The 288358-nt window shown below is 36.5% G+C and overlaps 3 long non-coding RNA genes across 11 annotated transcripts; 2 read left to right on the top strand and 1 right to left on the bottom strand.

Moving 5' to 3' along the window:
* The first annotated feature begins 46939 nt into the window (after positions 1 to 46939).
* LOC140620226 (uncharacterized) lies at positions 46940 to 121050 on the top strand. Its single transcript, XR_012020005.1, has 5 exons — positions 46940 to 47107; positions 86842 to 87034; positions 97714 to 97873; positions 116881 to 116925; positions 120933 to 121050. It is a non-coding gene; the product is annotated as an uncharacterized lncRNA (long non-coding RNA).
* LOC140620224 (uncharacterized) lies at positions 107930 to 170456 on the bottom strand. 2 transcript variants are annotated; one of them, XR_012019995.1, is made up of 6 exons: positions 170075 to 170456; positions 162990 to 163117; positions 136895 to 136971; positions 117884 to 117977; positions 115225 to 115304; positions 107930 to 108140 (listed from the first exon to the last, which is right to left on the bottom strand). It is a non-coding gene; the product is annotated as an uncharacterized lncRNA (long non-coding RNA). The 2 variants fall into 2 exon arrangements; XR_012019996.1 differs by lacking the exon at positions 136895 to 136971.
* LOC140620225 (uncharacterized) lies at positions 170402 to 266495 on the top strand. Of its 8 annotated transcripts, none has more exons than XR_012019999.1 (7): positions 174208 to 174286; positions 206397 to 206532; positions 218820 to 218880; positions 230390 to 230514; positions 243784 to 243888; positions 244332 to 244450; positions 266298 to 266495. It is a non-coding gene; the product is annotated as an uncharacterized lncRNA (long non-coding RNA). The 8 variants fall into 8 exon arrangements; XR_012020001.1 differs by lacking the exon at positions 266298 to 266495 and adding an exon at positions 265199 to 266098; XR_012020003.1 differs by lacking the exons at positions 174208 to 174286; positions 244332 to 244450; positions 266298 to 266495 and adding exons at positions 170402 to 170882; positions 265199 to 266098.
* Positions 266496 to 288358: the final 21863 nt, after the last annotated feature.

The raw sequence follows: 288358 nt of genomic DNA, 5'->3' as shown, positions 1-288358 counted from the left end.
AGGCCTCCTGGGATGCTGGGTGGGGGAAGTCCCCACACCTCTCAGGGTCCTGCAGAAGCTTGGATCCATCTCTGTTACCAGTCCAGGCCGGGTCTCCAAGGAGACCTAGCAAAGCTGGGTCCAGGACAGGTCCAGGCGAAGCAGGGCTGTCAGCTTGGTGTTGGGAGGGGGCTGTTACCCTGGACACCTCCCCTCTAAGCTGTAAGTATATATCCAGCTCAAGAGCAGATGGTGATCACTTCACGACCACCTCCAGACACCAATAGCACACACTCGAGGCCCTCGGTCAGCACCTCCAGCAACTCCATGTAGTTCTCATCACCTTCGCTGTTCTTGGGGGGGCCAGGCATGTTCAGTAGAACCAGGCAGGCATCGTGGGAGCGTGTGACGATGACTTCATTGAGCTTTACAGCCATGTAAACATGACATTGGGCTGGTCCAGCTTAATATGCACCAGCTCCCGAAAATTGTCAGAGGCATGGCTGGGGTCCCAGGGCTCAGCCGCCGTGTACTTGTCCCGTGTCCACATCATCTGGATTTTGTCATACATATATATCTGTACATGCTGGCATTAGAAGTTACAGGTTGCTGCAGCTGAATTTAGCAGGAAGTAATCTATGTAGTCTGATGGCACACCTGAGAAGAACCTAAAGCAGGAATCTGGTGTTAGGTGGGGCCAGAGATTCCTCTCCTTGAGAAAGAGGCTTTCTTGACAATTTACTCTGAAGAGAAACTGTCACTTCACATGGGCAGCTTTTCATAGAGGACAAAGCTTTGCCAAGCAAACTCTACTAAGTACTCTCTACTCCTCAAGCACAACTGCAGGTCAACAGATAGAGAACACTCTCACAGACCTCGAGTATGAGAGATTTTGGGCATTCTGAGTGATGATAGAAAAAAACATCTACTGAATTTCTACTTCTTATTTCCCTTTATCCTTTGACTACATGGGCTAAGGGACGCATAGCCACGGTCTCTCTACAAACAGAAAACAGCTTTTTGCTACTGTCCTCATAGTATAAAATAACCAAATGCAGGTCATTTGAAATGCAGGTGAAAAGCGTGTCTGTGAGGGTCTTTGAGAGCACAGGCTTGGAGAATGTAGCATCGTAATACATTAAGGAAAACCACAATACATCAAGATGTACATAATATATCGAGTTACTGTAAAGTTTTTAGAGACCGACTCAACAGCAAAATTGAATTCCTTTTAAAAATTATGGAAATACAAATTATATACAGTGAAATGTAAAAATCTTAAGTTAAATGAATTTTCACATACATATATATTCGCATAAACACCACCCTGATCAAGATATAGAATGTTACTATATTTCATTTTATAAACAGAAAGTTTCCCTTTGTTCTTCAGTCTATGCCAATACCTCCATACAGGCAATTACTATTCTGATTTATATCATCATAAGTTAGTTCTGTGTATGCTTATTATTCATATACTTAGGATTATACAATATATAGTATTTTGTGTCTAGCGTGTTTTGGCTCAGCATTATATTTTTGACTTCCACTTCTGTTATTGCATATATCAGTAGCTAATTATTGTTAATACTATTTTGATCTGTATTATTCCTTTATATGAATATATCACAATTTTAAAAAATCTCTTCTCCAGTTTGTTTCCAGTTTAGAGTTTTATGAATAAAGCTACTATGAATATGAATACTATGAATACATAATGAGAATATGAACATGTAAGGAATACTATGAATATTTTTGTATTTTTCTTTTTATTGTCATGAGTATGACATATGAGTGGAAGTGAAGTGTTGGGGTACAGAATAGGTATATATATATATATATATATATATATAAATATAAATATTATTGGAAACTTTAAGTGAAAGAGTGACATAAGCTGATATCTTAAAATGGTTATTCTAGTTATTGAACTGAAAATAGAATATGAGTGTGACAGTGGAAATACAAGACTAATTAGGAGCTGACTGCAGGAATCCAGGAGACAATGATGGTAGTAGTAGTAGTAGTAGTGAGAAGTAATCAGATTCTGGACATATTTTGAAGGTAGATACAGTAGGACTTCCAAATTATTTGAATGTGGGCTACGAGAGAAAAGAGAACTTATGGATGAACCCAAGGATCTTGCCTAAACAATTAGAAGGATATAATTCTTATCAACTTAAATCAAAAGATGGTAGAAGGAGCTGAGCTTTTTTGCGGGGGAGGTTGGGAGATGGAGGGAAGGGATGGTGTAGGGATTTGGACAAGCTCAATTTTAGATGTGAACTAGACATCCCAGTGGTGCCATTGAGTAGGCAGTTGAGGATATAAATCTGAGTATCAGGAGAGAGGTCTTAGCAAGAAACATAAATTTGTAATTTGTTAGCAAAAAAAATGGTAAATAAAGTCAAAAGACTGAGATTTTCAAGGGAGTATATGTATAAAGGGGAGAGACTGTAACCAAGAACTGAACACTGGACACTCAAAATTAAGAGGTTGAACAGAGAAGTAAGCAGCATAAGAACCTGTGAAGGAGTGGACAGGAGGAAAACCAAGGAAAATGAAAGTATTTCAGGAAGAAGTGATGAGCTGTGTCAAGGGCTCCTGATATTGAAAATCAGGAGAGCTCTGGGGATTAATCCCTGGGTTGTCACACTGAAGAGTCATTTGTGATCTTCACTAAAACAGTAGGAATGTGGGAATCCTGACTCTCTTTAGGAAATGCTGCCACTATAGAGAAGTTTTACAAGTTTCATAATAGTTTGAACTTTGACATGTGATACACTTTTATATCAACTTTCAAGTTGCAAAAGGTGCTACACACCTTCCAGTGAAGTGCTGCCTGGCTATATCTGTTCACAAGTCTATGCAGACTATTAGGATAAATTCATCTGGCTGTGACTGAGACATCAAATAGGGGAAGAAGAGAATGATAAGTTTATGTTTATTTGTCCCTTATTTTCTAAGAAGAGGGGGAATTTAATTTCTAGATTCTAATTTCCTTCTGGGAACTTTCTTATGGGGAGGAAAATTTCAAGGAACATCAGTCAACTAGTAGGCATATTTTTAAAATCAAACTCTTAGGCAATTCACACTCAGTTGTGTCAGGTACTATGATATTATCTGTAGCTTACAAATAATAAAGCTGAGTCATAGATATGATAGGTTATTTGTCTCAATTTACACTGCTAGAGGTTGCAGCTAGCTGGCTCCAAGGTTCATGCTCTAAAGCGTGGTGCTCCAATTTAACACAGGTCAAATTTGAATATTTGACTGGACACCAAAATACAAAAGACAATGAAATTCCAAAATGAGATTCCTAGAAGACCAAGATGTAGATTTTCAAAGGGTATAACAGAGAAATGGTTTCACTATACTAAAATAACTTATCACAAGAATATAAAGGATCAAAAAAGCACTGGGTGTTATACTATATGTTGACAAATCGAACTCCAATAAAATATATATATATATAATATATATACTTATATATATATATTATATATATATTGTATATATGAATTACAGAAAAGAGAGAAGTTTTCTAGGGAAGATTTCTTTTTTTAAAAAGATTTTATTATTTATTTATTTATTTATTTATTTATTTATTTATTTATTTATTTAAAGTGTGAGGGGAATAGGGGCAAAGGGAGAGGGAGAAACAGACTCTCAAGCAGACTCCACATTGAGCATGGAGCCTGACAGGGGGCTTGGGATCTCACAACCCTAAGATCACTACCTGAGCCCAAATGAAGAGTCGGGTGCTTAACCAACTAAACCACCCAGGCACCCCAGATTTCTTTTTTTAATTTTAAATTCTCATTTAAAACTGTATAAAAATGGTATATATCTAAGATATACCAAACAATGATATGATATACAAAAACATGTAGAAATGATTACTACAGTCATTGCATTTAACATATCTCACATAGTTACCATTTTTTCTTTGTGTGAGAATACCTGAAATCTACTCTTCTATCATATTTCCAATATTCAATGCAGTATTATTAACTATAGTCATCCTGCTATACATTAGATCTCTAGACCTGTTCATCCTACATAGCTACAACTTTGTTCCCTATGATCTGCATCTCCCCTTTCCCCAACCTTGCCACCCCTAGTAACCACCATTCTACTCTCTTTTTCTATGTATTCAACTTTTTTTTAGATTACACATATAAGTGAAACATGCTGGTTTTTTTTTCTTTATGTCTTTCTTATTTCACTTAGCATAAATCCTTCCAGGTTTTTCCATGTTGCAAATGATAGGATCTTTTTAAAGGTTGTTTGATATTCCATTGTACGTACACACCACAATTTCTTTTTTTTTCTTTTTTTTTCACACCACAATTTCTTTACCCATTTATACATTGATGAATACTTAGGTTGTTTCTGTAGCTTATGTATTGTGAATAATGCCACAATGAATATGGAAGTGCAAATAATCTCTTGGAGGTACTGATTTCATTTTGTTTGGGTACATACTCAAGAGAGGGATTGCTGGGTCATATGGTAGTTCTATTTTAAATTTTTGGAGGCATCTTCATACTGTTTTTCCACAGTGGCTATACCAATTTATGTTCCTATCAACAGGGCACAAGCATTCCATTTTCTCTACATCCTCACCAACACTGGTTACCTTTCTGATAATAGCCATTGGACATTATACTTAAACTATTAAACTCCTAGAAAAAAATATAGGGGATTGGCCTTAGCCTTGGCAATGATTTTTTTTTATACTATGATACCAAAAGCTCAGGCAAGAAAAGTAAAAATAAACAAGTGAGACTACATCAAACTAAAAAGTTTCTGTACAGCAAAGGAAACAGTCAACATAATGAAAAGGGAATCTATGGATTGGGTGAAAATATTTGCAAAAAAATATATCTGATAAGGAGTTAATATCTGAAATATATTAAGAACTCCTACAACTCAACACCAAACATACAGATAAACAACTTGATATAAAAAATAGGCAAAGAAAAACAAAAGGGCAAAGGACCTGTATAAACATCAACCAAAAAAGACATACAAATGGCCAACAGGTACATGAAAATGTACTCAACTTCATTAATCATTAGGGAAATACATATCAAAACTACAATGAGATATCACCTCACACCTATTAAAGGTGAAGTTCTTTGGAGAAAATCTAATGTTTAATTCTTAACCCTAAATGTGTGGAGAGTAGTCCCCCTTAACGTCAAACCTAGTGAGTGAAGCTTGTGTTCCCTTTATATTCACAGAAACCAGTCCTTTATACACACAGAGAAAACAAAGCAAACTGTGGTGTCAAGATTGAGATTGCATCTTGGCAATGATCTCTCACATCCCACAGCCAGCCAATGGTGAGGAACCCCAGTGGGACTGATAGGTTCAGGGTGTTTCAAAACAAAGTGATACTTCCCAAGAGACTGCGAAATCAAAGCAAGAGGATGTCAAAATTTAGATGTTCTGGAGAATACTCTAGATGCAGAGCTAGAAAAGTGCTGAAGCTGCCCCCAGAGCTAGACAACACCACTCACAAGTGTGAATTAATGCCCCACATGAAAACTTTGCCCAACCGAAAACAGAAGTGAGGCAGGAACCAGCAAATAAATTCCTTTCCTTCTGCACGTAACTCACTTTTAAGAATTATCAGTGGTTCAAGGAAGTCTGTCAGGAAGGTGACCTGTGTGTAAAAATCAGGATTTCATGCAAAGCTTGGACCAGATTAGTAGTAATGCACCCACCACCTTCTACTTGCTTTCCTTCTTCTTCCCTCCCCCTCATCACTTCCTCTTTTCCCCTCACTCTTGCTGTCCTGGTATAGAATCTACCAGTAAAGACTGGGAAATGAACAAGGGGTAGTGGAAGGGGAAGCGGGCGAGGGGATGAGGTAACTGGGTGACGGGCACTGAGGAGGGCACTTGACAGGATGAGCACTGGATGTTACACTATATGTTGGCAAAATGAACTTCAATTAAAAAAAAATTGTATGTCAGCCTGTTTTCTATCAAAGGTAGGCCATCCCAGCATTGCTTTGTGCTTTTCCAAGTATGGCATTGGTTGAGACCGGAGGTGTACAATAGGCATGGACTCTTTAGAACTTCATTTGCCTACAGTTCTAAAGCTACAGCCTCAGGTTGCTTTAACATTAATAAAGATGAAATTTTTATCTTCCTTTGTCTATATTCTGTTTCTTACTCAACTGGTTCAAAATTAGTGGGAAAGGCATATTATTGATCTTTTCGAACCCCAATAACATAGGCTGTTTCTCTCCTTGTTCTTTTTTTTCTCCTTGTTCTTAACCTGTTTTTCCCTTTTAAATAATTTATTTTTAAAATTTTATTATTTTTTCATTTAAATTCAATTAACTAACATATCTTGTATTATTAGTTTCAGGGGTAGATAGAGTTCATCGATCTGTCAGTTGCATATCACACCCACTGTTCATTATATCATATGACCTCCTTAATCATCTCCTCCCTGCAGCACCCCTCAGTTTGTTTTCTATAGTTAAGGGTCTCTTATGGCTTGTCTCCCTCCCTGACTTCGTCTTATTTTATTTTTCTCTCCCTTTCCCTATGATCCTCTGTTTTGTTTCTTAAATTTCACATATACATGAAATCATATAATTGTCTTTCTCTGATTGACTTATTTCACTTAGCATAATACCCTCTAGTTCCATCCACATCACTGCAAATGGTAAGCTTTTTTTTTTTTTTTGGTGACCAAATAATATCCTATTGTGTGTGTGTGTGTGTGTATATGTATACACATGCATATATATGAATACACACACACACACCATCTTCTTTATCCATTCATCTATTGATAGACATCTGGGCCCTTTCCATAGCTTGGCTATTAAAGACGTTGCTGATATAAACATTGTAGACATTGGCCTCCAACTCATGGTTGTCCTGACCAGCACAAGGACAGCCTCCCTCCTGGAAGATTTCCATATGCATAATGATGACACTTAGCTTCCTTAACTCTATAAAACTTACCTTTTACTGTACATAATTTCCTGACTAGTAAAGTTATACCTAAACTTTAATATCATCCAAATATTTCTTCATGTGTGGAATTTAAAGTTCTTATACTCCACACACTGCTCTCAACTTCCTGTGCTTCTCAAACTCAGGGAGATTTTTCCAGTCTTAGTCCCCCTCCACCCCCCGCTGGCATATAATCTCCATTTTAAACTCTTGTAAACTCTTAGATAGGCATGGTCCAGCACTTAAATGTTTTATCCTGAACCTCAACACTTTGGTCCTTTCTTGCTCTGTAAAGCTTCTGAAATCTTTCATCCAACTACTAAATACAGTTTGAGAAGATTACAAAATCCTGTGAGTTTATGCCATTTCAGTCTGTGACTTCCCATTTAAGCTGGCCCTTCTCATTGGTTAATTCCTTTTCTTGTCCATGGTCAGCTCCTTTTCCCTTTGTTAATCTCTTTTTGCCGGTGACTTATTGCCTCCTTAAACACGCTCTCTCTCTCAATCTCTCTCTCTCTCCCTCTTTTTTTTTTTTTTTTTTTTCGTTTTTTACCATTGTTAACACTACATTTTCCCAGTGTTAATTCTACCTCCATGGTCACACTTACTCAATTCCTAGAGAAAATGAGTTTCTCAGGGTTCAGTCCTAGTGCTCTTTTTACCTAATTCTACAACCATCTTTCTTACCATCTTTCTGAATGATCTGTCACTATTATCCATATGCAGTAACTTTCAAATATATATTCTAATCTTGATTTCTCCCCAAATATTCTAGAACAAAATATAAAATTGCCAAGGGAGAATTTTACTGGGAAGTCTCCCAGTAAAATTCATACAAAACCAAAGTTAAACTCTTCCTTCCACATCTATTCTTCTTCCAGGTTTTTCCTTTCTTTTCTTTTTTTTTTTGTGTGTGTATATATATATATATATATTTTAAGATTTTATTTATTTATTCATGAGAGACACAGAGAGAGAGAGAGGCAGAGACACAGGCAGAGGGAGAAGCAGGCTCCATGCAGGGAGCCTGACGTGGGATTCGATCCCGGGTCTCCAGGATCACGCCCTGGGCTGAAGGCGGCGCTAAACTGCTGAGCCACTGGGGCTGCCCTGTATATATATATATTTTATTGGAGTTCAATTTGCCAACATTTTGCCTAACACCCAGTGCTCATCCTGTCAAGTGCCCCGCTCAGTGCCTGTCACCAGTCACTTTTCGGTTAGAGACACATGATCTGTGCTGTCACCTAAGCTAAAATCTAGAAATCATGTCTGATCCTTCTTTCTCCATTATCTCGCTCAGGTCTAAGTGCTTTTACCTTTTACACTTCTCTCTGATATGTCTTCTTATCCATAACTATTGCCTCTGCCCTAGCTCCTTAGTACCTCCTGCTTGGGTAGGAAAGAGCAGTGATTATGAACAAAGACCTTAGAGTTTAAAAGATCTGGGCTTTGAATCCTGGATCCATTAAATGTTCTTTGTGTGATTGTGACCAAGTTAGTAAGTCTTGATTTTATTTGTAAAGTAGTGATAATAATAATATCGATGGTGGTGATAATGATGCTATCTATTTCATAAGGTTACGTAAACCAAACTTAAGTCTGTCTGACACTAAATCTCTTCACATTTTGCTTTATCATCTGCTACCTGAGAGTTTTTGTTTTTGTTTTTTTTTCTAAAACAGTACTATCAACCCTAAACAGCCTGAATTTGGATGACGTGGTCTATATCTATCCTGTCTACTGCTAATCTCTAACTCCAACATCTTCCAGTTCATTCTGATTTCTGCAGAAAACAATGGACTCATAGGGTTGTATCTTAAAAAAAATATCAGAAGAAAAAATATTCTCTGAGAGTCTTGCTGATATTCTTGGTACAGGAAAACAAATTAAAAATACTTTGGTTGTAATGCAAAACATTTTTTGAATGCTCTCTATATATTTCCTATTGGGCACTTTAGACACCTAGTAGTGCAATTTCTGGGTTGCAGGGTAGCTCTCTTTTTAACTTTTTGAGGAACCTCTATACTGTTCTCCAGAGTGCCTTTACCAGCTTGCATTCCTACCAGCAGTGTAAGAAGGCTAGCCTTTCTCTACATCTTCACCAACATCTATGGTTTTCTGACTTGTTAATTTAGCCATTCTGACTGGTGTGAGGTGGTATCTCATTGTGGTGTTGATTTTTATTTCCCTGATGTGAGCGATGTTGAGTATTTTTTCAAGTGTCTGTTGGCCATTTGTATGTCTTTTTTGGATAAATGTCTGTTCATGTCTTCTGCCTATTTCTTGACTGCATTATTTAGAGTTTTTTTTTGGGGGGGGGTGTTGAGTTTGATAGGTTCTTTTTTTAAAGATTTTATTTATTTATTCATGAGAGAGAGAGAGAGAGAGGCAGAGACACAGGCAAAGGGAGAAGAAGGCTCCCAGCAAGGAGCCCCATGCAGGACTTGATCCCCGGTCCCAGGATCAAGCCCGGAGCCAAAGGCAGACGACGTTCAACCACTGAGCCACCCAAGCATCCCAGATAGGTTCTTTATAGATGTTCTTTATAGATTTGGGATACTAGTCCTTTATCTGATAAGACACTTGCAAATATTTTCTTCCATTCCATTGGTTGTCTTTGGTTTTGTTGACTGTTTTCTGTGTTGTGCAAAAGTATTGTATCTTCACGAAGTCCCAATAGTTCATTTTTGCTTTTGTTTCCCTTGCTTTTGGAGATGTGTCTAGCAAGAAGTTGCCGTGGCTGAGGTCGAAGAGGTTGCTGCCTGTGTTCTCCTCTAGGATTTTGATAGATTCCTGTCTCACATTTAGGTCTTTCAGCCATTTTGAATTTATTTTTAGACATATTGTAAAAAAGTGGTCCAGTTTCATTCTTTTGCATGTGGTGTCCAGTTTTCCCAACACCATTTGTTGAAGAAACTGTCTTTTTTCCATTGAATATTCTTTCCTGATTTGTCAAAGATTAGTTTACCATAGAGTTGAGGGTCCATATCAGGTTCTCTATTTTGTTGCAATGATCTATGTGTCTATTTTTGTGCCAGTACCATACTGTGTTAATGTTTACAGCTTTGTAATATAGCTTGAATTCCAGAATTGTGATGCCACCAGCTTTGGTTTTCTTTTTCAATATTCCTCTGGCTCTTCAGGGTCTTTTCTTGTTCCATACAAATTTTAGGATTATTTGTTCCAGCTATATGAAAAATCTTTGTGGTATTCTGATAGGGATTGCATTGAATGTCGAAGTAGCATAGACATTTTGACAATATTTGTTTTTCCAGTCGATGAGCATGGAATGTTTTTCCATTTTCTTTTGTGTCTTCCTCAATTTTTTTCCCGTGAGTGTTGTATAGTTTTTAGAGTACAGATCCTTTACATCTTTGGTTAGGTTTATTCCTGAGTATATTATGGTTTTTATTGCAATTGTACATGAGATCAATTCCTTAGTTTCTCTTTCTTCTGTCTCGTTGTTAGTGAATAGAAGTGCAACTGATTTCTGTGCAATGGTTTTATGGCCTGCCACTTTGCTAAATTCCTGTATCAGGTCTAGAATTTTTCAGTGTAGTATTTGGGTTTTCTACATAGAGTCTGCTAAGAGTGAAAGTTTAAATTCTTTTTTGCTGATTTGGATGACTTTTATTTCTTTTTGTTGTCTGATTGCTGAGGCTAGTACTTATAATATTATGTTGAGCAATAGTGGTAATAGTGAACATCTGTATCTTGTTCTTGACCTTTGGGGGAAAGCTCTGTTTTTTCCAAATGAGAATGATATTTGCTGTGGGCTTTTCATAGATGGTTTTTATGATATTGAGGCATATTTCTTCTATCCCTACACTGTGGAGCATTTTAATCAAGAAAAGATTCTGTATTTTATCAAATGTGTTTTCTGCATGTATTGAGAGTATCATATGGTTCCTGTACTTTCTTTCACTAATGTGGTATATCACACTGATTGATTTGTGGATGTTGAACCACCCTTGCAGCCAAGGAATAAATCCCACTTAGTTGTAGTGAATAATCCTTTTAATATACTGTTGGATCCTATTAGCCAGTATCTTCTTAATGAAAGGACTTTAATATTTCATACCCATTTAAGAAGACATGAAACAATGTAGATGAAAAGAATGATGAAAAAAATTAATAATAAACATCCTAAATTGGAAAGAAAGAAAGAAAGAAAGAAAGAAAGAAAAAAGAAAGAGAGAGAGAGAGAGAGAGAGAAAGAAAGAAAGAAAGAAAGAAAGAAAGAAAGAAAGAAAGAAAGAAAGAAAGAAAGAAAGAAAGAAAGAAGAAAATCTCTGAGCTGTAATCTTTAACTGGAAAATTGCAAGTAAATATTAGAAACTAAATTCTCTGAGTTGTGATGTTTAATTAAAAGGCAGAGCTTGTTAAAATAACTACAATTCAAAACACAGTTCCAGTCACTAAATTTTATATTTGCAGTTACTGTTGGTTTTCATCAGATTATAGAGGAAGGTGCAGATTTAGAGGGTATGGAAAGCCACAGAATTTACAACCTGTGGTCATGTAATTGTTCTTTGGCATTAGCTCTTCTTAGAAAAGGGAGTTTTGAGAAATACACTACATGCTATTAGAACAGAGTACAATTGTATAGGATGGATCAAAGTAAATACATCTTACATGATGTGTGTGTGTGTGTCTGAGTGTGTATGTGAGCACATATTTTGTGTTTGTGTCTTAAAGATGAAATGACATTCTTTCTGTTATTCCTCCTCTAGAGTGACTATAGATATCAGATAATGCAGCAGAGAAATAGAAAGTGTCAAAGTTAGGACAGGGTGATTTTATCATTAGGATTCAGTCTAGTAATTTACTTAATAATAGCTACCAACACAACAATAATAGCTACCATTTTTAGAGCCAAAACAATATTCTAGGCATTAGCCTGAGCATATGTGCATATACACATGCATCTACACACGCATACATACACATGCACACTCATGTAAACCTCCAAACAGGTATGTGAAGCAGGCACTATTGTTTTTTCCATCATATAGATTAGGTAACTAAGACACAAATGAGTTAAGAGGCTTGTCCAAGTTTACACAGCTGAGTGTTGTGAGAGCCAGGATTCCATCAGCTACCATAGCTGTAGTGTGTTTCCTATTCATCTTTTGTTTAGAATTGCTCTATAATAATTTTCTTTTATCCTTAGAAACATGCTTCAGTGAATATTTTCAAGAAAAAAGTGCTATTAGATTTGTCATTAAATATAAAGTAATTTAAACTTAGCGAATCTTGGAAACTTTGAGCCTTTTACATGGCAGGTTCAATTTCTATTGTTAAGTCGAGACCTCCTCCTACAATTACCAACACGTATATGCCATTTGACCCAGCAAACCTACTTGTAGGAATACATCCCAAGAAAAATACTTCCTATCTTTTTGTGATGCTATTCAAAACATTGTTTACAATAGCAAATAATTATAAAAATCCATATTTGCCTAGAGCAGTAAGAAGTTGGCTAATAGTTTCAGTTATAGTCCTGCCATAGAATATGAGGCAGCCATTACAAATACCTTGTATACTTAATGAAATGTGAAATTTTATACAATATATTGCAAGGTGAGAAAATTACAAAATAGCATTCTAGTACTTCACTCTTTTGTTGGATATGAAACTGTATTTATGTGTGTACATGTACAACAGACACAGAAAATCCTTAAATGCATGTATGCTAAAATGTTTTACATTGTTTATCTTTTGATGGACACATATGAGTCATTTAAATTTTCTTCTCAGAACCATTCAGTATTTCTTAAATTTTTAATAATGCATATGCATTATCTTTGAAATAAGAAAAACATGAATTAAAAGTAAAAAGAACAATTTATACTTATCTATATCTATAGATGTAAATATACATATGTAGTTTTGAATGAAATATTAAATTGCAACAGTTGGTATAAGCTAGTTTTTATGCCCTGACTATAATTTATCACAGTAAATGATTTTTAAAAATATCTAAAATCAGGAAACCTTTTAGTATTCCCTGCTTCACATTCAGTTCACATCTCCTCACTTAGCCATAATGGAGGGAATTCTTAAACATAGGTGACTCATATTCTTATTACATGAGTATCTCCCCTGTGGTACAGTAAGCTTTTATAATGCTCTCTAAGACAAACTACATTTGAAATGAATAGTCCAAAAGGTCAATGGAGGTCACTGTTATGTTGTTGCTGTAATATCTGTAGCAGTGAGTTGATTTAGTCATATTTCTCACCTGATAGTGAATCATCACCTGTTTTTAATTTTTTCCCAAATCCAACTATTGTTTCTCCTCTCTTCTATTAATCACCACTTTGAATGTTACATCTGTATCCCCAAATATGTGTTTACCTTTTTAAAATATGTGGTATATTTTGTGTGATTGTGTTTTTTAATTTATAGAAATGGTACATTGTAGATTTTGTTCTGTTTCATATGTGTTTTTTGTGAGCACCATATTTCTGAGACCTACTCATATTCTACAATTACTGCGTCATATCCCTTAATGCCTGACTCCACCACATTTTACTTCTTCATTTCCTTAGTGATGGACACCTAGATTGCCTTCCCTTCATTCCTCTCCTAAGAAACACCTGGATAAACAACTCTGTGTATGTTTACTGAGAGTCCTGAGCCAGACTTTCTCTGGCATGTTAACCTAAGAGTGCGGCTGCTGGGTCCTAGGTCAAACACAATTTTTTCAAAAACATTGGCCGATTTCCTTCCAGAATGACTCTGCCAGTTTATAATCTAAACAAAAAAGAGTTGCTAATTAAAAAAACAAACAATTTGCAACTGTTTTCTCACTCATGTGGGACCAAAGAATTCATTTTTCAGGAAGATTTTGTTTGAGAAAATATTTTAATGGGTCCTTTGGGCTTATTTAATGAGTACATAACTAGTCTAGAATGGACAGAGTCAAAGGAAAGCTAAATTGCTTTGCCTGCTAATAGAAAAGGCCTTCCATTTAGGCAAAGGAACTCTTTCTGCATGATTATGTTTTTAGAAAATGTATTTTTTCCCCAATATAGACAAAGACTATGGTATCTTAGAAAATCATTATTTGCTCTTGGAAGGGGTGTGTGTGTGTGTGTGTGTGTGTGTGTGTGTGTGTGTATAATTACGTACTCAAAAAGAAAGGAATAGAGACAAGAGGATTAGAGGAAGAATGAGGAAACTCATGTTTTTCTTCCATAAATGAGTCGTAAAACCCACTGGGCTTGAAATGCCAAGACCCACTAGAGAAATTCTGCTGAATCTGTAAGTCAATTACTTGAATCCTATACTGTCTATGGAAATGAGCCTCCATACTCTTATATTAACTATTTTGCCCAAGAATTGTCTTGTCGTGAGCAGAAGTAGATCCCAGAATAGAATAAATTTGTTACCTACGCTGCCCCTTCTTTGAAACAAGGTTATAAATAACAGAGACCTAACCCAAGTGGGATTAAGTAATAAGGTTTTATATAGATTAGTTCATACATTAGAAAAGTCAAGGAGCTGAATTCATAACTCAGCCAATGTTCCTATCTATATTTCAGCCCATCAGCAATATTGGGCTATGTGTGGTAGCAAATGTCAGTGGAGGCTTTAGTACTTATATTTGCCTGGATTTTATATCCACTAGAAAATAATGAGGTTCTATTTATGCAAAATTTTGGCAAAGTCTCATTTTATCTCTTTGGATCTAATTGGGCCACAGGCTCATTCTTGAATCAATTGTGTAACCAGGAGCTTGTGCCTCTCTTCCTTAGAAGACAATCAGAGCCTATGCCAGTCTCATAGGCAAAGAGTCAAATTCATCTGAAACATAGGTTGATAATGGGGGAGGAGTCCTTACCTGAAACTGAAATCAAATCCTGAGATTTTATGCACAACCACCAAGTAGCAAAAACAACAAAGTTCTTCCACAATATCATTCTTTTAGTAAAATCTTGCCAGTTCTCATTTCCTTCATCACATGTGAAGAAATAAAACAGATGCTCCGAGAATACTTTAAGGTACTTGAAGACATGGTACTTGAAGACATGCCAGAGAATGTTCATCCCTTAATATGCTGGTCTTTTTCTTCATCTCTGTCCTTATCTTAAGTTGGAAGATCCTCAATAAACAAAGATTGATTAAATGTGAATAACTAAATGAAACCACAATCCTATTTCACATGTTCTTCCAAGAAAGTACCTAATAATTTAAGAAAACAGATGAATATGAGGGAAAAAAGAGGTAAACCATAAAGTTGACTCTTAAGTATAGAGAACAAACTGAGGGTTGCTAGAGGGGAGGTGGGCAGGAGGATGGGTGAAATGGGTGATGGGGCTTAAGGAGTTTTGTTATGATGAGCGCTAGATGTTGTCTGTAAGTGATGAATCACTAAATTCTACGTGTGAGACGAATATTGCACTGTATGTTAGCTAGCTGGAATTTAAATAAAAACTTGGGAAAAAAAGAAGTACCTTATTGCCTATCTAGGTCATGAAAAAGATAATATACATGCTAATATTTCTATTTATATTAGGAATAACTGAAAGAAAAAAGTGCCATTCTTCACACAAATGTATAGCCGAGAGTCATAATTGATCACCAGAAATATTTTACATGTAAGTTAAAATTATACTTTCTGGTTAGAATAAAGGAAGGTTTTGCCTAAGGCAAAAGAGAAACACAGTCTCTTGTTTCTCCAAATAGTCCGCACATAAAAAATATATTGCTTATTTAGTACTTTTATAATCTGAACTGGGAAGGAAATCAAATGTGATATATATTTTATATCTTCTAAAGGATATGTATTATTATTATAAAGGAAGGATAGTTAGAAAAAGTAACCCAAAACATTAAAATTCAAGGCTCTGATTAGCAAGCAGTTGTTTGGTAATTATTTTTTTGAAGTTTTTCTTAGAGGATCATTGAATAGAATCAAAGTTTACATATGCTCTTTGAAAACTGTTGCGACTACAGAATAGTAGATAGCAAACTCTACACTATGTCTTCTTGAGGCCTGATGTAACTAATCACTATTCGTAAATGTCTGTATAACATGGCCCCTTATTATACAATATAGTTAGCATATCGGATCATTCTTAATGTTGAGTTTGTGAGCAAGTTTTTAAGAAAAGAATCAGTGATTGAATGTTTTTTAAGTGGCAGGTATGGTGGCAGGCACTTGGCATTTCCTGTCTCATCATAAACATAATTAATCCCTATTTGTAAGTGAGGAAACTGAAATTCAGACATAATATCAAAGCAGAGTTAAATGCTTATCATTGTGTATAAATTGATTAAATGTGTGAATTAATCAGTCAGTAGCACAAAGTGTCTAAATATGTAGTGGGTAATAGGGGAAAGAGGCAGAAAATTAAAATGTATTTCGTTCATAATGATGATATGTCAGACATTGTGCAAGATGATTTACAAATCAGACCTCTCTAAATATCAAACTGTGTGGCATATGTCAAATAAGGTAATGGAGGCAATAAATCAGGAAAACAACTGGCACATAATAAGCTTTCAATAAATTCAACGATTGTAGAATGTATATCCTTTTCAAGTGCAAGGGGAAATTCACCAAGACAGACTATATGTGAGGCCAATAAACAAGTACTTATTAAATTCAAAAGGATCAAAGTCATACAAAGCACATAATTTGACTACAATGGAATGAAATAGAAATCCATAACAATAAAATTATTTGGGAAAATCTAAATTATCTGGAAATTTTAAAACACATTTCTAAATAATGAATCAACGATCACATCATAGAGGAAATTTGAAAATATTTCAAGCTAAAGACATTAAAAATAATACATATCAGAAATCTGTTGGATAAGTTAAATCAGTGCTAACAAGGAAACATAGCTTTTTTTTTTTTTTTAATTCAATTTGCCAACATATAGTATAACACTCAGTGCATCTCATCATAAGTCCATCAGAGAAAGACAATTATATGGTTTCACTCATATGTGAAATATAAGAAATAGTGAAAGGGAAAGAAGGGAAGCTTTTTTTTTTAAAAGATTTATTTATTAAAAAGAGAGAGAGAGAAAGAGAGAGAGAGAGAGAGAGAGAGAGAGGAGACCATGAGTGGGAAGGGCAGAGGGAGAGGAAGAAAGAAAAACCTCAAGCTGAGATCTCAAGTTCCATACTGAGTAGGAGCCTGACACAGGGTTGGATTCCACAATCCATGAGATCATGATGTGAGCCAAAACCAAGAGTTGGATGCTTAACTGACCACCACCCAGGCACCCCTAGAAACATATAGCTTTTCAAGTGTTTATATTAGAAAAAAAAAGACCTAAAATCAACTAATGTTCACTCTTAAGATGTTAGAGAAAGAAGATCAATATAAAAAAAGTAAGTAGAAGAGTGAAAAAAATAAAGATAAGAACATAATAAATAAAATATAGAAAATAATAGATAATAGTAATAAAATATAGATAGATAAGAGATAAAATTAATAAAGCCAAAAGCTAGTTTTTCAATGGGTAAAATGGAAAAGAAGAGAAAACACAAGAAAAGGAGAGAAAGAACAAAAATCACCAATACCAGGAGTGAGAATGGTCTTATCATCAAAGATCTTAAAAATGTCAAAAGGATAAGAGAATACTAAGAACAATCTTATAATAAAAAAAAATCAGCAATTTGTATGAAATGGACAGATATCTCGACATGTCATGAAAGAAGAAATAGAAAATCTGAATACCACTGTCTATTAAAAACTTAAATTTATTATCTCAAACCTTCTAATATCATATATAATAGTGAAATGCTGCATTTTTTTTCCTCCTGAAATCATGAATAAATCAAGATGTCCAACTTCATCACTTCTATTCAACATTTGTAGTAGGGGAGTTTCAAGCCATTGCAATCATGCCAAAAAGAGAAATAAAAAGAAATATCAGATAAAGTAAAAATTTTCCTATTTACCAATGATATGATTGTATAGTTAGAATACCCATGAAATCTACAAAACTAATTAATTAGTTTAGCAAGGTTATAAGATACAATGGTTATATGAAAAATCAACTGGATCTTTCAACAATAAGAGCAAAAAATTGAAAACTGAAATTTCAAAATACCCATTTATCATAGCATCAAAATTTTAAAATAACTATGAACAAATGTAGCAAAAAAACATCCAAGACTTCTACTCTGAAATTACAAATATTGGTGATTGAGACTAAAGAAGATTCAAATAAATGAACAGAGATCCATGTTAATGGACTGGGAAACTCAGTATTATTAAGATTATAATTCTCTCCAAACTGACCTAACAGTTTAAATGCAATTCCATTTTTTGTAGCAATTTGACAAGCTCATTTTAAAATGCATATGGAAATGCAAACAAACTAGAATAACCGAAGCAATTAAAAGATAAGAACAAAGGACACCTGGGTGGCTCAGTGGTTGGGCGTCTGCCTTTGGCTCAGGGCTTGATCCCAGGGATCCGGGATTGAGTCCCACATCGGGCTCCCTGCAGGGAGCCTGCTTCTCCCTCTACCTGTGTCTCTGCCTGCCTCTCTCTCTGTGTCTCTCATGAATAAATAAATAAAATCTTTAAAAATATATATATATTTATATAAATAAATCTTTTAAAAAAAAGATAAGAACAAAATTGGATTTACAAGAAAGCTACAGTAATCAAGGGAGGTAGTAATGAAAAAACAGGTATATAATCAACAGAACAGGATACTCTAGAAATAGAGTCACACATTTATGTTTAATTGTTATTCCAACAAAGATGCTAAGATAATCCAATGGAAAAAAGAAAACGTTTTCAATATATGATGTTATATCAATAGCATTTCTGTATATGAAAAAAATGAACTTAAGTCTTTACCTTATATCATATACAAATATTAAGTCAAAGTGAATCATATATTTGAAAGTAAAATATAGACTTGTAAAGCTAGAGGAAAACAGAAGTAAATATTTGCAATTTGGGGATGGAAAATTTTTCTAGTTAGAAAATAAAAAAATACACATCATGAAAGAAAAGAAACTGAAGAATTGGTTTTCAGCAAATTAAAATACTTTTGCTCTAGGATAAACACCACAAACTGGAGAAAGTATCTGTAAAGCATATATCAGACAAAATACTTTATCCAGAAATGTAAAGAGCTCTTAAAACTCAAATAAAAAAAAAACAACACAATAAAAAAAGTGGAGAGATTTGAATAGACATTTTACAAAAGAATATATGTAAATGATTGCTGAGCATATGAAAAGATGCTCAACATAATGAGTCTTAAGAATATGCAAATTAAAACTACAATGAGATATGACTATGTAACTGTTAGAATTGTTCAAATAACAATAGAATCCAACAATACTGAGTTTAGCAAAGACGCAGGACAGTTGTTACTCTCACAGATGGAATGCAAAATGGGACAGTCACTCTGGATAACAGTTTAAAAGTTTTCTATAAAGTTAAACATACATTTACCATATGACTCTGTTATTCCACTCCTGGGTGTTTAGCTATGAGAAATGAAAGTATATGTATCAACAAAGACTATACGTAAATGTTCACAGTGACTTTATTTATAATAGCCAAAAACTAGAGTCAAACCAAGTGTCCATTAAGAGGAGAAACAAATTGTGGTATATTTATGAAATGGAACACTACTTAGCAAAAAAAAAGAAACAAGAAACTATTCAGTGTACAGAACAGTGTGGATAAATCATTTTATCAAAATCATTTTAATAAGTGAAAGAAGCCAGGCAAAAGGAATGCAAAATGTATAATGCCATTTATGTAAAAGAAAATTAATCCACAGTAACAGAAACCAGATTAGTGGTTGCCTAAGGATGGAGATGGAGAAAAGAATGGATTAAAAATGTACCCTAGGAAACTTTTGAAGGTGATAATGTTCATTTCTTGATTATGATGATAGTTTATACATATATAAAAACTTACCAAATTGTGCACTTCAATTCTTTAAAGATTTTATTTATTTATTTTATATATAGAGAGACAGAATAAGCCAGGGGAAGGACAGAGGGAAGCAGACTCCCCTCTGAGTAGGGAGCCTGATGCAGGTCTGATCCCAGGACCCTGGGATCATGATCTGAGCCCAACGCAGATGCTTAACCAATTGAGCCACCCAGGCACTCCACAAATTTTGCACTTTAAATATTGGTAGTATATTATACTTATATCTTAATAAAGTTACAAAAAGCAAATAAAGGGAGAAAGGAAAATTACTCCTTTCAGCATAAAATCGTCACACAAAAATATTTATTCCAATGCCTTCCAGAAATCTGCAAAATTCACCGTGACATAACACTTTGAAGCTCTGAACAATTGCAGCTGGTAGGAAGCATTTTCCTTTCTCATAAGCAATGATAGTCAAAAGAATATAAAACACTTCTGTGCCTCACTTTGCCTATGAGCACTCCATAAAATTCTACACCCAGGGATCCTTTATTTTCTTAGTTGAGATCTACAGACATGAACATGCTAAGACTTGCAAACATACTAGCCTCTAAAAATGAAAGCGACTATTGCTTACATGGCAATAACTTCAATCAAAATTATTTGGATCTGTGCTTTACAAATAACAATTTTTTATTACATATTCTATTCAAAATCACCAATATGTATCTTTTTTCTCTAATAGGTAAATGATTTAGTACTATTGTCCCTGTGTCAACAGATTTTCTTCAATTTACTTTTTCTACTTTTCTATAGGTCTTGTAGCATAGTGCTCCCGCTGTTTGTCTCCCTCCACTGAAGTTAGAATAATCTTGAAAACTTGGTGCTGAAAGCCAGTGATTATTATGTGAACTGAGTATCTGGTGTCAACTCAACTCCTTTGTTTTTGAATCTTCACTTAATTAGCACAGATTTACTATGATAGGAATGCTTATCTCGAAACACTATCAAAAACCATACAGAAACTGAATAGATCATTCGTCTATATGACTATCACTTTATAGGAGAAAAAGTTAGTTAATTAGTTAATTATTATGAGATTAAGTTAGTTAATTTGTTAATTGTTTGGTATGAAGGATAAAAGTCACTTCTGCTTTCATTGTATTTACTCTGGTAATAAACAGAAAGTTTCCGTAATTAATGTTTATTCACTCTCTGGCAGCTTTCCTAAGTACCAAAAAATAGTTGCATTTAAAGTGCCAAAGATTTCCTGGCAGTAGAAGTCAAATACTTCCAGTAAAGGTCTTATATAACTTGATTTTTAGGGTAATTACACATCACTGAAGACAGCTCATAATTTTAGAGCTGAAAGTGGCTCCAGAGATTACCTGATGCAGCTGCCTGGTTTCCCAGGTGAGTCAACTGCAGCCCAGGTGGCTAGCAACTTATTCATATTGACAAACTGAGTCATTTATTTTATTCTTTATGCAATTCTATAACTTCTTAGTGAGGCATATGATATAATAACTTATCAAATTCATACCACAGAGAAGTATGATGAATAACTTAATTCAAGAAATGATATTGGTACTTTGACCATCTCAGGGAAAAGAGATGTATATGTCACAGGCTGAAAAATAATCACACTCACCCCAGTCCATTCCCCAAATATACACAATCCACTGCTATAAAGAAATTAACATTTCCACTTTCTCTAATGTTACCAAAATAACTTCAGGATTTTAGTATCTTCATTCTTCTGAATAAATCAAAGTCAGTTTCCACATACATTACAGATTCCCCATTTCCTTGTTTAAGAATCCAATAAACACTAAGTACAATACAAGATCACTTCCTGTTTAAATGTGATAGAATCTTGGGTTTAAAAGCCTTGTAGTTGCTTCTTTGTAGAGGATAAATTGTAATTGTGGCAAGAGCCACATTTAGTGTGTGGTGAAGTAGTATTACTCGTAATAGCCCCAACCTGGAAACAACCCAAATGTCTACCAACTGATAAATAGATTAATAAATGTGTTATATCTATACAATGGAATATTATTGATCAATAAAAAGGAATGCATACTGGTACATCTTATAACATAGATGAACCTTGAAAACACCATGCTAAGAAGCCAATCACAAAAGACTGCATATTATATGATTCGATTCCATTTATATAAACTATCTAGAGTAGTCAGATTGATGGAAAGTAGATTAGTTGAGTGGGTGCCTAACTGGTGGGGGGCAGTGGGGAGTGGGCAAAGGAAAGGAGAGAGAGAGATGGAGAATAAAGAGTGATTGGGTATGAGATTTCTTTTGAAGGTCATAAAACTGTTCTAAAATTGATGGTGGTGATATTTTCACAACTCTGGAGAAATACTAAAAACTATTGAACTGTATACTTTAAAAGGGTGAATAATATGGTATGGATTATATCTTAATACATTGATTATATAAAAAAGGAAAAAAAACTTGCATAATTGCAGAGTGTTCAACTGTGCCGCATATTACTGAAAGTGATAAATTGGCCATTATTTTCAGCAAAAAGCTCAGTCATGAATTTGACAAAGTTGAGTATGAGAGCCTACTTAGATTGAAGAAAAATGTTGAGTAAGTGGAACCAGTGACCCTAGGCAACACTTTAGAGCATTTTACTATGACAAGGTTCAGAAAAATCAAGTTATAGCCGGAAGTGAGAATGTCATTGTTTTTTAAGATATGAGATATTAAATCATGTTTTTATGCACATATGCAGAAGTTAATAGAGGAAAAAAAACATTTAGAATTAAGGAGGGAGTAGTAATTGCAGGGATATCAGAGTGTCTAAAATGGCAATGAATATTGATTGCAATGAAAAAGGGAGGAGCTGGCCTTTAAGAGAAGCAAACATTTCTTCCACTTTAATAGGAGGAAAGACAAAAGTATGGATTCAGACTCAGATTTGCTGATAGATTTACTGCTAGAAAGGTGAGAAATTTTCTGACTGATACTATCTAATAATATTTAACCATACTATTTCTAATATAGTTCAATATTACGCTAAAGGATGAACTGAAAGGATGGAGGAGGGAAAGGGTTTCAGTGTAAGGAAGTTTAAGTCTTTGTTGTGGAGAATGAGAAAATTAAGTAAATGTGGTGTTCTTCATTGCATTTTGGGATCAGGAATTTAAACTGCAATTGTCAGCACAGATGTGAAAATTTCTTCAATAACATTTAATGTGCTATAGTTCAGTTAAGTAGTAAGTAAATAATGGGGTTTCAGCATAGTTTGGGTCTTTTCCCACATGCTTTCACAATGGAGGAAGCAAAAAGCAAGTAAACATATGAACATATGATATTTTGGACCATGGCAGGTAAGTAGGAAAAAGACATGAGATGCATTATAGTGAAAGAGTTATTATAGAGTTGACATCTCAATGAGAAAAAAAAAGAAGTTTTGATGTGGAAGTCTTTCCAAAAGTGAGGTGGAAGTACATTAGGTGGCATATTCAGAGAGTAGCATCAAAATAAAATATAATTTGAAGCATTAATGTTCTCTCCTTCTCCTCCTTCTCTTCTTCTTCTACCTCTGCCTCTTCTTTTGTCAGCCTAATAATTTCTAAGCAGTTTTCTAAGGAAAAATGCAGATACATTTTTTTATGTAAAATAATATCTCTGATATTTCTTTGGCACCTCTACAAAAATAATATTTCTAAGCTGAAGAAAATTATTACATAGAAGTGGGACGCCTGGGTGGCTCAGTGGTTGAGAGTCTGCCTTTGGTTCAGGGCATGATCCCAGGGGTCCTGGGATTGAGTCTTGCATTGGGCATACTGTGGGGAGCCTATTTCTCCCTCTGCCTATGTCTCTGCCTCTCTATATATATCTCTTATGAAGAAATAAATGAAATCTTTTTTTAAAATATTACATAGAAGTATTAAAGCTGTTTTATTAAGATTTTAAATTATTGATACATAGCAGTCTTCAATAGAAAATATATTCTGGTAAGATTTGTTTTACTGTTTCTTGATTGCTTGTAGTTATTCCTTTTTTAAAAAGATTCCAGTTAACATACAATGTTATATTAGTTTCAGGTAAACAATGTAGTGATTCAACACTTCCATACACAACCTTATGCGCATCACAAATGCCCATCCCCCCACACTGCTCCCCTCTGGTAACCATCAGTTTGTTCTCTATAGTTAAGATTGTTTCTTGGTTTGGGCTTATGGCTATCTCTAACTGGCTTGACTTGAAGAAATGTGGATAGTATGCAGAGAATAAGAGTGGGAGTTAAAAATTTTTGTTTGAGTTAAATACAATGTAAGTGATCTCTTTAGACTAATAACCTAAAACTGTTTAAGCATCAAGAGGCAGAAAACAAAAGATTTATAATGAAAATGTAGCTTTGAACCAAAGTAAGCATTTCTGATAGGCAACTAGAAAACTATGAGGAAGTCATTACCCACATTAAGTTATTTGATCCTAATTACAACATCCTCATGGGTTGGCAGCTGAATATTGACTTTCAAAAGAAAAAATACCAGGATTGATTTTTGAGGAAGGAAAACAAGAAAATTTTATAATACTACTCATCTGAAAGACAAATGAAAAGAATTAATCTCTTAATTAAAAGTATTTTTTTTAATTTCCAAATTGTTGAAGAGAGAATTTTTAAAAAGATTTTATTTATTCATGAGAGACAAAGAGAGACAGAGACATAGGCAGAGGGAGAAGCAGGCTCCCTGTGGGGAGCTCGATGAAGGATTTGATCCCAGGGCCCCGAGCCATGACTTGAGTCAAAAGCAGAGGCTCAACCACTGAGCCACCCAGGTGCCCCTGTTGAAGAGAAAATTATCCTCTTTTATGGCATAAGGAGATATTCTGCCCCTAATGCCAAAGAAGTTTAAATAAAACTATTTTTCTTTCCTTTTTTTTTATCTTATGAGTAATTATACCTGTTTGCTCTTGCCTATTCTATTTTACCTACTTTATGAGACTGAGTGTCTTATGATATGTTTACTATAGAAATTGTGATAGAATTATAAGGACATGAGGATTATAATGAATTTTATATTTCTCTTTTATTTTTCAAAATTGTCATTATAACTTTCCACTGTGGTAGATCTTAATAAATACTGTTGACTAGTAACACATTTTAAGTTTTATTAGTTATGAATCTTATCCAAGATCATTGTAATTAAATCAATTAAGTTCAATATATATTGATCACAATCTCCTCTATACCAGTGATCAATACATGAAATCCTGATATACATAAGGTGCTTACATTCTAGTTGGGAGAAAGATAACTAATATGTAAACAAACAAAAAATATAATTTCTGATTGTGATGTATATCAAGAAAGAAACAGAGTAATGAGAAAAATTGATGTAGATGACCAGATGGAAAAGTCAAGAAAAGCTCCTTGGAAGAAGTACTATCCAAGCAGCCATTTGAATGAAGTAGAATTAGACATAAAAATGTCTTGAAGAAGAGTGTTCTGGGTAAGAGAATAGCAAATGCTGAGTTCAGAGCCAGGAGTGAGCTTGGCATATTTGAGAAACAACAAGGTGACTAAATGCCAGACTGATTTGATCAAGAAATGTAATAGTAGAAAATGAGGTCAGGGAATTAGTTAAGGTTTTACTTTACATAAAGCCTTGGGGACAATATTAATGAATTTGAAGTTTGTTCAATTTTTGATATGAAACCATTGCTTATGTTTTGAGCAAGGGAATGGCATGATCTGGTTTCTATTTTAAATAGATCATTCATTCTGCATGGAAAATAGATTTCAGAAAAAAATGGAATCAAGGGGACCAACTGGTAATCTAATGCAGTATTCCAGGCAAGATTAGCTAGCTGGGATTAGCCTGGTAACTGGCACAAGGAATGAAGAGAAGCAGATTCAAGGTAAATATGTAGAAATTAGTGCTGATAGGGTTTTCTTATTTCCTAGAAATGGGATATGAGATAGAGTGAGGGGGCCATGTAATAACATCAGGTGTTTAGCCTGATAAAATAGATGTAAAGGAGATTTTTTTTTAATATTTTTTTTCAACTTTTATTTATTTATGATAGTCACAGAGAGAGAGAGAGAGAGAGAGGCAGAGACACAGGCAGAGGGAGAAGCAGGCTCCATGCACCGGGAGCCCGATGTGGGATTCGATCCAGGGTCCCCAGGATGGCGCCCTGGGCCAAAGGCAGGGGCCAAACCGCTGTGCCACCCAGGGATCCCGTAAAGGAGATTTTTATTAAAAAATAAGAAAACATTTATCTCAAAAGTAGGAATTTATCATTGAAAGAAATTTGGTCAATATCAGCTAGTAGCTGAATTGTTTGGGAAATATAATTTAGTCAGGACACATTTTCGAGCACCTAAAATGTCAGATCAAGTGCTATGTTAAGCACTGACATGACAGAGATATATGAGACACAGCTTACCTTAGGTACCACAGAATTTATAAAGTAGTCCTAGACTGTCATATTTTCTAGAAGATTGAGATCTTTGGCTCTGATTTACATAAAAGATAGAAATAAAATCAATGTTACTTCAATCTTCTAACATAACTTCCCTAAGTCTTAGCTTGCCCCTTATTTTTTGGATTTTGCTTCCAAGAGCAAAGACACAAAGAGTTGATTGACTTTGAATAGAAATCCACCACAAATACATTTATGAACTATTCTCTTTATAGTGTACTGATATGTATAAATTATTGGTTTGTAGACTCTAGTGTCCACCCTCCAATCTGGTAGGAAGGAATGGAAAATAATGAAAATATAGAGTTCTCTATATTTTGTTCCATCTCCCTCTATGACTGCTGTCCATTCAGCATTGGGCTGGAGAAAGTCATTGCATAGCCTGACTTTTAAGGTCAGAGCTGAGAAGCTGATAATATCTTACTTTGCTTTATCTCTTCATCAAAGCAAGAGCACTACTAAAAGGGAAAATTTTTGTCTTCAAAGATGGAAGGTAGTCATATGGAGAAAGGGATAGAAGAAATAGAGTACATAATACTCTGTACAGCATGGAGAAGCAGATAATACAGAACACAGAGAACAATGGTAATCTGGAACAACGTACGCTCAGTAGCAGAACAAAACTGTGTCACTGAAAAAAATCCAAAAAATAGGTTTCAATCTTGTTTTAATTTAAACAAAGGGGTCAAAATGTTAATTCAGACTTAAGGTTGTAAACTTGACACTTTTGGTTAAATCCGACCTAGAGGCATGTTCTGTTCTGCTCTAAGTGTTTTGTTTTGTTTTGTTTTTTTTAGACAATTTTTAATTGGTTGCCAACATTTAACAATCACAAGATTTTATATCTTTCTCTTTAAATTCAAAAAATCTGACAAGACTAGAGATAAGTTCTTTATTCCTGTAAGACAGCTGGCTGGAGCTGATTAAATGCCATGTCTTTAAATTTAGCAGTTTGCCGCATTCCCAGACACTCACTGTTGTTTCCCAATTATTTAGACCAAGTGTCAATTATAAGTTGTTCAAATTGGGGCAGATCCACTCATCTGCTTTTTTTGTTTTTGTTTTTTCTTGGCTGCCACTCTTCTCCCATAATCCATCCTCCACACATCAGCATGAATTTGAGTGATCTTTCAAAGTGGAAATCAGATTATATCTCTCCTCTATCTAAATGTCCCAAGTGAAGTCACATTGTACTTAGAATAAAATCCAAATTAACTTTAAAGCCAAGAATATTCTGTCAATAAATATAATTCATTTGAATGTAGTATTTATTTTTAGTAAATGGTACTTTGTGAACCTAACCAAGAATATTTCTATAATTTACTTCTAATATATAAAAAAATAGAGAATTTTGTACAATGGTTATATGATGTTACTTTTTGTTGGGCATACTTTTTTTGTATATATTTTTATTGGAGTTCGATTTGCCAACATATAGCATAACACTCAGTGCTCATCCCATCAAGTGTTGTTGGGCATATTTTAAATAAATTTGGCAATCTGCTTTAATTGGTACTGTAAGGGAGAATTTTTATTTTATTTTATGTTGTATAATATCAATAGGGTCATTGGAAAAATTTCTAAAGTTATCCAAGAAGATATTTATTTTTAATAGAAATCATATGGGAAATAGTGAATTCTTGAAATGGGAATTATCTAAATCCCAGAAGTAAATTATAATCCATAATTTGTTGTTATAGTTATTTTTAAAATAGTATCAAATTACAACATGATATATTAAGTATTGGCTGAAATTTAAACCATGTAACTTCCATTAAACGCAATTAACTGAATTGACATTTCTCAAAATAGTTCCTTGGAAATTGCCTAGCTTGACTTTTAAGGTCAGAGCTGAGAAGCTGCTAATATCTTACTTCGCTTTATTTCTTCATCAAAACAAGAGCACTACTAAAAGGGAAATTTTCTGTCTTCAAAGATGGAAGGTAATCATATGGAGAAAGGGATAGAAGAAATATAATTATAGCTTCATGATAGCCTTCCTGCTATCAATCTGCCTCTTTCATGTACTTATCCAAATCCAAATAAGCAAACTGCCCATAGGTAAAGTACATGAGAAGAAAGAGAGAAAAAACAAAAAAACAAAAAACAAAAAACAAAAAAAACAGGTTCTGAAGTGGTGGAGTCCTAAGCATTTAATATTTTTCAGTTACTGCCTTTTACATGTGAAAAAGATCTATACTTATGCTGTACATTTAGAGTTTATACATTTCTCTTCTCTTGACATTTTATGAGCCTCACCGTTTTAGCAATAGTCATTTTACCTTTTTGTAACATTCTCCTCATATGTAATCACTCAGTGATAACAACCTTTATACACTTTTAAAGTGGGAACAAATAACTATCACAAATAACTATCATGTAGGATTGTTGTGAGGGTCAAATGAAATGATGCAGATGATAAAGGCATTTTGTAAACTGCCTCGACTTAGGAAAATACTGTTACCCTATGTCATTACCAAATACCAATTGTTCAAAGATGCTTTGGAATAATAATCAAGCCAGTATAAACATTGCTTGTCTAATGATTATTTTACTAATTTGGATTATTTCACTTATTTTGATTATTTCCCCCAAAAGTCCAGTTGAATTATTCCTTAAAATGTGATTATCCAAAAAGCAAAAGAAAAATGTATTTTGACCACTACATTCCAAAGCAAGCACCTCTAATGATAGAGGTATGTAATAAATACTTTCATGATAATTGTCCTTGGCTGCTATGTATCTAGAATTGCTGTCAAGATGCCTGAAATTCTTCTCCACATAATACGTAGTTGATAGAAATATCTTTCTTTTACTTATTCTTCATTTTTATGCATTCCCATGAGAGCCAGTTTTGTAATTCTGCAATATCAAGCATGAAAATGTGAAGTAAAGTGTTAGACTCTTATGACTTTTCTTTGTAATTTGGGATGTGTGTGTTTGTGTGTAGATACACATGCGTATATAATTTTTAGGACATATACTTGAGATACGTTGTGGTAGTGTATATGTAGGCATATAATTTTTCTAGCTCTTTTTAGTATTTCTCTAAACTCTGTGGTATCATATGTACATATATATTTTATATATAATATAGAAATAATATATATAGATGTTATAAATATAAAATTATTTTGTGACTCCTGATAGATTTGGAGCAAAGCTGTAGAGAAATTATGCAAGTGGAGTGCATCTAAGACCAAGTCTTCAGTAGATAATATATTGAAATTGTACCAGTAATTCCAGTTTTACATCATTTTCCATCAAAACTCCCCAATACAAATAGAGCCCCATATGGTGGAAAAGCAAAAGGTGTGGTCATCAAAGGATTTAGAATCTTGTCATAGCTCCGCCGCTAACATGCTATGTGCCTGGGAGTAAATCACTTAAAAACTCTAGCCTTTTCTTGTATTGAGAATGAAAGGATTGGATATGAATATAATCTCTAAACTTTAACATTTGATAATCTCCGATTAGATCCAAATTGCTCTGTGGTTTTTAGTTGAGGTATTTGTAATCTACTTAAGGTCCAAGATATTCAGGAATAGTTTACTTGTCGTGCAATTTGGCTTCCAATTACTATGTAACTTTAAGACTTCCTGAAGCCCACAGACTTAGTCTGTAGTCCATGGGTGGGCTTTAAGGTCTATAAATTCCCTGAAACTGTATTTGAAATGTTTTACATATGTGCTTTCTTTTAGAGAGTATGCTTTAGAGATTTCATTAGGTTTTCATTGCTTTCTTTTAGAGAGTATGCTTTAGAGATTTCATTAGGTTTTCCTTGGTATGTGCAGGTAAAGAGGTTTAGATTTTAAGTATCTAAATAACCCAAACGTGGTAGTTTAATGCTGATGGTTGTGTCTATAAGATAGACATGCATAGGATATATATTTTTTTAATCAAGCATATTTGGCACTATTCTTGGTTCCAGATGACAAGATTGCTGATGTGAGGTCATATCACACTAGGCATGTTTTTGCAAAATTCTACACAATAATATTTATTGTTTCAACTGGTGGTTATTGGCTATTGTGTAGTTACTAAACATTCTTCTAGATTATGAGGAGTCGATTTGAGGAAGATAAATACCAGTAAGTTGGCTGACAAATAGTGAGTGAGGGCAAGACTGACAAATGATGAGATCAAAGTGAGGCAATTAATGGTCAAATTATGTAGGATAAGGTAAGCAACTTGGATTTTATTCCATTGGCAGTGAAAGCCACTAAAGGATTTTCAGAAGGGGGATTTTTAGATTTGACTAATATTTAAGACATAATTCTGCCTACTATGGATAATATATTTTATATGAACAAATGTCTGAACAAAAGAAATATTTAGGAAGCAAACATGATAGCTCAAGATATTGATGCTGTGGCTTGATCTAAGTGACTAGAAGAGTTGCTGAATGACATTATATGGATGTATCAGATCTATTTTTGAAGTAGAGTAAACAGAACTTACTGATTGCTTCAAGATTTGAGCTAAACTGGAATAATAGGGCATTAACAACATTTTTCTTTGCCTTATGTGAAATTCCATAATGATAACAGATTTTAGCTGAAACTAGAAAAGTCAACTTTTTCACCAACTTCTACACAAGGTAGCAAAAACTGAAATTAGATTTGCATTCTTCTAGCAATTATATGAAAGAGAACTTATTTTAATGATTTTATTAATCCCTGAGGGTCCTTGACATTTTTTCAAGGGAATATATAAAGAATAAATTATTTTCATTATAATGCTAAGATATTATTTGCTTTTTTTTAACTGTACTGACATTTGCATTGATGGTACAGAAGCAATGGTGGATAAAATTTCCATTGCCTTAGGTCAAATCAAGGTAGTGGCACCAAAGTGTATCAGTAGTTATTGTATTCTTCACCATAAATACAATAAAAAATGTGTGTTTTGCCTAATAATATCTTTGATGAAGCAGAAAATTAATAACTATATTAGACTTCTGCCTTAAGTGCATACCTTTCTTCGTAGTCTCTATGATAAAATGGGGAGTGTGCAAAAAATCACTTTTGCTGTATAATGAAGTTTGATGGTTGTCTAGATGAAAAGCATTTGTGTAGTTGTTTGAATTGCTAGCTAAACCAAATGCTTTTATCATAGAACACCACTTTTATTTTAAAGATGTGTAACAGACAAACCATGATTATACAGACTTAGGTATTTGGTGCAAAATGTGCCTTTTACTTCAAAGAAAACAACCAACAGTGTTTGTAGTTGGTGATAAAATTTAAGCTTGCCCCTGGAAAATTTCATCTACCACCATCAGTTTGATATCTTCCAAATGACTGAAGATTTTTGTTGAGATTGTTGGAGAAATTAACAAATGTGGTAGTTTTATATTGTATGATAAAATATACCAAAATCTGGAAGATCTTCCTTACTAAGTGGATGAAAGTTTTCAAAATTATTAATGCAAAATCATAGAAGGATAAAAGATCTTTTCAATATGTAATTTAGAACAGTAGTGTTTAATGTAACAGTACAAAATGTACTGATATGCAGTACATTTCAATAAACCATTAAGAAGCTAACACTTGCTGAGTTTTGATGTAGTATAAAACAAAAGTTACAGGTTTCTCAAAAGTCTATGAAAATATTTCTCCTTTTTCTAACTACGCATAATTGTGGAGCTTATATTCAAACAACATATCAAAACAGATTGAGTTCAGAAGCAGATGAAAAATAGCAAGATTATTATATCTATTTTATTTTTTTTAAATTATTTATTTATTTGAGAGAGAGAGTGAGAGACCTTGCAAGTAAGTGCATGCAAATGGGAGGAGAGACAGAGGACAGAGAAAATCTTAAGCAGACCCCATGCTGAGTGCAGAGCCGAACCCAGGGCTCAATTCCATGACCCCAAGGTCATGACTTGAGCCAAAACCGAGTCCCACTCTTAACTGACTTAGCCACCTAGATGCCCCTGTTATATCTATTTTATATCTGTTAAGTCATACATTACAGAGATTTACAAAACTGAAAACAATAACCCTTTTCTCATTAAGTTTTTTACTTTGGAAAATGTAGTTATTTTCATAATTGCAATTTATGGTGACATATAATGGGTCTATTATTAGTATTTTAAATTATTAATACACTTAAATTTTTTTCTCAGTTTTAGTTTCTAATACAGTGCATATTAGAGATGGTATACCTGTAGTTACAACCTACATAGCAAAAGCTCTTTGGATCATTCAGTAATTCCCAAGAAAGTAATAGAATACCAAGACCAAAAATTTTGATAATTGCTATATTGATTAGTACACGTTAAACACCTTAATTCATTGGGCTTCTTATAAGAGATATAAATATAAATATATTATGATATAGGACTCCAAAAAACCTTTAGTCAAGTAGGGTGGAGAGATATAACCACAGCAATTCAATGCAGTATGGCAAAAGATGCTTTGAAATCTGGTTGAATCATCCAACAAATAATTTATTGAACAACTGTCTATAAGATATCTTTAAATAAAATAAAATATTAATTTTAGTTATTGTTTTTCTTCCATTTTCAACAAGGATGCCTATATTTTTTATATTAATTATTACTTAAATGTTGTAAGTTTATTTGATTTACTTAGAATGAAAAGCATAATATCTATAATTGAAAATTTTAAAAGTGAAATAAATAAAAATAATTTGATTATGCAATAATTTTGTTTCAGATACATATTTACTCATCTTTACCCTATTGTTATGGTATTATTTCTTTTTTGTTTGTTATGATATGTTTCTTTTTTGTTGTTCTTTTGAGTTTCTATTTAAATTCCAGTTAGTTAACACATAGTTAATACTAGTTTCAGGAGTAGAATTTAGTGACTCATCACTTACATATAAGACCCAGTGCTCCTCACAATACCCATCACCCATTTAACCCATCTCCTTGTCCACCTCCCCTCTAGCAATCATCAGTTTGTTCTCTATAAATAGTCTTGTTTTCTGGTTTGCCTCTTTTTCCCCCCATATTCATCTGTTTCATTTATTAAATTACGTATATGAGTAAAATCATATTTTATTTGTCTTTAACTTATTTTGCTTAGCATAATATACACTAGCTCCATCCATATCATTGCAAAAGGCAAGATTTCATTCTTTTTGATCACTGAAAATATTCCACTGTCATATACCATCTCTTTATCCATTCTTCAGTTAACACACGTTTGTTGATAATGCTGCTATAAACATTGGGGTTAGTGTATCCTTCAAATCAGTATTTTTGTATCCTATGGGTAAATACCTAGTAGTACAATTGCTGGGTTGTAGGGTAGTTCTATTTTTAATTTTTTGAGGAAGTTCCATACTGTTTTCCACAGTTGGCTATACCAGTTTGCATTCCCACCAGGAGTGTAAGAGAGTTCCCCTTTCTTTGCATCTCTGTCAGCATATGTTGTTTCCTGTGTTGTTAATTTTAGCCATTCTGACAGGGTGTGAGGTGGTATCTCATTGTAGTTTTGATTTGTATTTCCCTGTTGATGAGTAATGTTGAACAACTTTTCATGTGTCCGTTAGCCATCCATATGTCTTCTTTGGAAAAATGTCTGTTTGTGTCCTCCCCATATTTTAACAGGATGATTTATTTTTTGAGTGTTGAGTTTTATAAGTTTTTTATATATTTTGGATACAAATATTTTATCAGATATGTCATTTGCAAATATATTCACCTATTCCATCAGTTGTCTCTTAGTTTTGTTGATTGTTTCCTTTGCTGTGCAGAAACTTTTTATCTTGATGAAGTCCTAATAGTTCATTTTTGCTTTTGTTTCCCTTGCCTCTGGAGACATATCTAGTAAGAGGTTGCTACAACTGATGTCAAAGAGGTTATTATGTTCTCCTCTAGGATTTTGATAGACTCTTGTCTCACATTTAAGTCATTCATCCATTTTGAATTTATTTTGGGGTATGTTGTAAGAAAGTGGTCCAGTTTCATTTTTCTGCATGTGGCTGTCCAGTTTTCCCACCACCATTTGTTGAAGAGACTTTCTCCATTCGATATTCTTTCCTACATTGTTGAAGATTAGTTGACCACATAGTTGTGGGTCCATTTCTGGATTTTCTGTTCTGTTCCATTGATCTATGTGTCTGGTTTTGTGCCAGTACCATTCTGTGTTGATGTTTACAGTTTTGTAATATAGCTTAAAGTCTGGTATTGTGATGCTTACACCTTTGCTTTTCTTTTTCAGGATTCTTTTGGTTCTTTGGGGACTTTTGTGGTTCCATACAAATTTTAAGATTGTTTGTCCTAACTCTGTGAAATATACTGGTGGTAATACAATAGGAATTGCATTAAATATGTAGATTGTTTTGGATAGTATAGATCTTTTAACAATGTTTATTCTTCTAGTTCCATGAGCATGGAATATTTTTCCATTTCTTTCTATCCTCTTCAGTTTCTTTCATAAGTGTCCTATAGTTTTCAGAATACAGACCTTTTACCTCTTTGGTTAGGTTTATTCCCATTTATTTTATGATTTATGGTCCAATTGTAAATGGAATTAATTCCTTGATTTATCTTTCTGCTGCTTCATTATTGGTGTATAAAAATGCAACAAACTTCTATACATTGATTTTATATCCTGCAACTACTAAATTCATGTATCAGTTCTAGTAATTTTTTGGTGGAGTCTTTTGGATTTTCTCCAAAGTATCATGTCATCTGTAAATAGTGAAAGTTTGACTTCTTTTTTTTTTACTGATTTGGATGCTTTTTACTTCTTTTTGTTGTCTGATTGCTGAGACTAGGTCTTCCAGTACTAAGTTAAATATCAACGATGAGAGTGAATATCCCTGTCTTATTCCTGACCATAGAGGAAAAGCTCTCAGTTCTTCCCCATTGCGAATGATATTAGCTGTGGGTCTTTTGTACATATCCTTTATGATATTGAGTTACGTTCCCTCTATCCCTACCTCGTCAAGAGTTTTTATTAAGAATGAATGCTATGCTTTGTCAAGTGCCTTTTCTGCATCGATTGAGAGCATCATGTTTCCTTTCCTTTCTTTTATAAATGTGGTGTATCATGTGATTGATTTGTGAATATTGAACCACCCTTGCAGCTCAGGAATAAATTCTACTTGATCATGTGAATTATTCTTTAAATGTACTGTTACATTATAAGTACATTAAACTTGCTGGCATTTTGTTGAAAATTTTTAGATCCATGTGCATCAGGGATACTGACTTATAATTCTCTTTTTTAGTGGGGTCTTTGTCTGCTTTTGGAATCAAGGTAATACTGGCCTCATAGAATAAGTTTGGAAGTTTTCCTTCCATTTTTATTTTTTGGAAGAGTTTGAGAAGAATAGATATCAAATCTTCTTTAAATGTTTAATAGAATTCCCCTGGGAAGCCATCTGGCCCTAGACTTTTGTTTGTTGGAAAATTTTTGATTACTGATTCAAGTTCTTTGATAGTTATCAGCCTGTTTAAATTTTCTATTTCTACTTGTTTCAGTTTAGGTAGTTTTTATGTTTCTAGGAATTTGTCCAGATTGCCCATTTTGTTAGCATATAATTGTTTTAATAGCATTCTGTTATAATTGTTTGTATTTCTGTGGTTTTGGTTGTGATTTCTCCTGTCTCATTTGTAATTTTATCTATTTGGGTCCTTTCTTTTTTCTTTTTGATAAGTCTGGCTAGGGGGTATCAATTATGTTACTTATCTCAAAGAACAATCTTCTGGCTTCATTGAACTTTAACTATTTGTTGTTTGTTTCTGTATAATTTATTTCTGCTCTAATCTTTATCATTTCCCTTCTGCTGACTTTTGCCTTCATTTGTTGTTCTTTTTCTGGCTCCGTTAGGTGTAAGGTTAGGTTGTATATTTGAAATTTTTCTTGCCTCTTAGGGTAGGCTTGTATTGCTATATACTTCCCTCCCATGACTACTTTTGCTGCCTCTCAAAAGTTTTGGACCATCACGTTTTCATTATTATTTGTTTACATGTATTGTTTTTTTCTTCAATTTCCTGGTTGACCCATTCATTCTTTAGTAGGATGTTCTTTAAGCTCCATGTAACTATGGTCTTTCCAATTCTTTTTCTTGTGGTTGATTTCAAGTGGCATAGCATTGTGATATAAAAATATGCACGGTATGATAGCAATCTCTTTGTATTTGTTGAGGCCTGATTTGTGACCTAGGAGGTGATCTATTCTGGAGAATGTTCCATGTGCACTTGAAAAGAATGTGTATTCTGCTGCTTTAGGATGAAATATTCGGGATATATCTTAAGTCCATCTGGGCCAGTGGGTCATTCAAAGCTGTTGTTTCCTTGTTGACTTCCTGCTTAGATTATCTGTCCATTGCTGTAAGTGGGATGTTCAAGTCCCTTCCTATTATTGTATTATTATCAATGAGTTCCTTTATGTTTGTTATTAATCGTTTCATATATTTGGGTTCTCCCAAGTGTTACAGTATTATTTTTAACATTTAAACATCTTCAGGAAAGTTTCATTCATATGAAAAGCAAAACTTTGAATAGGAATGAAGAAACTAATGACTTCTGTTCACTATTTTTAAGAAGGTAATATATTTCTGTGTTATTTTAACACTGTAATGTGAAATAGAAACCAGACATTTGTCTGACTATTTTTTGTTAATTTGGCATACTAAAAATTGTGAACTTTATTGGAACTTTCAACCTAAATAACTTCAGATGCAATTAGTTAGTGCTAGTCTGTTCAGGTATATAGTAAGTATATATACAGGGAGACTATTCATTTGTATTCTATAACGACTTTGGAGTCAGATAATATGGATCAAGTTTTTCTCATAGGCAAATTTCTCAACCTTTCAAAGCTTTAGTAATCCAATGTGTGAAGTGGTGGTTAATAACACATCACCCTAATAGAACTGGTAGGAAACTAATGTGAAATAATACTGCAATGCATTTATCACAATGTCTGGTACATAAAAAGCACTCCACATGTTAACAACTCTGTGTGTGTGTGTGTGTGTGTGTGTGTGTCTGTGTATCTGTATGTGTGGTGTATATATACATGTCCTAGTATATACATGCATATATGCAGTATATATATACTAGTATATATGCATTTACATATATGATCATACAACCATTTATAGAACTATATATATCCACATATGACCACATAACCACATAAATATATGTATATATAACAGTACATAACAATGATATATGCATCTGCAAAAATGAAATCTTAGTGACTAGAAATATTCACCTTTCCTCTAAATTCCAATTAATCCATTGGAGAAATTTTTTCCTTCTGATTCTTCACTTTTAGCAGAGTCACCTTTAATTTTATCCTTTTTCAAAAGATAGGAAAACAAGACAAACCCGTAATCTCTGCACTGGCAGAATTTACAATCTCATAGAGAAGCCTGAGCATTTTAATCACAGTAATGCAATGGCAGAAATGATAATATGGAACCAACTAGAATGCTCTGAGAGCGCATGGAGAGAGAGGAGCACCTAACGACAGGGGGAATAAGGGATAAAGAATAAATGCTTATTCCAGGGAATAGCATTTATTCTTACTCTCAAAAGATGAGGAGTTGTAATGTGAAGACAGAATGATTTAAGGAGTAGCATTCTAGGCTGAGAAAAGAAAAATGCCGTAACTCAGAAATGTGAATGAGCCAGGTGTGGGCGAGGACCTTGAGTCAGCACACTATAACTAGAACAATGGTTAAGAAACCAGTACCATGGGGATCCCTGGGTGGCGCAGCGGTTTAGCGCCTGCCTTTGGCCTGGGGCGCGATCCTGGAGACCAGGGATCGAATCCCACATCGGGCTCCCGGTGCATGGAGCCTGCTTCTCCCTCTGCCTGTGTCTCTGCCTCTCTCTCTCTCTCTCTCTCTCTCTCTCTCTGTGACTATCATAAATTAATTAATTAATTAATTAAAAAAAAGAAACCAGTACCATGAAATAGTGCAATTTTTAAGAAATTCTTGTACCTAAGCATAATCATATAGATTATGCTTCTGTGGAGAGCGCATGCACACACATATGTGTACATGTATGTATGTTTGTTTAAATTCCACAGTAAATATTGCTGCAGACTCTAGAGGAGGACTTAGTTGAGGGTAAATTTGGGGCAGCTGAGAGCTACAGAAAATGACAGATCACAGACTGTCGCCTCTGTCGTATAATGAATTAGAACTATATCCTGTAGCAGGGAGCCACTGAAAGCTTTTAAGGAGGATGATGGCATTGTCTGAATTTGATTTTAAACATATCACTGTGGTAGTAGAAAGGAAGATGAATTTGAATGAGCTAGACTACTGGCAGAGGGTCCAGTGAAGAGACTATTTCAGTGGACGGACTGGGAGAAAAAGATTAAGATTCACTCTAGAGCAGTGAGAGTGGGGACAGAGGGGAGGGAAAAGTAAAATTGTCAGGAATTGAAGATTGAGTAGATATTAAGTATTTAAAAGCAGAAGAAGTTTAAAAAAGAGCAGAAGTTGTAAGTTAATTCAGATATTCCATTTTTCTGGCAGTGAAATAATGATGCAGCTAACGGTGTTGGGTTCCTGTTTAAGAAGTGTCAAGTAATGAAGTTGGCAGTGTCTGAAACTGGCTTGCAAGAAATAATACATTTTATTTAATAAATTTCCTCTTGCTAACACACTATCAAAAGGGTGACATCTCTGAGGGGAGCTATTATAATGTGATCCAGATATCTCATTTTCTGAAGATCTAGTTTAGAAGGATGGATATATGATATATCCATTGGACTAAAAAAATTAATGTTTGCAGAGACACTTCAACAACTGCTTCATTGCAATCAACTCCTGGCTTGGAAAAGAGATAGTCTCATTTGTCAATTAAAGAAGGATTGATGTGTTTTGCAAGAACCAAAATTGGCCTTCTGTTGTATAAATTAAGGAGACTGACTTGTAAGGGCTACCTTACAAGTCCTCCTAATATAGAATGAAGAGGTGCTAGAAGTCAGGGCCAACTTTTTTTTCTGGAATTCTAAGATGCAGTTTTTACCTCTTTCTGTCTGGATGAATTTTGCTCATGTTTAAGACTGATGTCAGGTGCTATCTTTCTCAGGAAGCCTTACATAATCAGAGTTTGTAGCTTGGATTAAGCACTCCTGATTTGTGCTTCTATAGTACGGAGTGGATGTCACAGCAAATTACTGTGTTCTGTTTGCTTATATAACTGTTGAGGGTAAGGAGTGTCTTCACTAAATAAATATGAGACTTCATATTCCTGCACAAGTAAAATGGAATGGAAATTTTGACCTGAAATGTTTAATAAGGATGTCTGTGCTAAATTTTTAAAAAACCTACTAGAATAAATGTCCACTACAAAAGAAGAACATTTTAATAGATCTCTACTTAAATAAAAGCATCTACAAAAGGCTTTTCTTAAGTCACTAAATGGTAGGCTGTTTATTTGGTAGTGTTCGCCTAGATATTTCTATCACACTTCAGACTGACAACTATTTTACTTTAGAATTCTAGACCTCCTAACATATAATTTCCCATCTACAGCACCCTGATCTCCACTTTTTGAACTATTTCTTCTATTTTCATGAATATAGATCAATTTAAGTAGAAATATTTTGGCCACTTAAAAAAAAAAAACCCCACCTCGTCAATGACAGATAATAGATCCCTGAAATCAGATATTAGACTTTACTGACGCTGTGGACACTCCCTCTCTCACCTGTTCTCTCATCTGTAAATTTATAAAGGCTAATCTCTCTTTTCTAGACCAGCCCCTCTTCCTCACTCACTTTTGCAAGCTTTATTTCTCTGCAAATTTCATAAATATCAGTGTGCTTCAAATTTTATTCTAGTTCCTCTTCTTTCACTCTGAATGTTTTTACAGGGTAGTTTCAGCAATTTCCAAGACCTCACCTATTTCCTATGCTGATGATTCACAGATTTATGTCCATGGTTTATTCAGCTTCCAAGTTGTTCAGGTCTTCTTATATTAGACACAAGAACCACAAGCTTAAGATATCAAAAACTAAGTTTATCTTTACCTATTCTTTCTCATCTGTTCACTGTGTCAGTGAGTGGTATCAAACATCCATATACCTAAGACACATTTCATTACCTTTCTCATCCCCACGCTCAACCAATTGCTAAGGCTTATCAACTCCATCTCCTAAGTAAATAAGCATCCACTTGTTTACATCTCTCCATCCGCAGCATCTAGACACCATTAATCTCATCCTTAGATCATTGTTTATAATTGCCTCTTTCTTCCTATGATTACTCTTCTTTTCCTTCTCACATTTCTTCTTCTCACTAAAACCATGCTGATAATTCTAAAAGGTGAATCTAACAACCTGCTTTCAACCTCCAATTGTCTCCCCACTGCCTTACAATAAAGTCCAGACTCCTTAGGGATATTTAAAGATTCTTTCTAATATAATACCTGATTTCTTCCATTTCAAATTCTACAACTTCCTACTTAATCCTTCATAATCCAATCATACTGAAACTTTAAAGGCATCTGAAAGCATCATGTTTCATCTTCTTTCCAGACCTTTAAACCCATTGGTTAAATTGACATATCTCATCTGAGATGATAAGAAGACGTGTGCTTCTAGTGACATGTAGAAAACAATTTATTGGATTTCTAGTCCAGTCTATTTGAAAAGAAAATCTCAATATGAAATCAACACTTATTCTGTTTAAATAATTTACCTCTCATCTTGTCCCATGCAACTACTCATTCTTTATATCTCAAATTAGGTGTTACTTTATCCTATAATCTATTTGCAGCAAATGAGATATTTTCATGATAGACTCCTGTAGCACCTTTTAATTTATATTTTATTCTTATATTCTTTTAAAAATGCAGGTTCCCTGGACACCCTGAAATCTCAATAAAGAAACGAATGATAATGATCCTCTTTATTGTTGTATCCTCACTACTCATAGTGTCTGGCATGTGTAGAAGCTTAAGGCATTGTTGTTGTTGTTGTTGTTGTTGTTGTTGTTGTTGAAGGCTTGAGAGAGAAGTTAGAGGGAAAACTTTTTTCTATCTTCTTTGGGTTTCTGATGGTATGAATCAAAGTAGCCACTGGTAGCATATACTAAATCAACACACCAACTTTATATTATAATTAGGGAAATTCCTTCAAATCTGGCAATGGTGGTCTCAGAATTATTTTGGGTATTTTGTTTTACCTTTTTCTGTGATTCATGGATAGTTTTAAGGGAAGCTGGAAGAAGATATACCTCAGGGAGAGATTGCTAAGTGTTATTTTAGTCCAGAAGCCTTCAACCCATTGATGTGTGAGCTAGTATTTGGGCATAATTTATTCCTCTCATACTTTAAGTGGAAATGTATTGTCATGTTTGAGCTAACATATTGGAGCCCCTCTGGTTACTTGAAAAGTGCTGGAGAAGACTCCTGACAACTGCATAGAAAATTTACATGTTTGTCATTGTGGGAACAGGATTAGTATTCTTGAAATTCAGGGTCACAGGTTGGAAAAAAATCATAGCAAGAATTAGGGCGAGATAAAATGGAATGAATGAAGATTGTAGCTTGCAAATATTTGATGCCCTACAAGTTAATTGTATCACTAATCTTCTTTCAGTTGATAAAACTGTTTTGGGTAAGATTTTAAAAATACACAAGATTATCTATTTAATGTTCATTAAAAGAAAAGATGTATAGACAGATCATTTAACAAGACTTAATTTGGGGGAAGGGATCAGATATAGTCTCAGTGAGCCCAAGACATGTTAAAATCTAGGTCTTCTATAATTTTTTGTCATCATACAAAAAAAATCTTCTGATACCTTTAAGAATATAATGAAAAGAAAAAAAAAAGAATATAATGAAAAGCATTTCAGCTGGTTCTAGGACCTACGAATTTTTCTCATTGAAAACATAGAGATGTCAATGGTCAGATTTTGTAACTAGTCCCATGTTCTAAATAGTTCCAGATATATAAATCAAGTCTGGGTATCCTGAGGTTTTCATTTGGAAAGTAGACAAAAGAAAAGAAATGTTGTATATCTGTCTTAATCATTCTTTGAGCCAAATTTTTCTTATTTGTTTGTTTTTTAAATGATAAAATGATGATTTTGGAAAGATATAAAGAAGAGAAAAAAAGAACTTTGACCTTCTAATACGAGATGTACTGGAAGTAGGAAAAAGGCATTCTAAATAATGACACGAGAATCTTCTAATGTGCTTCTTTCTACCAAGCCCTCTAGAATACTTTATAATCATCTGATTATTTTTCTTTTTTTTTAAGATTTTATTTATTTATTAATGAAAGACAGAGAGAAAGAGAGAGAGAGAGACAGAGACAGAGACACAGGCAGAGGGAGAAGCAGGCTCCACTCAGGGAGCCTGACATGGGACTCGATCCCTGGTCTCCAGGATCATGCCCCTGGGCGGAAAGCCACCCGGACTGCCCTGATTATTTTTCAAATTAAAGAAATCACATTTATGGCAAACTGATATATAGGACAAGAGCTTTTTATTGAGTTTGAACCATGCACTATTCTGAGTCTTAGAAGTGCAGAAGTGAACTAAATAAGTATAGTCCATATTTTCATGGAGCTTATAGTATAGTAGACAAATAATTATACAAAAAGAAATATATAATTATTTAAATTGTGGTAACTTCTAGGAATTAAAATGCTGAACACTATGAATGTAGATAACTAGAGAATTATTTAATCTGCGAAGGTCCAGTTAGGATCTGAAGGATAACTAGGCATGACACAGTGGCATTCCAGAGGGGAAAGGCTTTGAATTTGTAGGGACCAACCATCATCCATTCAAGAAACTAAATGACAGCCATTGTGGCTGGGGTATAGAGAGAGATGGGAAGAAGGATATGAGACGAAGAGGCAAAGGTTGGCTGGAGCCAGATCATGCAGAGCTTTATGGCCATGTTATGAATTCAAGTCTTTATCCTATTAATAATTGGAAGCCTTGAAGTACTAAAGTAGCACAGCAAGTATACTATAGACACACAGGGTAGAGTGTGTAATATTATTTCCAAAAATATTAAGCAATAATTTTTTAAAAACCTCCATTCTTGAATTGTATTGTTTACTTCTCAAATATTTTAATCCAGGCTAACCCTAGAGAAACTACACAAACATGTGGGAAAAATCCTTCATGTAAACATTTATTGAACAAATATGTTAACAAATATAGATTTAGGACTTTCTAATGATTCCAGGTCCATAAAAAGCACAGGCACTTAGGATCAAAGGGTAAGCAAAACAGACAAAAGCTACTGCTTTCCTGGAGCTCACAGTCTAAAAGGAAAGAAGGGAAAAGTTTTCATGAACTCATGAACTCATAGTAGCAAATGTGTCTGACAAAGCTAACTGACAAGCTGGACAGTCCTATCTGGAGAGAATGGGTAACCTGGATATAGTATCTGTACTTACTTAATGGCACTTTTTTTTTTTTTTCAAAATGATTCAGTTTAACCACAGTGCCCTTTGATTCAGGCATTTGTCAACAATTTGTTGAGGGTTATCAATTTTTAGGCCATGTTGTCTTAGCATGTTGATCAGAAAAATATTGCAACACATCACCTTCATCTTAAAACTCAATGCCAGTATCCTCAGGTATTACTCCAACCTAAGCAGTTCTGTTGTACTTCAGTGCAGGTACTGGAGGTTAAAAAAGAAATATCACTTCATGCTTTTCCCCAACACAATCTGAATTTTGAGCCAATTTTATTTATGCTAAAGCCAAAAAGACAATCTTTGAGAGTATAATGCTTGCTTATGTTGAAACAGTGACAAAACTTTAAGGATATATATACATGAAAGATAATTTTTTAAAAAAAGGAAAAGATAAACATGGATACTCAAGCCTTCATGACTACCGTAGAGTAACTTTACATGTGGGAGTAAAAGGTGTTTTTATTTTGAACATTAATAATTTGGGAGATTCAATCTTATCACAATTGCATAATTGTATGCTTGTGGCTATAGATCACACTGGCTGACTGTTATATTTCATAATACTAGTAGTATTCTACTAATAGAAATAGCATTTATAGTTTATCAAGTGCTTGCTATAGAAACTTTGAATTTTGTTTTTAGTCCTTGTAACAACCTTTTTTTTTTTTAAAAAAGATATATTTGGGATCCCTGGGTGGCGCAGCGGTTTGGCGCCTGCCTTTGGCCCAGGGCGCGATCCTGGAGACCCGGGATCGAATCCCACATCGGGCTCCCGGTGCATGGAGCCTGCTTCTCCCTCTGCCTGTGTCTCTGCCTCATTCTCTCTCTCTCTCTGTGACTATCACAAATAAATAAAAATTTAAAAAAATAAATAAAAAAATAAAAAAGATATATTTATTTATTTATTCATGATAGACACACATAGAGAGAGAGAGAGAGAGAGAGAGAGAGAGAGGCAGAGGGAGGCGTAAGCCCCATGCCAAGAGCTCGATGCGGGACTCGATCCCAGGACTCCAGATCGCACCCTGGGCCAAAGGCAGGCGCCAAACCACTGAGCCACCCAGGGATCCGCTCCTTGTAACAACCTTAATGAGGTAGACATCACAATACCTTTATTTAGTTGAAGTAATCCCAGAAATACAAGAGATGGGGCTGGAATTCAATAATTTAAAACAATTGTGCTTTTTGTACTTTCAAAAAGAGACTAAGTGAATATGGTATCATTAAAATGGTAGCAGACATTTCTTGCAATGGTTTTCACTTTATGTAAGGCCATGTTCTACATGTGCTCTTTAGAATTCCCTGGTAGCCTGTCCGATAGGTTGCAAAACTGACCCAAATTCTTCATCTCCCCCTATATCTATATACCCTTTTCCATATTTTTTTGTCGTGCCCTATCACTATGGGCAATGTAATATATCTGCTCCTTGGCACCCAATCAAAAGTCTGACATAAGTTGAGACTTACATCAGGCTTGCTCTTTGGACTGCTTTCTCTTGTCCTATTCTCACCATGAGAACAGCTCCAGCCAGTCTGCTGGAGGATGAAAGACACCTGGAGCAGGCTGAGTCACCACAGTTGCTCCAGCTGAAAACTAGCCAACCCCCAGATATGTAAATGAATCCAGTCAGGATACAGCAAAGCTGCCTGGTTGACCACCAACAGACCAATGATATGTGAGCAATAAGTACAACGATGTGTGTCACTGAGGTTTTGGGGTCACTTTTAATGCAGCATTATTGTGGCAACCAATAGCTAAACATATGAAGTCATCATATATATATAATGAGGGTGATATCCTTAAAAATCAACATCATCATTTTTGGCTTCAGCCCTTCATGCACATGATGGCCTTAGAGAGGTGTCTCTCAGAATCATGGCTTATATCCCCTGCACAAAGTTCTCTGAAATGCAGACTTGGATATTGAGCTTCCAAAAGTCTGCATTTGGGTGTCTAAGTGGACAATTCTAACATATTTAAGTTAGAACACTTCCCTCCTTCTGCCCCTGGGTCCATGCAAAACCACTTTCCTCTGTTTTATACATTTCAGTAAGTGGCACTATCATTGATCTTTTTACTCAGGACAGTACTAGTCACTTTTGACTCAATCTGTATTCAAAAGATTAGTAAATTCTTTCAGATTATACACCAAATCAGCACTCCTCTATGCTATCTTCTATCACTTAAATGACTGCCATAGCATCTGAACTGCTATCCCAACCTCTACACTAGCCTTGATATAAATAAATAATCCTCACCACAAATCCGTTTTTTTAAACTATAAATTCTATCCCATTACTTTACTGCTCAAAGCCCTTCATACTCAAAATTTAATGTCCTTAGTGTGGGTTATGAGACATTGCATATTCTTTTCCCCCAACCTCCATCTGTTTTCTTATCCCTACTTCCACATCATTTAACTCCCCTGCTTGCTTATTAGGTGCTAGGATGCTGGCACTCTTGCTTTATGTCAAGGGTATACATATCAAGTTTATTCCCACTTAAGGGCATTTGCATTTGCAGTTTCCTCTTCTGAGAATGAACTTTGCTCAGATATTTGCCTGACTCATTCACCTACTTCGATCAAATCTCTGCTCTAAATGCCTCTACTACAGAGACGCATCCTCTGCTGACTTTAAATAACAACCCCAAACACATCACACATATATGTGTACATGTATATACATATATATGTTTTCTTTTTTAGTCTTCATACTCCATATCTCACTTGAATGTAAGCATAATGAAGTCAGCGATTTTGTATTGTTCATGACTGTAACTCCCAGCCCTAAAGTAGGGCACCTTTCAATACGGTTAATAAATAATAGCTGAATGAATGAATGAATGAATGAATGAATGTGTAAATATTATAGAAATAGCCCCAGTAGCTGCTACTCCCCTCTCCATAACAGATGCTAATATTCACAAAGGATCTGTGTTTTGGTTAATTGTAATGAGCTAGTCTAGCTCTTTTCTACCACAACAGCTAGAACCAATCCAAGGAACAAATCACAAATAAAAATAAGATAAACAATTAACTCTGGTGGCATCCAGGTTAACTGTATCTTCATGTTAGGCGCATTGAAGATTAGAGTATGCTGTTACAGGGCATGAACCCACATATAATAGGAGTTGCAGATTCAAAGCTGTGGTTCTGCGATGTTTGAGGTTTCCATGGGAACAATATGATTTCGTGTTCTGTTTAGAAGCTTAAAATATGTGGTGGCAAGAAAGCGCTTCTTAACATACCACGTGAGGGTGATTCAAAAGATGAAAGCCTATAAAAATTAATGGTCAGAGAAGAATGTGGACCAGTAAATCAACAACCACATTATTAAAAACAGAGGAAATATAATTGGCTGCATATGGTGACACTATAACAAGGCAAGAGTCATTGTACAGTTTAAGTCATTTAAATATTTATATAGAAACCTTGATGACTCAATGGAGGGAGCAACTGATATGTCAACAGCCTTAGAGAAATGAAATCTTTCCTTTATAATACTTTCCATGACATCCAATTAGCTATTAAGAAAATGGCTTAACAGTGAGAACAGGTAGCTAAAATAAAATCGTCCTAATGAATTAGCACCATCACATTTGCTTAAAAGTAGAGCAGGCTTTGGATATAATAGACTCTAGCCTAGAGAGATCTAGAGGCCAGGTAACAATTCAGATGCACATTTGAATTTCACTTAATTGCCTCATCTTCTCAGGATTTCAAAACAGAAAGAAAGCAAAGCTTAATATCTTTACAGGTCATTATGTAATATGAAGAAGAAAATGTTAATGTATACACCTACAAAAGATCTTTGTAGAAATTTTATGTTTTCTGTATACTACCACAATTTTGAAGATTTCTGGTAAGGCTCAGAAAAGATTCAGAGAACCATAAAAATGCTCTTATAATTCTGCTTGGTCAAATGTTTACTGGCCTACAAAAGTGTTATGACCTTTTCTGAAACTTACCAACATTTCAGAAACAAAATATCACTGATAGAAAAAGTTGAAAAGATCTTTCAAAAATGTTTCTTGATGTTTGACTTATTCAAAAGTAGATTTTTCTATTTTGGGGGATAAGTAGTGGTATATCTAGACAATGGAATATTATTCAGCACAAAAAGAGAAATGAGCTACCAGGGTGTTAGAAGACTTGGCATAACCTTAAACACATATTACTAAGTGAAAAAAAAAGCACCAATATGAAAAGTCTACATACTATAGGATTCCAACTCTATGACATCCTGGAAAAGGCATAACCATGGGCAGTAAAAAGAGCAGTGGTTGTCAGGAGCTTTGGGGAGGGATGAATAAATGGAGAACAGAGGACTTTTAGGACAATGAAAATACTCTGTGTGATACTTTAATGATGGATATATGCCATTATACATTTGTCCAAACACATAGAATATACAACACCAAGAGTGAACCCTAACGTAAACTGCAGACTTTGGGTGACAATGATGTGTTAATATAGGTTTATGAATTGTGACAAAAGTACCTCTCACAGGGGATGTTGATAATGGAGGAGGCTCTGCATTGGTGGGGACAGAGAGTATGTGTGAAATCTCTGTATATTTCCCTCTGTTTTGCTGTAAACCTAAAACTTCTCTTTAAAAAGTCTAAATTTAAAAAAGAAGAATATATGTATTCATCTTGTGCAGCACTATTTCCCCAGTGCCTAATGGAAGGCTTGACAAATTGTGTTTAATAAATTCCTATTAAATGAATTAATGATTAATTCATTAGGTGGACTTGGTTTTAAATCCAAACTCAACCACTTTCTTGATGGGTAAATATGAACAAATTATTCCTGTAAACCTCAAATTCCTCATTGAAAATCATGATGTAATAATATCTCATTCACTGAACTTTTGTGAAGAGCAAGTCATGTAGTATGTATGGATGTGCTTTGTTACCTATAAAGTGACTCAGAAATATCAAAAACCATAATTATCATGTGTGCTCTGAGGATCAAAGCATGTTAGATTTCCCCAACATCAAACCCAATTATGATATGTCTGCCCTCAACCATATAAACTCTCAAGACACTTTCAGCCTTCATCTCCCAACACAGCCAGACTGGCAGAGAAAGTTTATTCCCAACCAGCAAAACGTGTTCTGAAATCTAGAAAAGCTCAGCATAAACTGCAAGATGACAAACTAGTCTTTCTAAATGTGTGTGAACATACTAGAGAATAATAAGTGTGTGCATCCTATACTTGCACATTGTTCAGCCCATCATTAAATGAATGATACCATCCAACTTTGGGACCTTTCTCTAACTCTAGAGTTATCTTATATACTATAGCTCCCTAATTTATGCCTCAAGATCTGCCATACATTTCTCTTGTCTCCTCTGCTCTGCAAATATGGATGCCACACTCTATCCACAGGAAGTTCTAGCTGATACAGAAGAGTATATAGTATAGACCATTTTGGGTTCTTTGCTTTAAATCATATAAATATCTGGTACATTGGAAAAGCTATGGCCTTAAAAGTTAAACATGGGTGCCCACTTCCATATTTATGGTATTTAAAGCAGGTAAAGCAAGTTTCAAGTCAGTCTAGCTTTCAGCTAAACATTGTGCCTTGCTCAGATGCCCAGAATGAGACATATATTTGAGATGGGAGGAGACAGTGGGGGAGGTGATACCGGAGCTCCAAAAAAGAAATATGTTAAAGGTGGCACAGTATTGCATTTTGACTGCTCTGAAGGTATGATATCTATAAAACTATGAGGTACGTCCCTAGAGAGTCTGTGTAATAATACGTGAGTCCCATTTTAAAAGGTAGCATCAGACTTCCCTTCACCCAGCTTGCCTGTCCCCCACCCCTTTCCCTCTTGCATCCATCAGTTTGTTTGCTGTGTTTATAGTTCTGATTCTGCTTTTGTTTGTTTACTCATTTGCTTTCTTTTTTAAAAATTCTGCATATGAGTGAAGTCACATATGAGTGAAGTATTTGAGATAAGGCTTCCAGTTAGGAAAGACTAAGTCACGGTGATAAAAGCCATAGCATAGGGAATATAGGCCTTTATATTGTAATAGTGTTCTGTGGTGACAAATGGTAGCTACATTTGTGGTGAGCATCGCAAACATATAGAGATGTTGAATCATTATGTTGTATGCCTGAAACTAACATTAATGTTTTACATAACTATATTAAAATAAAAAAAATTAAATAAAAGATAGCATTAGAAACCAGCCTGAATGGTAATCCATAGGCCCAAATCATAACGATTGTATTAAAAAGTGATTGTAGTAGTTGAAAACTCTGTAAATTAATTTTTAAAGAACATGATTTTTAAATGATACAAAAAAAAGATCTTATAAACATATTTTAGCTTATGAAGTGACTGCTAAAACAACTTACTTTAAAAATTGATAGCCAAAGGGAAAAAGATAAGTTTTTACCTTCCATTCATGTAGAAATTCTGGGGTAACCTAATAGACCCACTTAACCAGAAAAATCTCATCTTTCTAAAAACAAAACAAAACAAAAAACAAACAAAAAAGGGAAAGAAAAAGAAAAAGCCAATCTAAAAACATAGAAGGAATGGTAGAGCTAAAAGACCATCATTCTGTAACCCCTAAAAAGATAGACATATGCAAGATTTATCAACTGGTCTAAAAAAAAATCAGAGATTGGATGAAGAATATCCAGAGATTTGTTCCACTATAGCTACCCCATGGATTACTGTCTAGATTCTAGACTTAAAGGGAAAACGATAACTGAAATGGAGAGATCAGATTGTTGTCATTGTCATCCTGAAGTCAATCTTATTATCACTAATGATGACAAATAAGAGTTAAAGTATCTCTGGATTAAACATAATACCCAAAATTGCAACATCCTTAGGATATATTCTGGCTGAGATTGTTGAGCTTGAATCCATCAAGATTTAGACCTAAATTTATATTTCCCAGTTCATAGGAAATGTAGGAGTAGAAGATTAAGCTAAAGATGAGCACAAGGAAGCAATTAAACTTGTGCTGTACAGTAGCCTCTAGCCACATATGGTGGCTATTTAAATTCTAATTTAAATTAAATTTTAAAAATAAATTACAAATTCAGTTGCTCAGTCACTCTAGCTATATTTCAAGCGTTCAAGAACCATAAGTGCTTTGTATACCTTATGGGTTAGCATAGATACGGAAAATTTCCATCATGACAAAATATTTTTGGACAGTTCTGAAAAAGATAATCAGAAGCTAATACTTTCCATGGCTGTATCTATTCAATAAATCAGTGTCATGAGAAAAAAAGAAACACTGTATGAGATTATAAAACCGTAGGGCCATATAATAAGCAGATTGCATCTGGTTTGAAAAGCTTAAAAAATTTTAGGGACATCCAGGGAAGTTTGAATATGGACTTAATATTATTAGATAGAGTGAAAATGTATTAATGTAATAGGGTAAATAAAGTGCAACCAGTGGTCAGCTCAGGTTGGTGGGAGTATAGTGCTTTATTTTCTCTCTCTATATATATAAATTTTATATATATATAAAATATATATTTTTTCTATATATATATATTTTATAAATGTATTTATATTTATATTAACATATATAATATAAAATATATGTATAGGACTTTTGAAATAATAAAAGAGCTATTTCAATGTTCTTAAAGGTGATGTTGCTAACATGCCAAGAAGAAATTTCAGCTGCTACTCTTGAACTTGGTTTATCTTTGCTTGCATCACTTACAGTAAAGGAGAAGAACCATCAGAGAAAGATCCAGGCAACCTGAAAAAAAGTCCAGGCCAAACAGGGATGCAAAAACCTTGGAACTTAGTTATATAAAGGAAAAGAGTTTAAAGTAAATATTGAAAGAGAATACCTTACAAACAGTAACAAAAACAAAGACTGAAAATAAATACAGGTGTACCCTGTATTTATTGCACTTCACAGATTTTGTGTTTTTTTGCAAATTGAAAGCTTGTGGTAACTCTAAGTTGAACAAGTCTATTGACACCATTTTCCCCCACAGCATTTGCTCACTTCATGTCTCTGTCTCACATTTTAGTAATTCTTGCAATATTTCAAAATTTTTCATTATTATTTGTTATGGTGATCTGAGATCAGTGATCTTTGATGTTACTATTGTAATTGTTCTGGGGTACCACAAGCCATACCTATATAAGATAACGAACTTAATTGATAAATGTGTGTGTTCTGACTGTTCCATTAATTGGACATTCCACTGTCTCTCCCTCTCCTTGGCCTCCTTATTTCCTGAGAAGCAACAATATTGAAATTAGGGGAATTAACATCCCTACAATAGCCTCTAAGTGTTAAGTGAAAGGAAGAATTGGATGTCTTTCATTTTAAATCAAAAGCTTGAAATGACTAATTCTAGTAAGGAAGGTACATCAAAAGCCAAGATAGGCTACAATTTAGGCCTTTTGTGCCAAACAGTTTGCCAATTTGTGAATGCAAGGGAAAGGTTACTTTTCCCTTAAAGGAAATTAAAAGTGTTACTCCAGTCAACACATGAATAATAAAAAGTGAAGCAGCCATATTGCTCATATGGGGATAGTTTGAGTGGTCTAGATAAAAGATTAAACCAGCTACAAAACTCCCCAAAGCTAAAGTCTAATCCAGAGCAAGGCTCCAACTCTTTTCAATTCTATGAAGTGTGAGAAAGGTGAGGAAGCTGCAGAAGAAAAGTTTGAAGCTAGCAGAGGCTGGTTCATGAGGTTTAAGGAAAGACATCATCTCTATGAACATCAAAGTGCAAGGTGAAGCATCAAGTGCTGATGTAGAAGCTACAGTGACAGAATATTTAGCTAAGATAATGAAAGTGGCTACATTACAGAACAGATTTTTCCATGGAGATGAAACAAACTTCTGTTAGAAGAAAATGCCATCCAGAATTCTCCTAGCTAGAAAGGAGGAGCCAATGCTTGGCTTCAAAGCTTCAAAGAACAGGCTGACTCTCTTGTTAGGGGCTAATGCAACTGATAACTTTAAGTCAAAGCCTCTGCTCATTTACTATTCTGAAAATCCTAAGACTCTTAAGAATTATGCTGAATCTACTCTACCTGTGCTTTATAAATGGAACAACAAAACCTGCATGACAGCATCTATATTTACTGAATATTTTAAGCCTACTGTTGAAACCTACTGCTCAGGAAAAATATTTTCAAAATATGACTGCTCATTGACAATATACCTGGTCACCCAAGAGCTCCGATGGAGATGTACAATAAGATTAATGTTGTTTTCATGCCTGCTAACACAATATCCATTCTGCGGTCCATGGATCAAGGAGTAATTCCAACTTTTTTAAAAAAGATTTTATTTATTTATTCATGAGAGACAGAGAGAGAGAGAGAGGCAGAGACATAGGCATAGGCTCCTTGCGAGGAGCTCAATGTGGAACTTGATCTATGGACCCCAGGATCACACCCTGAACTAAAGGCAGGCTCAACCACTGAGCCACCCAGGCATCCCAATTCCAACTTTCAAATCTTATTATTTAATAAATATATTTTGTAAGATATAGCTGCCATATATACTAATTCCTCTGATGGATCTAGGCAAAGAAAATTGAAATTTTTCTGGAAGAGATTCACCATTCTAGATAACATTATAGTGGTTCGTGGAAAGAGTCAATATATCAACATAAACAGGAGTGTGGAAGAAGCTGATTACAGCCCTCGTGGAAGACTTTGAGAGGTTCAAGACTCCAGTGGTGGAAGTCACTGCAGATGTGGTGGAAATAGCAAGAAAACTAGAATTAGAAGCAGAGTCTAAAGATGTGACTGAATTGCTGTGATCTCATGATGAAACTTGAACAGATGAGGAGTTTTTCTTAAGGATGAGCAAAGAAATTAGTTTCTTGAGATGGAAAGTACTTCTGGTGAAGATGCTATGAAGATTGTTGAAATCACAATAACAGATTTGGAATATTACATAAGTTTAACTGATAAAGCAGTGGCAGGCTTGAGGAGGATTGAATCCAACTTTCAAAGAAGTTCTACTGTGGTTAAAATGCTATCACACAGCATCACATGCTACAGAGAAATGGTTTGTGAAAGGAAGAGCCAATTGATGCGGCAAACTTCATTGTTGTCTTATTTTAAGAAATTGCCACAGACGCCTCGACCTTCAGTAACCCTGATTAGTCAGCAGCCATCAATATTAAAGTAAGACTTTTCATTAACAAAAAGATTATGATTCACTGAAAGCTTAGATGATGGTCATTTTTAGCAATGAAGTGTTGTATGTAATTAGGTATGTACATTGCTTTTGCAAACTTAATAGATTACAGTGTAATCTAAACATACATTCTATATGCACTAGAAAACAAAAAAATCATTTGACTTGCTTCATTGCAATACTTGCTCTATTGCAGTGGTCTGGAACTGAACCTGTAGTATCTCTGAGATGTGCCTACATAGCTTTCTAACGTCTTAGTTTAATATCTTTTGGCAGTTTGGAAAAACATATCAGACATTTTACCTTCAAATATTAATTCCTTGTGATTTTCTCTCTCCTCCTTTTGTACCTTCAAGTCTATCTATGTCAGATCTTTTTATGTATTCCACATGTCTCTTAAGCTCTTTTCTGTATCTCCCATCAGTTACTAATTCTCTTTATCTGTGTCTATCTCCCATTAAACTTACCCACTGATTGCTAATTTCAATTACTGGGTTTTCTTAATTCTAGAATTTCCACTTATTTTGTTTATAGAATCTAATTCTTTGCCAGAATTTTCCATCTTGTCATTAATTCTTCGAATGATAGCTTAGAAAAAACACAACTCTACATTAGAGTTTCTAATTCTACATTTCTACGTTAGAATACTTCATTCACCACACATCCTGTGAGTTGCTCTTACTATCTGTTTTGTACCTTATATTTTTGTCACGTTGAATCTTCTTTCTTGCTTATATCCTTTTCTAGGATTATAATGGATTATTATAATTGAAAACTGAACTTGGCTGAACTTACAGTCTTCACTATAGCAAAATTGTTGATGATTCATTATACATAAAGGACACTCTAACCAGAAGAGTCTAGAATTCACATGGCTTTAGAGAAGACCACATTATGTACTTAACAGACTTCATATCATCTCCCAGGATATACTTCTTTCCTGTTTCTTTGCTGAGGTTCTTTTGGGTATAGCCTTCCACCATTGTCTTTCAGCAAATTTCTTCAGCTTAAAACAGTCTCTCTTCTGTAAAGACTTCAAGAAAGTAGGCTATTATTTTGGCTAAGTGACTATTCATTCCAGCTTCTGCCAATAATAGCGTCTGATTTTCCTTTGGGTAACCATTTTCTGCATGTGGTTCTAGTGGACCCCAGTTTCTCCTTCTAGTGCCAGAAGTTGTCACAAGAACTGCATGTAGCCAATCAGAGTTCTTCTTATTCCCCCTCCCATGTTGACTGATAAGAGACTACAAGACTGGCATGCAACTCAAGGCAATCAATATAAAGGCTAGGACTTTTTCTGGAATTATGACCAGGAAATCTCCATCTCTGCTGGGCTTATAAAATAGGTAGGATATAAACCTAAAGCTATCTCTAGAAAGAGGAAGCTTAAATGAGGTTGAAGCTGGTATAGAGGAAAGAATAACCGAGAGTTGGAAGACTCCAACTGTGGATGACATCATTCAGAGTTCTTGGATTCAGTCTTGCCTGAAGTTGCATATATGAATTTTTCACTCCATCAATATTTAAGCCAATTTAATCTAAGTTTCTCAAATGCCACTTGACTTTGTATTCCCTCTCTCATGTTCCTATGGAACAACGTATTTAAATGACATACTCTATATCTCTTTCCCCAAATAGACTATGCATTCCTGTTAAGTAGATGTAGTATAATATTTATCTGTATTCCATAAGTGCTTAATAGTGTTTCTGTCTCATAAAACATGCTCAATAAGTGTGGGGAAAAAATCAATATAGAGGAATGAGATGAGGAAAGAGAGAATAGGATGGTCAGAGCCAAAATTTTAGAAGGGTAGTCATTTGTTCCCTTTCATTCTCTTTTCCTATCATAGAAAGAAAACAAGGAAATCAAGAATTTCCCTTTGAATTTTCCACAGTGCTCTCACACAAAGGCTGATAATATTCCATAAATTTTATTGACAGTGATGATATTATATGTTCCATCTTATTGTCAGAACATATGCTGGATGATGCATCCTCAATTTTTTTTTGATTCAAAAAATATGACCATTGTACTTACTCATAAGCAAGAGAATTATATTCACCAAGTAATAAATCTTGGCTGTCAGTAAAACCCACAAGCCAATGCATTTCAGGATGTGATGAAATCCCTCCTGTATTGACCCCAAAGTGCAGGATTCCTGTGAGCAGTGACAGGCGAGCTGAAATCACTTGAGCTTGTAGAATAGTCAGAAGGAATACTTAAAAGCTTGCTACCGAGGCTGAAATAAAATGTTGCTAATGGAGAAAAAAATGCTTGCTTTTTATACAGTTACTGAAGGAGGCTAAATTAAAGTGTCAGATGCAACAGCAGAAGTATCTTCTCTTTGGTTAAAAAATAATAATGCATAACCAGCATTCTAGTTATTAGCTCAGATACTCTCTTTTTTATCGATCTTTGTATTGATCTGCTAGAACAGACGATAAAGGCAGTCCAATCTTACTTTAAATGTATCTTCTGTTCTCCTCAAGACAGGAGTTTCTATGGAGAGCAATAGCTGTTCTTATATGATAAGCTTTATTATTGTGTTAGTATTTTCATTAATAAACAACAGCCACTAACATAGAGGTCATGGTGAATATTAAAGCTCATAATTGACAAAATATATAAACTTTACAGGTTAGAGAAGTTAAATTTGAGGAATCAGCTTATAGGTTTTTCATTTGCTTCCTGGTCAATCGCTAGTTAGAAATATAGAAAATAGAAATTGTAACATAGTTAGTGCTAAGATGATTGGACCCTAGAGCCAGACTGCCTATGTTTAAAACCCAGCTCTACTATTGTAGGACCCTGGGCATGTTATGATATTACTGTGAGTAGTCTCAATTTTCTTGGCTTTATGCTAAGAATGAAAATCATAGCACCTGATTAGTAGGGTGGTGGTAAAGATTAAATAAGTGGATGCTTGTAAAGGTCCTCATATTGCCTGATGCAGAACAAGTGCTAAATAGATACGAGTTGTTGTCCCATGGTCTCTGATATATTTATATATCTGAATATAAGTATACACATACCCACAAACATATGCATATTATATATACATAGTATATACATGCATATGTATATATACATAGTATACATATACATATGAAGCATATATATACATATACATCTCATATATCATATATATGATAACCTTTAGTATTTTGGAAAGATAACTTAGAAACCTCTTATGACTCCCCTCAGAGGAGCAAGACCCAGAGGCAGACTATAAAACTACCTGAAGGGAGGGCAAGTCTAACTTGTTCAGCCTAATGAAACATTTATTATTCAAGCCTCCCTAAAAAATTTGCCTGAAAGCACACGAATGTGATGATTTTCCTATGGTCTTCACTGGCAGGCACAAGTTGATTGTTGAACAGTGCAGTCTCTAGAACCAGTGTCTGGGTCCAGTATCAGGCTCCACAGCTTACAAAATGTACAGCCTGAATAATTTGCTTATCTGCCCGTGCTTCTGTTTTCTTATCAGTAAAATGAAGATAATTAAGAATTTCTACCTCGTGGGATTATTTCAAGAATTTTAATGAGTTAACTCAAAGAACCTAGATGAGTTGATGAATAATAATAATCAAATTAAGTCATTATTTTCTGTATTTGTTAACTTATTATGATATTCAGTTTTCTACTTGTCGCTAATTTGAACATTGGATAACTACTGATAATACCACCTATCTATAAATCTGTAATATTAACAAACCCTCATCATATTCAGCTTCTCATATCCTTAAAAATAGGGTGACGTTTAAGCAATTTCCAATTCTCAGTGCATGGTAAAAAAAAAAAAAATAGCAAGTGTCCAACCAGTCTAAGTGGCCCTTAATTCCATTTCACAGCAAATGGCTTTTAAATGAGCCATTAAATGCCATTTTCTGGTATTGTCCTCCATCAGCAGTGAAGCCATACCTGTGTGCTTCAATGACAAATTGAAATCCTCTTATCAAAATTGAACAATTTCCAGATAGCAGAGAGCTAAACAAGAACAGTTACCAATAGTTAAAATTAAATCTGTAATAAGAGTAATGGAGCCAAAAACCAGTTCTATACACTTCTTTTTTTTTTCCATCTCAGCCTGCTCCTCAGTATCCCAATGAGATGTTTTTCTTAGTCTAAGAACAGCACAAATGATTAACATTTTGCTACAGCTTCCGGTTGCCATGGATTTTTTTGCTTGATGATATAAAAAAAAAAGAAAGAAAGAAAGAAAGAAATGTATTGATTTGTCTCACTCACAGAAGAGAAAGGATTTTGCTGAAGCTGCAACCACATTCGCTTTATAAGGAAAAGAATTAGTCAGTTTTATGATTTAGGTCAGTAAAAAATAAACCATCAGCAGTAACGTAGGTGCTTAGGGTATGTTGGCTGCCTTGCATGTGCAATTGAAGAGCCATTAAAATTGAACTCAAGTATAACCTTAATTTTTTAGGCCATCTTTACTATTAGTTTATCTGTAAGTAGATTCTCTAGGATCAGGGAGATGTAGATGGTAGAAAATGAGAATGAAGCCAAATTGTTATTATGTTCATTACAAATTAGCAGGATACAATGAGAGAACTTTTCACATAAGCTTTTTATATATATTTGGAACACTGATAGAATGTTCTATTGTTAGACTGACAGAAAATCGTGTTCATTCCTACAAAGAAGTATCACTCCATGGTATTCAAGCACTCATGTGTTTTCAAATAACTGATTTTGCTAAGTAAAATGAGAAATTCTGTATTAAGTAGTAATTAACAGGGACAATGGAATATTTCCAATCAGCTTCTGGTTAATTTGTGCAGTTTTGCTTGTATTGCCCTACTCCCTGTCTTTATTGATACATTATGGTAAAACAGATGAGAGAGGTGAATCTGATGAAACTGAACATTTTATTTCTTTAATTTTGTAGGAGTATCTAGAATTTTTCCCCGAGAGAATATGCTTCTGGGATAAGCTACACTCAAATGACTGAGAATATACCTAAAGTAATTTTGTATACCAGTACCTTGCTGAAGCACATTTTGTTAAAACTCAAAAATTACTGCAAGCATGAAATATTTTAACTAGAACAGGAATTTGGGGGGGTGGGCAAATTAAATATAGCTTTCAGGGAAACCAGGGAACACTAGCCTTACTGGTCACAGTTTACTCCTCTGGTTCTCATTCCAGTTGGTTTAATCTGAGGAAGGGCATTTAGCTCAGATAGGGCCTAAGGGTATGGCAAGAGTACTCACTGAGAAATGTGATTGAGGAGAAACAATCATAGTGGGGAAGAAATCTAACCAAGAAACTTCTTGAACAGCCACGTTTTCAATAGGTTCTGTTGACTGAGAAGGGAAACAAAATTAAAACAAAAACATTTATTCTGGGTCTCAGAATTGCAATTCGGGGAGTGAAGATTTGAGTAGCAAACCGAACTATGTCCCCCTGAGAAACAAAAGTCAAGGGTTTTAAAAAAATAAGAGGGAATGTTTGTGTGTTGTTTAGAATGAATTTTAATTGGTGTTGGTGGCAGAAAACTAATCTTGGCGGACTAATTGGTTGCTAAGGCTATCACTGAGCAAAATCTCTTACAGTGCCCAGCTGCAGGTGTTTGGGCTGAGTCCTTGGAATATTTGTGGTTTGGCCCAGCTCAAAAGTTCATTATGCCACCAGTGAGGACATGCATAAGGCCCATCTCCTTAATGACCTTCTGGCTCCATTTAAAAAAAAAAAAACCTTGACCTAAGTGATCCCAGTCTGGTTCACCTTTCACAGTTTGAATCCAGAAATGGTGATCCCAGCCTGAATGTTGCTGTTTGGGGAAGGTCCTGTATTTCAGGGGCTATTGCTCAGTTGTCAGAAATTCCCTTCCTCAGAATCAAAAATACCAAAACTACCACTGGCTTTTCCATAGGAGAGGATTAGGAACCATGCAACTACCTCAGTGATAATCAGGAGTAATACTTTCATTTCTAAAAAGAGTCGCCTCCAATTCCTCTTTAGTCTTAGCATCCTTTAATGGCAGAAGAGAAAATGCTATACCGGTAATGAAAGTACTAGGCTTTAACATTCTGACGAAATACATCTATTCTCTTCTACATAGGAAACATAAGAATGGAGAAGAAAGCTTGCTACCCTTCAACCTCCCTCTCTGCAAACACACTTTTTATCTGTCTCTAACTGATGCCTTTTGTTACACTTGGGAGCAAATAGAACACCCCAGAATTTAGAAAACAGAAACAGGATGACTTGGGTTTGGCATCTTTCCCCACATCCACTGGTCACATCTATGCAACGATTCCTCTTCTTTGGAAGTTCCATTCTTCTCTGGAGGAGATTCCTTCCCTCACTGCTGCCAACTTATCCTCCACCAAACACTTAAAACTGTAAAAACATCTGTGATTTAATCTTGCCACTTTTCCATGAGATTATTCTTATTTTCTCTCATTCCTGCAATTTGATTTAGAACTCCACTTTGCCATTATTTTATTGTTTAAAGTATTTGGTATCTTGCTCCAAAAAGTTGTGTGTGCAGTCATGCCAAAGATTCAGATTAAGTAGACAAGGATAGCTACCAAATCCGCTCTACCACCTTCATTCATTTATTCAAAGCATATTTACCGAGCACCTCCCTTGAGATAGGCCCAAACCTTGACAGAGAGGAAGTTTCTTTCATACTAGTAACTTGGGTTTCATTTGGAAACTGTTTCACCTGATTTGGTCTCACTGTGGAATTAGTATTTCTGCCTTTATCGAATACCCTGGTGGCACCGGGAATAAAAGCAGATCACTGAAGATATGCCAGTAATTTACTTTGAATCTTAGTGCCCTTGGGACTATAATCTTCTCTTTCATTAGATTGAATATACACTTTTTGCCTTTCAGTTATCAAACAGTTTTAGATTCACCTTTAAACAATGAGGTACCATATGACACAACTTCAAGAAAAGCTAGCATATTATTGACAAACACCTTGTTCTCCTGTGCCCCGGGGGCCATCTCAGGCAATGTACTTTAAAAAAAGAGATTCATGATTCATGACGGTTTTCATTGTTTTATTACTTTTTTTTCTACATCTACCTTAAAGAACCTTATCTAAGAGAGGAAGGATAAGCTCTGCCAATGAAACAGCAGTATCAAAGAATTTAGTGAGTTCATAAATTGGGTGAAAAGACACACGCCGGAATCCTTTTTTATAAAAATAACTTCCTATAAATTTCGTTCTTCTCCAACTTCATTCTTCTAATAAAATTTCTTTCCTCTTAATCAACTTAAAACTCTCTTATTACTGACAATCCAGTTGATTTCAAATCCTAAAATTAACCAACTATTATCCATTGATTGTAGCCCCTTAGTGTTCAGGAGTTGTGGCAAGAATACAGCGATTTATCTAGCTCATGGAATCTTAGAAGATTTTTAATCTCATAATATCCAACAGGATCCAATGAGAATGGACAATATATGCCCTTCCACATCTGACTCAAAGACACATCTTCATGAAGATTTTTAGGCTCCATTTTACAATGTCCTCTCTAGTCTTCTTTCCGCTTCTCTATTCTTCAATTACCAAAACAACCTTATCCATATATACAACCGGAGGCTGTATTTAGTCTTTGCTTTCCATATTCATCAGTTTCCTCTGAGATCCAGATCCTATCTCACACAAAATCAAGGCATAGCTTCCAACCATACCAAACCTCTCAGGGGCTCAAATAACATGTTCTAGAGATTTCCAGTTATTTAATAACATTTGGTAAGAAACCTAGAATAATGTTTATTTATTTCTTCCTTGTCTTTATGTCAGGTTATCAAAAAACATAATTTTTAAGCCTTCAAAATATCTCACTTTTTCCATTTCCTCTCCATTCCCAACTGGACAACCTTTAGCACCAAAAGTCTATTACCCGAGGCTGTCAGGACTGTCCGGCATCCACTCCACCTATTTGTGCCTTAATGCCAGACCAATGCTTCTAGAGTATTCCAGTCAATATTTCACTTTTTATTAAAACAAAAAAATTACTTTATTCACCATTAATTTCAAATCCTTGTGCTTAGTTTAAAAGTGCACCATAATCTGTTCCTACCTTTGACACCTCACACACACCTTTTCCAGTATTCTACTGTTATATATCATATTTCATCCTATAGCTCTTCTTTACTTCAAACACACAGATTTATTTGTATCTCCATATCTTTTCTCATTTTGTTACCTCTATCCTCTTCTCTAAGCTTTCTGCTTGGCCATTCTTCTCACTCTTCTCTGTTAATATGCAGTTCCCCTGTGAAGTCTCTTCTAACTTTTCCAGTACACATCATTCTCTGTTCTGTGGCAGGTGTTATTCTGTTTCATGTGGATTAAATATGAGTTCCTTAGTTTGATTGGGAGACCCTAAATTCATCCATTTATTCATTCAACACTTGATGCCAAGCATTTTTCAAGCATTGTGCAGGGAATGGAGACAGTAGTCCCTAAAAGACAATAGCCAAGATTGCGCATACAAAGCATGCAACCTTCCACTGTTGGAAACGTAGTAGGCAATGCTAAACTATCTAGGCACCCTTTCTTACTGAGCTGGAATATGACTTCAGAATCTTCAAACCTATCATTACCAATCAATTGGAGTGAGGAATAAATTGAAATCTATTTGTTATGCCTTTTCTACAATCTAAATGAAAATGTGTGTTTATGTATAAAAATGAATCTTAATTCAGTTCTCTGAAGAGTTAAAAAAAATAGGCATATTTTTGAGTTGCATATTTAACATAATACCAGGAGAATTTTAATAGAGATGAGTTTATTAAAATGGAAAACAAATTTTATATTAATATTCAGGCCTCACAAACAATGTTGACTGCAAACAATGATTCACTCACATGGAGAATATAATAAGGACCAAGAATCTCACATTGATTTATTTCTTCAACCACACTCAGGGATACAGAGCAACATAATTAGCAGCAGTATCTTCAGACACAAAGAAAATCAATCCTTATGCATGCATTTGTGTCGATTAGGAATATTCTAGAATTTGTCACCATGTCTGATTCAGTAGACTACATCTACAATAGTGAAAACTAAGTGAACCCTTTCATAATACATCTTGGCAAATACAGCAAATGCTCTAGATCAAGAAGCAGGATGACAACAAACAGAAATTTCTATTACAGTACAATTGATTATTAGGAGAATTTGCAAGTCCAATTGCCAAACAGCAACCTTATGAAAGTGGTTTATGGATATGTGAATTTGTATCAGAGATGAAACTAAAAGAAAGCATGAAAGAGAAAAAGGAAACAGAGAGTACATAAACACTGGCTGTATATTAGGAAAAAAGAATAATGAATTGATGACAATATTTTGGAGGAATTCTAGTACACAACATCAAGAAGGTTAGAGTTGAGTATGGCTGTAACAATTAGCATGCATGCACTTGTGAGGAAACTAGAAACTAAAAGAGCGCTATGTAGATATGCCTTTCTCCATAAATGTCTTGACTGATTAAATGACAGAAGTTTCTTCTATAAAAAGGTTAATAAAGATGAAGCATATGCTTAGCCTGATTTAGTTCTACAAGCTGTTCTTTAGGCTTTGTAGGAAAACCAATTTCCATTACCCGCCAGACTTCTGATTGTTCTGAGCTTCTTCATCACCTTGGGGAGACTGAGATTCTCCACTTTTTTTTTTCTTTTTAGAGAGGAAGGGCAGGGGGCAGAGGGAAGGAGAAAGAGAATCCCAACTAGGCTCCAATGCCCAGCATGGAGCCTGATGTGGGGCTCAATCTCATGACTCTGAGATTATGGTATGAGTTGAAATCAAGAATCCAACACTCAACCTACTGAAGCACCCAGGTGCCCCTGAGATTCTACTAGTCTTATTTGAAGTACCATCAACTGACTAAAATAGATACTACAAATGCCAAAGTGAAATATTCAGCCTTCTTTATCTTTTATTTAAATTAAATAGGAATGTCTTTTGTCTTCCATATTTTTTGTATGATTCCCAATTTTTTTATGGTTTGCACAGGCCTAGATGCAGCTCTTCTTGGAATAAGAGCTCTTCTATTTTTATCTGGATATATGATTAACTCTAATGGACTGAGGGTCTTATCATAAATTTTAACTGTTACCTGCATGTCCCTACAGATCCAGGAAAGTGCTTATACCAGTAGGAATTTAATATAAATCTGTGGAAGAGGAAGGTAGATAGTCACTCACTTTTTATTGCCTTGTTTCAAAATTAAGACACGAAAATATAGCATCCACTTTATTTTTAAAATAAATAGTGCAATATTACTTATCCATAATAGTGTGGCCTCCTTCTAGAACTATACAGGTAGCAAATGGTTCTACTTTATAGTGCAAACTCCTTATCCATCAGAGTGCAAGATAAGTAAATTTAAAATTTTATCTGAATTTATTTTTCTCTCCATGTCAATATTTTAGTGCTGTAGAAGAGATTGGTTAAAAATGGGAAGATCCCTAAAAGTTTCAACCAGAAACAATTTTAATGCCTTATTTTTTTCCTCTTGGTGTAGTACAAACTGACCTATTTTGAAGTATTTGGAACATCAGAATGCTATTGCAATGTTCTAACCAAGAAGCTGTCCAAAACTAAGTGATTGAAGCACTTCATAATTGAAGGACTTCAAATGAATCTAGTGCTGTCCCAGTTTCAGCTCTTAGCCTCCCTGTCATTTTTTCTTTGAGTACCTTCTAGGTAAAGAGAATAAAGCTCTATAAGCAAAGGGAAGGAGAGAATTATAAACTGATGGAAAAGTGGAAGAAATTAATAGTATTGTTTTGGATCCTCCTGATATTTTGATATTTGGAAGCAAAAGAAGAAAATTGGAATTTCTATTTTCAATGAGAAAATGATATGCAACTTAGATTAAGATAGCAAGACTGATGGGACCTAACCTGACCTCGCCCATCACATCCCAGGTAATCAAAGCTTAGGAGATATGATGGTGTAACTCTGAATTCCATACATCCAAAATGAATTTGATTCAACAGAGGAAAGTGAATTTTTAAAAGATGTTTACCAATTAAAAAGCAGAAATACAATTTTGGAGGAAAATATTTTTAAAAGAAAATGTCCTTCGATTATCAGTTATTATTAGAGAAAAGTATAAAACTAAAATCTCTGGATTTCTATTCTGGTTTTGTCATTTGCTAGGTGTATAATCTTGGGAAAATCACCTCATTCTGAGACTATTTTCTTACCTTTAAATCAGAATGATCATACATTCGAAATTGACTTCATAGGACCAGGTAGGGATAGAATGATTAATGTGTATTAAAATACTTTGAAAATATGGAAAGCCATATTCAAGTATGAGGCTTGATGATGATGATTATTGTTAATTTAAAAAAAAATTTTTTTACAGAAACACATGGGAATTAGAGCAAAAAGAAACCTCCACTAGCTATACCTGGGAGACCTATAGGGAAGAAGCCTACATTCTTCCTTCACAACCAAGGCAAAACTTCTGGCATTGGCTCTTTTCTTGCCTTTTTTTTTTTTTAAAGGAAAAATATTATTTGATTAATTTAATTTTATTTTAATTCCAGTATAATTAACATACAGTGTTGTATTAGCCGATTGATATTCTTATATTGGCCATTACAAGCTTAACCAAGTGGCAAACATTTGACCATGACTTTAGCTACAATCTCATAATATGTCATTTTGACAATATTCTTAAACATAGGAACATGAAAGAAAAAGAAAGTGTGCTGATCTATCTACAACACTATCCAATCAGTACTATTTTGAGGCCAGCTTTTTGACATTTTCCAAAAGAGACCAATACTGATCTCACCATAATCTAAAGAGAGTAAATACAAGAATATCATGATTGAGATTTTTCTATTTGAAAAAGTAATTCAACATGATATATATCATAAGAGCTTTTATTTACAGGCAACATTACATTCTTGTGCAAATCATTTCTGCTCACAAACACCCCACTGGCTTGACTTAATACATGTTTCAAAACAGGGATGAATCAACCTAAGTCAAAAAATCATATCTGTATCAAATGCTGTGGTCCCAGCATATTAGCCTTCTCTGAGCACAAGGACAGGGAGAGAGATGGAAACAATGATTAGTGTGCAGAGATGGGAGAGCAGTGAATTTTTCTCAAACTGGGCTAACATCTGTCTGGTTGGCTGTACCAGTGGGAAACTTCTAAAAGACTGGAGAGTTCTACTTTTGTCCTCAGTTTTATTGCATCTTTGAGTTTGCTAAAAATTATTGGAAATCTTGCTAAACTGGAACCTGTAGATGCAAGCCAGGACTCAGATAAAATCATCAGTCCTTTGCTTCATAGCCTTTTGTACCTTTGTGTAATCCATCTCCCTCTTGTCCCCAGGAAGCCCACTATCCTCATGGCATTGCCAGTTCTTTCTAAAATCTAAAATTTCATATTAATATGGTAATGACTTCTGTTACACTTTAAAGGTCAATTTATATTTTTAAAATATAGCCTTAAAAGGGCAGTGAATAAGTCTTAGAATCTTCAGGTAATATGACTCCCAGATGAGGGTGTATATTTGTGTAGGGATTTTATTTTTCCAAACTATACAACCAACTAAATACAGATAAAAGTAATGTTCATGCAAGTAGATGATATAGTTGCTAAAATAGTGAAATTAGGGTTTAATGTTGTCCAGAGACTGTCAAATACTGCTGAAGTGACTCTTGATGCCAGGTATCTAAAAGTCTGTGATGAGTATTCAAATATAAAATATGGAGTCCTGGGGATGCCTGGGTGACTCAGTGGTTCAGCATCTGCCTTCGGCTCAGGGCGTGATCCTGGGGTCCAGGGATCCAGTCTTGCTTTGGGCTCCCTGTGAGGATCCTGATTCTCCTTCTGTCTCTGTCTCTGCCTCTCCCTCTGTGTCTCTCATAAATAAATAAATAAAATCTAAAAAAAATATGTATTTCAATGCACAATTCCAAAGATATCTGGAAATTAATCAATTCTTTGCAACAGATGTGCAAGATGGTCTAGAAACATTTCCAATATTGATGTATATTAGTCTTAAATCTATCTATATGTACATGACATTTATATGTATAACACATAACACAAAGGAGACCTGACGTTGATTCTTTACATTGGCAGTGATACTGGATATTAGAAATTTCAATTTGTGAGTAGTTCCATTTTGGGAAAAATATTCAATGCGAATTAAAGGTATTTTCCAAAAAAAAAGTCTTAACAATTTATATTTATTTAAATGAATTTTTAAATTGATATATATTATTATAAATTGTATTTTGCTTTTGTATAGAAAAGTTTAGGTATTTGTGAAGAAATTAACTTTTAAAATTACACGAATATCATTGTGTTCTTTACATTTACTTTAATTTACATTTCCCTCCCCTTTTTTTGAGGTATAGTTGAGACAATTACATTAGTTTCAGGTGTACAACACAGTGATTCCATTATACTTTATGCTCTGCTCACCATAGGTGGAGCTACCATTTGTTACCATATAACACTGTTACAATACCACTGACTATATGCCCTATGCTGTACTTTTCATCTCCATGACTTATTTATTCCATAGCTAGAACCCTGTGTCTCCCACTCCCCTTCATTCATTTGCTCATCTCCCGACTCCATTCCCCTCTGATAACCACCAGTTTGTTCTCTGTGTTCGTGGATCTGTTTCTGCTTATTCTGTTTGTTTGTTCATTTGTTTTGCTTTTTAGATTCCACAAATAGTAAAATCGTATGCTATTTGTCTTTGTTGGGCTTATTTCACTTAGCATAATACACTTTAGGTCCATCCGTGTTGTTTTAAATGGCAAGACCTCATTCTTCTTTATGGCTGAGTAGTAATTTAAAATTTTTATATGTTATATTCAAAGTTTATAGCCTTTAAAAAACTGCATCTTCTTTTTTTGATTTTTTACATCACTTCAAAAGAATGTAAGTATCTAAAAGGGTCCATTATAAAATCATGATCATGAGAGAAAAAAACAAACTATAAAATAAATACATACTAATTATAAATCACAGGTGCCTTTGTTTATTGTTCATTTAAACATTGTGGATCCATTAGCAGAATACCTAGATAGGTACAATAAAAATTAAATTCAATCAGAATTTATATCTTGTCCACTTTTCATTATATAAGACCATAGCTTTCCTTTTTTTCCTCTTCATTTTTTATTATGAAAGTATATCGTTTCATAAGCACAGAGAATGTATTTTATTTCACACTGTGTTGGTTTGATACACAACTCTGAAACATTTAAACATCTTATGTGTGGGCTTCCATTGTTACTCTGGCCTTGGGCTTCTCAAATACTAGAAACAGGCCTATAAAATAAATAGTAAAAGAATGTGAACAGATCCATTTTGCCAGATCCTGACCTTTAAAAATAGCCAGCAGAACTACACATGATTGATTTCCTGGCCTCTAAAGAACCACTGGCACTACAGGTAAATTTCCAGGACTTCCCTTGTCCTGTTTTTCTCCTGTTTCATTCAGATTTCACCTCTATATTCTGTTGTTGACTCTCAGTTCTCTGACCCCAACCTAATTCTCCACCTCTCCCTTGTAAACGAACTGTTTGTGTGTTCTCCATTGTGTTGGGTCTTTAGCTTTTGATCTCAGGCTTTTTGATTGATCTCTTTAGTTGCCAGCTTCTCTGATGGTTTGAGAAGTGAGGGTTAGTTCTGGCCACTTAGAAGGCTGTTCTTATCCTTGGAGACTCAGCTGGAACCTGGCAAAATAACTCAGACTTCTACTGTAGGTGGTGGGCCAGAAAGATTAACACCAATTCATTATTACTATGGAAACAAGATAAAGAAATAGCTTTATCATAAGAAGGAAGAAGCTTTTTCTTTGTATATAAAAAATGCACATATGTAAAATACTACCAAAAATTCTATATATGTCATCTACCCTTATAAACGTGTAAGCTTCCTTGTGGAATCTCATTTCTTTACTCAAAGAAGGTTTCTATCTCTGAAAAAGACATGATAAATATTATCTGTCACATATATTTCTGTACCCTGTCTTATTAAATTTTAATGTTTGATTGCTCAGTGAAATAACATTGAATAAATCAGTGCAAATAAGTATCAGCATCTAAAATTTCATGTCTTGCATATATTATCTGTCACCTCAGCGTTACTTTTCTGCTCTCTAAAGGACTAAGATAATTCAATTACCAAAATACACATGGGAAAAACAAGATAGCGACTAAATACCACATCTTTTGTGTGAATATTTGTCATTTTGGCTGTTAAAAATGTAATCCCTTCAGTATTAGTACACAAATTCCTTTTGTGTGCAGTTTTCATCAAAGTTAATGTTTTTCTGACACTACAGAATTCTTGTAGTGTTTCTGGTACTATAGTAATTCTGTAGTATTTCTTTTACTACAGAATTCTTGTGTTATTCATGCATACTAAGAATGGCCCAAGCTCACCTAATGAAATGGTATTAAATAGATCTTTGATTTTAGTTAGAGATGCAGACATGAGGGGGTAATTTGACGCAAGATCTGATATCCAGTAGGTGTGCAATGATATGGCCCTACTGGATTTTTAGACACCATCCTGATGGTTCGGTGTCTGTGTATACAAAGAGATTTGCATTTTAAAAATCATCCATCCCTGGTTAGAGATAATTCATTCCAGGAACAACAGTGCATGCTGCCAAACTACTCCAGGTATCTAGTATGTTTTTCCTGCCTCTTTGTGTTTATGAGTTCCCTTGGATCTGTCTATTCCATAAGCCTTGTCATATATATTTTATCATCCAGATTTTCACTTGTTTGGTGAGCACTCATTGCTATTTTGCCCGAGACAAGATTGGTTTCCTTTGCTTGCAACCAATGTACTACAATATGATGTTTCTGAGAAGTAATATTTTTAGAAAATGTTATGATAGATAATTTAAATTGATTCACTTTCAAGAAAAATCTAGAAAAATCAAAAATTTATGTAAAAGATTAATCCTAAGAAACAATCTTTAAAAATAATAATGGAATGCATTTCTTTGGAGCATTTCAGGGTGTTTTTTTTTTCATTTAATACCTTCTTTGATAATAGCAACAAACAAGTGAGACCAGAAAGAGAGAAAATGTTGGCCTGATTTTATACAAAGACACAATGAGATTGAAAACCCAAGAGTCTAAAAAGTGTGTTTTTCCAGACACAGTGAGGCATAGGCCTAGGCCTGGTTGAGAACTCTAGAGAAGGAAATGCAATAGGTTTAATTTTTAACATGTAGCCTATGAAGGTACAAGCAGCATCATTACCTACTACTTCAATTAGATGCAGAAGGAAGATAAGCAGGCTTCATATATACTGGAATCATTTTCTTTTAACATTTAATTTATTTATTCATGACAGACACACACACACACAGAGGAGACACAGGCAGAGGGAGAAGCAAGTTCCTTGCAGGGAGCCTGACATGGGACTCGATTCCGGGTCTCCAAGATCACACCATGGGCTGAAGGTGGCCCTAAACCGCTGGGCCACAGGGGCTGCCCTGGAATCATTTTCTAATTGCTTGGGCTTATATTCCTTTGGACTGACAAGCACTCTAGCCGCCACCTTGCAAAAATGTTCCCATTATCCAGTTAGATTTACTGGATCATTTGTCAGAGAATTTCAAAGTCAAGCATTTTATGACTTTATCTCTAAGACTGGAAACTTGTATTCAAGTGAAACTGCGGGCAGAAACTCAATATGTAAACAGAGAAAGCTGGTGCTCTAAGTGAAGCAAGATTTGTGAGAATAGAGACCTCTGATCCCCACATGTAAGGCCCCTCTGTAACTCAGGGCTCCTCGGAAAAGGGCCTTAACATTATCAAAGTAGCCCTGTCCCCTATTTTATAAGTGAAAATATCCAGGCACAGATAAATTATGTGATTTTTTTCAAGCCTGGTCCTATATAGGAATTTTATAGAAGACCTGGAGCCCTGACTCCCAGACAAGTTTTTTTTTTTTTTCAAGTTCAGGGGAACACCTGTATTTCCACCCTATTCTCCCAAACTTCACATCAAAGGAAGGGCCTGTTCAGCATCTTGTGAAGATGAGCATGAAGAGCCATGACAGCTATACTAAATTGCGCATTCCTCAAGTCACTTGTGTGCTTTTTGAGGGAGTTTCTATTTCCCATGGCTAAACAGGCAATATAACTTATCTTCCAAATGAGAATACTTCTGAAAGTGAAAGTCTTCCCCCTACAGCTCAAAAGGGACCACAGGGCCCTAAGAGGATCATTCTGTGATGTGCCGCTTGGGACCAAGGGATGAGGGCCCAGAAAAAAATTCCACCCACTAGAGAGGGTGGGGAGAACATCTGAAAGAGCTGGGGTGGGGAGGCGCATTGAATGCCCCTAGGACGAAGTTGTAGATGTGGGTATGGGCGGCTAAGAGAAGTTAGCCTGGGAGTACTAAAGGGAGGGGGCAGTGTCCCAGAAAGTCAACCTCTAGGGAGGGCCCCAGGATGCCTTCCAGGGCTGCACTCCAGGCTTGTTTCCAAACTTCAATTGGGAATAAAGCCCTCTCCACTCCATTCAGGCTCAAAGCAGCCACGGGGTCTTTCTGACATATAGCTGTGACCCCAAAAAGAAATAGTAATAGTAATAATAATAATAATAATAATAATATAACACATGGTATAATACAATATAATTACACCTGGAGAGCAGGCCAGGTAAAGTAGGATGTATGATCATCATATCCATGGTATCTGGTGATATGTTTTATATAATTGGAATTATTCTATAAAAAAGGCGTTTAGCAGTCTCCATCTTACCCTTAGTTATTCAGAATGTCAAAATATATTCTGCACCACATAGATATGTAAACAGTCCCACTTATGTGGCAACATATGTACCTCCTGTCTGGTCTACTTGGAAGGCACACACATGAAAAGAGACTAAAAAGTGAGTGAATGTCATTCTAAAATAAAAATAGAAAATTATATGAAACAAAATTAGTGAATAAAAAATGAAAGTAATATCTATTGAGTTCAGTTTTCTAAGAGAAATTTCAGTATTGAAATCCTGTTTACTCTCTCCCATAACAGCATTTCCACTCTGGCCTTACTCTCTTGTGGTGGCCAAAGGCCAATATTGGGCTCTTTCCCAGCCCTTGCAAATGCAATTTTTTTTAAATATTTTATTTTTATTTATTCATGACAGACACAGAGAGAGAGAGAGGCAGAGACACAGGCAGAGGGAGAAACAGGCTCTATTCAGGGAGCCTGATGTGGGACTTGATCCCTGGTCTCCAGGATCATACCCTGGGGGTTAAAGGCAGTGCCAAACTGCTGGGCCACCGGGGCTGCCTTGCAAGTGCAATTTTGTAGGTTCCTTTATAGGCTGTTATTGCCTTTTCAATTAGCTATGTGTTCTCCTTAGTTACGAAGCAAATGATCTGACGAGCTAACTCTAGTCCTTAGGTTTGAAATAATCACCTCTATAACCATTTTAGTGACTTGTGCATTTGACAATCACTCCAGCTCTGCTTAACACCAAAATCAATTTCCAATTCAGGAGAAAAAAAAATGATTGGTCACCTGGTCAGTGTGTGGTTTCTTGATTCCTGTGCTCCTTAAATTATAAATCTATTAATAATATTGCTGAGATAGGGGAGACCCTTATAGGAAACACAGCTAAATTTTCACTTCCTTCACTAATTCTTGGCAATATATATATAAAACTCATGATCGTAAAATGACCATTAGGGTCTGTATAAGAACACTTTATTTGAACACACAAATTTGTACAAATTTTGTACACTTTTGTGTTTATTTTATTTCACAATAAATAAAAATGAAAAGCTAAAATATGATAGAATTAATTTTTTATTAGAAAACATTTCCATGCATTTAGAATTCTTTATTTTCCCTTTTTATGCTTCTTACACATTCCTAACTAGAATCCAAATTATTACTGGGTCTCCAATCAATAGGTCATGCTAGTCATGGAGCCCATTCTACTGCCCTGTCCAGGCAAAGAAACAAATTGGTAGCCCTGCCCAGTTTCTGAGTGTAAAATCCAGTCCTATCTATCCAAAAAGCCTGGCAAGACAACCTAGTAACCATGGGACTCATCCTACACTCCTGCACAGGAAGCCAAGCCAACAGCTCTGCCCAATTGCTAAGCATAGCCTCTGGCCCCATGGAACCAGGAAGACCAACATTGTCTTCGGGCAGCCTCAGAACCCAGCCTACTGTGTCACCAAGTTGTGAAGCCCCACCTACAAGCCCACCTAGCAGAGGAACCTACCCTGTAGTCCTGCCCAGTTGTTGAAACACAGCCTGCAGCCCTGCCCAGGCAGGGACTCCAGCCACTGACCCCACCCAATTGCAGAGCACAGTCTCCAACCCCACCCAATTGTGGACTACAGCTGGAGGTCAATGGCATTTTTTTACCAAAATGGAAAAAAAAAAAAAAAAAAAAGCACTAAAATTCACATGGAACCATAAGACACCCTAAATAGCCAAAGCAATCCTGAGAAAGAACAAAGCTAGATGAATGACACATCTTGATTTCAAGCTATAGTATAAAGTTATAATAATCAAAATAGTATGGTACTAGCATTAAAAGAGACACATAGATCAATGAAAAGAATTGATAGCCTAGAAAAAAAAAAAACCTGTTTGTAATCAATTAGTATCTTACAATGGAGTCTGTGTCAGACTCAGATTATAAACTCCCTGAGGGCCCATATAGCTCTGTACGGTGCCCATGATGCCTAGGAAATAACTTTTACTAGTAGATACTTAAGAAATCTCTGGAAAACAGTGTGGAGATTCCTCAAAAAGTTAAAAATAGAACTACCCTATGATCCAGCAATTGCACTACTAGGTATTTATCCAAAGGATACAAAATACTGATTCGAAGAGACCAAGCACCCCGATGTTTATAGCAGCATTATCAACAATAACCAAATTATAGAAAAAGCTCAAATGTCCATCAACTGATGAATGGACAAAGACAATGTCATTGACATTTGACAGTTGACAATGTCAACTGATGAATGACAAAGACAATAATATTAATGGAATATTATTCAGCAATCAGAAAGAATGGAATCTTGCCATTTGAATTGACATGGATGGAGTTAGAGGATATTATGCTAAGTGAAATAAGTCCATCAGAGAAAGACAAATACCATGTGATTTTACTTATATGTGGAATTTAAGGAACAAAACAGATGAGCATAGGGGAAGGGGGAAAAAAGAAAGGGAAGCAAACCCTAAGAGACTCAACTAGAGAGAGCAAACTGAGGGTTTCTGGAGGGGAGGTGGGCAGGGAAGAGCTAAATGGGTGATGGGTATTAAAGAGGGTGCTTGTGATGAGCACTGGGTGTTGTATGAAATCATATTGAATTAAAGCCCATCCTAATAAGTGATCCCATTTTAACTGGATTACCTCTGTAAGGACCCAGTCTTCACATAAGGTCACATTCTGATGTACTGGGGGTAGGACTTTACCACATGGATTTTGAGGGGACACAATTCAACCCATAATAACCACTTACACTTCTACAATAGTATTTCCCTTATTGGTTATGATAATTTACTTGTCTTGATTCATGATTAAACTTGAGACAATCTGAACACATAGTAGTCACTCAGTAAACATTGAGGGTACGAGTGAAAGTATGCTCTGAAGAACAATTATTGATCCTAACACCCGCCTTCTGCCTTTCCCATAGGGCTTCTTCTTCTTTTCTCTTTTAAAGATTTTTATTTATTTATTTGAGAGAGAGAGAGAGAGAGAGAGAGCAAGCCTGAGCATGAGTGGGAGATTGGATCAGAGGGAGAAGGAGAAGCCGACTCTGTGCTGACAGGGAGCCAATGCAGGGCTCGATCCCAGGACCCTGGGATCATGACCTGAGCCAAAGGCAGAAGCCTAACTGCCTGATCAACAGAGGTACCCCCTCTGTAGGCTTCTGGGACGGCCACAGGGCTTCTTAAAATTGATCAGACAGCCTTCTGCTTCAAATATCCATCCAGGCCTCACCACCCTTTTCCCAGGCTTGCTTTTTCCTACATTGTACCATGTTGTAGTGAATCTGAGCACATCTGTGATGTCCATTAACACTACAGGGACAGGGCCTTGAATTAATATTCATCTTCATACCCCCATTATACAGTGCCATGCTTGGAGCATAGTGAATGTTCAATGTTTATTGAACTAACAGAAACCAGCAGAACTCTGACCCAGACAAAGAAGTAAGGACAAAAAAATCTTTCCACAAAGGTATCTTAGGAATGACTATAATCTCTGTGACTTCAGGGCACATGGATCTTTCACTGTTGTCCATTCATTGAAACAGGTCAGTGTAACCTTCAGATTGCAGCTGCCTCTTATCACTGTGTCCCCTGAGAAGTGGAAATCAAGTTACACGGAAAGCAAAGTGAAATTACTTTGCAGTCTTCTCCCTGCTGTTAGTTCCTAAGGAAGGAAACAGTGTCACGTTTCATTGTCTCTGTATCACAATGGCAATAATAATAATAATAATAATAATTAATAATTATTAATAATAAATTTCCTTGCTTTGGAACAGTGATGTTCAGATCCTTAGGCTGCAGCAGCATAGGATTTTTTAGGAAGACGCATTTTTAGGAGAATTTGGCAACACAAGGAAGTGCTGCAATCCAGTTGTTAACACCATTTTAGCATTGTCTTAATTCCCATTCCAGATGTTCCACTTGGTGGGGTGAGAGTGTGAGCATTTTTTTCCTTGGAAATTCAGCAAATACCATAGCAGTGTATAGTTTGTCCTCATCTCCAGAGAGAGATTCTGAGAGGAATGCTTCACTTGGCATGAATTCAAGGACACCCATTATAATAGGAGAAATCATACATTACAGTAAAAGGAAATGTTAAATTTCACTCATTATTGTCCAGTTGCCTTAAAATATATTTTCATTTGAGACTCCTTCTGTGGAGACTGCAGTGTTGTGAGAGCAAATGAACAAAGAAATGAGCATAGATATATACGAGGCAGTAAAATCTTATTTAAAATACTAGAAATAGGGGATCCCTGGGTGGCGCAGTGGTTTGGCGCCTGCCTTTGGCCCAGGGCGCGATCCTGGAGACCCGGGATCGAATCCCACGTCGGGCTCCCGGTGCAAGGAGTCTGCTTCTCTCTCTGCCTGTGTCTCTGCCTCTTTCTCTCTCTCTCTGTGACTATCATAAATAAATAAAAATTTTAAAAAAATAAAATAAAATACTAGAAATAGTACACTTTATAGAAATTAAAGTACCTTGGGCATTCCTGCCATATGTGGAGTGAATAAAAAGTGTGATGAATCCTGAGCAATCTTTCAATTTACTATTGAATGATTGAGTTTTGCTTTTCTTTTCAAGAAAATTTAACAATTTAACAACCTGGTATGACATTAAAATAGTCTCATCACAATTTCTATGGTTCCATTCTTGATTTTGTGCTGTAGGATCTCCTTATAGGTGAATCTATAAATTAAAAATAAAAATCTCCTTTCAATGTATTGATAACTAAGTCATGATGCAGACAGTTTTATCAAGTGTTGCCTGACTTTGAATTTGGCTCTCTAGGAGGTCCCAGGTGTATTTTGCTCCAAAACATTCTCTCCAGATGTGTCTCTGCCATTTAGAATTGAATTTATGCATGCTCATATTCATATTTGAGACGACCAATACCTCAGTAATGTTTTTATTGATCTTACTGCAAAAGGATGAGAGCTTAATTGGTAGGAAGAGATTGGTTCTGTCTGGGTTTATTTGATAAGGTGGACCCTTAGGGGAGATCATTAGGTCTCAATGAAAAAAGAATTGGTCTTATTGCTGTCCTTTCAAACTGTTTCTGCTTATCTTATCATGAGGATGGTGGTGGGGCTCTGTGTTTAGGCATAAAGCTGGGCTGGATTTCATGGAATCCCATGGGGGCTCAGTGACCAATGAGAGGCTGTTGCTAGGGAGAGATTGCAACCAACATATGCTAACTAAATCAGACTTGATGTAAGTTGAAAAAAAAAAAAACAACAACAACAAGAGGAGATAAAATTCTCTTTGTGCATTTCTCTCTCTCTCTCTCTCTCTCTCAGTATTAGGTACTCTATGTGTTTCTGATTATAGCACTATTATTCTTACCTCTTATTTACCCAGACCTATTGTTTTTTCTTTTTCTTTTTCTGTCTTGTATACTTCAGCCATGCTTTTCATCTTAGCTACTCTACTGCCCTCTCGCTCTACCTATAAAATCACCATCTCTCAATTTGTCATAGATAATTGCTAGTGACTCAGTTCATAGGAAATCTAAGAATAAAAAAAAGAAAAGCTCATTAAATATCAAGGGTTTGTGGTGATAGAAATATGGCGATCTATGTTGAGGCAGCAGCTCAGGGACAAAGTCTGGACAAGATCTCAGAAACTGAAACATTTGGTATTTAGCCTGCCCACAGGGTAACTCATTTGTGCTGGAGTCTGCTTACAGGGAATCAACAGAAACTCCTAAAATATGCCAAGTTATGCAACACCCTCAAAATAATACAGTGCTTATTGCTCAATAATAATGTGTTAACTATAAGTAAATAGGAAATCAGTCCTTTCTGTTCAGGGAAAGTAATATAGTATACACCTTTCATGAAATTCAAGAATGAGTAAGATGAATCATATATTTATGAAAGCTTCAATGATTAGAGAAAATATCCATTCATGTCCAACCACACCTCCCTCATAGACTTGCATACCCCAAATCACATTAAGAAAGTGTTTCCTATTTTTCTCCCCTATTCCTATAATGAATGATGTTGGATCTTTAATTAAGCTGAATATTAAATAATGAATTACTTATTAAATTTTGACATTGAAAATTCTTTCCATGATACAGAAAAAAAAAGTCTAGTTTCTTGTCAGTGCTTTGAGTAACATTTTAAATGTTTGCTTTGTATTTGTAGCAACAGATCAGGTAATACAAAATATATTAATTCTCAGCTTTATTATTATTTATTTTAGGTTAATTCAATTTTTAAGCCAAGAGACTGGAACAACACAAATAAAGCTTTTTATTGTGGATTATAAGGCCAAATGAGTTCTGTCTCCTATTCTATTGTGTCGATAGATACTGTTTTACTGAATCAGTGATTCTGATCCCTGAACACTGTTTGTAAGAGCTACTGATATGGCTCCCTTTCTTAAGCCAGAAGGGCTTGGGATGTGCTTCATCTCAATACCATTAAAAACATTTTCTCATTTATTGTATGTCCTCCTTACAAACCTAGCTCCTGGCTGCCTGTGGTGGAATAGATCAACTAGTGAGGTATATATATCTGACATCCTTTCGTTTCAGAGTGAGTATCCATAATGTGGGAACATCCAGTTTTGAGGGAAAAAAAAGCAGTTTTGTGCTCTCTGTCAGATGTTCTGAGAGGTGATCTCACATTTTATTTACCAGACTTTGGTTCCATATTTGGCTCAGAGCTGCCCTGGAAATGTGTGGGATGTTTGTGAAATGTCTGATATGTTTGTAATTTGCATTTGCCAACTCTATTTGGAAATCCGTACAAGAATAGAGAAAAAAGTAAAGGCAACTATTATGTTGCCAAATGTGTAATTACTCTTTTTCATAATCTATTTTTCCTTGGAAATGATTGTTTTGATATCAGGCAATGAATTGTATCTACAGAGAAAAAAGAACCATGTTTACTATGGCTTATTTCCTAAGTTATATGTAACCAATGAGTCCTATCATTGTTAATCCTGTGCGCTATTTGCTATTCTCAAAAAACTCAAGACCTGACACTTCATCTTATGAGGTGATACAGTATTTCTGGCTGTGCAAGAAATGTTGCTATCATTTCTTAAGGCTCTCCATGGATGGCTCCACATTATGATTCCAGGCCATTTCTTTCCCTTCTATTTATTCCCTGACTTATGTTATCCCTTGGCTGGTTTTCTATACATTCCATCAGTTGTTTTGAATTATGCCATTCTCAACCTGAAAAATCTTCTTTTAATTGCTTTCATCCAGATTCTTTCCATTCTTCAACACCCAGATCAGTTATTTTATTATTTTCCTTCTTTCTCTTTCTTTCTTTCTTTCTTTCTTTCTTTCTTTCTTTCTTTCTTTCTTTCTTTCTTTCTCTTTCTTTCTTTCTTTCTTTCTTTCTTCTTTCTTTTTCTTTCTTTCTTTCTTTCTTTCTCTTTCTTTCTTTCTTTCTTTCTTCTTTCTTTCTTTTTCTTTCTTTTCTTTCTTTCTTTCTTTCTCTGTCTCTCTCTTTTTTTCTTTTGCAATGGGGAGAGAAAGAGAAAGAGAGGTGGGGGAGGGGCAGAAGGAGAGGGAGAGAGAGAATCTTAAGAAAGCTCCACACCCAGTGTGAACCCAACATAGAGCCCAACATGAAATTCGGTCTCACCACCCTGAGATCATGACCTGAGCCAAAATCAAGAGTCAGATGGTTTGACTGAACCACCCAGGTGTCCCTAGATTAGTTATTTTCTATTCTTAGAAGCCTTACTTTCTGGCTGCACTACGCTTCTCTGGATTATGGTTTTTTGTCTCACCATCTAGATGGTAAGTTACTTGAGAATGATGGTCATCTCATACTTTTCTTGTATTCTCCATGATATCTTGCACAACACTGGGCACAATGCAGACATTCACACTTGTGTATTCACATATTGGTTTTAAGCCGTATATATATAGTATAAAAGCCCCCAACTTAATGCCCTCTACCTGATACTATAATGACATGAGAAATGAGCACCTTTTCCCTTCCTCTCTTAGGGACATTTATGCTCTAAGGTAATGAAAATAATAAAATAACTATTATCTTTGTCATTATTTATTCATTTATTTATTTTCTTGAGAGAGAGAAAGCAAGGGAGAGAGCTAATGCAAGCAAGGAGAGGGGCAAATGGAGAGGGAGACAAGCAGACTCCCTGCTAAGCAAGTAGCCCTACGTGGGGCTCAATCCCAGGAACCTGAGATCATGACCTGAGCTGAAATCAAGTTTTGGCAACTTAACCCACTCAGCCTCCCAGGCAGGCTGTCATTATTATGTTATATATTGCATGGCGACCACATGAACTAAGTTCTACATATGTCATTTAATTTGATCCTCAACAGTCTAGCAAGAGATGTATTGATATTGATATTTTAGAGGTGAAGCTATATTTTAGATGCTGAAGCTCAGAGAAATTAAATGAGTTTCCCAGGGTCACAGAGATAGTTAATGATAAAGCTGAACTAGAATCTAGGTCATCTTTTGTGGAGGCCAAGAAAAATTAAGGCCATCCCACCTAAAGTTTAGCATTAGCACAAGTACAGCCATCTTAGGTCCCTGTGAATAATAGCTGAACTTTAAGAGGAAAAACTGCAGAATGTCCTCAATGTCCTTGGCAGGTAATCCCATATCAGAAAGACAACAGAGCTCAGAATTGCCCTCGGCAGAGAATCCCATATCAGAAAGACAACAGAGCCCACGCCCGTGGTAGAAAGTCCCATCTTAGAATTCTTCCATCCCTTCTGGAAATCCCCTAGACCAGCCTATAAAAAAACCAGCTGTAACCCACTTCGGGTCCAAGTCCCTGCTCCGCTGTGTTATACTTGGACCCAAGCTTGAGCTTGCTAATAAACCCTCGTGCGCTTGCATCGGTGTCGGCTCCTTGGTGGTTTCTCGGATTCGCAATCTTGGGCACAACACTTTCTCTTAACAAAACAAAGCAATGTGTTCTTTTTCTTGTCTTCTTTTGCCATGTTTTGGGGATTGAGTGAAGAGTCTCACTCACCATTCATCACATGTTCCTTCCTTCTCTTGCCAGATACTGCCAGCCCTCAGGCCTATAACCTCAGGTTGCCCAGGGGCCTCCTCTGCAGGGCTTGCAAATGTCTTCCTGTCCTTAGGGAAAATTCTTGTACTCTTCTCCAACTCTTTCTTCTACTGCTCTTATGCCTTCCCAGGTGACAGGCAAGCTCATATCTGATAGATTGATCTTCATACTGTACTAATAGATCATTGTGACTCATTTTTTTCATCCTTATCAGAAAAAATTGTGTGCTGAAAGTGAGCCCTAAGGATCATAGTTTTTTTATTCTCAACTAATGAAGTTCTAATAATGAGAATTTTATCGTTAAAGAAAGTTTTAGAAGCCTGAGCCTTTCAATAGTGCCTCTCAAATCACATCATACACCAACTGCCTACACAACCTGAAAAACATTTAAGTCTAACTTTGATTTCTTTTCCCTCATCTTTTCCTTGGAGCAAAGTGAGTTTTCAAGAAGTATGGTAAACTCTGCCTCCCATGCTTACAGCCTCCTTTGTATTATTTTGCTCATTTTAGGAATTTAAAATTTAAGACATCTATTCCCAATGCCTTATATGGCAGATGAATGCACTTGATCTCAAGGATGTACCCCCATGAGAACAAGAACTTTGTCTCATGCTTACTGTTTGGGAACTTGGGAATCAAGGCTGAGCCTTGCCTGACAGGGTAAGCTATCAGGAAATACTGACCGAGTTAATTGATGAAATTAGCATGTATCAAATTAGTTATTTTGGATAACCATGAAAACTAATATTTATTAGACTAACTATATGCCAGATGTTTTCTTAAGCTTCATGTATTTATTTTTAGAGGATGAGAGAGAGTCCACTCATGTGAGTGGGGGGAGGGGCAGAGGAAGAGGAAGAGAGAGAATCTCCAGCAGACTCCCAGCTGACCACAGAGTCCAATGTGGGGCTTGATCGCATGACCTGAGCCAAAACCAAGTCAGGCACACAACCGACTGAGCCACCCAGGCACCCCTATGCCAGATATTTTTATAAGCACTTTGCACACATTAACTTAGTACTTAGGTCAACTTCCAATACCTGTTTTTTTATATTTATATATATAAAAATAACATAATATTTTGGTGCCTTCTGAAGATATCTAAGGCACCAAAATATTATGCAGTTTAACTAGTTTTGGGTCAGTTTCAGATCGGGTATATGAAACCAGGCAAACTCAGTTCAAAGAGTGACTAACTAAGAAAGTTGTTCAACTATTAAATCCTCCAGAAATATTGCCTCCACCATCCCTAAGACAGACTAGGTAAAGTGTTCCATTTTGGATCACGTTATAGCATATGATTTGTATATATCACATTGTATTATAATGACTTGTCTTTGTCGTTCTTAATTTAAATGACTGGGTTTAAACGGAAGGTTATGAAAAAAATTGAAGCAAAATATATAATTAAAGATCAATTTGGGATAAGGTTAGAATAACAAAGCATTCTCTATCTGGAAAATTATTTTGATTGTTATATAAAAGATATAGATTAGGATAACAAACAAAAATAAACACTACCAGACCCTAGAGCCCAATGATTCTCATTTTTTGTTAATTTCTATAATTAGAATTTGCTAAGCAAGAGCATCTGATTTTCTTTGTACTTTCAGTTTTATTTTATACAGTGTTATCTAGGTCCAAGTAAATATCATTTGCCACAGATAGAAGTTAATTAACTCTCTATTATGCTATCCTGTATTAGGTGTTCATTGCCCCTCATATTTATTTGATAAGTACTAACATCTTTGTCATTGGGAAATATGTTCTCTGAGTTAGCACTATGGAAATGCAGAGAGTGACCCTGCTGTGGTTTATTGGGTCAGGTCAGAGATTGAAAGGTCCCAGATGGCTGCAGGATCTTGCAGTATGTGGGTCTGTTGCTAGGAGACCATATTGATCTTTTCTAGCCTCTTAGCAGATGACCTCCTCTACTTGCCAGTGATTGATTGCCATCATTTACAGCATTAGGTAGAGTGTTTGCCTTGTCTTCAGTATTTAAAAAGTTTAAAAATCTAATCATTAATGCTTAAAATGCTTTAAGGTCTTTTTTTAATGCACCCATAGCAGCCTATCATTAGGAATGCCTGTTCATTTAACATGGCCAGTTTCAAATATGGTTCAATAGATATATATTTTCCTGCCTTAATATAAATAAAATGTGATTATCAAAACCAATTTGCTTATATTAAACAAAGTTAATTTGGTTTTTACTGGTCAAAACCAAACTGTGTTGTGTCTGCCTTGCCCAGCTCTTTGTCTTAGGCACAAGGCTCCAACTAGAATGCAGATAGGTTTCGTACATTAAAATGTTCCACTTGCAGAGAATAACAGAAGACTTAATTGCACCTCAGTGCTTTCATGTCTGGCCCCTAAAGGTCAAGTTGGACAGTGCAGTCAATAACTGGACAGCTAGTCCAATGAGAGCGCTTTTCACGCCAGTGGAGAAGGGCAGTACATTTGAATGCTGCTCCAGTCTCTCAAGAAGGAAGTTTATACACAAGTCAGGCTTCCTGGTTACAGCTCTCAATGATTAAATGCCTGATATAAATATAGTGCTGTCTAATATTTTAGGGTGGATTAAAAAAATCAGATGGAGACAGCCTTGAAGAGAACAGCTTTCTGTTAGACTTGTGAAAGATTCCATTTAAACAGATACTGCAGCAGTATTTTGCTCAGCCTGCCCTGTCTGAGAGAGGGTCTTGAAGACCCTAGTATCCTATAAATCTTGACTTTTCTAAAGTTTCTGGGAGAAATGGAGATGTGATGGGAGTTTTCATGAAAGTAATGGTGATAGATACTAGGTGCTTATTCTGTGTCAAACATTGATCTCAGCAATACATAGGTATGCACGTGTACACATGCACACACACAGATAGATAGCTATTATTTTTATTATCCATCATAACAATCCTATTAGGTAGGTATTATTATTTTAAATAAGATGAGTATATTGAAGCACAGATGTTGCAAATGATTTGCTAAGGTCTGTGCAGACAGGAAGTGGTGAATGGAACCAGGATCCATCCCATACAGTTCGAACGCAGAGCCAGGAGTCCTAACCACCATTATCACCCTCTGCCTTGCAAGAATGAGATCTGGATCTGATCCAAAGCTTCTCAGTAATTATCAGAGAACTCCAGCAATTCTCATCCCTCTATTCACCTCATCATTGGTCCCTTGATGCTTTGCTGACAGCAGTCTCCATCAAATATTTTGCTGACTTAAAACATGGGTCTGAGGAAGGAATTAGAGCAGCAGCACTTCCCATCAGGCCTCCCCAGGGAGAGGTGAGAACAGGTTTCCAAATCACTACTGTAGAGTAGTATTGTCATCCCCTTCCCTGTGTGAACAATGACTACACTGTCTTGCATTTCCACATTCCCAGAATTTATACATCTCAATTCAGTGATAGCCACCTCACCTTCCTAAGTGCCCCTTAATCTTCTCCCATGAAAAACAGAGAAGTGATTAATATCTGCAAAGCAGTAAGAGAGATACTGGACATGAGGTAGCATCCCATCTGTGGAGACTGGACTACAAGGAGCATATTCTTAAGGATTTTATTCACTTTTAAATCCTGGCAATGTAATTTTTACTCTACAAAACCTAATTCGTATGTGCTTGAAGCCAATAATCTTATTCTTATAAAAGCTTCTGAAACCATTGACTCATTGAAGCTCATGAAATATAAATAATTTGAAACATTTTAGGGTTCATTGTTTTCTTTGGATCTCCTATTACGCTGCAGGATGGTAGTGTCTTAGAGAATTTTCAGTTTGGTCAATAAATAAATAAAATTTCAGAAAATGTGTATGTGTAAAAGGGACAGTGTGGATATCTCAATGGATATATTCCTAAGTTATAGTAATAGTAGCTGACATGTGTAGAGGCTTATGTCCCTGGTACTGTTCTAAACATTGTACATGTATTCTCTCATTTAATATCCACAGCCATCCTGTGAGGCAGGTTCTAGTATTATCTTCTTTTAGCAAATGAGGAAACAGAGACACAGAGGATTTCACCAACTTGCCACAGAATACACAGAAATTATTTGCCAGAGATAGGATTTGATCCTAGGCAATTAGGCTGACTGGCCCATATTCTTAAGTAGAGTGTTTACATTCATTTTAATTATTGGAGAACTCTTTTTCATTAAGTTGATCATAGCAAAACTTTCATTACAATATGTTTCATTGCAATAATTTAATATAATGCCTTAACTGAAATTTTCTATTGGCTCAATTTTTGTTAAAAGTAGAATTTTCCTCATATTTAACCAAAGAGAATCTCCACTCTAAAGTTTGAGTTCAGTTTGCATAGGATCTATTGTGAGAAATTTTATCCTATCTCCATTACTCCAGGGTCACCACACTACAACCAGGTCTAAAACATGCTTGAGCAAAGCATATTTCTGCCTGTTTAGCACTGAAGTCCCAAATATATATAAAAAAAAAAAACATACCTACGGTTATAATCATAATTTTAGTTTTATGTATAGGCATTCATAATTTGTATAGAGTCTTATATGTGTATATACGTATGATTTGTGTGTAGAGATAGAGATAGATGATAGATAGATAGATAGATAGATAGATAGATGATAGATAATAGATAGACTGAGAGAGTGAGAGAGAGAAAGAGAGAGGAAGAGAACTATATGTAGGTGCCCATGTACCCCAGGCCCAGAAGCTAAATCCTAACTGGACTAAACAAACCATCGTAATTACATTCCCTTCACCAATAATTATAAATGGCATTTAGCACCATTATGGACCATTTAGCACAATTATGGCCCATGAGATATGTTGAGGAAGTCAGATGGTTGAACTTCTAGCAAAATTCTTCTTGTTGCACTGGATTAACCAACCTGAAACCATGAACTGTGCTACAGATTGTTATATGAGATAAGTTTTTCTGGTTGTTTTAAGCCTGTGTGGTCAGGTTTTCTATTACTTGTTGCTTTAAGTCCAAGAGAAGTTATATACATCAGGGGTGAACAAACATTTGCGAAAAGGGCCAGTAAGCATTTTCAGCTTTGCAGGTCATATAATTCTTGTCACAATTACTCAACTCTGCCCTCATACCATGGAGTGGCTTATAGGTAACACCATTCAAATGCGTGTGCCTGTGTTCTAATAAAACTTTATTTACAAAACAGTTTTCTAAATTAAATTTATTGAACAAATGCCACCTCAGTCATAAAATCAACAATTATAAAGCCATCCAGAGACCCCCAGATATTTCTTTGGGTCACAGTCATAATTTTGAACCTGAGAGACTATGGGAGAGAGTCATTGACGTGGGGTCCAGTTTCAGCCCTATGACTTCTCTGTATGACTTTAATTAAATAAGTTACCCAGCTTTGCTGAACCTTGGTTTCTTTATGGGCAGCATGGGGAGTATTAGTAACTCCCCATAGTGTTGTTAGATTGGAAGTGAAGTCTAAAGTTCTCTCAACAGAGTGTCTGGCTTCTGCTAAACGTCAGATCTTATTCTGTTTGTCTCCCGTGGTTTCTGCAGGGTCACTCCTCCTAACAGTCTGCTTTTTCTGCCTGTGGGAGTTCAGGTGCTTATTATTGTTGTTGTTTTTTAAATAACACAAAATCAAACGTATTTGCATGCACAACAAAGAGGATTAGGACTTTAGGCAAAACAGGAAAGCAGTTGTCTGTCAAATGGAGAGCAAGATTCTTAAGTAACTGACTATGGGACCTACAATGATGGGAAGACTTGCAGTGTTGCCTTCAGAAGTTATGTCTCTATACCTGATGCTTCAGCAGGCTTTCAAACATGCCTTAGTGCCAGGTTAGTTCTTCTAATTCCTTCTGACAATCAAGATGGTTTCAAAAGGATTTGCTTCACTGGCCACTGTTTGCCAATCTCTGATATAGATGATGTTCTCAAATATTTTGAATCAGAGTATGCTTAGGTGGATCAAAGTCTCTACACTATCTGCTTTATTATACAATAGAACCCTTCCAATTGCACACGAGAAAAAAAACAAACCCAAACTGAGTTCCTCAGTGAAGGAGACTTATTAATGCAAATAACTGAAAGGTCCAAGCACAAATTTAACATTAGTCTAGACTTGGTCCAGGAGTTCAGATAACATTATTAAGTTATCTCTTTCTCTCTATCTCTTGGTTTAGCCTTCTGCTGGCTGGATTTATCCTCAGCATACCTATAATGGTCCCTGACACTTCATGGCTCACTTCTTTCTGCCAGTAGTTCCAAGGGAAGAGGCATTCATGTAAATCCTGGGATTCATTGGAATCAAACCAGTTTGGGAGATTCGTGTGTTCCTGCACCAATCATTCTTGGACCAGCACAATTGGAATTATGGTAATGGGTCAATAATGTGCCAATAATAAAAGTAATCTTTCTGATACATCCCTAAAAAGTGGCACCATTGCTGAATCATACAGACTAAGGATGTGCAAATAATGGTCCCCAAGGGTAACATAAAATTCTGAGAAAGAGCTTACAGGTGGCAAATATCAACTGTGTTTGCATCTTGAATATTTGAATGCAATTTCCAAGAAAAGATGTAATTGTAGAATATGTATAATTATAGAATATGTAAGCAATGGCATCACCTTATCTACAAAACCAGCCCTGACCCTGAGAGGTAAATAACTGCCCCCTGCTCTATGCACCTACAGCTCCATCCCCATGCCCCATATCATATTATCATAGCCCATTAATGCCTCAAATCACTTGATAGCATATATTTCCCGACCTGTGACTACATTTTCCATAATAGTAAAGAAGTTATCACTTCATCGTGTGCCTCGATTGATTTCATAATGCCTAATGAATAGTAGAAACTATAACAAATGCTTATTTCTTCAATAAACTATCTCCAGAATTAATCATACAATAAGCAACAATATTAAAAGATATCAGATTACATTAAGTAGTCAACTCAGACCCCCAGTTAGTCTGATATTCTACAATTGATATTTATCTCCTCACCTCCCCTGCCAATACTCCAAAAAAGCCTTTTTTGTGTTTGTTTAAAATCATTTGCATATTGTAGAGACCTATTGACCCTGGGAGGAGAAATACATAGAAATAGAGTAGTACAAAGTTCAGGCTCTCACATCCAATTTGGGGCTTTGATGACACTGCTTAAAATTAAGATTGAAGAGTTTGTCAAAAACACAAGTTGCTAGACAGTCTTGAATTTACAGGATTTTATCAACTGGCCCAAGCAAATTTCTTAATTCTTTCAAGGGATTATATGTTTCTGAAGGACCTGGGAACCACCTCTTTGAAACATGGTCACTGAAGGAGAGAGCACCTTTATCCCCCAGTCCCTGTAGGAGGCCAACTGCCTAAATTCAAAAAAAAAAAAAAAGAAAGAAAAGAAAAGGAAAATTAGCAAACACAGATGGACTGGTCACACTGACCACCCTCTCTCCTAGTATCCTTCAGTACTTTTCCATTAGCTCACCCCCTGGTTTTAAATATGCCCTCCCACCTCACCTTTACTTTCAGCAAAGTTGAGTTCAATCATTCTACCTTACTGCAATAGTCTTTAATAATTTTTTTCCTACTTAGTTGGTCTGATGCAAACCAAGAGTGCCTAGAAAAGGTGGGAAAAAGTGTTTACAAAATTTTTTTGAAGACAACAGAAAGAAAGTTCACAGGACTTGAGGGACCATCACCCCTCGAGGAAACAGAAGCCAACTCTGGGGATTACTTTTGCCTGCAAACCATTTGTCTATAGTGGTGACTGGTTAAGAATATGAATAGAATCTTCAGAGGTTTCATCTGGTATAATTGTTCCAAATATTTCTTGCCCCTGCAATGCACACTTAAGGAACTTATCTCCCTTTGGTATCTGGGTTGTGTCTTGATTGTTTTGAACAGAGGTATGCAGAAGTGGTATCTGGAATGTTCAAGCTTAGGTATTAGGAACACCTCACTGTTTCAATTTCTTCTCTCTTGGGACACAAACACCACACTGTGAAAAAGCTCTAAATGCCACATATATGGAGGAGTGGTCACAGATGCATTATTCATTATAATTCACAGCATAAACATCCCAAATATTTATCGGCATCAAAATGGGTAAATACATTAAGATATGTTCATGCAGTAGATACTTAAGAAAATGAAAATATACTGCTATGTGCAACAATATGTATGAATCATACAAACATAATATTGAGTTAAAAATCACACAAACATAATATTGAGTTAAAAATAGGCAAATCTAACACATGGCCTGTTAAAAATCGGGAGATGTCCTTGAAGTGGAGTGGGAATGTTCTGGCCAGTGGGAGCCTGGAGAGAACCTCTCTAACGAGTCATGTCCAATTTCTTTACCTGGGTGGTATTTGTATGGACGTGTTCACCTTGTAACAATTCATTAGCTGTTCTAATTCAATTGATTTTTTTTTTAATAACTTCAGATTGAACCAAAACAGAAAACCTTTCCTTAGCCATAGCTAATAGATTTTACCAATATTTAGGGAGCAGGAAGAGAAACTAAGTCTATGAAAGAAATAAGCAGCTCTACCTATATGCTGTCATATCTATGCAATAGCAGTTGGATTTATTTTAAATATTCTATGTGTAATCTCACTTGTATTGGTGTCAAAAGTCTGTCCCCTTTCCTGGTTTTTTGATCATTTCTGTTAACCTTTTGGAGTCCATATTACCAGAAGACTTAGCTCTTTTTTTCTTTATGGGGAGCGTTCAGCTCCCTTTTCTTGTCACTCCCTGCTCTCATCCTATTTCAGTAAATAGATTGTCTTCTGGGCCAGAGAAGTTCACATGGAAATGCTCACTTGTCTTATCCTTCAGCATATTTGTTTTCTAATTTACATTTCTCCACCGAGTTTATGTCTTTAAATGTCACATGATGATGACTTTCAATCTGAGGAATAAAGCTTCTCAGTTTTCAGAGAGCAAACAACCTTGTCTGCTTATCAAACTGAAGTAGCAGAGAAAAATGTGACTGTGAAGCCATTTCCACTGGTTCAGGGAATTTGCTCTCACCTATTCACTTAGTGCCATTAAACCTGACAGCTTCCAGCCTTCAAATGATTCCTGTGGTGTTAAAAGTCTATGTGTATTTCATGTCATTCAGCTAGTTTATAATGCTAGCTTGGCTCTTTCCTCTCCACAGAGATCCTATGCAGCTCTTTCTCAATGATAATTGTACATTTTTTCCCACCTATTCTTTCACTGAGCTACTGGGCACATTTCTGTACCATTTGTTGCCATTTAGAGAAATTACAGTGATATTTAGCTTTTTGTTCTTGGGGTTTATAATATAGCATATTATTACCAGACTATGCTAAAGCATGAAGATACACAGCTGAAAATACATAACCACAGAACATCATTGATTTATAAGTGACTTTTGAGTGTGTGTTTGCTTTAGGAAGGGCTATGCAAAGCATTGTTATGATTCGGCAACAATGACACAGACACACAACCCCTTAGAGAGATAAGATAACAAATAAATTATATCTAGGAAGAACTACAGATTTTTTCAAACTAAACGACCTTAAAGATCCAATTCAAACCTTCATGTTTATATCTGAGTCAAGTGAAGTCTAGAAGGGTAAATGGATGCCTAATGCTTTCCAGCCAGTAAGAAAGGCAGACTGACATTGAAAACCAGGCGTGCTCTCTACCACGTAACATATATATGTATAAACAAGTGCTAAAATACAATAAAAATAGTTGTGAAGCTCAAATAATTCTTGTTATCTACTGCATATGACATCCATTGAATCGATTTTGCCATAGTTTAATTTTGCTTACTAATTAGGCAACCTCTATTTTCTTCAACAAGTGATAGTAACTATCCTGCCCTTACCTTAGAATGAAAAACCAAGGTGATCTTCTCAGTACTAGATCCCTGAAAGAAAGTGCCCTCTATAAATATCTACTGTCACAACTTATTTAAAGAGGTTTGGAAATAACAGAGGCCAAACTGTTCCAATGCAAATAAGCTGTGCAAATATGCCAAGATGGAAAAACCGTAATATGGCCAAAAAAGAAAGGGAAGGTAGAAAAGAAAGAGAAGGAGAAAAAGAAAAGAAAGAATGTCAAAGAGCAGTTGTAGGAGGAGAGAAAGGGGAAAAAATGTAATCCAAGTAGTCTCAATGTGAAGAGGTGAAGTCAAACTATTCTATGAAATAGAGGATCACACCACCAAGAATGACATAGCCGTTTTGCAGATATCTTTGGGGACCAACCCTGAAGCATATTTACAGAATGATATACAACCTACTGATATAAAATTTGATATCAAAGAGAATTACAAATAGATTTTACTACCACTGAAAATGAACATAGAACTTCTGTGATAAAATAGCCACCCCAAGGAAACTTTCCTTTTCATATGTAAGGAAAGCCTACACACATAAAATCTGGTTTTATTTCCAATGGTACTTTTGTTTGATATGTTGACAATGGGCTACTTTGTTGAAAAACATTTCGATGAAACTGTTCCTTTTGAATGTTGAAATAATACTGAATAATTTGGGAGAAAATAAAATGGACAAGTTCATAGATAATAAACACATCTATTATTAAGCCTGAAATGTTAGCAGTGAATCCCGGATGAACTGAGATGACCAGATGCAGGAATAATTATGAATACTTTCACATTTAGTAAACAATCCCAAAAAGATGTGTTAACATTAAAGGGACATTAAACAGCAGCATGAAGTTAAGTGGGAAAACAAAGGAGAATTGCTTTGTTTAAGAATGAGTTGAGGGATCAGGTTTTGTTTGTTTGTTTGTTTTGGATCAGGTTTTTAATCATAAATTACAGTATCAACTATGTTGCCTTGCAAAAAGCTACCATTTGAAAAATACATTTATTTGTTAAATTATTTGGGCACACATTATAAGCAACATTTTGGTTTTATTTTTAATTTAATGAATGAATTGAGCCTGTAAACCACTTATTTTGGCGTTATATAAACAAAGCCATTAATTCTTTCTTTTGCTTTTTTTTTTTCCTTTAGTAATCTAGGTGAACAAAAATGAGTTGATCATAACCTTTGGTTCACAGTGCACTTTCATCATTGTTTGAATGGCCAACTTTTATTTATCCATTTATTCATTTACATTTTAAAATTATTTATTTTAAAAACTGGTAAATATATAAAATTTACAACATCATTTTAACAGTCTTTTAATATATAGTTCACTGCCATTAAGTACATTGGCACTGTTGGGGAACCATCACCACAGCCTATTCATAGAAGGTTTTTCATCTTACAAAACTGAAATTCTGCACCACTTAAGAGCTCCTCCTCCCACCAGCCCTTAGTAGCCACCATTCTACTTTCTGTTTCTATGAATTGGACTAATCTAAGTACCTCATGTGAGTAGAATCATTCAGCATGTGTCTTTTTGTGATTAGCTTATATCACTTCGCATAATGCCCTCCAGTGTCATCCATGTTGTAGCATGTGTCAGAATTTCCTTCCTTTTAAGGTTGAATAATAGTCGTTGTATGTTTGTGCCACATTTTGTTTATTCATTTGTCCATCAGTGGACACTTGGATTACTTCCATCTTTTGACTATTATGATCAAGGCTGCTATGAACAGGGGTGTGCAAATATCCTTTCCTACCCCTGCTTTCAATTTTTTTGGATATGGACCCAGAAGTGAGATTTCTGGATCATAGGTAATCCTATTTTTAATTTTTTGAGGAATCTCCATACTGTTTTCCATAGCGGCTGCACCATTTTACATTCCCACCAGCAGTGCACAAGGATTCCATTTCCTCCTCATCCTCACAAACACCTAATTCTGCTTTTTTGATAGTGGTCGGGGTAAGTGGGGTGAAGTGGTATCTCATCACCACTTTTGTACCTACTTTTAATACTATAAGAAATATCCCCCAAATCTATCACCTAACCAGAACTAAAATATTATAGCTATGCACATGTTCCTCTCTCATTTCCTCCTCTGTCTCTCCCTAATGGTAATCTGATGTAATTGCTTGGCATTTCTCATTTTTTTTATAGAAATATGTATATAGTCTATGTCTAAATATCTCTACTTTTACTTGAACCGTGACTATCACTCCTGAAGAAAAAGAGAACTTAACAGACATATCTCTCCAAATAGGAACAAAGATAATCATGACCACAGCCACTAAGAAACCAGTTAAACCTATTCACTTCTTGTGGTTACAATAAGTTAATGAAAATTTTATGTTAATTAATTAATTGACTTCAAATAATTCTTTCTAATTAATAGTAGTTAACTGTACCAGGCATTGCAGAATGTCCAAAAATGAATATAAACAGTCCCTCCATCAATACTGAACTTGTTGTCCAGTCATTTTTTTGTTCGCTTCATGTGTTCAAAGCTATAGGATATACCAAGAAGTTTAATAGACGCTACTCTCTTCACAACCTTGCAAGATCATATGATCTGTATTCTTAGTCTGATTTCTTGTCATTAAACCTGTTTCCTTTTCTTTGGAGCACACACCTAGAATATATTTTCCAGATCCCTTTGTAATTATCCAAGGCCATGTGTATGGGTTCTGGTTAATGGATTCTGGGAGGAAATGATGTCCACCTCCAAGGGGGGAAACCTCACCCAAACTTCCCCTCACTCTTTACCCCTATCCGCTGGTCAAGGACACGGAAGGTCTAGGGAATGGTGGAAACACAAGTTAGAAGGAGCTTCCATCCCTGAATCACTTTATAGCTGTCTGCCTGCTGAACAGTCACCCAGAAGAGCTCTGAGCAATCACTTAAGCTTCCACAGTGTTAAAAGGACTTTATTTTCTAAAGTGGGAAGATAGGTAATAAACCAGTGAGCATTTAATATATAATATAGTGATGATAAGTGTTAGAAAGGTGCTTAGTGAGAAGCTAAATGATTTGGGGAGATATTTAGATAAAAATATGAAGTACTGGAAAAGAATGAATTAAAAATTTCAGAGAAATATTAAAAAGCTGAATATCATCAACATTAGAAAATGTATCTCAGTGATTTTAGCTAAATATGAATCTACTTAAAATGTATTACAAGTTATGAGCCTCTTTTTTGGTATAGATATAAAGAGAATAACAATATTTAACTTATAGTGGTAAAATTTTTGGAGAAGTGCATTTAATGAGATAAACAGTTGTCATTTGGTGGATATCAAAGCATGATAGCTGATTAATTAGTGAATTTTCTCAAGTGTGTTATTTATAAACCTTAAAGTGTCAGTACTAGGTAAGAAGAAAAAAATGTTGCAAGCCAGCAGGGGAATAATTCCTAAATGCTGATCCAGACAAAAGACGTATTACAATTTAGAGGAGGAAAGTAACAGCGGGGAAAAAAAAATAGCAATGGGCTTGGTTTTAAATGGTGAAAAAGATTTGGTTAGGAGGAGAGGAACAACCTACGTTAATGAAATGCTGTGAGGAGAAAACAGAGGTGTGAAGAGAGAGAGTGAGTAAACCAATTGGATGAAGTGAAAATGATAGTCAAGGAGCAATGAAAGCTCAGGTTTTATATATACACTTGATCCATAAAACAAAGAGCCTTGAATGCCAAAGTAAGGCATCTTGTAAACACAATTCAGCAGTAGAAAGATCACACCAAAACTGATGAATTGATTCTAGAAAACTTCTCTCAGCCATCTGACAGTTTATTTAGTGTAATGCCAGTCATTGTCATTCTCTCAGCCAGAGGTACAGTTTATAAAATTAAACAACACATGTTTCATTCATAGGGATCTTTAAAAATTGCCTGTCACAGTGCCCTGCCCACAGTCTATATATAAGGCATATTGTTCATTACAGATTTATCTAATTACCTCATATGCATGCTAGTTAACAGAAGATGAAATTACTTCTTTACAGATTTGTGTAGACTAATGCCTCTTCTATTATCCCCAAATGAGAAGATGTAAGAAATGGGAATTTCAGAATAATGAAGAAATTCATTTTGGTAAAGAAATATATTTAGATTGAGTTGCTTTACTTAAATTTATATCTTCACCTCTACTATAACTGAGTAGAAATTTAAAGAGTCTTTATTTTTCCATTAGCATTAAAAATGAAAACACTCTTAAGATAGAAAGGAAAAGGGATGCCTGGGTGGCTCAGCAGTTGGGCACATCTGCCTTCAGCTCAGGGCCTGATCCTGGAGTACCCAGGTTGAGTCCTGCATCGGGCTCCCTGCATGGAGCCTGCTTTTCCCTCTGCCTGTGTCTCTGCCTCTCTCTCTCTCTCTCTCTCTCTCTATGTGTGTGTGTGTGTCTCTCTCTCATGAATAAATAAAATCTTTTAAAAAATGGGAAAAAAACAAATGAATATACAAAAGATGTTCAGCATTTTTCACATCTTTAAACAAAATTATTTCTAATTTCAAAGCTTTTTTGTAGAATCCAGCTATGATGTACTCAATAATAAAATAAAATTCTTGTCCTTACAACAATATGAAGATGGGCTAGTAACTCTCTTTGTTTTATTCTACTATACAAGTGAGCCACCATAAAAAGATTTTGACCAAAGCTGACTCCTTTAAGGGACATTAGCTAGTTGTACTCCAACCAGGGTCCATTGAGATTATTGAAGACAGTCCCAAATGGGGCCAAAATGATGTATTCACGGTCATATCTGTAATTATGGGTTTCCTTTTCTTCCTATCCCTTCACTATAGAATATGATAAAAGACATTGGAAAAGGGGGGAAAAAAGGCCCTTAGGAGCTGCATGTTAGAGGATTCTGAGAAGATGGCACAGTAGGGAGCCCACCAACAATCCATCTCCCTACTCAACAATTACATGGGCAAAGTCTGTCCGGGTTAACTATTTTAGGATTCTCAAGTCCATTGAAGGTTTGCTACTTCCAGGGGAAGCCTTGGATAGTAAACAATTATTTTTGGTCAACTTTAGCTCTTTCCTGTCACTATAGCAACTATCTGTCTGCCACCTGCAGCCAAGTGAAAGGCAGCTGTGCATGAGTTCTGGGAGCAGCTTATGTACAGCTTGTAGGGGCCAGGGTGTCCTTTAAAGACTCTGTCCAAAAAACATTAGGGATCTGTCATCTGATCTCTGATGGCTGCTTCAGATCATAGAAAGGCAGACACAGAGATGATGGCCATTGTTGTTGTACCTCCCTCCATTGTTACAACCCCCTTCTCCTTTGGCTAAAGTGACTTCCAGAGGATTTAAAGGGACAAAACCTTTCGTCTTGCTTCAGTTTTCTCTTTTTGCACTGTGGGAGCCAAATATTCAAAAGCAACTTCTATTTATGTAGCAGAAATTAGAAAATCACTGTGCATGCCTAGGGAAAGGCACAGTCTTGGAAAGGTTTGAAAAGAAGTTTATACCTCTGACTGATCTTTAACACAGAGACATAGCAATCAAAACCAAAACAAACAGAAAAACAGAAAACTCTCGGGAAGGAGGGGCATCTGATTTTCAAAGTTACTACAGTAATTTCAAATTTCTGGTTTTCAACAAAAAAAATATCACAAGGCCTACAAAGAAATAGGAAACAAAACAAAACAAAACAAAACAAATGGTCCCCGGGAAAGACCCAATGGCAGATCTACTAGATAAAGAGTTTAAAACTTTGTTAAAGTTGCTCACAAAATTAAAAGAAAATATAGAGACAGTCAAGAAGAAAACCATGTATGAACAAAATGGAAGTATCAATAGAGATAGGAAACTTTAAAAAGAAATAGAAAAACCAAAAACAAATTCTGCAGCTTAAAAAGGATGTAAAAAGATATTCCATGTAAGTAGTAATCAAAAGAGAGATATATACAATGGAATATTTTTTAGCTTAAAAAGGAAGGTGATTATGAGGTATGCTACAATATGGATGAACCTTGAGGATACTATGCTAAGTGAAATAAGCCAATCACCAAAAGACAAACAGCATATGATTCCATTTATATGGGTACTTAGAGTAGTCAGAATCATAGCAACAGAAAATAGAATGTTGGTTGCCCAGAGCTGGCTGGAGGGGAGAAAAGGGAGTTACTGTTTAATGGATGTAGAATTTCAATGTTAAGAAATGGAAATAGTTGTGGAAATGGATGATGGTGATGATTAAATTGATATGAATACACTTAATGCCACTGAACTATACACTGAAATACAGTTAAAATGGTAAATCTTAGGTGTATTTTACCACAATAAAATAATTGAGAAAACAGCATACATGTTTTCAACATCTACTGTCTATGAGCACTCACACTTACTTGCATATTGATTCATTTCAAAAGGATAATGGAAACAAATATTGATTTCATTAGAAGATGCTTTTAGATTATCAAAATAATGTAACAATATGCCAGAATTAAAATATAACAGTAAGTTTGGCATAAGGAGAGGCGCCTGGGTGGCTCAGTTAGTTAAGTGTCTGCCTTCAGCTCAGGTCATGATCCCAGGGTCCTGGGATCAAGTCCTGCACTGGGTTCCCTGCTTGGCTGGGAGTATGCTTCTCCCTCTCCCTCTGCTCCTCCCCTATCCATGCTTTCTCTCTCTCTTAAACAAATAAATAAAATCTTAAAAAAAAAAAAGTTTGGCATACGGAGAAAAAACTAACCCCAAATTACGTAAGCCTAGAACTACTAGTGTTTGGATTATAGGTATGTATATACACATTATTTTTATAGTCCAAAAGCAATTTATTAAAATTTTTATAGTCTAAAATCAATTTTCTTATAAAGTGAATACTTAGCTTTTATTACCCTTTCAAAACAAATCTATCCATCTCTCTCTATATATAAATATGCATGTAGATAATCTGTATCTATAGTGTTATATTATGTAAGATATATATTATCACATCTAATGCAATTTTACACCTAATATTACAATATTAAATGATTAACAATATTTACTACATACAATATATTATTCAAGACTTTGAGGAAGAATAAAATTTATTTCTTTTTAATCTAAATGTCTAGAAATGGGCAGCCTAGGGCCAGCATGTAGCTCTTCTCCAAGAGATCCTGAGAGACCCTCTTCTCACTGCTCTCCTCTTCTCACTGCTCTACCATCTCTTGGCAGGTGTATGGAAAAGGGACAGAGAAGAAGTGGAGGAAAGGGCACTTAATCACCTGTTACTTATGAAAAGAAGATTGTTGGAAGCTGCTGCATGCTTCTTCCATCTCATTGGTTCATGGCCACACTTAACCAACTACAAGGTGCAGAAGCATTGAGAGAGTGGGTAGGCTAAATTTGAGAGTCTATTATCCAATGAATATTTCTTTCCTATTCTATGAAAGGAATAGAACATGAGTATTGGGATAAAACTAGCATATCTGCTACACTGGTACTAAAGTTTCTCTATATAGTACAGATCCACTGGGGTCTTAGTTAATCCTTACAATGACCCTGTTAAGTCTTACTTTTACTTGGAAAACAAAGAAATTAAAATGCATATACTAAATGCATATACTAAATTAGTCCAAGATCATTCAGCTAGAATGGGGGGGAGAAATCCACTATTTGTCAGGAGAAACTTGATCTGTGTTGTCTCTTAACAGCTATGTGATTTGGGCAAGTCATAACTTTTCTGATTATAGCTCACTTAACTGCAAAAGATAGTAAAAATTCCTACCTAGAAGTTATGTGCTGAACATTAGAAGAATGTCTTATGTCAAATAGTACTAAAAAATTGGAGGTGATAGCAGTCATGGTCATGGTCCTAAGGGTGGTAGTAGCAGCACAGAAATAAGGAACAATGCTAGATTCAGCCCTTGGTCTATTTTTTCCCTACATTATACTGCTTTTCAGAGCCCTTCATTGACCTTACCAGCAATTTGAAAAATTTCTTTTTTATATGATAGAGGCCAAGAAACGGGAGATTAAAAACACTGTTTCAATGATAGTGAAACAGCCTATTAATTCTATCAATAATCCACTCAATAGACATAATTGACTACTATTGAATAAACCACTCTTTAATAAAAAGTCAGTCAATTTTACATTAAGATCCCTGATCCACTGATCTAAATGAAATAACTTACTGCTTTACTGACTTCTCATTTCGTCCCATTGCAGCTTTTAGATACAGCTTTTGTCTTTCAACTACCGTAGTACAATAGTGAAGTTAAATAAAGACCTAAATAAATCTCTAGTCTTCTTGTTATCTTGGTTGCCCGTACATCCTATTGCTGAAATTCAGCTCAAGCTGATTGTTTGCTTTTAACCTGGATTGTTTTTGTTTTTGTTCTAAATGAAGATTTCTAGGCACCACTTAAGCCCCATTAAATTAGAATCTACCCTGATGGACCCCGACCATCCGCCTACTAATAATTTTCCCATGTTAATCTAATGCCCAAAGACATATATTTCATCTTCAGCCCTCCCTATCATTATGTCTCCTTTCCTAGTTACTCATGATAACCGTAGCAGGATTAGAACTATAATCAATAGTCTTCTTATCTGAAGAGCTTTGCAAAACTCTTTGCTTCAACTAAATTTTGAAAAATACCAAAACAAAGAAATCAAAGCCTGACAGAATTCTTTCCTAAGTCTCTCTCCGCTCACTGACAGACATAAGCCTGATCAGCACCAGTCTGTGTGAATCACCAGATCAGGCTAGAAAAAAAAACAGGAAATCTAGAGCCTCTAAAACAGCAAGAGGGCAATTTTAGACTTCGCCAGCATTCTACTCAAGCTATGAACAGTACTTACTGAGCAAAGCTCAGCATTCCCTTCCTGCTGAACAGAGAACTGACTTTCAAACACATTCTGCTGAGTCATTTCATAATAGCATACTTAGCTGAATGAAGTTGCCTGATTTAGTAGGTACCTTCACTTCTGAGTCAAGGCTGTGACTTCCAGTCAGCACAGCCCTGCTCTGATAGAATTGGCCTTGGTGGCCACCTTAAACCTTCACCAGTATCTTAAGTCTGGTCCATAAACTGTCCTAGCTGTTTACATGTCATATTAACTTGTTTAAGAGCTCTTTGAAGGTAGATAGGATCTATTTTTTTATTATTTATGTATTTATTTTTATTGTGGTAAAATATATATAAAAATGTACTATTTTAACCATTTTAAGTGTACAATCCTGTGGCATTAAATATAGTCAAATGTCCTACATACATCTATACCTATGTCTATGTCTGCATTTCTATCTTCATCTATCTATCTATCTATCTATCTACCTATCATCTGTTTATCTCTCCACAGAGAATGCTATATATAACTGCAGGAACAAAAAATAAAAATGTATCTTTCAGTTTCCTGAACAGACATTCTAAAATTTCTCTGCTTTTTGACCAACCAGTATATTTTTTCTTATAACTCATACATAATTGAAAACAGCTTACTTGTCATAAAGAACTTTTATGTGATAGTAAAAGATCCTCTTGCACATGTTAGTGTTAGTCATAAACAGCACACTGAAGTCTAAAGTAAATGGCATGAACAAGAAATTTCATTAGATTTTAAATTAGGACAAATAAAATTCTATCATGTTATGGCTGCTGCTTATAAAATTCTATTCAATTAAGCACATATTCATCACTTGCGTATTATGTGCCTGGCATTGTGCTAGGGAAAGGACACCAAGATAAGCAAAAATAGTCACAAACTCTGACATTCACAGTCTGGTAGAAGAGAACATGAATCCAATAATCACACTGTTGATTGTATAATTACATATTGAGATAAAAGATGTGAAGGGTACCAACATGGATCTATAAAAGCATATAATAAAAAAATTAAAAAATAAAAGCATGTGATAACAATAATTGACTTAGTCTGAGAAGTCAGAAATGACTGCCTGAAGAAGTGGCGCTTGAAGCTGGTAAGGAGAAGTTTACAAAGCAAATGGGGGCTGGGAAGTGAGCACTGTGTGTTTCACAAAATGAAGAAAATTCATTGTAGATGGAGAATTAAGGAAAGTCATGAAATATAAAGCTGTCAGCACTCTTCATCTTGCTTGATCTTTGTAAAATATTTCAAATTTTTGTATGATTTACTTTTCTCACTTGGAAAACATGGTACTTTTTAAAAATTATTATCTCAAAGATCCCTTCCATTCAAAAACTATAGAATTCTTAACATTCCACTGCATAATTTTTAAAGCCAAGTGTGCTGTCCATGGTGCTAAAAAAGTAGCTGTAAAAAGGGCGGTGTGATCTAAGCTGAAGTTTCCAAACTTGATCACATTTTGGAATCACCAAAAACACCACACTCAAAACATACTGAATTATGATCCTCAGGATTAGAGTCCTGGAGTTTGTATATTTGTAGATATCGGAATATGAGTTTCATGTCAGAATCCAATATAATATAACTTAATTATAAGTACTGAGCACTTGCGAAGAGTTAAATATTGCTGTATGTTGGTAATATAAAAGCCCCTAAGTAAGGACATTGTAAAAGTTAGATGTAGTAAGAGTAGTAGTAGTGGTACTGCTGGTGGTAGTAGTAGTAGTAGCAGTAATTTTAGTGAGTTTGAAAATTTTATAAAAAGAATCTGTGTCTCTTACTGGACTTTGAAAACAAAGATGTTAGATGGGCAGCTATTATTTATCCCTATGTTTTAAATAGGCAAATTAAGATTCATGATATGTATATGGAAATAATATTCTAGTTCCATGAAAAATTAAAACTAGGAATTTAAAATATATATTTAATGAAAGTAGCCCAAAATCCACAATAAAAGTCCAAGGCCCAGGAGGTGGAGTCAGGGAAATGTTGTAGCAGAAAACCTCAGCATTAGGGTAAAAATCATAAACAAAACAAAGATGGATGGATGCTAATCAAGTTCTCCAGACTCCTGCCTTCATTATACAGCAAACTGACCATTAGCCTCAGGCATGAGCAAGTCCAGTTCAAGGGAACATTGGGTCAGTGGGTTGCTACTCTACTGCCCTCAGCCATGGAATCTCATTTATCATCTTAGTTTTATCTACTAGTCCCTTAAGTACACTGGAACAAAAAGAGAGAAATCTGGGTATGTATTTTCCCTCAGAGCAAGGAGATATGTAAATGGCATGAATGCAAACTTCATGTTTTATTCATAATTGTTCAAATGATAAAATTTTAAAGGAAGTGTCAAGTAAGGCAGATCAATGATTCTAAAGGTCTTGGGTACTTCTTCTATTGGTATATCGCCAGATTTCCTGAGGAACAGCATTTAACCTCCAAGTTCCCCTCTTTTACAATGGAAAAGAAAGAAATAAAATTCCTTTTTTTCCTCACTAAGATGTATGAGAGAATAATAGAAATAATTAAAAAGGACTTTTCAAGAATGATTTGTTAATACATACTTTTGTCATCTATCCAACCAATGAATGAAGAGATTCAGACCTCAGAGGAACATGAAACCTAGAATTCTAGACAAAAGATGAGAAAGACCAAGGTCAGGAAGCAAACTAGATGACCAAGACATAAGAGGGCTACCTGTCCTCTGTGATTGTGGCCAACAAGACATCACATGCCCTGAATTAGATTAGAACATTTTTGTTGAACATGGAACCCTTCCCAGAAGTTACTCATTGTACTGCATGATTCTGAATCATTTTACAAATGAGGGGGAAAAGGTGTCTTTTTGCATATCATCTGGAAGCAGCAGGCCTTAAATATAGTAAATGGCAAATCTGCACAAATGCAGTTAAACACTTGAAATTATACCAAATTGAAGAGATGTTATAAAAACAACTGCAATAAGGAAAATGGTGTTATTAATGAAAATAGGAGAAAGGGAAGAATTTTCAGTATTCTGAAGGTGAGAGAAGGTTGACCATCAGATGCCATTTTTCCATTCTTAATTGACAATAAGGCATGCAATGAGAAGTGTGACTACCCAGACTATCCTAACATAAAGGTAATCCCTCTTAAGAACATCCCACCACTGGAGCACAGGCTGAGTCCAAGGGAACTAGATTCAGACCTTATTTCCCCCTGATTGTATCTCTTCTTTAGCCTGATTCTGGTGGTTCACTCTGCAGTCATATCTGAAATGATGTAATGAACACTGTGTGTTATATGCAACTGATGAATTACTAAATTCTACCTCTGAAACTAATAATATGCTGTACATTAACTAAATTGAACTTAAATAAAAACTGGAAAAAAAATCACCCTACAAGACTTCCCCTTTTCCCCAGCCAAATGTCTAGCATTCTGGGTGTTGTTTATACCACCTCTGTGATGCAAGGATGAATTAAGCTAACCTCAGAGTCCCCTGCTATGTGACTCATGATGAGTGTGATTGGCTTTCCAGGTTGGTCAGAGAGAGGCCGAAGATCTGAATTCCAGAGGCCAGAGCTTCTTTCTGCCCTTGTTATGACCTTCACTAACCTAGCACAAGTACATAACCTTTCGTTCTCCTCCCTCCATCATCATTATACTCTTCCTCTTTTTTTAGTTGAAGACTTAGGTCAGGCTTGCCAATTTTGTCTATTGAATGGCTAAATTATAAGAAAGGAAATTTAAGATTCTTTTTTCAATACTTTCACAGCTTCTAAGACTATTACCATCTTCCTGCAGATCAAATTTATGAATGTTAAACTCTGTCTTTCTTGTAGCATTCTTTCTGGATAATAAATATAATCTCTACTCTGAATCTGTAGACACACTTGGATAAGGGTCAAGTGCTCAGAAAGGTCAAAGGAATATGTACATTAAATTTTCAAAATATCCCTCATTGCATTTATAAAAATAATCCCTGGAATATGTCAAGTATTTAATAAGTAGCCCTATTGCTATTTTTAAATAATAGTCATCTGTATTTATAACATTTAATAATAATGCCAATCTGATACCCATCAATCTGTGACCATAAATATCTTGAAATTGTGATACATGTAGGTAAATTTTCTTGCAAATTAATAAATAAGCTATCTTTATTTAGTTAGTTCATTTTATTTAGATTGAGTCATTTAGAGCCTGTTCTGCCTCATATGTACTAACAAAATTAGTATTTGTGAACTCTGACATGAGGCAGAAAGTAGAGAACCACAGCAGCCCCTCAGGACCAGTGATGCTCCTAGGCATCACTCACTCTTAAGATAATTGGCCTAAGGACTAGTAAAGAGTTATCATCTTCCATGGTCTGATATGTCCTGCTGAAAGACAGACAAAGTATTGTAGGATATTCTGGAAGCCATAATGAATACAAAACTACCTTAGAAATAATTCCCCAAGTAACCAAAGGAGAATGTTGTAGAAAGACAATGATTTCTGGAAAAGTGGCTCATGTTCTTGAAATATTTATTCCAGGAGGCCTCCTGCTTTCAGAGAGCATATGTTTTTTGATCATTAATGAAAATAGAAGTCCTGTTAATGGAAAGAAAAGATCTCATGAGGACACTTTCCCTGTGCCAGTGTAAATCTGAGCTCTGAGTTCTAGATGACACTGCACTTCTGCGAAAGGTAGGCACCAGTGGGATAGCCAGTGGTGTTACAGTAAGGAGCTGTGCAGCAAATGCAGCTCCCCTGCCCCTCATGTGTCAGAATAGGTTAGTAGAACAAAAAGTGGTTTTCCTAGTAGCCTGGATCAGCATTCAAAACCCAGTTCTCCAGGATAAAAAAAAATGTGTCATTACAGTGAGCACTTCCCATGGCAATCTATTAGTCTCTAGATTAATTATGGTTGTAGGAAAGGCTTCACCCCACTAGTGATCTGTATCCAAAAAGCCCCATAAGGCAGTCTCCATTATTATTGCTTGTCCCATTTGTTCACTCACTCTTCAGCTTGATTTGAGACATATCCAATGGTGATTATGAAGCAAACGTTTCCAGAAAGCCCACCATAGATTTTGAAGTAACTAAATGAAACGCTCTGCTCAGAACAATCTCTAGAGACTATTCTGACACTTCTTTATGATTCTATCACTGTACTTTTCTTACTTCAGGTCATCTACCTAAGTGGAAATGAATTATCGATTGAAGAGTAGTCAGAGATGATGTGGAAATGCATTTTAAATCATTGTCTTTATGAAAACAACTGTAAATTATAGCAGCAGAGGGCAAAGAGAAAAGTGCCTGGCCTGCCCATACCACTTTCCCAAATTAATTTTTATCTTTCATTTAAAAAATAAATCCTATAGTAAAATAGAATTTAACTTGCCAATTAAATAAATTATCAAGAACAAGCAAGTCACATTTATAAGACAAACTTGAAAATCTCCCTTCAGCAGCAGTGTGAAGTGCTGAAGATGTGCCTTCACCAGTGAAAGTAAAGACCCTAGAGAGTGGCTGAGCTTTGTATTAAATGCTGTTTAGAAGGAAGTACTTTCAGATCCCAAGTATCTGTATTGGGTATCTTCTAAGCAGAGGTTTTCAAACATTAGCTTGCACTAAAATCTAGAAGGCTCTTCAAACTGCAGATTGCCGAACCCCACCTTCAGAGTTTCTGCTTTAGTAGATCTGAGGGGACCTATGAGTTGACCATTTTAATAACTGTTCAGGGCTGCTGTTGCTGCTCTGGGGACCACACTAGAGGAACTACAAAGCTAGAGGGCAATTCCTGACCCTGCTCATACCCTAACTCTTCCTCAAGAAAAGAGGACTAATTAATCTTTGGGGGGAAATTACAGAACAGGTTTAGCTCCACTGTTTCTTCTTTTTTTCTTCAAGCTTATCAGGGCAGGCTCTGCCCTTCAGAGAAAGGCTAAGGATGCCCAATACTGTAAACCATCAGTAAACTATCAAAGCATAATTTCTAAAGGTTAAAGATATGAGTCTATTACAAACACATAGTTAACATGTGTCAGAGATTTATTTAAGGCAATAATGAGGGAAATGGAGTATTGGTAAAGATGGTTCCAAAGTATATAGGAAAGATAGAAGTATTTATAGTTAGGGAAACACAGAACCCTGAAATAATATCATTGCAGTGTAAAATATAAAAGTAGTTAATGTCCTATGATGAAACAAAATTGTAACATTTGAGGTTATCTTCTCTACTGGTTAGAAAACTTTTACATCTCTTTTGAAAAAACATCGTTTACTATATGAATCCATAAATCAATAATTCACTTCAAGAATCTAGGCTGTTATCCAATAGTAAATCAAACAAAACTGCATTCTTCTAGAGTGGGGGTTAGCATACTACAGACAATAGGCTAAATCCAACCCATTGCCTATTTTTGTGAATAAAGTTTACTGTACACAACCACAGTCATCTATCTAAAAGGTTTGTGGCAGTTTGTCAACTACAAAAGTGAAAATTAAATAATCATGAAATAGTCTTATTATAATGTTTCAACATGACACTTAAAGGCCATGCAGTCATTCTTTTATTTCCCATTTTTGCATCAGGTTCATAATAGAACAAATAAGCACTAAATGAGGCATCAGAACAGTAGGAGTTCAGAAAAAAGAATTGCTAGATTTGCACAGTATCAACTTAGCCAAGCTAAAACTATATTTCCTAGTATTCCCTTCCTTGAGACCAAGATAGCTTTAATATTCCCCTCAGCTTTGCTAAACCATAAACAGGCATTTTCTTGACTCTAGGCTCCTGACCTCTCTGTTCTTAGAATATGTATTTTAGAAAACTTGTAATTGTAAATTCTTTCTCTGCCTTTTTGAGATGTAAGTCTTTTAAAAAGCCTCTTGCCAGTTTTGCAGCTGAAGATTTTCTCTGGACTAGGGAGCTAACCTTTAAAGGAGCAATCATCAGGAAAGATAGCATTCCTGCCTCCCAGAGTCTGTAGGAGAAGAGAAGCCTAACTTCAGTTGGCACTTTGCTCCAAGTTGTAAAATTATTTCCTGTCATGAAGAGAAAGTTTGATTTTCCTTTGGGTAAGGCCAATTAACAAACAAGGGGGTGCCTAAGATCTTCCCAATCCAGCTTTTAAAAATTCCTGCCATTTTCTTCAGTAGAGGTAAGCTCAGAGTTCTCATATGTTTCTCCTGTTTCAATAACCTTGAACAAAGTCTTCCTTGCCTGTTCAACATTGTCTGGTGCAGTTTTTGCTTTGACACCTGCATATTTTCTTATTAGCATGGATCATGAGGAACATTTTGCATGAAATTTGGAAGGCAAAAGTGAGGCAGAAGCCATATATTTTCTTTTTGCACTCAGGTCAGTGCAGGACAACAAATGCTGTTGTAGCTCACATAGATTGGTCCCTGATGTACTAGCTCATCCTATTGTGCAGCAGCAGTTAGTCCTGCAGCTGCTTTAGCTCTGTTGAATCTCCTTCAGTGTCAGTAAATCCATGGTTAGTGTTTATAGCAACTGGGACAGTAGCTGGAAAGCAACCCCTCAAACTCGTGCCAGATCTCCCTAAGCTCTCCAAATTCTGAGCACTAGCTTCTGTAGCTTGTTACTGGCATCATTGAAGTTGGAAACTTGGTTGGAGGTGGTAAGAGACAGATGTATGTTCCAGCCTATCCTTATGGGTTTGGATTTGTCCTAACCACCCCACTTTATGTCTTTAGCTTATTATTTTACTGCCTTTGCAGCTATCTTCAGGCTCAAAACAAGACACAGAAGTAAAAGCTATATACAAACTGTTTAACCAAGTCACACAATTGCACAGTTTAAAGGCAATTGAGTTAAAAGCAAGAGTCGAAATGGTCTAGTTGGCCAACTGACAAGGTGTCCCTAGAACTGAAATAGATGAGCAACATATAAAAGTCTTGCTTGGCTTGTATACACAAAAAAACTCTAGGTCTAGTGAACAGAAGCCTGACTACAATTGAAGTATCATGCCCTTCAACAAGTTCCCAGAGATGAACCAGTTCACAGACCTGGAACCCCTTAAATGAAAGGAAAGCCTGCTACCCTTAGGAAAAAAAACATTTTCCATGATGAAAGTATGTAATGTAAATCTTTTAGCCTTCCCTTAAAGAGTTGTGCAACCTTTTACTGGGGTGATTGTGCATTGCAGAAGAGAAAATAATTAGACTTTTGAGGGATTATTAGACATTGGCTCTAAACTTAAACCAATTCCTGGAGACCAAATATTTCACTGTGGCTCACCAATTGTAGTAGAGGTTAATGGAGGCCTAAAATAAATTGAGTTTTGACTTGGGTCTATCTCATAGTGAACCAAAGAGTCTCAAAACTCATCCTGTGGTTAATTTCCCAGATTCCAAAATGTGTGATTGCAATAGACATGCTCAGAAACTATAAGAATCCCCACTTTGGTTTCTTAACCTATGGAATGAAAACTATTATTTTAGGGAAAGCCAAGTGAAAATCACTAGAACTGCCTAGATAGTAAACTAAAAACAGCATTGCATTCCTAGAGGAACTTTAGACATTAGTACCACCACTAAAGACTTGAAAGATGCAAGATAGTGATTCTTGTCACATCCCATTTAATTGTCTCTTTGGCCTCTGTGGAAGACAGATGGATCTTGAAGAATGACAGTGAGTTTCCACAAACTTAACCAGATGGTGACTCCAATTGCAGTTGCTCCTTCAAATGTGGTTTTGTTAGTAGAACAGATCAACATATCCCCTGGCATATGGTACAAGGCTATTGATTTGGCAAATACTCTTTGCTTCATACCTGTTAGTAAAGACCAAGAGAAACGGTTTACTTTTGGCTGTTTGAGACAACAGTACATCACTACCATCTTACCTAAGGGTGATATCAATTCTCCAGCCTTATATCATGTCATAATCTAGTCTGCAGAGACCTTGATTACCTCTTCTTTCAGTGGTATTTCATGATGGTTTATTTTCTTTATAATATTTAGCTGTTTGGGAAGGATGTGAAAATAGTAGCAACTATCTACGCATTATTTAGAAACATCTGTGCCCATGGATAGGAAACAAACTCCACAAAAATTCAGAGCCTGTCTGCCTAGTGAAATTTCTATGGATCCAGTCAATGGCCCATGACATGAAAAGTATCCTTTCCAAAATGAAGAAAATTGCTTCATCTGACCCCTCTTACCAGTAAAGAAAAAGCATTATTTGTATCTCTTTGATATTGATTGCAAAATATACCTCATTTGGATATGCTATTCTGACCCATTTGCCTAGTAACTCCAAAAGTTTTAGTTTTGATGGAGGTCCAGAACATGAGAAGAAGACTCTGCAACATATACAAGGTGCCAAGCAGCCAAGCAAGATGTCCTATCATTTGGGCTATGTGATCTATAAGATACAACAGTGCTTGAAGTATCTTTGTCAAGACAGGAAAGCTGAATGGAACTTTTGGCAGTCCTTATAAGTGATTCAAGAAGCAGATATTTAGAATATTGAAGCAAACTACACCTTCTGTTACACATAATTATTCTCCTTTTGTAAAATATCTCTGGCTTGCTACAGAGCTTTAGTAAAAAACCAACACCTAACCACGGACCATCAAATTACTATATGGCCTACACTGCCCATCAGAGTGTTGTCTGATTCTTTGATTCATACCCTTGAGAGAGACAGTAGCATCCCCATCATCGAACAGAAATGGTAGATATGATATTGAGTTCAATCAGTTTCTTAAGACACAGTGAGTTGCACAAGCAAATGGCCCAAATGCCCATGGCCCATTTTCCTATTATATTACTTCCCCTTAACCTACACCTAAAACCTCATGGAGAGTTGCTTAAGGAAGAAAAAAATTGGTCCTGAATTACAAATGATTATGCACTACTTGAAGGTATATGGCTACAACACTACAGTCCCTCTCAGTGGTAAAGCAAAGTCTACCCAGTGGTCAGAACTTCAAGAAATGTGGGGCACCAGGTAGCCCAGGTGGCTCAGTGGTTTAGCACCACCTTCGGCCCAGGGCATGATACTGGAGACCCCGGATCGAGTCCCACGTCGGGCTCCCTGCATGGAGCCTGCTTCTCCCTCTGCCTGTGTCTCTGCCTCTCTCTCTCTCTCTCTGTGTCTCTCATGAATAAATAAATAAAATCTTGAAAAAGAAAAAAAAGAAATGTGTGGCACCTGAATAGCATAGTTGGTCAAGCATCTGACTCTTGGTTTCAGTTTAGGTGGTGGTCTTAGGGTCCTGGGATCAAGCCCCATATTGGGCTCCATGCTTTGAGTGGAGTTTGCTTGGGATTCTCTCTCACCTTTCCCTCTGCCCCTCCTCCTTCCTGCTCTCTCTTTCAAATAAATAAATAAACCTTAAAAAAATAACTTCAAAAAATGTACCTACTTTGCCTAAAGGAAAGATGACCAGGAGTTGGATCTTCACTAATTCAAAGGCAATAGTTAATGATTTGGCTGGATAATCAAGGACTGAAAGTAATGCAATTGGTGAAAAGGATGTCAGGGGAAGAAATATGAGATGGATCTCTCTTAATAACACACAGAGTGAAGATATTCTCAGAAGATCAATACTGGCACTAGTCTCTGTTACCACTCATGCTCATTGTCACTGATCTGGCTCATCATGTTGATGAAGGGTAGCAGCCAGGTTCATAGTTTTTCTAGCTCTCACTGAATCTCTTTTCGCTTCTCTAAATCCTGGCCAGGTGCATTTTTAGCTCTATGATGAAGAGGACCATCTTTTCTTCAGGTCACCTCATCATCCAAATTAGAAGCTTGGTGATGGTAAGAGATCTATGTGGGTTCAGCTAGCCCTTGTGAATTCTATTGTCCTTGCTTCTCCTACTCCATGTCTATTTTTCCTTCTTCACTATCTACTCTATTGATTTTATTCTCAGGACCAGATGTAGAACTAACAGCTATTTGTAAAGTATTTAACTAGCTCCATAATAGTGTAAGAACAATAATGAATAATGAATCCCATATTCTGTATCATTCCCAGGGCCTTGGTTTATTTTTAATAAAAAAAAAATTGAACACAAAATCAATAAAGATGAACTAGAAATGTTGATGAAAACCTAATATAGGAGGCAAATTTTATGTCAAAATTTGAAAGAAATAATTGTAAAAGGCAAAAGGGAAGATCCCTAGATGAAAGAAAAAATACTACGTTTATTTTAGGATAAAAAGCTATGAGTTTTGTCCCTTGGGGGGAAAAGGAATATGTCATAAAGAGAAAAAAATGTTTTGAGGTAGATGAGGATATCAGAATACAGAAATCTATGAAATTCAGGCTGAGAAATTTTGCCTCTTCTGGTGGACATCAATAACATGAGCTAATGGCATAGCATTTTTATCATGAGGGCTGAAGTGGCCCAGAACTGAGAAGCCCACTCCAGGAATCCTATTAGAAAGCTCAAGATAGAGAGAGGTAGGAATCTCTTAGGAGCAAAGCCAGGGATGATGTGCTAAGACATAACATGCAGAAATATGAATCCAGATAAAGGATACTAAATCTCTATGATTTGAACCATTTTTAATAACCACCATTTACTTAGCCAGATATAGTGCCAAGCACTTTATATACATTTTCTCATGAAACTTTATACAGTGGGTGTTATTTTTTCTTGTGCAGATAAAGAAACTGACACCTACAGGTTAAATAATTTACCCAAGTTTGCATACTTAGAATTAAAACATCTTGCATTTAAACACCATTCTCCATGACTTCAACTGTTTTGCTAAGAACAAGTATGGATAGAGCCAGGAGGCACTTGAATCAATCCTAGGAAGTAAGCTACAAGCTGAGGATCACTACATTTCCTGTACCTAAAGCTTGACTTTGTTCTGATGTGTATGAAGTTATAGGTGGAAATTTAAATGGACAAGCTGAAAAAATAAAAAGATAGGTAAGTGGTAGCCACGTAGGAATAAAAAACTGCAAATTCTGAATATAGACAAGAGTCCTGTGTGCAAACATATACATACAACTTGACCAAAGTCTGTCAAAAGCCAAGTAAAACCTACTCTCTTATTTATGTAAGTTATATTCCAAATGGCATGAATTTCAATTTTCCATCTTTAATGAAATGGAGTTGAGAATTCTTCTTTATATACATAAAAACAAAAAGGAAGAGAAGAGAAGTATGTGTTTTGAATGTCAAGCAACCGCAAAAGGTGACCTGGAACTCCCAGGACCCTTAGGAAGCAGCATAGGGTGATGCTTGGAAGGATAGACCCTGGAGCTGGTTTGCAGGTGTTTGAGTCCTAGCTCTGCCACACTCTAGCTACAGCCAAGTACTCAGTCTCTCTGCAAATCCTTGTTCTCATATGGAAAATGGGACTAGTAATTGTTATGAGGATTATTTATACTTTTTATAAATTATAAAATTTATAATTTTTATTATTTTATTTGCAAAATGCTTAAAAGAATACTTAGCACATGGTAAAGCACTTAGTAAAATGTTTTATAGTTAAGTACTTGACACTTTTGAAAATTTACTATAGGCATGGATCAAGTCAAAGGTCATCTCCTGGGCCACCCAGGTGGTTCAGCAGTTTAATGCCCCTTCAGCCCAGGGCATTATTCTGGAGACCCGGAATCGAGTCCCATGTCAGGCTCCCTGCATGGAGCCTGCTTCTCCCTCTGCCTGTGTCTCTGCCTTTCTCTCTCTCTCTCTCTATCTCTCTCTCTCTCTCTACTCTCTGTGTCTCTCATGAATAAATAAATAAAATCTTTTTTAAAAAAAAAAAAAGGTCTTCTCCTTTATGAGACTGTTTTCAATAATTCATGTATTCTTTTGTGAGACTGCTTTCAGTGATTCAATTAATAAGCATTGTTTTTTGAATGCCTGATAGATTCAAAGTAGTGCCCTCAGTCTAAGATTAAGATGGTGAACAGAACTGACATTAAACATAACCTCATGGACATTTATTGTTCTAATCCTCTAACACCTTACATGCTATTCTAATCTATTAGAGGATTCTCCATGTTTTGAAAACATTTGTTAAATGTTATTTACATAATAATTTTCCTTACTTGTCTATAAATTCTTCGAGAGTCTGAAATGTATACTTCTTTGCATTTAAGTTTAAATAAAGAATAGATACTCAAGAATGCAGTTAAATTAGGGAGAAAGAGAGAGAGAGAGGAAAGGAGGGAGAGAGGAGCCAGCAAAGTAGGATGGGCAGCAGCACTAATCCTGTATTCCAACTATTTGAGCCCAAACCTGGGCTACTACCTAGTAGCTATATGACATTAGGTAGGATACTTAACTTCCCCCTTGCCACTGCCATCAGCTATTAATGAGGATGATAATAATAGTACTGGCTTTGATGAGATTTTCTATGAAACTGAAAGAACTAATGATTTGAAAGCATCTAGCATAACATATGGCATATAATAATCACAACATTTAATATATTATATTATAAACTAATGAGCAAAATGAACTTTAGAGAAAACATTCTGTAAAGATGCTGCTATGATTCAACATGTGTAGAAAGTGTCAAACTTCCTTGATGTATGTGTGTGTGTGTGTGTGCATGTATGCATATACACAGTTGGTATTTGTAAGATTTCAAAGTCTTATAATTTTTATATGAGCAAATAAAAATGATTCCAAAAGACTCAGTCTAACTTACTACATACCATTTTAATGCCATGAACAAAAGGATTGCAATGCTGGATCTCTGCCATACTGTTATACAGACCAATTGCAGCAAAGTCAATGAATCAAATGCAATTTAGTCTGGCTCAACCAGATCCAGCTGGAGGCTGTTTCTGCACATGAAGCAGAAAAAAACATTATAGACTGTAATTTCTGCTCAGATCAGTCAGTCTCAGTCATTCTAGTTGGCAGGCAATTGGTCTGACTTAAATGATTCTGCGTGAATGATTCTGTAATGGTGGAAAAAGCACAACCTTTAACCTGTAATAAAGTAGACTGGGTACATTCTTCTTAACTCAAAAGAGGGTGATCACTAGGCATTTCGGCTGTAGTATCACCTTCTGTATATCTACCTAAGAAACTTTATTTGGATATGTAGAAAATTACAAGATCATATTATTGACTTTTGAATGTAGTGCCTTAATTGGATAAGTCTTTTAAGTGTCCTAGATGAGTATATTTTGCAAATGGGGATAATGTTAACATTTAGTGTGTGACCAGAGGACTGGCTATGGAAGAATGTAAAATAAATAAATTTTGGCCTTACATCTACATTCTTGCAATATGACATTGCAAGTTCTACCATTAGAAGATAGGGAGTGTGTAATCCACATCTTGAATCTGAGCTGGCTGTGTGGCTCACTGCATTGGATTATGATGCAAGAAGAGCCTTTAAAATTTTTTGTGCATTGAATCTTGCTCTTTTGCTGTATCTGGAACTCCACGATCACCACAGAAGCTAGCCTGCTTGGTGAGTGAAAGGAAGAGAATTTAGGTATCCATTCAATGGTAAGCCAGCCTGCAGCCATGGAACAGTCAATTGCCAGACTGATAGTAAATAAGGCCAACGCTGTCAACTAAATGTAGGTACATGACTGAAGCCAGATGAGACCAGCAGATTACCATTCAGTTAATCCAAGCCCAGTTGTTAATCTACAGAATTATAAATTAATAAATAGCTGTGACAAGCCACTAAGGTTAGGGATGACTTATTATATACCAACTGGTACAATGAAGAAGGGAGACATAGTGCCAGGGCCTATTCTTGGATCCCACTTGTTTTTATGGACAAGCTGACTCAATTCTAAGCCCGTGTATGTGGCAGACCTAGAGTTTTTCATCCATATATTCTTTACTTCACAAATGAGTATAACAAGAGCAGGCTGGAGGTTACTCAACACTCCGATCTGAGAAACTTAGGAAGGCCAAAGCAAAGAATAAAGTTGGTGAATAACACTTATGAAATTTAAAGAAGCCTAGTTCATCACAGTAAATGAGAGAATCAGATCAGGGAAGACTTAACTTGACATTTAAATGTTCAGTTTACCTAGAAATTAGTGAGTTAGAAGACAGCGTGTGGCTTGAGCACTTTTCTAAAATTAAGGATGGTGTTAATATTTTAAATGGAGCTTAGGTAATAAAGCGCTTCTGTTGAGATTTCTCGACAGTGGCAGTGGACAATGACTTTGAACTGAGATCCAGATAAAATATAGTAAGAGGGTCTATTTCTGGGTTATTTGATGGGACAGCTTGGTGTTCCTGTTGCTCTCTTCTCAGTACTCACTTTCTTACATCTGCATCACTGCCCTTGTCTGGTTAAACCATTTCTTGATAGTTTCTGCTGACTAGACCCCAGGCCCAGAGTTTATGCAAGACTCTGGGCTCACCATGGCCTACTGAGCAATCAGATGGGCACCTTCATATCCATTATGTCTGTTTCCCACAGTAAGAGAAGAGATGTTAATTAATTTTGTGGCTTTTAAAGTCTGTATTATTTTGGACTATTATGTGGCAGCATCTAGTAGAAAGCAGGTGGACCCTAGAGCCAAGGTTCACATCTGGGTCCACACTCAATACGTGACCAGCCTTGAGAAACTCACCAAAACATTGTGATTTTCTTTCTTCTTTTGTAAATAGTTATAACACTTGTTTTAACAAGTTAGTGGAACTGTTGTAAGAACAAAATAGTATCCATACAAAACACACACACACATATGCATAATGTTATTTTAGGATTTCAATAAATATTAATTATGATTATTACTGTCCTTTGATAGTCCTAAAACTCCAGAAGTCTGAGCTAAGATGGTAGGACAAATTTTATTTAATACTCTATGTCTTTAGCTATGTATTTGAGTCCTCGAATTCAGGATGAAATAGATCTGTGTGAAGAAAGTGAAGAGAGTCTGAATGAGTATTTACCTTGTTATTGGCTGATGCAGAGAGATTTTCACATATAGATAGAAAGTCAGGAGTGGGGGATGGGTGGTGAAGATTTTACTCTGAAATAGAGAACAAATTCTGTTTCTTTCAAATTGCTTGCCATTTCTATTTAGGTGATTCATTGTATAAACAACCCAAGTCCCTGACTATCCTATAAAGGAAAGATTGTCTGTAGGTGTTTCCAACAATGGAATTACAATGCAGCTACGTTACCCAACTGGTAATAACAAGTATCTACAAAGCCAAACCAGTGCGTTGTCTTTCTAGCTACCAATTGATGCCAATGAAGACAACATCTCTGAGAGAAAGAAATAATATTTTGTAAGAACAAATAATTATTTTACTTTTTTTTTCTCTTTGAAAATGCCAACGTTCTATTCCTTCAAGGACCTCTTCCTCTTCTGTGTAAATGCATTTTGGTGGGTGATTTTGACTTTGAATATATTTCAAAACATATTTCATCATTTTCATGCCTCTGATATCACATTTTATGCAATGTCTAGAAGAACACCTGTTGTATTAATTTACTTCATAGATAGGTGTTGGCTGGGTGATGTGTAACAACTATGGGGCCATAGACCAGCGATGTGGAGCAAAGTGAATGGTATAGTCCCTGACCTTGTAGGATCTATGCTTTCATTGCTATTTAGGCTTGGCCTGTGCCACTCTCACTCGCCCCCTTCCCAGGGATTTCTCTTTTCCCTGTAGCATTTCACATGGGAAAACCAGCTCAATTCTCCAGTACCTATAGGTACCTCTAAGTACTTTCCATAAATTATTTTATTTAATCTTCTTTGCAACTTCATAAGGTTCATTCTATAATGATCCCAATTTACAGATAAAAATACTGAACTGTATGTGGTAGAAGCAACATTAAAACCCAGGTTTATTTGACTCCAGTGTCTGTAATATACATTACTTGGTATTACCTTTAGTCTGTACTATAAATAAGCTACCTTCTAAAAGTAGATTTTAAGGTCGCTGAAAGCAAGCAATGTAATTTTCATCTATATTAATTGATCTGCTTTATGTACATTATATCGATTAATTCTATTTATGAAGCAGACATTTTAACTCCACCATAGAAATGAGGAAACTAAGGATCAGCTTGATTAAGAAACATGTCCAAGTTCACTCAGCTAATTAATGGTAAAATTAGCATTCAAATCAATGTCTCAAGTCTAAAATCCATGTTTCTAAGCTGCTTCTTTAAGATTTGAGGAATTTATTACAAATTTTAAAGACAGATTATGGAGATAAACACAATTCTTCAACAGCAAGAATTTCAGAACAAGGATGACATTAAGGTCATATGAATAGACAGGGAAGAAATACAAGGAATTCTGATCCTCCTGCTAGTATCTCATTATAGTAACGTTTATTAGTGAATGCTCATAATTAACTTTCCCTTCTTCTGCTTAAAAATGAGGATAGAAATTTAGAAAGACAGGAAAGTAAGGCATATTTTTATGTAATCAGAATGAAAACTATTGGATTGTAGCGTAGAGAATATGAATTTAGGTTTTTCTCACACATTAAGCATGATAATAATTCCAGATAAACCATAGAGTAAAATGTAACTTTTTTAAAAAATGCCTTACAATATTGAGGTTTTTTGGTTCTGTTTCTCTAAAGGAAGCTGTGGTCTGATGGACAGGGTCCTGGCCTTGAACTCAGAAGGTAAGAGTCAGTGCCCTAGGTTTAGCACATTTTACTTCTGCAAAATTTGGTAAGTTGCTTAAAGTCTTGAAGTTGCTGTCATATTAGTCAGATTAGAATAATATCAGGGTGTCTAAAAAATGCAATATTAAAAACTGTGAACATGTACTCATGAGCATACACACACACACAAATACACACATGACTCAGAGTCACTGCCAGTTTCTATAGTACCTTTGGAGTCCCTGACTTTATGTTTGGAGGATAAGCTTCTCAGATAATAATTTGTAACTGTCTAAGACTGTCTACATGAAACCAAAACAACTTACTGTATCAGTCAAGGTAATTAACTATCAATTAACGTGCAAATCAGTTAAATAAATTGCTCAGTATCAGGTAGTACAAACAACTTTAGTTGATTGACTGAATTACCAGCTTATTATATTATCTAGCAGAGTAATATATGTAGACCCCCTCCTAAGTGTATGGCCAACTCTGAGACTCTCAATAAAGCAAGATTTTAATGGTATTGATAATGATTCTACTGATTTCTCTATATTTTATAATCCCTCCAACTTAAAAATTATTCTCATATGTGTGACCTAATTTAACAGCTCAAAATATCCTACTATATATAAGTTATTTGCCTTTCTCTTGACACACATACACACATCCAATCTTTATTGAACAATGAAGACTAAAATTCACTCATAAGCTCTCAATTATTTAATCATATAACTTTATGATCTGATTAATCAGTTAAAGATCATGTAAATTAAGTGGTTTTTATTTATACTTAAATAGTTGTTTAATTAAAGGAACATTTACCTTGGGATACTTTTAAATAGTGAGTACATCCTAACAAAGTATGTTTCCATTTAATAAAGTTAAAATTTATACATAGATTTTGTACAACAAGACATGCCTGTTTTAGTCACTAGCTATAGCAAAAAAGTCCTGAACAAAATCTATTTCTCACATGCACAAGTCTGATATCAGTCAACTGTCTTTCCAGAGTAGTCACTCTGCGTATTTGTTGAGTTCTGCCATTTCAATAAACTGCTTCCATGTCCCTGTCAGAGAGGAATAGAGATTATGGAAGTGACTTACTTGTTCTAAAAAGCTTCAACTGGAAATAAAATGCATGGATTTCACTTGCATCTCACTGGCTAGAACTAGTCATATGACCCTGCCTAACTGCAAGGAGGTCTGGAAGGAGAGAATAATCAGATATGAAAAATACTAGTAAATTTTATCACAGTTTCTTTGCAAACATTGAGATAATATTTCCTTTTTTAATATCATTTTTTCTACTGACTTCTCTGCCTACAATAATTCAACATTGAAGTGAGGAATTTTCTTACTTTTTGCAATATGAAATAAAAGAATATTTGACAAGCTTCATGCTTTTACTTTTATCTACAAATTATACGTTTTAAACATAATGACAACACTTTAAAACACAGTTTGGTACACGTCGGTAATAGCTTTTAATGACTCAGAAAGAATATAATAATCTGCCATGATCAAAACTAATCTGCCATAAAGAGTACAGAAATATCAAACAGCTTATTCTGTGGAAACAAATCCAAATTAATTGCCTCATTTGTTACATCATATATAATATACACTTTAACAGTGCCATGATATCTAGCTTCTCAGAGAAATTTAGAAAAACATTATCAAATAAGATTTCGTTGGAAAGAAGTAACATGTGTAACGATGCAACTCCTAATTTTCTGTGGGTTTTATTCTGGTGATGCAACAATTATTTATTGAATTATGGCACTCTAAGTATAACAAAAAGTGAAATAAAATAAAGCTTTCCATTACACTCCATTTCTTTGGGGAACCAGTGTGTGCATTCCCACATAGGCACACATTCTCTTTTTGTACAATATTTTTTAAAAGTCCATGTACTGTAGTTATCCTACATAAAATGATGAATGGAATAGCTCCTCATCAAAAGACAGCACAAACTGTCCATCTTTCCAGAATTTGTGGAAATTTAATCTACTTTGTCTAGTTTTTTTTTTCTTTTTTCTTCTCTCTCTCTTTCCCTCTCTTAAGTATATCCTTTGTCTCTGTATGCTTGTAGCATTTATATTCTTGGGCTAGGTTTGGCTCCAGACTGTGGGTTAGGTTAGGTCTTCTGCACCTATGCACCTACGTTCTTACTCTGGAGCATTTCTGTGGCGATGCCCTTCCCCTGGCAGACTACAGGAGCACAAGAGCACAGCCAGTATAAAATGGAGCAAAACACTGGAATTGGGTTGTTCCCAAGATAAAGTACAAAACAGACATTACATTACCTGGTGTGTTTGATTTGTAGATTGTGGGTAAAATAGGAATGCATAAGCAAGCTAAAGAAGAAGGAGAGGAGGAAGTAGAGAAGCATATAAAAAAGAAAGAAAAAGAAGAGGAAGAAGGAGGAAAAGGAGAAGAAATAGAAATTATTAACTACAGATAATAAGAAAGGAATTTATATAGTTATATATATATGCATACACATACAGACAGACATATATAAAACTGTATCTGAAAAATGATGAGGGTGGAGGAGAAAACTTTTGAAGAGACTATATGAAAACTAACTCCTTGCCTTTCATGATAGAAAGCTAATCTCTATTTAAAATAGAATGCCTTCAGACAGAACATGGAAGACTCCTAACTCTGGGAAACGAACTAGGGGTGGTGGAAGGGGAGGAGGGTGGGGAGTGGGGGTGACTGGGTGGCGGGCACTGAGGTGGGCACTTGATGGGATGAGCACTGGGTGTTATTCTGTATGTTGGCAAATTGAATACCAATAAAAAATAAATTTATTATTTAAAAAAATATAAAAAATAAAATAAATAAAATAAATAAAATAGAATACCTTCAAAAGTTTGGAGTGTTCCCAGAAACAAGTCAAAATTGAAGTCAAATGTAAAGGACTGAAATGAGAATGACATTAGAACTCTTAAAAGTAACAACAAGGCTGAAAGATAATTTATATGATTTTAAACACCAGCATATTAATAGATATACTATTTATAAATATGGAGTCAAACACCAAAAGAAACAGTTAAATGATTTGAAAATGAATTTTGGGGAGAAGCAATATTCAGAAATGGGGAGGACTGAGGGAAGAAAATGCATGCTGTTTGGAGTTACATGCCTTGCAGTAGTACATACTATATTCATGCAGTAGTTCCTGAAATTTAATTAAGTAATATAGATAAAGTATTTTGATAAATTTAATTTAATTACCCTTTACAATTTGCACTCAGACCAGTGGATATTTGGTTCAATAATATTATTCAAGGCAGAATACATGAAGTACCATAAGATTTTTACAGATTAATATTCAATTGTTTGATAACTTGGGCCTAAATATGGATCCAAGACTGGATATCTAAAATATCTTGTTCCCATGTCTCATTCTCTCTTTCTCTGTTACTGTATTATAATCATAATGGAAAAAAAATGTGTTCATTTCATACCACCTACGAATAAGTAGACATCATAGAAAATATCTAAAAAGTGTTATGTTAGTTGTTACCCCTCAATTATTACTTCCCCTGTATTGGATTTGCTGGCCAATTATGAGGAATTTTACTAGAATCGAACTTAAAATGCATCTGCTTCATAGTATTTATACTTCACAAAGCAATGACTGGCTTCCTGTTTGTCTCTTAAGAGTTGGCCACAAGTTAATTATCTGGGCAAGTTTTTAAAAGATGGAGAACAGTTGGTGGGCTTTGCTTTCAAATGCCATTCTTTTAAGTATTACAGAAATATTTTCTCTAGAAAATTAACTACAAAACACCCAACCAAGAGATCTATTACAAATTAGTTTTCTCTCTAATATCTTTGCAAGTCTAAGATGGAAAGAACACTAAACTTGGAGTCTGAAGACCCAACATCGTCCCTAACAACTGTCAATTTAGCCAAGAACTTAATCTCCAATTGGCTTTGTTTTCTCATGTAGACGATGAACATTATGTCATCTACTCAATAAATACATATTGTATGTTTACTGTTTTCAGGTGCTCTGTATGCACGGAGGACCCAAGATTGAAGAGAACAGTAATGGTCTGTGCTATGAGACAAAAATAATATTAACTAACAGCATTACTGTGAGAATAAAAACAAGATCATGAATGCAAGCATTTTTAAGAGTGTAATGCCTTACAGAAAATGAGTTTTATTACTTTTATTTAATATGACACAATGAGGATTCGTAAAATGTCAAAAGGCAATAAGGATTTACTCAATAGTATAAATACATCCTCTCAAATTGATCTTACTTCCAGCTTTTAAACATGCACAAGTCTCTTCCATCCATATAGTTCAAATGTTCCTTTGGACAGAGCTTTTTCTCTACCTTCTTTTTCAAAACAAAATTCTAAAAGACTGGTCTGTTTCTCCAGTGAACACTTCCTCACCGTCAGCTTTATTGTTAACTTTTTCTGATCTGGCTCCAATTCTTATAGCAACAAACTAAGGTCACAAGTGATCTCCCGATTGGTACATCTAATGGATATTTTCAGTGTTCTTTTTTATAGTCTCAGTAGCTATTAACAGTATAGACACACTCTGCACAAGACTTTGCCCTGTGGCCCCTTGCTCCTTTTACTCTCCCAGATTGCTCAAGTCTCCTCTGTTGATTCCTCATTCTCTACCCAAACACTAAATTTGGTAGGTCACCAGTCAGGCCTGGACTTTCTTCTCTTCTCACTCTATAATTTTCCCCTGGGTGATCTAATGTGTTCCATCCACCACTGTATGGCAGTAACTCACAAAGTTATATCTCTAGTCCAGAACTATCCTCTGAGTCCCAAGTCTTTTTATCCAATCACCTATCTGGCATTTCGTGTCAGATGTCCTCTTGTTTTTTGTTTATATATCTCAAGTTTTTATTTAAATTCTAGTTAGTTAACATACAGTGTAATATTAGTTTCAGGTGTAGAATTTTTGGTGATTTGTCACTTTTGTATAATACCCAGTGCTCATCACAAGCATCCTCCTTTTAATATCCATCACCCATTTGACCTATATTCCCCATCAGCTCACCTCCAGCAACACTCAGTTTGTTCTCTATAGTTCAGAATATGTATTATGGCTTGCCTCTCTCTCTTTTTATTTTCCCTTGTATTAGTCTGTTTCATTTCTTAAATTCCATATATGATTAAAATCATATGGTATTTGTCTTTCTCTGACTGACTTATTTTGCTTAGCATAATACACTGTAGCTGCAAATGGCAAGATTCCATCCTTTTGTATGGCTGAGCAATATTCCATATATAGAGTATATGAGATACTGATTCAATTTCTTTACTGGATTATTTGGTTTTGAAGTTTGAGTTTGATAAGCTCTTTACAGATTTTGGATACTAGAACTTTATATGTCATTTGCAAATATCTTCCCCCTTTCTGAAGGTTACCTTTTAGGTTTGTTGACTGTTTCCTTTGCTGTGCAGAAGCTTTTTATCTTTATGTAGTCTCAATAGCTCATTTTTGCTTTTGTTCTTCTTGCCTCTGGAGATGTATCTAGTAAGAAGTTGCTACAACTGATGTCAAAAAGGTTACTGCCTGTGTTCTTCTCTAGGATTTTGATGTATTCTTGTGTCATATTTAGGTCTTCAATCCATTTTGAATTTATTTTTAGGCATGTTGTAAGAAAGTGGTCCATTTTCATTTTTTTGCATGTGGCCGTCCAGTTTTCTTAGCACCATTTGTTGAAGACACTGTCTTTTTTCCTATGGATATTCCTTCCTGCTTTGTTGAAGATTAACCACTTAGTTAACCACTTAAGCTGACAACCACTTAAGTTGACCACTTAGTTGTGGGTCCATTTCTGGGTTTTCCATTCTATTCCATTGATCTCTGTGTCTGTTTTTTTGCTGGTACCATACTGTCTTGATGACTACAGTTTTGTAGTATAACTTGAAGTCCTGAATTGTGATGCCTTCAGCTTTGCTTTTCTTTTTCAAGATTGCTTTAGCTATTTGGGGTCTTTTGCATGTGGTTCCATGCAAATTTTAGAATTTTTTGTTCTAGCTCTGTGAAAAATGCTGCTGGTACTTTGCTAGGCTTTGCATTAAATGTGTAGATTGCTTTGAGTAGCATAGACATTTTCACAATATTTATTCTTCTAGTCCATGAGTATGGGATGTTTCCATTTCTTTGTGTCATCTTCAATTTCTTCCATAAGTGTTTTATGGTTTTCAGAGTATAGATCTCTTACCTCTTTGGTTAGGTTTATTCCTAAATATCTTAAGGTTTTTTGTACAATCGTAAATGAGATTTATTTCTTGATTTCTCTTTCTACTGCTTCATTATTGGTGTACAGAAATACAACAGATATGTGTACATTGATTTTGTATCTTGTGGCTATTCAATTCATGTATCAGTTCCGGTAATTTTTTGGTGGAGTCTTTTAAGTTTTCTGTATAGACTATCGTATCATCTGCAAATAGTGCAAGTTTAATCTCTTCCTTGGTGATTTGGACGCCTTTTATTTCTTTTTTGCTGTCTTACTGCTAAGTCTAGGACTTCCAGTACTAAGTTGTATAAAAATGGTGACAATGGCCATCACTGTCTTGATCCTGACCATAGAGGAAAAGCTCTCAGTTTTTCCCCATTGAGGATGATATTAATTGTGGGTCTTTTGTACATGGCCTTTATGATGTTGAGGTATGTTCCCTCTATCCTTACTTTGTTGAGGATTTTTATCAAGAATGGATGCTGTACTTTGTCAAATGCTTTTTTCTTCATCTATTGAGGACATCATATGGTTCTTACCATTTCTTTTATTAATGTGGTATATCATGTTGATTGATTTGTGAATATTGAACCACCCTTGCAGCCCAGGAATAAATACCACCTAATTGTGGTGAATAATTCTTTTTAATGTACTGTTGGATTCAATTTGCTAGTATTTTATTGAAAAATTTGTACCCATTTATAAGAGATATTGGCCTATAATTCTCCTTTTTAGTGAGGTCTTTGTCTAATTTTGAGATCGAGGTATTGCTGGCTTCACAGAATAAGTTTGGACATTTTCCTTCCATTTCTATTTTTCTGGAACAGTTTGAGAAGTGTAGGTATTAATTCTTCTCTAAATGTTTGGGAATTCTACCAACGAGAAACCATCTGGCCCTGTAGTTTTGTTTGTTGGAAGATTTTTGACTACTGATTTAGTTTCTTTGGTTATCAGTCTGTTCAAGTTTTCTATTTCTTCCTGTTTAGGTTTTGGTAGTTTATATGTTTCTAGGAATTTGCCCATTTCTACCAGATTGCCCAATTTGTTGACATATAATTTCTTTCATAATATTCTTTTATAATTGTTTGTATTTTTGTGGTGTTTGTTGTGATTTCTTCTCTTTAATTCATGATTTTATTTGTGTCTTTTCTCTTTTCAATTGATGAGTCTGGGTAGGGAGTTATTAATTTTATTAATTATCTCAAAGAACAAACTCCTGGTTTCATTGATCTTTTGCTGTTGTTTGTTTGTTTCTGTATCATTTATTTCTGCTCTAATCTTTCTTATTTCTCTTCTGCTGACTTTGGCTTCATTTGTTGTTCTTTTTCTAGCTCCTTTAGGTGTAAGGTTAGGTTGTGTATTTGAAATTTTTCTTCTTTTTCTTATAGCCTGTTGTGCTATATACTTCCCTCTCGTGACCACTTTTGCTGCATCCTAAAGGTTTGGGACCATCATGTTTTCATTATCACTTGCTTCCATTTATTGTTTTTTTTTCTTTAATTTCCTGGTTGACCCATTCATTCTTTAGTAGGATTTTCTTTAAACTCCATGTATTTGTGATCTTTCCAAAATTTTTTTATGGCTAACTTTAAGTTTCAGAGTATTGTGGTATGAAAATATGTATGGTATGATCTCAACCTTTTTGTCTTTGTTGAGGCCTAATTTGTGGCCCAGTATGTGACCTCTTCTGGAGAATATTCCATGGGCACTCAAAAAAAATTTATATTCCGCTGCTTTAGGATGAAATATTCTGAATGTATCTGTTAAGTCTATCCAGTCCAGTGTGTCACTCAAAGCCATTGTTTCCTTGTTGATTTCCTGATTAAATGATCTGTCCATTGCCATAAATGGGGTGTTAAAGTCCCCTAATATTATTGTATTATCAATGAGTTCCTTTATGTTTGCTATTAATCATTTTATGTTTTGGGTGCTTCCAAGTCGGGGGCATAAATATTTACAATTGCTTTATCTTCTTGTTGGATAGACTCTTTTATTATAATATAGTACCACCCTTCTTCATCTCTTGTTACAATCTTTGGTTTAAAATATGGTTTGTCTGATATATAAGTATGGCTACTCCAGATTTTTTGGATGTTTATTAGCATGATAAATGGTTCTCCATCCCCTCACTTTCAATCTGCAGGTATCTTTAGGTCTACAATGAGTCTCTTGTAACCGGCATATGGATGGGTCTTTTTTTTTTATCCATTCTGACATCCTATGTATTTTGATTGGAGCATTTAGTCCATTTACATTCAGAGTGATGATTAATAGATATGAATTTAGTTATACTGTTAAGTAGTCATTTATGGAGATTTTCTCTGTTCCTTTCTAGTCTTTGTCACTTTTACTCTTTCTCACTCAAAGGGCTTCCTTTAATGTTTCCTACAGGGCTGATTTAGTAGTCACAAACTCCTTTAGTTTTGTTTTTCTGGGAAACTCTTTATCTCTACCTCTATCCTGAATTACAGCATTGCTGGATAGTGTATTCTTGGCTGCATATTTTTCCCATTCATCACATTGAATATATCATGCCATTTTTTTCTGGCCTGCCAAGTTTCTATGGAGAAATCTGCTACTAACCTTGTTTGTCTTCCCTTGTGTGTTAGGGATTTCTTTTCTCTTGCTGCTTTTAGAATGTTTCCCTTATCTCTATATTTTGCAAATTTTACTATCCTGTGTGTTGGTGTCAGCCTGCTTTTGTTGATTTTGATGGAAGTTCTCTGGGCCTCCTGGATTTAGATGTCTGTTTCCTTCCATAGATTAAGGAAATTTTCAGCTGTAATTTCTTCAAATAAATCTTCTGCCCCTTTTGTCCCCACTTCTTCAGGACTCCTATGATATGAATATTATTACACTTTATGGAGTCGCTGAGTTCCCAAAGTCTACATTTGTGATCCAATATTTTTCTTTACCTCTTCTTTCAGCTCCATTATTTTCCATAATTTTATCTTCTCTTTTTTTTTTCTTTAGAGAGAGAGAGTGCATGTGAGCAGGGCGGGAGGGGCAGAAGGAGAGGGGGAGAGAATCTTAAGCAGACTTCATGCTTAGTGTGGAGCCTAACACAGGGCTTGATCTCACAACCCTGACATCATGACATGAAAGAAAATCAAGAATCAGACACTTAATGAGCTGAGCTACCCAAGCAACCCTCCATAATTTTATCTCCTATATCACTTATTTGTTCTTCTATTTCTTCCAGGCTTGTGGTCATTATATCTACTTGGTTTCACATCTAAGTGATAGCATTTTTTATTTCTTCCTAATTTTTATGTCTTTTATCTCTGTAATAAGGGACTCCCTGGTGTCTTCTATGCTTTTCTCAAGCCCAGCTAGTATCTTTATGATGGTTATTTTAAATTCTGAATCAGGCATATTACTTATATCTATTTCATTTAGATCCCTGGATATGGCTTTTTCTTGTCTTTTTCTTTTGGGATAAATTCCTCCATCTTGGCATTTTGTCTAGGTGTCTGTCTTCTTCTGTGTGTTAGGAAAGCTTGTTATGTTTCTTGATCCTGAGAGTATTGCTTTATTAAGAAGGGGTCATATACTGTTCATGCCTTGGTACTTCAGGAAGTGTTTCTAGTGTATGCTGTATACATTTTGCTGCTGTGTTTTGACTGCTCTTTCTCTCAGGTCAGTTCTCTGCAGTTTCCTCTTGCCTGTATTGGGAACTGTTCAGGCCTGACCAGAGTGTGACGAGTTTTAACTAGGTGTATTCTGGTCCGCTTGTTAAAAGAGACCTGATGCTACTTCCACTACAGCTGAAGCTTTACAACACTGTTCAGTAGACTTCATGCATGTGGTGGGTCTGTAACTTGTCTTCTGGGGGAGTGGCTGGCTGCTCTGGTTCTCAGGCTCACTGACCATAGTAAAGAAGCACCTACAGAGTGCAGGGGAGTGGAGATTGGTATAAGCAGTTTAGGCCACCACTATTGGTATTGTGCTGCTTACTGAAGTCAGTTTATGCTGAGGGGTGAGGGAAGAAAATTGAACCAGCCCTTTCCCTCATCCCTGAGAGGGGAGTTCACACTAGCTGCTGTCCAGGAAGCCCTCCCTGCAGAAAAACAATCTCTCTTTGTGTGTCCCCAGTATTCCTCAGTTCCCTGCCTTCACCCTGTCTGTGTCTGAGCTGTCTGCTCCTCTGGCAACACAGGCACCTGTGCTTTATCCCAGGCAGGCAGGCAGGCCGAGTTCTAAAATTCCAAACTTTAGGGACATGGCATGGTGTGGACCTGCACTGGTCCTCTGTGCGAGGGTCTTGACAAGGTGGGGCTGGTGCAGGTTTGTTCCAGAAGGGCAGTTGTACCAACATGCAGCAGCTTGGAATTTGGAATAAAGCACAGCAAAAAGCTGCTGTCTAGGTTAGCTGCCCTCAGCAGGTGTCTCTGCCCCTATGCTAAGGGTCATAGGAACATAATGGCACCTGCCCACTCTTTTGTCCCCAGAGAGGCAATGCCACCTCTCCCAGAAGCACTTCAAGAAGGGGGAACAGTCCCTCCCAGTGTGTCCTAGATGATCCTCAGATTACACTGTCAGCTCCCGGGCTTCTACTTCTCCACAGGAGTACTGCAGTGCCCACTGGGCTTGACTCCAGCCAGGGCACAGACTTCTAAACTTCCAATCTTTGAGTTCCACTGTTTGTAAAAACTCACAATAATCAGTCCCTCTGGTTTTCCCAGTCAATAGCTTTGAGGAAGTGTTTTCCTTATGCAATCCTCTGTTTCTATCTATCTATCTATCTATCTATCTATCTATCTATCTATCTATTTATCTATCTCTTTTTTCCATGATCAGGGCTCCCTCCTCTCCACAGGACCCACTATCCTTACTTCCCCCAAATCATGTCTCCACACCTCCTATCTTCCACAATGTGGCCTCTTCTGTCCCTCTAGTTGTTCAGTTTGTTCTGTCGGTCCTCAGATTGATTTTATGGGTATTCAGAATGATTTTATATTTATTTAGCAGTGTTCAAAGGACAAGACAAGCCTAGGGTCCTCTACTACTCTGCCTATCCTAGCTCCACCCTTTTGTCCTATGTCTCCAAAGCACCTCAAACTAATAAGACACCATTGAAAATCTGACCTTCTCCTTGAAACCAGGTCCCCTTCTGTGGTTCTTATTGCTGCAAAGGACATCATTATATAGTCAGATATGCAAGATGAAGACCTACGAACCACCCTGATCCTTTCTCATCATCTGTTAGTTTTCTTTTCTAAACAGCTTTTTTTAAATCTTCTACTTAATTGTCACTTTATTTATTTTTTATTTCAAGTTTTAATTTAAATTCTAGTTAGTTAACATATAGTATAGTATTGGTTTCAGGAGTAGAATTTAGTGATTCATCATTCACATATTCTAAGTAGCTTTTAAATTCATTCACTTCTTTCCATGCCAATTTCCACTGTCTCATTCAGCTTACTGTTATCTCTTACCTGGTATAAAACAATAGCCCAAACACTGATCTATCTGATTCCATCTATGGCCCATACTCACCTGCAGCCAGAATGACTTTTAAATACATATCTTTTTTGTTATTATTGTTTTGTTTTATAATGGAGAAAATTAACAAGACGGGAAAAAATAAATGTTGGAGAGGATGTGGAGAAAGGGGAACCCTCTTGCACTGTTGGTGGGAATGTGAACTGGTACAGCCACTCTGGAAAACCGTGTGGAGGTTCCTCAAAGAGGTAAAAATAGATCTGCCTTACGACCCAGCAATTGCACTGCTGGGGATTTACCCCAAAGATACAGATGCAGTGAAACGCCGGGACACCTGCACCCCGATGTTTCTAGCAGCGATGTCCACAATAGCCAAACTATGGAAGGAGCCTCGGTGTCCATCAAAAGATGAATGGATAAAGAAGATGTGGTGTATGTATACAATGGAATATTCCTCAGCCATTAAATACTTATCTTAAGCCCATATATTATGCTAAAGATAAAATCCAAGTTCTTAACCTGCCTGTAAGGTCATGCATAACCTGGCCCTGTCTATTCTTCCAGCCTCAATTTACTCCACTCTTCCCTTGCTGAATGCTTTCCAGCCTTACTGGCCTACTTAATTCACTGAGGGACCCATGGACCTATTTTCCAAAGGACCTTGCACATCCTGTTCTCTGCTAAGCATGTTCTTCCCCCAGTCTCCTGAAAGAATTTGCTTCTGCATAACCTTTAGACTCTCTCTCCAGAGAATCCTTCCCTGGATTCCTGATTTAGTCAAATCTTCTGATTATTTCCACATAAGCCCTAGTACCTACCATTCCTTCATAATACTTGCAGTCATTTTAATTTTCATTTATCTTGCAATTATTTTTGTTTGTTTGTTTTCTATTTCCCACACTAGAGTATCAACTCTATGAATTCAGGAAATATAACTATGTGTTCACTCTATATATCAGATACCTAGCATAGCCACATATGGGGCTCTCAATACATATTTGAAATGAAAAAATGAATAAGCAAGTTTTATACATTTCAAATATGTATTGAAAAATATGAATAAGCAAGTTTTATAAAGATATACAACTCTAAAACCCTGAAAACTGGATGCTAAAAAAAATCATAACCAATTGCAGTCATAACAAAATTGTGATTTTCAAGAACAATACTCTGAAACATTTTAATCTCACAATTAAATTTAATCTCAAAATTACTTGAATAAAAGAACAATAAATATCAACATTGTCTTTAGTTTTCTGCATAATAAAAGTACACTCCACGAAAATACGTTGGCCTCAATACCAACAAATTGGTATGAATCAATTCTAACCCAGGAGGATAATACGGCATTTTCCAGGTTATCTCACTACATGCTCAACATTCATTGTGCTTATATAAGGAAAAGGAATAAATAAAATTGCCTGCTATGGTGAGAAGAACTCTGATCTGTTAGCCAATTTCAGTTCTACCTACTTAGTTTCAGTTCTACCTCTAGTTAATATTTTGACACTGAAAAAGTTTCTTCAGGTTTCTTTTCTTGTTTTTTATTTTTTTAAGATTTTATGTATATATTCCTGAGAGACAGAGAGAGGGAGGGAGAGAGGAAGAGGCAGAGACACGGGCAGAGGGAGAAGCAGGCTCCATGCAGGGAGCCCGATGTGGGACTCGATCTCGGGTCTCCAGGATCACACCCTGAACAGAAGACAGGTGCTAAACTGCTGAGCCACCCAAGATCCCCTCTTCAGGTTTCTTATAATCATTTTATAAGATAAAAAAATTCATGATTCCTATTTCTATCACCTACAACAGTGTATGAATAAATGATTATTCTCTTTTCCGGGATACCTGCACCCCGATGTTTCTAGCAGCAATGTCCACAATAGCCAAACTGTGGAAGGAGCCTTGGTGTCCATCGAAAGATGAATGGATAAAGAAGATGTGTTTGATGTATACAATGGAATATTACTCAGCCATTAGAAATGACAAAAACCAACCATTTGCTTCAATGTGGATGGAGCTGGAGGGTATTATGCTGAGTGAAGTAAGTCAATCGGAGAAGGACAGTGTATGTTCTCATTCATTTGGGGAATATAAATAATAGTGAAAGGGAATAGAAGGGAAGGGAGAAGAAATGTGTGGGAAATATCAGAAAGGGAGACAGAACATAAAGACTCCTAACTCTGGGAAACGAACTAGGGGTGGTGGAAGGGGAGGAGGGCGGGGGGTGGGGGTGAGTGGGTGACGGGCACTGAGGGGGGCACTTGACGGGATGAGCACTGGGTGTTATTCTGTATGTTGGCAAATTGAACACCAATAAAAAATAAATTTATTATAAAAAAAATAAAATAAATGATGATTCTCCTGATGGTGCCAGGAGCTCCTTCAAGGGGCATGACCCTATGGAATTCTAGGAGAACAACTGCTTAGAAATTACCTAATCATACAAATGGCCTCTGTTACATTATTGCCAGTGACAGAACATTTCAGAGCATGCTGTTTTGTTTTGTTTTGTTTTTATTTCAGTTCAATCGTAGGATATAACTTCAGGGGGAATGGTCCCACTGCCCAAAATAATACTTTCTATTTCTCCTGGCTTGGAGTCTGGAAAGATCATTGAGAAATTTATTTTGGGATTTCCAACGAAGTTACCATTGTTGAGGTCATGTTCTGATGCTCCCTCCATTCCAGCAATGATAGATAAAATATGAAAGGAGAAACATTAAAAAAATAGTTATGCTAAAACATGAGATAAACATGTCTGTTGGCCAGAAACAAATTGAAGTGGGGGCAAAAGTCATAAGCTTGTTGGATTCCAGATCTGGAAACATGCGGAAGCAAACTGGTTATTATGCAGGAAAATGGCAAAAGTCAGGAGCCAGAGTTGCTTAATGGAACTGAACACTAGATATAGTTTTGGAAGGTTACATAATGAAAGAGGTAGGAGATAGGATCTCAGATCAGAACATGGGCCAGGATATCCTATAACTCAGTGATTATAGCTGCATTATATCTCATATCATCTTACTTAAAGAACCTAAGCTTCCAGTTTAAGACTAGGCCATTTTCTCAGAGCCCTGGGCAACTGAAAACACTCTAAAAATATGAGGAACAAAATTAAAATTCAGGTGTCCTGCTGTTTCACTGCATCTGTATTTTTGGGGTAAATCTCCAGCAGTGCAATTGCTGGGTTGCAGGGCAGTTCTATTTTTAACTCTTTGAGGAACCTCCCCACAGTTTTCCAGAGTGGCTGCACCAGTTCACATTCCCACCAACAGTGTAAGAGGGTTCCTCTTTCTCCGCATCCTCTCCAACATTGGTTGTTTCCTGTCTTGTTAATTTTCACCATTCTCACTTGAGGTGGTATCTCATCGTGGTTTTGATTTGTATTTTCCTGATGGCAAGAGATGCGGAGCATTTTCTCATGTGCTTGTTGGCCATGTGTATGTCTTCTTTGGTGAAATTTCTGTTCATGTCTTTTGCCCATTTCATGATTGGATTGTTTATAGCAGCAATGTTCACAATAGCCCAACTGTGGAAGGAGCCTCGGTGTCCACCGAAAGATGAACGCATAAAGAAGATGTGGTCTATGTATACAATGGAATATTCCTCAGCCTTTAGAAACAACGAATACCCACCATTTGCTTCAATGTGGATGGAACTGGAGGGTATTATGCTGATGGAAGTAAGTCAATTGGAGAAGGACAATCAATTTATGGTTTCATTCATTTGGGGAATATGAAAAATAGTGAAAGGGAATAGAGAGGAAAGGAGAGAAAATGAGTGGGAAAAATCAGAGAGGAAGACAGAACATAAAGACTCCTAACTCTGGGAAACGAACTAGGGGTAGTGGAAGGGGAGGTGGGCGGGGGATGGGGGTGACTGGGTGACAGGCACTGAGGGGGGCACTTGATGGGATGAGCACTGGGTATTATGCTATATGTTGGCAAATCGAACTCCAATAAAAATATATTTAAAAAATTAAAATTCAGGAGAAACACTGATAGCAAATGAAATTTGGAAATGACTTTAAATATGTATATAATCTTCAAAGAGATAAATCAAGGAATAGCATCCATGAATATGAAATTAAAAGGACCATAAGTGACAGAATAAAAATATATACTAGGAATTCTAAGAATATATTTAATTGAGAAAACTTAAATTGTTGTGAAAGCTGAATAGAGAATTAATAAATAAATCTACATTTTTGGACATGGTTTGAATGGTTGAAAACATAGTAATATCACCCCTACTTTTGATGTTTACTGTTTTATACCAGAAACTTTCCATTAATTCATACTACAAATATTCCTTGAACACATTTTTTTTTTGCCCTCAAAATGAACTTTTCCAAACAGCTTCTTTTTACCTTATGTGTTACCAAAAGCTGAAAGATGGAGACATGACTTCCTTCATTAAGTAACCACATTAAAATACAGGTGTCTGAAATATTTTTTACTGTTCTATTTTACCAAGTTTATCTTACAACTCCAAAATATATAGTATTGATCTTCTTGTGTTGAGAGAGGTTTTCATATTTTGATGCAGATGTTGTCTGTATTTTAGGAAACATTGAATTGGTTACTCCTAAATGAACCCATTTATTTTCCAAAGATTTTACTTTTCAACTTTTCCAGAGCCTGGAAAACTATATGCTTCCACCAAAATGTAAGTGCCTCAAGAACGAAGATTTTTGTCTTTTTTTTTTTTGTTCAAGTACCTAGAATAGTACTTGGGTCATAGTAAACTCAATGGATATTTGTTGAAAAATCAGCTGCTTCTTAAAAAACACTTTTATTTTGAAATATAGCAGGAATTGAAGTGACTGATGTTTTTTATAACAGATCTCATTAAATTGGTTTAAATGCCATAAAAAGTTTCTTACATGTTTCTCTTTCTTAAGAATTTAATTCATATATAATAATTTGGATTATTTGGCAGAAGAAACTGTCTCAAGCTGACTTGAAAGAAGAATTTATTGTTAGGAGAACAGAGGTGTGCAATCCAGTTACGGAGAGGCAAGAGCACAATGAGATGTTCAGTCACCTCTGTGTCTGTTCCACTATAACATCTGGTTTTTTCTTCCTCGCTGCACTCCACTTTTCTCAACTTTTCAGATGCCATGGTGGAAAATGAGCCTTCACAATCTGTGACATTACATTCAAAGTTCTAGCCATTAAAGCCGGAAGAACATGGGAAAATCTCCAAATTTCTGTAGACAGGCTCATTGTCCCAACGTGAGTAGATATTCACCCTTAAACCAATCAGGGGTGGCCAAACTGACCAGGAATAAGATACTTCATTATCATTAGAGTTTATGGGTATTTGATCAAGTGTCTTAGTCACAAGAGCTTCTGAGGAAAATTAGGGGGTTTTAGTAAAGCCAAATGAAGCTGAAAGACCTTCTAGATACAAGGTCAAAGTTTTTCCAATAAAGACAGATGACCTAATAATAACACTGTTACTGTTCAGCTCTGTGCAGTGGGAACCTGTGTATCTGGCCAACAAGATCTAGGAAAGTGCATCTCTCATGGAAGGCAGGTGACTGGGCATCTCTCAGTGTTAATATTATTTTTTCCCTTTTGTTTATTTTTTTTAAGATTTTATTTATTTATTTATTTATTTATTTATTTATTTATTTATTTATTCCTGAGAGACACAGAGAGAAGCAGAGACATAGGCGGAGGGAGAAGCATGCTCCTTGCAAGGAGCCCGATGTGGGACTCGATCCCTGAACTCCAGGATCATGCCCTGAGCCAAAGGCAGACCCTCAACCACTGAGCCACCCAGGCACCCCTCAGCATTAATATTGTGTGGTTATTACTGTCAACAGCTGTCTCTCTCTCTCTGTCTTTGTATGTGTGTCTGTGTGTGCATGTGTGTATATATATATGTACCTGTGTGTGTACATACATAAATATACGCATGTGCATATATAAATGTACGCCTACATACACATATACACAAATGTGGAATAACAGGTATATAAATACATAGATCCATAACAATAGAGAAATGACTCTAAAACAATGAGGTCATCTAATCTATATATTTTAAACATTAAGAATAATTAAATGTTAGGGTCATCTGGGTGGCTTAGTGGTTAAGTGTCTATTTTCTGCTCAGGTCATGATCCCAGGGTCCTGGGATTGAGTCCCACATGAGGCTTTCTTCCTCTTCTACCTCTGCCTCTTTAGTAGCTTAATAATTAATTTCTAAGCAGTTTTCTAAGGAAAAATGCAGTTACATTTTTTTATTTAAAATAATATATCTGATCATATTTCTTTGGCAGTTCTACAAAAATCATATTTCTAAGCTGGAGAAAAATCTTACATAGAAGTGGGACGCCTGGGTGGCTCAGTGGTTGAGAGTCTGCCTTCGGCTCAGGGCGTGATCCCAGGGTCCTGGGATTGAGTCCTGCATCAAGTCCCATATCAGGCCCCCTGTGGGAAGTCTGCTGTTCCCTCTGCCTATGTCTCTGCCCCTCTCTCTGTCTCTCATGAATAAATAAAATCTTTTAAAAAAATAGTTAAATTTTTGTTAAATTTAACAAAAACATTACCAGTCTTCTTAGTAATTAATATATTTCATTACAAAATATATGTGACTCTACAATATCTCTCTAAGTTTCAGAACAAAAATACTATCTAAAGTACTGATATTAGATCAACTATGGCATTCAAAAAATACTTTTCCAGTTCAGACATCTTTGATTGTCTTCCTTGATGAGAGAGGAACTGCTTAGCATCATTACATTTCAACCCTCACCTCCTGCTTACATTTCCATCTGTGATACTTGTATTATCTTTGCTTTGGATAAATGAATGGCATTCACATTCTGATCTGCTATAATTTTTCATTAGTTAATGTTGTTTTCATATTTTAGTGGATTAACTACCTCCCAAAAGAATTTAAATATTTAAAGTCATTTTACCATATTGCTACATGTTAAATTCTGTCTTTTAATATTAGTTCATATTTGGCTGGATTTCAAGATTGGTTTGTTTGTCTTTTTCTCCAGAGGGACTTATGGGTGCCATATGATTTTCTTCTTTGAGAAAGCCTCTCTCTGGCGTGTATTTATTTTTTTAAGATTTTATTTATTTATTCATGAGAGACACAGAGAGAAAGGCAGAGATACAGGCAGAGGAAGAGACAGGCTCCCTGCAGGAAGGCCGATGAGGGACTGGATCCCAAGACCTCGAGATCACCACCTGAGCCAAAGGCAGACACTCAGCCACCAAGCCATCCAGGTGCCCTTGTGGCATTTATTCTTGAAAAATGACTGGGATGGGTGCCTGAGTGGTTCAGTTGGTTGAGCGTCTGTCTTTGGCTCAGGTCATGATCTTGGGGTCCTGGGATAGAGCCCCAAGTTGGGCTTCCCTGCTCAGAAGGGAGTCTGCCTCTCTCTCTCCCTCTGCTGCTTCCCCTTCCCCCGCTCATCCTTTCTCTCTCTCTCTCTCTCTAATGAACACATTAAAAATATTAAAAAAAAAAAAAGAAAAAGAAAAATGACTGGAGTGAATACAATAAACTTTTTATCCCTCAGTACTTTGTAGACACTGCTGTATTGAAGGTTGCTATGGGAAAGAAATGAAGTCACCTAGATATTCTCCCATAATGGGTGGTATTTACTTTTTGACCAGGTGAATGAAGAATCTTTTCTTTATTCTTTGAATTCAATAACTTATCTAGAATATGTCTTAGTTTCTATAATTCTGAATTAATTTGTCTTTGTATATCGAGTCTTTTCATTGATCGATCTAGTCTTATCAGACAAATTTTAATCAAATGACTCTGAAAACCCTTTCCTTATTTAATTTGTTGAGTTCTCTACATCATGAACTTGCATTATCTCTGTGCTGTATTGTCCTTTTCTCAAATGTTAAAATGTTATATATTATAGCAGTTCATTTCATCTCTTTAGCTTTTTTCTATACTCTGTATGACTGGTGTGTGTACTTTAAACCTTGATAGATATTACTAGATCATACACCAGAGCAATTTATACCACTGGTTCCCAAATTGGATTTGTAATACCATTGATTGAATGGTAGAGTGTCAGGCCTCCTCTCATCTTCCCAAAATTATTTGGAGAAGGGAAACCTATATTTAATTAAATAAAAGCAAAAACAAAGAAATGAAAATTTCACAGGTACTTGGATTCTATGTCAGACTATAAATCACTGGCCTTTACCACTCTCTTTCTTATTCCCTCAAAGCCAGGGAACTTTTCTATGCCTCTCTTTGAATTAGCTGCCTATCTATATGTCAGCATCTGCCAAGATATACACTCACCATACAGTCAAGTTAGCTGAATAATATCTAATGGAATCAAGCAGTATCACAGCCAGAGTGCTCTCCTCCATGAATATCTGAGAGGAACAATAAGGAATACTCTTAACATATGGAAAGAATCAGATAGCTGAAGATACCAGGAAAAACATCATCCTCTTCATAATTTTGCCTGGGCCATATTTTCTGATTATCATAGTTATCTACTATTACTGAAGAGATATCACAGTCATTATCTTTTATTAGATATTTATCTATGCTTTATTAGAATATTTATCTAAAATTCCAAATAAAGTGAAAGGCTAAGGTAACAAACCATTCCAGTTTTGATTCAAAAGTTAACAGCATTGCAAAGATAACTTTTTTCAATTCTTTGAATTATTATATTTTAATCTCATCCAGAAGAGGCAAGAGGTCAAACCAGGAAAACATGATGTACTTCTTGGCCAGGATTCCATATTGCTTGAACTGATTGGGTCTTGGGGTCGTGTCATTCCATGTTTGCATGTGACCTTTCAGGACATTTGATTTATTGGATATGCTTAGCTGTATTATTCATGTGATAACATTGAGGCTGTAAACACAAGCTGTTCATATCATTTCCCAACATGTCATCAATCAAAGTTCCAGAGACACCCCTGTCCTGGAAAATGCACAATAGTCCTCTGCCTCAACCCTGGTAAGAAGGTTTAGAAGATGACCAGTGCCCAGATTCCCTCACTGAGTCAATATGCTTTCAATTTTCTGAAGTTTAATTTCTCCTCAAGAGAAAGTTTCCACATGTTATATCTAAAGTCAACATTGCCCTAGAAATAGGATAATAGAAAAAGAGATGAAATCAGAATCGCAGAAAGCCTAAAGCCAAGTTTTCCTTATTCAACTGTCTGATGGCTTGCATCATTTTTCAAATTTTATTTTTACTCAGAATCTTGACCCTTACCATTTTAGTATCCCTGGAGCAAGTATACATACTAAGCACTACACTAGTTGCCATAGGAGACGTGCAGGTGGTGTTGAGCTGAAACATACGGACCTGAATTCAAATCATAGTTCTGCCACTTGCTATATCTGTAAAATGTTGTGCAAGTCATTTAACTGCCCTGATACCAGTTTTCTTAAATGTGAAAAGGGGATAACTGAAAAATAATAAAGATGAAGATGATAAAGACAATGATAAAGATTCCCGTTACCACTTCAAATCCTGACAGTTATTTGTGCTTATTAGAAAGCAGCCCTTCTTCATCCCTTCACTCTGTATTAATCTAAGAAATGTGTAATATTTTGATTTTGTTAAAATAAGCCATTGTATAGTCATCTGATGGCAAATTGACATAAATGTGGTGTGATATCTATGATAAAAATAATGCCTTTTGGTAGGGTGCCCTCATAGAGTGGATGACTTGCACAACGAAATTCAACAACCCTGAAGAATGTGTGACATAATGTGTCTAAAGTGCCCAGTATGAAATATATATTGAGCATTCAAAAAATGTTGCCCATTACAATCAAAGTACTTGTAATTTGTTTTCCTGTACCAAGAATATCAATGAGATTCTCAGAGAATATTTTTTCTTCTAATATTTTTTAAGATATGACCCTATGAGTCCATTGCTTTCTGTAGAAATCAGAATGAACTGGAAGATGTTGGAGTTAGAGATTAGCAGTTAGACAGAGATTAGCAGTAGACACGATAGGAATAGATCATGTCATCCAAATTCAGGCTGTTTGGGGTTGATAGTACTATATTTTAGAAAAAACTCCCTAGTAGCAGATGGTAAAGCAGAGTGTGAAGAGATTTAGTGTCAGACAGACCTAAGTTTGGATTACGTAACCTTATGAAATAGCACCATTATCATCACCTCTACCAATATTATTATTATCACTACTTTACAAATAAAAACAAGACTTACTAACTTGGTCACAATCACACAAAGAAAATTTAATGGATCCAGGATTCAAAGCCCAGATCTTTTAAACTCTAAGGTCTTTGTTCATAATCACTGCTCTTTCCTACCCGAGCAGGAGATGCTAAGGAGCTAGGGCAGAGGCAATAGTTATGGATAAGAAGACATATCAGAGAGAAGTGTAAAAGGTAAAAACACTTAGACCTGAGCGAGATAATGGAGAAAGAAGGATCAGACATGATTTCTAGATTTTAGCTTAGGTGACAGCACAGATCATGTGTCTCTAACTGAAAAGAAAAACCTGAAAGAATAGATGTGGAAGGAAGAGTTTAACTTTGATTTTGTATGAATTTTAGGTACCTGGGAAACTTCCCAGTAGAATTGTCCCTTGGCAATTTTATATTTTGTTCTAGAATATTTGGGGAGAAATCAAGATTAGAATATATATTTGGAAGTCACTGCATATGGATGATAGTGACTAAGACCATTTAGAAAGATGTTGTAGAATTAAATAAGAAGTGCACTGGGACTGCCCCTGAAGGACTCGTTTTCCCTGGGAATTGAGTAAGTATGACCGTGGAGGTAGAATTAACACCGGGAAATTGTAGTGTTAACAATGGTAAAATAAATAAATAAATAAATAAATAAATAAATAAATAAATAAATAAATAAAAATAAAAATAAAGAGAGAGAGAGTTTAAGGAGGCAATAAGTCACTGGCAAAAAGAGATTAACAAGGGGAAAAGGAGCTGACCACGGACAAGAAAAGGAATTAACCAATGAGAAGGGCCAGCTTAAATGAGAAGTCACAGTGTTGAGGTTCAGGGTAAGACATTTAAGTGCTGGCTGGACCATGCCTATCTAAGAGTTTAAAGAGTTTAAAATGGAGATTATATGCCAGTGGGGGAGGGGGGGACATTAAGACTGGAAAATTCTCCATGAGTTTGGGAAGCACAGGAAGTTGAGAGCAGTGTGTGTGGAGCATAAGAACTTTAAATTCCACACATGAAGAAATATTTGGATGACATTAAAGTTCAGGTATAACTTTACTGGTCAGGGAATTATGTATAGTAAAAGTTAAGTTTTAAAGAGTTAAGGAAGCTAAGTATTGTCATTATGCATATGGAAATCTTCCAGGAGGGAGGCTGTCCTTGTGCTGGTCAGGACAACCATGAGTTGAAGGCCAATGTCTACAGATGGATGACACCAAACCTGGAAGAAATGAGCATCATAGCAGGAAGGTGTTCTGTAAGATGTCATGGGAATAAGAGTTTGAGGCAGCAATGGATCTTGAAAAATGTACACACCAATTGTGGCCTTACCTAAATATAGGAGATTAAACCTGTTGTTTAGGAAAATAAATATGTTTTGCTTTGGCTGAGAGGGGAGGAAAGATACTAGAAGAGGTGAGGAATTTAGGGGAGTTCATTAAAGACAAAACATAATATTCAGAGGAGGGGGAGATACCAACACAGGGATAGGCTGGAAGGAAAGGTAGGGGAGTAGAGGGGTGGAAGGGGGAGGGACACAGGGCCAGGGTAGCCTGTCTCTCAGGCACTAACTGAGAAACATGAAAGTGAGAAGCCTGGAGAATTTTTCTGGTCTCAAATTTCCCAACTGTGGTAAAAGTTGTTTGGGGGCTCAAAAACAACTTTTGGTAGAGAGAGCACCAGGTGATGTACATCGTAGGTTTCTCCTTGATGCCTGTTGAGACACTATGTGTGGATTCCCGGGAAGGTGGAATGGGACAAGATACTTGAAATCAGAACATAGGTTCAAGTGTTCCTAGCCATACTATAGCATGCCTAGTTGCTTCTGTTTGATATTGTGGGAAGAGCTTAAAATTGGAGTCAGATAAACCTGGATATAAATACAAACTCCACAAATTTTGGAGCAATGTTCAGTGGTTTGCTAAACTTCATAAACTTCCTTTTTATCACTCACAGGGTTGCTATGATGAGCAAATAAGATAACATCCAAGAAAAGCTGGTCAGTCTATCAAAATTGAGGTCAGCTTTTGAAACTCAATTAATGCCTCTCCTAAGTATCAGATAAGAGGGACAAATGGCTAGGCTTGCCGTTTTCATGGTATTTCATGGAAGACTATTTGGCCTTAGACAAAAACAACACAATGTTTTTTAATTAGCTCTACTGCTAGAAAGCTTTGTTCTCAGAAAGCTGGCAACAGATGCTTGTTAAATGGCCCCACAGATTGCTCCAGATCATCCTTTATCCTCCACTCTCTGCACACACGTGGGGCCTGTCTTTGCTGTTGGGTGCCTTTCAAGGGATCAGAAGCCGCCACTACTAGCACCACCACCACCTCCACCTCCACCACTCTCACTGCGGGCAGCAGTTTTGTTGTTTGAGCCTCGTTCAGAAAAAAAGTAGTTCGGTGCTCAGAGAAACCAATGAGAGTGAGAGAAAGCTGACTGTATTTGGGAAACACTGTGAACGTACCCAGTTCTCTGTTTCAGGGGCTACTGTAGCGTTTCCCCCTGGTTGTAGACTGACAGCACAGCCACCATGTGTTCACTTTTGTGAACAAATTCCCCATGCCCTAACCTCTGCACAGAGGCCCAAAGGCAATTTTTTGTACCACACAAGGGAAATCAAAATTTATTTATATTAAGAAACTCCCTGTTATGGATTGAATTGTATCTCCCCCCATACCCCCCTGCAAATGTATATGTTGAAATCTTAACTCCCAACTTGAATATCAATGTATTTGGAAATATCATCTTTGCAGATATAAAGACAGATCCTTAATCCACTATTGTGAGTGGTCCTTGTAAAGGGGGGAGTTTGAATACAGACACACACATGAGGAGATGATGCCATGTTAAGGTGAAGGCAGCGACTGGGTGATGCTTCCACATGCCCAGGAACACCGAAGAGTGCTAGAAAATCACCAGAAACTAGCATAGAGAGACATGGAACAGATTCTCCACCACAGCCCTCAGAAGGAATCAACTTTTCTGAGACCTTGATCTTAGATTTCTGGCCTCCAGAGCTGTGAGATGATAAATCTCTGCGGTTTAAGCTATCCAGTATATAGTACTTTTATTTTTTTGGTGGTACTTTTTTATGGCAGCCCTAGCAAATGAATACACTCCTCACACCACCCCCATCCCCACCTGCACATTGAAATCACTGATAGTAAAATGGGATAATATCAAGCCAGGAAGCTCCATGACATGTTGTGATTGTTTGCCACTATGCCCCTTAGCACCTAGAACCATGCATAGTACAGAAGAGGTAGTCAACAACTGCTTTTTCAGTGACCTGTTAAATTTATTCAACCTACATGCCAGTTAACTCACACATGATTTTTAACAGTTTTTTCAACAGTTGTGTAAGTCAGGCACTGTTAACCTCACTTTTATAACTATAGAAAATATGATTTAGGGGGAAATAATATATAAGACAGAATAAGCATAGACCATAGAGTAGAAAACACATTCGAGATCTGGCTCCATCAGTCCTGGTATGATTATTAGCTATTGGTTTAACCTGTGTGAGCTCATTTCCTTCATATGTAAAATGGGGAAGATAATAAAATATGCCTCAAAGGATGCTCATGAGAATGAAATAAGATACCCTATGAGAAGCCACATGGAATAGACAATACATAAAATTTAGTCTTTTTAAAAATTTTATGTGAGACAAACCCTTAACATAAGACCTGCCTTTGGAGAAATGTCTTTTCATGTCTTCTGCCCATTTCTTGACTGGATTGTTGGTTTTTTGGGTGTTGAGTTTGATAAGTTCTTTATAGATCTTGGATACTAGCCCTTTATCTGATATGCCATTTGCAAATATCTTCCCCCATTCCGTAGGTTGTCTTTTAGTTTTGTTGACTGTTTCCCTTCTGTGCAGAAGCTTTTTATCTTGATGAAGTCCCAATAGTTCATTTTTGCTTTTGTTTCCCTTGCCTCTGGAGATGTGTCTAGCAAGAAGTTGCTACAGCTGAGGTCATAGAAGTTGCTGCCTGTGTTCTCTAGGATTTTGATGGTTTCCTATCGCACTTTTAGGTCTTTTATCCATTTTGAATTTATTTTTAGGCATGTTGTAAGAAAGTGGCCCATTTTCATTCTTTTGCATGTGCCTGTCCAGTTTTCTCAGCACCATTTGTTGAAGAGACTGTCATTTTCCAATGAATATTCTTTTCTGCTTTGTCGAAGATTCATTGACCACATAGTTGTGGGTCCATTTCTGGGTTTTCTATTATATTCCATTGATCTCTGTGTCTGTTTTTGTGATAATACCATATTGTCTTGATGACTACAGCTTTGTAATATAACTTGAAGTCCTGAATTGTGATGCTTTTGGCTTTGATTTTCTTTCTCAAGATTGCTTTGGCTATTCAGGGTCTTTTAGGTTCCATGCAAATTTTAGAATTTTTTGTTCTATCTCTGTGAGAAATGCTGGTGGTATTTTGATAAGGTTTGCATTAAATGTGTAGACTGCTCTGGGTAGCATAGAAATTTTCACAATACTTATTCTTCCATTCCATGGTATGGAATATTTTTCCATTTCTTTGTGTCTTCCTTAATTTCTTTCATAAGTTATCTGTAGTTTTTAGAGTACAGACCTTTTATCTCTTTGATTAGGTTTATTCCTAGGTATCTTAATAGTTTTTGGTGCAATTTTAAATGGGATTGATATTTTCTCTTTCTTCTGTCTCTTGTTAGTGTATAGAAATGCAACTGATTTTTGTGCATTTATATCCGGCCACTTTACTGAATTCATGTATCAATTCTAGAATTTTTGGGTGGAGTCTTTTGGGTTTTCCACATAGAGTATCATGTCATCTGTTAAGAGTGAGAGTTTGACTTCTTTTTTGCCTTTTATTTCTTTTTGTTGTCTGATTACTAAGGCTAGGACTTCTGGTACGATGTTGAACAATTGAGGTGAGAGTAGACAATCTTGTCACGTTCCTGACCTTAGAGGAAAAGTTCTCAGTTTTTACTGAAGGAGAATATTTTCTCTGGGCCTTTCATAGATCGCTTTTATGATATTGAAGTATGGTCCCTCTATCCCCACACTGTGGAAAGTTTTAATCAAGAAAGGATGCTGTATATTGTCAAATGCTTTTTCTGCATCAATTGAAAAGATCATATGGTTCTTGTCCTTCCTTTTATTTAACGCTGTGTATCACACTGAGTGATTTGTAGATGTTGAACTGCCCTTGCAGTCCAGGAATAAATCCCACTTGGTTGTGGTGAATAATCCTTTTAATGTACTGTTGGATCCTATTGGCTAGTATCTTGGTCATAATTTTTACATTCATGTTCATCGGGAATATTAGTCTGTAATTCTTTTTGGTAAGGTCTTTGGCTTATGGGTCAAGGTAATGTGGGCCTCATAGAATGAGTTTGGAAGTTTTCTTTCCATTTTTATTCTTTGAAACAGTTCCAGAAGAATAGGTATTAGTTCTTCTTTAAATGTTTGATAGAATTCCCCTGAGAAGCCATTTGGCTCTGGACTCTTATTTGTTGGAACATTTTTGATTACTGCTTCAATTTCCTTGTGGGTTATGGGTCTGTTCGGGTTTTCTGTTTCTTCCTGTTCCAATCTTGGTAGTTTATAAGTTTCTAGGAATGCATCCGTTTCTTCCAGATTGCCCAATCTGTGGTGTATTCTTACTCATAATATGTTCTTAAAATTGTTTGTATTTCCTTGGTGTTGGTCATGATCTTTACCCCTTCAGGCATACAGATGGCCAACAGACACAATATGATTAACTATAGGCATAATGTTGTACAGCAGATCTCTAGAATTTATTCATCTTGAGTGCCTAAAATGTATACACACTGAATAATAATTTACCCATTTCTCCTGCCACACCCTCTCTCCAGCAATGACTATTCTACGTTCTGCTTATGAGCCTGACTATTTTAGATTTTTCATGTAAGTGAAATTTGCTACAGACAAATCTGTAGCATTTTTCCCTCCATGAAACTGGTCTATTTCACTTAGACTAATGTCCTCCAGGTCCATCCATGTTGCAAATGTCAGGATTTCCTTCTTTTTTAAGATTGTGTGTATATACCACATTTTCTTTTATCATCAAAATCACACAGGTTACTAAACAGCTGAGCCAAAAATGAAACTCTGATTCATTGCCTCCAAGCCTGGATTACTCCCTTTAGAGCAAGCCATAAGATGGCATACTAGTCTATTCTTTTATCAAATGATTGACCTCTAGGATTTAAAGCCCCATTTATAGTGATATGGACTTAAACTTTCCACCTTTCTTCTGGAAAGATTTCACATGATTGAAAAAGCTTTGTCTTCTGGAGCAAGGAGCCTCAGCATGAGAGAAATATAAAATGGAAGACGAAGTAAAAATGAACTTTGGTGGAGGATGACTGGATCTCAGAGTTGTTAGTTTGAGCCCCATGTTGGGTGTAGAGATTACTTAAAATTAAAAAATCTAAAAATAGTGAGCAGCTGAATCAGGACCCATTGACTAATAACACATGCTTTGCAAAGTTTGATGAATTGGTCCCCAAAGTCCACAGTGGCCCACCTCTTTGAAGAGGCAGCTCAGCCAAAGGCAGAGAAGCTTCAACCTTCTCCTAAAGTTTTGTTCCAGATCTTACTAAAATGAAAGGATAAAGTTTCTTGGGATCTGGGTACATTCCCACCATAAAATAAGTAAAACCTTTCAACTTCGCTTATTTTCATGCCAAAAAGCAACCTGTTTAAATACATCAGTGACCTTTCATTACCCAGGATCCTTCTTTTTGCCAGGAATTCTCTTGTAAAAGATGACTAAGACCAAAATTCCAGCTCTTGGATGCAAACGGGTACAGACTGATATAGTTATGAGTCACAGACAAGCTCAGCCAGAAAGAGAATACAGCCTGCTTTATTGTTTAAGTCAAGCATGACATTTGAAATCCAAAACATATATTGAATGATTTTATCTTAAAAATTTGAGCTAATGCACATTTAAGGAAGGCTCACTGAACAGATGAAGTATTTGATCATGGCTTTTCATTTCTCTCTAACATATGTTTATGCCCAAGAAGTTTCTATCAACTCAGTACTTGCAACAACCCTGCCAAAATTAAAAGAAAAGAAGATCATCCCATACTTATAAGATGCTTTTTTCTTTGCATATCAATAAGTCCTCTTTCAAGTTGCTATGTTTCACTTGGTGCCCAAAATAGAGCTCCCCAAAACACTTTAGAAAATGAGCTCTCTTAGAGAGTTGAGAACCTACTGTTAATCATTGCTTTCTCCCTGAATGTGCAAAACATGCACATCATTCTCTTTTTCTTCCTACCCATTGGCCTCCTCCCTCTTGCATTTTGATTTGGCCCATTGTTACAACTTCCATCATCCTGATTTTAAGATTTCACAGGTGGAAGATGTATGGCTGTGGAATACTGGTACTCCTTGTTTCATGATAGATAATGGGTTTTCATAAATTCCATAAGGAAAATGCTCATTGAATTTTAAAAAAATATTTTGTCCAAAAATTACTATTGCCTTGCTGATGCTGAGAAGAAATGTGGGCATTAAGGAGGGCATGTGATGTAGTGAGCACTGAGTATTATATGCAATTGATGAATAACTGAACTCTCTACATCTGAAACTAATGATACACTATGTTAATTAATTGAATCTAAATAAGATAAGGTTGTTTGTTTGTTTGTTTGTTTGTTTGTTTTTTTAAAGGAAATTCTATGACAGCACTGGAATTAATGCTCCTCCTGGGTCTAGCCTCCTAAAATGAAGACTTAAATAATTGATAACGGGTTTGGGTGTAGGAAAAAATTCAGCAGTAAAAGAACATCTGCAGAGTGTTATATGTTAAGGGATGCTATTGATAGACTATTCCAGGCTCCTGCCTGGTGAATGAGCAAGGGAGTTAAATCTTGTATATCTATAGAGGTTTAATTTTAAAAATGATTTTCTCTATCCCTCTGTGTATATGTATATTTGTGTCACTCCAGTATTTATTCTTGTAAATAGCAAGTTAGGCTTCTGAGTGTAGTACAAAAAAAGCAGTGACAGTGAGAAACAATATATGTATTCATTCAACTCTAACTGGTATATCCCAACTTTCGCCAGCTTTTAAGAAAAAATTAGTTCATATTTAATCTCCCCAACTTTTTTGTTTCTGGCTCTCCAAATGTTCATACAAGAAAGTGCAATTTTCCCCCTCAGATTCTTTTCAAATAGCTCCCAGTTAAAGTGCTCACAAATGCCTGAGAATCAGTTCTGGTCACCCTCTCAGGTCCCCAGGGACATATGAGCTCCCCTTCACATTTGCCTTGATGCCAGTGTTAACAACCACGGACCACCATGTTAGCCATACAGAAAATTTGCTACTGCTATGATCAATGGAAAGAGTAGAGCTTAGCACCCCCAAAATTCAGGCAAGGGAGGAAGGTGGAGTGGAACAACAGGAGGAAAGGAATCTAAGAGAACATTTCTTCATTTCTAACAGGTTTGTGGTAGGCAGAAGAATTTCCCCAAATGCCTAAATCCTAATCCCTGGAACCCATAAGTAGATTTCCTTACAAGGAAAAAGGGGCCCTGCAAATGTAATTAAGGTTAAAGATCTTGAGATGGAAAAATTATCCTGAACCCAACCTAATCATATGAGTGCTTCAAAGCAGAGAACCTTTTCCAGCTGAGGTCAGAATCAAAGGGGGTTTTGAAAGAAGGAAGAAGGATCTAAGAGATGTAAAATTGCTGGTTTTAAATTAGAGGAAAGATGCCATGAGTCCAAATATGTGGGTACTGCAAGAAGCTAGAAAAGACAAGGAAACAGATTTTTCTCTGGAGGAAATGCAGCCCTACCCACACCTCGATTTTCACCCAGTTGAAATCTGTGTTTAATTTCTGATCTACAAAATTGTAAGATAATAAATTCATACTGTTTAAACCACTAACTTTATAATAATTTATTATGGCAGCGATAGAAAACTAATACAGGGTGATCATGGTTGAGTGATTTGGCTCTTCTGTCATTATTCTGGATGGGTGCCTCCAATCAGGTGCCTCCAATCAGGTTACTGCCTCCCGCTGGTTCCAGAGCTCACTCATCAGAGCTCCAGCCACCATGACGAGGCCCAGAGGGAGGAAGGAATTTTTTTTCTTCAAAGTATGCTCAGCAGAAGTGGCCATCAGCCCACATGTGACAGCTCTTTCTAGTCACTCACTCCTGAGTACCAGCTCTTCAATAGGGTGGCTGACTGCCGGAAGTAGCAAAATACTGATTACAAAATCAACACTGCCTTTTAACCTTCACCTTTTAATACTGAAATTTGTCTTCAGTTCCGATTCTCTTGTGCTCAGCGTCTTCAGTGCTGCTGCTATGCTACTCTTTCCAAACTCAGTTTAACTTCACTTTTAACCAGTTGAGTACTGGGGGAACCATACCACACTGGTTCTGAACCTAGCTTTTAACTTTCTCAGCTTGTTAAACAGCAGCCCATCAGCAGAACAACATCATTAACCCAGGTATCTCCTTCAGTCACTTCTCATTTTGTGCATCTGCACCATGTTTAATGTGCTGGCTGTTGTGGAGTTTCCCCAAGACGACTGGGGACAATATGTCCAGGCTCCATCCAGGGAGTGACCCATCAGCAGCCAGCCTTCCAAGGTCACCCAAACACATACGGATGCTTCCCCTGCCCCTGGCTTTTTAATCTAAGAGTCTCAGGATACTTGCATCTCTCTCTCTCTCTTTCTCAATCTAACACACACCCATGAGTTAGCATGTCTGCTTCCACTGATGGAGTCCAATGGAAAATAACTCTGTTCTCTAACTTGCCTAACTTAAAGCATGGCATTGACATGCATGTGTATATAAATGGTTATGTATGTGTCCTGATATACATTTAAATTTAATTTGATTTAACAGACACAAGAACGGCAAAGACCAGGGAGTAAAAAGTGGGTGGCAAGTTTCATTCTTCTGCATGTGGATGTCCAATTTTCCCAGCACCATTTATTGAAGAGACTGTCTTTCTTCCAATGGATAGTCTTTCCTCCTTTATCGAATATTAGTTGCCCATAAAGTTCAGGGTCCATTTCTGGATTCACTATTCTGTTCCACTGATCTATGTGTCTGTTTTTGTGCCAGTACCACACTGTCTTGATAACCACAGCTTTGTAGTACAGCCTGAAATCTGGCATTGTGATGCCCCCAGATATGGTTTTCTTTTTTAAAATTCCCCTGGCTATTCGGGGTCTTTTCTGATTCCACACAAATCTTAAAATAATTTGTTCTAACTCTCTGAAGAAAGTCCATGGTATTTTGATAGGGATTGCATTAAACGTGTATATTGCCCTGGGTAACATTGACATTTTCACAATATTAATTCTGCCAATCCATGAGCATGGAATATTTTTCCATCTCTTTGTGTCTTCCTCAATTTCTTTCAGAAGTGTTCTATAGTTTTGAGGGTATAGATCCTTCACATCTTTGGTTAGGTTTATTCCTAGGTATCTTATGCTTTTGGGTGCAATTGTAAATGGGATTGACTCCTTAATTTCTCTTTCTTCAGTCTCATTGTTACTGTATAGAAATGCCACTGACTTCTGGGCATTGATTTTGTATCCTGCCACGCTACCGAATTGCTGTATGAGTTCTAGCAATCTTGGGGTGGAGATTTTTGGGTTTTCTATGTAGAGTATCATGTCATCAGCGAAGAGGGAGAGTTTGACTTCTTCTTTGCCAATTTGAATGCCTTTAATGTCTTTTTGTTGTCTGATTGCTGAGGCTAGGACTTCCAGTACTATGTTGAACAGCAGTGGTGAGAGTGGACATCCCTGTCTTGTTCCTGATCTTAGGGGAAAGGCTCCCAGTGCTTCCCCATTGAGAATTATATTTGCTGTGGGCTTTTCATAGATGGCTTTTAAGATGTCGAGGAATGTTCCCTCTATCCCTACACTCTGAAGAGTTTTGATCAGGAATGGATGCTGTATTTTGTCAAATGCTTTCTCTGCATCCAATGAGAGGATCATATGGTTCTTGGTTTTTCTCTTGCTGATATGATGAATCACATTGATTGTTTTACGGGTGTTGAACCAGCCTTGTGTCCCAGGGATAAATCCTACTTGGTCATGGTGAATAATTTTCTTAATGTATTGTTGGATCCTATTGGCCAGTATCTTGTTGAGAATTTTTGCATCCATGTTCATCAGGGATATTGGTCTGTAATTCTCCTTTTTGGTGGGGTCTTTGTCTGGTTTTGGAATTAAGGTGATGCTGGCCTCATAGAACGAATTTGGAAGTACTCCATCTCTTCTATCTTTCCAAACAGCTTTAGGAGAATAGGTATGGTTTCTTCTTTAAACGTTTGATAAAATTCCCCTGGGAAGCCATCTGGCCCTGGACTCTTGTGTCTTGGGAGGTTTTTGATGACTGCTTCAATTTCCTCCCTGGTTATTGGCCTGTTCAGGTTTTCTATTTCTTCCTGTTCCAGTTTTGGTAGTTTGTGGCTTTCCAGGAATGTGTCCATTTCTTCTAGATTGCCTAATTTATTGGCGTATAGCTGTTCATAATATGTTTTTAAAATCGTTTGTATTTCCTTGGTGTTGGTAGTGATCTCTCCTTTCTCATTCATAATTTTATTAATTTGAGTCTTCTCTCTCTTCTTTTTAATAAGGCTGGCTAATGGCAAGGAAGAATTATAATTCTAAAAAAGGATACTGCACTAGTACACATGTTTCCATCTCTATCACCTCATTCTAGATGACAACCATATGGAATAATTAATTCTGTCTCCAATTTTGAGGAAGGAAATATGTCCACAGAAGTGTATGGACTTGCTCAAAGTCTCCTATTACTGATATTCAGGCAGGTTTTCAGTCCAAGTCCTCCTAATAGTTTTTTAGAACCCTTTCTACTCTTTCACTGCTCTGGACCTAGTTCCACCTAAAGGTAGGATCTATTTAAACAAACTTGTTGGTTGAGCTCATGGCTTTTTTCATTAAAAAAATAAATCTTTAACTTATAGCAAAGCAAACAGAATTGCTTTTAACCAGTTCATAGAATGCCAGTATTACAGATTCTTGCCAAAGACTACAACCCTAAACTCTCCCAGTCCAAACCATATCAGAAGCCAGTCCAGGAGAAATACTATTTAGGAATCAGTTTTATATGATGCAGCCCATTGACTACCAAAGAAATACAAATTTAAATGGCACTAGTTTGGCTCAGTGATAAAGGACAATAGAAGAGGCAAGTCTGTGAAATTCGTATTTAATCTAGTCTCAGATGCTATGAAGACCCATTCCTCCTTATTAGATCCCTGAAGAGAAATTTCAGTCATAATTCAGAATTCGGAAACACTGTGCTTTTTTCAAATATTACTTAGTTTTTCATCTTTCGTAGACTCTAAATTTTGTAAATAACTATATTACCCTCCCTTCATTGGCCTTGAAGGAAGCGCTAAGTCAAATTTGCAGACATATCTCAAGATTATGTGGTGTGTATGGCTGTGCCATAATTGTATTTTTAGTTTAATTATCATCTTGATTTTTTTAAACTAATTAATTAATATTTTTAGAGAGAGAAAGTGCATGCCTGAGTGGGGTGCCAGGGGGAGGAGGAATCTCAAAGAGGCTTCATGCCCAAGATGGAACTCAATGAAGGGCTCAATCTCACATCCCTGAGATCATGACTTGAGGTCAAATCAGAAGTCTGATGCTTCACCAAATAATCAACCCAAGCACTAATCCACCCAAGTACCCCTTTCCCAATATAATGCATTGCATTCATTTTTATATTGCTTAAAAACTGTATGGAACTTGGTGGTTAATGCATTAAAAGAAATAATGAACTTTTGGTTTTGTAAAGCCAACTTAATAATCAAATCATGTAGCTTTCTATATTTCTGGCTTAATGCTGAAATAAAGCATGAATAATCCTAAAATGATATGATTACTATTCTTAGGTGATCCTTTATAAATATCCACTGATCTAGCTGAACTTTTGAAGGAGCTCTAGGGAAAACTCCTCAAAATAAAGATTGCTGGCAGGAACCTAAATATCAGACATTATCTAGGTCATGGTTAAAACAGAATTGCTATAACTTTAAATTTTACAAGTGTGTTTAAAAGTGTTGAGGTTTTATTTTGAACAGAGATTACAGATAAATACTTGGAATTGGTTAAATCTGAGCCAAATTCAGACACCTCCCCTCCTGCCTTAATTTCTTCATAACACTCCTTCCTTACATTTCAGTTTCCACAATTAAAAATTTTAAGTTGTTTAGATGATTAAATGAGATAATGTGCATAAGCACTCAGCACACTGTCTGGCATAGAATAAGTCAACAAGTGGAAACCATTGTTATCATAATATGGTTGTTAACTCAAAATGGCAAATATTAGCCCTTGATCTTATCACCGTTATTATTATTATCTCAGAATAAAAAGTGACCCCACCAAGGACACTTGAAATCAAGGTTAAGACTTTGCTCAGAGGTAGCAATGCATCGATTCTCATGGTCACACAAGTGTTTGTTAGAAACTTCAAAGTTTTCATGTCAGTTAACTAAAGAAGCAGAAGCTTTTGAGTATAGGAGTTATCAAACACCTACCAGTATCATAGCTCCTGTAATGTGTGCATTTGAATACATCCTCAAAAACCCATCAGGATCACTTAACTTCAGAGTGAACCCCTGTATACCAAATGATTTAACTTGTTGAATAGAGCTAATTACTTCATCTATCAGGTTGCCAAAGCAACTGTGACAAAAAATGATTTTAGTTTTAGCACATATTACCCTTAAGTATCCTTCTTAATTATTAGCTATCAACTGACTGAACTGCTTCTGGGAAATATGAAAGAAACCTGGATGCAGAGCATTGTGTTTGCTTCTTACGATTGTCATTTGTTTGTCAATCTATTTACCTACCTGTTCATCTACTTGTGGATTTTTTTTCACTTAAATAAAAATATAAGTGAAAATTTTTGAGTCAGATTTTCAATTTAGGATTATATTTTCCCTAAGAAGTGAGGGTTCCAAGATATTGCAGGTCAGCTATGCTACACATACAAATATACTGATCTGTTATTTCTCTGAGCAAATGTCATTTCCTGAAACCTTTTGGCCATTGATGCAGCTGCTTTGTATTTAAAAGAATTAATTTTAGCCAGTGTAACAAATCTATTTTTATATTTATGACTTCTGTATGTTTTTAACTGATAGTTTTATTCATAGTAGGGACTGTTTCTTGTTTTTTTTCCACTTCCAAATGCCCGGTGCCTAAAATGGGTCTGATACTTGGAGACCATTCTACTCACTGAATTACTGAATGAATGGATCCGTTAAATTTCACCTATGAAAGCAATACATAATACTTATAATCACAGTTTTGACTAAAAATACTTTCAGTAGTATATAAGAAGTCCCTTCTGCAGACAGTTAAATTAAATAAAACAACAGAGTGTGATATAATGCTGTTTTGCTCATTCTGTATCCTTTAATACTCTGTCTGAGAAGTCTAAGTAATGGTAAGATGCCATTGTCGGTGATATCGGTGTTTTTAGAATTGCCATCATTAACCTGGCGTATTTAGAACAAATCTTGACCTAACAAATCTGAAATATTCCCCTTTTAGGCCTCCAAAGTATAAATTAAGCTTCTAATAAATCATCTTTCTTCTTTAGCTAGGTTTAAAAATCACAGTCAACCCAGATACTTACTTTCGAATCCCATATTCTTATCCTTGTAACAGTTTAGTAAATTCCTAGATTTTTTTTTTAAATATAGATGGATTTAAGTAATTCTAATGATTTGAATTCATTTTGCAAACATTTCCCAGCCTATGACTTAAGGAAATGTTCAATATATCTTTTTTAAAGATAGCTATTAACTAAGCTGAAATATTCTCAACACACTTCATTATGTACAAAAGCTCCAAAAGTGTTCTGAATAAAAATGACTTGCTAAGATTCAGTAATATATTATCTCATATTTACATATTTCGTTAATAGATTTACATGAAACTATCAAATAATTGTTCTGGTTATGCTTAGAATTTAAAATTTTACTTGTCTTTTAGATAATACAAAATAATTTCCAAGGCAGTTCTCTGAGTATTTGTCTTATCTGATTATGTGCATGCATAGTTGACATTTGTTGAATATTAATCATACTTCAAAAGAGCAAAAATAGATTCTTCTTCATTCTAGGTATTACTGGCTTCTGGATAATTATTGAACAGAATGATTTTTTTCTCAAATTTACCACACAAATGAAGATATTCAATGTTTTCCTTCCAGTCAAGATTCTAAGTATATCACTATCAACCACTTTAGCATAAGCACTATTGCTTTGAAAAATGTTTCACATAAATTTTGCTTTAGGAATTGATGGTTGCTGATGTTTGTAAACATCAGCCCAACCTGATTCTTCAATAAGGCAATATGATGAGTGGTCCTGGCTCCATATTGAAATGCCAGTAAATACCCATAAGATAAATTATGTTGGAATTCCAGGCATTTTAGGTAGTGCCTTTAGAATATGCACCAACATGGTAGGTTGAGAATATGCACTAATATGGCACATCAAGAATATGTGCCAACATGGTAAGAAGAAAAAATCTATAGAATTCTCTTTATATTTATGTGAGGACCATAAATCCCCACTTAATATGCCATAAAATAAACATGAAAGAGGCATCTGAATGCCCATTTATGTCTCAGTCTATGGGTTTCCAAATCATCAAATGCCATAAGTTTTCTTGATCACTAAAGACTTTTTATGATTGAGCACCACTTCTGCCAATGACAGATACACGGCAGCAGAAACTTGGAACTTGGTTTTTAAATGATAAGTGTCTGTACAGAGCTAGATTTACTAGGAAACAAAATTTAAAAGATTTTTATGAAAAACTACTTATGTGGCAAAATTTAACTCTAAAGGGTAAATGTACCAGGGGTGGGCCAAGATGGCAGAGTAGGGTCCCCAAGACCCCTGTCCCCACCAACCTACCTAGATAACTTTCAAACTATCCTTAAAACCTACAAATTCAACCTGAGATTTAAAGAGAGAACATCTGGAATGCTACAGAGAAAAGGGTTTTCACTTCTAACATGATACACTGAGAATCAGCACAGCAAGCCCCTTGCCCAGAAGACCAGCTGGAAGAACAGGGGAAGAGCAAGTTCTTGACCGAACAATGCTGAAAAGCTCCAGGGAAGTCAGGGATTTACAGTATATAGAACCAGAGGGTACCCCTCCTTTTTTTTTTTTTTTTTACTTCGTCAGTATAACTCGTTTTTATATCAGACTGTAAATTTCCATTTTTCTCTCTTTTCCCACCTCAACTACAATATTTTACCACCTCTTCATTTTTAAGATTCTTCCTTCTTGACTCATATTTCCATATTTCTACAATTACAGGTCCTAGATATATTTTCCACTTCTAGATTCCCTTCAACATACTCAACTTAATTTGGGGAAATAAACAAGATTTGTTTTGTTTTGTTTTGTGTTTTTTGTTTTCTCTGCCTTATTTTGTTCTACAATGGCGGAAGTTAATACCTCCTAAAACATGACCAATATGCACCCAGAGCCAAGTGGTATATTGTGCTGGTTCATTCTGTGAGATTCCTCATTCCCTTTCTGCCCCCCCTCTTTTTATCTATTTACGTTTTGGTGATCAATGTTGGGGCCCTCTACAAGTATTTCTGGTTTATATAAATTTGGAACTGAGCATCTTCTAATATGCAGAACTTAATATACTCAGAAATAAGGGGATCACCCTCTAGAACCCCTCAGGTAGACTACATTCTCCCTTCACTACAACTTCTTCATCACCATCTACCAGTCCCCACACCTTATTTTTTCTTCTCCTTTTTTTTCTTTTTTCTTTATCTTTTCTTTTCTTTTTTCTCGTCTTCTTTAGGATTCCTGGCCTTTTATTTTTTACTACTTTTTTTTTTATTTGTTTTTCACTTTTAGTGGTCCTTTTGTTTTAACTTGTTCTGATCTTTATTTTCAATTTCTGGTTTCTGACCTCGGCAGAATCATCTAGGGTGAAATTTACTTAGGTCGTGGCTGATATTCTTGATACAGCCCACTCATACAGCCACTCTGCACTGAGCAAGATGACTAGAAAGAACTTACCACAAAAGAAAGAATCAGAAACAGTACCCTCTCCCAGAGTTACAGAATTTGGATTACAATTCAATGTCAGAAAGCCAATTCAGAAGCACAATTATAAAGCTACTGGTGGCTTTGGAAAAAAGCAAAAAGGAATCAAGAGACTTCATGACTGCAGAATTCAGGTCTAATCAGGCTGAAATTAAAAATCAATTAAACGAGATACAATCCAAACTGGAGGTCCTAACGATGAGGGTTAATGAGGTAGAAGAAAGAGTGAGTCACATAGAAGACAAATTGACGGCAAGGAAGGAAGCTGAGGAAAAAAGAGAAAAACAATTAAAGGACCATGAGGAAAGGTTAAGGGAAATAAATGACAGAAGGAAAAATCTATGTATAATTGGGGTTCCAGAGGGCACCAAGAGGGACAGAGGACCAGAAAGCATATTTGAACAAATCATAGCTGACAACTTCCCTAATTTGGGGAGGGAAACAGGCATTCATATCCAGGAGATAGATCCCCCCAAAAGTCAATAAAAACCGTTTAACACCTCGACATTTAATAGTGAAACTTGCAAATTCCAAAGATAAAGAAAATCCTTAAAGCAGTGAGAGACGAGATCCCTAACTTATATGGGGAGAAATATTAGATTAACAACAGACCTCTCCACAGAGACCTGGCAGGCCAGAAAGGACTGGCAGGATATATTCAGGGTCCTAAATGAGAAGAACATGCAGCCAAGAATACCTTATCCAGCAGGGATCTCATTCAGAATAGAAGGAGAGATAAAGAGCCTCCAAGTTAGGCAGAAACTGAAAGAATATGCGACCACCAAACCAGCTCTGCAAGAAATATTAAGGGGGACTCTGTAAAAGAAAGAGGAAACCCAAAGAAATAATCCACAAAAACAGCGACTGAAGAGGTATTATGATGACACTAAATTCATACCTTTCAACAGTAACTCTGAATGTGAATAGGCTTAATGATCCCATCAAAAGATGAGGACTTCAGACTGGATAAAAAAGCAAGACCCATCTATTTGCTGTCTACAAGAGACTTATTTTAGACCTAAGGACACCTACAGCCTGAAAATGAAAGGTTGAAGAACCATTTAGCATTCAAATGGTCCTCCAAATAAAGCAGGGGTAGCAATCTTCATATCAGATAAATTAGAGTTTATCCCAAAGACCGTAGTAGAGATGAAGAGGGACACTACATCATACTTAAAGGATCTGTCCAACAAGAGGACCTAACAATCATGAATATTTATACTCCTAATGTGGGAGCTGCCAAGTATAGCAATCAGTTAATAACCAAAGCAAAGACATACTTAGATAACACACTAATACTGGGAGACTTCAACATGGTGCTTTCTGCAAATGATAGATTTTCTAAGCACAACATCTCCAAAGAAACAAGAGCTTTAAATGATACACTGGACCAGGTGGATTTCACAGATATTTACAGAACTTTACATCCAAACTCAACTGAATACACATTCTTCTCAAGTGCACATGGACTTTCTCTTGAATACACCACATATTGGGTCAAAAATCAGGTCTCAACTGGTACCAAAAGATTGGGATTGTCCCCTGCATATTTTCAGACCACAATGCTTTGAAACTTGAATTCAATCACAAGAAGAAATTTGGAAGAAACTCAAACACGTGTATATCAAAGAGCATTCTGCTAAAGGATGAAAGGGTCAAACAGGAAATTTGAGAAGAATTAAAAGGATTCATGGGAACTAATGAAAATGAAGATACAAGCATTCAAAATCTTTGGGCTACTGCAAAAGCAGTCCTAACAGGGAAATACATCGTAATACAAGCAACCCCCAAAAAGTTGGAAAAAGCTCAAATATACAAGCTAACCTTGCACCTAAAGGAACTGGAGAAAGAACAGCAAATAAAATCTACACCAGGGATCCCTGGGTGGCGCGGCGGTTTAGTGCCTGCCTTTGGCCCAGGGCATGATCCTGGAGACCTGGGATCGAATCCCATGTCGGGCTCCCGGTGCATGGAGCCTGCTTCTCCCTCTGCCTGTGTCTCTGCCTCTCTCTCTCTCTCTCTCTCTCTCTCTCTCTCTGTGACTATCACAAATAAATAAATTTTTTTTTAAAAATTTAAAAAATTAAATAAAATAAAATCTACACCAAGCAGAAGAGAGTTACTAAAGATTCGAGTAGAACTCAATGAAATAGAGACCAGAAGAACTTAAGAACAGATCAACAAAACCAGGAGTTGGTTCTTTGAAAGAGTTAATAAGATAGATAAACCATTAGCCAGCCTTATTAAAAACAAAAGAGAAGAGACTCAAATTAATAAAATCACGAATGAAAAAGGAGAAATCACCACCAATACCAAGGAAATACAAACGATTTTAAAAACGTATTAGAAGCAGCTATATGCCAATAAATTAGGCAATCTAGAAGAAATAGACACATACCTGGAAAACCACAAACTACCAAAACTGGAACAGGAAGAAATAGAAAACTGGCACAGGCCAATAGCCAGGGAGGAAATTGAAGTAGTCATCAAAAACATCCCAAGACACAAAAGTCCAGGGCCAGATGGCTTCCCAGGGGAATTCTATCAAACATTTAAAGAAGAAACAATACCTATTCTACTAAAGCTGTTCGGAAAGATAGAAAGAGATGGAGTACTTCCAAACTTGTTCTGTGAGGCCAGCATCACCTTAATTCCAAAACCAAAGACCCCACCAAAAAGGAGAACTATAGACAAATATCCCTGATGAACACAGATGCAAAAATTCTCAACAAGATACTAGCCAATAGGATCCAACAGTACATTAAAAAGATTATTCATCATGACCAAGTGGGATTTATCCCCGGGATGCAAGGCTAGTTCAACACTCATGAAACAATCAACATGACAGATCATATCAACAAGAGAAAAAACAAGAACCATATGATCCTCTCAATAGATGCAGAGAAAGCATTTAACAAAATACAGCATCCATTCCTGATCAAAATTCTTCAGAGTGTAGGGATAGAGGGAACATTCTTCATTATCTTAAAAGCCATCTATGAAAAGCCCACAGCAAATATCATTGTCAATGGGGAAACACTGGGAGCCTTTCCTCTAAGATCAGGAACATGACAGGGATGTCCACTCTCACCACTGCTATTCAACACAGTATTAGAAGTCCTAGCCTCAGCAATCAGACAACAAAAAGAAATGAAAGGCATTCAAATCGGCAAAGAAGAAGTAAAATTCTCCCTCCTTGCAGATGACATGATACTGTACATAGAAAACCCAAAAGATTCCACCTCAAGTTTGCTAGAACTCATACAGCAACTCGGCAGTGTGGCAGGATACAAAATCAATGCCCAGAAATCAGTGGCATTTCTATACACTAACAATGAGACAGACTGAAGAAAGAGAAATGAAGGAGTCAATCCCATTTACAGTTGCACCCAAAAGCATAAGGTACCTAGGAATAAACCTAACCGAAGAGGTAAAGAATCTATACCCTAAAACCTATGGAACACTTCTGAAAGAAATTGAGGAAGACACAAAGAGATGGAAAAATATTCCATGCTCACGGATTGGAAGAATTAATATTGTGAAAATGTCAATACTATCCAGGGCTATTTACACATTCAGTGCAATCCCTATCAAAATACCATGTACTTTCTTCACAGAGTTGGAACAAATAATCTTAAGATTTGTGTGGAATCAGAAAAGACCCGAAATAGCCAGGGGAATATTGAAAAGAAAACCAGAGCCGGGGGCATCACAATGCTGGATTTCAAGTTGTACTACAAAGCTGTGATCATCAAGACAGTATGGCACTGGCACAAAATTAGACACATAGATCAATGGAACAGAATAGAGAACCCAGAAGTGGGCCCTCAACTCTATGGTCAACTAATCTTTGACAAAGCAGGAAAGACTATCCAGTGGAAAAATGACAGTCTCTTCAATAAATGGTGCTGGGAAAATTGGACAGCCGCATGCAGAAGAATGAAACTAGATTATTCTCTTGCACCATACACAATGATAAACTCAAAATGGATGAAAGATCTAAATGTGAGACAAGATTCCATCAAAATCCAAGAGGAGAACACAGGCAACACCCTTTTTGAACTTGGCCACAATAACTTCTTGCAAGATACATCTATGGAGGCAAGGGAAACAAAAGCAAAAATGAACTATTGGGACTTCATCAAGATAAAAAGCCTCTGCACAGCAAAAGAAACAGCCAACAAAACTAAAAGACAACCTACAGAATCGGAGAAGATATTTGCAAATGACCTATCAGATAAAGGGCTAGCATCCAAGATCTATAAAGAACTTATTAAACTCAACAGCAAAGAAATAAACAGTCCAATCATGAAATGGGCAAAAAACATGAACAGAAATTTCACCAAAGAAGACATAGACATGGCCAACAAGCACATGAGAAAATGCTCCGCATCCACTTGCCATCAGGAAAATAGTTCAAAACCACAATGAGATACCACTTCACAGCAGTGAGAATGGTGAAAATTAACAAGACAGGAAACAACCAATGTTGGAGAGGATATAGAGAAAGGGGAACTCTCTTGCACTGTTGGTGGGAATGTGAACTGATGCAGCTGCTCTGTAAAACTGTGTGGAGGTTCCTCAAAGAGTTAAAAATAGTTCTGCCCTATGACCCAGCAATTGCACTGTTGGGGATTTACCCCAAAGATACAGATGCAGTGAAACGCCGGGACACCTGCACCCCGATGTTTCTAGCAGCAATGTCCACAATAGCCAAACTGTGGAAGGAGCCTCGGTGTCCATCAAAAGATGAATGGATAAAGAAGATGTGGTCTATGTATACAATGGAATATTCCTCAGCCATTAGAAACGACGAATACTCACCATTTGCTTCAACATGGATGGAACTGGAGGGTATTATGCTGAGTGAAGTAAGTCAGTTGGAGAAGGACAAACATTATATGGTCTCATTCATTTGGGGAATATAAAAAATAGTGAAAGGGATTAAAGGGGAAAGGAGAGAAAATGAGTGGGAAAAATCAGAGAGAGAGACAGAACATGAGAGACTCCTAACTCTGGGAAACAAAAAAGGGGTAGTGGAAAGGGAGATGGGTGGGGACTTGGGGTGACTGGGTGACAGGCACTGGGGGGTGCTTGACGGGATGAGCACTGGGTGTTAGGCTATGTGTTGGCAAATTGAACTCCAATTTTAAAAATACAAAAAAATAAATAAAAATAAATGGTAAATGTAGCATTGAGCTTTTTTTAAAAAAACAAAACAAAACAAAACAAAAAAAAAACCTCTGAGGAAGCATACTTGTCTCCCCCAAAAAAGGTGTATTATTAGCTTTCCTAAGATATTGGGTAATAACAGGGTAACTATAGAACTTCTTTTGGAATAGAAAAAGCAAATCACAAAAGCCAAAATGGCCTACAACATTGGAAAATAAGTAAATTTTCTCAATATATCATTAAATATGTAATATTTAATACATTATTTAATAAATAATTTTATCTTTAAAATTGACATAATTGGGACACTGAGTCGCTCAGTCAGTTAAGTGTCTGCCTTCAGCTGAGGTCATGATCCTGGAGTCCTGGGATCGAGCCCCCCATTGGGCTCTCTATTCAGTAGAAGCCTGCTTCTTTGCCTCTGCCTGTCGCTCTGCCTACTTGCTCTCTCTCTCTCTCTCTCTCTCTCCCTCTCAAATGAATAAATAAGAAATCTTTTTAAAAATTGACATAATTTTCAAGGTTTTCTCAGAGCCTGGTCATCTGATACTTCTAATAATTCAAGACTCCTCTTTCTTTTCAGAGATTATTATTTTGGCACAATGATGCGTAGTAATATGATATGTATTGCTTTCCTTGTATAATTTCTTTCTTATTTCTGAAATTAGACTTTAGAAATCAGTTTATATGATTCTGTTTATATTTTTAGGCTACTAATTAGACAAAACATTGATAAAGAAGGGAAATTCTGGTAAAGGAAAGAAGTATTTCTTTCACACACATGCTTTCTATCTTCAGGCCTTTACTTGTAAATCCTTCCTCTGCTCAGACAATGTGTTGTCATCTGCTTTGATGGCCTTACCCAACATGTATACTAAGGCATTCTTTGGTGAAGTGGCCTGAGTCATTAGTGCATGTGAATTTTTAATATTTGGATTAGTGACTCAAATGGAATTTCTTTTATAGAAAAATAAAGTCCCCCGCCCCAAATTCTTCTCATAATGGTTGTAGGAATTTAATGATTTCATTATGCTCATTACCAATGCCATCGTAAAACACTACTATACCAGCAGCAAAACAATAGAAGACTGTAATATGAGATCATAATTTCTAGCATAAATCAATCAGATAGAAAGAGGTTGGAGAGGAATGCAAAGAGTATTCTTGGAATATGTTCAAAATCTAATCATGATCTGTAATGCTCTGATTTACAGCATCTCCTGTCTGCTTGCTTTCTCATTTAAATGACCTGTGTTTCCTTTTTAAAGTCAATGCTGGAAAGATTTCAAATAGGATGATATTCAACAGGAAGGAAGACATAAACAAAACCCAAATGGGTACTTGACAACCTTAATACTCAAGCACGTGGGTCAGAGTTCATTAGGTTATTTAATCTAGCCATGCAAATTGGTTTATGCTAGGGTCTGAAATAAATCAAACTGAGCTTAAAGAAAATCGGACAGTGGCTCTAAAACCAAATCTCACCTTATTCTCTGGAACATAGAAGTAAATTTGACTCTAAGACTTTGCACTTACTGTTCTCATTGCCTGGAATGCTTTTCCCTAGAATATCTGACTCATAATTCCAGTATCAACTCAAATGTTGGCATTTTTAAGAGATAATAAGTGTGTATGAAGTAAATGAATGAGAAAGAATGAGTATCTAAAGACAAAGTACTTCGTTACTTCATTCCTAGTACATTTGATGCTGAGTGAATGAAATGGTGAAGTCATCCATTTGGTTTCTATGAAAAAAAAAAGCATCACCTTAAAATAAAATATAATTAACAAAGGGCTAAGTTCTAGTCAAATAGGTAATATGGATAGAAATTTCTAAGTAATAATATCCTGGAAGTTATTGTGATCATTTGTCATGCTCACCTCAGTACAATATCAGTAAGATGGATCTCCTGAATTCCAGGACTAGGTTGACTTGAGTGTTTTAACAACTTCATGCAATGTTTGTCAGTATTTCACAGAAAGGTTGTTTTCTTTCCATGCTTGGCTCTCTGGAAGGGAAGAGGCAGTACAACATGGTGGTTAGGTGTTGGACACTGGAATTAATGGTCATGGTTTATCCCTGCTCACTAGAAGAATGACCTTGTTGTGAGTTCTTCACATCATGAAGTTTCTTCTTCATTTGTAGCCATACAGTACTTATTTCTTAGTTTGGTTGATGTGCTATAACAAAATAACCATAGACTAGCTGGCTTAAACAAGAAATGTTTATTTCAAATAGTCTTAAATTTGGGAAATCCAAGAGCAAGGTGTCAGCACAGTCATATTCTAAGTGAAAGTTTTCTTTCTGACTTACAGACAGTCATCTTCTGGTTGTGCCCTTACATGGCAAAGAGAGAAATAGAAGATTGCAAGCAAGCTGTCTGGTCTCTTCATCTAAGGGCACTAATCCCATATTGAAGACTCCTCCTTTATCATCTCATCTGGACCTAATTATTTCCCAAGGCCCCACTCCCAATACCATCAAATTGGGCATTAGGGTAGGTATATGAATTTTTGAGGAACACAAACACTCAGTCCATAATGGTTCATGAATGTGTTATGGGCTTACATAAAATAACACATGTGAAGTGCTTAGGGCATTTTTGGTACATTGTAAGCACCCTAGAGGTGTTAGGATCTATTATTGAAATACATAGAATAGTGTTACATTTTGTACAGGATTCATAGAGAGTTTCTAAAGTAAAGTTTAGATAGAAAGTTTACATGTTACATGTGGATTTTATTTCAGTTCAGAAGAAACCATGCTGATTCATCACTTCAATTTCTGATTAATATTCAGTTCATTTCATGTGCTGAAACACTGCCATTCCATTTACATGTCCCAGCCAAAACTGATAAGGATGTGGTCCTTCTGACACTTTAGGGTCAAAGCAAGGGTTGTGGAATGACAAATGGTAAACACCAGCTCTGGCTAGAGTGTTTGACTATCTGTGAGCTCAGTAGACCAAAAAAAAAAAAAAAAAAAAAAGCTTTGTAAAATGGTGCTTTTGAAACCAATTCACAAATTTCAGTTAATGATCACCATTGGAGATGATGCACCACAAAATGCCGTCAGGGAGCCCTAGTAATTTTTCATTGAATGCTCAGGAATTGACAGGAGGAAAGCACTAGACAAAATTATGTGTAAGTACTAAGTGGCAGTCAGAATCTGCAACTTGAGAGGAAAAAATCCTCACAGAAATATATGTCCCAAACCAGGTGAAACTATCAATTAGTATAAGAAGTCATGTGTTTTCCCTTGATATTAACATACATGACTAGAGGGAAAACCAAACGGTGTCCTAAAGCCTGCAGTTCCTAGAACCAACTTTATAAATACTCAAATAGTATAGAAAATACAATTGAGATATTAGGACTCAAAATGGAAAAAAATAGTCATTATACAAATTTTGTTTATATATGTGTATTTTTTTAAACCCGGAAAATAAAGAAGAATGCTCACCAAGGGGTCCTAGTGTGATATTACAAGTGAGTTTATTTTCTACTTTCTTAGGAAACATGATTTGTTAGTGAACATAGATTTTTATAATAAGAAAAATTACAAACATTTTTGTAAAACTTTACATCAACTACATAAGTCAAATAAAACAATATTCATCTAAAAAAATTTTCATCGATTGTATGTAACACTCTGTGCTCATTACATCAAGTGCCCTCCTTAATGCCCATCCCCCAGTTACCCTACCTCCCCCCATGTCCCCTTCAGCAACTTCAGTTTGTTTCCCATAGTTAAGAGTCTTATATGGTTTGTTTCCTTCTCTGTTTTCATTTTATTTTATTTTTTTCCCTTTCCCTTTTTCATTTGCTTTGTTTCTTAAACTCTACATATGAATGGAATCATATGATAATTGTCTTTCTCTGACTCACTAATTTTGCTTAGCATAATACCCTCTAGTTTCATCCATGTTGTTGCAAATGGCAGGATATCATTGTTTTTGATGGTTGAGTAATATTCATATATATATATATACACACACACACACACACACACTATTGGGTGGTGGGCATCAAGGAGAACACTTGATGTAATGAGCACTGGGTGTTATTGCAACTCATGAATCACTAAATTCTACCTCTGAAACTAATAATACACTATATGTTAATTAAGTTGAATTTAAATAAGAAATTTTTTAAAAAGAATCTTTCAGTAAGGGCATATTGTATCACCAAGCACTGTTTTCTCAATGTTGTTATCTATGATAGTCACACCTAGATCATAAATTCCAAAGTAATAAAGGCAAAGTCAAGTCCATCTGGCTCCTCACTTCCCAGCTGTATGATATTTGTCCAATTTTATAAACTCTATGTTCCCAGTTTTTTATGTATAAAATAGTAACAGTAATACTGCCTACCTCAAAGAATTGTGTCAAAAGATAGTAATTGAGATAGCATATTCTATTGGGTCATTAATATGGTTAATGATTTAGACCTGTGACTAATACATAGTGAAAACTGTTAAAATGTTAAATGATGATAGTGATGATGATGATGATGATGATGATGAAGAATGCCTAGGGATTAGTATCATGGTCCCCAAAAGTTAGACAAGGCCTTGCCCTTTTGAACCTTTATGATCTTAAATTCTATAACCACTTTAAGCTTCAGTGCATACCCTTATCTACTAGAAGAGAATGATGGTAGCTGCACCTTGGCATCTTGTGGGAGTTAAGTGTGACTATGCACATATGGTGTGATCAGTATGAAAACATATATGAAATTTTCAAATGTGGAGCAAAAGAATACCATCAGAGTTGGTGTAATTCCTACAGGGCAGCATCATGCTTATCCAGAGTTGGTTTCTCTTGAGTTGCAAGCTGAGCTTAGGTTTAGTATAATTATGGTGGGATTTATTATTCTAAAAGGACCAAAGACAAGGTCACACTGATAGAAGCTTCTTTCCCTATATATAAAAGTAGACTGCACTGTTTGGGGACAAACATGATACTGTTTTGGTGAATTATACTACCATTCAGGAGAGCTGGTAAGAAAATTAACCATGGCTAATTTGAGGGGAATTCCAGTGAGAAGTCTGAACTAGAACTGAACCCTCAGAACTTCCAGAAAGCCCACTGTGTTGTACAGATCTGGTGATCAAGCCTAGGAGACCATCTTGAGGTGCTCCTCTTAGAGCTCCATTCAAGTGTCCACAGTACTGAACTGGATCAAGAGGATAAATCTTCTCTTCCTGTGGAAAGGAATGGGGTTTCCCAAGAAAGCAAGAAGAGAACCCAAACTGATTTTGAGAGAAGGATGTATGTTGAGAAAAGAACTTGGAAGAGAAAGTCAGTGAGAATAAAGGAAGCAGAAATTCTTTTTTGGAATGATTTCTTGATCATGATCCAGGCAGTACCTACCCAAGAAATGTGTATAATTCAATGTAATAATCATATGTTGAAGTACCTATCGTAGACAGACATATATCAAAACATATAAAAGACATATATAGAAACATGTGAGGGTTTTCACTACCATATTGTGGTAATAGTGGAACAAGGAAATGATTTTAATTTCTATTAAGAGGACAATAGATAAGCTAAGAATATTTAAAATATGAAATTCAGCAACAGACAACAAAAAGAAATAAAAGGCATCCAAATTGGAAAGGAAGAAATCAAACTTTCACTATTTGCAGATAACATGACCCTCTGTATAGAAAACCCAAAAGACTCCACCAGAAAAATTGCTAGAAATGATATTTGAATTCAGGAAAGTCACAGGATATAAAATCAACATACAGAAATCTATTGAATTTCTATACACCAATAATGAAGCAACAGAAAGAGAAATCAAGGAATCAATTCCATTTACAATTGCACCAGAAACCAAAGAGGTAAAAGATCTGTATTCTGAAAACTAAAAAACACTTATGAAAGAAACTGAAGATGACACAAAGAAATGGAATATTTAGAAATTTTTAAAAATGCATTAATGAAAAAAATTAGCAAAAAATACAATTATAATCATTTTTATGAGGAATGATTAATGATATGAAAATATATGCATATATAAGTAGATATGTATGCAAATATATGCAGAAAAGCAATAAACAAAATGACATGATACAGTATAATCTCAGCCATATATTTTTTAAATGTATAGAAAAAAAGAACCAAACCGTAATACCCATTAACAATGTGGTTTATGCTCTTGTGAGGAGACGTTGAATGATTTTTTTGCTCATTTACTCTACTGAACCCCTGCTGAGAAAGATGTAAACCTCAAAGGTGATATTAAGGGTAGAGAAGCAATCTTCATGGAGAGTGCCAAGGATGCTCAGGACCCATAACAACTATACAAGGCAGTTCTGACCATGGTTTTTCCACATAATGTTGCTGAAGCCAAGACAATGTTTCATTTTAGAGTTTGGAGGAGAAGCAACATGTTACCAATATCCAGAGCTCCTTGGTAGCTTTTCCAGACCATCCCTTCATAGTGGAGCTGATTAGACTATTGTGGCTCCACTACTAATAACTGGCTACACTTTGTGAAAATTAATTGATCTGCCATTAGCAGGGAGAGAAATCCCTTGTCAAGGAAATAGAGTGAGGCAAGCACATTTCAGCCATAGTGGGAAATTACTTCTGAGTATCAAGATGCCTTTAAATAGTTCATCCTTCTCTCCTTGTTTTGTCTCTCAACAAAGGCTAGAAACCCTTGGAGTTTCTTCTAAATATTCCAACTTAATTATTTTTATTTATTATTATTATTTATTATTATTATTTATTTTTTATTTTTTATTTTATTTCACTTACATGTCTAACAATATATTTGGAAGTAATCTTTCATTGACAACTCTGACTTTCCACATAATTCCCAAGTCTATTAATTCTAGTTAAGCAAAGATTTTTAAAAATTGCTGTTGAAATCCACTTACCTCATTCAAAGATGCCAAAATCAGAATCCACAGGTTTACAGGAATTATTGATCTCTGTGAAATAATCATGAAAAATTCTCCCTGCACTCAATTAAAGTATTTATTAATAGAACTAGAAAGTCCTTGTTTTAGTTCTAAATTCAATTGAGGAATCATGGAAAATTTTTAGCTTTCTTATGATTTTCTTAATATTTCAGAAAATATTATTTTTTATATCTCCCTTCTGCCCTGTGATCCTTCTTGCAATCATAACATGTTGCAATAAGCTTTCTTAGTATCTCATAGCTCATAAGGCAACTTTCTGGAAGAGGAAGAATGTTGTAACAATTTCAGAGACATTCTTATCATTTCAAGATAGAATTTTAGATAAACTATAAGAATTTTTCTAACTGAATTTCAGTTGTTCACCCTACTTTTTTCCTCCAGTTGTGTTGCCCAACACCTACTTAAATATCTGTTATTTTACTTCTAAAACAATATACATTTTCTATTTTTGTGCTTTATTTTGTATCTTCAAATGAAATTGAATCCTGTAAGGACTTTCCAGGTATATCACTACTTCCTTTCAATTTCCTGAATGGTCTGTGTACCCTAGACCCTATAATAGATTTTGTATTCATATCACTACACTAAATAGTTCTTCTCAAACTTTTGTATAGATTATGTGTCTATTGGGAGATAAATTCACTGCACTGAGGCAAATACCAAGTAACACTCTCTTATTTAACATTCCAAAAATGCTTAGGGACATGTTAAATGAAGTTCTATAGAACAGCAGCCGTATATTGCCTATTAGGGTAGAGTTTAAAAGCTAATTACATATTCAACCATGCTTAGTTACTGGACCATAGAAACACCTAAATAAGCAATTTGGAGCTATCCAATGTGAAATAGTTGTCCTATTAACACAATTCACAGCATAGGAAAAAAGCCTTTCTTAAAACTAAAGATAAAACAGAAGCAAATACCTTCTTTTAATGGCTAATGGAGCCCAATGCAGTTAAGCTATCAAATGCAGCATGTTCTCTACTAACTGTTGTGTTTTCTGTTCACCAGAAAATTATACATCAAATTAGAAATTATTGTTAGAAATTTACATACCACCTGTTTTTATTTCCATTAACATTTCCCTTTAAACATTTTCTTTATATCTTCAATCCTTATATGGAAACATAAATGTTTTTACCTTCCAGAAACTTGAAATTAACATAATTAGGAATCCTGATATTCTATCTCCAGTGCTTTTGGGGGTGTGTTATCTGCACTCAAGAGTGTTCCTAATGCAGCATTGTCATTTATAAAACAGGGATCCTCAGTGTTTTTATTTGGCTGCCTTTGTTTGAGGAGTTTTGTTTAGTGTATCATGGTCTAAATGCAAAGCTTACTCCCCAGTCATTACATCCGATTATTAGTTCTGAGTGGGCAGATCTGTATCACTTTAAATTAACGGTTGTATAATATCCAGTGCAAGGCCCTGACTACAAATGCTTAACCAAAATCCTTCAGACACTCACCTTTTTTCCCTAAGATTAGAAGAAATATTCATAGCAAACTGTCTTTGAGGCAGTAGCTATGAATATAAAGAAAAGGAAAAGTGCAAGTACAGTGAAAGTAGAGGAAGATTATCCTAATTAATGTACCAGCTTTGCCATTCATCAGTGCCACCACCAATGCTCAGGATCTTCAGCAGCACACTGAAATTCTCTGGAGCTCAGTGACTCACTTTTATTGTATTTTATAGAAGCCCCAGGTCTATAACAGATTAGAAATTTTTTAAAAACCTGATCCTAGGTTACTATTTGAAAAGCACAATATTACCAACTTTATCATCAAGTTTCTTTGAGCAACTTAGTTGTCTTCATTCTACCCAGTAACCAACAGGGCTGAAAAATCAGTGCCCATCATTATAGTAAACCTCAGGGGAAAAAAATTAAAAAAATAAAAGCCTAAGGAAGAGATGTCTGCAGACAGGCCACGATTGCTCTTACTGCAAAAGCACCCATAGATTTTCAGTTCCCCTAAGGAGTGAAGAGAGCTAGTCAGCAGAAGTGACACAGGGCACAGAATGTACCTGTTCACATCCCCTTCACATCGGTTATTGCTCTACTTCTTGATTCGTCTCATCCTGAATATCAAACAGCCAAAAGCCTGAGCAAAAGTTAATAAAATTAAGCTGAGTAGCATATATACCCTCACTGTAACAGGGACGTGCAAAGAGAATATATCTTCTTCATTCCTTAAGACTAATCTTCCTCAAAAGCCCCTGAAGCCTGGGTGGTAAAAGAGGAAGCCTGCATTTAATCAGCCCAATATAGCCTGCTGTAATAATTTGATGCTTTCAGATAAAATATGCAGCCACTCAGATTTCCCATCTCCTTTTCTCCTGGTGCAGGTCTGTGGCTTCTGTGACCTCCTAAGTAAAGGAAACCTCACGTCCTCGCGTTGTCCTCTGATTCCCTTGGTTTCCATGGCGATGTTGTTCCCTTGGTTGCTGCCAGCAGCTTCTGTCAACTCCCGGTTTTCTTGTCATGGTGAGGACCTCAAAGTCGGGATCCTGGCGAGTGTGGCCTATCTGCATTCCCGGCCCCAGGCCTTACTTTAAAACCCCCGGCAGTTCTGAGGAAATCAATGTTTTTTATGTCTGTGACTCATTCTAAGCACATCAGTGTGTGAAGGTACAGAGCTCTGCACCAAGGGAATAGAGAAGGCCTTCTCCTTCCATGAAAAAGCCTTCAAACCCACTGTCAAATGCTGCAAAACCTGCATTGACTATCTTTCAACCTCACTGTGGCAATTTATTCCCACTCTTGTGCCCACCTCGACCCTTCAGACAGAGGGACACCTTAGGCTCACCAAGGAAAATGGCAAATAGTGGAAAGGTGAGAGAGCAAAACCTATTGATATTTTCCTTAAGAATATGAAAATAATCGAAAGGCCTAAACTAAATGCAACATATTTCACCTCTCTTTTTCAATCTGTTTAGTAGTCCACTCCAGAAAGAAAAAGGGGGAAGAGACAGGTCAGTCCCCAGGTGCCGAGTGAAAGAAGGCAAGCACAGCAATAGGCAGGAGCGGGCAAGGGAGTGGACCAGAGTGGCCAGGACAGTAGGTCATCCAGAGCACACTAATTTGGGTTTTGTTCCATCCAAACATCCCCATATCTCTAAGATTGTTTTTTTCAAACCATTTGTGAGAATTGCTGATCTCCAAAGTGGTAAAAAAACAAACAAAGCTGCATATTGAAGGTGATTTTGCCAGCTTGATTTGCTAGAAAGCTGGGTAGTGAATGTGATGAGAACCATCTTAATCAGCCTCAAATGTCTTCTTTGCCTCTGTTTGTCCCCCTCTGGCTGAGCCTCACATTTCTTCCCAGGCTCTCCTATTACTGGTTGCAGAGATCATAACATGAGAAAAAAATATATATAAACACCATTCTCTTTATCTACTGAACATTGTATGTGGCTCTACTTTGTTGGAATGAATTGTGACTGTGGCATTTAAGAGCACTTGCTGAATTCTTTATTATCTTCCATTTTCTCTGTATTTCTTCTGTGTCTATCTTTCCCAGAAGGTCATATACATATGTTTTTTTTCAATACCTCTTTTTAAGATCCTGTCAACATGTGTTTTAAGAGGAAAATCTGCACTGTATATTTCTATTTTCTAGGTGTACATTTAAGCTGATTGTTTCCTTTATGCTAAGCCTACACTCCTGAGAGTAATGTAATAAATGTTCTAAGAGTCCCAACCTACCCTAAGCCCCTCATACATAACTGTTCTTATAGAAATAGCAATGCAACATTTTCAGTCCCATTGATGGATTTTTTTTATTTTTTTTATTTTTATTTATTTATTTATTTATTTTGCTGGGGCTGCGGTAACAAAGGACCATAGAATGGTGGCCTAAACAACAAAAAGCTATTGTCTCATCGTTCTGGAGGTTGGAAGCACAGCATCAAGTTGTTGCTAAGGTTTGTTCCAATCAAATCTATCAAGGATAAGAGATCTTGAGATTTGTTGGCCATTTTGGGTGGTTTGGGGTTTATTTGTTTGTTGCCCACCCTAATGACCTCATCTTAACTGGTTATATCTGTAATAACTCTGTTTTCAAATAAGGTCACATTGTGAGATTTGGAAGTTAGGACGTCAATATGTGAATTTGGAGGGACATAGTTCAAACCATAACACCGAAGATATCAGGGAGACATGCAGTTGGATGATTCAGGCATTCATTTCAAAGACTATTTTTTTTTAATTTTTATTTATTTATGATAGTCACAGAGAGAGAGAGAGAGAGAGGCAGAGACACAGGCAGAGGGAGAAGCAGGCTCCATGCACTGGGAACCCGATATGGGATTCGATCCCTGGTCTCCGGGATCGCGCCCTGGGCCAAAGGCAGGCGCCAAACCGCTGCGCCACCCAGGGATCCCTCAAAGACTATTTTCAAAAGAGTTCTTTGCAGCATATCCTCTTACATGTAAGCATTTGTGGTGTCCCTGTTCTGAACCCAGTTCATGAAAGGGAGGTGGGGTTTTCATCTTCAAAATCATCTCAAACTCCTTCTTCAAGATACTCTGAACTGGGTAATTACACAAGCAACCTCTTTTTATCAAAACTATTTCTAAGTCAAATGCCTTCTTGAAAGACATTCACTACCCTGTTTGTAGACCAAACAGTGTTTGGAGGTCTTCTTCTGACCAGAGAAACTTATTACTCTGGCCAGAAGGAAAGGGTTCTTTCATGCCAGCCATGTGAGATCCAGGAGCACTGTCCCCAGCCTAAGGTCCGGGACAGGGTGGGCACTCAATGTTTACTGAATGATCAAGTTGACTGATGATGAGTGTGACCAGGCTAAGCACACATAAAATGCAGATCTATGAAGGAGAAATGAGAGTCCCCCTTGTAAAGAATAAATATATACATAGAAAGAGATCTGCTGTGGCCTTTGATTTCACCCTGCCATGACATACTGCTTGGGAGCTGTTATCTTGTCATCTTAGACTTCTTTAGATAACCGCTTAGTCTTATCTTTGAATTTTACAAATAAAGAAATTAAGAGCCAGCAAGATTTAAACAGATGGACTTTCTTACTATTAGCAGTAATATCAGTACTAAATTCTAAACCTCTCAAAACCCCATCAATTCTTTACTAACAAATGTCCTGATTTGTTCTCACTCTTCCACCTAGGTAAAGTTTCAGTTACCCTTGATATCTGATCAAATTCTTCATCTCCATCATCCCCCAGGTGATATCTAATCACCCTCGTAGCCTTCAGCAAGAATACTGTTAAGTAAGTTTAGCCTGAATCTCCCTCTTAACCCTAATATCTATTCTTAGTAATTTTCCATCCACCCTGTTCCTTGGCTAGAAACCTCCACTTGTCCATGAAGTTCTTGGAATTGAGACCAGTTCTATACTGAGGTCTCTTTTCCTCTATTGCAGTAGTTCCTGATTAAAATCTGCTTCTACCATTTTAACTGCTATCCAGCTCTGGTTTTCTTCAACAGCTTTCTGGAGTTCCTAATGTCATCAATAAGGTTAATATTTTTTCCACAAGTAAATATGTGTGTATACTTTTTTATTCTTAGAAACACCAATATCACCTACAATGAACTTATTTACAAAGCATCCAACTTAACTGGTCAAGTTTATACTACCAGCATAGGAGACTCTGTAGCCTATCTTCTTACAATGTAGTCACGGCCTTCACTCGTTGGTAAATGAGATTTTAGAATTTTTTAAGAGTAAGAACTACATATTACTTATTGTTATCAAAGCCTGACCCATGCTGAGCCTTGAATAAAAACAGTTGAAAATATAATTAATGGAGTATGGATGAATGGATATATAAATGAATGTATACATGATGTTTCTGTTCTTGACTTCAATACCAACACATCAATTGAACTATAGTTATTGTAACTTTTTATTCAATATCCAAACTACTTGAGAGGGAATATATGCCACCACATTTAGTTAAAGCAGGTAGATTTTATAAGAAGATAAATACAACATGACAGTGAAGTAGCTAGCCATGTATCCTAAAAAAATCCCCTCTTTGCTGAGCTATGCCTTCATGTAGTATACTTTTCAGTACACTCATCTGGACTTGGTGTTGAGGGTATGAACAAGGTTTTATATTCCTGCTCATTTCTGTTGTAGCTGAAGTCCTTAAGGATAATGACATGGTCTTCTCTTTCTGTTGTCTCCATGGTGACAAGAACTCTGCATCTTGTGTCTGAGATTTGCTATGGATTGGATCTTATATCCAAGGTTTTCTCTGGTGAGTTATGCCTTAGCCAATTAGCAGGAATCCAGAATGGCACATTTTGTCTAGCAGATTTCAGCAAGTATCTTATTTGGTTCCTTGATTTCCAGACTTTGTCAATAATTCTGTAATCATGAAGTTTAACGGCTTTGGCTTCACTCTCTTCATAAAGGATGAATCCTATGTAATGACTACTGGAGGTTGCAGTAGATGTAGTAAGCAGTTGTCTTCATGTTCTAACTTGACGAATATTACCCTGTTTCCCCAGTAACTTGATTGCTGGAAAATCCCTTCATTCGAATTTAAATATCTCAGCTAAAAGCTCTCTGATGAGAATACAGGTACATAATCCAAAAAATGGGACATAATTTAGGTAAGATTTTGATTGAATGGAGAGGACAAGGACACTGTTCTAATGAGAAGTTTTGGGTGGGCTATTGCAGTGGGATTAAGCATCCAAGGGCTGCCACAAGATACAGGGTGTGTGGAGAGGCCAGTGGCATCCAAAGACAGGAAAGGTGTGAAAAAAAAACTGATTGGGACCCCCAGGGTGGCTCAGTGGTTGAGCATCTGCCTTTGGCTCAGGGTGTGATCCTGGAGTCCTGGGATCAAGTCCCACATCGGGCTCCCCGTGAGGGGCCTGCTTCTCCCTCTGCCTGTCTCTCTTTCTCTCTCTCTCTCTCTCTCTCATGAATAATAAAAAAAAAAAATGATTGGAGGACGACTATTTTACAGTTTTCCTCAAACATAGCCTGCAAACTACTAGTTTTCCCATGTGCTAGTAAAGAAAAAGAACACTCTTTTTAGTTTCTGAAGCAACTTTGCAAAGGGTTTTCTAAAAGTCCCTTGCATTACTAATGCAGAGAGCAATTGCTTCACAAACTAGGATAGCACTAACCAAATCTACGTCAATTTCATATTCTCCACCACCCCCAAAAGAGAGAAAAATACAACTATCCATTTTAGGCCTCTAAAACCATAATAAGACGTGTGCCTGGGTGGCTCAATCGGTTAAGCGTTTCCCTTCAGCTCAGGTCATAATCCCAGGGTGCTGGGATTGAGTCCAGCATTGGGCTCCCTGGTCAGTGAAGAGCCTGCTCCTCCCTCTCCTCCTGCTTCTCCCCCTGCTCATGCTCTCTCTTTCTCTCAAATAAATAAAATCTTAAAAACAAACAAACAAACAAACAAACAAAAACATAACAGGGACACCTTGGTGGCTCAGCAGTTGAGTATCTGCCTTTGGCTCACAGTGTGGTCTTGGGGCCCCAGATCAAATCCTGCATCAGGCTCCTTACATGGAGCCTGCTTCTCTCTCTGCCTCTCTCTCTCTCTGTTTCTCTCATGAATAAATAAATAAAATCTTTTAAAAATAAAAAAATTTTAAACCTATAATAAAAGAAGGAAGAGATGAGTTTATTATTATTCCCATTAGGCCTGCTATCCTATTTCTGTTTGACCTACTCTGATTTTCTATCCCAGTGTTCATGGATAAGAAAGGAGGCAAAATGAGTTCTGCCCTCAAATGTAACTGTGGCCACAGTCCATAATGGATCCTGACCATTTTCAAATGTCAGGCTTCAGTGGGGGCAGAGGAAGTACAGCCTGTGAATGAGAAGACTAAGTTAAAATTGAATTTCTTCTACTATCTCCGCTGGCTAACTCACTTTGAACTTCTAACAATGAAAGTTGGGCTATGTCATTTATCCTGCCTCCTAATCTTACTCTGATACCTGGCCCTGCACCAAGGAGGTGCTTCCTTTGCAGTTTCCTTACCTGGTGGCTGCTCCCTCATATAGTCCTCAAAATCAGGAGGTGTGATGTGGGTCCTTCTCAATCCGATCACTGTTTCTTGGTCATTTATCCCGACTCTCTAAAGAAATCATTTTTGAAAGACATCTTATCTGGAAACACCATGCTTTTTTCCTCCTTCTTGTTCTCATCTACAGCCCTCACTTAACACTCTTCATCCATAGCAGACCTTTACTCCTGCAACTAATGTAGACTTTGTGTCAATTCCATTTTCTACCATAATCTTGGCAGAATTCAGCACCCAGGTGGCAACCATCCAACTCCCTGGCCTCTCAGTTCCTCAAAAGCCTCATAGCCAATGACCTAGACCTCTACTCCACTACAGCTGCTCCCTCCCATGGCCTCACCCTGATCATTTTCCTTACCTATAGCCACCCTAATTCCAAATACCTTGCTTTGTGATCATAACATTTTCAATGCCAGCTTTTAAAAAATTATTTATCTTATGACCCTCTAGCATTCTACTTTCTCCCAGTCCAGAAGTTTTGTACAGAATATTGCTTGAGCAAATGAATGAATGAACAAACCCATGCAATAAAGATGGAAATGCCAATAACTCATTTAAAATAACATCACTTCTATTGAATAGAAAGGTTTAAATCTCGTAGCGAGTTTGGTCCTGAGCAGCTGTACTGTGCTGATATATCCAGATAAGAGCTCACTTTTTTGCTTCTCTGTGTCATTACTAAATACCTGACAGCCTAGAATGGGTGAGGGTGGGGACAGTAGGACAGAGAATCAGGAAGTGATCCCATACCATATTAACACTGTAGTAGAATTTTTTTATTTGAAACATGAAAATACACCTTCAAACATGGAATTAAGTAGCCGAGGAGACAAAAAAACAGGATGGATGGATGGATAAATGGGTGGATGGGATAGATAGATGGTTGGATAGAATGATGGCGCATAAATCTTTTCCCTTGACCATCTGATTAAGGAGTACCTCTAACAAATGTAGGTTTGACTGAACTGGAGCTGTAGGAGAAATAGAAGCTTGTAAGTTCCAAAAGACTTCCTTTTCTGAAATAGGCATACATTATAGTGAGTAACTTTAGGCTCTCCCTTGGTTCTCCTCTGGGAGGCCCATAAACTTGGTTGGCTCAGCTTATAGTCATTTGCACAGTGTTTTAACCTGAATCCTTTTCCTTCATTTCAGAAACAAAAAAATCCATCTAAATCTCATGAAACTATTGAAGACTTAAAAATCAGATAAAGCCACTTTCGGTGTGAAACTTTTCCTGACTTCTCTTTTCCTGTCATTCTTCAAGATATTCTTTGTAAGTCTGTTACAGACTTTAAACAACGTTGCAGGGCAGCCCGGGTGGCTCAGCGGTTTAGCACTGCCTTCAGCCCAGGTCATGATCCTGGAGACCAGAGATCGAGTCCCATGTTGGGCTCCCTGCATGGAGCCTGCCTCTTCCTCTGCCTGTCTCTCTCTCTCTCTCTCTCTCTCTCTCTCTCTGTGTCTCTCATGAATAAATAAATAAATAAAATCTTTAAACAAAACAAAACAAAAAACAACCAACATTGCAGTGATGCTATAATGGTGTCACTAGTTTGCTAAGAAACTGTGAATTAGTTTCTCAAGAAGAGAGGACACATTATCTCTATAATGCAATGACTAAATGCAAGATAGTACATTTATGAACATCTATATGAATGAATGACTAAGGCTATACAATAAAGGCTATAATTAATTAATTCAGGGAGTATTTATGAAGCACTCACTATGTCACTTATTATTTGAGATGCTGACAATATATTAGTGAACAAAGAAGATACAAATTTCCACCACATAGAACTGATAGTTTTTGCATCTTAGAAGAGGAAGTTATGGCAGTCATGTAGGATGCCAGTAAAACCCTCCAAAGGGAGTCTTCTGCAATCATCTGCCATGATAAGTCATCCTATTCATGGGTTGTTCTTAGCCAATGACTGGAGAGGGGCCATTCTAGCTCCTAGAAGACTCCCTTAATGACTAACCCAGGCACTGGGGTCCAACTTTGGTCAGCATGGCCAAGACTTTCTCAGAGCTATGTGTAGTCTGAGGCTTTTCCTACCCAATTCTTCCTAACTTCTCCCCTTTCTAAGATATCAGACCTGTATTATGGTCTGAAGACTCCATACCTATCCCTTTCCCCTTTAGTTTGAGGTATTCCACCCTCCAATAAGTCTCTTGCACCTCTAATTCCATTTTGGAGTTGGTTTGCTAGAGGCACAGAACTGATACAGAAGGGTAGCTAAGATTTTTTTCATTTTAATTCTTTAAGCATAAAATAGATTTTTATACTTATTTGACTGCCCATGATATCTTAGTACTGCTTTGTCCTCATTTAAGAGTTTGAGAAATCCATAAAGTGAGAAGAAAAGTGTTCCCAGTATGATTCTCAACAATTATGCAGATATATTTTAGAAAGCAAAATCATTAGTTTCAAATAATGCATTGCTGAAGCTGGCTAGAACCAATTCTGTGCCTCTCTTCCAAACTTCCCATTCAGTGACATCAGGTGGGTAGTTGGAAATCAGCCATGGCGGAAGAATTTACAGCATATAAATTGGCAAATTCTACAAATTGGGGTGGTTTTTCATTTTGTGGTGGTTTTTTGTTTTGTTTTTTGTTTTTTTTCAGAGAACAAGTTTACCAGCCCATCACTGTTTCCAGATCTTGTATTCAGACATGCCTAAACAGAAATCCAAGAATAAGAGTATATACTTTTAAAAGTTAAACAAAGACAGAACCAAGCAAAGGTTTGCAAAATGTTCTTGAAAATAAACCCAAGTTGATTCTTGGTAAAAAACAAAAACAAAAACAAAACAAAATAAAAGTTTAATAGTTTCTCTATTTGTTCTGCTTTAAACACTCATGTAACCTGTATTTTTATGCCTTTTTGTCTCTCTACACTTCTACCCTTGATAGTACCCTCAGTAGCCTTCTCTGGAAGCAGCCCACCACTATTTGTCCCTTTTACTTTACATTAATATGGAGCCTCTGTTGCATTATTCTGATAATATGCTATCCAAGGAAAACATCTTTGATTTATTCTTTGCAATTAAATGCATCCCTTGCCTCCTAATTTACATTTTGATATATGAAATTTTGAGATACATCGTGTTTTGCTAAACACTCAAAATACATCATTCCTGACATCTGTGTAATTTGTGAACCTTAATTAACATTCACTATTTTTTAAAACTTATTTCCTATAATTACCTATGTCTTTTCATGATTTTTCATGTTTTTAAATATTTTTCTTTAATGTATCTTGATTTTATTTATGATCCCACACTGTACTTGACAGTCTATTTTTCACATTTTTTTCCCTATCATGGGGTGTATTCTGGTGGTCCTCTCTAGAATGTTTTGCTTGTTTTTCCTCCTTTTGAGTTCATTTTCTGGTTTTTGTTTGTCATTTGCCCTTACAAAACCGTATGAGGAAAATGTTGGTTTTATTATTTGCTGTGGCTATAATAAAATAACTTTAGAAATGATGATAAGAAAAGGCAATATACCTCTCCCATGATCTTTATTAATGCATTTAATGGAATGCATTTTTGGCAAGATTCCCATCAATTTCCTTGGAACAGAAGAACCCACCCTGTCTTTTAGTGGTACTAAGAGAATAGAAATAATATTAAGAACTACATGTTTTAAAAAAAAAAAAAAAAAGAACTACATGTTTTCAACAAAGCCTAATACTTTTTGGTATGTTCATTCAGCAGAATCCAAACAAAACATTAAATGCAGAGCAAATATGTGATCCATATGACTCTACTCCTTTATTGCCACACTCAAGGCAAACATCATGCATTGTCATCACCAACCTTTCCACTGAGCAAAGGTCTCTACTCCTCTTCATGATTGGAATGTGTAATGGGGTAAAAATATCTTTTTACAAAGGTCCTTTTTTTAAATGTTTTATAATACTTCTTTAATATTTTGGCATGCTTGAAATCCTTCTTGAATTAAATGATATTCTAGGGACTGAAATATTTTTCAAATTCCCCAGGTTCCTAAAGACCCTAAAGTTTCTTGTGTTTTATAGATGTCACTTAACTTTCTTCTTTCTTGCTGGCTTTCTTCTTGTTCTATTTCTAATATTAAAATATACATGCAGACCTCAACTAAAACAAATTTTAAATTTGAGTTAGAGATGTTTCATACCACCAGCTGTTTAAGAACACCTTCATAAATATGCCTCAAATATTAATATCAAGAGGTAAAAAGGAGAGGTGCCTGAATGGCTCAGTTGGTTAAGTATCTTCTTTCAGCTCAGGTCATGATCCCAGGGTCCTGGGATTGAGCCCCACATCAGGCTCCCTGCTCAGTGGGGAGCTTGCTTCTCCTTCTCCCTCTGCCTGCTGCTCCCCCTGCTTGTGCTCTCTCTCTCTCTCTCTGTCAAATAAATAAATGCAATCTTAAAAAAAAATAAAAAGGTATAAAGAAAGCTGTCCAGTTATTTAGTATCATCAACTCAAGTGCTATAAAAACATCTGATTAATAAGGCATATTGACAAATGATAGCTCTGGCTTCATGTGTGAGGAAAAGATTCTTGTTATTTGACTCTGAAGTTTACAGTCCTAAAAGAATAAGCTCATAAATGAATTTCACCAAAAGCTAATATTCTGATACATGTTGCAACAGTATATCCAATCATCAGAGTATTTAATGAGCTTTCTTCTGTCCATCTGATGGTCAACTTCATATCATAAAAGGACAGAAATTGCTAATACTTGCTCCTTTTCTACTGTGGTAGGCACACCAATGATGTCAATCTAATCACTAGAGATTTTATGAAGTAAAAGAGGGAAGCACAAGAGTCCTAAGGAGATTGGAAGGTGCTGTGAAAGGCTTTGAAAATGGCAGAAAGGGATACCAGCCAAGAAATGTAGTTGGCCTATAGCATCTGGAAAAGGCAAAAGGACCAATTAACCCCTACGACCTCCAGAAGGAACATAGCCCTGCCAATATCCTTATTTTAACGCATGAAAGTCCACTTCAGACTTCTGACCTCCAGAACTGCGAGATAATAAATTTATGTTTAAAGTTATTGTGATTGGGACACCAATGTGGCTCAGTCAGCTAAGCACCTGCCTTCCACTCAGGTCACAATCTGAATCCCAGGATCAGCCCTACATGGAGCATCCTGCTCAGTAGGGAGCCTGCTTCTCCCTCTGCCCCTGACTCTGCTCGTGTTTGCTCTCTCTCAAATACCAAAATAAAATATTAAAAAAAAAAGTTATTACGATTAAGTATCTTACTACTCAGTTTGTGGGAATTTGTTATGACAACAATAGGGAGCTAATACATCTTTTTATACTTTCCTGAGAAAGGAAAGATAGAAGTTGTAAACTCTATGAAATCCTTTACCTTAACCAAAGAATGAAGCCCTTAAAAAATATTCTGAGATATTTCTATTCCCCTCTCAATATGCTGTTATGATACTGAGACATTATTGATTGTAAGCAAAAAGTACGTTTTTCTTCATAACCTCAAGAAAAAGTTTCTGTGAAAGCTGGAAAGTAACACTCTCAAGACAAAGCAAATTATTCCAAGACAATAAAAGAGCACAGAGTTTAAATTTCCAAGGTCAGAACATACTCTTAATAATGACTTCATCATCACTTTTTAAAAAATGTTTGCTCCAGTTTCGTGTTTATAACTTGGGAGTGTTTTGTAGCTCAACAGTGAGGGCTCCACATGAATTTCTACACACAGCAAAACTATCATTAGCATATATTCTCAAACAGACTGTTCTTCTAGCCCACTCGAATCAAGAAATCAAATGTGACTTTGTGATAATAATAATAAATATGCAAAGCATTATAAAACTCACTGTATGTTAAAGGCTAAAATATTAGGTTTATTTATAGAAGTTTAATGTGCTTGTACATATTAATGACATGTAGCTTAGCATTAAAGGACAATGTGTTTCAGGACAAAGATTGTTCCCAAATTCCTTCAAGTGTGATTTGAAAGAAGTCATACAAAAGTTGTGTTCCTAAATATATCCCCAGGCCAGAATTGCACATTCCTGAAGATGCACACCAGAGAGACTTGAGCCTATATATTGCCAAAAGAACTATTTCAAAAAAAAATTTAAGATTTTATTTATTTATTCATGAGAGACACAGAGAGAGAGGCAGAGACATAGGCAGAGGGAGAAGCAGGCTCCTTAAGGAAAGCCTGATGTGGGACTCAATCCCAGGATCCTGGGATCACGCCCTGAACCAAAGGCAAACGCTCAACCACTGAGCTACCCAGGTGTCCCTAAAACAAAAATAATTCTTATAGCAGCATATTTACTCAACTACTTATTCACAAAAGCTTTATGATGCAGCAAAAATACAGTAAAAAATGTACATATCCACAAGTTTGGGTTAAAATTCAGATTTCACTTCTTATGAACTTCTTTTGAACTGCTTATGAATATCCTAGCACTCCCTCTCACCTCCAGTTTCTTCATTGGCACAAATAAGTATAAGATCCACCGTATAGAGAAAGTAGTATTGTTTAATGGTTAGAGCAGAGATACTCAGATACTGCCTGAGTCAAAATTTTGACTTGCCTACTCACTCTATGATTGTGGACTAGAAATTCAGTGACCTTGGGGAATGAGTTTGCCTCTGTTTTCTCATCTATAATCTAGCACCTACCTCATAGAGTCTTTGGAAAGATAGCCTAGAAAATATATCAGCACATTGTATATGCTCAATCTCGGTTACCTACTATAATGTGGTTATGAATACAAATAATGGGTGAGATCATGTATAAAAAACAATTCACACTTACTGACATTCAGATATATTTATTTAGGAATTTTATATAATATGAGTATGTTACAGATGCATATAACATAGACAGTATATTGCACGTGTTTCCTCAATTTTAGGACACACCTTTTTCATATTACATCCCAAATATTGGAATGAATCTGACAATTGACTTTTGTGTTTAGTACAACGCTTTTTTTCCCCCAAAAGCTAATATTAAATTTGTAATGGTGCCTTACAAAGGAGGAAATAATACACGCATGTTTGCAATACATGTATGTATATATTTTAGTCAGGAAATTTCCTTATTCACCTTTGTTTCCCAAGGGCCAGCACAGTGTGTACCCTAATATTTGGTCACTGAACGTGTGTTACACTATGAATAAATAACTTGTGAACATCTCTAGATTTAGCCTGGGCTCCATTTTTTTCACTGCCCTCTTGCCCATATTTTGGTCTAGCTAAAGATGCTTTTAGTGAGTAGGTTACTCCTAAATATAATTTCGCTTTTGCCTTTGCAATAAGTACAAATCATCATATTTGAAAAAGTTTCTATTCTAAAGCCCAGGTTCCTACTGATCTGTCTACTTTGGGGCCTCCTACAATTCATCACCTTCCAGTTTCCATTGGGAAGGTAAGTTCCTGCTCCAACATTCCTGTCTCATTCTCCTGTTTCTCCCCATTTCCTTTCCTGCAGAGTGCAGGCCTCCAGAGGCTAGGCACTCTGGAGCAAGGGGCTTGTGAGACATTGTGGGCAGGGTGTCTGCACAGAACCTTCCTGGACATTTTTCTCTATTTTTGCCCTCATGGACAGAAGCCACTTTTTACCCATCTGTATACCTTCAGGGCACAGTATGGTGCCTGACCCACAGTGTGTAATGCTGATGGATTTAATTTTCAAACTGGACTAAGTCACAAATTACTCACTTATGCTCATCTTATTATTTGACCATTTATTGAAAACTATGAGCTAGTTACTGGGGGAAAAAAGATGAGTAAAGTTTATTTCCTTACACGGAGACTCACGATGAGTGGGGAGACAGATTTATTAACTAGTAATTATAACAACAATAAGAAAACACTCAATTCACTTATATATAAAATGTTATGAAAGCAGATAAGATGCAATGATTTATTAGCTGCTCTTGGGAGAGTGGAGAAGTGAAAATGCAGTTGGATTTTGAAGAATGACTATGTATTCAAGAGGCAGAGAATTTGAGCGGAGGGAATTAACCATATGACTCAGCAATTCCACTCCACTTATATATCCAAAGGAAATGAAAACATATGTCCACACCAAAATTTATGTACACGAAGGTCACAACAGCATTAGTTATAATAGCCACAAAATGGAAACAACTCAAATGCCGATAAACTGATGAATGGATAAATAAAATGTGGCATATAAATATGACGGGATATTCAGCCCTAAAAAGTACTGAAATGTGCCACAATATGAAAGAACTTTGAAAACATTATGCTAAGTGCAAGAAACCATATTCAAATTAATTAAAGAAGATGGCTATAACATGATGACATTTATATGAAATGTCCAAAGTAGGGAAAGCTATAGAAACTGAAAGTAGATTAGTGGTTGCCTAGGGCTGAGGATGGGTTATTGGTGAGAAATGAAGAGTGATTTTTTTTTCTTGAAGAGTGATTTTTTTTAATAAATTTTTATTTATTTATGATAGTCACACACACAGAGAGAGAGAGAGAGGCAGAGACACAGGCAGAGGGAGAAGTAGGCTCCATGCAGGGAGCCCGACGTGGGACTCAATCTCGGGTCTCCAGGATCACGCCCTGGGCCAAAGGCAGGCTCCAAACCTCTGCACCACCCAGGGATCCCCTTGAAGAGTGATTTTTAATGGGAACAGGGTTTCTTTAGGTTGTGATGAGAATTTTCTAAAATCAATCGTGGAGATGGATGCACAGTTCTGTAAATATACTAAAAACCATTCAATTGTGTATTTCAAATGGATGATAAATAAATGATAACACAATAAAACTGTTGCACAAAAAAAGGAACAAAAAGCAACAAGCAGCCCAAACATTTAAGTTTCCATATGAAATTGTTACCACTAAGATGGTTAGTCATTATATTGCAAAATAAATATTCTTAAAATCAATGAACTAAGAAAGTTCTACATGAGAAAGGGAGAGGAGAAAGAAGACAGAGGAGAAAATCTGTAGTCTGAGATCTTTGAAAGTTGTCAGCAGACAGAATGTGGAGACAGCCGCCAGAATGACAAAGCAGATATTCATCCAATATTTCGTTCACTCACCTGTGCCAGAACAGTAATACTAAAATAAAATACAAGAAATAAATGGGCAATCTTAGCATGAAGATGTACTATGAACAAAATTCTAAGAAACAGAACATCAGTATCATAATAATCTTAACATTGTCCTGTGAATGAAAAAAATAATTATGAATATCTCAAAACACTCTCCATGAATATGAGTAATTCCATTTATATGGTTCCATGTTTCACGCAAACTTAACCTTTGTAAAAAAAAAAAAAAAAAAAAAAAAAGTGTATATTCCCTTCTTTAGGAAAGTCCAAGCTAAGAAAATAATCCTTTACAAGCAAATAAATGAGATGGAAAATAATAAATAACAAATTTTAAAAATAAGAGCAAACATATAAAATCACAACTAATAACATTTCAATGTTAATAACTAACGCTTACAAGGAACTATATGTCAGACTCTGTTCTAAACCACACACACACCCACACACACACACACATTCATTTAATACTAAAATCCTATGAGTTAGGTTCTATATTCCCAATGCACATGAGTTAAGATGAGGGTAGAGCTGGAGATAATCTCGCAACATTCACACAGGTAGTGAACGTGAAAGGAGAGATTCACACCCAGGCAGCCACACTCTGTATGCAACACTGGATAAATTGCAAAGATATTTTCAGGTAGTATCAGCTATTCTTTGTGGCTGAAATGAACACAGGCTTTATGGTAAGCACTGTCAGTGCTGAAGCTAGGATGGCAGGCTGGGATAAGTTTGTCGGGATCCTCAGCTATGGAGACACTAGGACTGATCCAGCTGGGTAGTTGCTCAATGCTTTATTTATATAGGGCTGTGAAAGATCATTGGGTGCTAGTAACTTATTAGAGAGTAAACACAGAAAAGCATATTTACTGGGATTCCTCTAAGAAAAAAAAATCTGAATGTGTTAGCAGAGAAAACTCTATTTGAGCTATTTGAGATGAGAGATGATACCCCAGAGGGATACCTTCAAGCAACAATAAGTGGCTCATAACTGCTTTTTTTACTGAGATAAAATTAACATAAAAGGAAGCGCATGCATCTTATATGTTTAGTTGGATAGATTTTGACAACGGTATAAGCCTGTGAAATCATCTCCCACAAGATAAAGAATATCTCCATCTTCAAGAGAGTTCCATATGCCTCTTCTAGTTAGTTCTGTCTCACACACACAATCTGTCCTTTCACTTTGGACTAGTTCTGCCTATATTTGAGTTTGATATAAAGGAATGTATACAATATGTATACATTTTTCATGCTAGTTCCTTTCATTTAATGTACCTTTTCTGAGATTCATCCATGTTGCTTTGTTCTTTTTATTACTGAGTAGTATTCCATTGTATGAATGTATGGCAATTTGTTCATTTTTCTGCTGAGATATATTAGGACTTTATATTCCAGTTCGGGGCAACTATAAGTAAGATGGTTACAAATATTTTTGTACAATTCTTTTTTTGTGTGAACATTTGTTTTCATTTTCTTGGGCAAATGCATAGGAGTGAAATTGTTACATCATAAAGTAGGAGTATACTATTACCCTCTCTTTTTTTAAGGATTTTATTTATGAGAGAGAGAGAGGTAAACACACGAGCAGGCTCCATGCAGGGAACCTGACGTGGGACTCAATCCCAGGTCTCCAGGATCAGACCCTGGGCAGAAGTCAGGCGCTAAACCGTTGAGCCACCCAGGGATCCCCTACTATTACCCTCTTAAGAAAGTTCAGTCTGGTTAGTAATAAGACTTTCATTTCACAGAACAAGGTATGCAAGTTTGGGACCAGAGCTGAATTAAGTGTGATAATCAGAAAGAGGCTGAGTGCTTTCTTCTTCCCCTTTTCACACAGATGCTCAGCCTCATACATAAATAACCCATAAACAAATATTAAGACTATTGGTTTGAAGGATTTATAAATTATTAACTTACTGGAGGCAGCAAAATGTCCTACTCTAGGTTAAATATATGATAGTTATGAATGTACATTTTGTTTTGAAAGTTTTAAATGACATGATTAAATCTATGCCTAGTGATAGTAATTTTGGCACATTGTGGAAGGTGGACTAGGGACTGGGGAAATAATTTAAAAGTCATTGCCAAAGTTCAGGTGAAAAGTAATGAGATCAGCGTCTCTGAAATTCTTAGGAGGGAAATGGATTCAGAAGCTATGCAAACACTTCTTGTGAATGTGTTTGTGTGTGTGTTTGTCTTTCTGACTGTGTGCAACAATTTTGTGATAGTACTCTCTTTGTTTCTCACTCATTGCATTTGTTGCATCCATCCGTACACAACAGATTCTGTATTACATTTCCAAGTTTAACCAAAATACTCAGACCAGCCAGTAAACTAAGATATCACCTGCCAGCAAGCCTCCTGCCTCACACACATCTGATGCATATCTAATGTGACCAACAACACTCTCAGTATATCATGGCTTTCTAGTTTGCTTCTGCTAAGGATGTTTCTAGAACTCTCTATCTTTGCAACATAGTCGCTTGCCAGTAGTGCTCTAGAATCAGTTCTGAAAACTACAGAAGACCAAACATACAACTGAAATAACATATATGAGAATGATGTGAGTGTCAAACTCTGCCTTTTGGGGGACCTCTTTTATTGTGTTTCTCAACCATTTCTACATAAAACAATCACGGACTGGTTAGAGATGAACTTTGTCATAGCAGATTCAGAGAAAGATTAAGCATCTATTATTTTTCAGTTCAGAAGTCTTGGAAGAGCTTATCTTTATCCTTTCCTTGCTGTGACAGGCTTTGTCCTTCTACTGGCTGGCTAGTCAAACCATGATCTCTCCCTCTGACTGAAGTGAAACTGGTTGGTCATGGTTTAGGTTACATTAATACAATGTACAGTCTCACTGTGTCTTCAGTGGTATTGACCCAAAACTCTGGAAGCTATGAAAAAACTAAAAGAAAAGAAGAAGTTTCTGTCTTGTGATTAGTATATTCATAGAAACTCCATTATCCAGATTTACCCCACAATTAACTTCATAAACTTACTGTGGTTTGGTGGCCTCTTAGTCATTTTGTCTCCCCACTTCTTCTTAGGGAATCTCTTACTTGAATATTTTTCAAAACTGAAAATATATCCTGAATCAATCTTTCATTATTAAATGTTAAACATTTGGTACTTGCTGAGCAGAACCACAATACCTGTTAATTAACTATTAGAAATACTAACTAAAGGCTACATGGGTTGGGGGCACCTGGGTGGCTCACTCAGTTGAGCATTGGACTCTTGATTTTGGCTCAGGTCATGATCTCAGGTCCAGGGATGGAACCTGGAGTCAGGCTCCATGCTCAGTGGGGAGTCTGCTTGAGGATACTCTCTCCCTCTTTCTCTCCCCTCCCCCATCTCTCATGCTCTTTCTCTCTTTTTTAAATAAATAAATGAATCTTTTCTTTTTTTAAAGTCTACACAGGTTTGGTGGCTTTCATAAATGGGGTTATACAATTTTTTTGTGCATTCACCAGATGGTCAGGATCATTGGCCTCTGGATGTCTGGAGCAAATGATGGGGTTATGTCTTCCAGGAAGGTGACTTTATTCAGAAGGTAATAGACTTCCAGAGACATCAGGAAAAGTGCATGCTAACTCTGGCACTGACATGCTTTCATTGATTTTGCAAACCATTCATGTAGGAGCTGTGAGCACAAACTGCACTATATCAGAGTCAACACGAAAGGCAGGCTTCCTATATGGTAGAGGGATTTGCTTAGCTTTAGATGGCTAGCTCCGCACACTCTGATGTACATCCACACAGTACATGAGTGTTCTAGTTTTTTTTTTTTTTTAAAAAAGGCTCTCTCTGCATATAAAACTTGATTCAGGATTCCTCATCTTGGCACATCTTTCATCAAATTAAAACTGCAGGCTTGAAATAAAAAATTGCTGATGAGAGTATTGGTATGCTTCAGGCTCTACTCTCTGTAGGAGGAAGCCTGCAAACTGATCATAAAATCAGTTATTCATCTAATTAGGTGGGAAAAGAATACAATCCTTTACTGGAAGAAGAAAAAAAGCTTATATTGGCCTGTCTTTTTCCTTGCAAGTAGGTCAATTTACTTAAATCTGAGTATTCAAGAACTTCAGTGACATCTCCAGAACTATAACCCCCTCTCTGTGCTAAATGGAATATGTTCAATAAGATCCAATACTTACACATTACCTCCCTCCACAAGGGCTGAATAGGACCAAATCCTGGGAAAAAAACTATACTAAAATGTTGAAAGTCTGTTCAGAATGACGATAATCTGCCAGCTAGTTTCTAACAGGGATAGCTTGTTTTATATTTCCACTAAATTGTCTTCACAAAAATAGAATGAATAATGGCTTGCCTTGAAGACATTTTATTTCTCAGACATCTAAACATAAAAAGCAATATTTCTTTTTTAAACAAAATTTTTTATAAAGTTACTTGCAAATAAGATTAGTTTTTTCTAAAATAATATTTTTGAAGGATGACATTAATAATCAGAGGCCAGAAAAATTGGAGACAGAGTATCTTCCATTAAAAAAAATCCTTTTGATAGTTTTTCTCTATGAGTTGGTGCCTTACTCAACTCTCCTGCAATACTAGATCCTGTGTGCCAAAAATCTTCCTATTTTCAGTTACCTGAGACCTACCAAAATGCTACCAAACCTCAGGTGGGGTGGATTTGGGAGCTAACTTTTAAAGGTAAAAGCTGCTCATTCTACAGAAAATACAAAAAAAAAAAAAATTTAAAGAACACAATGTTTCTATTTTGTTTGCATAGTTAGGACTAAGTTGTATTCAATTTCCTATTCAATGTTTATTAAAATAATCAAAATATTATTATAAAGAATTAATAAACATTTTTATTGTGTACTATTTCAATGAGGAGCCATGATTTATGTTCATTCCATTCCTACTATGGTGATGAAAAAGTCTTTGAGCATAAGATGCATCATAGCATGATAGAAAAAGCATGAGCCCTGGAATTAGACAAATACAATTTCAAATTTTGTCCACTTCTTTGAAAGACTACATGATCTAGGATAAGTTAGTTTAACCTTCCATAATCTCAGATAGCTCACACTTTCAAATGGATGTTATGTCTACTTAGGCTATAGCGATAGTTAACTAAGGTAAAATTTTTAGAATATCTTGAAAAATTCCTAATATTTATTACTGCGGTTGAATTATTTTATTTATTGCTATTAGCATCTTCAGGGTCATATAGATGTAGGATAGATTCCATAGAGTCAGCATCACTGAAAGATATTTTTAAGGATTTACCAGTTTTAAGGCTATCTGCTATGTCCTTGGAACCCTTTGATCTGCAATGATGATTTCTCCTTGATTTTCTACCTGTTGTTATTTTATATCTTTAAAGATAGTTAATATCATACTTTAACATGATGTTTGACATATTGGAGTTAATTTTTGTTAAGACTTCAAAATGGATTCTCAATTTACAGTGAATATTCTATTTAATGTTTTGGACTTAGATATGTACCTGGTACATGTCTATCAGTATTTACCAAATATATCTTTACCTATCTCTTCATTTGCAACCATATTGTACCACATGCCTAGTTATTCCACAGTGTATGGCTAAGTTTTGTTTGTTAATTCATGTGAGTGTTCTTAACTTTTAGTGAGTTTCATTCTACATTTACTTTAACAACCTTTTATAATATTTTGACCACTGCAGGGTAGGTAGGAAAACAGTTATGGGCTCTAGGAGTTGGCCACGCATTGCTGAGACACCATTGCTGTTACCATGGTTGATGTCTCCAGCAGGGGAGACCGGTGCAAAAAAGGTAACACTATGAAGGATACATGACATGAGACGTAAAAATGGATGGTAAAAATAAAGAGCAGCTCTAAAGAATGTGTGAGGAAAGGAAAGCTTCCATTCTATTTTGGACTAAGTCTGAAAATATGTAATAAACAGGATTCCCGTTTTATGCTGTTCCTCATATATAATTTGGAGAGCAGTAATGTGTAAAGGGCTTGTTTTTATTTGGACACTATTATCTTCATGTGATCTATTTCTTAAAGACCACTCTTTTTCCCCAGTCTATTTAGTGGTGGGGGACGATACAAACTAGATCTATTTTGTCTAAAATTTTTGCAATAATTTAGATGGCATGTATTCAACTTTTAATTTTATTAGTGGATCTCTTGTGTTTTTAAGTGCTCAGAATTATATTTATCTAACTTTGAAATAAAACAATAAGCAGAATTTTAAAGTTTATAATTATTTAAGGAGAATCTCGGGCTTCTATTTTCTTTCTGTATCCATCTGGTCATCATTTCTCACTCCCCTGCAATTTTCCTTGTTTTCTGTAATGTAATTTAGAGTAATTTATTTTTTAAAAACTCTTTCCAAACACAGGGTGTTTTTTCTCCACATAATTTTTATGTACTTAATTTGAAACTAAGTTCTATAAATATTTAAGTAATTCTATTAGCTTTTTTGGCTTAAATATTTATCATTAGTCTCTTTTATCTACAACCCCCCGTTCTTAGATTCTAAATTTTGCTTCAATAATTGAAAGGCATCTATGTAAGAAGGATAATTTGATAGAAATTCTTCTTTTATTTCTGTAAACATCTAAAACATCTTGCTGTACATTTCACCCATGAAAATTAACTCAGCTACCCAAAGGTATTGCAGGTAGAAATTTTTATTTTATTGTTTTCTAGAAGCTAACCTTGTGGAACGAAGTCTAATGTCAATATAATTTCTACTCATTTTTTAGTTTACTCGGATGCTCATGTGGTATTTTTAAATATATTCTGACTATAGCTAGATAATCAACCTTTTCACAAATTTCCTGAACCATGTTATTTTCATGCCAGGAACAATTTCTGCTATTATTTTCTGTTATAGATTCTGTTCATGAGCTCTGTTATCTTCTTTTCTAAATTTTTAAAAAATATTTTAATTTAAATTCAGTTAATTAACATATAGTGTATTATAAGTTTCAAAGGTAGAGTTCATTGATCCCTCAGTCTTCTATAATACCCAGTGCTTATACAATACCCACATGCTCTCTTTAATGTTTTATCTTCTTAAAAGAAACATATTACCTTTGCCTCACTTTCTCCCTGTTTATTATCATCACCTTTATCTGTTTAAGCTTCTTGTCTGTGATCCAGAAAGGTATCTCCAGTTAGTCTATTACATCATAAATTGGAATTTAATGCTTCTGATTTACTGAACATGGATATGCTTTTCATTGACAAGTAAACTTTGTTCCTAGTACTCTGTTCTGATGATCTACTACTATTCATAGAGTTGGTATTTATTTATATTGTGTCATTCTGAATGTAAGATGTTCTTATTTTGCTTGCAGTAAATTTATTTCAGTGAAAGATGATTAACACTAGGACAATGGATCTTGCCTCTTCCATTGCAATCCCTATAATTTCATTTGCTGTTTACCATTCCCCTCTATCTAATTCCACACTTTATTTCTGTATTGAAAAGGAAGGTTCTATTTAATAAATGTTTTGGCATATGGGCAACATTAGAGGCTGTAAAAATTGCCCTGGACTCTACAGGAGTTTTAAATGAGTCTTTATACAAATTCTCTAACTCAGCAACTCAATCTAGCACATTATAGGATTAGAAATGAAATATTAAGACAGTTCTGGGATTGGATATGCAAGTCATGTTTCATCACCAATTTGCATTGGATGATCTAGAAAAAGGGTCACCAAACTACAGCCTACAAGCCAAATATACCTCATCTGTTTTGTTTTTGTTTTTTTTACCTCATCTGTTTTTTAAATAAAATTCTACTGAAACCTAGCCATACTTTCTCATTAATATATTGCCTATGGCAGCTTTCAAGCAATAACAGAGAAGAATGGTTGTAACAGACACAGAAAGGCCCACAGATCCTAAACTTATTTACTATTTGGCTCCTTACAGAAAAAAATTTGCCAGCACAAGCTCTAAATTCCCTACCCCCGGTATAAATAAGAGTGCTAAGGAATCTGACTCCCTATTCATCTGCACTGTCATCCATAAGTAATATGGTCTTCTTTTCCAGTAAGCAGCAAGAATAGCCTGGGGCATCAAAAACATCTATTTATACCTTATCACCAAGGTATCCTTGTTAGGGTTGTCAGATAAAATAGGGACGTCCAGTTAAATTTAAATTTCAGTATATGTCCCAGGAAATATTTGTCCATCTGAAATTCAAATTTAACTGAGTATCCTGTATTTTTATTTGTTAAGCTTGGCAAGTCTATTTCTCATGTATACCCAGTGGACATATGCAGATCACATAAAACAAGGTCCCATTGTATTAAGGGAACCAAAATAGCCCATGGATAGCCTATTCATGAGCTAGTGTTTTTTTACTTCAAATAAGAAAAGACCAAATTCCAGTTGGATTAAATAATAATGAAATGTATTATTTTACAACATGGAGTACACAGAGACTCCAAATTTACATTTCTTTTATTCCTGTTGATCTCCCTCCTTTTTGTGCTGGATCAATCCTCAAAATGTTGCAAGATAGCTGCAGAAATCTCCTGTGTTACATACAACCAGAGCTACTACTTCCAGAGTCAGCAATGAAACCATATAACTTTTGCGTATCTTTTAAAGAAGCAGAGGGTCATTTTCCAGAAGCACCATATTAACATTCCACTGAAGTTTCATTGCCTAGGATTGGCAAAGGAAATGAGTGTATCATGATTATCTTGTGCTAATCATTAGGAGTGAGATATTGAGAAGTCAAATTTGATGACTATTGCAGTTCACCTCTCTGGCTGCCCAATATCTAAGCATATTTTTAGAAATGGTAATACCTATATAAACATATTTATATCCTTCCTGAAGAAAGTATGAAATCTGTTCTGTACCCAGATCTAAATACAAAACCCTGGCTTGTGTGCAGTTCTCTTCATCAGGTATAGATACGGCTTCTTCCAAATCTAAGACTAAGAGGTAAGGGATCTAACCCTAAAATAATGAAAACAAGAAGGGCAGAAAGGACAAGTTAACAATAATAAAATTCCCACGTGACTAAAGGGAGAATAGGAAATTAAACATAATTCTGTTGGAGAGAAAAGAGAAGATTCCCTGCCCTCAGAGAAGAATATTGTCTTGATCAGCCACTCTAACAGTATTGTTCTGTTCTGTGTATATATAGCCCTGTACATTTTTCTGTATGTCACACCTGGGGTGAATGATATAAAAACAGACCTTGCAGAATATCCTGATGCTTTAGCAGACCATTTTAAGTGGCTGAAATTCTGTGGACAAGATATTCCCAAAGGAGAATGCAATTCTCCTAACAATTTATTTAGCTTCAGATACTTTTGCTTCCAGGCCTTAATTAAAGATCTTCACTTAGATACGACCTTTGATTATAAAATTATTTGGTTTCTAGCTATAGATTGCTATGTCCTTCCCTTCCCTCTTGGTCTCAAATCAACCTCTGCCTTGAGGGAGTGTGAAACAGTTGCCCTCAGTGGGGAGGCATCATGAAAAATCTGATCTTTTACCCAGGATTGGCCTTTTTCCAGGCAGCGTAACTAATTAGAGACACTTTGACGGAACCCAAATATTGTGACCTGCTAAATTTCTGCCTCTCTGTTGCTCTGTAGACTAATTTTAGCCAAGATAGAGTATGTGGCTGTACTAACCACCAGTGGACTTGATTGTAAATCAAAGGCACAAATGACTTCTTTTTGAAAAACCATATTTCTTTCCTACATATATTTGGTTAGACCACCTTCACCCACATCTTTTCTTTTAGGCATTTACCAACATTACTCAGAAGAATTAAATCATCTCAAATCCTAAACTCTCCTTGTGCTTTTCCTGACACTAGAACCTGTATAGGAATTGATCTGAGTCCCAGGGTACAACACACAACAGTTGAAATGACTGTTGGTGAGTGCGTAACTTTGATTATACACTCCCTGGGTATTCTTACTCATCACCACCACTTTCTTCACTCAGCAGATACTCCTTCAAGGTTTTGTTCTTTGTCCCACTCCCTTTTGCCACTTCGGTGTCACTTAGGACAATTTCAATATCAAGAAACATTTGCAAAATCTGCCTTTTGAGATTTAGAGGAAAGAAAGCAATATTCAACATCAGAAGTTAAAGTTTCCATTATACAGAAAGAATGAAGAGGGACACTGAAGGGACCTTCTCATTCATAAAGGTGAATTATTTTCTCTGGTAAACAATGTCACTACTGTGAGGTACATGATGTTACCCCCAGATTTTAGTCTGACACTTTTCAATTATTTTGCTTGATTTCCTTGAGCCCCCACATACTGCATGTCAATTCCAGATACTGGAAGTGTCCATACTTGCTATGACAGAGACAGTGCCACCAGACTGCAAAGTGGTAGGATGAATATCTGAGTTATGAAGGCCTCTCAAGGGTGTAGGGTTATATGTGCCCACTGGGAGACACCTCCTGGGCTGGTAATGAGCATCCTTTGATAATAATGCCAATTTGATATCCTACCAATATCTAATGTCACTTTTTATAAAAAGGCAAAACCTTAATGGGCCCATCACATTGTGTGTAGTGGGAGCTGAAAGACTTGCTTTGTGAGAAGACTGTTAAAGAGGTGCCTGATATGACCTTGGGCTCCTGCTTTTGCTATGGACGAAATCCCTCCTTCCTTCTGCAAGTTACACCTGAAACAAGTTAATTGCCCCACCAACCCAAACATGCTCAACAAGAGCCTTTGAGTGCAACTATGAAACAAGTGAGGCATCAGAAAACCAAGGAGAGAGAAAAGAGACTATTTGGCCCTTGGGGAACTCATATTGTAGAAAAAGAAAAAAGAAAAGGAAAGGAAGGGAAAGAAAGAAGGGGAAGGGAAGGGAAGAAGGGAAGAGAAGGGAAGGAAAAAAAGAAAATCAGAGGTATTGACAAACAGTTGCCATCGAAGAGGGCAGGTATGGGGGAGGGTGCTTTGTTGGGACCATAGGGGACTAGGGAGCCACAGGGAACTAGGGAGAGACTGATCAGGGAAAAGTCAGCCTGAACTGAGTTTTGAAGGATGACAAAGATTCTCACCAATTTTTTTACTTTACAATGTGTTTGTTCTACCTCTATCACGAAACTCATACCCAGTAGGACAGTATTCACGTACCCATTACATGTCTGCCTAAATTAGAACACAAACATCTTAAAGGCAGAAAATGTACATACTCATTCTCTGGTTTGCTCATCAGCTTTACATCCAGAGCTTACCCACTGCCAGACCTTCAAAGGTCCTCAGCTGAATCTGTGAATAGTGAATTTTAATCTTGAACCTCAGCTCAATGTTAGTCAATTCAGATTCAACATGTTTAATGTAAAAATAATCCTCTCCCCAAATTAAGCTCTCACCGATTTGCCAAATTCTATCAATAATTTAGTCACTGTCTGCATGACACTGTCTCAAAAACCTCTGCATTACCTTTTTTTTTTTTTTTAAGATTTTATTTATTTATGATAGACACAGAGAGAGAGAGGCAGAGACACAGGCAGAGGGAAAAGCAGGCTCCATGCCGGGAGACCGACGCGGAACTAGATCCCAGGACTCCAGGATTGCTCCCTGGGCCAAAGGCAGGCTCCAAACCGCTGAGCCACCCAGGGATCCCCCTCTGCATTACCTTTGATTCCTTCATCGCCTTTACTGTCTCAATCCAGTTACCACAAGCATCTTCTAATAACCCCTCTATAGTGTCTCTCCCACTCCAATGGCAGAACCCTGATCCAGGTCACTTGGGATGCCACACTTATTTCAGTAGTTTCCTACGGTCTCTCCACCTTGAGGTTCTTTTCTTTCCATTCCATTCTGAGACCCTCCACTATGTTGAAGGGCCTCCACATCTGGCTTTAATCTCTCTGCCATCTACTCAAACGAAATAAAAACACAATAACATGAAATACATATTTTTTCAATCAGACATCTTTTCCTCATATCAAAAGATAAAAGGAGAAGTTTAGAAAAAATTGTCATGGCTTGGTATATTAGCCATATTATTTATATTAATTGTTGATGCATATAGTATCATCAACGTGGCAGCTTACAACATACTTTAAGTGTCTCATAGTTTTTGTGGATCAGGAGTCTGGACACTGAGTTTTCTGTTTCAGGGCCTCACAGGCTGCAGTCAAGGTGTTAGCTAAGCTGGAATGTCATCTGAGGCTCGAGGTTATCTTCCAAGCTCATATGGTTGTGGCTGTTGAGAGAATTTAGTTCCTTGGAGCAGGAGGCCTGAAGCCCTTGGCCCTAAGCGTTGCCCACAGTCCCCAGCATGTGGCTCTCCCCATAGGCAGCTCAGAGCATAGCTGCTTGCTTCTTCAAGGAGGGCAGGAGAGGAGAATGAGTCTGGGTGGAGTCATATGTATATAGGTAATGTGCTATTAATCGAGGGAGCAACATCCTTGCCTTTACAATGTAATATAATCACAAGTGACATCCCATCACATTTTATATATTCTGTTGGTTCAAAACAAGTCCCATGTCCCACCCACAGCCAAAGGGGTTTTGTGTAAGGGCATGTTAAGAAATAGCCTGACTCCATTTCTGAGATCTGATTACAAACAATTTGTAAGCCTCGCTCCTCCCTCTCCCCTTCTGTCCATATCTGAGCAAGCTAATAGCAAAGTCTGGGTGCTCCTTCCTGTGGAGCCAGGAGGAATTCACACCATACAAGCCCTGTTACATGTGAGATCATGACACCAGTCATACCCCTTGACTGCCACAAAATCCCTAAGCTTGTTTTCTTTCCCTGCTTTATTGGACCATTTTGAGACGAGCCTGAGAAACCTGCCTTGCTTTCCCACAAAGCCTCATTATGTGAGTAATATACCTTTTCACACCTCTTGGTGTATGTATGACATCATCATTCTTAAATTCAAAGTATGGGTGTGGGTCTATCCTGTTTCTGCAGAATGTTTACAACAGGTATAATTATCAGGAGATGAGGATCCATGGCAGTCATTCAGGATCTGTTCATCCCCTGAGCTTTAATGTTGCCACAATTAGGGGAAAAAAATGTGTAGTCTCTTTTCTTGAAGACTTTTTTAGCCCGTCTGTTGTAGAAGGCATAGAAACCATGCTACCAGGAAATTTTGTGTTGCCGCTATGAAAATATGTCGGATTACTATAGATATGAGAAAAACAACGCTTCTAAGATTTCATATTTTCAGACATCAGTAGGAATAATCACAAACTTGATTATATGTGCTATTGACAAAGAAGATTTTGAAAATGAAAAGTCAATTAGAAATGTTTAAATATTGAAATAGCATGAAATATATGTATAAATGTGTCACAGGTAAAAATAGGATGTAGGCTCAACAAAGCAATAAAAATATGGTTACATCGGATTACTGCTATAAAAATTAAATGTTCCCAGCTGTACTTGGTCATAGGAAAAGTCCAAATGGATTCCATCAGTTCCACCCTGTCAGCAAGTGAGGTGCTTTTTATAGTCTCATCTGCATATAAGGCTTCCAAGGTCTTTTCAGTTGGTAAAACTTACCGTCTCCAGAATTGTGTAACCATGGTTTGTCCACAGGCAATGGGTGACCAGGAAAGAGTAATACATATTGGAGAATAGCCAGTAATAAGTCTCTTTAGCTTTGCTCCCTAGTCCTTATCATAGAAAAATCCAACATTTTCCCCCTTGCCTTTGAGGAAGGAGGCCCCTCTACTTCTCCTTTCTAGATAGAACCTCACTTTCCCACTGCCTTTGCCTTACTAAAAGCCTTGATTATTAAAAACCTACCTCCACATGTACATGTGTGTCTTTCTTTGTATTTGGACATAGGTTTTTTAAAATCTTTTTTCATTTCAGTGTTGACTGAGGAGGTAAAAATAACCCCAAGCATACCGATAGAGTATAGAAGAGAGGCACAAAAATCCAGAAAAAAGTAGAAATTAATATTTTGAGCTATAACTCTGCCTCCAAGAATAGGTTTGTTTGTTTTAAGTTAAATGCTCTTCCTAAATCAATGGTAAGATGTACATTCGTTAAAAATACATGGACACAGTGTTTTGAATATACCAGCTGTATGAGGAGCTTATTGTACACAGGGGCTACTTTCTTCCCTATAATTACACTGCTCGTCATGGTGCCTGGGACTGAAGGCACTTAATTAATATGGATGCAATTGAATTTTATACAGTATACTTAATAGTAAACAGAAGTTCTTACATTAACATACTATTATTCTTTATCCTTTGACTTATAAAATTAGAGACATTATAGAAATCTTAAAACTGAATTTATTTTCACAGACAAAATTTAAAAGGGTCTACTGAGTGGCTCATTCAGTTAAGCATCTGTCTTCGGCTCAGGTCATCCCAGAATCCTGGGATCAAGCTCCACATCAGGCTCCCTGCTCAGCACAAAGCCTGCTTCTCCCTCTCCTTCAGCCTGCCTCTTCTCCTGCTTGTGCTCAATCTCTCTCTTTCTCTCTCTCTCTCTCTCTCAAATAAATAAATAAAATATTCTTTTTAAAGAACAAATCTAAAAATATGTTTTCTTGGTAGAGTCAAGGAACTGTAATAGTTCAATATTTTATGTTTTGGTTGGTAATTGATTAAGATGATCTATTAACTTGTGACTCGGCCACCCAATATTCACCTTTTCTCTGTTGCAAGGTTGTATTAGTTAGCAATTGCTGCATAACAAACCACCTCAAGACTTAGTTACATAAAATCATTTATTATTAGGGTAATGGGCATGAAGAGAGCACATGATGTAGTGAGCTTTGGGTGTTATATCCAACTGGTGAACCACTGAATTCTACCTCTGAAACTAATAATACTCTGTATGTTAATTAATAGGATTTAAATTAAATTAAATTTTAAAATATCAGTAAAAAAATCATTTATTATTAAATATCATAAGTCACAAGACTGAATATTAGTTATCTTTATGGGCATGCTCATATTTCTGCAAGTTCATTTTATTCCATGTGTCTCTCATCCTCCTCCTAAGACCTGAGGTCCTTCTTGAGGTATGACAGTCTACCAAGAACACAGTTTCTCAACTTCAACATTATTGATAATTTAGACTGAATAATTTTTTCTTGTGGGGAGTTGTCAGGATTATAGGATTTTCTACAGCATCCCTGGCCTCTCCTCATTAGATTCAATAGAATTCCCCAAGTTGTGACAACTAATATTGTTTCCAGATACTGCCAAAAATGTCCCTAGTTGAGAACCACTTCTCTAGAGCATAAACAGAAATATGCAAGGCTTCATAAGTGTTAGGCTTGGAGTTGGTACACTATCACTTCTACTTCATTCCATTGGCCAAATGAGTCACATGGAAAAGAGTCGAGAGGAAGGGCAGGCCAACCTGCTCATGACAAAGTTACACAAGAAGAGATACGAATACAAGGAGGTAACAAGAACCAGACTATTAAAACAATGGATTTACTTCAACAATTATGAGTTCAAGAACTTCACTCTGATTAGATTTTCATCCAAAGCTATATAATAACATTTCCACTATTTGCAATCTTATTAGAACAAGCTTCCAGGACTTAGGTCTTGTACTACAACTACTTCCCTTTTGCAGCAGCTTCTAGACATGATAGGTATCATATAGACAAAATAACATCAGCGCCTTTATACTTTATATATTAGGTATTTCCAATATAAGACAAAAATATCCAATCTAAAAATTCCTCATACTGTAATTTTACATTCTAGAAATGATAAGCTATTTCTCACCTTTAAAAAGGTATATTCATATAAAACTGAATATTTACAGAGCAGCATAGAATAGCCTGCTTGACATAAAACAATATAACTGCAGTGTGTATGTTCTATGAATCAGAATTGTGTGCATGTGCAAGTAGCACAATTTAAGATCTCATTGTTTTCAGTTTAGGGAAAAAACAAGAAAACAGGCTGCAGCTGTTGGTAAATACTTTTTTTTTTTAAAAGAAACAACTATGGTTTAGGTGAAAGAGCACATTGAAACTAATTCTTTTACATTTAGGTAATCTTGAGCAAAGTCACTTATTCTGTCTGAAGTTCAATTTATTTAGCCACCAAGTATGAAATTGCCAATATTCAACTATTTTTTTCATCTTCAAACACAGCAATATCATGCAATTAAAAACAACAGAAAGCCACATCAGCCCCACAACGTTTTAGAGATGGTTACGAGTCCATTGTAGTTGATTTTAAATGAAACTAAGACATATACAATGGTAAATAATCCGAAAAATACAGAAATCCGCAATGCAAATGTAGAACAGTCTCTAAAACAAAGACACAACAGCATTTTCCAGGAAGCATCTGCTCCTTTTTAAATAGCTTTGATCAAATTCCAAATTACAAAAATGAGATCTCATAAAAATTAGAGTGGCTGAAAACGTTGGAGGTGGTGAGGAGAGGGGAAGGGAATAAGAGGGAGAAGAAAATTTTCTTTACAAATAGAACAAAGAATAGCATAAAAGAGAATAAAAATGAAATCAAGGTCTGTTATTCTGAAATAGTCCTGTGGGGGGAAAATGAATCTATTGTTTTTTGATTCTCTAAAGCAATCAAAGCTTACCCTGGAAATGAAACAAAGACTTAAATGTTTTCTTCTGAAGCTGAATAAAGGATGAATCATGCTTCGAGGCAAGTTTCCTAAAAAGAGAATTTAAAAAGAATGAGGTGATAAAGAGAAAGTCTGAGCATAAGATTTTATTAAGTTCCTTCTTAATTATAAGAGAAGTTGGCTCCGATGTGAGTTTGACCACCATGCATTGTTATGCTCACCTTAAGAATAGAAAATAAACAATGTCTTTCTTCTAAAAGCAATAAAAAGTAAGCACTATAATACATAGATTAGTGGTTGCAAAACCCAATTAACCATCACAATTATTTGAATTGCTTTCTTAAAGCACAGAAGCCCTTCCCCCAGTTGACAAAATTCCATTCTCTGGGCTTGAGGTTCAAGAATTTGATTTTTTCAGAAGCTCCTCAATTTATTTGAATCACTTAAGTTTGAAAAGAACTGATAAGACTTATATTCTATTGTTAGTTTCATTTATTTAAATTGATTTCATTTCCATACACCAGAGTGCAAGCCTATTTTTAGATTCTCTCTTTTTTTAAGATTATATTTATTTATTTGACAGAGAAAGCACAAGCAGAGGGAGCGGCAGACAGAGGGAGAGGGAGAAACAGACTCTCTGCTGAGCAGGGAGCCTGACATGGGGCTTGATCCCAGGATCCCAGGATCATGACCTGAGCTGAAGACAGATGCTTAACTGATTGAGCCACCCAGGAGCCTCTGATTTTAGGTTCTTACATGTCTTCTGGCTTTGGTGCTCAACGAGTCAACCTTTGTGTCCCTTGTCCCCTGCTCTCTGAGCTTCTGCATAGCATTAGGTTAATAACTATTCATCTGCTCAGGCTACTGTAACAAAATACAACAAAGTGGATGCTTAAGCAATAGGAATTTATGTCCTCACAGCTCTGGAAGCTGGAAGTCTGAGATCAGGATGGCAGCATAGCAGGTTCCAGGTTAAAGCTCTCTTCCTGGCTTGTAAATAAATAGCTTCTTGCTATGTCCTCACATGGCCTTTTCTCTGTGCCAGTGGAGAAAGAGAGACAGAAAGAGAACTCTTTGGTGTCTCTTCTTATAAGAACATTAATCCTATGGGATTGGAGTCTCACCTTCATGATCTCATTCAACCTTAATAACTTTCTTAGAAGCCCCATCTCCAAATAAGCCAGACTGAGGGGATCCCTGGGTGGCGCAGCGGTTTGGCGCCTGCCTTTGGCCCGGGGCGTGATCCTGGAGACCCGGGATCGAATCCCATATCGGGCTCCCGATGCATGGAGCCTGCTTCTCCCTCTGCCTGTGTCTCTGCCTCTCTCTCTCTCTCTCTCTGGCTATCATAAGTAAATAAATAAAAATTTAAAAAAAAAAAAAAAAAAAAAAGCCAGACTGAGGGTTTAAGACTTCAACATGTGAATTTTGAGGATGGAGGGGCATATAAACTTTCAAGCTGTAACAACCGATTACCTCATTCAAGAATCAAATTTGCTGATTTCGGTATGTGCTTAAAAGTACCACTTGTGGTGGAGAAAAGAACCTTAAATCAAAATGAACTATATTTATATCTTTTGTCCAAAATGTACAGGTATCCAGAACATTGTGCAATGCCTGAAACATTAAATAAGTGATTGTATATTAAATAATTTTATTCCCCTTAGAGAACCAAAGAGAATGTTATGATGTCCCTCCCTGAAACAGTAGCCTTGTTCTCTGGCCTCATATGCTTTAGAACCCTAAACATCCCTCAGAGGCAGGAGGTGGGAGTTATTGTGTTCCTTATGGAGGAATCTGAGGAATGAGCATGTGGAGATGCATATGCATTCGGAGAAGTCTCCAATTTACAAAGATAAGTTTTTTTTACAAGTAATATACAAAGACAAGCTATTGAATTTTTTTTTTTTTTTTTTTTTGGACAAAGAAAAGCTGTAGTAAAAAGGTCTGTTGGATTTAAACCATCCATGCTATCTTCCTGATTGATCCCACATCAGACTGGATAAGGAAGATTAAATCTTGGTTGAAGAAAAGGAAAAATATCCCAACTTTAGTCACAGCAATTTCTAGGACTTTATTTGAAGATAATAATCAAACATAAGATCAAAGATATAGGTAAAGTATGTTCATTAAAGAACAAGCTCCTCCATTATTTATTTTGCTTTCTCAGCTTCTCTCTGAGTGCTGGCAGTTCTCAGCTTGGTTCTTTGCCCTGTCCTCTCATCTTATAGGCTTTAAGAGCAGAAAAATAAAATTGGAAATATCTAAAGTACCAACAAAGAGAGAATTAAGAGATATAGTATATCCAGGCAGTAAGACACATTGAAAGTGGAAATTACAGGAAATTTTAATGAAATAAAAATATTCCCAGTATAATATTAAGTAAAAACAACAAAAACATTACTTAGTACTTTGATAATTTTACCTAAATATAGTTAAGTAAATAAATGACATTCAAACAAGTAGGTTAAGGGATGCCTGGGTGGCTCAGTGGTTAAGTGTCTGACTTTGGCTCAGGGCATGATCCTGGGATTCCAAGATCAAGTCCCATATCAGGCTCCCTGCATGAAGTCTGCTTCTCCCTCTGCCTATGTCTCTGCCTCTCTCTGTGTGTCTCTCATGAATAAATAAATAAAATCTTTAAAAAAAAAAAACTAAGTAGGTTAAATATATATACATAGAAAAAAAGATCAAGATGAAATATAATTTAATAATTGACTGGTTATTATTTCTGGATGGTGAACTTAGGAGTCATTTGTGTTTTTCTCTTTTTAGTTTTATTTTCCCAATTCTTTGGTAATAAAATTTTATAACATTTATGATAAAGACCAAGATGTTTATAAGGAACAAAAATAGAACATAAATGAGTCAGTGTTACTGCTTCCAACTTTTGGGCAGATAGGATGAATTTTATACCTACATGCATCCATTGACCTTCCCTATGGCAAATTAATACTTAACTTTCATAAATCTGAATTTCCTACATTCTAAATTCTTTATCTGTCTTGGTGATTTCTTCATCTTGAGGCAACAGAATTGGCCTCGAGTATTAAGATTATAAAAATAACAGCTTTCCGTTTTCCATTTCTGTAAGTCAGCTTTGAACACCTTTAGTCTGAGGTACCTGCAGGAGAGATCACTGACTCCATTAAAGAAACAATATCCTTCAAGACAGATGTGAGGACTGGAGATGCAGTGTTAAGAGCCATTGACTAGAGGTGGTAGTTGAGAACTAGAAGCAAGTAGGATCAACCAAAGAAAACCCACCAGATAAGAGGACAGGGCAAAGAATGCTGAGAACTGCCAACACTCAGGGGCTGAAAAAGGAAAATCAAATGATGGAGGAGATTGCAAAATTGGCAGAACTTATTCTGAAAAACCAAGGCGAGAAAGGTACCATGGTTAACTGGAGGGGAGGAAAGGCTTTGCTGAGGAGGGAATTGGGAGCAGATGAGGCAGACGGAGAGAGAAGGACATTTAAGTGTAGATAAATGGTACTAGCAGGAATAAGAGATGGAAGTCTTTTTTGGACACAGAGACTTCGAAAATGGAGAGAGAGGTTGGAAATCAAATTGTGAAAGGTGTTGAATTCCGGGTTGAAAAGGTGAGAATTTATTCTCCCAGGCTGGAAGAGTTGTAATGTTTAATTACAGTGAGTCTTGAAAGCCTGAAATTGTTGAGAGGCAGAACAAAAATTATCCTAAATACCACAGCTTCCTTTCATGCATTAAGAATAAAGCTTAAGAGTCTAAGAATATAATTATTCTACGTATTACTCTATGGATGAGATGCTGAGAAATGCGCTTGAGAAAGATTTTAAGAGGATGCATTCATATGAAGATATTGTCTGGGTCCCTGCAGAAGGGGAAGAGGGAGCATAAAGGAACACTGACAGGGGCCCCAAATAAGTTTAGAGAGACTCCAGGAACACCTTGAAGCTCCTTTACTTCCTGCCTCTTCCCCTATGGTGTAAGAAGATAGTATCTAGGGAATTCTGCCCAAGGCAATGAATCCTGTGTGGTGGCAAGGAAGGAGGCCTGTTTTCCTCCTTCTGTCTGCACCCAAAGGCCCATTGCCTGGGTCAGATATTGGAATGAAGCCCCCATGACACCCACATGGAGTGCAGAGGTTTGAAAGACACTGGTGAGTGCCATGAAGCCAGAGAGGGGAGACCTCAACCACAAGGCTGCTGCAGGGAGGGACCACAGATTTCAGCAGTGGATATGAGCAGAATGTCTGGAATGACAAGAGGATGGGATCACATCTCAGCATATCACAGCATATCACAGGAGAAATGGAGGCTTTCTATACCCCTGAGTTTGGTGCAGACCCAAAGGACAGAAGGAAGACAACAGGCCTCCTTCCTCACCACCACAGAGAGAGGTGAGCTTCCACCAAAACCCAGTCACAGTCTTGGGAAAAAAGGAAAGACGAAGCTCTGGCAGAAAAAAATAGTCTTGAAAAGGAGTTTAAATTAACCAAATATTTATCATGAAGAGAAATTTATTTTTTTAAGATGTTATTTATTTATTCATGAGAGACACAGAGAGGCAGGGACATAGACAGAGGGAGAAGTAGGCTCCTCACAGGGGGCCTGACGTGGGACTCGATTCCCGGACCAGGATCATGCTCTGAGCCAAAGCCAGAAACTCAACCACTGAGCCACCCAGGCACCCCATGAAGAGAAATTTCTAAATGAGACTTATTTCTTTTTAGATGACAAGGATGAAACTTTCTTCATAAGAAGACTTATGAACAAGGTGAGACCTGCTATAGAAAATACGGACAGTGGCAATTTCCGTAGTCTGATGTGAAATGATCATGACGTGGACCAGACAAAAGTCAAAGGAAAGTAAGTATTTTTGTAGAAAAAAAAAGAATAGTTTTGAAGAACTAAGGAGTGATATTCAGAATGAGGGAGTCTGTTTAGAAGAATAATATTTTTCTACTAAATATTGTCCACTGTCTCAAACAACCCAGTGTCTTTTAGCCATGTGACCTCTTGAGAGTTCCTTATAGATTTCTTGGAAGGATGAAATTATTTTATATAAAGCATTTGGAATAATAACCATAATATAGTAAGCACTCAATAAAAGTAAGTTTCCATTAATATTATAATTATATCTTGATTGCTTTCTGATGTGAATGCAGTTTAGTCAAAATGTTGGACTGGGAGGAAGTAAAATTGAAGCTGTCTCCACAGGTGTGGAACCTGATGTCAGGCATTTAACTTCTCTGTTTCCCATTTCCACAATGTACAGAAAAGTACAGTAAATTCCATCACCAAGGAGCTGGAATACCCATTAATATCCCCAGAGGAATAGCCTGAGCTATGAGGCCATTAAATAAAGCCAGGGAATCTTCATGCTTAAACATTATGTATATGAAACATTCTAACTGCATCCATTTGCACATAACTGGGAGGAAAGTAGAGAGCTTTTGAGGAGTTGACTTTGCCAACAAAATCCCAGGCCGGGCTGCCAATAGCTTGTGATTTTTGAGCCCTTAAAACTGCCTAGGTCTCTCAAACAGTACTCATGGAAGAGGCCTTGGAAAGCTAATAAACCCAGGAAAAGCAGCCTCCCCTACACCCTTCTCAGAAGAAGCAATAGAAGAAATGAAGCAGGAACAACCTCCTCCACTACCCACTCCCAACATACACAGGCTAGAAGAAGTCAAAAAACAAAAAACAAAAGAAGTGACTTTTTTTAAAAGAGAAGAACCAGAAGTTGTCAGAATAGCTAGGTGATGCTGTGGGTACCTGCCCAGATCTCCTTTGCCAGACACAGTTGCTTTGCTCTTGGTTGCTAATGGCTGAGAGTTGCACCCTCTTCCAGCAATTAGTTCTCCACCAATCAGAGCCAACCAACTCAGAGATGTCTGCATGGTTGCACAAAACCATGCCACTGAGATGTGGCCAGCAGCTAAGGATTCACCAATACAGGCAGGTATAAAAGCCTAACCCCCTTGCTCAAGGCAGGACAGCTCTGTGGTACCATTTATAAATCCAGAACTCACTGGGGATGAACATGAGGCAAGAGTTCAATGTAGAGTTCAAACATCATACCGTAAGAATCCTATGGTTCTTTCATGACTATAGTTATGATTCCAATTCAGAAAAGGGAACAATGGGAAACACACAGTGGTTGCCTTTTAATAACAAGTATCAAACTCTTCAGGGCGGCGAGAGCAAAGACTTGATGGATGTGTCAGAGGTTGATAACTCATCTTTTAGATTATAGGTCACCAGACCATGAATAGGCTGATAGGGAACACTTCCTTGGAATGATGGTAAATAGATTCTATGTTTGAGAAGATGCATATCAGTGTTAGGGACCCACTGACCTACCCTGGAAGATTTTGCTGCTGCCTATACAATCCACTCTTCCATATTCCTTTATGAACAGAACTCTGATTTTGTTTGAAGTGGCAATAAAGCTGTCTATAGCTACATTCTGTGCTCCAGAGTAGTGAGGGGTCACTACATGACCTAGTTCTGAACAATGAAATAAAAGCAGAGGTTATAGGACAAAGTTTCCAGAAATACTTTGAAAGTGGAGGAGACATGGCTGGTATAAGCCTTTACCCCATCTCCTTCTTGCTGCTGGAGATAGAATAGCCATCTTATATCAGAAAGTAACAATTATGAGATGAAAGTCACCTGTTAAAAATGTCATAAAATAATTGTGGAGTCACGGTATCAATCCTTACCTATTTACATCACTCTATGCCAGATTTCCTATATTTCAAATAGCTTATGTGAAAAGAAAAATGATCAAAGGAAACAATAAATCAATTTACAAAAAAGAAATTCCAGTACAAACATATAACAAACTTACAAAGTGAGTTTCCAGTTATCATTACAATTTTTTTTAGGTTTTATTCTTGGACAAGAGATCAGCAAAGGTTAACATGGAAAAGTATACAGTAGCAGAAAAACTATGGCAAAGCAGCTACTTATGCACTTTTAGAAAGATACACTGATATAACATTTCTGAGGGAAGATTTAGTAAAGTATATGTAAAACGTGCTCACCAGATTTCTGGTGCAAGGAGTCTAAGTAAACGCATTTATGTTTTCATATGTTTTATGAGAAGCTTCATAAAATAATTCTAAGAACTGCTCTTCACAGACAAACTGTATAGGTAGAAAATTCAAAAGAAAGTACAAGTAAACTACTTGAATGAATAAATGAGTTACAGAGTCACTATTGATAAAAACCAAAAACTGAAAAAAATGGATATTAACAATAAAATAGATGAATTAAATTACAGCATTTTGTGCCATGGAATAGTGTAACAAAGAGATTGATCAAAAATATTACAGTATGACTGGCTCTCATAAACTTAATGCCCCGCGAAAAGAACCAGATTCAGAGTATATACTGCATGATTACATTAAAATTAATTCAAAAGCAAACAAAATTAATCTGTGCTGTTCAAAGTTAGGATAGTGGAGAGTGGCCTGTCAGGAGATGCTGAAATTGGGGGGTTTTGCAGTGCTGTGAATGTTTTACATCTTGATCTAGGTACCAATTACATGGGTTTTTTCACTTACAAAAATAGTTGATTAAAAAGATCTACATACATTTCTGCCACTATGTTATGTTTCCCTAAAATGTTTACTTAAAAAAAAAAAAAAAAACAGGATAGCAAAGACAGATTCAAAAGGCAGAATATAAATTCACCACACAGTGGAAGCTTAGAGAATTCCACAAGTTTCCGAAGAAAGAAATCAGTTGGAGTCCAAGCCATGTGAAGAAGCCACATGTAGACACACCAGTTGGCAGCTCCAACTGAGCTCCCAGCTGACAGCCAGCATCAGTTGCCCCCTTATGGATGAGTTATTTTGAACGTCCAGTCTAGCTAATCAGATGATGACAAGCCAGCTGAAATCTGACTGCAACTGCTTTAGAACCCCCCACATGAGACCTCATGAGACCTGCCTGAAGTCTCTCCAAATATCCTAATTTATAGTGCAGTCCATTACGTGTCCAACTCTTGTTTTCAGTTCAGATCCTGATCTCAGGGTAATGAGATCCCACCCCAGGTCGGGCTCAGTGCTCAGCACAGAGTCTGCTTAAGGCTGTCTTCCCTTTCCCTCTGTCACTCCCCCCACTCTCTCTCTCAGATAAATAAATCTTTTTCAAAAATCCTAATTTACAAAATCATGAACAAAATTAGAAGGTTGCTTTAAGGAACTAAATTTTGGGAAAATGTGTTGCATGAATAGAGTAACAAAAAAAAAAGAGCATCTAAGTTCTGATTAATAGGACTTCTGTAAAGAGAAAAGGAAGAAATTGGTGAAATTGTTTTTAAAATAAGGACAATAAGGGACACGTTGGGTGGCTCAGTAGTTGAGCATCTGCCTTCAGCTCAGGTCATGATTCTAGGGTCCTGGGATCCAATCCCGCATCAGGGTCCCCTCGGGGAGCCAGCTTTTCCCTCTGCCTATGTCTCTGCCTCCCTCTTTGTCTCTCTCGTGAATAAATAAATAAAATCCAAATAAATTAATTAATTAAAGACAATAAGAAGGAAATCTTGCCAATTGTGACAACATGGATGGGCCTTGAGAGCATAAAGTTAAGTGTAATAAGTCAGACTGGGAAAGACAAACACTGTGTAATCTCACTTGTAAGTGGAATCTAACAGTGAAAACAAAACAAAACAGAAATAAACTCATAAGTAAAAATAACAGATTGATGGTTGCCAGAGGTAGGGGGTGAGGGGTAGGTGAAATGAATCAGGAGGTAAAAGGGTACAAGCATCCAGTTATAAACCACACAGTTCATGGGGATGTAAGCTACAGCATGGCGACCATAGTTAACAATACCATACTGTATATTTGAATGTTGCTAAGAGAGTTAATCCTGAAAGTTCTCATCACTGGAAAAAAAAATTGTGATTATGTGTGGTAATAAATGTTAACTGGAGTTAATGTGATCATTTCACAATATATACAGATTAAAATCATTATGTTATATGCCTGATACTTGTATAAAATCATTTGTCAATTATTATACCTCAAACTTTTAAAATGAAAAAAAAAAAATAAAGTAATAACAATAAAATTTCCTAGTGCTCAAGAAAAATAATCGTTGTTAAATTGAAAGGGACCACTGACTGCTAAGTAAGTAAATGAAAACAAACACTTTCTTAGATATATAGGTGGGAAATTTCAGAACATCAATATTTCCACCCCTGGATCAATCATCTAGGCCAGGGACCAGAGAACATCCTGGTAGTCACTCCCATTCTCCTGTACAGAGAAGCAACTGGTTAATTTTAAAAGTATGCTACATGTTTATATATCAGAAGATTATACATTGGTTAAAAATTACAATTTAGCTCTATATTTCTCGTCATAGAAAAATGGCTACAAATTTTTGAGAGAAAAAAGAGTACAGAAGAGCTTGTGAAAAAGTTGCTAGAGTTTGCAAAATAGAAATCAACATTTTCTAAAGAAAGTGATAAAATAAGAAGCAAATAGGCTTAGTGGTAAAATAAAACAATAGTGATTGAATGTGCAACGATTTTCTAGACTAGATTTGACAATAGAGCCTAGTAATAATAGATCAAATAAAGTTTGATCAGAGGCAGGAGACCTTGGATCTAATATGTGAGTTTTCCATTAGTTATTTGTGTATGAGCAAGTCCAGAAAAACCTCTTGGACACTGGAGCCCCTTGTTTGTAAAACAATAGAGCTGCACTAATGGGTTCCCAAGAATGAGATTGTAATCCTGTGCCTGAAAGGGATTTCCCCAACATTGGCAGCATTGAGTTTTTTGGAGGAATAAACTCCTTTAATCAACCAAGAAATTTGCACCTACCAGCTGCAGTATTCTGAAACACTACTACCACTGGCTACCCAGATGAGGTAGGATTGAAAACAGATGTAGTTACTTGGGTAAATCAAGCCACTCCCTATAACTGCTTGTTAGAAACACATATATTGGCTACTTTACTCTTCTCAGCAATATAATGAGACATCTAGATTTACTTTTTGCCACACACAAATTCAAATTACTTTATAACTTTATATTACATTGTGTCAGGGATGAAATTGTTGATAATGCAAAAAGTTTTCCTATTTTCTTACTTATGCTACTGAATATTTCTCTTTATAAGAATTTCTGGGGGACCCCTGGTGGCTCAGTGGTTTAGTGCCTGCCTCTGGCCCAGGGTGTGATCGTGGAGACTCAAGATCGAGTCCCATGTCAGGCCCCCTGCAAGGAACCTGCCTCTCCCTCTGCTTGTGTCTCTGTCTCTCTCTCTCTCTCTCTCTCTCTCCATGTCTCTCATGAATAAAGAAATAAAATCTTAAAAAAAAAAAAAGAATTTCCTGGTACACACCATAATTTAAGCAAAATGAATGAAAATAGAACAGAAATTAAAGGTTAAGAAAGCAGCTACAGATTGGGTATTATAAGTTAAAATACTGTACACCATTTAAAGTTTATGTACTGTATCAAAGGCAATACCTCCAAATCTTATCTTCTTCATCAATTACTGCAGGAGCTCTCCTAGCCACCCACAATTTAATTAATTTGTCTTATTAGCTAATACTTTCCATTAGATACATAAAACTTAAATACAGATGTTTACACCACATGAAATACTCTCCAATCTTAAAATGTCCATTTGTGTGCCTGAATACTCCCTCTTACAAGTTGTATATACAATACATGCCTATACAATGTATGCCTATTAAGAGTTTTATCACATTTAGTCCCAAACCATTTTATGTCTGTTAGATTTTTATTAGGATTACATTATTCAAGGAATTCTTACATATACACATGAATTATGAGTACAAAAATAAAGGGAGAAATCTAGAAGGATCCTGTGCTGAGATTGGTTATACTCTATTTCTGAGAAATGTTTATTAGATTTATGGGGTTGATTTATTCAGTCAACTAAATAAACAAAATGAAAAAAAAGAGAGAGAGAAGCAAATTAGTCAAGTAATTGAAGATACTTGTTTCAGAATTAGAGTAATTGATCATAGCTTCCATAAAAAATAGAAAAAAATTATCTTGGCTAGACCTGTAACCACTGAATCCATACACAAAGAAAACATCTATTGAAATACCTGTAAAAAAAAAAAAAATACCTTTCTACGTTCTAAGTCAAAGCCAAAGATTTTATTTTTGTGTGTTTATCAGTCAGATGTCTAGGTTAAGCTGAAGTGACAATCTTCAAATTCCAATCATTCTAATAACAACAGTTTATTGCACACATTATACATCCATTACAATATGCCTAGAAAAAGGATTTATGGACATTTCTGATGAACACCTGGGTTGAGTTTATGAGTTTAGCCAACTAAGTTAGAAGGAACACAGTATACAAAAGATTACTCTCACTTCTAACACCAACTTCAAATGTGGTAAGGTGGAAGCAGAATCCCAACCCACTCTCGAGTAAAATAATCCACTAGAACGATTCACAGAGCTCATTAAAACCTGATATATTCATAGTTTTGATTTACAACAGAGAAAAAGTATAAGCCAAAATAAGCCAAAGGAAGAAAGCATAGGAAGGAGTCCAAGAGAAATGCCACATGGGGAGTTTCTGTTGTCCTTTTCCCATGAAATCATGAACATGTTACTTCCCCTGCACTGATGCATGACAGTATGCACAGAGTATTGTCACCCAGGGAAGTGCACTCAAGCCTTTGGTGTGCAGAGTTTTTATTGGAGCTCTATCACATACCACCCACAGGGCTGTCTTTTAGTCTCCACTACCTGCCAGAGGTTCAAGCTAACATCTTTAGTCTTCAGTTCTTCCCAAGGCAAACAAAGACACTCCTACTGGGAAGGATACCCCAGGAGACTAGAAATCACCTTCCAGTAGCCAAAGGCAAAGGCCAGAACCCTCTTTAAGTTAACTTAATTCTTCACTGCACAAAACTATATTATTATTTCACATTTGGCTGACTTTTGGGTTAATTGGCCAAATATATGACCCAATTTCCTTGAATAGGAGGACTCCTGCTAAAATCAATTTATCCTAATTAACCTTTTAGTGTCAGTTGCATGCTAATTATCTCATATATACATTGTCCACACCAAATGAATACAAATATGCTTGTCTACTCCAGATGGGGTGAGCTGTTTGATAAAGTAAAGGGATTTCTACACAGTAAAGAAAACTTTCCTAGATGGCATCTCATCTGGTAAATGTCTCCTCACACTAAAAGCCATGATCATCTTTGCTACAACTCATACTTCTTGACTTCAATTCAGAAAGCACATTGCAGGGAAAGCAAAGCCACTCCCGAGTAAGAGGCATTTCAAAGATAATGCATTGAAAGAAAAGAAACTTTTTAAATTGAGCATTACTTATATCTGTGAAGAAGCAAATTGGGGACCATAAAGAATTATAGTTAATGGAAACTCAGCATTCAAAATATGAATAGTTGCAGTTAGAAAACCTGAGACCTCTTTGCAATTCAAATAAAAGCCTTGATAAAAGCATAGCCAGATTGTCCACATGCCAGTGAATATATAGCTGTCATTTCCAGGAGTTATGATTGGGGTATTTGGAGAAAGCTTTATAAACCATGTGTGACATGAGTATGGATTTTGAAAGAGATTTATAATTAGACATGCCAAAAGGAAAGGAAAAGATATTCCAGACTCAAAGAGCATTACGGTCCAAGACAAAGAGGTAAGCTGGTCCAGGTACCTGTAAGAAATCTAATAGATCTGTCTGGGTAAAAGGGAGAATCTTGCCTGGGGGTGGGGAGGGAAATTACATTTAGGGCCAGAGAGAATTACACAAAAACTCAATTGTGGAAGATTAGCACAAAGTCTGGATATTATCTATAAACTAAGGGAAACCCTGAAGTTTGGACAAATTAAGTGATGTGTGCAAAGAAGTATTTTCTAAATATTCTTTGGATAGTAGTTTAAGGGATTAGGTTGCAGTAGAGAAAGACAAAAGCCAGAATATCACAAGCCTTTCTCATGAAAATGTTAATTTCCACTCCTCATTTGTGTCTTGCATAGATACATGTAGCATAATTGAATGTCAAAGACATAAAAGTCTGGAGCTCACAAATGCAACTTTACTTTCTTTAACCCAACTCTTTCCATCATAAGTCTCCATTATGCTGTTGCAGGAATATTTCATCTCAATTAGGGTCTATTTAGTCCTTTCACTTATTAACTCTCAAGATCAAGATTGTCGGGCTTCCTTCCTCCCCACAGGGCTGACTTCATGTTCTCAGACAGCCTGATGAGTTCACATGCCAGGGCTGAGACAAGGGGGCTATGTTTTACATAAGCACAGTGTCAGCTCTGGTCCTTATAAGATGTCATCTTTGTTGGCATCAATCTTTGTTGCCATCTACTGCTGCCCATCCAGCCTCTTTATGGTGTGGGGTCAGTACATCACATTCATAGATGTCATCACCTCGCCATTTCCATGATGCTTCTCATCTGCAGAACTTTCTCAGACACTTTTGTGTCCTTCTTAGAGCAATTAGGAAACTCTGCATACTTTCTCCCATGCCACTCTGAGAGTCCGGTGGCCCACTTTGGGAAGAGGAGCAGTGGTGACATCTCAGCAACATCCTCTGCCAAACACCCCCTGAGGTAAGCATAGTGTCAGCCTGGATTTTCCAACCTGATATACCAAACTGGTGTAAATATTTCTGCGTGAAGCTACTCCCTGGCAGGTGAAGGATAGGTTCACTCAGTACTCAGAAATCCCCAAACCCATCTAGAATTTCTATCTTCATTCTTCTCACATGGACTTCTCTCTTTCTACCAATTTGTTTTGTTGTTTTCCTTAGACCATCAAAATCTATCTCCTTTATGTTTGGAAAACAGGTTCTTACAACATCAACTTAGTCCTCCCAATCATTTTCTTGATGGTATAAATCTCATTCTCTGAGGACTCCTGGCCTTTTGCAAATTCCCACCAAACACTTCTCTCTCTATGAGACTCTGGCTATTGCAAGTCTTAGGAGCAGGCCAGAGTGGTTGGGTAAGTCAATTCTGGAATTAGATCTCCCAGGGTTGAGATCTGCCTCCACCACTGGCTATCTGTATGAATTGATACAAACTGCTTTACCTCATCATTATCGTATGAAAATTATAATTACCTATATTCATTGGATTGTTCTGAAGATAAATGCATAAAAATATATGAGTCTTCAATCAGCATACAGCATGTAATATGCACTCAATAAAATTGAGCCATCTTTTTGTTTTAATTTAAATTCAATTTGCCAAGAGCCATTTTTTTTTAAATCAAAAAGCATTATGTCAACCCTGCATTTTTCAAAAATCTCTAGATCAGAGTTTCTTAACCTCAGCACTACCATCATTTGGGGTCAGATAATTCTTGTGTGGGAAGCTGCCCTGTGCTTATGGGGTGTTTAGCCTCTAACCACAGGTTCTAATAGCATTCCCTTCCCTGATGTGACAACCAAATATTTCTCTACACCTTGCCAAACATCTTGTGAGGTGGGCAAATCACCCCTAGTTGAGAACCATTGTATTACATGGAAGACAAAAGCCAAGGCTTTTAATCTTGTTTTCCTCCTTTTTAGCTTTTCTTTCAGGTGGTAAGCCTCATACTTGCAATCTAATTTCAGTCGATGGCCTGAAGGCTATTATGGAACTACAGAGAATAATCAGTTAATATTTCAATATTATAAGACTTCACTCAGTAAATTATTAAATTCTAATCCTACTGGAAGGCAGTATATAGACAAGACAGCACTAAGTTTTCCCAGTTATGTTCTCTTTGGTTGATTCAACATGAATGTATTTATAATACATCTGAGTGATGGTAAACATTTGAAAAATGAATAACATCAATACTGTCCAAGATATAGTATTATAAGGCATTAACCCATTTTTTAGAATTCAACAAATTGTAATGACCATTAGAATTAATTAGAAATGTGTCATCTACATGCATATTAAACAACCCATCCATATTTCATGGCCGAGCAAGACCCCTGCTTAATAATATCATTTGTACCACAATAACATAAAATCAGTTTCTTTTCCTTTTTCGAAGATTTATTTATTTATTTATTTATTTATTTATTTATTTATTTATGAGAGAAAGAGAGTGAGCATAAACATTTCCACAGACTGATTCCTATTTGAAGACAGGTTAAGTGGTATAGACATCAGTAATTTTACAAGAGGAAATTCTCCCACTCAAACTTCAGTGATACTTCTTCCCCAGGATAATTTTTCTTGCACTTTCAGAAGCAATGTAAAGAATAAACGTTTTCCACCGGCTCCATTTGCTACCATCAAAACCAGTGGCTGGAAGTCCAAAGATAATTTCCATAAGACATTCATCTCATATGTGCCTCCCAAATAATATAATGAATTTTGTATATTTTGTAATTCACTTTCACAGAATAATAGTTTAATCTTCAAAAACCCCTGTAAGATAAAATAATTCTTATTGTTATTTTCATATATGGGCTCAAAAGCGGTTAAAGAACCTTTTTTAAAATTGCATTACTTCTTACCAAATGCTGTAACACTTATTTCCATAGATTTCCCAACCCCAACACAGCCCCATATGCCCTCCTAATGATGATGCTGATGGTAAAATAAAATGAAAAGTCACCTTATAGATATTGAGTGTAACCAGTGCCTAAATAATTAAAATGTAAAAATGTCAGTCCCACTATTTAAAAATAAAAGACATCCACTTTTCTGGTTAAATGGGTTCAACATTAAAAAATTTTTAGTCAAGCTGATTTTTATGATTTGTCTAGGTGAAAATTTTTGGCATGACCTCAATTGAAACCGCCCTGAGTTTTTCCTAAAATACAGATGTGATTTAACACATTGCATTTTCTTTTCATTTCCACTTGTCTCACTTTAACATCTGCAAGAAAATATTAATGAAGAGTACACCAAAGAGGATAAATGTCACTTTGAAGACAGGACTGGGCTAAGATTCTATATATAGTCTGGGTCAAAAAAAACCCAAACAAACCCTGATTTTTACCTTTAGGGACTTAACATTGAAAATTTTCATTCATCACAATAAGTGAAATATTTACTGAGCACCTACTTGATGAAAGGCATTGTGAGACAGCCTTCAGAGGATACAAACAAGAATGAGACTAAACAGACTTAATATCCAGCAAGAAAAGACGAGAAGATAAGTACACCACTGAAAACTATGGTCCAAAATGGTGTGAACGATTTCTCAAGAGTTTGTAAATAGAATGTTTCAAGCCTTTTAGAGATTGGAAAAGGCTTTATAAAGGAGCTAACATTTGTTTGGTCCATTTATAGGTAGGATTTTGAGAGGAACGGAGGGAGGGTATGTCATACATAGGGAGCTTTCTGGAAAGAGCAGCCATGAAAGCAGCAGGAATTGAGAAGGACAATGGCCCAGGATGAGTGCTGGATTTCTTAAATGGGACTTAAATGTACATTTTTGAAGTAGCTGCTTTTGAGACTAAAAAATAAGATTTTATAATCTTATAGACAGAGCAAAGACAAGAACTTGTCACCAAGGGTAGTGGTAGCAAATGTATTGTTCCGTTATTGAAATAGGAGAAAGATACTCCTAAGAAGGAGACTTGTTAAAAACTCATGCCGTGTAGCAGTGTGGCTCTAGATTTCACTTAGTGGTTAACAATTGGAAGGTCTAACTTGGTCTCCAAAAGGTAAAATGCTCTGATTTCTCTGAGATAGTAACTTATTCTCATTGGTCCAAATTCCCCTCAGATCTTTGAGGTACAGAATTGTTTTCAAATGGTTAATAAGTTTCGGAGGAAATAAAGTAGAAATAAGTCTACCAGTGTGCTACATCAAACCTCTCCCATGAAACCCTGAGGTTTCTACAGGGTGTTTATCTAGGGCCATAGACAGGAACAACCTGAGCAAAAGACAGCAGGAAAACTTTGGACAAGCTCAGAGAAGAGCATGTGGTTTTGTGTGTCTGCAAATTAGGGAAATGTAGCTTGAGGTTGAACTAGGGAAAAACTGATAAGGCAAAGAGGTCTTTGATTTGGTGGATAGTGGGTAGCAATTGGAGTTTTGTTTATTTTATATTTGTTTGTTTGGGTAGGTGAGTGGGATCAGAGTCATCCATTTTCAAGAACTGAAATATTAACTAAAATTTTCTGCTTTTATTTAGAGCTTTGACATACTGAGTCATAACCTAGGAAACCATAAAGAATCTTCTAAGGGTAATATTAGTAAGTAATATAAATATTTATAGAAAAAGAATAACTATAATAATTAACATTTCTTGGGTAATAGTGATAATAATAAACCTTTGAGCACTCAATATATGCCAAATGTCTTATTAAGTCCTTTATATTCATTATCTTAATCACTATTCATAAGGAATCTGTGAGTAGGTGTTATGAGCCCCATTTTCCAGATTGGAAAAATGAGACTCAAAGGTTAAATAGTTTGCCTGGTATGAGACAGAATTGGGATTGAATTAGCTTTCAGTAGCCTTCTACCTATCAAATTCTGTGAATTCTAAGCAAAAAGTAAACAGCCATTACAAATCTTATATTTGTTTGACGAGTCCTCGGATATACTTTATAGTTCCCCAAACTTAAAGATGCTTTTAGAGTTGATAACATATTGCTATATTAAGTTTAATATAGTTTATAAGTTGCTTATCTTCTAAAGATTAGAGGTGGACAAATGATTTCATGGACAATGATTCAAACAACGTCACTGTGTAAACAATAACAAATACAAGATACAAATGATTGAGTTCTTGTAAAAACAGAATCCAGTTTACAAGTAAGACATATAGATTTTGCAGTGTGTGTGTGTGTGTGTGTGTGTGTGTGTGTGTATTACTTATGATTTTAAGTCTTTTTGTTGGCTAATAACTTCTGACTATGGCATGTTTGAAATTTAAGCCCCTCCTCCATCTTATTATGTATTTTAAGAATTTTTAAAGAATTATTTCAGGAACCATAACAAAGAATGTCTCTTCTTTTTTCTTTTTTTAAGATTTTATTTATTCATGAGAGAGAGAGAGGGAGAAACAGGCAGAGACACAGGCAGAGGGATAAGCAGGCTCTATGCAGGAAACCTGTTGTGAGACTGGATCCCTAGTCTCCAGGATCACGCCCTGGGGCCAAGGCAGGCGCTAAACCGCTGAGCCCACCCAGGGATCTCTCTTTGTAAGATCTCTAAAGTTTCTGAAATCTCCTATTCCAGACTAAAATTTTTATTTCTTATCTTTGAAAATGGCCAAAGAGTACCTGGCTGGCTCAGTCAGAAGAGCATGCAATTCTTGATCTCAGGGTCAGAAGTTCAAGCCCTATGGGCTTGGAGTGGGGATGGAGCCTAATTTTTTAAAAATGGCCAAAAAGAAATGAAATATGTTGTAAAATGATTACATTAAACTCTCTACATACGGTGTATGAATAAGCTTCTTTTAATATTATAGTTTTCTTTGTCAAAAGTAGAATATAAACCAGAAAACACATAATAACCATGTAAATTATCTGACTGTACTGGAGATTAAAAGAAGTGTGTGATCTACCCATTAATATTCACAAAACATATCTTGTTCATATAATGATTTTGAAAGTAATTGCAAGCTTAAACATGTCAAACCTAAACTTACTCTACAGTTTAAAATATTTTCAATAACCAACTATATTTTAAAAATCTATTTTTAACAGTGAATTTGTAGGGAAAAAACTCTCAGATTTAATCTTAGTATTCACTGCTTTTTTGGTATATTTTCAAAACTCATTAAAGCAAAGAATTTCATAAAAATTCACCTTCAAATTCTATTCTATTATCATAAACTTTAAAGTGTTTAAAATTCTAAACTCTTTATCATTAAGAATCATGCCCTGTTTTTTCAAGGGTCTTCTTAACCTGATAAAGCAATTAATGTAAACAAGACTTATTTACACATAAATTCTAAAATATTTTACATTTCCAATTCTATTGTTATCTGTAGAATCCAAAACATCTGTGCTTTCACTATCCAATGAACCATGACTTTGTACTGAGACTGAAAACATTTGCACAATGGAGATTTGCAAAGGAGATTATCAGAAACTTGATTACATGTAATTTATTACTGAATCAAATGGAAATTGCGATCCCTGGGTGGCGCAGAGGTTTAGCGCCTGCCTTTGGCCCAGGGCGCGATCCTGGAGACCCGGGATCGAATCCCACGTCAGGCTCCCGGTGCATGGAGCCTGCTTCTCCCTCTGCCTATGTCTCTGCCTCTCTCTCTCTCTGTGTGTGTGACTATCATAAATAAATGAAAAAAAAATTTAAAAAAAAATTGAAATTGTAAGTTGAATCCTCAAAGATAAATTTATTTACAATAGCAACAAAAGAGAAGTTGCTTTACCTGGTTATACAAATAAATAATATATATTAGAACTTTTTTGCATTCTACAAAGATTATTCATGAGCATAAAACACTTAAAAGATAAGCTTTATGTATTTTGGAAATATTTTTATTTGCAAAAGAAAGGAACATTCATTGTTCAGTTTGTTTTCTTAAATTAAAAAATCAAGCTGATATTTTCTCAAATATTTATTAAAAACTAAACAAGAAATAATTTTTGACAAGGAAAATCCATCATATAAAGTCAAAATTCTTTTTTGCAGATATTTACTGATTTATGTCATAATAAGCCATGTGCCTAGGAATCGAAATTTCCCAAAGGATAGTCTTGATAGGTCATCTTTGAGAGACTGCTGTTCCCAAGAGATTGTCCACATTGCTTTTCTATTTCTGCTTGTAACAAATTATCACAAATTTAATGGCTTAAAACAACATAAATTTGTCTTACAGATCTGGAGGTCAAAAGTCCTAAATGGGTTTCACTGAGCTAAAATCAAGATGTTAACAGGGCTTTCCAAGAGAGTCTATATTATTCTCTTTTCCAGCTTCTTGGGGCCACATGCATTCTTTGGCTCATGGCTCCTTTTCCACTCAAAGCCAGTGTCTTCAAATCTGATTAGCTTCCATCAACACATCTCCCCTCTTTTAAGGACTCTGTGATTAGATTGGACCCACTTGAATAATCCAGGATAATACTCAAGTATCAAAGTCCTTAATCACATCTTCAAACTTTCTTTTACATGTAAAATAAATTATGCACAAGTCACAGGGATTGGGCTCTGAATATCTTTGGGATTATTTTGTCTATCACCCTGCGATGGCTAAAGTTCCCATGGTTCTGAAAATGTTACCTAAAGCTTTCAGGTCTAGGCATTCCTGAGCAATATTTGAAATCGCTTTCATTTTTGTTTTATTTTGTTCTATTTTATATTGTGGTGTTATAAGGTCATCAAAAAAAAAAAAAGCAAACTACTACTACTACTGTAGTTTACAGAACATTTACATTAAACAAATTTTATGGGGGGGGTATGTTTGTTTATGCGTGTGTGTGTGTGTGTGTGTGTTTATGTGCATAACTCATTCTATGCATCCAGCAACAATCTGAAGTTGATATACAAACAAAATAAGGTGTAGTTCTGTGAAACATAGAAGGAAGTGGCTAGGGACGCCTGGGTGACTCGGTCGATTAAGCATCTGTCTTCTGCTCAGGTCATGATCCCGGGGTCCTGGGATGGAGCCCCATGTTGGGCTCCCTGCTCAGTGGGGAGCCTGCTTCTCCCTCTCCTTCCCCCTTTGACCTCTGGCTCATGCTCACTCCCTATCTCAAATAAATAAATAAAATCTTTTTAAAAAAAAATAAGGAAGTAGCTAAAGGACATGTTTCTGTGCAAATTCTGGCCTGAGTCTCCTTTCACTTCCCTAGGTCTCTCCCACCTGGTTTCTTCAGAGCTATCTGATGATTAATGCCATTTCTAAAGTAACTACTTTGTATAAGACCTGAAATACCAGTTGCAAAAATTTCCCTACAATGACTCAGATTTAACACCTATACACTTTTCAGGAGACAGTATAGAGAGGAGGTTAAGAGCACAGACTTTGGAGCCAGTTCCCTGGCCTGAATCCATGTGACTGTGTCTTGGAGCAAATTAATCTAGCTTTGATTCGGTTATATATGATCTGCAAAATAAAATAATGATAGTAGTTACCTTAGAGGCTATTCTGAGAATTAAATGAAATTACTACTATCTTGAGCTAATAGCTGGCACTCATTAGTTGTTAGCTATTTCCCTATATGCTACCACCTAGATTCATGTAAATGTGAATGCTTGAGTAGGGGCTACAAGAGACACAATACACACTTATAAACATATGGTTTGCAGTTCAGGAAAGAAGTCAGAGGTTTTTAAGATGAAAAGATGAAGGTTATGTATTTTTTATGAAGTGTCCCCTTCAGATTACAGTTTATATCTGAAAACTGGCATTTGAAATTTACAAACTTGACATTGCTTATTACAATTTTATAAGATTCACTTAAGCCAAGAATATTATAGTCATGTAGGCAAACAAAATAATTAGGCTATATGACTTCTTATTTCTAAGATGGAGTTAAAAAGATGGTCCAACCAGAATTGGAGAAGTGGAATGGTCACAGTGGAGAATCATCCATTGCAAGTTGTATATACAAACAAAATGAGAAAGCAATCAAAACCCAGCCCAGGAAGTCACTACACAATATAAAGTTTCTCATCTTTTTAAAATCCTAATCATCACTAAACCAGGTCATATATGAGGTTTTTGAGTACAGGTTTTGTGGGAAGCCAGTTCCAGAAGGCTAAAAAGATGTTAGCTTATTTCAACAAAGAGGGATAATTTAAAAAATTAGATGTCAAGCTATCTTGTGCCTCCATTTTACCAAAATGGTGACAAAAGGCAAATGAAAAGGAATAAAAGTGTGTCCATATTTGTTAAGGAGGTGGAAAGATAAGTAAAAAAAAGAATCCTTCTCTTCAAAACCCCTAAAAAAGAGATCAGGAAAAAGTAGAGAAAGAAGATTTTTGTTTCTTTGTTAACTTTACTAATATCCAGAGGCATTTTCCTGGTCATTTTGTAATGAATCTAGAAGGCAATCTAGAGATGAGTTGGATCCATAGATATCCCTTATATTTAAAAAAATGCAAACTCAAATCCTGTCAGTTATCAGGCACACAACATGTATGAAAGTGCAGAATAGGAGTCTACAAGGAAAGATAGAGACCATTTGCTGGAGAATGCATGCTCCATACGAAGGGGGCAATCTACTTAACTCCTATTCTTCACTGCTACTATGCTTTCTTATGATACTTTATTAGTATCTCTAGATACTCCAAGTGTTTTAAGAGAAGCTAGGAATCTAGATTTCCATTAAATTCTCTGAAATTTTTTAATGATAGAACATGTATATCTTTTTAGAATATAGTAAAGGCCAAGATTCTGGGAGACAAATAAAACATGGTTGCAGACCAGATAGGCCTAGGGGATCATGAGCTCACAGCCTCTACTGCATATGCTAAATAACCTCAAAATTAATTAACATTTACTTATAAAAAAATCAATTATAAAGAACTATTTTCTTTTCTTCTTTGCAAATATAACAGATATGTTTATCCTAGAGATGCTTAAATATAACCATTTTCTCCAATAAACCAGAGTGAGGAAGAGGTAGGTAAGAAAATTATTTAAATAAGTAACTAAATAGATTTTCTTTCCAAATAAATAATTTTCAAAAGTTGCATGTCACCATATATATAAAATTGTTTTTAGCAGTTAATAAAAATAACTAATCTTTATGTATGGTGTAAGAAAATGGTGCAGTTTCATTCTTTCACATGTGGCTATCCAATTTTCCCAATACCATTTGTTGAAGAGACTGTCTTTTTCCTATTGGATATTCTTTCCTATTTTGTCAAAGGTTACTTGACCATAGAGTCGAAGGTCCATTTCTGAATTTTCTATTCTGTTTCATTGATCTATATGTGTGTTTTTGTGCCAGTGCCATACCATCTTGATGATTACAGCTTTATAATATAGCTTGAAGTCTGGAACTATCATACCACCAGCTTTTGTTTTCTTTTTCAACATTTCTTCTAAACTAGGTATTTACCCCAAAGATATAAATGTAGTGATCCGAAGGGGCACCTACACCCCAATGTTTATAGCAGCAATGTCCACAGTAGCCAAACTATGGAAAGAGCCCAGATGTTTATCAACAGAAGAATGGATAAAAAAAGATGTGGTATATATATATACAATGGAATATTAGTCATCAGAAAGGATGAATACTTATCATACATGCATGGAACTGGAGGGTATTATGCTGGGTCAAATAAGTCAATCAGAGAAAGACCATTATCATATGGTTTCACTCATATGTGGAATATAAGAAACAGTGTAGAGGATCATAGAGGAAAGGAGCGAAAGCTGAATGGAAAGAAATCAGAGAGGGAGATAAACCATGAGAGACTCTTAACTATAGGAAACAAGCTGAGGGTTGCTGGAGGGGAGGTGAGTGAGAGGATGAGGAAATTGGGTGATGGGCATTAAGAAAGGGCATGTTATATGATGAACACTAGGTGTTGTATGCAACTGATGAATTATTGAACTCTATATCTGAAACTAATGATGTATGTTGGCTAATTGAATTTAAATTGTAAAAAAATAACAACTAAACAACCAAAATTAGCTTATTTGAGAATTTCTCCTTCCAGTCAAGATGGAATAACAGGGACAGGATTTTCCATCCTGTCTCAAAAAACTTAAAGACAATGTATATAAAAAGTGGTTTTTCAAGATAATGGACAACAAGCAATGAAAAACCATGATCTCTGAGAAATAGGAGGAAAAAATGAGGTGAACTTTGTCATTTGGAGAGGGTTTCCAGGTCACAAGGCAGAGAAAAGAAACCTAGACAGAACCCAAGAAATTCTGAGGGGTGATTATCTAAATAATCTAAACATCCCATGTAAAGGCAAAGATTGCCAGATTCATAAAAAAGCAAGATCCAACTATATGTTACCTAAAACAAACCTGCTTTAAATATAAAAATACAAAATGTTTAAAGTAAACCATGCTCTCTCTCTATATATATATACAATGGAATATTAGCATAAAAAGGAATGAAATCTTGCTATTTGCAACAACATGGATAGAGCTGGAGAATATAATGCTAAGTGATAAACAAGTCAGTCAGAGAAAGGTAAATACTATATGATTTCACTCATACATGGAATTTAAGAAAAAAAATGAGCAAAGGGAAAAAGAGAGAGAAAGAGAAACTATGATACAGACTCTTAACCATAGAGAATAAACTGATGGTTACCAGAGGGGAAGTGGGTAGGTAGATGGGTGAAATACATGATAGGGATTAAAGAGTACACTTATGATGAGCACTAAGTAATGTATAGAATTGTTGAATCACTATATTGTACACCTGAAATTAATATAACACATTATATTAACTATACTGGAATTAAATATATATATATATATATATATATATATATATATATATATATATACAAAGTAAACTATGCTCACAGTAATCAAAACAAAACAGAAACAGCTATATTAATATCATAATATATTTGGGTATTTCATGACCCAGTTGGGTTAAATAATATCCCAAGTTACTAACATCTTACATCTTACTAGTATATTAATATGGATGTATTAGGATAAAAAATATAAAGTACAGAACAAAGAATATTATCAGTGTATAAAAGGCCATTTTATAATATAAAGGTGTCAATTCATCAGAACAACAAAACAATTGTGAACATATATGCACCTAAAAATAGGGTTTCAAGATACATTATAGAAATGCAAGAATTAGAGAAATGGAAAATAGTATGAGATTTCAACATGTCTGTCTCTAAAATTAATGGAAATAGAATATCAATAAGGAGATAGAAGTCTTGACCAATACTGTCAACTAACCTGACCTAAATAATATTTGTAAAACATTCACTTAATAACAGAATACAGGGACACCTGGGTGGCTGAGCGGTTGAGCCTCTGCCTTTGGCTCAGACCGTGATCCTGGAGACCCAGGATCGAGTCCCACATCGGGCTCCCTGCATGGCGCCTGCTTCTCCCTCTGCCTGTGTCTCTGCCTCTCTCCCTCTTTCTCTCTGGGTCTCTCATAAGTGAATAAATAAAATCTTTTAAAAAAATAACAGAATACATACTTTACGAGTACACACAAAGCATTTACCCATATATATCATACATGATGACACAAGAACACATTTGAATACACTTAAAAGGAATTAAATCATACGAAGTATATATCTGATCACAGTAAAATTTCATTTTAAAATCAGTAATAGAAATATACCTGAAAAATCCCCAAATATTTGAAGCTAAATTGCACATTTCCAAATGTACCTTTAGTTCAAGTATCTTGAACTAAATGAAAATAAAAATATAGCATATCAAAACTTGTGGTATGCAGCTAAAGCAGAAGTGAAAGGGAAATAGAACTAGAATACCTTTATTAGGAAAAAAGATCTCAAATCAACTACTTCAGCTTTCATCATAAGAAACTAGAAGAAAAAAGGACAAAGAAAAATGAAAGTAAGCTGAAGAAAGGAAATAATATAGATCATAGCAGAAATCAATAAAATAGAAACAGAAAAACAATACAATAAAGAAGACCAAAGAAGAAGAAATACTTAGCAACTTGGTCTATAATGCCATTACTTTTGTACCAAACCTGATAAAGACATTCCAAGAAAAAATTACAGACCAATATCCCTTGACAACCTTAAAAATAAAATAGCCAGTTAGTTTATCAGCAAAATGAGTTTATTCAGGAATAGCAAACTAGGAACATGCAAATTATGGCAAACTAAACACAAAGAGAAGGAGTGTTCTTTTAAGAGGAAAGGAAAGAGTTGGAAGGTGCCACTTGGAATGTAATTTCATTGGAAGAGAGCTAGCCTCAGGGGTTATGGTGACTTCTCATTGTCTAAGTTGTAATAGTTCTTATTAGCTGGGTTGTTGCTGGTCACAGAGAAAATCTTTCCCCCTTCCCGGGTAGTAAAATAAGCTTCTTCCTATTGGGGTATGTAAAGTAGGCTGCCAAAAGTGGTACATGCCTGAAAGCTCCCCATTCGGGACTTCTTGACTCCATTTTGGATGAGGTTTTCTTTTACTCCTTTTCACACCCTCATAAACCTGGATGGTAATTCCTTAACAAAATTTTGTCAAATGGAATCCATTATTATATAAAAAGAAAACGTTCAGGCTGAGGTAGATTTATTCCAGGAATGAAAGTTGGTTTAACATTCAAAAATCAATCAATATAATGTAATGTATTAACAGATTAAAAAAGAAAAACCATATGACTCTCTCAATAGATGTGGAAAAATATTTGGTGAAACCCAACATCAATGCCTAATAAAAAATCTCAGCAAACTAAGAATAGAACTAAATATGTACAAAGCAATTGTAGCTCACATCAAAGACTAAATACAAAAATGAAGAAAAAGGCAAAGTTCATCTCTCACCACTCCTGTTCAACAGTGTGCTACATGTTATAATGAGTGCAATTAATCAAAATAAATGTTTTAATAAAAAAATGAAAAACCTGTCTTTACTCAAGGACAGGAACATAAGAAAACTTTTGGAAGAGTAGATATGTTCACAAGTGATTTCACAAGTAGGTACAAATGTCAAAGCTTCTCAAACTGTATACCTTAAAGTACAGTTTATTATATATGAATTATACATCAATAGCACTGTTTTAAAACTTTTATATAAAATAAGATAAATTTACTAAATCACATAATAAGAAGTCCCAAAGTAGAGCATCCATTAAGTCAGCATTTTTGATACCCAGATTGCTCTGTTTTGACCACTGTAGGCTTCACCTCTTATTGTATTAGGATGACTACAATATCTACAGCCACTGTATTTATACATAACAAAATCCAAATGTTTAAAAAAAAAAAGACATATGTTGTCCTAAGTATCTTTTTAAGAGTGGAGATAATTTTCCTAAGAAACTACCCTTCATCTGTGGTGAGCCAGAATTTCATGACATGCCCAATCTAGCAAGGAAAATGGCATATATATTGGCTAAAAGTACTTATTTCATTCCCTAAAATACATGGATCCTCAAATTTCTGAATAAAATCAGAGTTCTGATAACAAAAAGACAAATGTAAATGTCTTTTAGGAGAACTATGTCATCAGTGAATGACAATCATTAAGTGACTACCTAGTTATCATTATTGTATCAGTTCCTTGTTTGGCCTAAAGAATTCTTTATTGCTAACAAAAGACATGTATTTTTGAAATTCTGGGGGAAAATGTTAGAATGGCACAGCTCTTTAAAATTCCTAATTTATTCAAAATTATTTTTAGTGGAATATAATGAATTTTAAGCAGCTTTTTTCACACCCCAAAGATGAAACAGTGCTTATACTATTTGTATATCCTCCTTTGTCTAATATTAATTGGAATTTCATGATGTCTTAAAAATATAAACATGGGTTAACTCGAGGTAGGTGAAAATGGAACCAATGAAAATTCACTTTTAGAATATTCTTTTGCACATCAAATGTATCTATCAGGCTATAAGTCATAGCCAGGAAAATTACAGAGTCAAGAGAATTCAGTGAGCATGCTTAGGAAGGTATACATAAAATTACAAAGTTCCCCATTGAGAAAAATTGAAGAAAAAGACAAAGATATTTTTGTCAGACAAATTTTTATTTATTTATTTGTTTGTTTGTTTATTTATTTATTTTCATTGGAGTTCAATTTGCCAACATATAGCATAACACCCAATGCTAATCCCATCAAGTGCGCCCCTCAGTGCCGGTCACCCAGTCACCCCCTCCCCCCGCCCACCTCCCTTTCCACCATCCCTTGTTTGTTTCCCAGAGTTAGGAGTCTCTCATGTTCTGTGTCAGACAAATTTTTAGAAAGCAAATAAATTCCCAAAGTGGAAGGTCTGATAGTGAGTAATAACATTAATAGATGTGCTGCAAAAGCGGGACAATTTCCAGATTTCAGCACAAATTCTAGATTAGAAGCTGGCAAATCTTTAATCCAGCATCCACCTCATCAACAAAGCAGAAAAATTAGGCCACAAAAATCTCTGTGCTAACTCCGGTGGGCAGAGTCAGGCAGTTGGGTTTCTGACCAACTTCTAGAGATAGGAGTCACTTCCATCACATCTCCTTCATTTCCCCTATGGGACAAATAGCTTGGAAGATCCAGAAACCATCAGGTGACCAGAGGATCTAAAAAGACCAGTGTCAGCACGTTTTTTTACATTGACAGGTATAAAAACCTCAAAAGGCCTTCCTGACTCCTTCTTCTCAAAATAATAAACACCAAGTCTCCAAGCTGGAGAACAAGAGAACGTGCTACATGTCTTGTTTTGACCAGTGAGTTTCTCTTCTTTTGCACTCTTTTACTTCCTCAAACACAAACTGCTCTTTTAATTTCCAAATGAAGCTGTTGATCAGAATGAATATATCTGGATAACTGCTCTGATGCAGCACTTCTCTTTGCTTGCTTTCTTCATGCTATTCGATTGAGTGCCTATCTCTGCAGAGCAGAGTACTGTGATTGGCAAGACAAATTAGGCAGCAGGTAGAGGCAGGCAGGTAATACAGTGTCTATCTTTAGGAAGTTTTAAATAATGAAAAAAAAAATGATGCTTTAAGTTTCTGCTAAGGGAAAGCATTCCACAGGGAGGACAATACCTGAATATCTCTAGTTTAACTTCAGGTGACCTTGAATGGGAGTGTGATGAGAAGTTTCATGGCTTCCTTTGTTCAAATTAACACATATTTGGTCTTGTACAGATTCTTTTTTCAGATGTATTGCTACTTTATCCCCTTCTTTTGAAAAGGAGTTGAAAAGAACCATAATATATCCAAATTTTGAGAAGTTAGCACTGAGATCCACGGAATAAATATGTCATTCAAAGGTATAAGCACTTCAATTTCCTTCTGAATCACCATATAGCATTCTGAAATCACTGTGTGGACAGAAACCAACAGCTCTTGGCTGGTTAGAGCCTGAAACCATCTGCTTCCCTAGTTCTCCCATGTTGCTATCCCCGACACTTTCTAGTTTCCTGGTCAGGGGGGACAAATTCTTCTTTATATTCCAATATTCCTCCCACGCACTCCACATGTTTTCAAAATGCCTTCTGTCAAATGCAGACATTATTGAAATGACTTATCAAGTGAGGTGGGCAGGGAGAGCTAGCATCCCAACTCTAGTGCTTGCCTAACAGGAGTGTGCACATCAATTCCACGCCCTAGCTTAATAATAGACTTCACAATGCCCTCTCTCCTTATAACTTACCCTCACCCCCTCCATCTTGAGGTCACAGTTTTGGAAGAAAAGTCTAAAAGTCTTCCCCTTCACCTGCTCATCCCTCTTCCTCTTCAAATATTTTCCCTCCCTAACATATATGGGTTTGTGACAATGTCTTGGGATGTGCCATACAGTATAATGCATGGATACTTATTACTAAACAATAAACACTTACACAATTCTAAGCATTCTACAAGTCTAAATGTAACTTTGTGTAATAAAAATTTAACTTGTAAATTGTTTGGGAATTCATAATTTAATTGGCTGGGAATGACATTAATTCTCCAGATGTCCTCATCCTTGTTGGTCACAGCTTATTATAAATGACCATCAATAGAACTTTCAGTGGAACTGAAACTACTCAAGATAGTTCTGCTCCAGCTGTGTAAAAATTTTAAATAAATAAATGCAAACTATTCTCTCTCTTCTGGGACATTATAAAGAATGGAATGTTTCAGTTGCATACATTTTCAGCATTAAATTCATCCCGAAGAAAAGTGTGATGCTATAAATCAACCCACAGTGGTAATAAATTTCTGACTACTCCAAGAAACCACAAGATTATAACTTTTTTACATTTATTTCTTTTTTAAAACTTTTATTTATTTGAGAGAGAAACAGAGAGCATGAGTGGGGGGGGAGGGGCAGAAGGAGAAGTAGACTTCCTGCTGAGCAGCAAACCTGATGCAGGACTCAATTGCAGGACCCCAAGATCATGACCTGAGCTGAAGGCAAACACTTAACCAGCTTGAGCTATCCAGGTGCCCCTACATTTATTCCATCCTGAGAGGTAGAGTAGATGAAAACCCACCATTCACTTGTCCATTAGACAGTTTCCATAAAGTTGTTTTTTGTTACTGTTTTTTATGAAAGCATAGGAAAATGAAAAAGACAACATGCATTAGGAGACAACATACATTTGATGTCATACTACATATCATGAAGAATGTTTTACATACACTATATATATAGTATACATATATATTACATCACTCATATTCTACTTAGGATTATCTTATTTAATCTTTATTAGAAGCTTGAGAGGTAGATTCCTCTTTGGTTTCCTATCTATAAAATTCCTATTTTACAGATATGAAACTGAAGCTCAGCAAGCCAAGTAACCTACCAATGTCACACAACCAAGAGTGACTCTGGTCTATCTATTCCAAAATCCACATGCTTTCCACTGTATCAAGGAAGAGGATATTATCCGTGGGGGAATTTGCCTAGTGAAGATCAGTTAAATAAGTTCTACCAAAGTCATTTCACTGGAATGTTGGCCAAACCTGAGTTGACTCAGACTCAGGGGGCTATTCAAAGACTTTAGCTCCCTGCCAACTATGGCTGAGTTAGAAACACACAAGCAAACAAAGGAGGAAAAGTCCTTAAATATAGGAAGTGAATTAACATCCAGTAGCTCTTAAGAATGGTTTAACGTGACTAAACATAGGGCTGTATAAGATATTTACAAAAAGAATTAGCCTAAACTCCAAATAAAAGGAGAAACATTGCCATTACTTAGGTGGGCTTAGAAAAGACTGAAGATGCTGTTTTCTCGGCAAAAAGAAAAGCTGAGCAATGTCTGCAGTATTCTGGGTGTTTATCAATAATATGTTCGGGAAGTTTAACTAAATGTAAAGATCAGTAAATCATCTTCCCAAAATGACAAGGGGCAAAGCTAATTTGCTCTATTTTTCTGCAGAAGTAGAAAGACCTTCAGCAATAAAATGTCAAGAAGTACAGAAAAATTCTGAAAGACATCGTAGAACATAGTTACTGCTAAAGCCATGAGAAAAGCAACCACAATCAATGCAAAGCGATAATTATAGCATTCTTTCAAATCATCCTTAATGACAGCAAGCACAGCCTAGCCTCATTAGTAAACCACGAGGTGCTGTCCAACTAATGGAACCCACTGGCAATCTCAATAAATATTCCATTTCTGAGAGCCTTTGCAGAGAAAGTGACTTTAAAGGAGAGGAGGGGGAAAAACAATCAATTTTCTTTAAAGACTCTTGCTGCTTATAAAATTATAAATCAATCTTTCATGTGTTGCCTAAGAGTCTAAGACAAAGGAAACAAATGGAAGAAAATATTGTTTCGAAGACACACTTCATTGTTGACTTAAAACAACAAATCATTAAAGCAATCTGAACCACTGCAATTTTTCTCAAATGCATAAAAACATCAGAGCTAATCAAGTATCTTATTGTCAAGCTCAATCACACACAACCCGATCTTCACTGCTCAAGCCATTTACTTTCTCTCCTGTTATTTCAAACATTTACTTTGAAGTTAAAAGAGGGATAAAATCATTGTTGAAGGGTGCTGAATGTATGGGTCTTTTAACAGAAGGACATTTGCAAAAGGGAAAAAAGCATGTGGCAAGTTGAAGGTAAAATAACTGACTCACAATCTCTTACCAAGTTAAAATTTTTAGAAAAACAAAAGTTTTCAATTAAAGCCACAGTAACATAGTTCAGATTACAAAGGTCTCCATTGCATTTCAAGTAAATTTCCCTCTGAATCATCCAAAAGTTAGTATGAAGCCATCTTATGTTATGGCCTTCTTCTGGAAAAGACATATAATAAAGCTCTTCAATTAGTTTTTAAAATATGACAACCTCAATATCATGAAATATAAATAACGAGGGGTGTATGATCAAACAAAAAGTTTCAAAGGCAAAACGTCAGCAAAAGGATAGAAATGTATCTTCTTACATGGTCAAAAATTAATTTGTTTTACTGATTTCAATGCCTCTCTGAAAATATCTATGATCTAGGTTGAAATAGACTGTGCTATTTACCCATGAAGAAGAAATGTACACCTTATCCTTTTTAGGCTTCCACTAATTCTGATTTACACAGACTTAGTAGATAAAAGGTGATGGAAAAGTATTTTTTTCTAATTTATGAAATGTTCTGAAATGCTCAATATCCAGCAAGCTAGATAGCTCAGAAATCTGCTCCAGTATTTTGCAAACATAAGACATATGGTCTTTGGAGTTTCTTCCACACATTTTGGACCAAAGCTTTTAAAGAAAGCAGCTTAAATAAATTATCTAAAATAACTTTTTAAGTGATTCAGAAATTTGTGAAAAATAGCTCAAATGTAACTGGTTTCAGATTTCACAATTGATTTCAAATTGAAGAGTTTGATCAGACATGGAATACTCTCTCATTAAATTTTTTAATCCTGATTACAGTTGGCCAAACCTATAGACATGAAACCAAGAATTTACATTCAGTTTCAAACTCGCTTCAAATTCCATTAGATTTAAAATTCATAGTAAAATTTGTTTAATAGATACATTAGTTTTCTGTTGCCGTGTCACAGATTACTACAAACACAGCATCTTACAACATCTACTTATTATCTCACCATTTCAGAAGACTTGGAATCTCTGAGTTCTCTGCTCAGGGTCTCCCCAGACTGAGATCCAGGTGGTGAATGGAGGTGTGGTCTCATCTCTAGCTCAGGATCTTCTTCCAAATTCATTCACGTCTTGGCCAGCAGTAGGTTCTTGGCAACTGTAGGACTGAGACTCATTAGAGACTTTAATTATATCTGCAAAATCCCTCCTGCTATAGAACATAACATAGGAATGACATTCCATCTACCCACAAGTTCCAATTCTAGCCCATGGGGGGGGGAGAATTTTATACATCGTATTCACAGGGGATAGGAATATTAGAATTCTGTTTACCATAGGTGTTTGTAAAAATAACACTACCATAAAATGCTACTAGATTTTATGAAAATTTAGACTATTTTTGTTTCTGGAAAAATCAGGTTATTGCAATAGAATTTACTTATACACACAAACAGTGTAAAATGTTACGGTTCATTTCCACAAGCCTTGGGATGTCATAGAATTTGGTGAAACTTCTGTACCATTCCTGCTATGAAAATGTGTTTGTTTTCTCCCAAATGTAAAGCACTCTACCCAACCAGGACAAAAAGAAATCAACCTTGAGGAGATTAGTCTTTCCCTCCCCAGGCTAGCTCAACCATAGATTCTAAGGCTATGCATTCAAAACATCTAGATCCTCTGTGAGTCTGGAACAGAGTGGGGGAAACCACATGGGGAGGCTTCATCCATTACAGAGTGGAAACTGGAGTTCAGAACACCCCACTGATTAGTATCTGGGAGGCCAGTTGCTGCATCCCGTTGCATACCGAGCACTGCAGTACCTACTCTCTTCCACAACTCTTCTACATTTGCTTGGTCCATATGACTGGATTTCTGACCCATTTCTTTGGTAGGATCTCTGTTTTCCCTTTGAACAAGCTTATTGGTATGAGTCTCGACTGCCTGTCTCAGACTGTGCCCGGCCCTCCCATGAGGAACTAGGCCTCCATGTCCTTGGCTGCTGGCCACATGCTGTTCCCTGGTGGGAGAACCACAGAACCTCACTTTAAATATCACCTCTTATCAGGATTTCTGTTATCTCATTCTTCTTTAGGAATTGAACCTCAGATAAAAATACCAATCAGAATAGCAAAGTAGCCATGATTTATTTAGTGTCTGCCATATGCCAGGTATTCAGATGGATATTTTACATTTACACAAGCTTTTAACAACTTTTGAAGGAATTATTATTTACATTTTACTGATAAAGACTGCAGCTCAAAGGGATTATGTAATTTGCACTAGGTCATGGACCCGGTAAACATCAAAGCTGGGATTAAAACCAAGGTCTAAGAACATGAGAGACTCCTAACTCTGGGAAAGGAACAAGGGGTGGTAGAAAGGGAGGTAGGCATGGGGTGGGGGTGACTGGGTGACGGGCACTGAGGGGGGCACTTGATGGGAAGAGCACTGGGTGTTATTCTATATGTTGGCAAATTGAACACCAATAAAAAATAAATTTAAAAAAATTAAAAAAAATTTTTAAAGCAAGCCAAAAAAAATTAAAAAATAAAAAATGAAACCAAGTTCTAGCTACTCCCCATATTCCCATATTCTTCCCCCCCCACCTTTAAATAGTGGGGAATATTATTTGTTTCCCAAACTAGGTCACTTTTGAGACTGAAAGAGAATCTATCAATAATTACAATTAATAAAAATCATTGCCATTGATAATTATTATTACAATAATAATGATAATCAAAATCAGTAGCATAGACATAAGCCAAGGCTATGCCAGGCATATCAAATGGTAAAAAATTTTTAACTTTAGCTGTAACACCTTTTAGATCTTAGGGCCTGGTTCTTTTGTAAGTTGCCTCTTAGTGACCAATCCAACAATTAAAGTGACTTACTTCTCCAAGTGGATTTGAGCTTTTTCCCCTTGCACATTGATCACTCATGCACAGGTCAAAGCATGCTTCAAGGCTATGCTTACCTAGCAATTTCCTATTAATCTAACAAACAAACAAACAAAAAAAAAAACATGAGTTTGAACTTCCTGGTTGTAAAGACTGGCAAGTCAGTTTCACATTCTTTAATTTGTTAACCTTTAATTCCTCTTCTTGATCATTAGCAAGATTTCACAATTGCATCTTAGAGACCAAAGAAACTTCAAAATAACTGAGATTTTCCCAGTTAAATCTGTATGCCCAGCTCCCAGCACAGTAATAAACACAACAAAGGTTTTCAAAATGTTTATTGATTATGATAAGTATAGATACGTACATAACCATAATATTTTTGAATATGTAGATGAGCACATGTAGACAGTTTTTAGGCAGGCTGTCTCATATCTGGATTCATATGTAGTTCTATAGTTCCATTTTTAAAATCCTCCATTATTTAATGAAAGCCTCACGAATGGAGGCTATGGTATTAATCTGCACAAAGCTCAATATGCAGTAAGAACACAATAAAGAATACAAATAAACTGATTTCAACTAACATGGTGTCGCAAAGTCTTTGGTTTTCTACAAAGCCCTTAATTATAGCCACAATTAATTTTAACTTTCATTTTCATTACATAACTTTCTAAAACGATTCTATGAATCCCTAATCTACTTTGAGATTCTCTTCAGAAGTGCTATGTAGCCTTTTAAGTTAGGTAATTCTCATTCAAGTCTTTGCATTTTCAGACTCCCGTGAGGACAAATACAAATGACTCTGGGATATTTCTTATTGATTTGGCCTTGCCTTCCATAGAGGGCAAGAACATGGTGAGCAAATTGTCTTTATAAACTCTGGCATGAAAATATAAATTTGCCATACAATTTTCTCACATATTACTGTAGGTGGGTGGTGCTTAAAATTCTCCCATGAGAAGACAACAAATATTTAAATAAATTTGGGAAACACTATACTTTCCATTTTGTCTCTCAATACTTGTTAACATCTTAAAGATTGTAGTGTGTGGCTGTGTCACTATGAACAAAGGAGAGCTTAAGACAAAGAAATGCAAGGATTCATATATAACTGAAAGATCTCCTAGCTAACGCCTAAGGAGGAAGGTTGGACCATAGACTATAGATTGAATGAGGAGCAAGTTGTTACCCAGAAGACTCTCTTTCACTGAAAAACCTTTATGGTGGGGTATGGGTAATCCCATAAATTAAAGATACTTTCCTGCTATCCTGGGCACTGGCATCCTCAAGTAGAACATTTTAATATCAATTCCCCATTCTCTGAAAGTAGATATAGAACCAGAAGCCATGTGTAGACTTTCCCACTTCTCTAAAAGAAAATCAGAGGGGTGCTGGGTGGCTCGGTCAGTTAAGTGTTGGCCTTCGGCTTAAGTCATGATCTCAGGGTCCTGGAATCAAGCCCACATCATGTTCCCTGCTCAGAGGGGGCTGCTCATGCTCTTTCTTTCTCTTAAATAAATAAAGTCTTTAAAAAATAAAAAAGAAATCTAAAAAATCAGGAACAATCCAGCAAAATGACTATGGTGATATAATAGTAAACATCAGAGCTGAGGCCACATGGAGAAGTTTGTTTTCAGTGTAACACTGAAAGAGAAACTTTGTGCCAACCAGTAATGATAATGATGAAGCAAACAGACTGATAAAAGGCAAATTCACTGGACCAGAGCTTCTAGGTATTCATTGACATGTACCTTGCAGGAACCCAGGAAAAACCTTAGCCAGTAAACCTGGCAGTCAAGAGGTGAGCATTCATGAGCCAAAACAGAAATAAGAAGTCATCAGAAAGATAGATAAAAAGCTCACAAAGGAAGTCTCTAGACTTAACCGCAATTTGTCATTTGGTACTGAATCTATTTAGAACAAAAAGAAGTCAATATTCTTCTTTCTTCTTTCCAGAATCTGCCTTGAGGAGGGACTCAACCAAAACTGTAGACAATAGGATGTGCTTCCCATGCCTGGCACTTGAGGCCACTTGCATAAGATTTGAATTGGCTTTCCAAAAGTGGCACCACTGCTCATTTAACAGTGAAAGACCTGTAGCAGGACTTCTGATCCCCAGCACTTCTGTGGACTCTAAAATGGGCTCTGTAGAACAGCAGTGGTGGTTTTATCTTAACCTCTTTCACATGGGATTCCCTATTGCTGACTGTAGGAGGACACAATGTCAGCAGGTGTCATTCCACACATTTGTAGAATCCTGTCTGGCTTCTCACCTTGGAGGCGTTTTGGAGGAGCTATGGTGGGCTGAACTATAGGGGAAATGCATGTGTTTGTGGGATGTGAATTCCATTAATCACACTCCCTCCTCCTGGTTGTGGTTGTTGTTGTTGTTGTTGTTGTTGTTTTTTAAGATTTACTTATTTACTTGAAAGAGAATGAGAGAACCCAGTAAGGGTCAGAGGAAGAAAGAAAGGAAAAGAGAATCCTCAAACAGACTCCCTGCTGAGCACAGAGCCCGACCCGGGGCTCAATCCCAGGACCCCAAAATCACTATCTGAGCTGAAATCAACCGACTGAACCACCCAGGCACCCCTTCCCCATGTTCTTTTTTTTTTTTAATGTTTTTTTTTTAATTTTTATTTATTTATGATAGTCACAGAGAGAGAGAGAGAGAGAGAGAGAGGCAGAGACATAAGCAGAAGGAGAAGCAGGCTCCATGCACCGGGAGCCCGACGTGGGATTCGATCCCGGCTCTCCAGGATCGCGCCCTGGGCCAAAGGCAGGCGCTAAACCGCTGCGCCACCCAGGGATCCCCTTCCCCATGTTCTTAAGGAGAAGTTGCAAGATCCCCAATGCTCTTTCTTGGCCTGTGAGATGTAATAAACTGTCAGGCATTTCAATATTGCAAAAAAGAATTCAAAAGAAATGGAAAACCTCCTGTGTTCCCCAATTGACTAAATCTGCTAAATGATACTTTATCAGGTTAATTTTGAAAGAAAACCCATTTATTCATACAAAAAAATCTGTCTCCATTATTTCACTTAATAATTGACTAAATTCAAGACACTTGGGAATGATAGTAGATTTGCAAATACTGGAATCTTTTTCATACAGTTAAAAGCACACTTAATGGTACCATGAAAAGAATCTTCTTCTCCATGAGCCAAGTGACCACATGATGTGCATTAGGTGTGCATTAGGTGAAATTCCATAGGTTTCACAATTGATTTTTCCCTACGAATTGTGCAAGCAAGTGTAACATTCAAAACAAGTAATACTTTAAAGAACTATAATTAACAAAAACAAGCTCATGAAAAAATAAAAAAGTGAAAACGAATCGACTTCACCTTGAGAAAAGACCCTGAGTAACAAGTTAAGTAATATGTTCAAGAACTTAATGCAGTTGCCAAGGAAACATCAATGGTTTACAAAAGAGGATTAATGGTAAGAAGGAACCAGACTCACATACCAGCCTGAGCTCATGTTTTCATTTTACAGGCAGGATAACAAATCGATGAGGGCCGTCAGTTGAATCTGCAATATCTAAACAATGCCACGCCTAATCATGTAGTACATGGAACAGATGTGGATTCCCACTAGGAAAACAAAAACATACCAAATACAGCAAAGAAATGTACTGGCTTAAATGTACATAAAACAATATGACCTGGAAAATAAGGCCACCTACCCAATATATTTAAAATGAAGATAAACCTAGGGGCATCTGGGTGATTCAGTGGGTTAAGCGTCTGCTTTCAGCTCAGGTCATGATCCCAGGGTCCTAGGATCGAGCCCCTGCATCAGGCTCCCTGCTCAGAGGGACCCTGCTTCTCTTTCTCCTTCTGTCTTCTGTCTCTTCCCACTTATGCTCTCTCTCTCTCTCTCAAATAAATAAATAAAATAAGTTTGCCTAATGAAATTCTAACAGCTTGCAGAAATAGTTTTTATTTTTCTAATTTTATCTTCTTATATTTGGGGATATTTAAAATTATCCTTTAGGAATGTCATTTAAGGCTGAAACTTAGAAAAAGAAAAGCTAATGCTTTGTTTAACTTTCAATCGTTCCTAACAACCAGCTACAAAGATTCTGACTTGTAGAATCACACTGGCCCATAGGATACCTTGGTCTTTGGCAAAGTGGGTAGAGGATATGAACCCCCTTTTTACCTTAAAGAATAGATCAATACACATCATCAGCCTGACTTGGGAGGAGAAGTTGATGAGATGGGCTCAACCACCCCTCTGGGGTTGTTTGCTGGTTGACACTCCGCAGCCTGGTAACCCAGGAGGTGTGAGGGACAACAGGAAGCTCCTGATCTTGACCTCTGACAGAGGTTTGAATAATCTCGTAAGGAAATGTCAAGTAAGCATCCTAAAAGAGTATAAAATAAGACCAAGAGTTGTAACCTTATTTCATTAGCTAGTTCCCTTGAACCACGCAAAAGTATCAGAAAATGCAGCTTTTGCATTTGGAGGACCTCCAGCCCCATGGGAATTCTCTGGTTCCCTACTTCTATTTTCCCAGAGGCCCCATTCCCTTCCCACAAATGACACTCTGATCCTCTCTTCCCTTGGAAAACTCACCTTTCCTCAGAACTCCCTTCACCTCTAGGAAAAGTCTACTTCCATGAGAAGTCTATGGACGCCTTTGTCTCTTCCTGCATATAGCACCTCGCCACCTCAAGACTTCAGCAAAATTGTAATAGAAGTTTTCCTTTCTGACGGACTCCTGGGTGACTCAGCAGTTGAGCATCTCCCTTCGGTTGATCATCTGCCTTCGGCTCAGGGCGTGACCCCGGAGTCCCAGGATCGAGTCCCACCTTGGACTCCCCTGCAGGGAGCCTGCTTCTCCCTCTGCCTGTGTCTCTGCATCTCTCTGTGTGTCTCTCATGAATAAATAAATAATATCTTTATATTTTTTTTAAAAAAATTCCCCAATTTTTTTTAAATAAAGCTTTTTTTTTTGAAAAAAAAAGCTTTCCTTTCCTCAGGCTCTTGCTGATTCTGAGGGGAACCATGGACTGTGCACCCATGAATAGAAGCCAATAGAAGCTCTTCACCAATAAGGGCTGCAGCCATGTTCCTGCAGAACCAACCAAGAAAGGGGAATATAATCATAAAAGGTGAAAGTACGTCGTTCCCATTCACAGGGTCTTCCTCCTACCTTTTAAGAAATCAGACTGTTGGTGTTATTGCATTCAGCCACTGTTGCTCCCTTCCTGCCTTGCTTTCATTGCAAAGCACTCATCCCTCACATAAAAGCATAAGGGCTCTGCCCAAACCATCGTCATAGACTGTGCAATTATTAATCACATTGTCTCAGATCCCATTTGCTTCCCCAGTAGCGGGGAGGGGATATCGGTTAGTGTTGCTGTCTACACAGATTCCTCTTTCTGAGGTCTACGATCATGTTTTCAGAAATACAAAAATACCTCCCCAGAGTTGCTTGACCTACCATCATTTTTTTTGACTGGGTTTTTGTCTGACCATCACAGCTGAGTTATCAGTAAAAGTGTTGGACAATTTTATGACAATTGGTAATAAATAACAACAGGATCAGAGATGACCAAAAAAAAAAAAAAATAGATCAAATGCTCATACTTCCATAATAACTTAATTATAAAAGTAATTGTAGTCTACACCATTACATGCCCAGATATTTATTCACTCATTCAACAAACATTTAGTGGAAATAAATATTTCTACTTCCAGCCACACGTGAAGGGCAGGGTGATAGGGAAGAAAAGCCAACAGACAGAGACACAGCAGCTCATTCCCAGTCAATGGAGCCTTTCCTCTCGTCTCCCACCACTGCCCAAGCTCTCTCTCCTTCCTCATGTTTTATTGCTCCCTAAAGTGAGAAACTGGGCACAGGAGTTCACGTCGGGGTGGTGCGGATAAGTGCTGAGTTGGCTTCCTCACAAAAAGCGGCAGTCTGGGAACCTGCCCCACAAACACCTGTTCTCTCTCCCTGCAGTCTCCCCAGCATTTGCCACCATCTCTCTAAACTGTTCTAAGCGGTGCTGGGGTTTAGCTTTCTGCACAAGCATCGACCTCAGACACAAGCACACCAGGGGTGATTTCCTTTTTGAATGCAGGTGGCATGCAAGGCTATCCACAGGTCTTCTCCTTGATGGTGGGACCACAACACACCAAGTGCCCGGTAAACTCATAGGGAGGGTGGCAGCCAGTTCCCACGGTGAGTACACACGGCCAACTTCCCTAGATGGGAGACCAGGGATTTTCCATTGAGAACTTTCGGGTTGTTGTTGCTGTTATTTACTTGAGCGCAGTTGACATACAATGTTACGCGAGTTTCGGTTATCCGGCCTTTGTAATTCAACTTCTCTGTACATTATGCTCTGCTCACCACCTGCATAGCTCCCATCTGTCCCCATGTGACACGATTACCATTCCAGTGACTATATTTTCTATGCTGTGCTTCTATTCCCATGACTTAGGCATCCTGTAACTGGAAGCCTGGATCTCCCACTGTCCTTCACCCATTCTGTCCACCCCTCCGAACCCCCTGTGTTCTGGCAAACATCAATTTGTTCTTTATATTTATAAGTCCATTTCTGCTTTTTGTGTATTCATTTGTTTTGCTTTTTTTAATATTCCACAAATAGATGAAATCGTATGCCATTTGTCTTTCTCCATCTGACTTACTTCACTTAGCATAATACCCTGTAGGTCCATCCGTATTGCTTAACAATAAAACGACAGCACCATGGGACAGAGAGGGCGGGGCACCCAAGGACGATAGAATCGTTCTCTCTGTCATTACAGCCATGGCTTCTGTTGCTCTGAGTATCGAAGTGATGCCCTTGTGCTGCCCTCTGGCTATGTCTGAGGAAGCGTGTCTAAGCCGCCAGCAATGCAGAAGCAGAGCAGCGAGTGTGAGGTTTCCATGCAAAAGCATCCACCTCAACAAAGCAAAAAAGCTTTGAAAAATCTCATAGAATTCACAGCTCCCCAGAGTCAGGCATTGCTCCCAAGTACACATATCCACACAAAGCACCTGTATAAGGCATATATTTTCCTCAATACAATCATGCCAAAAATATATCCCCCCTGGCAGGACCAATGATGGGTAAGCAAACTGGTATACGTTTTCAACAAGAAAATTGTGGCCTCACTTCCTTTCTCTCCCTTCTCTCCAGCTACATTTTTTTTTTAAGATTTATTTATTTATTCATGAAAGAAACAGAGAGAGAAAGGCAGAGACAAAGGCAGAGCGAGAAGCAGGCTCCCTGCAGGAAGCCCAATGCGGGACTCGATCCCAGGACCCTGGGATCATGCCCTGAGCCAAAGGCAGATGCTCAACCGCTGAGTCACCCAGGCATCCCTCTCCAGCTAAATTCTGACGTCTTTTCCACCTATCCTATATTTTCTCGATTCCTCTCCTCCGTGTGTTCGGTATTTGTTCCCCAAGTTCCAGAATAACCTGGGCCTCAGAAAGGAAAGGGAAGTGGTTTGGGGACCTTCCAGAACCACTGATACCTTCAGAATTCTGTGAGAAATGGGTGTCATCTCTGGGAGAGGGTGTCTTCGGATGCATTTCCGGTTTGGTGTTGTCCGCTTTGTCTCTGATTCCAGGGCCAAGCAATGGAGAAAAGAGATATTGCTGAACAAATCTGGAAAAGACAGACGTGAACAGGAGGAACGGAAATGCCTCCAGCATAAGTAACCCCACGTCTTAAGGTAAAAAGGAGAGAAGAGGGAAACAACTCCCTTCTTCCCTAAATACACCTCACCTCCAAACTTCAATCCCACACACATAGTGAGAAAGCTACTGTGATGAGCACAAACTTCAGGCCAAAAATTTGATATGAAGAAATATAACATTATCTTAACTCAGTTAATACTTTGAACCCTCATTCTCCTGAGGGATGAAAACTAAATTTTTATCAGCTCTGTGCCCTTCCTACTCTGAGGTTACACAATTCTGGGGCATTTACCTAGTGCCACAGTTGGAGGTGTGGCCTGGGGGAACAGACATCTGAGTCAGGTGGGAGCCTGCCCACCAGTGGGTGTCATCTGTGTCATAGTGGGGGGCTGGGCAAATAGCAGCAGTAGGGAGCAGAGAACACATTTTTTAAAACCCAAACTACCTTACGTGTCCTCATTTCTTCAAATAAAACCAGCTGGGCAGTCTCCTGGGAGACCCTTGAGCCAGAGCTGGTTCCAGCTCCAAGGACCAGGGAAGAAGTGCAGGGTTCGGTATAATTAAACTATAAGTGATTCCGAAGGCCTCAGAAAGAAAGTGAGTATTGATAAATCTGGATAATATTTGAATCAAGGTTTCCAAATGCCTCTTCACAAATAACCCACTACTCTTCTGGATTTGTATGTCTATCTAATCATGGTAAATAACTTAAAAATCCAATCTGTCCGATTGTTTTATTTAAAGCCAGTTCCCCCAAAGTTTTGCTGTCCTGTTTCTCTTTGCATCTGCATATTCTAATAATTCCACATATTCTGTTAAAATCTGACATTTCTCAGGGCGTCTGGGTGGCACCCTTGGTTAAGCTACTGATTCTTGGTTTCGGCTCAGGTCATCATCTCAGTGTCATGAGATCGATCCCTTCATCGGGCTCTGTGCTCAGCACAGAGTCTGCTGGAGATTCTCTGCCTCTGCCCCTCCCCACTGCTCTCTCTCAAATAAATAAAATCTTTTTGTAAAAAGTAAAATAAAATAAATCAGACATTTCTAACGTTTCAAAAGCTTCTGATACACGACTCCAATAGATGCCTCTGCTATATGCTTTCATTCTGTCTCTACGTATCATCTTTCTATGTATCAACTATCAATCCACCTACCTACCTAATTAACTATCTTCATAAGATTCATGCCTCTCAGCTCCTAAGACGCTGAACAATCATACGTGTTAAATACCTGCCTCCCCTGAGAGACTGTAAATTCTACTAGGACATGGATTGTGCCCGTGGTGTGGTGGTCTCCACTGTTCCCTGGGATCTAGCAGAGGAGGTGACACACACAAGAGATGAAGAAGTAATTGTTCAATGAGTGAATGGTTCTTTTCTGAGAGCAGATACTTTTTTTTTTTTTTAGTTTTTATTTATTTATGATAGTCACACAGAGAGAGAGAGAGAGAGGCAGAGACACAGGCAGAGGGAGAAGCAGGCTCCATGCACCGGGAGCCCGACGTGGGATTCGATCCCGGGTCTCCAGGACCATGCCCCTGGCCAAAGGCAGGCGCTAAACCGCTGCACCACCCAGGGATCCCAAGCAGATACTTATTATCATTGGTTATCAATTTCCCGGGATGCTAACTCTATTACAGTCACCAACTTACCCTCTAACAGTCATGAAACATGTGCCTCTCCCTACTGGATCCCATCACGATCCCTCAAATATTTGCTATGTGGTGTTGCACAGCCCATCTGCACAGATCCACCTCAATGCTTAGTCTTTCACTCAGGAAATGCACATGAATTTGAGCGCTGGTACCATGTGAAATAGTTCAGATTTGCTCTATTTTTTAAATTGCTCAAAAGAGTGTGTATTGTTACTAAGGGTGTATTTGTATTCACCTCCCAGCCTGTCATGACCCATCAGCCTGCTGAGACATAAAAATGAAGGGCAGCTGCTCTAGACTTGTGCTTCCAAAGTTTACTATGCGTACAAATCACCTGGTGTTTTTGTTAAAATGCATATTCTAACGCAGTAAAGCTGGAGTGGGGCCTGGAAGTCAGCTTTTCTAATACATCCCCCCAGGACTTGCCTCTCTACTAGTCTGTGGACCATACTTTGAGTAGGAAAGATTACTCCTCATCAAGCCAATCGAAATAAAGCTTAAAAAGTGTATAGCCTAACAAAATGTTTACATCTCTCTTAAAGATTTTTTTACTTTTTCACACTTTTTTGTCGCTTACTTTTATTCTCTTGTTTCGCTCACATCTCCCAATGGGAAGTAAGTTTGGCACAAATATCTTTAACAATAAAAATAACCTAAAACATAGTAATTTTTATTACTTCCAACAGTGCTGCAATGAAATGCACATGTCTCCCTGTATAAACCAGCAAGATTTTCTCTGGGTTTACTTACACCCTGAAGGAGAGTCCTTCCTTCATAGCAGAACTACATCTCCAACTTTATGTGGTATGGCCATCTGGCTCTACTCATCTTGCATAATTAAAACTTTATTAACAACAGCTCTCCATTTTTTAAGACTTTTTTATTTTTATTTATTCATGAGAGACTCAGAGAGAGAGAGAGAGGCAGAGACATAGGTAAAGGGATAGGCAGGCTCCCTGGGGGGAACCTGATGTGGAACTCGATTCCAGGATCTCCAGATCATGCTGTGAGCTAAATAAAGGCAGATGCTCAACCACTGAGTCACCAGGCATCCCTCTATTGAACAACAGCTCTCTATTGCTCCCACCCTGCAGCCCTGCAGCCACGTTTGTACACTCTGCCTCTATGAGTTTGGGTATTTTAGATACTACCTAGAAGTAGAATCATGAAGTATTTGTCCTCTGTGACTGGTTTATTTTCCTCAGCATTATATCCTCCAGGTTCATCTATGTTGTCACAAGTGGCAGGATTTCTTTCTTTTTTAAGCCTGAGTAATATTCTATTGAATACATATACCACATTTTCTTTATCCATTCATCTGTCAGTGGACACTTGAGTTGTTTCCATGCCTTGGCTATTGGGAATAATGCTGCACTAAATGTGTGAGTGCAGATATGTCTTCCAGATTCTGATTTCCCTCGAATTTATACCCAGAAGAGGGATTGCTGGATCATACAGTAATTCTACTTTTAACTTTTCAAGGGGCCTCCACATTGTTTTCCACAGCTGCTCTACTGTTTTTCTGGGAGAGGACACCAAAAAACATATGTAACAAAAGCAAAAGTAGACAAGTAGGACTGCGTCAAACTAAAAGGCTTCTCCACAGAAAAGAAATCAACAGGATGAAAAATCAGTCTACAGAATGGAAGAAAATATTTACAAATCATTTATATGATAAGGAATTAATTTCTTAAATATATAAAGAACTCCAACAACTCAATAATTAAAAAATAATAACTGGATCAAATACTCTATAATTTCTTTCAAAGCCTAAAATCATTACTTACTATATATGAGGTCTTTTTGTTCTTTTAATTTTTTTTTCTTATCAAATTCCCCTGGTAAAATGAGAAACAAAGGGAAGGAAGAGGTCACAGAAAAACAGAAAATTTTACAAGCAACATAAGTTCTATTATCGTTCAGATTTTTACATTAGTATTCAATACTGGGGGGATAGGGGTTATCTCACATATTTTAGATTTTTTAGAACAAAAGAAAAAAAATCAAAAGTGTGGATCCTTTCACAAAGAGCCTTAATCTGGATGTTTTTTCCAGAAGGAAATAAACCCAAAGGAGGAAGGTGTCTCTTGGCAAACCTGTTCTCAGTTGCTAAGTTCTAATTATGTCATCACTGCCTTGCCTTGGTACTAAGGGGAGGACTGATTTAGTTCTGACACTCCCTGAAGCTCACGAGCAAGTGACTCACCTTTTTTTTTTTTTAAGATTTTTATTTATTCATTCATGAGAGACACAGAGAGAGAGGAAGAAACATAGGCAGAGGGAGAAGCAGGCTCCCTACTGGGAGCCTGATGTGGGACTCAATCCCAGGACCCCAGGATGATAATCTGAGCCAAAGGCAGACGCTCAACCACTGAGCCACCCAAGCACCCTGTGAGTCACCTTTCTTAATTCCTGTGGTGTGTCTCTCTCTCTTTATACTTCCTTCACCCAAACTCAGAAAACTCTGTTTCTTTTACCCATTTTAAATCCACTGGAGAACAAAATGTGTTCTAGAATAAGTTGTTCTAAAGAATGGAACATCTAGAAGTCAGACTATATATTCTTGCACAGTACTAAAAAATACACAAATGAAAAGACACTGAAATAGCTCCTCTTTAGAAGCAGTGAGTCACTTTTCCAGCTTTCACTGCTTCACTCGGTATAGGAATACCCTTTCTTCTATGATATCTGCTACTTTCCAGTAATCTACGAACAGAGTGTATTTAGCCGAGTTATAGCTGGGGAACACAAGAAGAATCTTCCTGCTAAATCCACATTATGTCACTTTGTCTTCACATTTCTCTGTAACTTAAAATAGTCCATCCAAATTTTCCAAGCCTTGGAAATCCAATTATGCCTAAGTTTAAACTTGGGGAAATTGTTACCCTGAAGTTTTAAAATTTGAAATGGCCTGAAGAGTCAAGAAGGTCATCAGTGATCCATTAAGCCATACATAAACATGTTAATGCAAAATAACTTCAGAAATCACTTATGAGAATCAAATGTTTACTTTCCATTTAATCCGAAACTTCCAATGATATATCCCTCTTAGTCCAATTTCACACCCTTTCATTTAGGCAACAAGTTAAACCTCCTGGAGGCACTTGTTTTCTTTGCTTTTCATGTAGTTTACTATTCACTCTGCCCTGCTTTTCCTTTCTACTCATTTATCCGTGTGAAAAATGTGTTGACATGAAATATTTTAATATGGAAGAAAAATCTTTACATGATTCATTCTTCTCCAGCAGCTATGAAGTTTACACTATTGTTACACTGTATTGCTCATATTTTCACTTGCTGCCTAGGAAACCCCCAAATTATATTTCTTTATCTGAAGTATCAGAGCCTCTGTTTCCATTAAAAATTAATAAATGCAGTATGAGTTATAGCACTAATATAGTAGACTCGAGAAAATTAATAAATAAGATCATGGAGTCATAAATTGCCCTTAAAAAAAAAAAAAAAGCTGAAACTTGCCACTCCCTTTTCTTCTCAATTTGTCTTGGTGGCTATTTGATTCCCTCTCCTCTGTACAGAATTCTTCCAATTGTCACCAGCGTTCCAGCTGGATCTCAGGAGCCTAAAGTGCTTCCCTTCCCAGACCACACAATACCTCTTGGCTCTCGGTGTCCATCATTGTCTTCCACGTGAATCTAAACCACGATACTTCTTACCCTGTTTTGTTGCTAAATAAAACCTGTGACTCTTGGCTTCTGAGTACTGTATCTAAAACATGCCATGCATCAGGCATTCAGAATAAAGTCATGAAAGCAACAGCACCCCCCCTCCCCAGCATGTCTAGGTCGACTCCTTAATTCCTGACTTCTGATCTCTCAGAAGGGGAGAATATGAGGCAGCAATGAGAGAATGAGTTGGGGTCTAGGAAGGATCTGGGTTTGAATTCAGACACACCTAGTTGACCTTGAGAAAATCATTTACATTTTTGTGTCCCTTCTATGTACTGAAGATGATTAAACGAGCGGGGATAGGAAAAATAGCCAGCATGCACTCAATACATAAACAACATTCCAGGGATTTGATGCCTTCATAATGTACTTTAGAAGAATGTTTGAACAGTGTTTCCTTTTTTTGCTCATTACCCACAACCCTCCTCTGCTCACCTACCCTATTCCCTGCTGGTTTTGGGTTCACTGTGCAAGTGCAAATTTAAATCCTCTGGCATTCCTTTTAGCCTGGGTTCTAAATTTACGTTCCGATAAGAATATGTATCCAAAATGACTGAAATATAAAATAACTGAGAGAAGCAGTCGTGTATGTGTCTCATTTTTGATCTTGGCATTTTAATTTATGGAGGTGACTGAGTAACACTACAGAGGCCAATGGTACTGAAAGAAGAATGTAGTACTTACATTTCTCTAGAGAAGGAGGCACCATGTCATGCAGGGCCACATGGGAAGAACCAGGGTTTGGTCAGGAGGCGGAAGCAGGGGCAAGGGGAAAGCCTCAGCTGTAGCCTTCTTTTTGGTGTTTCCACAGGAAAGACAAGGCAGGACAAGGGGAACAATATAGGATTAGCTATTTTGAATAATTCTGGAGTATTTAAACTGCAGAAACAGTTTCTAGCTGCCTGGTACCTGACCCTGGGATGATTTAGGGCAGGAGAAATATTGGCTTGATGTGTAGATTAATAGAAGTTGTTGGGTGAATAAATGGCCAGATTGGCTGATTTGCATTTGAAAGGCACACTGCCTGGGGAGGGGTGGGGTGGGCTCTGTTATCTCTTAAGAATTGGCTAGCCCTGGGAGGGGCAATCACTCCCCAGCCAGCAAGCTTTTTTAAGATGGCAAAACATCATAATATAATGAAAATAAAAAAATATGATTAATGCAATAGGGAAAAGAAAAAGGATATGCCCTTGTATGACATGAAAGGGAAACATTCCAAAAATGAAAAGAGATAAATGCCACTTTTAATAGAGATATTTCAACCATGAGGCCTTTTTTTGGCATAGTGAAAATGCTGTTTTTTAATTTTTTAAAAAAAATTTAATGCTAAATTTAAAAAAAATTTTAATGCTAAATTTTTTAGTGAACTTTTCATCAGTGGCTCCAAGCAAGTGTGTCCACACCAATTCTTTGTCTGTGAATATTTGATATAAATATGGGGATGAAAGAAATACCTTTCACTTTTTTTAGTCACCTTTGCTTCAGCGGGGTATTCAGTTTTCTAAGTCAGGATGAGTCAGGCTAGGAAGTATAAACCTTGCCTTTTCTTCCCACACCTACCTATATCCACATCTCGGCTTCCAAATCAGCATTCTCTGCTTCATCTGTGTAACAATCATTCTTTGAGGACTTGACTTCTGTTAGAAACTACACCATGCCCATGCCGTAGAGCTTTAACATCAGTAAAACCATGCAACCTTCCTAGGAGCTCAAAGTCCCTGAAAGAGGCTAATATGTTTCAATGGGATAAGGAGATTAGTAAAGTTTATTTAAGTAGATAGTAGATTAGCAAAAGTAGATTAGTAGTAAGTAGATAAGTCATGTCTGTGCTGCTCGAGTCTGTGCTGTCCAATACAGTACCTACTAGCTAGCTCAAGTCATTAATGAACACTTGAAATATGCCTCGTCCAAATTGAAGTATAAAGTATATGCTGGTTTCATAGACTTGGGTAAGAAAAAAAAAAGATGAAAATACTCATCAATATTGTTATATTGATTACAATATTGAATACCGATAATATTTTTGATATGAGTTAAAATTATTAAAATTAAATTTACACGTTTCTTTTTTTGTCAGTGTGGCTATTAAATTTTTTTATCACATATACAGTTTGAATTTATGACTTTAATTACATTTCTACTGAACAGTGATGATCTAACTCCTACAAGCGGTCCTTTAGACACCAAGCATCAAAAAACAAAGCAAAGCAAAATTTAAAAACCCCTGAGGGATCCCATTATGCTCAAAATCTTCAGTGCTGATCTACTCATCTCACCTGTCCATGTTCACAACAACTGACCTAGAGAAAGCTTCTGTTACCTCCCACGTCAGTAAACAGCAGATCCCAAATGAACTCTCTTTTTCTGTTTATCAACAACCTTGTAATTACATCCCTTGTATAAGAACATTTGATTCACCACACAGTAATGTCCATTTTTTTTCCTAAACATTAACTCTTATATAAATGTCCAGTGTCCTATTGCCACTCAAATCCATCCAATATAGATTACTCATCATCTTCCTTTTCTCTTACTGCTATGCTTTTACTCTCTATTTTGGAAAGCCCTCTCCACAAAATTTACCTGTAACCAACCTACTCAGACTATAACATATCAGCTCAGAATTAACATAATAGCCCAGAATTAATCTTTCTCTTTTCAGGTACTTTGAGGTCTTTGCTGGCATCTCTTTGATGGCACTTACAACATGGTATCTTGCAGTACTGTTGATTGTGTATATTTTTTTTTTTGTATCTTTTCCAAAGCTCTAAGTACCTTGAGGGAAGGATACATTTATATGGCCCTCAGGACAAAATCTTATATTCAGTAAATGAAAGTAAAATGTGATTTGAAGTTTGCAAGGTATTGGAAGGGAGAGTCACCCCTGGTTTGACCCAGAGCGCATAGCAAACTGAAATGACTTCCAGGTAACAAGCATTTCTGTAGCGGACCTACTTGCAGGTGATGTGTGGTAACATAGCATTAAGGAACTCACACAGCAGTCGTTTTTCATGTTGGCTTTTCAGTGAAAGCATTGATAGGTTGATCATGAGTAAGAGTGAAGCAACTACAGAGATCATGACTGACAGGGCAATCCCAACATCCCTCAACACCTGCTTGCTTATTAGACTGGACTATATCACACATGAAGAAGTGACCCATTTGATACATACAAGGCAAATTGGAACAATCATTAAACAACAGGTTAGGAAACTAACCCAAAAGAAACATTCTAGAAAAGCTAACTATGAAGAAGGCAACTTCAGGCCATGAATCACAGCTAGTTTTAATCATAGAGCAAGGATGAATTGAGCATTTTTGCATGTCATGTCCTCAAGCAGATTATACTTTCCAAGAGGCCTGAAACCATGTCTAACACATCTCTTTGCTTAAGTACCCATCACATCAATGGGTACATAGTGGGTTGTATAATATTTTTTGAAAAAGGAAATTTTATTTCCATCCAGCAGGTGGCCATCTGAAATTACTTGAAATGTCACATCCAGGTGGACAGAATAAATTAATTTAAATAAATTTTAGTTGACTTAAATAAAGTTTTGCCTTAATAGAGTATGGATAATGAACCACCATAACCCCAGAATGTTTTTTAACGCAAAGATATTCTTTTCCTTGTTGAGATAGGCAAACTATGGAGAAGTAGAAAAACATGTAAATATCAAGACAGATTGATTTCTAAAAAAGAAGTCAACTGGTTCAAATTGCAGTATCCATTGAGCTGATATGGGTTAGTTGATATATCTGAGAGTCCCAAATCTTATGGTGGAGGCATTGCCTCATGAGTCTGATGGGGGATGATAGGCAGATGCGAAAAATAGTCTTGATTCTAGGGCAGTCATGTGGCAGTCATGAAAGCATCACTGGCTTTCATATACAAGCCAGGGACTTCATACAGACATCAATGAGGGGAAAGTAACAAAGAGGGCTCACCCAGGTATATGGCCTCAACCAAGGATTATGGCATCTGAGGCAGGCTTCTGTCTCAGCAGAAATTTCAAAACAAACCAGGAATGATACAGAACCCTTTCTTATAACCTCAATGAAAAAAAGTAAGGGTTAGAGAAGTATCTGCCTCCACAGACAGAAAGACAGACAGAGGAAAGAAGTGATGAAAGGCTCTCAAAAGGGTATATATTTTTATGGGAATTCACAAAGGATGGAATAATTCTACATGGAAGGATCAGAGAAAGTTTCATAGAAGCAGCACAGCAGGTATCCAGTACAGCAAAGCTGTCTTAATCCTAGCCCTAGACACTGGTTTGAATGGAGCTTGGCCCTCATTAACCAAGGACTAATCCAGGATTTGGGTCAAGTCTTCAGAGCCAGGGTAGGCCAGTACTCATGACGGGATTCCTTTTTAACAGAGTAAGAAATCTGCCTTCATAAATATGTGAGAAGAAGCAAACGGCTGTCGTTTGTCCTTCAATTCAAGCTTTTTGTGGAAATTGATTTTTTTTTAATGCAGTAAAAAAAAAAAAAAAAAAAAAAAAGAGGCTAAAGGTCTTCCTAGTCAACCCGGGAACACTCTTAATATCTATCTACCGGGAGTAGCTGTTATGAGAAGGGATTGTTGTGCCTCGTAGAGCAAAAATACTCTTTCCTAAACAAAAGGCATAGAGATGGGAAAAGAAGAAATACAGTCTCTATTTGCAGATGCTATGAATATCTACATAGAAAATATTGATGAATCTATCACAAAAAGGAAAAAAAAATCTTAAAATTTGTCAAGGTTACAGAATGCAAGATTGACACATTCATATCAATCATATTCCTATGATTGCTTGTTCTATGTTGCTTGTTACAAGCAACAAATATGTTGAGACCAAAATTTAAAATACGATGCCATTTATTATCACTCTCCCAAAAGGAAATAGTAAATAGTATATAGTAAAGCCTAAAAAGAGGATATGAAAAAAGTATATGCAAGATCTGCATGCTAAAAATTATAATATCCTGAGGCAAGAAAGCAAAGCTTTAAGTAAATCAGCACGTTGTGTACATGGATTGGAAGATTCAATAAAGCAAACATGAAAATTGTCCCCAAATCAATACATAGGTTTAAATGAAGTTCTACAGAATCCCAAGATCTTTGTACATCTAGAAAATCTTACTCTAAAGTTTATATGGAAAGGCTAACAATAGACTAACAAACTAGAATAACAAACAATTTTGAAAAAGAAGAAAGTTGGAGAAATAATTCTATAGATGACTTACTACATAGCTACAGTAGCCAAGACAGTATGGAGGAATGTAAATCAATGGAATAAAGAACCCAAAATAGATCTCCACAAACATTCCCAACTGAATTTGGACATAAAAGCTAGAAAATTCATGGAGGAAGGGTACACTTTTCAGCAAATGGATATTAGAGAATAAAAAGATAAGCTACAGACTGGGAGAAAATATTTGCAATCCACATATCTGATACCTATAAAAAGACTTGTATCTAGAATACAAAAAGAACTCTCAAAACTCAACAATTAAAAACTTTTCAGTTAGAAAATGGGCATAACACATGAGCAGAGGTGAGTGGCAAATAAGCATATAAAAAGATGTTTATCATCATTAGCCATTAGGGTAATGCAAAAATTAAAACCACGCTGAGAAATAACCACACTTGGATTAGAAAAACTCATCGAAAACTGGTGTGGGGGATGTGACATGAGCAAGATTCAAGATGGCAGAAAAGGAATATCCAGTGCTCTTCTCTGCCCAGAAACATCAGTTAGAACAACTCTTCACTCTTGAAAATAACTACAGAAGCTAAGGATTCCAGGTGAGGGTTTATAGCATTTGAATAGTGTGTGTAAGAAAAGACTCATGGAGCAGATAGAAGAGGCAGTTTCACATTACTCCTGGCATTCCTCCGCCAGCAGCATGCACCCCAGTGTGAACAGAGAAACCCTCCCTGTGGGGGAAGGAAAGTGAAGTGAGGACCCACTTCCCCAGAGACCCCAGCGCTGACTGGTTCACTGGACCCCAGGTGATTCCTGTAGTCCAACCTCAGGGAGGGCTCTTGCAGACTCCAGCTCTGGGCCCCCACAACCCAGTGCCACCACCAGGCACCAGGCAGCTCCCTGGGACCAAAGCTCCCTCCCAGCTGACCCCAGCACCAGGCTGGCCCCCCGGCAGCACCAGCCTTCTGGCCTACAGCCATGAATCTGGATGCAAGGCCCAGCCCAGGGGTCCTCCATAGTCCTGACCCCGACTCCCCTAGACTTAGGACCCAACCTTGCATGTGGACCATTTGGATTTCAGGTAAATTTCCACCTAACAATTGACTCTTATACCAACTTTCTTTGCCAAATATTTCTCTCAGAGACCTTATGGGGAGGCCTTGGTATGTCTGGGATCATATTCCTACATTTTGGGGTTCCCTGGTCATAAGATAAGAGCATTGTGATCTTATCCCCAATTCTAATGTAATCACTTGTCATATATAAACAAACCTATGTCTAACTGTTCAAAAGAACAGTTGTTAGGTGGAACTTACCCCTGAAATCCAAGAGACAGTAACTATGGCAAACCAGACTGGGCCACAGGGAGCCACCAGTTTCCCTAAATCATTTGCATTTTACTACAGTGATTCTACCTCCTAAGTATAATTCAAATAATTTCTTGGACTATGCCTATCAAATCAATGTTTCTCCTCCTAGGAAAGGAGCAAGGGAAAGAATAGAACGAGGAGTTTGATAGTATACATAGAATTTTCTATTTGAAATTTTATTTTAAAAAGAGAGGAAAATTAAAAAAAAAAAAGAGAGAGAGAGAGAGGAAAATAATTAATTAATTACTTGAGAAGCATTTACTCAGTATTATGACCTGTCTTCAATTACTCTCTGTTCACCAGGGGTAGCTAACATCCATTCTTCTCTAAATCTAAGCCTAGTCATGGTCTCCTTCCTTCTCTTCTCTCTTGCTCTGAGTCATTGTTTTGATCTGCTTTCAGGTCCTATGCTAATCGGTGTCCCAAGCTGACCCATGCTGGTTCATTTAAGTGAAGCAGTGCTGTTGTGCTTCTTGAAAAGAATTTTTGTTTCTTCTTCTCTTCTTGTTCATCATGAAATCCTTAAATTCTCACGTCCTGATCTGCATTATTCTCTGCTTGCTATGATCTATGCAATGCTGAAGTGATGAGGCACATCTACGTCACTGATGTGCCCCTCTGGTAATGTGCCCTACAGAATGCTGCATGTCCTGCTGGAGAGGAGTGAGGGGTATTATGAATCCCTAGATGGAAAGGAAAATTAGTTTGTATAGTACTTAGAAAACTATCCAAAATCTTTATATTCAAGTCCCTCCTTCCACCTGACCCACTCTCTTGAGTAGAGGCAAGGGGAAAAAATTAACAGTTTTATTTTTTATTTGGGACCCATTTTTCATTTGGGACTCTTCTAACTTCTGTGCACTCCTTATGTTGTTGAAGACTGACTCTACCTTTTCTGTCTCCACCCCAGAAAGCCTGGGGAAATATGTGCTACTCCTGGAGCATCAGGTAACTCAGGGCATATCCTCTGTTTCCTCTGGCCCCTGTGGTTGGTTTATGTTTGATATTCACCAATAAACTAAGGATATTATTAGTGATATTGAGAAAAAAGTGAAATCCTGGATCTAACAGAAATAGAGGTCAAATGAAAGGCAAACACATACTACATGCAAGTCAGAGATGAATGACAACTATGGTCTTAATCAGAGTTTTGGAAAAGACTTTGTGTGACTCCTGACTCACACAGAGGGAAAGCAATTTACATTTCACATCTGAGACAGAACAATCTGTCACTTAGAAATATTTGGGTCAGTAATATCGTCGGAGAATGAAATCACGATGAGAACGTGAGAGTGATCCCAAATAAACTGGATAATCAGAAAAATTCCAAGACATGAAATCTTCCTTCCTTTTCCTTCATATTTATGTATATATATGTGTGTGTGTAATTATGTATATATATATTTGTATATTTATATTGTATAATATATTGTATATGTATATATGCATATTTATATATTATGTATATAAATTTATATATATTATATGTGCACAGATATATGTGAACTTATATATACATTTTATATATAATAAATTTATATAGTATATATGTAATCTCTACTCTGCCACTAAGAGACTGGCAGATGATAGGTGGTTTACAAATTTCATCCAGATTAGAAAATTATTAGATTCTCTGCATCTTTACCCTATGATGGAATTTTACTTACAGACATTTAGAATTGTTAGCAGGAACAAAAAAATAAAAATGGTTTCTTAAGGAAGCATATTGTGATATGGAGAAAAGATAATATAGGCATATACAGGTATGAAGAAAAAGAATAAATTGAAATATTTCATTTTTCAACAAAATGACTTCGGATGTGTCTTTAAAGGATTTTCTATTTAAACTATCATTTAAAAATTATCTACTTTATAGATCTTGGGGCTTAAAAATAATGGTTGCTGCTATATACAAATACTTTGTGAAAAAAACATTAAAATCACATATGTGTAAACATTTAAGGCTGGTTATCAGCAGCAGAGCTGTCTTTGTTTACCATAAATGTCAGACTCAAATTCTTCCAAATTCATTTGTGCTAAAAAGGATGTCACACTTCAGTTCACTACATCCTCACACTGTGACTAACAGAGATTTTTACCCATGACCAAAACTCAGCTGCATTGTCTAGGCAATACTTTATTGTATCCTAAAGCATCCCTTCTACAGAAAAAAAAAAAAAAAAAAACCTGAGCTGCCTGGTTTTTCCTCTAGAAACTGCTCAGCTGTCCTGCAGGTTGCTATTTGCACTCGGCAGCCTGGGAGGTTGCTAAGCAGCAAGCAATGCTTCTCTGCTCAAAGACCTGCTATGTTTCAGGGCCTTCTTGCTCTAGATTTTCTATTTAATGATAAAGGGACTTAATAAAGCAATATTGGCTGAGCTTTTACTTAAAACATATTCAATGTCCTTGATATAGTGACCATTTTAGTAACAGCACTTCATTTGTGTTGAGATCATAGTATGTTAGATTTCCAGTGTTATTCAGCAGTTATCATGTCTACATCCCCAGTTTACAGATGAAAAAACTGAAGCTCAGAAATGGGAAGTAAAATTTCTAATTTGTGGGTAAGTAAATTGTTTATATTCCTCAGAACCCACTCTGAGTATAAACTCCACTGTCAGGAAAATTATCAAGGAGAGTGAGTTGCTGAGACCAGATCGACACTGGATAAAGGATCCCCTCAGATCTAACAAAAAAAGTCCTTCTAAACAGCCCTTACTTCTTTTCTTGGTCTCACATCAAGAAATGGATGAACATCGGAAATCCAGAAAAATTCACATAATACATGTACATTTAAGTTCATTTAAACTCAGAATACATAGGTTCCCTAAAGTCCATCTAAAAATACTGTAGGTTAAGGGACACCTAAGTGGCTCAGTGGTTGAGCACCTGCCTTCTGCCCAGGACATGGTCCCAGAGTCCTGGGATCCAGTCCCACATCAGGCTCCCTGCATGGAGCCTGTTTCTCTCTCTACCTGTGTCTCTGCCTCTCTCTTTCTGTCTCTCATGAATAAATACAAATCTTTAAAAAACAAATACTGTAGGTTAAAATCCCAATTCTAAATGTTCTGGATGTCAAGAATATTCTCATATATTTTGAACTCATCATTGCTTTGTCCTTCTTAATATTCATTGAGTACTTACTATGTTCTAGGAGCTTTACCTGTATTCAGATATTCATTCGTCTTAAAAACCCTAAAGATTGTTACAATTATACTCTTCATCTTACAGATGAGGGAATTGAAACACAGAGACATTAAGTAATTTGGTGAAGGTCACAGAGCCAATAAGTGGTAGTATTAAGACCAAGATTCTAACTTACATGGTCTCGCTCCAGAGCTGGAATGTGCTTTTCACCACAGAATAATGTGATTGATCAAGCATTCGAAACATGCCACTCACTTTTGTTGACTTCTTCAGTTTTCCAAACCTTCTGAAGAAGGTTATCATTATTATTTCCATTTTTTAGATGAAGAAACTGAGATTTATAGAGATGAAGTCCAATGTTGCTAAAGCTATGAAGTTATAGAACTGAGAAATAGACCCAGACCTTCTAACACACAGGGGGCAGCATTACTTTCTTTATAGCAGTACACTCCAATAGAATTTTCTACATTTGGGACACCTGGGTGGCTCAGGGGTTAAGCGTCTGCCTTCGGCTCAGGTTGTGATCTCGGGATCCAGGGATCAAGTCCCACATCGGACTCCCTGCATGGAGCCTGCTTCTCCCTCTGTCTGTGTCTCTGCCTCTTTCTGTATGAATAAATAAATAAAATCTTTTTTTAAAAAAAAGAATTTTATACATTGATGTAAATGTCCAGAATGGTAGACACTACTTGCATCTTTATTATAATTGTTCACACTGATATTACAACTGAAAACATAGGAACAAAGGACCTGATTTTGTATGAGAATTGAAGCATGAATTCCAATCGTTAAAATAATGTCCACACAAAATACAGCATCCATTCCTGATCAAAACTCTTCAGAGTGTAGGGATAGAGGGAACATTCCTCGACATCTTAAAAGCCATCTATGAAAAGCCCACAGCAAATATCATTCTCAATGGGGAAGCACTGGGAGCCTTTCCCCTAAGATCAGGAACAAGACAGGGATGTCCACTCTCACCACTGCTATTCAACATAGTACTGGAAGTCCTAGCCTCAGCAATCAACAAAAAGACATTAAAGGCATTCAAATTGGCAAAGAAGAAGTCAAACTCACCCTCTTCACCGATGACATGATACTCTACATAGAAAACCCCAAAGCCTCCACCCCAAGATTGCTAGAACTCATACAGCAATTCGGTAGCGTGGCAGGATACAAAATCAATGCCCAGAAATCAGTGGCATTTCTATACACTAACAATGAGACTGAAGAAAGAGAAATTAAGGAGTCAATCCCATTTACAATTGCACCCAAAAGCATAAGATACCTAGGAATAAACCTAACCAAAGAGGTAAAGGATCTGTGCCCTCAAAACTATAGAACATTTCTGAAAGAAATTGAGGAAGACACAAAGAGATGGAAAAATATTCCATGCTCATGGATTGGCAGAATTAATATTGTGAAAATGTCAATGTTACCAAGGGCAATATACACGTTTAATGCAATCCCTATCAAAATACCATGGACTTTCTTCAGAGAGTTAGAACAAATTATTTTAAGATTTGTGTGGAATCAGAAAAGACCCCGAATAGCCAGGGGAATTTTAAAAAAGAAAACCATGTCTGGGGGCATCACAATGCCAGACTTCAGGTTGTACTACAAAGCTGTGGTCATCAAGACAGTGTGGTCCTGGCACAAAAACAGACACATAGATCAGTGGAACAGAATAGAGAATCCAGAAATGGACCCTGAACTTTATGGGCAACTAATATTCGATAAAGGAGGAAAGACTATCCATTGGAAGAAAGACAGTCTCTTCAATAAATGGTGCTGGGAAAATTGGACATCCACATGCAGAAGAATGAAACTAGACCACTCTCTTTCACCATACACAAAGATAAACTCAAAATGGATGAAAGATCTAAATGTGAGACAAGAATCCATCAAAATCCTAGAGAAGAACACAGGCAACACCCTTTTTGAACTCGGCCGTAGTAACTTCTTGCAAGATACATCCACGAAGGCAAAAGAAACAAAAGCAAAAATGAACTATTGGGACTTCATCAAGATAAGAAGCTTTTGCACAGCAAAGGATACAGTCAACAAAACTCAAAGACAACCTACAGAATGGGAGAAGATATTTGCAAATGACATATCAGATAAAGGGCTAGTTTCCAAGATCTATAAAGAACTTATTAAACTCAACACCAAAGAAACAAACAATCCAATCATGAAATGGGCAAAAGACATGAACAGAAATCTCACAGAGGAAGACATAGACATGGCCAACATGCACATGAGAAAATGCTCTGCATCACTTGCCATCAGGGAAATACAAATCAAAACCACAATGAGATACCACCTCACACCGGTGAGAATGGGGAAAATTAACAAGGCAGGAAACAACAAATGTTGGAGAGGATGCGGAGAAAAGGGAACCCTCATACACTGTTGGTGGGAATGTGAACTGGTGCAGCCACTCTGAAAAACTGTGTGGAGGTTCCTCAAAGAGTTAAAAATATACCTGCCCTACGACCCAGCAATTGCACTGTTGGGGATTTACCCCAAAGATACAAATGCAATGAAACGCCGGGACACCTGCACCCCGATGTTTATAGCAGCAATGGCCACGATAGCCAAACTGTGGAAGGAGCCTCGGTGTCCAACGAAAGATGAATGGATAAAGAAGATGTGGTTTATGTATACAATGGAATATTACTCAGCTATTAGAAATTCAAATACCCACCATTTGCTTCAACGTGGATGGAACTGGAGGGTATTATGCTGAGTGAAGTAAGTCAGTCAGAGAAGGACAAACATTATATGTTCTCATTCATTTGAGGAATATAAATAATAGTGAAAGGGAATATAAGGGAAGGGAGAAGAAATGTGTGGGAAATATCAGAAAGGGAGACAGAACGTAAAGACTGCTAACTCTGGGAAACGAACTAGGGGTGGTAGAAGGGGAGGAGGGCGGGGGGTGGGAGTGAATGGGTGACGGGCACTGGGGGTTATTCTGTATGTTAGTAAATTGAACACCAATAAAAAATAAATTAAAAAAAAATAATGTCCACAGAGCTGTTATCATAAATATCTTTATTCTAATTAAATCAAAGAAAAGACAAAACAAAATTTTAAAAAGTTAGGTAAAAAAAAAAAAAGGTCACACCTACTGCTACAATTTCCAAACATAAGTGAAATAAAGTGATATTCTTTCTTGATTGTATGTACTTCATCCATTTTTTTTCTTGGAATCCTTTTTTATCCCCAAGTCAGACTTCGGACATCCTGGTTGATACTTTCTTTTAGATTCATTGCTTGGGTTTGGTTTCTCAGCACAAATATACTGATTTCATGCTCTTATTTATTAATCTAGTCACATATTAAAGAAATTGAACTGAATGATCAGTTTGACTGGTATAGTAGGTATAGACATGAGGATGTTCTCATGCCATCCATTAAAAAGATATACTTTCAATTTCCACACCTACATTGTAGTAGATAGGCCAGCCCAGTCATAATTAACAAAGCTGGAACAGAAATATGAGTTTATATATGTTATGAAATCCAAATTGTATCTTCTTCTCCCCTGCCCTGCTCCTATTAATAGTTAAATTCATGATTCACCATTCTACATGCTTAGGACTGCCTTGTCTCTAGCTCTGGCTTCAGTTTTTATTTTGGGTAACATTCACAGGTCAGCTATCAAGGCAGCTCCTCTTTATGATTACCGTTGAACAGACTTCTGAATATTGGTCATATTATAGATGGAATGTTTGTGTCCCTCACCTTCAACTAAATGTGAAAGCCCTAACCAAATACAGGCCAATGTGCCTGTATTTGGAGGTGGAGCTTCCAAGGAAGTAAAAAAGGTTAAATGAGGTCAAAAGAGTGGGGCCTTGATCTGATAGGATTACTGTCCTTATAAGAAGAGACACCAAGAAAGCACTCTCTCACACGCTCTCTCTCTCAGCCTCTCTCTCTCTCTCTCTCTCTCTCACACACACACACACACACACACACACAAGCTCAGAGGAAAGATAATGTGAGGACAAAGCAGTTGTCTCTGAGCCAGAAAAAGGATCCTTGCCAGAAATAGAACCCTATTGGCACCTTGATCTTGTACTTTCCAGTCTCCAGAACTGTGAGAAAATAAACTTCTGTTGTCTAAGCCCTACAGTCTGTAGTATTTTGTTATGGCAGCCAGGTAGCGTAATATATATCTCTTGCTGACATGGGCAGAAAGTGACTGCCATGAACTCTCAAAGAACAGAGATTAGGGACCAGTCCTTTTCACAAGTTCAGAAAAAGTAGAAAAAAAAAATGGACTAACCAACCAAGCCAATGTACAGATAGATGTCGCCCACAACTCTGCACCCTGAGAAGAGATGACCAGGAATGGGCACTCAACATACTGCTCACAAAGTTAAAAGCCTCTAGAAAGGGTTCCACGAGGACCAGCACTTGTGGAGGAGTAAGAAGCTCCGAGAAAGATCCACATCATTGGGGTGGACATGGCACATTCAGAGTGGAAGAGGCCCAATTGTTGATATTTGAATCCAGTTTCAGCCAGGCGCAGGCTACCAATATCCCAAGGAGAAATTAAGGAGAATAAGCAATGCCAATTCAATTCCACACATACTTATTGATACGTACCCTGTACCAGGCTAGCTCATAGCTACTGCAATAACATATATATGCACAGAGAGTATTAGTGGATCACAGAAGACAAACAATGATGGTAGTCATGGAGGAAGAAGTTGAGTAAAGAGATGCTCTTGAATGAGGTGATATTAGAATTAAAAATGCAAGGTTATGAGAGAGATAGGTTGAAAACAAAGGGAAAAGGACAGGTAGAGATGACAAGGTGAATATAAGTTTGAAAAGGAAAAAGAACATGGCAGACTGGGTGACCTCAGGCAAATCGATATCGCTAAAGAGTAAATCCTAACATGGAGATTGGTGATATTTGTTGCTGGAAATCTAGGTAGAAGTCAGATCATGAAGAGATGCATGTATTGTGCTAAGAAAATTGGGCATTATGTTATTGGTAATGGACATCTTTGAAGAGCATTAAGCAGAAGAGTTACATGTTACATGTAAGTGGTCCCAATGGGAGTGTGAAGAAGGGACTGGTTCAAAGACCAAAAGTTTTTTACCAAACCAGGCAAGAGATAAGGAATGGTAACTAATTAGACTACTAAGACTATTAAGAGACAAGGTAGTAGTTAGTAGTTGGAATAGAGCATAGAGAACAAATTCAAAAACTAGTTACAGAAAGAATGGACAGGATTGCATGTCTGAATGTGGAAGACAAGAAAGAAGACAAAAACAAGGTTGCTAGCTTGAGTGACTACATAGGTTATTGCCTCCAGGGGACACAGAGAATATGGAAGGTGACCACAGATGTAAGTTCAGTTCAGAAATCCTGAATTTTAATTGCCTCTTGCATAGGCAGGAGGTCATATACAGGCAGCCATTGGATACAGAAGTTTAAATTTTATTAGACATATTTGGTCTACAAGATGTAAATATGGAGATCAACAAAGTTTAGGAGAATATTGAAATAGATAAGATTAGTCAGGAAAGGCATGCAAAGAGGAAAGAATTTTCCCAACATTTTAAAAGGAATGTGGAGGAGAAAGAGAAGCCTGGCAGGGAGCAGCTACAATATAAGGAACATCTGGGATCTTACAAGCCAGGAGAGTAATTTGGAGTGATTGACAGCATCACTGAAACAAAGATACCAAGTGAATAAATACCAAAAATGCCATTTTAGTTTTGTAAATACTTGGTCACTGATAACCTTAGAACAGTTTCAGTGGAGTGGCTGGGATGGCAACCAAAGGCTGAAGAGTAAAACGTAAGTGGGAGGTAGGGAAATCAAGACAGGGAGTAGAGCCTCTTCTTTGGAAAGGTATATATAATTCTACACCAAATATTACAGATCAAGGAGATTAAGAGAGACACGCAACAGCTCAATTAACCAATCTCTTCATGTCCAAAGGGAAAACATCCTATTAAGTTGTAAATAGCCCTTGTATTGGCACTACATGGAAAGGGAGATCAAAAATGAAATCAAAAACATCATGTTTGAACATGAAAAACAAAGCTCTATTCTGAGTGGTGGATGAGATATAAAGAAATGCCAGATGCAGCCTGTGGTCCCCCAGGCTCACCATAGCACATAGAGATGAGACTCAAAATAATCAAGAACTAAATGGTCAGAGAGCAGCTGAGAGTCAGATCTTAAAAATGAATAAGGCACCAGTGTATGTTTACTTCTTTGTTCATATGCAACCTAACTATTCTCACTTATTATCTCTTTCAAGGAAGTCACTGAAAGGATGTGACCACCAGTTGACCTGTGAGCTAGACCCCTGGCAATCAGAAGCTCTTTGTTCTTGGCATGTATGATCTGCCCACTGTTTCAGCACTAGAAGCAAGCCTTAAGAGAGGAATGTGTTATTGAGACCATCTGGATTAGATATATGACTGAACCCCACCCATTGAGGCCTCTATATAAACTCTTAAGATTTTGCTGGATAAGTACTGAGATCTACTCATCTTGTGGCCACCAAAGACAAGCCTTGTATGCAAGTTCCTTCGCCTATTAAAACTGCTGTCTACAGATCTGGAATAGCTTGACTCTTTCTTCAGTCTCTTTCTGCCCTCCATATACAGGCGCCAATTCCAAATTTTATGAGAAGAACTCTCCAGGTTTTGAACCAATACCCTTCATTTGAAAACCTGACTCCTGACAACTAAACTCCCAGCACATTCCCTTGCAGCCCCTAAACTACTGGGTAGAGTTAATACCATTGCCCCTGGCTCCGCGGGGGAGAGGCCCTTTGATCGCCCCATCTGAGGCCATTTAGGACTCCCGTAGGACCAGCTCATCACCATAATGGGGAATGTAAAGAACCCCAGAGCAATAGCAGAGTATAAAGATCATATGGCTGCTGGCCTGCTCCAGCATTGTGCTCACATTTCACTAGGTCTTGCTTCTGTGATTAAACCCAACCTACCATACTAAATCAAAGAGTACAACCCTGGACCATTTCCTTTGGAATATTGCTTGAATCTTCACATTAGTCCCTGTCAGGAGTCTGTTCATCTAAGTCTAGATTCCTGCCTCATGCCCACCACAGGATTAGATTTCATCATCCAGAAGTTTTGCCCAGGAGCTGGGGTAGCCATGAATATGCTCTTAGATCCCTTCCTATAGAGAAGACAGCCACAGCAAAAGTTGTCCACAGCATGGGTATTACGGCCTGGGGGATCTTGAAGCTGACACAAAGTCTTAGTATATCAGTTCAAGTCCTCTTTTGTTTCATGAAGAATGTACATATATATCTCTTTCTATAAATCAATAGATCAGTAGTGTGCTTACTTTGCTAATGCTCAGTGTAATCTTTGTCTTTTCTGCAGAGATATCTGTGCCTAAAAAGATCTTCGGAAGAAGGATCTATACAAAGTGAAAGCACTTGAAAGTTTTAGATTCTATCCATTATTGATCACAATACCATGGAAGGAGGATTTATGCGCCATGGCCATAGGCAAGTCATTTAAGGACTCTTTGGCTTGGTTTCTTTAACTTTAATTGTGGTAATAATACCTGCCTTAGTTACTGTCAATAGGTAACTATTATCATAGGGTAGTTGTAATGTTAAAAGAATGTATTACTTAACTTATTTGTGCCTCAGTTTCTTTACCCAAAAAAACAGGAATAATAAAAGCACCTACCTCATAGAATTGTGGTAAAAAAAAAAAACTACTTGTGTATATAAAATATTGAAATACTTCTCATATACAAAGGATACTTTTCCAAGGAGATATACAAATGGCCATCACTAGCGTGTAAAAATATGCTCGACATCACAAATGATTAGAAAAAATGCAAATCAAAACCACAATGAGACACTTCTTACCTCTTACCTTCCAGAATGGTTATTATCCAAAAAAAAAAAAAAAAAAAGGAAGTGTTGGTGGTTGAAGAGGATGTAGAGAAATTATGTCTTTTGGTAGGAATGTAAAATGGTTCACTCATTATAGCAAATAGTATGGAGTTTCCTCAAAATATTAAAAATAGAATTTCTATATGATCTATCATTCTCACCTTAGGGTATATATCCAAAAGAATTGAAAACAATATCTCAAAGAGATAGTTGCATAGCTATGTTCATTGTAGCATTATTCACAATAAGCAAGAAGTAGAAGAATTTAAATATCCATCAATGGATGGAAACATTTTACGTATATATAAAATTTTATATATAAAATATATAAAATGTTTTGTATATATAAACATTTTATATATTTTATATATATATATATATACACACACACACACACACACAAACACACACACACACATATATGCAATGGAGTATTATTCAGCCTTAAAAAAAAAAGAAAGAAAGAAAGTCCTGTCATATGCTACAATATGGACGAACCTGGAAGACACTACGCTAAGTGAAACAGGCCAGTTACAGAAGGACAAGTACTGCATGATACCACTTATACGAGGTATCTAAAATAATCAAACAGAAGGTAGAATGGAGTGCAAGAGAACAGGGGTAGGGGCAGTTGGGGAATTTTTGTTGGGTGGGTGTAGAGTTTCAATCATGCAGCATGGTAGTAGAGGTGGGTGGTTCCTGGGCATCTCTTACACAATGTGCATATGGTCCACAATATTGTACTGTACTCAATTCTTGGAAATTGTTGGAAGGGTGAATGTTGTGTTATGTGCTTTTTCTGCGATACTTTAAAAAGTTGGGAGAAGTAAACTCTGTGGCAGAGACTGACACATGATTGTACTTAAATCTCTAAAGCCTAGCCTGAGATTTGACAAAGAGTGAGGTTTAAAACAAATGCTTCTTGAAGGAGGAAAGTCTGAATGAATGCAACAATAACCTGAGACTAAAATTTAAAATGTATTCAGCTCCTGGATATTTGCTGGGGACCCTTGCCTCTCCCAACCTTGGGTTTGGTGTCCATGGTGGTGACTAGGCTATTGATTACTGGTCACTAGGGACCATTCTGTGATAGTCAAAAGTGTCATTTTCAGATAAAGAGCTATGTGGAAAAGATAGAAAATTCCAGATTCACTGAATGTCCTTTCCTTCCAAGAAACTTTGTCTAAACTGTCCTACTTTCTCCGCTGTTGTTGTCAGCAGTTCTTGCTTCTTCGATCCTTCATTTTTGTTATCTTGGTTTTCTGAAAACTGATGTTTCCCTATGCTGAGATAATTTCTTTTCCTATTACACATTTGAGTTTAATTCTTGAATTATAAAGTGATTCTGAATGTAGGTCACTTCTCTCATGTACTGGAGAAGTCAGAAGGGTCTGAGCAGTCAGAAGCTGAGTCATCCAAAGCTGGCTTTCTCTATTCAGGAAGGTCTTCCCAGCAAGTTTGCCCAGTATCCCTGCACCTAGGGTTCAGAGGGCTGTCTTCTTTTCTGTCCAGGCTAAGGAGGGTAACAGAAAGCAAAACATAATCATTCGTTCAAAAAAATGCTAAATACGACCTCAGCATTAGACACTCAAGTACTAGGATAGGTCAAAGAGACAGAAAAAAATCCATAATTAATCCCAGAGGGATAAAGCATAGGAGTGTGGATAGGGGCTGCAGGATAACAGAAGAGTTGCCACTATCTTAGCTAAGAATGACCGAGACTGCTCAGTAAATGCTTTCCATAAAAGAACTAATCTATAAAAGATGACCAGGAATTGGCCAGGCTGAAGGGGTGGGGCGTTGGGTGGAGGTCGGGGAAGGAAACAAGTACATTAAAAGGAGAGGCAGCAATCCTCTCATATCATTGTGCTCCAGGAGAACTGCTAAGTCTAGAGAAAAGAGTCTAGGTGGAAAGGTTGCAAGAGATAGAAGCCGAGAGCTTAACACAAAAATAAGACGAAGGAGGTGCTCACATACCTTCTGATAAATTTGAAACTTCTCTTGAAGATTATTGGAAGTCAAGTGGCGCAGAGAGACTGGCTCTTCAGAAAGACAACTTAGCAAGTGTGTGCAGAGTCGATTAGAGAGAATGAAGTAGAAATGGGGAAGCTGGTTACACGGCTATTGTTACTCTTCAGGAGAGAGGTTATTAAAGTCTGAACTAGGGAAAAGGTTGTGGGAATGAAGACAGAAAAGATTCAGAAGCCTTTTGTTAAGGAGGTGGTAAAAGGATGCATTTAAGATTGTATACTCTCATTAGACTTCCTGGATTTACTACTTACATGTTTTGTGGAAATATAATCACCATTTTAAAAATAATTTTACCTAATTTTGTAATTATTATTATTCAAGGCATAAAGGGAAAAAATACCTACCTGTAAAATACTACCATCCAAAAATAACATACCACTAACATATTACTGTGTATTTTTTGTACTTTATAGAATTTTTAACAAAATCACCACCATTATACTCCATTCACTTGCTCCACAACCTACTTAAAAGCTAATATTTTTAAAGAAATTTCAGAACTACAACTATTTAATGAAAACTTAAGCAAGCACTACTTAAGTTGCACTACATACAACTGACAATTGTTTTTGCCATATGGGTTCAAGTTTCTTTTTAATAGAACAAAACAACAAATACATTCAAAGTCCCACTTAGGGATCCCTGGGTGGCGCAGCGGTTTGGCGCCTGCCTTTGGCCCAGGGCGCGATCCTGGAGACCCGAGATCGAATCCCACATCAGGCTCCCGGTGCATGGAGCCTGCTTCTCCCTCTGCCTGTGTCTCTCTCTCTCTCTCTCTCTCTCTCTCTGTGACTATCATAAATAAATAAAAATTAAAAAAAAAAAAAACAAAGTCCCACTTATTGTGTGATCCTAAGTACTGCTCCCCCTTTTTAGGCAACCATTATCATAAATTCAGTATACATATTTCCATGTTTCATACAGCTAGAAAGATGTATTTTAACCTTGAATAACATATAACATGCTCTGTGTGTGTATCTTTAATTTTACAAAATGAACTTTGAGAACACAGCATAGTGTAATGGCTAAAGCTTGGACTCAAAAGATAGACTGTCATTCAATTGGGGAAGTGTTAAAAATGATGTATAGGAAGAAACAAAGTCACAAACTATTTAGGATTTAAATTCAGTAGGGCTTGACTGTATGTTGAACTGGAGAAGTGAAAAAAGGTAAGGAATTTGGGATACCTGGCCAACACGCCCATAACATGGGTAACTAGGTGGTTATAATATTGTCAATGAGGTAAAACTTTTGTAGGAAAACAGCTTAAAGAGCAGAATGCTGTTTTTGGTAGTAATCATTACATTATAGGCATCCAGGCAGCCTATAAATACACAGATATGGGGATCTTTAGAAACTTTAGGCCAACTTGAAAGCTGTCAGTAGGTAGATGATAGTTAAGTCTCAAGGACTTAGGCAATCACCCAAGACAGAGCATTGTTTGATGGAAGAACCTTCCCAAGATCTAAGGGGAAAAGTGGAGGAAAGAAAACTTACAGAAGGTCAAAAAGATACAAGGAAGGTGAGTAGCAATGTCAACTGGGACAGAATATCCAGAAAAATATTCACAATTTGGAAGCTGAAAGGAACTTACAGAGTAAAGTTCGAACCCAGTTGCTAAAATAGAAGCCAGATGGTAATGAGTTAGTTACTAAGTGAATGAGACAGAATTGGGGCACTGAGTGTAGGCAATCTAATTGAGAAAATAATATTTAAGTGCCACGCACAAATTGTGAAGAGACGAAGTGAGCAGCCCAACGTCAAAGTTCAATCTCATAGTCCATACCGGCTTGGTTCAGTGAGCCTCAGTGCCTCACCGTGAGGCTTATGTGGACTTTGTGAACGGATTCCCATAGATGACTTCAATTTCTCATAAAATCTTCATCTTCTGAGCACTAAATATGGAGTGGTTGCCAGGAAGCTTGGTAACTAAGCACCGACCTTACAACCAAGAAGGCTGAACACCCCAACAGACTTGGGGCTGCTTCTAGTTCTGTGACCATCGTGTTTGGTCTGAATGGACAACTGTTTCCACCACAGGGTCTGCTAGGACTGCTCTAGCTTCATGCTCACTCTAGCATCTGGGCTCCTTTCCTGTTCCCATCATGGAGCTTTTCCCAAGGGCCAGACCCAGCCTCGTTTCCCTGTGGTCCACGCCCGACAGTTTTATGCTCCCCAGAGTCAGGACTTCATAATGCTCACCAAGCTTTCCAGGGCTTGCCTGTAGCCCCCTGAATGACTCTTGTAGGAAGTAAGACTATAAAATGTACCCTCTGACCTCTGTAATCCTCAAAGCAGCTGGGATCTCTTTTCTGCCTGTATCCCATCTTTCCAACCCTCTACTTTTTATCCATATATTTCTTCATTTCTACCTTGTGGTCTTTCTGGGATCCTCTGCTGGCCCCAACAAATCTTGTGAAGATGGAGGTCCTGTGTGCTCTGGCTCAAACCCATGACACAGCCACTGAGTTCCTATTGTTAAGGTATCCTCTCAATTAGCAGAATTATTTTTTTCTTTATTTTTGTTTTACTAATTACCAAGACCCAAAGACTATGTTTATCTATCGGTAGGGTCCCTATCAATTATTTTAAAGGGTACTTAACAAATGAAGACATATATTGATACATGCTATATCTGCTGTCTCATGCTGCAGAATATGGGAGTTATAGAGCTAAGAGAAAAAAGATATGAAAATGTAATATGATAAAAATTAATAAAATATGTAAGATTTTCTAAGAGTAGCCAAAGGCTCACCTGGGTAGCATATTTCCCAATGAGGGATACAAACTATAATCAAAATTCTTAGCTGTAAACAACTTTAAACTGTACAAGAAAACGTTATGTCCTTTTATTTGAGCTTCACAATGAGACTGCCAGATGGAAATCAGGAATTACCATCAAAGGAATTTTACAAATGAGGAAATTGCAATATAAAAAGTTCAACTCAATTGGAAAACTGTACTTGAACCCTTATGGTGTTTCTAAAGCCTGAATGTGATTCCAGACTGGATAAAGTCCAGACTGCTAACCTGGCATTAAGGTCCTGAACATTTGCCGGCTGCCCCCAAATGCTGTAGCCACGCCCAATTACTTGCTCTGCTTTTTCCAGCTTTTGGAAGCATTATTCTTTATTTCTGCAATGTCCTTCCCTCCTTCTTCCTCAATTAAATACGATAAATATCAACCTTTCTCTGACTCATCAAAATTAGTCACACCCTCTTTTAAGGTTAGGCAGCATTTTTGTGACATCTTCATTAAACCATGATTTTGTTGTTTTGGTTTGTTGTTTTGCTGTTTTTTGTTTTCCTTTGCCTTGCTTTTGCTTTTTTATATGTACAGTTGCCACATACGTCCTTTTTTCTCCTCAAAGGAACTTCGTACAGGACTTGGCTAAGAGATGAGCGCAGAGCAATATTTGTTGAATGAATTAATGTTTAAAGACAAGTCATGAGTGAAAGTGAAAGTCATGAGTGAAAGTCCTTTATGAGCACTTGTACCTGAAACTCTGAGGGAAAGCAGGTGGATTGCAGACAATATATCTACACTTGGTGATCCTTCATGCTCTTTTCCCTTTCTAGCTGTCTCAAATGAGGCAGCCCTCCACATAACATTGGGAGCCTGTTCTAGATGGTGGAGCTGTAAGAAGGAAGGAAGCTGGATTCCTGAATCATTACTTGGAGGAGAACCACCCAATAAGCAACATCTCCATTATACCCTTGTGTGAACAAGAAATTTTATGGTGTTCAGTCACTAAAATTTGGGAGGTTATCTGTCATTGCCACTAAATTACTTTAACTTAGCCCAATAATAACACGATACTACTCACATAAATTAAAAACAAATGCACAAAACAATACACATTTTATAAAACACATATAAACAAACAAACAAACAAACAAAAAATAGATGTGTACTAAATAGAATAGTTTCCTAGGAGGAAAGATGAGGGCGTGAAAATAGACGTGGAGCTGCAGAGGCCAGCAGTGATGAGGCACACTGTAAGGTACAAACTGAAGAGTATAGCTCTGCTCCTGAGCTCCAAAGAAAAGGAAAATATTGTAATTATGCAAGAAAACTAATGGAGTTTGAAACTTGTTTACTTGAGCAACTGCCCAGTGGAAGTAAAGGAGCCAGACTCATGAGGTGGGGCTAGAGGGAGCATTGCTGAGATGTTCTCTCTCAGACGACATGATGGTGAGGAATTGTGGTGCCCTTGGGGACTAACGTGGGCTGGGCAGTCAAGGACCAGAGGCCCAGATCACAGCTAGGACCACTAGTAAAAGGTAATGATTCTGAGATGCCAGGAAGCAGAGTCTTAATCTTAGCTCTCATAAATTTGTGGTGCAGTTTTGGGAAATTTACTGTATGATCAATACTTCAGTTTTCTAAGCCATAACATAAGTGTAACTACTACTTTATTCTGGTAGAGTGCATGACACAGCATAAATGAATCTAAAGTATTTTTGTTCAAGTATGAGCACCTCGTAGTGGGTGTATATCTGTATATGAGGACAGAAAGCGGCCTACAAGTCCACACGGATATGAGGTGCTTAGCAGCTGCAAGAATCTGGCCACCTACTGATTTATTTATCTCACCCATGCAACATCTGTTTCTGGAAAGCAAATCTAATGTCCCTTTGCAGAGCTAAGCCTAGTGGAGAGCCTCAAATAAGTATGGTCTAAATTGTTCATGACGTTTCTGCTATAGATTATCTAGTAGACCTGGTGCCTAGGTGACCACAGATATAAGAGACTAAGAACATTCAGCGAATGAAAGCAGGCCCAGGACTGACATTTTCAGAACAAGAAGAACTGGCCTGGAGAATGTTCTATTAATAGACTCTCTGGGGCCGGTTACCTAAGGAGATAATATCTCTAATTCATGGCTTCTAAATATGAGGTCCTTGGATCACTAAAATCCTTGAAATGGTAGGCAAAATTGTGTGTATGTGTATTTATGTGCATTTTTCTGGGGAGAAAGTGACTTTCCTCAGATTTTAAAAAACAATTACCAAATTCAAAAAGCCCTAGAATACTGGAATTTAGCTTCTAGTTTAGCAATTTATGCGTGTATTTTGTATGCCAAACACCAAGTGGGAAAAACAAGTCCTCTTGAATCAAGGGCAATACTGGGCAGGAAAAGATGTCAAGGTCAGACTGGAAGAGTAATTAAGTTAACCTCTGAGTGGCATTTATCATCCTGGATTTGTCTACAAGACTACTTTTCTGTTTAAGGAATGTATTGCTGCCCTGACCCTTCATTGGCCTTCTTGGAGAAAAACATTCTTTTAAATCTGGAAATCATTGCATTGAATACTAAGTCCCTCCTTTTGTCCTTCAAAAACTTGTGGCCAAAATCTACATCTATGAGCCCAGCTAAGAGACCCCTCTGGGAATAATGGTCACAGTCCATGTAGAATTTTATTCTTGATGATCAGTTCACTCATTTCTGCCTTAATTCATTTACTTACTCAGGATCAGGTTGAGATTGGGATTTAGGTGAGGGTCAGAAATAAGGATATGTACCATGTTAGGTTGTGGATGATATTAAAATTTATGAGAGGTGATAATCCTCAGAAAGATGGATTATGTTTAAGAATGGGGTAAGTTTCAGTGTTAGGAGTTTCAGTGTTAGGTGAAACTCAGATGCGTATCATTAGGGATGTGTGGGTCTGTTGCAATACACTACTCCCTAATATATAAAAATGGAAGTTTATTAGTCAATTTAGGTCAAGAAATAAGATGTGTTTGCCCAAATGTCTTGGATGTTATATCATCATCCCAGTTAAATAGACAGCTACCCCATCTGAGGCAGAAGGGTTAGGCAACATTAATACACAGATGCTGAATGACATAAAACAATTGGCCTTATTTTGAGGAGTACATTACAAGCAAGGGAGATGATAGACTGGAGGAGACCAGGCAGTTAGAAAGAGGCTCTGTCAAAAAGTCTTCAATAGTCTGAAGATCTTTATCTTGATGGTGATGGCAGTGCAGCTTACCAGAAGGGGTTCCCCATCTTCCACCTCAGAGTCTGCAACCCCTTGGAAATCAAAGTGTGTGATATGGAAGCCACTGAGCTCTAATGGTCCCAGATACCTGAGGACATTTGGCAGCATCACAGAGACCCAGTGGCCTCTGAGCTTTCTGTCAGCCCCACAATTGCCTTCGGGAGCTCCCGACTACCAGTAGACAAGTGCCCCGCTGATTCTATCTCGTGAGCTTCTGTAACACCGCACCTTCAAAGGCAGCTCCTTTCCTATGTCCCTTTCCACACTGTGGGACCACAGGAATCCCCCTCCCCAGGATTCTGCTGATAAGCTAACCAAATCCAATTCCCATATTTGTTCCTCGTAGGATTCCAAGAGGATGATAGTCACACAAAGCCCTATAAGTAAAGTTGCCTTCTTTCTGTTTCCTTCAAAGATTTTACTTAATGAAATCACTTCTAAAAGCACCTGAATCTACCTGAATTAAGCAGTTGTGCTCAATGGAGCTAAAAGAACCAAGCCCGGGATCCCTGGGCGGCTCAGCAATTTAGCATCTGCCTTCGGCCCAGGGCATGATCCTGGGGTTCTGGGATCGAGTTTCGCGTCAGGCTCCCTGCATGGAGCCTGCTTCTCCCTCTGCCTGCCTCTCTCTCTCTCTCTCTGTCTCTCATAAATAAATAAATAAATAAATAAATAAATAAATAAATAAATAAATATTTTTAATAATGAAAAAAAGAACCAGGCCCACAAGAGGAATATGATTGTAGAAGGAAACTGTGTCAGTACCAAAGGACTATCTCCTTTGGAGGGTAGAGCAGCAAAGTCTCATGGAGCAACTGCAGCTGTATTGGGCCAAAGGGTGCAGAAAGAGAAACAAACACCTGCTAGGAAATATGGAGCAATACGGAGGGTGACCATGAGGTATTTGTACACTATATTTCTGCTCCATTTATTCAACAAATAGACAATGTATGGATTTATAGATTAAAAACTAGGTCAGGATCAGTAAACAAAATAGGCAAAGTCCCTGCTTTCACAGAACTCCAGATTGTCTTACTAGCAATGGCAAGTATTTGAAGAGCTACCTAGAGGAATAATTGGTTCTTCAAGTGTTCCAATGCTCAAAAATGACACTTCTGTAAGGAAAAAAATTGCCTGAAAATTGTTCACGGATGACGCTCCCCTTTGAGCCAATTACTAAGTGATGAGTATCTTCCTTTGTGCTTCTAGATCTACTCTCCACACTTCTCTACCCTGCTCTCTTCTGTGAGAGCTTAACCTGTGTAGATTCAATAACCTGCACCTACTGGTTTCCAATTGGCTTAAGCTGATGAGAAACCAGATAGGAGACAAGGTAGAGCATTATCAGGATGTGACTGCCCTGACCTTTTCCTTTCAAATTTGTCTCAAGCTGGCGTTCCTTAAATCATGATGGGGAAGGGGGAGGGAGGGAGCCCTCTGTTCCTCTCAAGGAACTTCTTTTCATGACTCTGTCCTTCCAGGTCCCAGGACCACATTTCCTGTTGCCTCTTCAGGCCTAAGGATTGAAGCAGAGCCTCTACTCCTTACCAATGGTTTCTGGACTACTGTGGTTCTCCTACTAGACCTTGCCTATTTTTTTAAATAGTTCCTTTGTATAGTAGGCTGAATAATGCCTACCTAAGATATCCCTGAAACCTATAAGTATTATAAGGAAAAAGTGCCTGCAAATGTGATTAAGTGAAGGATCTTGAGATGGAAAGATTATCCTGGATTATCCAGATGGGCCTACATGCTTTCAAACATGTCCTTATAACAGACAGAATAAAAGTAGGCAATGTGACCATGAAGAGTGATACAGCCACATGCCAAGGAATGCCAGCAGCCACCTTTGAAAAGGCAAGGAATAAATTCTCCCCTAAAGCTCCCAGAAAGTAGTCTTGCCAGCACCCTGATTTCAGTCTAAAGATACTGATTTGGACTTCTGACCTTGAAAACTATGAGAACAAATTCCTCTTGTTTCAAAGCACCACGTTTGTGGTAATTTGTTACAACAGTCACTGCAATACAATACACTTTGTTAATAAATTCTTCTAAATGTTCCTGATTATCCCAATGAGGTATTATCCTGTTAATATTTGATGCAGAGTTCTTATCATGATGGTTTGTAGAAAACAAAGCCCAATAAGATGTATAAAATTGTAGGCATACCTAGAAGAATCTTCTGCTAAAAAGAAGCTCCCTGGTTTTCATCAGACTCTCAAAACAATCTGTGACTCAATAGGTTAGAAATCAAATTATTAAGCCAAATGTTAGCAGTTACCCATTGTACCACTGGAAAAGAACCAGAGCCCTAGGATATTGATAAGACATGGCCCACAGAGTCAGGCTGTAAGAACAAGTTGGCTTTTTAATGACATTTATCACCCCTGGATTGTATGCAAGGCCACTCTTGTGTTTCAGAATTCTTTATTACTCTGACCTTCACAAGATGTCCTGTTTCAAGGAAACAATCTCTTAGACTCTAGAATATATTTTGTTTAAAGTTCAACCCATGGCTTTCTGCAAAATTTGAGCCAAACTTAATGCATCTAAGCAGGCCAAAAGGAGCATCACAGTTATACAAAGCTACACACTCACCTCTAAAACGATTGGAGTATCTTTTCTAGAAGTATTCACACCTTTATTTATCTATTTATTCTCCTTAGACAAATGAAGGCAAAAACAAATAAGATACAGTCTTTGTTACAAAACTGTCAGTCACTCAATAAAATAAATGGGCTCTAAAATAGTAATTCAAAGCAGACAGTAATAATCTTTGTTATGGAATCCAGGAGTGGGAACATTGCCAAAGGGAGATGCCAAAGCAGCATCTCCGAGCATAAAGAGTTTGCCAGGCTGTAGGAGCATATCAGGCCAGTTGCAGGAGAAATATCCCAAACTTAAGCTGTCACCTTCAGTTTTGTTTTGACCAAGTCATATAAGTCTGTTTGCCTGGGTTTTTTCTAAGTTTTAGGTCATGAAATCACTAGTGGGAAATGTATGATATACCATAATGTGTTTATTTACATATTGATGGACATTGGGATTGTTTCCATTTTTTTGTCTAGTACTAATAAAGCTGTTCTGAATAGTCACATACAAGTCTTTGATGAACAAGTATATGAATTTCTCTTGAGAGTGGAATGGTTGAGTAAATGCTTGACTTTCTGAGAAATTGCTAGCCTGTTTTCCAGGGTGGTGGTGTCATTTTATACGTATAAGAGTTCCAGCTGTTCCACGTCCTCTTCAACACTTGCGATAGTCAATGTTTCTAATTTTAGATATTTTAATCATGTGTAGTAGATTTTCTCAAAGTTTTAATTTGCATTTCCCAAATGACTATCTTTGTTGAGCATTTTAAATGCTTATTTTATATATATCATAGAATTTATATACATATATGCATACACACCATAGAATATATATATTATGTATACCACATTTATCATATATATATTCTATTGGAAAGTGTTCAAACCTTTTTTCTCTTTGTTTATCTATCAAATCTTTTGTTCTTTCTTTTGTTTTGTTTTTTTTGTTGTTGTTGTTTGTTTGTTTTACATTTTATTTATTCACGAGAGACAGAGAGCTAGAGAGAGAGAGAGAGAGGGAGGGAGGAGGGAAAGAGAAGCAGGCTCCACACAGGGAGCCTGATGCGGGACCCAATCCCAGGACTCCAGGGTCACACCCTGAGCCAAAGGCAGGCACCAAACTGCTAAGCCACCCAGGGATCCCCCAAATCTTTTGTTTATCGGAATATTTGTCCTATATTAATGAGCAGTTAAGTGTTCTTTGCATATTCTAGATATAAGTCTGTGTTCTATATATACTTCACAAATATTTTTTCCACTCTGCAGTTTGCCTTTTTACATTCTTTACAGTGTATATTTAAAAGAAAAAGTTTCAAATGTTGATGAAATCTAGTTTTTGTGTGTGTGTATTCTGTTGAAGTGAGTAGGAATGAGGCAGGATAGATAATCCATTCATCGATTCAGGAAAGAAGAGGGTGAAAGTGAAAGTAGTTATGTACTGTTGCAAGTAAGTATAGGAGGAGAAAATAAAAGACCATGAGTGTAGCTCAAATTGTTTCTGTGTAACAGGATTTTAAATTATGCCACTATATGGAATGGAATGTGGGATATAATTATAGACATGGCAAGAATAATAATAACTGATATTTTGATATATTTACATACATATGTTTATATACATATATATAATCTCCCTTGAAATTATTCTTCTGAGAAAATTGGTCACTTGCAATAAATTATCTCTTTATAAGTGGACAAGAGAAATTGTGATGAAAAGTACAAGTTGAGGAATCAGATAAATCTAGGTTAAAATCCTAGCCCTGCCAAGGCCTTGAGAATTTTACTTAATACCTCCTTGATTATAAAATGATGAACTGAGCAATTGAAATGGAGGCTATAAAAAGTGGCTTCTTAGATTTTTTTTTAAAATCAGTGTCTATGGATGAAGACTTCACAATAAAAATTCAAAAAAAAACCACGTTTTTTATAAAACTAAAGAAATTCTAAAAATTATATAAAATTGCAACAGACTAGAAAAGCCAAAACAACCTTAAACAATAATTTGATGCAGTTACACTGATTGTAAGACAAACTTACAGAAATTAAGTCAGTGTTTTATTTGAATATAAAGAGACAAATAAATCAATGGAACAGAATAGTGTCCAGAAATAGACTAATATAGAGTCAGCTAATTGTTTTTGATAACACAATTTAATGGTACTGGAACAACTGGATAAACAAATGAAGAGAAAAATGAATTTCTACCACAATTTCAAATAATAAAGTTAATAATTTAATAATTTGTGATGGAGTGTAGATATAAATGTAGAAGTTAAAACTATAAAGTCTTTAGAACTATGTCATCCAACATGATGCTACTAACCACATGTGCCATGCAAAATCTAATTTAAATTGATCAAAATAAAATTTAAGTTAAAATGTGATTTCTCGGTCACACACTAGTCATATATCAAATGCTTAACTATCAAATGGATAGCTAAGGGCTACAATATTAGGACAAATAGAAATTCTATTAGAGTTAATATTCTGGAAAACAACATGAGAGAATGTCTTCAGAAGTTGGGGGACAGCAAAGATTGCTTAAGTAGCACACAGAAATCAGCAACCAAATTTAAAAATCAATAAATTGGACTTTCTCAAAACTAAAAAAATCTGATCATCAAAAGACATTGTCAAGGAAATGAATAGAGGAAGCACAGACTGAAAGAACTTACCTATCTGAAGAAGGGATCTGTGTGCAGAATATAAAAAGAACTCCTATAATGCTATAAAAATAGGCAAGCAAACCAATAAAAATTGAGAAAAGATTGAGACAACTAATAAAGGAAAACATACAAATGACAAGCATACAAAAAAGTGTTCAATACTATTAGTCATCAGGAAAATCCAAATGAAAAGCACAAAGACATCACTGGACACTCATTACTGTGGCAAATTTAAAAAGAATGACATGTCATATTGATGAGGGTATGAAGCATTCAGAACTCTTAAATATTGCTGTTGATAGTCTAAAATGATAGAATCGTTTTGGAAAACTCACAAAACTTATTTTGGCGGTATCTTATAAAGTTAAACATATATGGTTATGCTATGAAACTGCTATGGCAGGACGCTTGGGTGGTTCAGCGGTTGAGCATCTGCCTTCAGCTCAGGGCGTGATCCGGAGTTCTGGGATCAAGTCCCTCATTCGGCTCCCTGCAAGGAGCCTGCTTGCTTCTCCCTCTGCTTACGTCTTTGCCTTCTCTCTGTGTCTCTCATGAATAAATAAATAAAATCTTAAAAAAAAAAAAAACTTGCTATGGCCTGACAATGTCACTTGAATGAAAGAAGAAACAAAAGCACATTCCCACACAAATATTGGAACATAAATGCTTCCCAGCAACTTGATTATTGTTAGTCCCAAATTTTAAACAACCCAAATGGGGGTGCCTGGGTGGCTCAGTCAGTTGGGTGTCTACCTTCAGCTCAGGTCATGATCTCAGGGTCCTGGGATGGAGCCTGCATTAGGCTCCCTGGTCAGCGGAGAGCCTGCTTCTCCCTCTCCCTCTGCTGCTCCCCTTGCTTATGCGTTCTCTCTCTTTCTGTCAAATGAATAAATAAAATCTTAAAAAAAAAAAGAACAGCTCTAACGTCCTTCAACAGAAGAATAAATAATCAAATTTTCATATATCCATACAATGAAATGCTATTCAGCAGCTAAGTATACACAGAAAAACATAGATGAATCTCAAATTTTCTGCTGAGATAAAGAAGCCATATCTAAATAATAAACTGTATGATTTCATTTCTTTGAAATTCTAGAAGAGGGATACTTACTGGAAAGACGCACAAGTGAATTTTCTAGAAATATAGAAATGTTCTATATTTTGTTTGAAGTGAAGCGTTCATGGGTAGATGCATTTGTCAGAAATCACTGAACTACATTTATCACATGTGCATTTCACTGTATGTAAATTATCTCTTGATTAAAAAGAAAGTAAGGATACAGAGGGATAAAAAATGTTCATGTGTGTAAAGGTATATTTAAGATGTGACTTTCCTCTCAATATCCGCAGTGACTGCAGATCTAGATGCACGTGCCCCCTGCACACCCATACCCAAGTGCCCTCATAAGACATTCATTACATAATGCTCCATTATCAACTTTCATGGCAGAAATAGAGACCTTGTCCTATGGTCTCCAAAGCCTCAGGCTCACAAACCTCAGCCTGTTCATGCTTCTGCCTTTGGCTTATTGAACATAAGTCATTACAAGTCTGATAAACTCAAAATGTTCTAGACAACTAGAATTTTTCTTATTCTAGCAGTAGCCAATTCAACTACTAGTCATTTCAGAGGTCAAAAATCTGCTCTCTCATTCCAGGCTTGTAAACCTGAGCCCAGATCTCTGCAGACATCATAAAGCCTGCTGTCAATCGATTTTTTTCTTTTATATTCTATAAACTAACAATAAATAAATAATAATGCTCAAACATCCATTTTGCATTTGCTTTATTTATGTATTTAGGGACATCTTTTGGTTTTCAAGTGACCTGAATATGCTCAAACTTATATACAGACATCAAGTATGTTGCCATGGTAACTGAATGCAGCTACACGTTGAGATTTACAGACAGGTAATTTAAGAAACTCTGGGGCAAGGGATGAGTGCTTGATGGTGCCCTAAACGCCCATGCCAGACTTAGAATTAAGAGTCCTTAAAAGCAACTCACAAATGAGGGTTCAGTGACCCCCTGATTCCAAAGAAGGGCCCAATCCTGTGTACCATTGAGAGGCCCAGTTTAGAAATTACTGATATTGCTACTTTTCCTAAACAACAAAAACAGATCCATGGCATATCATTAACAAGTGGTTTTCTGACCTCTTTATAAACACAACTTCTGCCCTAAAGCTCAGCCTCAAAAAACAAAAATATTAGTTGCAAAATGTAACTCCTGCGGGAGACCTAAGGATTGGGAGGTTTGATCTTCAGTTGGTATCTCTTCTGCAGATCAGCAAAACTGAGAGAAATATGAATTTTATCTTCTTTACCTTCCTACTTATTAGCACAGCCATTTTCATAATGTTAGTTTAGAATACTCCCATTGTTCAAATCAAAATTCTTTATAATAGCACAGTTCCTCATACTCTGTAAAATGTTTCCTATAAGTTGTCTGATTTTTGGACAAAAATGTATTCTATTTCGGGACACCTCAGTGACTCAGTCAGTTAAGCATCTGCCTTCGGCTCAGATCATGATCCTGGAGTCCCGGGATCAAGCCCACATTCACAGAGAGTCTGCTTCTCCCTTTATCCCTCACTGTGCTCATGCTCTCTCTCTCTCACTCTCAAATAAATAAATAGAATCTTTAAAAAAATGTTCAATTGCAAAGTATTCCATTAAAACCCTGATTCTACAGAAAATTTAATACCTTCTACAAGTAAATTCATGATTACATAATATACAAGAAACAACACAAGATTTAGAGTCAGAAGAACTCGTCTTGAATCTTGAGTTTGCTACATACCAACTGTGTAGTATTGAACAAGACATTTAATTTCTCTAAATCTAAATTTCTTTCTTCATAAAGTGGTGATGATAATCATGCCTAGCTCCCAACGTTACTGATTAGATTCAAATGATAATGCATATAAAAGCATTTTAAAATCATAAAATAATAATTATAATATTTGATATTTTGAAGCTGAAAATTAGCACTTCCCACCATTTCCTCCCTGACAATGGAAAGTAAGTTTAGATAACATAATAGTAATATGGGATTATAACAATAAAGATCACAATTCAGTGATAAAAGAAGGTTGCACAGTTAACACAGCTCCTATAGTAATAATGGTTATCCTTTATTGAATGCCAATCAAATGCCAAGAAGTCTACACTCTATCACTCAATCTTACTAACAGCTCTATGAGACAGATCTTAGCTCTGTTCTAGAGATATTAAAACTAGGTGTTGTGAGCATATTGTTTTTATCCACCAGTGTCACATCCTTGAAGGAACCACTCATCCCCATTCCATGATGTCCTAGAGAAGCTTTCCAGCACATCTTCCTACCTTCCCTGGCCATAGGAGTAGAAATATGCAAACTGAGACTGATAAGTCATCTCTGTGGATATCTATATGAACTTTGGGAGGAAATCTCCCTTTCTAAGTTGCTAAGAGGACAAGAGTCTGAAGTTCTCATCTGGCAGCTATTTTGCCTATTGTGTGTCATGAACCTCCACGCAGAATAAAGTTGAGCAATACTGAGTGAGATGAAGCCCTAGTAACATCTTTATAGCCTGATCTAATCAAACATATGCCTGGATGGAAATTTCTCTCGGACTCACATTATAATAGCAATGAATCCCTTTTTGGTTAGGCTTATTTGAATTATTGTGAAAGGGTCCTGGAAGGAAATAGAATTTCCTGTGACATAGTAACGTCTTCATGTCTGAAGCTCTGCACAGTTCATGAAATAACCATTGAACTTTGCTATCGAATACTTTACTAACCATGGTGATGTTCTATCATTCTGGCTTCATTTTCGAGATGACATTGTGAGTCTGCTGACTCACAATGACTTTAGCTAACACCAACTTGTCCTACCTCTCTTCACCACATCAAGGAAGCAACACTGTATCATTCAATTCCACATTTCTTTCAGGGTGAACTAAGTCCCCAAATAGTTTGGTATTGTTTGGGGACAAAAAGAGGAATCTAAATGTGATATGGGCAGAAGAAACCTTTAAAAAGCACAGTGAACATCAGAATAAAATGGGAAATATAATTATAGAAGGCTCAAACTAAAAGCTGTGCTATGAAAATGCATTTGAGTTTAAGATTACTAATGTAGAGCTTTGAAGTAAAGGATGCCATTTTTGAGCTGATGTATTACAATGTAGACTTAGAGGCAGGTCTAGGCTCTACGTCTTCACAGAAACAAAGTATGGCCACAGTCACTCTTTTAATTCATACAACAGATGGTTATTGAGCCCATATTATGAGCTAGGCACTGATTTTCCCACCTGTATACTAATCAGCCTCATCCTACAGAAGATTACTCTTATATGAGAGCTATAACAAATGGGGTCACTTTAGAAAGAAGGTTGCTGATAGAATATTGAAGTTCGAGGATGTAATGATTTCAAATGACTCTAAAATATTTCTCAAATTTGAGACAAGACATATTTCATGAATTTTACAAGCAATTTTTACAATAGGCCATGATTTGTCCTTATGCTACAAAATGCACTTAGAAAGAATAGAAATAGAAATCCCACTGGAAAACCAGATTATACAAATGTGGGCAGCTTCAGGAGTTCTAGAAAAGACTTCCTGAAAAAAAAAGTAGTAGATATTTAAAGAGATTACAGTTTAGGCCAATCTGAGTGATTGAGGGCAGAATCAATGAATAAACTTCAGAGAATGAGCAGAACTTGGTCTTGGTAGGGGGAGGGGACGAAAGCAATAATTATTAATACGTGTAAGGTTGTTCTAGTTCAAAAGAAATTTTGATCCTCAGATCTATGTAAAGTCCATAAGTACTTAGCCTTATTTTACAGAAAAGAAAATTTGTATTAAGATATATTGAAATTTTTTCAATTGTTTAATAAAATGTTTCCTTCAATGTTTACCAGCTCTAACATGGGTTAAGAGTCATTGAACTACAAAAGGCTGGTTTCAAACATCAAACACTTTGTATCCTATTTTTATTCACACATTTTTTGCCCTAATTTCTAAGTATAATTGAGAAATTTACTTTAATTATCTCTGTTCTCCTATCTGTTATTGTCAGCCTCACGCTACTTTGCAGTGTGAAATTGATAATGAGAAGAAAGCTGATAAAATATGTGGGAACAGAGGATGAAATCAAACTCAAGATGTTGAACTATTTTTTGCAAGTAAAAGAATATAAATTTTTAGGGATTTTGGATTTGTTTTAAATTAAGATTTTTTTAAATTAATTTCTATTCATGCTAAAACCAAAAGATAGAACCAAATCAAGGTAACAAAGTCAAAGTTGAATGAACAAGTGTTGTAATTCTATGAGAGTCAATAAATAAGATGTCTTTCTGCCCCTACTTGGTATGCCAGGACAGATTGTACCTAGAATGGCCTCGAGAGATGTGCTCTTTTGTACAAATTTGAAACAAAATCTTCTAGACTACTTAACCCAAAAAGAGGCATCATCTTTACACCAAGTTTATGATTTTTTGCTGAATACAATTTTTGCAGCTTTTGTTTAAATCTGGACCTTAGGCACTGATGAAGGCAAGGGCTGGATTCTGTCTCTGGTGTACACAATAAAAACATCTCTTAGAAGAGGAGAGACAATTAATGTAAATTTATTCTGAGGTCCTCCAATCCGTCACAGTAAACAATCCAAATATGTGCATGCTAGGATCATTTTTTTTTACTATTGACATATCTTTCCAAGTATATTGCCCTACTTGACCTTCAAACTTTCCCACACCCCATATCCTCTCAGGCACTTAGGCAACTTCTGCATGATTTGTCTTAGTTCATCGGCTGCTAAAACAAAATGCCACAGACTGAGAGGCTTATAAACAACAGAAATCTGTTTCTCACAGCTCTGAAGGCTAGGAAGCTCAAGATCAAGGCACCATAAGATTCAGTGTCCAGGGAGAGCCTGCTTCCTGGTTCACAGATGGCCACCTTTTCACCATAACCTCATGTTGTAGAAGGGGGCAAGGGAGATCTCTGGGCTCTCTTTCATAAGGGCACAAATCCCATTCAAGGGAACTCCACCTTCATGACCTAATCATTAATCATCTCCCTAAGGCTCCTCTTCCTAACACCCTCACACTGGGGTTTACAATTTCAATATATGCATAGGTTGGGGGCAGGACACATGCATATAGTCCATTGTAGTGATTGTCTCAGAATAGAAACGTCAAGGCAAAAGGTCGGAATGAGTCAGCAGACATTTTGGCTTTGATTTCCGAAAAGAAAATGGAAAGAACTTGGGAGTGAGGCCAAACTTTTGAAAGACTGAGGATTAGAGAGATTGAGACTTACCTTTAAGTCTCCACAATGTTCTCCCAGGCTGCAGAGGGAATTAAGGGCAAGCAAGGGGAAGAGAGTTGATGAAAATGAACACCTTGGAGAAATTAGAGGATGGAGGAATTGCTAAACTAGAAAGCTACTCAGAAAGGCATATCCAAGCAAGCAGAAGCTGTGTGGGACAAGGTAATCACCATATCCGTGCTTTCAGTTGCTACTCTGGTGAGTGAATATAACAGGTAAACTGATCTTCTCATTGGTTTGCTGATGGGACTTCCTTCTAGCAATAACTAGTAGCTCTTTAGAACATCACCTGCAGGAAGGAGATCACCTCCAATGTCCAAGAACTTGCTCAGTTCCCATCTACCTTACTCCATATAGACCAAATGCTAAATGTACACTTTGCTATATACCAGAACAGGGTAAGTCAGAGGGAAGGAAGGAGAGTAGGTCCCAGACTCAGAGGAACCTGGTGAGGGGAAGGCTATGTTTCTCACAGCCTTTAGAGCTGGGAGAAACAGATTTCTGTTGTTTATAAGCCTCTCAGTCTATGGCATTTTGTTTTAGCAGCCGAGGAACTAAGACAAGTCGTGCAGAAGTTGCCTAAGTGCCTAAGGCTATACCATGAGATACTCATCTGGTAGGAACAAGGTCTAGAAAGACTAAGTTCCCTTCTCCCCAAACTAGGATCTCCACCAAAACTACTTCTCCTCTCCAGTCACTCCCAGTCCTCCTCTCCTCTCTGCCCTTGCTTACCTGTGCCAAGAAAAAAAATGTTATGACAGCAAATGCTTTATAGTATACAAAAGGCTCTCTTCATTTATCATCACAATTCTATGAGATAGGTCAATTCCCATTGTTTCTTCAATTTGCAGACAAGTGAAACTAAGACCTTGAGAGGTCATGTCATTTACTCAAGAGCACACAGGCCCTAGAACTTGATAGAACTAGGACTCACCTGATCTCAGTGTGCCCATTCTCTGTGGTTGCATTGTTCCTTCATTACTGCCTTTGCTCCAGGGAAAAGCAGTCTGTCGCTATGGTTTAAGGGACACTGAAAGGCCTTCTCTCCCAAATGTTTCTTTGCAGACCTTCAGTCTCAGAATTCCCAACCTTGGAGACATACCTCTAAGTATAGGCAAAGTCTCCAGGAGCCTCCTTGGTAAAATGAGACGATGCATTAACCCATTCATTCAACCCAGACTCCTTTACCTGAAATTTCTACGGGACAGAGTGCTGCTTAATGAAGGCCACTAGGCAATGGAACAGTATGGAGTAGATGCTCAATAAATATTGCGGAATGTTTTTGTAGTAAAAAAAATCAGAATTTTTTTAATCCCACGAGATAATCTCTATGCCTTCCCCCAAAATATACACACAACACAACCATGGATAATATACCTTCTTTTTTTTTTTTAATAAAACTTCTTATAACTCTATAGGAAAATAGAAGCTCAAAAAAAATAAAAATTAAAAAAATTAAAAAACAAAGAAAGTAGAAGCTCGGGATAAAATAAATCTCAACAAATCCAACTCTACTCCAAGGATCAAGCACCTGAAATCAGAATCCTAAAGTAAAACCGTTAGTTTTCCTTAACTCTGCAATCCATTGTATAATACTAAAAATTGTTTTCATTGAAATTATCAAATTTATCAGGTCCCCTAGCTCTGTGGCATATAAGCCTAAAGAATAATGCACTCTGGGAATATGTAAAAACCTAGATGAATATTGAATGAACAGCAAAGGATAAACAGGACTTTCTGCTCTGCTCTCACTGAAGATAAACAAAAACAGTAAAGCCAAGAAGCGAGCATGAATCAAACCAATGAACGAATGCATCGGTTACTGCAATACCAACAAGGCTTTTAAAATGTCAAAAGAAACGTATACTTTAATAAAAATACATAAAAAGTGTGCTGAAAAATTAATGTAAC

This window comes from Canis lupus, chromosome 28, assembly GCF_048164855.1.
Source record: "Canis lupus baileyi chromosome 28, mCanLup2.hap1, whole genome shotgun sequence".
NCBI classification, from domain to species: Eukaryota; Metazoa; Chordata; class Mammalia; order Carnivora; family Canidae; genus Canis; species Canis lupus.
Note: the sequence above shows the minus strand (reverse complement) of the source record. Positions and strands in the feature narration are given on the sequence as shown.